This window comes from Tachyglossus aculeatus, chromosome 3 (genome assembly GCF_015852505.1).
Source record: "Tachyglossus aculeatus isolate mTacAcu1 chromosome 3, mTacAcu1.pri, whole genome shotgun sequence".
NCBI classification, from domain to species: Eukaryota; Metazoa; Chordata; class Mammalia; order Monotremata; family Tachyglossidae; genus Tachyglossus; species Tachyglossus aculeatus.
In genome coordinates, this window is record NC_052068.1 from 69,545,809 (window position 1) to 69,791,625 (window position 245,817).

Sequence of the window (245,817 nt, forward strand, 5' to 3'; positions counted from 1 at the left end):
ACTGTGTGCAGAACACTGTCCTAAGCGCTTGGGAAGTACAAGTTGGCAACATATAGAGACGGTCCCTACCCAATAGTGGGCTCACAGTCTAGAAGGGGGAGACAGACAACAAAGCAAAACATATTAACAGGAAACAGGGTGAGCTAAACTCGCTGTGGGCAGGGAATGTATCTACCGACTAGGTTATATTGCTATATTGAACGGCCCCAAGCGCTTAGCATAGTGCTCTTCACACAGTAAACACTCAGTAGATACGGTTGATTAGGAAGCCTGGACTGAAGGGGCTGTGGCAGAATTAGGCCCCAGTTTCTGGGGACTCTAGATGGTTTCATCTTATAATTTTTCATATTCAATTTTTAACATGGAACTTTCTCCCTTCACATTCCTATCTTATATTTTCCACTATTCATTCATGCATTCAATTGTATTTATTGAGCGCTTACAGTGTGCAGAGCACTGTACTAAGCGCTTGGGAAGTACAAGTTGGCAACATCTAGAGACGGTCCCTGCCCAACAGCGGGCTCACAGTCTGGAAGGGGGAGACGGACAACAAAACAAAACGTATTAACAAAATAAAATAAATAGAATAGATATGTACCAGTAAAATAGAGTAATAAATTCATTCATTCAATCGTATTTATTGACCGCTTACTGTGTGCAGAGCACCGGACTAAGCACTACTGCCACGTCTGCATTTCCACACCACATAAGCAGCTGGGTATCACACTCTCCAACCCGTAGCACTTTTGCACGGTTCTTATAGTCTGTTACTTCCAATTATCTATAATTTAGGTCGTACTGTCCTGTCATGTCAGATTGTAGTCTTTGAAGACAGAGATCGGGTCTATTCATTTTATTGTATCCTCCCAAGTACTCGACTCAGCGCTTGGCGCACACACACACACACACACACACACACACACACTCTCTCTCTCTCTCTCTCTCTCTCTCTCTCTCAAAGGCATGACTTGCAGCCCAAACACAAAGACTTTAAAAATAATAATTATTGAGTTATTTAAGCATTTATGATGTCTCAAGCAACGTGGGAAGCAGTGTAGCCTAGCGGAAAGAGCACAGGTCTAGGCGTCAAAGGCCCTGGGTTCTAATCCCGGCTCCACCACTTACCTACTGTGTGACCTTGGGCAAGTCACTTAACTTCTCTGTGCCTCGGTTATCTCGTCTGCAAAATGGGGATTCAATACCCATTTTCCCTTCCTACTTGCTCTGTGAGCTCCAGGTGGAACCTGATTATCCTTTATCTACCCCAGCACTTAGTATGGTGCTTGGCATAAAGTCCTTAACAAATACCATGATTATTATCATTATCAAATGCTGTGCTACATAGGATTCAAGGAGATCAGATCAGCCTCTGTCCCAGGTGTTGCTCACAAAGTCTAAAGTGAAGAACAGGTATCTTATCTTCATTTTTATAGATGAGGGAACTGAGGCACAGAAAAATAAAGTGTCTTGCCCAAGGTCACAGAGCAGAGCCAACATTCATTCTTTCATTCAATTGTATTTATTAAGTGCTGTGTGTAGAGCACTGTATTAAGCGCTTGGGAGAGTAGGCTACCACAATAAAGAGTGACAATCCCTGTCCACGACGAGCTCAGAGAGCAAGCGTGGCTCAGTGGAAAGAGCCCGGGCTTGGGAGTCAGAGGTCGTGGGTTCAAATCCCGGCTCCGCCACTTGTCAGCTGTGTGACCTTGGGCAAGTCACCAAACTTCTCTGTGCCTCAGTTACCTCATCTGTAAAATGGGGATGAAGACTGTGAGCCCCACGTGGGACAACCGGATCACCTTGTATCCCCAGCGCTTAGAACGGTGCTTTGCACATAGTAAGCACTTAACGAATGCCATCGTTATTATAGATTCCAGGTCCCCTGACTGCTATGCTCATCATCATCATCATCAATCATATTTATTGAGCGCTTACTGTGTGCAGAGCACTGTACTAAGCGCTTGGGAAGTACAAATTGGCAACATATAGAGACAGTCCCTACCCAACAGTGGGCTCACAGTCTAAAAGGGGGAGACAAAACCAAACATACTAACAAAATAAAATAAATAGAATAGATATGTACAAGTAAAATAAATACATAAATAGAGTAATAAATATGTACAAACATATATACATACATGCAGGTGCTGTGGGGAAGGGACTGTCCCATTTTTCCTGGGTGGGGCAAGAGTGGGGTGAGGATCCCAACCCAAGGTGGTGACAGGGTAACGGAAGACTATGGCCTGGGGAACCCGGGGGGAAGAGGGATCTCAAATCCATCATCATCATCATCATCAATCGTATTGATTGAGTGCTTACTATGTGCAGAGCACTGTACTAAGCGCTTGGGAAGTACAAATTGGCAACATATAGAGACAGTCCCTACCCAACAGTGGGCTCACAGTCTAAAAGGGGGAAATCCAGAGCACATGAGGGAAGAAACAATGCAACTTTAGTGGAAAGGACATGGCCCCGGGAGTCGGAAGGACCAGGGTTCTCGTCCCAACTCTGCCACTTGCTTACCGTGTGACCTTGGGCGAGCAACCTCACTTCTCCTTGCCTGTCATCTCACCAGTGAGACGGGGATCAAGACTGTGAACGTTATGTGGGGCATGGATTGTGTCCAACCTAATTGCCTTCTATCTACCCCAGAAGTGGCTGACCCATCGTACACGCATAACGGATACCATTTTTAAAAAACGGTGGGGACTCTGTGTGGAGGAACCCGGATCTGTCTGAGGAAACATGAAAGAGAAGCAGCGTGGCTTAGTGGCAAGAGCCCGGGCTTGGGAGTCGGAGGTCCTGGGTTCTAATCCCGGCTCCGCCACTTGTCAGCTGGGTGACTTTGGACAGGACACTTCACTTCTCTGTGTCTCAGTTGCCTCATCTGTAAAATGGGGATGAAGACTGTGAGCCCCATGTGGGACAACCTGATCATTATTAAACGCGGTGTGTAGAGCGCTGTATTAAGCGCTTGGGAGAGTACGATATAAGAATAAAGAGTGGCAATCCCTGTCCACAACGAGCTCCCAGAGAAGCAGCGTGGCTCAATGGAAAGAGCCCGGGCTTGGGAGTCAGAGGTCATGGGTTCAAATCCCGGCTCTTCCACTTGTCAGCTCTGTGACTTTTGGCAAGTCATTTCACTTCTTTGTGCCTCAGTTCCCTCATCTATAAAATGGGGATGAAGACTGGGAGCACCCTGTGGGACAACCTGAACACCTTGGAACCTCCCCAGCGCTTAGAACAGTGCTTTGCACATAGTAAGTGCTTAATAAATGCCATTATGATTATTATTATGATGGGTTCAAATCCTGGCTCCACCAATTGTCAGCTGTGGGACTTCGGGCAATTCACTTCACTTCTCTGTGCCTCAGTTCCCTCATCTGTAAAATGGGGAAGAAGACTGTGAGCCCCCTGTGGGACAACCTGATCACCTTGTAACCTTCCCAGCGCTTAGAACAGTGCTTTGCACATAGTAAGCGCTTAACAAATGCCATCATTCTTATTATTCTCTGGGCCTCAGTTCCCTCACCTGGAAAATGGGGATGAAGACTGGAAGCCCCCCGTGGGACAACCTCATCACCTGTATATATGTTTGTACATATTTATTACTCTATTTATTTATTTATTTTACTTGTACATATCTATTCTATTTATTTTATTTTGTTAGTATGTTTGGTTTTGTTCTCTGTCTCCCCCTTTTAGACTGTGAGCCCACTGTTGGGTAGGGACCGTCTCTATATGTTGCAAACTTGGACTTCCCAAGCACTTAGCACAGTGCTCTGCACACAGTAAGTGCTCAATCAATACGATTGATTGATTGTAACCTCCTCAGCGCTTAGAACAGTGCTTTGCATATAGTAAGCGCTTAACAAATGCCATCCTTCTTATTCTTCTCTGGGCCTCAGTTCCTTCATCTGGAAAATGGGGATGAAGACTGGGTGCCCCCCGTGGGACAACCTGATCACCGTGGAACCTCCCCAGAGCTTAGCACGTAGTAAGCGCTTAATAAATGCCATCCTTATTATTCTCCGGGCCTCAGTTCCCTCAGCTGGAAAATAGGGATGAAGACTGGGAGCCCCCCGGTGGGACAACCCGATCACCTTGGAACCTCCCCAGCGCTTAGCACGTAGTAAGCGCTTAATAAATGCCATCCTTCTTATTATTCTCCGGGCCTCAGTTCACTCATCTGGAAAATGGGGAGGAAGACTGGGAGCCCCCCCGTGGGACAACCTGATCACCTTGGAACCTCCCCAGTGCTTAGCACGTAGTAAGCGCTTAATAAATGCCATCCTTCTTATTATTCTCCGGGCCTCAGTTCCCTCATCTGGAAAATGGGGATGAAGACTGGGAGCGCCCCGTGGGACAACCTGATCACCTTGTAACCTCCCCAGCGCTTAGCACGTAGTAAGCGCTTAATAAATACCATCCTTCTTATTATTCTCCGGGCCTCAGTTCCCTCATCTGGAAAATGGGGATGAAGACTGGGAGCCCCCCAGTGGGACAACCCGATCACCTTGGAACCTCCCCAGCGCTTAGCACGTAGTAAGCGCTTAATAAATGCCATCCTTCTTATTATTCTCCGGGCCTCAGTTCCCTCATCTGGAAAATGGGGATGAAGACTGGGAGCCCCCCAGTGGGACAACCCGATCACCTTGGAACCTCCCCAGCGCTTAGCACGTAGTAAGCACTTAATAAATGCCATTCTTATTCTCTGGACCTCAGTTCCCTCAGCTGGAAAATGGGGTTGAAGACTGGGAGCCCCCCGTGGGATAACCTGATCACCTTGGAACCTCCCCAGCGCTTAGCACGTAGTAAGCACTTAATAAATGCCATTCTTATTCTCTGGACCTCAGTTCCCTCAGCTGGAAAATGGGGATGAAGACTGGGAGCCGCCCGTGGGACAACCCGATCACCTTGGAACCTCCCCAGCGCTTAGCACGTAGTAAGCGCTTAATAAATACCATCCTTCTTATTATTCTCTGGGCCTCAGTTCCCTCATCTGGAAAATGGGGATGAAGACTGGGAGCGCCCCGTGGGACAACCCGATCACCTTGGAACCTCCCCAGCGCTTAGCAAGTAGTAAGCGCTTAATAAATGCCATCCTTCTTATTATTCTCCGGGCCTCAGTTCCCTCATCTGGAAAATGGGGATGAAGACTGGGAGCCCCCCAGTGGGACAACCTGATCCCCTTGGAACCTCCCCAGCGCTTAGCACGTAGTAAGCGCTTAATAAATGCCATCCTTCTTATTATTCTCTGGGCCTCAGTTCCCTCATCTGGAAAATGGGGATGAAGACTGGGAGTGCCCCGTGGGACAACCCGATCACCTCGTAACCTCCCCAGCGCTTAGCACGTAGTAAGCGCTTAATAAATGCCATCCTTCTTATTATTCTCTGGGCCTCAGTTCCCTCATCTGGAAAATGGGGATGAAGACTGGGAGCCCCCCGTGGGACAACCCGATCACCTTGGAACCTCCCCAGCGCTTAGCACGTAGTAAGCGCTTAATAAATGTCAACCTTCTTATTATTCTCTGGGCCTCAGTTCCCTCATCTGGAAAATGGGGATGAAGACTGGGAGCCCCCCCGTGGGACAACCTGATCACCTTGTAACCTCCCCAGCGCTTAGCACGTAGTAAGCGCTTAATAAATGCCATCCTTCTTATTATTCTCTGGGCCTCAGTTCCCTCATCTGGAAAATGGGGATGAAGACTGGGAGCCCCCCGTGGGACAACCCGATCACCTTGGAACCTCCCCAGCGCTTAGCACGTAGTAAGCGCTTAATAAATGTCAACCTTCTTATTATTCTCTGGGCCTCAGTTCCCTCATCTGGAAAATGGGGATGAAGACTGGGAGTGCCCCGTGGGACAACCCGATCACCTCGTAACCTCCCCAGCGCTTAGCACGTAGTAAGCGCTTAATAAATGCCATCCTTCTTATTATTCTCTGGGCCTCAGTTCCCTCATCTGGAAAATGGGGATGAAGACTGGGAGCCCCCCGTGGGACAACCCGATCACCTTGGAACCTCCCCAGCGCTTAGCACGTAGTAAGCGCTGAATAAATGTCATCCTTATTATTCTCTGGGCCTCAGTTCCCTCATCTGGAAAATGGGGATGAAGACTGGGAGCCCACCGTGGGACAACCTGATCACCTCGTAACCTCCCCAGCGCTTAGCACGTAGTAAGCGCTTAATAGATGTCATCATTATTCTTCTTATTATTACTATTATTATTATTCCTGTGTATATGTATATATGTTTGTACATATTTATTACTCTATTCTACTTGTACATATCTATCCTATTTATTTTATTTTGTTAGTATGTTTGGTTTTGTTCTCCGTCGCCCCCTTTTAGACTGTGAGCCCACTGTTGGGTAGGGACTGTATATGTTGCCAAGTTGCCAAGAGAAGCAGCGTGGCTCAGTGGAAAAGAGCGTGGGCTTTGGAGTCAGAGGTCATGGGTTCAAATCCCGGCTCCGCCAATTGTCAGCTGTGTGACTTTGGGCAAGTCACTTAACTTCTCTGTGCCTCAGTTACCTCATCTGTAAAAATGGGGATGAAGACTGTGAGCCCCCTGTGGGACAACCTGATCACCTTGTAACCCCCTCAGCGCTTAGAACAGTGCTTTGCACATAGTAAGCGCTTAATAAATACCATTAAAAAAAAAAAAAAAAGTTGGACTTCCCAAGCGCTTAGTACGGTGCTCAGCACGTAGTAAGCGCTCAATAAATACGATTGATGATGATTATTAACAAATCCTGTTATTATTATTATAAAAAACAGAGGGCTGGGGAAGATGGGGGGAGGCTGTCCCCTCAGGGCCCAGGCGGGGGGAGCCCGTCGAGGCCGCACTTCCGGTGTGGCCTCAGCCGCTTCCGGGGAGCCGGGCGGGGGGGGGGGAGGGGCGGGCGCGGACCGGCGCGAGGCGGTGGGCGGCGGTTGGAAGAGTCGACGTCCGCGTGCGCGGGGGGAGTCCGAGCGCGCGCGCGCGCGCCCCCCACCCCCCCGCGTCGGCCGCAGGGTTGGTTGCGGCGGCTGCAGTGATTGGAAGCGGCCGGGTGGGGCGCGGTGGGGCAGGATCGATCGCGTGCGCGCGTGCGCGCGAGCGAGAGCAGGCTCCGACGTGACCCTCCGCCGTGATCCGGTCCGCGGCGGGCGCCTTCCTTCGCAGCACAGCATCCCCGTCGGCCTCCGCCGGGCCCCTCGGCCGCCCCCGGACAATGAGTCCCCCGACATTCGGGTGAGTTTCCGGGGCCCCCCGAAATCTGGGTGGCGGGCTGGGGGTGCCAGCCTCTTGGCGGGACAGGACCAACGCCGGAGGCCCCGGTGGAGGGGACGGCAGCTCCTCCTCTCCCTCTCCCTCCCTCTCTAATAATAGTAATAATAATAATAATAGCATTTATTAAGCGCTGACACTGTGCAAAGCACCGTTCCAAGCGCTGGGGAGGTTGCAAGCGCTTAGAACAGTGCTTTGCACAGAGTCAGCGCTTAATAAACGCCATCATTATTATCATTGCAATAATAATGATAGCATTTATTATTACTTATTATTATTATTAAGCGCTTACTATGTGCAAAGCACTGTTCTAAGCGCTGGGGAGGTTACAAGGTGATGAGGTTGTCCCACGGGGGGGGGGCTCACAGTTTTAACCCCCATTTTACAGATGAGGGAACTGAGGCCCAGAGAAGTTAAGTGACTTGCCCAAAGTCACACAGCTGACAAGTGGCAGAGCCGGGATTCGAACCCATGACCTCTGACTCCAGAGCCCGTTCCCTTTCCACGGAGCCACGCTGCTTCTCTTTGCGATACTAATAGTAATGATTGCAATAATGGCAGTAATTGCAATACTCTTTGCAATTGCAATACTAATAGTAATGATAGCATTTATTATCATTATTATTGTAATGATAATGATAGCATTTATTAAGCGCTGGCAATGTGCAAAGCACCGTTCCAAGCGCTGGGGAGGTTCCAAGCGCTTAGAACAGTGCACAGAGGCAGCGCTTAATAAATGCTATCATCGTTATTATCATTGCAATACTAATAGTAATGATAGCCTTTGTTATCATTGTTATTGTAATAATAATTATAGCATTTATTAAGCGCTGGCAATGTGCAAAGCACCGTTCCAAGCGCTGGGGAGGTTACAAGCGCTTAGAACAGTGCACAGAGGCAGCGCTTTATAAATGCTATCATCGTTATTATCATTGCAATACTAATAGTAATGATAGCCTTTATTATCATTATTATTGTAATAATAATTATAGTATTTATTAAGCGCTGACTATGTGCAAAGCACCGTTCCAAGGGCTGGGGAGGTTGCAAGCGCTTAGAACAGTGCTTTGCACAGAGTCAGCGCTTAATAAACGCCATCATTATTATCATTGCAATACTCATAGTAATGCTAGCCTTTATTATCATTATTATTGTAATAGTAATTATAGCATTTATTAAGCGCTGGCAATGTGCAAAGCACCGTTCCAAGCGCTGGGGAGGTTACAAGCGCTTAGAACAGTGCACAGAGGCAGCGCTTTATAAATGCTATCATCGTTATTATCATTGCAATACTAATAGTAATGATAGCCTTTATTATCATTATTATTGTAATAATAATTATAGTATTTATTAAGCGCTGACTCTGTGCAAAGCACCGTTCCAAGCGCTGGGGAGGTTGCAAGCGCTTAGAACAGTGCTTTGCACAGAGTCAGCGCTTAATAAACGCCATCATTATTATCATTGCAATACTCATAGTAATGCTAGCCTTTATTATCATTATTATTGTAATAATAATGATAGCATTTATTAAGCGCTGGCAATGTGCAAAGCACCGTTCCAAGCGCTGGGGAGGTTCCAAGCGCTTAGAACAGTGCACAGAGGCAGCGCTTAATAAATGCTATCATCGTTATTATCATTGCAATACTAATAGTAATGCTAGCCTTTATTATCATTATTATTGTAATAATAATTATAGTATTTATTAAGCGCTGACTATGTGCAAAGCACCGTTCCAAGGGCTGGGGAGGTTGCAAGCGCTTAGAACAGTGCTTTGCACAGAGTCAGCGCTTAATAAACGCCATCATTATTATCATTGCAATACTCATAGTAATGCTAGCCTTTATTATCATTATTATTGTAATAATAATGATAGCATTTATTAAGCGCTGGCAATGTGCAAAGCACCGTTCCAAGCGCTGGGGAGGTTACAAGCTCTTAGAACAGTGCTTTGCACATAGCGCTTAATGAACGCCATCATTATTATCATTGCAATACTAATAGTAATGATAGCGTTTGTTATCATCATTATTGTAATAATAATGATAGTATTTATTAAGCGCTGACAATGTGCGAAGCACTGTTCCAAGCGCTTAGAACAGTGCTTTGCACATAGTCGGCGCTTAATAAACGCCATCATTATTATCGTTGCAATACTAATAGTAATGATAGCCTTTGTTATCATCATTATTGTAACAATAATAGCGTTTATTAAGCGCTGACAATGTGCAAAGCACTGTTCCAAGCGCTTAGAACAGTGCTTTGCACATAGTCGGCGCTTAATGAATGCTATCATTATCATTGCAATGCTAATAGTGATGATACCCTTTGTTATTATCGTTATTGTAATAATAATAATAGAACTTATTAAGCGCTGACAATGTGCAAAGCACCGTTGCAAGCGCTGGGGAGGTTACAAGCGCTTAGAACAGTGCTTTGCACATAGCGCTTAATAAACACTGTCATCATTATTATCATTGTAATACTAATAGTAATGATAGCATTTGTTATCATTATTATTGTAATAATAATAGCATTTATTAAGCGATGACAATGTGCAAAGCACTGTTCCAAGCGCTGGGGAGGTTACAAGCACTTAGAACAGTGCTTTGCACATAGTCAGCGCTTAATAAATGCTATCATCATTGTCATTGTAATACCAATAATAATGATAGCATTTATTATCATTATTATTGTAATAATAATAATAATGATAGCATTTATTAAAAGCTGACTATGTGCAAAGCACCGTTCCAAGCGCTGGGGAGGTTACAAGCGCTTAGAACAGTGCTTTGCACATAGTCAGCGCTTAATAAATGCCATCACTATTATCACTGCAATACTAATAGTAATGATAGCATTTGTTATCATATTATTGTAATAATAATAATGATAGCATTTATTAAGCGCTGACTAGGTGCAAAGCACTGTTCCAAGCGCTGGGGAGGTTACAAGCGCTTAGAACAGTGCTTTGCACATAGTGCTTAAATGCCATCATTATTATCATTGTAATACTAATAATGATAGCATTTACTATCATTATTGTAATAATAATGATAGCATTTATTAAGCGCTGACTATGTGCAAAGCACTGTTAATAATAATGGTAGCATTTATTAAGCGCTTACTATGTGCAAAGCACTGTTCCAAACGCTGGGGAGGTTACAAGCGCATAGAACAGTGCTTTGCACATAGTAAGCGCTTAATAAATGCCATCATTGTTACTATTATTATTATGGTAATAATAATAATGATGGCATTTATTAAGCGCTTACTATGTGCAAAGCACTGTAGTAATAATGATAGCATTTATTAAGCGCTTACTAGTTGCAAAGCACGTTCTAAGCACTGGGGAAGTTACCAGGTGATCAGGTTGTCCCACGGGGGCTCCCAGTCTTCATCCCCATTTTACAGATGAGGTCACGGAGGCCCAGAGAAGAATAATAATGATGGCATTTGTTAAGCGCTTACTATGTGCAAAGCACTGTTCTAAGCGCTGGGGGGGTACAATCAGGTTGGCCCACGCGGGGTTCACAGTCTTCACCCCCATTTTACAGGTGAGGGAACTGAGGCTCAGAGAAGAGAAGTGACTTGCCCAAGGTCACACAGCAGACATGTGGCGGAGTCGGGATTCGAACCCATGACCTCTGACTCCCAAGCCCGTGCTCTTTCCACTGAGCCATGCTGCTTCTCTGTCTCTCCCTGTGTCTCTGGGGGTCTCTGTCTCTGCCCCCCCACCCTTTGCTCCTCTTTTCTTGGGTCCCCCCGGTTTTAGGTCTGGGTGAATTAGGATGGTGGTTCCCCAGCGCTTAGAACAGTGCTTGGCCCATAGTAAGCGCCTAACAAATACCATTATTATTATTATTATTTTTGGGGTGCAAACTGTCATCCTTAAATGCCCCCCCTCCAAAAGAGACTCCCTCCCCTTTCCCCCAGCGCCGGAACTTGTACTTTCCAAGCGCTTAGTACAGTGCTCTGCACACAGTAAGCGCTCAATAAATACGATTGAATGAACGAATGCCTCCGGGAAAACCATCTTGTTTGGGTTAGTGGGCCGCCTGAATTTTTGTTTTATTTTTTGTTTTTTTTTTTTGTTTTAAAACTGGGGCCTTAGTATGCAAAAGCCAGAAGAATTCCATGTGGGGAAAGAAGTAAAAGTTCTGGGCGCCAGTAAAGCACACGTGACCACACACATGCACGTGTACATGCACGCACAAATACATGTACAGGCATCCATGCACACATACATGCATGGATGGGGATTAAGACTGTGAACCTCCCCGGGACAACCTGGCCACTTTGTAACCTCCCCAGCGCTTAGAACTGTGCTTTGCACAAAGTAAGCGCTTAATAAACGCCATAATTATTATTATACATGTACACGCGTGCGTGCACACACATCCACGCACACGCTTCTCACTCCCCGACCCTCATTACTTGTTACTGGTTTCTTGTCCCCGGTTTTAAAATCGTGTGCCATCTTTTTCTTTTCATTCATTCATTCAGTCATCATCATCATCAATTGTATTTATTGAGCGCTTACTATGTGCAGAGCACTGTACTGAGCGCTTGGGAAGTACAAATTGGCAGTATATAGAGACAGTCCCTACCCAACAGTGGGCTCACAGTCTAAAAGGGGGAGACAGAGAGCAAAACCAAACATACTAACAAAATAAAATAAAGTCGTATTTATTGAGCGCTTTAAGTGTGCTGAACACTGTACTAAGCGCTTGGAAAGTACAAATCGGCAACATAGAGGCTACCCAACCACGGGCTTGTCACCTGTTGTACAGCCCAGGGGGCATTTAACTGGTCCATCCTTCCTGGGATCAGGGGATTTGTGTTGCCGCAAAGTTTTTCAAAGAAAGCTCTTCCCCCCCAAAAAAGATTTGGGTTTGAGATTGGAGTCATCAAGCGGATTCCTTTTTCAGTGACTTTCCAAGATTTGCTACTGGAAAGGGGACCGGGATGGGGTGGGAGGTCGTGGAGGAGGGGATTCTCTTTTCCATAAAAGGGAAAAACCTCATTTGGGCAGGAAACTTGGTGCTGTATGGCCTGGAGTTGTCATAGCTGATCTTGAAAATATAAAGTATCATTTCATTCCTGGAGGGGTCCAGTTTGTTTGGGAAAGCTTGAGCCCTATAACTTTTGGTTGAAAAGCAATTTGTTTTCCGTTTATTTTCTATTTTAAGAAGGCAGAACGGTGTAAACCAGAATTATAATAGTGAATTGTCCCATAAGGAAGATACCCGACATTTAAAACAGTGCTGTCAGCTTTGTTTCCTAAAGTCTTCTTGAAAAATGTGACTCTTATTTCATTAGCTGCTCCAACAGGTTAATTGATAAGGCTTTCTAATTCAGTTTTGCTTTATTTAAAACACGTTGGATCTTTTACATTGGCGGTTGTCTTCCTCAGATCTTTGGCTTTTGATTTTATGCTTTTGAGTTCTTTGGAATCGGTGGTGGTATGATGGAATTTGGGCTAGAAAACCAGTCCGGGTTTAGAGAAGAATTTTTTGGACATGCCCAAACTTTTAAATCTTGGGCAAAATCCCTGATTTGTCTTTCGTATAGTTTTTTTAGATAAGGAGCAGATCTGGTTAACTTGTTTGTGTATGCATGCGTCGTCTGCATCACTTTGTGTTACCAACGAAGGTTCATTTCTGATTAAATTACCCAAATCGTTTTAATTGCAGAAGGCAGCGAATGATGAATGGCTCCAAATTAGGTAATGCCTTTTCAGAGAAAAACGCTCAATCCCTTGGAAGTCAGTTGCAGAGAACGAGAAGGAGTTGGTATCTTTCAGGAGTAACCACTTGATGTAGGTTTATTTTTAGCATATAACTTTAGGTGGGGAAAGTCCGTTGGCATTTGGAATCCAAAAATGTTAGGGACTCAGAAGGAGGCTGCCTGTTTCAGTCTCTCAGGATAGCATAGGACTGTGCTTCTTAGACATGTATTGTTTGTACCTCTGCTGTTACAGTATGCACTCAAATAGTGTTCATGTTATTTATAGGAACCCCCTCAATTCCCTCGATCTTCAGGGGATAGAATAGTTTTTAATCATATGACCCTTATCTTTCACTGTTTAATCTTACCCAATGGGAAGATTTGGCAATTTCTGGGGTTTTGCTAATTTTAAATCTTCCCCAAAATACAGGTGATGATGATGGTATCTAAGTGCTTACCCTATTGAGCGCTTACTGTGTGCAGAGCACCGTACTAAGCTCTTGGTGCCAAGCATTGTTCTAAGCGCTGGAATGTATACCCCCTTAAAGGCTTTGGCTTTGATTTTTCTCTTTCTCCTCCACCTCCTTATTTGCAGACAGTCATTTTCACAAGCCAGGTTGTTCAACTCAACCATTTTATAGAGTATAACAATGTTGCTAGGAAGGGCATAGTTATTTAATCTGTTCTGAATTTCCCACGTGCCAATAAAATAGATTTTTCTTTTAGGTCAACCTTGTAGTCTCTTAGATTGAAAGCTTATTACCCAAGTTCTCCGAACCAAATTTACCTGAACTGGGGGTAGTTTGGAATAAAAACAAAACAAAAACAACTAAAAACAGCCAACTGGACAAAATTTGTTGACCCTTAATTCCAACACCTTTCAACTACACAGGTATCGTTCAACTAAAACACGTAGTGGCTTTTCTTTTTTTTTTTTTTTGAGGGTTCTAGTTTTTTTTTGCTTCTAATAACAATCCTGAGCAAAGAGCTGCTGGAACAGCAGACTTCCCCCCTGCTTTAGGTCTTGATGATGTCATCTGGTTTCTGCATTTCCCCTGGAACATTTGATCTCGTGTCTTGGCAGGTACCCTAAGTAATGGAGAAAATGGGTTTCAACTATTCGTCTTTAAAATAGTTTCCAAGTTTTCAAGACGACACATATAATTTTATGGAGATTCTGCTTTTGACATCCCAAACTTAATTCTTCCTCCATCTCCTAACTTAGTCATGCGCTGAACTTTTTTCTTATAAAATATGTAAATGAAGGCAGTATTCGGTGTTAGAAGAAATAAGATCTGCAGGCAGGAGGTGGATGAAAATGAAATGGTAGTAATACTGATTTTTTTTTAAGCAATTTTAGAAATCCTGAGGATTTCATTTAGGCAGTGTTCTCTGTTCATGATAGTTGTTTCACCATAGTTCTGCTGTCAGATAACATTGTGTTATAAAGTCGAGGGGATGGGAAACAAGGGATGGATTTTTCACAATTCTTTTTAAAAAACAAGAGTAATTAAGCCTCTGCCTAGGGTTATAAATCTGCCTCTTCTTCATGAACCCCCATGCTGACTTAATCTCTTTGCTCCTTTCTTGTCCCCTGTCAGCATCACCAGGAGGTTGCTCCTGCAGTTTTCAGAAAGCTGATTTGCCAAGGAAATGAACAAACCCCCATCTTCCAAAGGCCCAGAGTGGGCTGGGGAATAATTCCTTTCTCTAGCTTCCTGGAGCTAAAGGAATTGGCTCAAGGGAGGGGTCCCCAGGGGTCCCAGCTGGTTAAGCCTCAGGGCAAATTAGCATTCAGATTGCCACTTTAGCATTCCACGGTATTTTCAGGTTTCATTGTCCTCCAGTGTGAGGCTTGAAGGCGATTCTTGCAGGAGGTGTCTCACCTCTTTAAAGCCTTGATGCAGTCCCTGAAAAGGTAGATCACACTTTATTTCCATCTTGTCCCTTTTCCCCAAACTTAGTTCCCTCCAATTTTAGCTCAAATTTGTTGGGTCAAACTCTGTCTCATTGAGGGAAACCATTGGGTTTGGTCGATGTGAAATGTCTTGATGGATTTGTTTCTCTGAAGTCATGCCTGGGGAGGTTTTCTGGTTTAGACTGTCTGAAAAAATTGTGTGGCCAAAATGATTTTATGGAACTTAGGCTGGAACTTTTATAACTAATGTATTCCAGAAAATATTATCCTAGGATGAAGATTCATAATCTTCACAATGAAAAATGTTCAAAAGCCTCACTGAAGTCCAAATATTGATAGTTTCCAAAAGTCCTTTTAAATACAAGTCTTGAATTCTATTTGTTCTGGAAGAAACCACTACAAAAAATATTCCAAAAATTTACAAAAGAATAGACTATCGATTGCATGCCTACCAAAGGAACTTGTACAAAATATGAAAAAGTACTGCATTATGAATTGGTTTATGTAGCAGAAGGTGGGGGAAGCACGTTAATATCTTAATACCAGAGGGTAAATAATACCAAGTGCTTATTGCAGGGTTCTGCGCACAATAAGCACTCATTAAGTACGATTGAGGCAGTGTCAAGGAGTAACTAAAGTAAGATTAAATTCATCTCTCCTAAAGAATCCAGTATTTAAAGGAAAAGGGATATGTTCCATTCATTTAGGCGACTGCTTGTGTGCTACCCACCCTCCAAAAAAAAATACCTCATTTCTCACACTTGAGAACAAAATAATTGTATTCCAAGACTTGCACTCCATTTAATAATTAATAATAATAATAATCGTGGTATTTAAGTGCTTATTGTGTGCCAGGCACTGTACTAAGCACTGGGGTAGATGCAAGCAAATTGGGTTGAACACAGTCCAGGTCCCGCATGGGGCTCACAGTCTTAATCCGTATTTTACAGATGAGGTAACAGGCCCAGAGAAGTGAAGTGATTTGCCCAAGGTCACACACATTCTTCCTTGTCTCAGTACAGAGGGAGAAGGATGTGAAGGCCACCTCCCCATGCATCTCCCCACCCTGCACAGAAGCTTAGAAGTGTGAATTTGAGGAGGGCAATGAGGTTAGGCTCATTTTAATTCTACATCAGTGCCCCTTTCACACCCCTTGAGTAAATTTGAGAAAAGCTGATGGGAGTTGAGGTAACTCTGCTGCCCAGGGAGGGTAAAGAAGTTGGCTGAGGCAGGTGGCTTTCTCTGTTCTGCAGCTTCTGATGAGATTTGGATCAGGCAGTTGGATTTGGTAGTTGAAATAAGTGTAATAATCACACATTCAAACATGATGTGGCAAAATCCACTCGGCTGTCTAGGCGGCCAGTAAATAGTAAGTTAAAATGACCTAAGATCCTGGTTTTTGAGTTCACATGGTTATTGAATGAATGAATATATGCGGAGCTCTGTATTAAATGCTTGCGAGAGTACAGTCGAGTAGACAGACACGGTTCCCTGCTCTCAAGACCTTAAGATAGCCCCTTCCTTCCTCTCCCCCTCGTCCCCCTCTCCATCCCCCCATCTTACCTCCTTCCCTTCCCCACAGCACCTGTATATATGTATATACGTTTGTACATATTTATTACTCTATTTATTTTACTTGTACATATCTATTCTATTTATTTTATTTTGTTAGTATGTTTGGTTTTGTTCTCTGTCTCCCCCTTTTAGACTGTGAGCCCACTGTTGGGTAGGGACTGTCTCTCTATGTTGCCAATTTGTACTTCCCAAGCGCTTAGTACAGTGCTCTGCACATAGTAAGCGCTCAATAAATATGATTGATTGATAGGGGAGACAGGCATTAAAATCACTTGTTAGTAGAGGAAGTGACAGAGTCTGAGGGTAGTTACATAAGTGTTGTCAGGGTAGGGCTGGGGTATCTAAGTGCTTGGGACAGTGTATGGACCTAAGAGTGTAGGTGATGCAGAAGGAAGGGAGAATAATGTGAGGAAATGAGGGATTAGTCGAGGAACTCTTCTTGGAGGCAATATGGTTTTAGTAGGGCTCTGAAAATGGGAAGAGTGGTGGTCTGTTGGTTATGAAGGGAGAAAGAGTTCCAGGCAGGAGGAGAAAAGTCAGCTGAGTCAGCTGCATGGAATTTAACAGCTTGTTTGTGTAAAAGATTTTTAAATATAGTCACCCATCAATGAAGAACATTACTTTGAACTGGACTCTTGACAAATAAAAAAAAGCAGTCTGATTATGCTACTGCCGTAAAAGATACCTTAACCTATAAGGGAAGAACTGTTTTCAGTGTTGTGGGAAGCCCTAGGGACACTTTCAGTACTTAATTATAGGTTAACTACTCTAATATAAATGCAAAATATATTCTTCTGAAGATGTCCTCTTTCAATCCCCCGATAAGTTCCTTCTTTTCATATAGACCAGTGACTTTACTGTTTGGTATCTTGAGGATCAGTCTTTGAGGGGATGACTGGATCAGATTCCTTTCGAAACTTGGCATGAACACTTGTTAATGTTTTTTCAGGCAGCACCCAGACCGCTGAAACCTTATCTACTTGTAGGGTTTAGTCCATTGCCCCTGGAAAGAGAACTCATTCCACCTCAGGGGTATTGTGGGGGAATTTTAAAAGTTCGCTTCCTAGATCACTTCTACTTCTGAGATCCTCTGGTGGTTCCACAGCAGGGGAGCTTATAGGGTAAGGTCCAGCGTGGACCGAAGATGTGGGTTAGGGCTGGCCTCTGTGTGGACTCTGTACCCTCAGATCCAATGTCCCATCCTGGGGTGGGGGGCCAAGCCAAGCAAGAAAACCGGGTTGTGTTATATCAAGCTATCCTAGTGGACTCCTGAGCTTTGTGGTGGCAGAATAGGGGGGTGGGTGCATCCGCATTGTGGCTGAGCAGTAAGTCCCCATTCTTGCCTGGAACCCTGGTCGTTTTGGCCTAAGGAGATCTGAAACAGCATGGTGGCAGCCTTCCAAGCCCATCCTGGGCTTCAGATTCATTCATTCAGTCGTATTTATTGAGCGCTTACTGTGTGCAGAGCACCGTACTAAGTGCTTCTGATGATAGACCAGGCCCAAGGTCTGCACCATGCTTCTTCTCCCTGTAATATTTTCCAAACAGCCAAACTGAGGTTCCTTATGTTTTTCACTTTGGAAAATCTCCCCTCCTCCCCACGGCACTTCATTCATTCAATCTTATTTATTGAGCTCTTGCTGTGGGCAGAGCACTGTACTTAGTGCTTGGGAGAGTATAATAGAAGACTAGTAACAATAAACAGATGCAAAACATCTGAAATCTTTCCCCACACAACTCTATCTGCTTGTTCTGTAGACTGTTAGCTCGTTTCTACACTGTAGCTTGTTATGGGTAGGGACCCTTGTCCACTAATTCTGTTGTAGCGTTCTGTCCCAGTCAGTGTAGTGCTCTGCACATAGTAAGTGCTCAGTAAATACCATTTGTTGGTTTACAACTTTAAAAATCTATTATTTGACTGTCCAATTATCAGATTGTATATTAGAATGCAAGCTTTTGGAGGGCAGATAATGATAATTGTGCTTATTATGTGCCAAGCACTATACTAACTGTACTAAGTTCTACATGGGGAGAAGAGTCTAAGTAGGAGGGAGAACAGGTATTGTGAATCCCCAATTTGCCGGTAAGGGAACTGAGGCCCAGAGAAGTTAAGTGACTTGCCCAAGATCACACCGCAGACAAGTCACATAGCTGGGATTTGCACCCAGGTTTTCTGTCTCCCAGGCTTGTGCTCTAGACAACTAGTTCATACAACATCTCTAAACACAAGGATGTTTAAGATGGTACTCTCCAAGGACTCCTGTGATGATCGATCAGTCAGTCATTGGTATTTGAGGGCTTACTGTGTGCAGAGCCCTGTACAGAATACTTGGGAGAGTACCATACAACGGAGACTGTGAGCCTGTTGTTGGGTAAGGACCGTCTCTATATGTTGCCAACTTGTACTTCCCAAGCGCTTAGTGCAGTGCTCTGCACACAGTAAGTGCTCAATAAATATGATTGAATGAATGAATGAATTAGCCGGCACCTTCCCTGCCCCTAATGAGCTTAGTCTAGAGGGGAATGATGAACAACAAATGAGCAAGATTCCCGAGGGCAAAATGTAGTAGATGGAGCAACTGTTTGACTTGTAGGTGTCTTAGTCTGGTCCAAGTTCACTGCAGCTGAAACCAGAGCAAACCCCCAGAAATCTGTTGTTTTTGGCTGTTCTGTTGCAGGGTCTGAACCAGTCCTGGATAATGGCCAGTCCTAAAGACCATAAAGCAGCTATGTCTGCTCCAGATCTCCATGGAAGTTTGGCTCACTTCACTCCCTGCCCAGGGTGTGTGGTTCAGTTTTGCACTCCACAGCCTGCCCAACAGCACAGACCCTCCCCTTTGGTCCCCCATTGACTAGGACTTGGGGCACTGGGCATGACCCTAGCCCAGGTTGAATCTTCTAGGATCATCACCAGTGTGCACAGAAGCAGACCCGGCTCGGAAAGTCTTATCTTTCTTGGCCACGAAGCCAGTTGAACAGCTCTCCAACTTGCCGGGAGTATATTTTATTGCTGGCCTGTAAGCCTCAGAAGAGCCCGATTCCCTGCACTTGGTAGAAATTAATTCACTTTAGTAACAGTTGAAACTCATCCAGGTGTTCTGCTGCTCTTGCATGCATCTCCTCCCCCGAGAAAGGGAGGCTGATATTGATTTTGTTCTTTTTTTGGTAGTATTCAAGTGTCCCTGAGGGTTCTATTTTGAGACAAATAGTATGATGATCTTGGGAGAGAACTTGAGGAAGGAAGAGATAAGATTCCCACATCAACTAGATGAAAATGAATCAACATCTGCACCTGCTTTTTTGGGACTAAGAAGTAGTCAAGAGTTGAATCCAGATTTTATCTACCTGATAGTCAAGGATGTGTGCACTTGATCTTGTTAAACTCTTTGACCATTCTTTTATGAGAAATTATTCAGTCTAATAGGCTGCTTCCCAAAGCCTTAATAATAGTAATAATCTTAACTGTAGTATTTGTTCAGCACTACGTGTCAAACACTGTACTCAGCACAGGGGTATATACAAGCATATAATCAGGTCTCATGGGGGACTCACAGTCTAAATAGGAGGGAGAACTAGTATTGAATCCCAATGGGAGTCAGAGGTCATGGGTTCTAATTCCGGCTCCGCCACTTGTCAGCTGTGTGACTTTGGGCAAGTCACTTCACTTCTCTGTGCCTCAGTTACCTCATCTGGAAAATGGGGATTAGGACCGTAAGCCCAACGTGGGACAACCTGATTACCTTGTATCCTCACCAGCGCTTAGAACAGTGCTTTGCCATAGTAAGCGCTTAACAAATGCCATTATTATTATTATTAATTAAAGAAACTGAGTTACAGAGAAGTTAAGTGACTTGGCCAACATCACACAGCAGGCAAATAGTGGAGCTGGTATTAGAACCCAGTCTTCTGGCTCTCAGGCCTGTAACATCCACTGGACCATGCTGGTTCTCTGATCTTTTGCTTTTATTTATGTTTCTTTGCAATTTAGGCATTGTAAAATGCTACCTTTACACAAAATACTGCGTAACTGTGCGAAGAAACTGAAGCTCAAAGATGTTCTTTGTTTTTATTGCACCATAAATCCGTTTCTGTGAATTTCATGAAAAAGAAAAGTTAAAATAAGAAAAATAAGCCAGTCGAAATGAAGCAATGAAAACATGCCTATCTTGGTTCCCCCGCACATGCTTGTCTTTTTTTACTCAAAGTATCTCCCCCTCAGATTCCCAACTTATAAGTTCTTTTTTTATTAAAAGATGTTTCTAATTTTGAGTATTTTTTTGGCATAATGAACTAAAAGAGAACAAGAAGGGGGAACAAACTAAGGGAGGTCAAAAAACAGATGGAAATAGAAAATCCAAAAACATCTAGTAAAAGGAACCTCGAAATAATGGAAGCTAAACATTGAAATTATACATCTGCTAGGCAGCTGTGCATTCTTTATTCAGAGATTCTGTTACAGAAATAGCAATTGTAACTTTGTAAAGAAGATGGTTTCCTATGAATCTTGACTACATATCCATGAAAAGAATTTTAGTTTTAAAAATGTTAATGACTCCTTTCCCAAATCCATACCTTGTGCCTCTTGTTTTTTGTGCTTATCTTAAGAGGTTTTTTTTTTTAATCAGTTTGCTGTCTTTCAAAACTCTCCTTGGATAGTTTTGAATTTTTTTTAAAATTACCAACAGCAAGTAACTGATCATTCTTTCATTATTGGTAAAATAGGAACTGCTATTTATATCTTTAGCAAATGAATCATCATTATATTATGCATTTATTATAGAGTTGGATCTCTATTTCATGGAACCAACATTGAATATGATGCATTCATCTTCATCTTGTTAATGCATTTATTCAAAAACAGTTTACAGCAGTAGTTTAATATTCTGTAACTCAGAAGTCTGACTTATTTTTAAGCCCAATATTACGTTACTTGTGTATAGTTGAAATTACGGCAGAAACCTGAAAAGAGGAATTTCCTATCTCAACTCCCAGGAGACCAATTTCATTGTTTATCCCATTTACTTGAAAGTTGGGACAGACATCATCAACACAGATGGCGGTGATAACAGAACACATGGATATCCATCTTAGTTCATTTGCATTGATTTTCAATAGAACATTTCTGTCTGTGCAGCTAACTAAAAGCTAAAATGGTATTGTTTCATGTTTTTACTCCAACTCAGGCCTATTTGTTTTGTGACAGTCCAGAGTCTATCATGATGTGGTCCCCCTGCTTTTTGAAAAGCTCGGAACACCTTAGGTGGTCAGCAGTGTTTTCATGTATTATCTTGAAGATGGGAGCATTGCAGTGGAAGAAAATACCATTTTAATTGGAATTTCCCTAAAGTTCTTTAAATGGCATTGCTCTCCCCCCTTGCTATAACTTAGTCTTTTTCTTTTCCCTTTCCATGTATCCTGTACCTAATCCTCACCATTTCTTTTTTATACTTCCCGTTCTCCCTCTCTGAAACAGAGAGACATGTATAGACCCTCCCAATGCACACACCTAAGGGCTGGAATTGAGTAGGGGGATGGGGTGAACTTGGCTTTCTGCTTTTTCCTACTGGCCTTTAGCTCTTGGCTGGAGTGAGGCTTTTCCCCATGGTGTTGGGAGAGAAAGGGGAATACTTGGGGATTTGTAGGGCTGGGTTCTTACCCTGGAGGCGGGTGTGTGTGTGTCCCCTCCCAACAGACTTGCAGGGTTGGGGAACAGTGCTGGGAGAAGTTAGTTTGGGGTAAGGGAGGATTCAAGGGGAGAGGGATTGCTGACAAAGAACACTCTCATACCCAACTGCTGTAGTTTTTGTTCCTAAGAAGTCTTCAGTGAACTCTTTATTTATTTTTTTATGGTCAGAGAGAGCAGTCAGGACCATGAACACGGATGGTATTCTTTGCCAGCAAACCATTCCTTCCCTCCCATTTTGTCCATGGTGGTACATGCCTAGTGCCATTGCTAATCATGACACATGACTCTGCCCTGGGGTTTGATATTATCAGTATGGGCCCCATTTATAAAATATTTGGCATTGGATAAAAAAACGGGTACAATTTTAGATTCTGTTTGACTTTAAATTTGGATAATATGATACCACTTTTCTCACTAAATATTATGCAAAAGGATGGATTCTTTTAAACTATTAAAACAAGAGTCACTCCAGCAGGTTGCTTTAGAAAGTGTTTCTAGATGTGTGTTGTCTTCCTTTAAGGACGTTGCTGTCCTGAATTTGCAAAACCATGAAAACCAAGTAGCCAAGTTCATAGCACAGGGCTTGGGGTTGGTGAAATTCCAAAGTTCAGGTAACAAATGACAAAATCGAGAAAAGGAATAAAGTTTATTTCCCCATTCCTGGAAAGCAATTTCAAGTGATTTTAAAAGCACATAAAATCTGATGTGTATTAAACTGAGAAAATAGAGCACTTCAGAAAATGAAGGCAAGATTTTTTTTTCTGTTGTACTCTCCCAAGCTATTAGTACACTGAGCTGCCTATAGTAAGTGCTCGGGTACCATTGATTGATTGAGGTGAAGCATGGAAAAAAGTAATGCCGATGGATTTATCTCTTGTCTTTATTTCAGAAGAACACCTTGTCTGTGCTAGTTGCATCCATGTTAACAATGGCTCTGTCGGAGGATTTTTGTGTGTGTATTCTTTTGGATGGAATAGGTCTTGACAATGTTTGCCAATGTAGTTTTTATTAACAATGGTGATATGGTTTTCTTAAAAATTTCAAAATGGTTTTTGTTATTCTTTTGTGTGTGTGTGTGTGTGTGTGTGTGTGTGTGTGTGTGTATGTATGTGTTAGAACTCTTGGGACTTAAATCCCTGGTAATCTTTTACTATGATTTCTAAAAATGGAAAAGATTTAAAATAAGTTGGCTGCCAGTGATTAAGGAGGATTTATTTAGCCTTTATGTATCAGAATCCCAAATTACCGACCAAGTTCTAAGAACACTTAAATGGAGTAATATAGATAAGTAGTTTTTAATAGGATCAGCAAGACTGTTTGTTTAATAAGGGTGGAAGGTTTAAATGAAACTAATGGTTCATGTAGGGCCATGCTTCTTTCATTCCTGTTTTATTCTATGCTTTCTTTCTAGCCCTTTCCCTTCTTCGTCTTTGTTGCTGTCTCCTTCTCCTCCTCCTCCTCCCCCACCTTCTCCCCCTTCCCCAGCCTGTTTTCTCCCACTACCTTCCCTGGCCTCTCCAGTACAGATTTTGCTCCTTCCTCCCCTCACTTTGCTACAGTTGGAGAAAAGGGATGGAGGGGGTCCAGGCCCCCACCCCCAGTTCAGACCGAGTTGATAGTTCACACAGGCCCGATGGTGCCTTTGGCAGCAAGGCAGGGATAATGGATTTTAAAGCAAATTGTTACCTTTTTGTCTAGGTTTTAAATCAAGTCCTCTTTCTTTGTGTTCCGTATTTACTACTCTGTTGCTTTGGTGAGAATCCTACCTGCTGGCCTGCCTGGGTTCAGCATCACTTTCCAGGGCTGGGGTTGCATAAGTGCTAGGTAGTGAAGTAGAAGTATTAGTATTTTTTTAAATAATAATAATTATTGTGGTATCTGTTAAGCACTTACTATGTGCCAATCACTGTAGTGTTTACTGTGTGCAGAGCATTGTACAAAGTGTTGGGAGAGTACACACACTTTGCTCCTCTGGTGCTAACCTTCTCACTGTGCCTCAATCTCACCTGTCTCGCTGCCGACCCCTGGCCCACGTCCTACCACTGGCCTGGAAAGCCCTCCCTCCTCAAATCCGCCAGAAAATTGTTCTCCCCCCCTCTTAAAAGCCTTACTGAAGGCACATCTCCAAGAGGCCTTCCCAGACTAAGCCCCACTTTTCCTAATCTCCCACTCATCCTGTGTCACCCTGACTTGCTCACTTTGCTCTCCCCCCTGCCCCGTGGCACTTAGGTATGTGCCTGTAATTTTATTTCTTTATACTGATGTCTATTTACTTGTACTGATGTCTCTCTCCCCCACCTCTAGACTGTGAGCTCCTTGTGAGCAGGGATTGTCTTTCTTTATTACTGTATTGTACTTCCCCAATCACTTATTATAGTGCTCTGCACACAGTAAGCGCTCAATCAGTATGATTGAATAAATGAAAGAATACTCAGAGGGGAATTAGACAAATTAGATACGGGATTCCCAATCTAAAAATTTGAGGAGGGAAAAGAGACCAATGACAGATGAAGCAAAACACTGATTCAATGTAAAGACATGGGCAAATGATCAAAATGTTATCTCTGTGGTGGACCCCTTGAGTTTTATCAAGCTTATGGAAATTTCCTCTTGAGCATAATTCTTGGTGTATTCTTAGTACTCCATGTTGAACTTAGCTGGGGACTTTCCTGGCCTCAGTTTGTCCTGTCTTTCTCCACAAACCAAGCCTAGTCCTGTCCCAAAGTATAACTCAAATCCAGAGATTGTGTTGAGCTTAAATTGCTGGCAAGGAAAGCTATACTTTCACAGAAGCCTCCTTAGAGAAGCAGCGTGGCTCAGTGGAAAGCGCACGGGCTTTGGAGTCAGAGGTCATGGGTTCTAATCCCAGCTCCCCCAGTTGTCAGCTGTGTGACTTTGGGCAAGTCACTTCACTTCTCTGGGCCCCAGTTACCTCATCTGTAAAATGGGGATGAAGACTGTGAGCCCTATGTGGGACAACCTGATGACCTTGTAACCTCCCAGCGCTTAGAACAGTGCTTTGCACATAGTAAGCGCTTAATAAATGCCATCATTATTATTATTACTCAGCGCTTGGAAAGTACAATTCAGCAACAAATAGAGACAATCCCTACCCAACAACGGGCTTACAGTCTAGAAGACTATTGCCTTTTGACTCAGAACCCTGTTGAAGCTGCTGCTTGAGAAGTCATTCCTTTCTCGTTTGCAGTGTGCCAACCTCCTCCAGGAGGCCTTCCTGAACTGAGCCCCCTCCCTCTTCTCCCCCTCCCCCCTGCCTTACCTCCTTCTCCTCAGCACCTGTATATATGTATATATGTTTGTACGTGTTTATTACTCTATTTATTTTATTTGTACATATTCTATTTATTTTATTTTGTTAATATGTTTTGTTTTGTTTTGTTCTCTGTCTCCACCTTCTAGACTGTGAGCCCACTGTTGGGTAGGGACCGTCTCTATATGTTGCCAACTTGTACTTCCCAAGCGCTTATTACAGTGCTCTGCACAAAGTAAGCGCTCAATAAATACGATTAAATGAATGAATGAACCTGGTCTGTCTGCCACAGTGGTCTCCCAGCTTTCAGCTTTGAGCTCATTGTGGCTGCACTAATGTGGTTTTTTTTTTTTTTCCTCTGCCTTTCTCCCCCTGGCTTTTGCTCACTGCTTTTCATTGCTGCATCCAATAACTTTGGATTTCCCACTCCCTCAACTTTTTTCACGTTTCACATTTGGGGAAACTGGTCGTGTGAGCATGGCTGCAGTGCTAGGAGATCAACTTGTAGCTAATTTGTAGAATGAGAGCATCATACTGTGATCAAGTAGAAGCACTCAGTAATTTGTAGTGAGGTGATGCTGGTCTTTTGTGGTACATTTCAGATGCTTTTGGCCTAGCATGGACCAATTGTCAATTCTTTTTTGTCCTTTTCGAAGGAAATATATAATGCAAAACAGAACAGACCTGGCTGACAGCAGTTGGCAATTACTCAGTGAACAAACAGTTTATACCCATAATTATCATGGAATAGAATGGATAGTCATACATTGCTCAGTTCTAGAACAGTGCTTGGCACATAGTAAGCACTTAACAGATACCATTATTATTATTATTCTAGACTGTGAGCCCATTGTGGGCACGGATTCTCCCTTTGTTGCTGAATTGTACTTTCCAAGGGCTTAGTACTGTGTTCTGCACACAGTAAGCACTCAATATATACGACTGAATGAATGAATTACAGCTACTTTGTGAATAACCTTACCATCAGATTTGGATCTGGCATTCATTTATCAGAACAATATGATTAATGAAGTGTAGGAGATGGCAAGAATGTTGCATTGTAGCCCCTACTAGGTTGAACCTGTAGTAACATAATAATAGTAATTGTGATTTTTGTGTTTGCCAAACTCTACAGTCAGCACTAGAGTAGATAAGTGGATAGGACTGTTTGTAAGTCCTAGGAAATTTCCATCTCCCGCTATGTCAGTCAAATTTGGGAACTACATATGGAACTTCTTTGAAGCAAACAGGCTTTATGTAATATATTATTTGTTTCTGTGGCAAAGTCACCTGGAGAACAGCCCAAACATTCATTCATTCAGTCGTATTTATTGAGCGCTTACTGTGTGCAGAGTACTGTACTAAGCGCTTGGGAAGTACAAGTTGGCAGCATATGGAGACGGTCCCTACCCAACAGTGGGCTCACAGGCTAGAAGATGCTTGAGGTGGTGGTGAATTTAGGAAGGGTATTGTAGTTTTTTTGTGACTTTTTTGTTTTCCGAAGGATGTTCCCCCAAGGACAAGAGCAGGTGATAGCTCCCCAAGGCATTTGTCCCAGATCCCATATTTCTGTTTCTTTGTAGAATTTCCAATTTCATCAACACTATTGGAGCTTCCATTTTTCCATTGTAGACTGTTTCATTGCATTCAGTGCAGTATTCTGGTGCTTTTCCGTGCCATCAAGGCAAGAGAAGGAACAGTGAGGGAAACTTGCATTTTTAAATTTAAGTTGAAGAAGGCCATTTTCAAAGTTTTCCCATCTAGCCAGCAGCAGTAACTCCTAGGGGTCTACAGTTGGGCAGTTTGTATTTAATCTTTCATATTTAAGATTGAAACCTCTGTCGGGGAAGTTTATGGGTGTGGGTGTGTTTGAAAAGCCACAGTGGGGGTTGACAATCCTAGCTGCACCATGTGCACACAAGATTTTGTCTTGGGCTGATAGTTTCAGTATGGTTCTCTGAAAACCCTAGAATATTTTATAAGGACCTAAAACGTATCTGTGGGAAGTTTAGACCTCTACAGATTTGAATGGGAATCCCAGTGGTCAAGGGATGAAAATCTTTTCAAGTAAAATAATCTAGAAAGTATACTTTTATCCAAAGTCTCAGTGTGTAAGCTATCATATATGCTTGAGTCAATAAGGGATTCAATAAAGATGGAAAAGTGGAATTCTTGTTTGGAAGAGAAGAATGAGGCAGTGGATTAGAGATATATAGCATAATAAACTATGGGACCAGTTATTTTCCTTCCCCCTAAGACCTTTTGTTTTCAGTTACATTTTATTATATTTCATTTAAATTTTTTTTTCAATTTTTTTGTACTAGAACTTTTTACAACAGCAAAGGAAGGGAGAAACTGAAGGATGTCTAGGTACATATCCAGTTTGATTTGGGGTCATAAACAGAATAATACTAGTAATGGTACTTGTAAAGCACTTACTGGGTGCCAAGCACTGTTCTAAGTACTCGGGTAGGTACAAGTTAATCAGGTTGGACACAGTCCCTGACCCACAGGGGCTCATACTCTTAATCCCCATTTTACAGATGGAGTAACTGAGGCCCAGAGAAGTTGTGACTTGCCCAAGGTCACATAGCAGACATGTCATGGAGCTTGGATTAGAACCCAGGTTCTTTCGACTCCCAGTGTCATGCTGCTTCTTGAATCCAGGTATCCCCTCTCACTCCTGAAGGCTGTGGGCCCTGGCGTTCTGGGACAGAATGTGGCAGTATGGCTCCAGGGGTTCCTGGAGAAAATAATATAATTAATAATAATAATGTATTTAAGCGCTTACTCTGAGCTAAACATTGTATGCAGCACTGGGATAGATAAAATATTAGGTTGGATCCTTCCCTGCCTCACATGGGGCTCAGTCTAAGTAGGAGGGAGAACAGGTATTTATTCCCCATTTTTACAGACAAGGAAACCAAGGCACAGAGAAATCAAGTGACTTGCCCAAGGTCACACAGTAGGGAAGCGGCCTAGCCAAGATTAGCTCCCGGGCCCAAGCTCTTTCCACTACGGCCCCGCTGGGAGAAGGTGAGGTTACAGAGGTCATGGGTTCAAATCCCGGTTCTGCCAATTGTCAACTGTGTGACTCAGGGCAAGTCACTTAACTTCTTTGTGCCTCAGTTCCCTCATCTGTAAAATGGGGATTAAGACTGTAAGCCCCCCGTGGGACAACCTGATCACCTTGTAACCTCCCCAGCGCTTAGAACAGTGCTTTGCACATAGTAAGTACTTAATAAATGCCATTATTATTATTATTATTATTATTATTATTGTTAGAGTTTCTGGGGTTTAAGGCAGAGGCTGAAGGGTTTTGGTTCTGTGGTGCTTGCAGCCCTGTGTCCTGAGAGGGGTCCGGAACCAAAAAGGTGTCTTGGATTACCATGGAATGGAAACCAACCGAACTCTAAAATCCAAGTTAGAGAAATGTCGAGCAGCTGCTTTGGCTACGACAGGGACGTGCTGGATTCCCGTGTTCTGCAGAAGGCCTAGCTTGATGCCCGGCCAGTGAGGTTAAAATCAGTATTTTAAAGAACGTATCACCAAGGTCGTTGAAAATATATTTGGGAAATTTATGAAATTATCTTAATAGCCAAATATTTGTTTTGGTAAGGCAAATGACTCATACTCCTAAAGGATGGAAATTATTTACTCTGGGAACCTGATGGTATTACTGTTCTATTTCGTTTGTAAAAGTCATGCTGATTTGCATGCCAGTGGGGCTGCTTTTCTTGCCTGCCCTCTATTCCCATTTCCACCGCTGCCCTTAAAAATCTGGAATGCCAAATGTGCTAGTTAGACATCTACTCTGTTTCATTAGACCTCTTTAAAAATTCTTTATGGGATCACAATGGGCAGGTGGTAGATATTTTCCTTTTTATTGTAAAATTTCCAAACCCCAAACTAAGAAATCAATAGGTGACAGAACCCTAGGTGAAAAAGGCAGAAACACTAAAATTATTTTCATTATCTGTCAGTGGTTTAAGTGTTTATTAGTGTGGTTTTTTTATGATTAGCTGTAATATGAAACCTGGCTACTGGGTGTTTCACAGATATTTGTCTTCCTTAACTAAGATGGACGAAGGGCATTGGTAGGGTTGACAGACTATCTTGTGTTCTTCACTGCAGAAGAAGAAACATTTCCTGAAATTTTTCTCTTTCTCTTTTCTCCTACTTCGGGAATTTTTTAACCGTTCCCACTTTAAAATAGAAGCGAAACTTCTCAATCCAGCGTTGCTTCTTAGTAAGAGTAATTGTTCTCAGAACTTGAGGCCCACTTTGCGTCCTAAGCAGCAGACATTTTATTCATATATTAAATTGAGCAGACGGGTTCCAGATGACACCTCTCCGGGCCCTTCAGTTCTGATCCGAAAGTATCATGCTCAGTTGGGAAAAACGCGCGCTAAACAGAGATTTGATTTCTTGTTTTGGCCTTCAGCAGTAGCGGTGGAGAGATCTTGTGCCTCTAAGCCCGACTGAGATGCCATTTTAAGAGGTTAAATTACTTTCTAAATGTTGCTGCGAAGGAGGAGGGAAGGGAAAGAGATCAAGTTACACATTCTGCGTTCCAGAGCCTACCACTGCACTTCAAGTCTGGAGACACACTGGCTAGGCTGCAATATGCATTTGCCACAATCATCTTGAGCCATTGCCCCACTTAGAAAAAGAGAGACAAAAAGAGATTTTCTTCAACTGGGGCCTGAAAAAGGGAACTGGGTTTTCTGTTTATTTTATTTTTTTTTTTGCTTTCATTTGGCCAAGTCGTATTATAACTTTTTCTGGATAAGGGAGCCGAATTCTACTGTGGAACTGTTAATCGAAGGAAAGACATTCTCTTGCCTTCCCTTTTCTCTAAAGGTTATATTTTCTTTGGGTGGAAATGTACATAGCCCTAGTTCTTTGTTAGGCTGAATAAATAAAAAGAGAACTTCATGCCACTTCCAAAGGAATTTGCACTTAAAGTGAATTTTTTGGGAAGCCAAAAAGGCGGGATGTGTGTCTGCAGTATCTCACCGAGGATTAAATTCTGAAAAGATTTCAAAAGGATAACCATATATAAAACCTGTATTTTGATTTGTTTTTTTTTTTTTTTTAGGGTCAAAGTCTAAGAAAAATTACTTTTTGTCAGTGTTCCATTCCCTTCCCTGGAGTTAGACAGATCTAAACCCTTAAAATGGTTTCCCTTGTGAAAAGTACTTCCAGAAAGATGAGGTTTGCATATATGGAAACCTCCCATGCGCTATTTGTATTTATTTGTACTTCCCATGCACTTAGTACAGTGCTCTGCACATAGTAAGCGCTCAATAAATACGATTGATGATGATGATGATGATGGAAGTTAATCAGGTTAGTTTTCTATTTGTGAGAATTTTAAAAGGTGTTTTTTCCTGTCATAATGTGAAGGCATTTTATTTTGCTCTGATCTTAGACACAACAATGAAAAATGATTTAGCTATTTTGAAATTCATATGCTGTTTTTAATAGCGGTTTTTTGCAAGACTTTAAGAACCTAAATTTTATTTTCTAATCAATCAGTGGTGTTCATTGAGCACTCACTATGTGCAGAGCACTGTACTGAGCTCTTGGGAGAGTACAATACAGCAGAATTTGTGGACATGTGCTCCCTGATCATAACAAATTTACAGTCTAGAGGGGAGACCGACATTAATATAAATGTTGGGGGGGGGGGGGTGTTGAATATTGAATGTCCAGAGGTCACAGATCCAAGCGTATTTAAGTTAAATAGTGCATGCAGCTCTGCAGTAAAATGTATTTTCACAACACACATTTTGGCTAAAACTTTTGGTGGGAAATGAGGGACCTTTCATCCCACAATGCAAGCCTGTTTGGGTATAGTACACTGTGTTATCAGTAGAAAAGGTCTGTGTTTAGTATTGGAATGGTTGTGTTACAGTGGGAGATTTCCAAACAAGGGGTTTTCAAGAATGATATATATCAACTTGGTGTTACATCTGTTTTCCCCATCTCAAATCTTGTTTGCTGTCCTCTGAGTCAGTAGGTGTTCTAATTTAGCAAAGGTAAAAGTTTCTATGTGTCAAGCCCTGTTCTAAGTATGGGCTGCAGTAGGTACAAGTTAGCCAGGTTGAACACAGTCCTTGTCCCACATGAGCATCACAGTCTAAGGTGGAGGGAAGACATGTATTGAATCCTCATTTTACAGATGAGGAAACGGGGGCTCAGAGAAGTTTAGTGACTTGGCCAAGGCCACACTGCAGGCAGTGCTGGGATTAGAGTCCAGGTTCTTTGACAATCCCATTCTCTTTCTACTAGGCCGTACTGCTTCTCTGTTTGAAGGAAAGTAGGCAAAACTAGTCTGGAGGAAAGAGGTAAAATAAAATCAGGATGTCTACTCGCACCTACTTGTAGGAACTAGAGGAATCAAGTATTTTGGATGAAAAGTGGAAAGAAGGGTAGCAAATGTTCATTCTCTCTATTCAGCAGCAGAAACCAAAAGGAATTGAGAAATGCCCTCAAACAAAACAAGATGTAGATAAAACAAAAACAGCACAGTCAGACAGTGGCCAAGAGCATCAAATGTGGCATTGTTCTTAGGTAAACTGTCAGCTTCTGTTGAGTTCTGAAAATGTTCTCTCTCTGAATATAAGTAGTCCTCCCTTGAACTATTGTTAATATATCAGATTTTTCCCAAGTCATTTCTATAACATTTTTAGGAATATTGGTAGCAAAAAAGCAAGCTTTAAAAATAAAACCACTGTAACTATTAGATTTTTAGTTAAACTAATTTTTAGTTAATCCTAATGGTGCTTCAAAAAGAGACACCTTTGTACAATTACCCCATAATTTAGGATATTTTCATATCTTATAACTTTATTCTTAGGAAGCCAGTAGGTATAAATCTGAGCTCCATTTTGGGAGAGGAGAAATTAAGGTAGACTCTCCCCATCTTTAAAGCCCTTCTGAAATTAGATCTCCTTTAGGAGAATTTCCTCAAATAACTTGTAATCTCACCTGTTTATACCCCCTACCCCCATTGCTTATTAAACATTTCTGCATCACCTAAGTATTACAATCTCCCTTAGCACTTTTGTACATCTCTTACATACCCTATTACTTAAACACTAATTCCTTACACATAACCCTTCCTCTTCTTCCTCCTATCTAAATCATTTTAGGGTCAATCAATCAATCGTATTTATTGAGCACTTACTGTGTGCAGAGCACTGTACCAAGCGCTTGGGAAGTACAAGTTGGCAACATATAGAGACAGTCCCTACCCAACAGTGGGCTCACAGTCTAGAAGGGGGGCTCACAGTCTAGAAGGGTCCATCTCCCTGTCTTGATTGTAAACTTCTTGAAGGCAGGGTGTCTACTCCATTCTATTGTACTCTCCCAAGCACTTAGTACAGTGCTTTGCACACAGTATGCACTCAAATATTGAGATCGAGATAGTAATTGTGGTATTTGTTAGCACTTACTCTGTGCCAAGCACCATACTAAGTGTTGGGGCAGATACAAGATAATCAGGTCAGGACCCCTGTACCACAAGGGCCTCACAGTCTTAGTAGGAGGGTGAATATTCCATCCCCATTTTGCAGAGGAGTAAACTGAGGCACGGAGAAGTTAAGTGAATTGCCAAAGGTCACACAGCATGCAGGTGTCAGAGATGAAATTGAGAAGTCCTCTGACTTCCAGTCCCGTGATTTTTCTTCTAGGCCACTAGCCAGTGTCATTACAGTTTAGTGCTTGACTTTTTTTTTCCATTTCTTACTTTGTGTAGGTGGGTTTCATCCCATCTTATGGTGGTTTTGTTTTTTCCTTCCACCTGTCTGCAGAGTTTTCTCTTAATACTTTTGTTCATTTGGAAACAGGACTGCAGAATTCCTTTCTGATGCCTGATTGAACCTGTGATACTTAAGCCCAGAAAGGGTTAGTGCTTTCCCTGAGTTATCCCATATGTTAAAAATGTTCAATAAAGGATATTATTTTCCAAGATTGAAATGTGGTTCCTAGCCGTGAGTATGTTAGTATGAGAAACACCAGGCGTGATCTCGATCAGGTACAAATTTTGTTTGAAAGGCAAGTGAATTAAACAGGTGGTGATTTGCCCATCAGTTGCAGTTTTAAAAGCTGATCATACTGGTGCAATGCAAGTGCTTTGAACTGTGCTTGCCACATAATAAGCGCTTAACAAATGCCATTAAAAAAAGTGGAGTCTGATGTGTCAGGTCAGTGTACTAAAGGTGCAAAAATAACTTCAACTACAAATGGATAAGAAAGCAGGTGTTTCACTTTTGAAACCGAAATGCATCCAGTTGTTGTGGATTTGTTCCTAAAGAAGACTAGGTGTCAGTTTGACAGTGAAAACACATTACCTTTAATCAGAAATAACTATGACCCATCAAAATAGCTTAGACTGTTAACCTGCCGTAATTGATTACGAATAAATCTATTCCTTTCCTCTGACTTTTCCAGAAGCTGTTATTTCTGGTATAATGAGCACTTGTACATCCAGCACCTGTGAAGAGGTGCTTTCTACCTCTTTCTGTTTTCTCTCTGGTAATATTTCAATTTCTAGGCTAGAGGAAGAAAAATCAGTATTTAACACTTTCCATCAGTGCGTTACTACTAAAGAGTTGGAGGTTTAACCATTTCATCTCTACTTTGTGCTTAAGACTATTGATTTTTGCTTGCTCTTTCATTTTTATAAATTTATAATGAGCTTTAATAATTTAAAAAGGCAAGGAGCCCACAAGAGGGCCTTAAATTTACTTACACAGTGATTTAACATTTGTTTTTGAATAACTGTCTTATTCAGTATTGGCTTTGAAATTTTTTTTATTTAAGGAGAAATGTCCTATTTAAAACACGACATTATATAATATTGAATTTATGCATTTCTAGTTCTTTTTTTAACCTGGCAGTTCGTACTTTTTAAGCATTTTTAAAAGAGCCATTTCAGCATCACATAAACCTTGTCTCATAGTCCCCAAAGCTTTCATTCAGCCATTTCTTGTAAATCATTAACTCTTTGCTAGACCTGCCCTGGCCTGCTCAAAGCCTACAGATATATTGTGGAGAGCTTGTTATTAGCAAAATTCAGCATTTGAACACATATGCTTCAATAGGAAACAGGGGGCTATGTTTCATTCTCCTCCACCAAATTTCATGTCGCCCTCGTATTCATGTTGATACATTATTTTTGGATGTCTGCTCTGAGGAGTACAGAGTAGTCAGATAGAGTTCTGTGGAGAAGCAGGGTCGCCTAGTGGGTAGAGCACGGGCTTGGGAGTCGGAGGGCCTGGGCTCGAATCCCAGCTCTGCCAATTGCCTGTTGTGTGACCTTGGGTAAGTCACTTAACTTCTCTTTGCTTTATTTGCTTTATCTGTAAAATTGGGATAAAATACCCATTCTCTTTCTCTTTAAATCTGTGAGTCCCATGTGGGACAGGAACTGTGTCTGGATCTACCTATATCATATCTACCCGATACTTAGTACAATGCTGTCCATGTAGCAAGTGCTTAAAAATACTTATTATTAGAAGTAGTAGTAGTATTGCTTCAGTTACCTCATCTGTAAAATGGGGATGAAGACTGTGAGTTCCCCGTGGGACAACCTGATCACCCTGTAACCTCCCCAGTGCTTAGAACAGTGCTTGCCACATAGTAAGCGCTTAATAAATGCCATTATTATTATTATTATTATTATTATGTATACATGTAAGCGGTGAGCGAGAGCGACTCCATTTTGTATTATTCAACCTTGGGAGCAACAAGGCAAAAGTGACTCCATCTTGGAACAGTGCTCCAGCGTTTAGAACAGTGCTTTGCACATAGTAAGTGCTTAATAAATGCCATCATTATTATTATTATTGCTATTACATTTAGCATATTTTCTACTGGAACACACATTTGCACAGTCAGTAATGAGATGACTTCACCCATCTACATCAAGCAGACTTTCCTAGGCAATGAATGCAGTATTTGAAACCACAAACAATAACCCGTCCTTACTGCAACTGAAGCAGTGGTGGGCATGGCCACTATACCACAAACCTCTGCAATTAAAAAAAAAATCCTTTTTTGCTTTACAAACCGGTCACATGTGAATTTTGGTATTCTGTCCCCTGACTCACCTCATTTCCTCTCCCTCCACACCCCGCCCCTGCTTGCTGTCCCTAAGGACTGGATCTAGTAGATCAGAGTGACTGTGGATCCTTCGGTCTGTCTGTCTGTCCTCCTCTACCCCCAGGACTGAGTTTCCAGGGATAGGGAGGGGAGGTGAGGCACCTGGGTTCCACAGTCACAACTCTGCTGTCTCCAGAATATGCAGACTCTTCAGGTGAGTTCACCTTTAGGGCTTGACAGGGAATGTGTTGATGAGGCTAGTTTTTCTCATTTTTTAAAAATGTATTTGCTAAGCTCTATGTGCCAGGCACTGTTCTAAATTCTCAGTTGCACCTCTTCCTCCTCCATGCCCACTCTAAGCCCATTCTCAGACCTGACAGTGGGATATCTGTGAGCACCGACGGGAATTACCCGACTCTTCTGGACTCCTTGGCTGTAAGCTCCCTGTGGGCAGGGAACATGTCTACTAACTTTGGTATATTGTACTCTCCCAAGTGCATAGAACATTGCTGCACATACAGTACTCAATAAATATTCATTCAATCGTATTTATTGAGCACTTACTGTGTGCAGAGCACTGTACTAAGCGCTTGGGAAGTACAAGTCGGTAACATATAGAGACGGCCCCTACCTAACAACGGGCTCACAGTCTAGAAGGGGGAAATATGTCTAGAAATTTGATTGACTGTAGTATTCATACTTAATGTGGCAACTGTCTCCAGGACAGATTCTTCAAGCTACCCATGGAGCTGCTTTGAGGCTCATGTGTTCTTGATAGATTGACCAGTTTATTGCAAATGTGTTAGTTGGCTTCTGGTCTGAATTTTCAGAAGAACCATATCAAAACTCTGGGCAGTACAGTCAGAGAAGAAAATGCTGCTTGGTTTACCAAAAAAGACCAGGGTCCCTTCACTGAATGTTTATTTTGAATTGCCTGCAGAAAAGTTGCTGATGGTTTCAAGCAGAGGGTCAGGAAACTTTTTTTTTAAATGGTATGTAAGTGCTTACTATGGCTGTACTGAGTACTGGGATAGATACAAGCTAATCAGGTGGGGTAAAATCTCTTTCCCACATGGGCTCACTGTCTTAATCCCCATTTTGCAGATGAGAGAATTGAGGCATAGAGAAGTGAAATGATTTACCCATCGTCACACAGCAGACAAGTGGCAGAGCCGGGATTAGATCCTAGGTCGTCCTGACGCTGATCTGTCCACTAGGCCATGCTGCTTCTCTTTGGAATCTGCAAATAATAAACGAGCATTGTTCCATCTAATTTCTCTTGAAATGAAATGGACAAACGAAATCTTTAAATTTTATAGAAGAAAGTCTTTTTTCCCCCATATTTGACCTTTCATTTTCTTTATTGGAGTAAGATTGTGCTTGTGAGAAGAGAGGAACAATGTTACACACCTTAACATGAGGTTTGGGAAAAACATAACCTTTGCATTATAGGAGAACTGGATGTGCATTCATTAAAGGTAGCTAGGATGAATTCACTTTATGGGAGTTGAGGACTTTGAGTACTATACTGCAGTTTTTTCCTCTCGCAGTTAATATCTACACTAAACACTTATTCGGGTCTCTTCATTTACTGAAGGCAGTTCTCAGATAACTGAAGAAAAATGTTCATTTATTTCTATGCCCAGAGGTTTTAAAGACAATTTCCTGTTGTTAAGATATACAGGGCAATGGATATTTGCTGCCCTCATTTAGAAACTAATCAAATTCATTTGTCGTTTCTTTTTGGCACACCCGGCCAGAAGTCATTTCATTGTTTTCCAATGGGCTTGGATTGGACTATCACCATTTGAAGCAAGACTCTTTATCAAGAAAATCGTGCTTAAGTTTTTCTCAGGAGGAGAGGGAAAAACATGGAAGAACTACAGGAGGGAAGGGCTCCTAGGAGGAGAGGGATATTCACCTAGTTATCTTCACCTCCCTACATCTAGATTCTTCCTTAACCTTGTCTTACAGCTTCAGTCATCTCCTGGGTGAGCTTGAATACTTTGGGAAGATCTGCATGAACAGTCCATAATGATACCCTTGTACTTCCCAAGCGCTTAGTACAGTGCTCTGCACACAGTAAGCGCTCAATAAATACGATTGATTAATACCATAATTGCATAAATACCATAATGGTATGGTATTTAAGTGCTTACTATATGCCAGGCAATGTACTAAGTGCTAGGGTAGATACATGATAATCAGGTGTCACATGGAACTCACAATCGAAGTAAGAGAAAGAACAGCGGTTGAACCCCCATTTTGCAAATGAGGAAACCAAGGCTCAGAGAAGTGAATCGGTTTGCCCAAAGTCACAGAGCAACAAGTGGCAGAGCTGGGATTAGAACCCAGGTCTAATGAGAAGCAGCATGGTCTAGTGGAACAAGCACAGGCCTGAAAGTTGGAGGAACTGGGTTCCAATCCCACCTCTGCCAATTGCTTACTGTGTGACTTTGGACATGTCACTTCTCTGCCTGTTTCCTCGGCTATAAAATGGGGATTTATAAAGTTGATTTGAACAGGAGTTTGAGGGGAAATTTCTTCCCAGTAGTTTATTGCTGTGATCCTTACTGTTGACTGATCGTGTTTGCAGAATTTTCCCCTCTATTTCTTTCCCTTATTTGCCTCTCTCTCCACCCCCACCCTAACTCTCCATTTCCCATTTAGTTTGTGAACTCCCTGTGGCTAGGGAATCAGTATTTTCTCCAGTGCTTAGTACAATGATCCTCCCATTGTTAGCGCTTAATAAATGTCATTACTACTATTACTGCTTCTACAGTTATGAGCAGCCTTCTAGTGAAAGAAAATTAACATGGCTGTTGACACCCAGTGAAGAGAATCAGAGGTTTCATTTTTTTACTATTCATTTGGCTTTAAGATTCTTATTTTAAATGACTTTAGCCAAATTGTTCCCCTTAAGTAGACCTTACAAAACAATTACCTTAACCCCTAAATTGTCTTTTCATCTCCAAAAAGAACACTATCTAATTATGGCTAAACTGAGAGGTCTGTGGCTAGAGGCTTGGCCTTTTGTCCTAATCCTTGCCCTTACTCATTTCTTCAGTATCTTTTCCCAACCCGTCCTTGTCCAATCAATTCTGTTATGTATCTCCTCAGTTCTTTGTGTGTGTGTGCGTGTCTTTCTGCTATCCAACTTTTTCCAGAGAGTCCATATCCGTCTTTGCTAGCCCATCCTTTGTTTGACTGACTTTATTGTCTCTTTCTTGAATTTGAATTCTTGGAATTCTGCCCCCTCTAGTACTTTGTACTGAGCAGTTGGGAGAGTACAGTAGAACAGAGTGGGCGGGGAACAGCACTTGTGTATGTATGTACGTATTTATAATTATAATTCTATTTATTTTTATTAATGATGTGTATGTATCTATAATTCTATTTATAACAGGGCCTCTGATGCCTGTTTACTTGTTTTGATGTCTGTCTCCTGCTTTCTAGACTGTGAGCCCATTGTGGGCAGGGATTATCTCTATTTGTTGGTTAGTTGTACTTCCCAAGCGCTTAATACAGTGCTCTGCACACAGTAAGTGCTCAAATATGATTGAGTGAATACAGTCCTCTGCACACAAGCACTCAAGTATGACTGATTCAACTGTATTTGAGCATTTATTTTGTGCAGAGCACTGTACTAAGAGCTTGGGAGAGTATAATACAATAATAAACAGATATAGTCCCTGCCCACAGTGAGTTTACAGTCTAGGGGAGACAGACAGGCATCAATACAAATAAATAAGTTACAGATATGTACATAAGTGGATTTACTCTCCCCCCCTGCCCCCTTTAGGTCAGGCCAGTTTTATTTTTGTGGTCCCTTCCTTTGTCTTTCTGCCTGCTCCTCATATTTTATAGTAAGCGCTTAATAAATACCAGTATTATTATTATTATATGCTTACAGATTTCATATGTTAGGGAGTGGGAGTAAAAGAATGTATAGATCTGTTTGTGTGTCTGTGGTGGGATAGGTCTGGGGAGATGGCCGCTGGAGAGGGTTTTGTCTGAGCCAGGATACCCTGTCTAGATCAACTCACTTCTCTTTTTAGGTGTTTTATTTATTCTTTTGTTAATGTATTTATTTTTTAATGAGAAGCAGTGGCAGGGAGCTCAAGATAGGAAAAAGTACCTAGCCTGTCACAAGCTGTCCTGCAATGGCCGATCTGCCTTCTTTGCCTTGAGGAGAGAGCAGTGCATTATGCTCTGCTTCACCCTGTCAGCCGACCCAGGCATCGAGCCTGGCCCCATCATACATTCATTCAGTCGTATTTATTGAGCGCTTACGGTGTGCAGAGCACTGTACTAAGCGCTTGGGAAAGTACAAGTAGGCAACATATAGAGATGGTCCCTACCCAACAACGGGCTCACAGTCTAGAAGGAGGGAGACAGACAACAAAACAAAACATGTAGACAGGTGGCAAAATCGTCAGAACAAATAGAATTAAAGCTATATGCACATCATTAACAAAATAAATAGTAAATGTGTACAAGTAAAATAGAGTAATAAAGTTGTACAAATATGCAGGTGCTGTGGGGAGGGGAAGGAGGTAGGGCGAGGGCATGGGGAGGAGGAGTGGAAAAAGGGGGCTCAGTCTGGGAAGACTTCCTGGAGGAGGTGAGCTCTCAGTAGAGCTTTGAAGGGAGGAAGAGAGCTAACTTGGTGGGTGTGTGGAGGGAGGGCATTCCAGGCCAGGGGAAGGACGTGGGCCGGGGGTCGTTGGCAGGACATGTGAGAACGAGGTATAGTCAGGAGGTTAGCAGCAGAAGAGTGGAGGGTGCGGGCTGGGCTGTAGAAGGAGAGAAGGGAGATGAGGTAGGAGGGAGTGAGGTGATGGACAGCCTTGAAGTCAAGAGTGAGGAGTTTTTGCTTGATTCGTAGGTTGACAGGCAGCCACTGGAGATTTTTGAGCAGGGGAGTAACATGACCAGAGTGTTTCTGCACAGAGATAATCTGGGCAGCAGAGTGAAGTATAGACTTGAGTGGGGAGAGGCAGGAGGTTGGGAGATCAGAGAGGAGGCTGATGCAGTAATCCAGCCCGGATAGGATGAGAGATTGAACCAGCAAGGTAGTGAGGCCTCTCTTTGAAGCGGGAACAGGAAGGCTTGTTGATGTTGAGAGTGGAGTGGGTGGAGTTTTGAAGTGACTAGATAGTGAGATAGCAATGAGGCATTTGAATAAAAAATTGAGGCACTAATCTGGTCTATATGAAAAGGAAGGTGTATGTTTACTTCCTAATAACATGCACCAATTTCAAAATTAAGCTTCAAAGTTTTTTTTTAAATGGTATTTGTTAAGCACCTTCTATCTGCCAGGAACTGTACTACGTGTTGGAGTAGATACAGGGTAATCAGGTTGTAAATAGTCCATGTCCCACATGGGGCTCACAGTCTTCATCCCTGTTTTGCAGATGAGGTAACTGAGACACAGAGAAGTTAAGTGACTTGCCCAAGGCCACACAGCAGACACATTTTTAATGGGATATTCCCCCGCCCTCCCCATTACTATGTCAAAATGAGGAGGACAGTCCATGTCAGAAACCCCAGAAACTGTTCGAGTCACCTGGAGATATTTTGCCATCTGCCCACAGATAGTGAGAGCTGAGAAGCTTTGAAGTTTCAATAAGGTTATGTGAGCAATGGCACTGTTTACTCTTACAATTATAACTTTCCCTTTCACGGGGCATAGAGTTGCATCAGGTTGGAATTAAAGGCCTTCCATATGAACCCAGATTTAGTCCCGCCGTAAAGTCCCATACCGTTTCAAGTAGTTAACTGATTCTGTAAACTTGACAAAAGCCCCTTCTAAATTTCATAGTTCCAAGACTCATCTGGCAGTATTAAGAGTTGATTTTAATTCTGCACATGTCAAAATGGTAGAAGTGGCTTGGAGGAAGCATTAGTTAAGCTGCTGCCAGGAAAGAGAAATAGACAGGAAAATCAGTTGACTTGGAATTAATATTTGCTCCCAGCTTTCCCAAGACTGTAATTCAGGCATCTGTCCTGACGAATGTTTTAATCTAGGTTCAAGTAATACAGGAATCTTAAAATCCATCTTCAGATTCTTAAAAACAAAATAAATACTGATTTGAGAGAAAAATCTCTCAACACTGGATTAATGAATCACTTTACCGAGTGCTTACTGTGTGTACTAAGTATGTGGGAGAGTATAATGCAATAGAGTTGATAGACCCCTTCCCTGCCCACAAGGAGTTTACAGTTTAGAGGAGTGGAGACCAGAAATAATCATTCTTCTGTTTAAGCTGTTGAAGCTCTGATTAAAATCAGTGCAGAAGGGTCTAGATAGCAAATTCTCATTAGTAATCCATCTGGGCAGAAATTTTTGTCTATCAGCAGAACTAAAACCAAACAAAGCTGTGGTACCATTTACCCAAGCCGTACATTCACTAGATAATCTCCTGAAGGAAGAAGGGAAATTCTCCAGGTAGTCTTTTGGTCACTTGAAGTACTTTGCAGATAATGTTTCCCCTTCAAAGCTTATTTCTGTATCAAAAAACAGCCTCTCTGCCGGTTGGAAGGAGGGGAACCTGTCCCGAGCCAGAAGTTTACCAATGGTGGCAGCTGAGTGTTCAGATACTCAATAAAAATGGAAAAAAACAGTACAAGTAACTATCAGAGCCCAGCTATAGTCTGGCCCAAGTTTCAGTTTGATTACAGAGAGCTAGGCAAGTATTGCAACTGGAGATTTCCATAATGATTGGAAGGTCTCATTCAGCTTATGTTTTGTCACATATAGAAATAACTTGACATTTAGCATAAATAGCCTCAAGAGTTTTAGGCTTTCCCGTTGAGATTTTAGCTCTGCCATTTACTTGTGTGGCTTTGAATAAGTTATGCAACTTTGGTCTCAATTTCCTCATGCATAAGATGAGGATAATAATACTTACCTCTTTTAATTAATGTTTGTGAAGTGCTTTGAGATCCATAGATGAAAGGCAGTCTGTATTGTAAAGTGTTATTAAAGTATTATTATTACATGCCTCATGACACAATTAGCTTCCTCCCTCCCCCTCTCTTGTGGGCTCTTGGTAGGGAGAAGGAATATTCTTGCAGTTCTCTTGAAGACGATTTCCAACTTTGGGTAATAATACAGCTTCAACATTGACGTATTCAAGGCAGGCTTTCTTTTTACTCGTATTATTTTAGTTGATGCTTTTTGTGTAAGCTGATTTGACCTGAAATAAAACACCACCCAACAAATACTTTTGGAAGCCCCTTTAAGAGTCTATTTGAAGTTTCTCTGTTGCCAAATTAAGAAGCGGCATGAAACTGGCGGTCTTGGAAAGTCGGCAAAGAGGTTTAAAATGATCAGGCTGCAAGTGATCAGATCCTCTTTGAAGATATATTTGCCATTAGTCCATTTAACCATAAAAATATACCAAGACTTTTTTTATGTTATTGTTTATGGGTAAACACTGTTTTAAGCGCTGGGGGAGGTACAGGTTAGGTCAGACACAGTCCCTGTCCCTTATAGTGGTCACAGTCTAAGTAGGAGGGGGAACAGGTATTCCAATCACCATTTTATTGTTGAGGAAACTGAGGCATAGAGAAGTTAAATAATTTGCCCACACAGTAAGCAATTGTCAGAGCTGAGATTAGACCCCAGGTCCTTTGACTCTGAGGCCCATGCTGCTGCTTGGTCTTTGAATGGACCAAGAGAACCTCAGTAGGGTGTCCCTGCTGTATAAAGTTGTCTTAATTATTTGTTGGGGATTGATGCTGCTTTCTGTCAGGGGAAAGGAAGCAGAATAAGAAGTCCTTTAATTTGGAGCTCATATATAAAAATCACCATGGCCTAATGGAAAGAGCCAGGTCCTGGGAGTCTGAGGACCTGGGTTCACATCCCAGTTCTGCCACTTTCCTGCTGTGTGATCTAGGCCAAGTCACTTAACTTCTCTGGACCTCAGTTTCCTCATTTGCAGAATAGGGATTCAATACCTCTTCTCCCTCCTACTTAGACTGTGAGCCCCGTATGGGACCTGATTATCTCGTATCTACTCCGGTGCTTAGAGCAGTCTTGACACATAACAGGTGCTTAACAAATACCCCAATTATTATTATTGTTAGTAATAATAATCCCTATGAAGACATGCACTGCCTTTGTTTCTGAAACCCTTCCACTACAGGGTTAACTCAGGTTGATCATCCAGTCATTGTAGTATTGATGCTCTTTTTGCTGACCTAAGTAAAGGTATTGTAACAATGATTAGGGGGATAATTGCTCTACATTGTTCCCTAGTGTGTGTCAGAATCAGGCGCTAATCAATGGCTATCAAATGGAAAGGAATAAAAAAAGAAAAAGGAAGGAACTAGGAATGTTATTTGAAATCCCTTAGGCAGGTATTAGAAATCATTGAAAATTAAAAATAAATGACTGTATTTGGAAATGATTAGTTCACTGACAGTTTTGTTGTTTGAAAATTCACACCTGCTGGAAAAAATTCACAAGTATGAAAATGTTTAAAAGTTTTCTTTTGGTGATTTGTTGATAAGGGGGCTTTAAATGATCATTTAGACATATAGCCCAATTTATTTTCTCAAGTAAGTTTGTTAAATCTTGATGGAACTTTTTTTGAAAATTACTTCATTCTTTTGTGAAATATAGAAGTGTCATTCTGAGCAGTTCTCCATGTCAGAAGCATGAATTAAATCTTTCTCCAAGATGTTTCTTAAACCTAGAGCACTTACATCACCAAATTTTAGAAGTTCTTATTGCATAGTTGTAATAAGTAATGTATTCAGCTTAGTTCTCAATAACATTTCTGGGTGTGTCAGTTTATTGTGAAGAATTTATTATGCAGCAAATCATTTCTTTAGTTTCTCTTCAGTTAAAAAGTTTATCAATCAATCATAAGGACTGCTTACTCTGTGCAGAGAGAGTGCACTATGAGAGTTGATAGGCATGTACCTTGCCCACAATGAGCTCTTAGTCTAGAGGGGGAGACAGACATTAATATGAATAAATTATGGAGATCATCTTCAGTGGTACCGATCGCTTACTCTGTGAAGAGTACTGTACTAAGTGCTTGTGAGAATACAACAGAGTGTATATAATAATAATGGCATTTATTAAGTGCTTACTTTGTGCAAAGCACTGTTCTAAGTGCTGGATAGGTTACAAGATGATGAGGTTGTCCCACGGGGGGCTCACAGTCTTCATCCCCGTTTTACAGACGAGGTAACTGAGGCATGGAGAAGTTAAGTGACTTGCCCAAAGTCACCCAGCTGACAATTGGTGGAGCCGGGATTTGTACCCATGACCTCTGAGTCCAAAGCCCGTGCTCTTTTCACTGAGCCACGCTGTGGAGCTGAGGGTGGGATGCAAAACAGGGTGCAAATCCAAGTGCAAGGGCAACACAGAAGGGAGTGGGAGAAGAGGAAATGAGGGCTCAGTTGAGGGAGGTCTCTTTGTGGAGATGTGCTGTCAATAAGGCCTTAAAGATCGGGAGAGTGGTCATCTGTCTGATATGAAGAGAGCAGGAGTTCCAGACCAGAGGCAGGATGCGGACAGAAGGTTGGCAGAGAGGTAGACAAGCTCAGGGTAGGTTGGTGTTGGAGAAGTGAAATATGAGGGCTGGGTTATAGTAAGAAATCGGAGAAGTAACATAGGATGGGCCAAGGCAAGGCTGAGTGCTTGAAAGCCAATGGTGAGGAATTTCTGCTTGATGCGCAGATGGATGGACAACCACTGGCAGTTCTTGAGTCGGGAAATATGGACCAAACGGTTCTGTAGAAAAATGATCCGGGCAGCAGAGTGAAGTATGGACTGACATGGGGAGAGACAGGAGGTCAACAAGAAGGCTGATGCAGTAGTCAAAGGTGGGATAGGATAAGAGTTTGGAACCTTTTGATATAGCAGTTTGAGGAGGAAAGGGCAGATTTTAGCACTGTTGTGAAGGTAGACCTCACAGGATTTGGTGACAGATTGAGTACGGAGCTTGAATGAGAGACATGAGTAGAGGATAATGCCATAGTTATGGGCTTGAGACAGGGAGGATGGTGGTTTGTCCTTGGTGATTGGGAAGGCAGGGTTTGGGTGGGAAGTTGAGGAGTTCTGCTTTGGACATGTTTAAGCTTGCAACTTTTACGGGACATCCAATTCGAAATGTTCCAAAGAGGAAATATGAGACTGCAGAGGAGGGAGATCAAGGTTGGAGATGTAGATTTGTGAATCATCCACATAGAGATGGTAGTTGAAGCCACGGGAGCCAATGCGCTCTCCAAGGGAGTGGGTGTAGGTGGAGAATAGAAGGGGACCCAGGAATGAGCCATGAGGGATACCCATAGTTAGGGGGTGGGAGACAGAGAGGGACACTGAAAATGACAGTGTCTGTGAAGCCAAGGTTGGATAACGTTTCCAGAAGAAGGGTGTGCACGACAGTGTTGAAGGCAGTGAGAGGTCAAGAAGGATTAGGATGGAGTAGAGGCATTTGATTGGGCAAGAAGATGATGGTTGTGACTTTTGAGAAGGCAGTTTTGATGGAGTGAAGGGTTGAAAACCAGATTGGAGTGGGTCAAGGAGAGACTGGGAGGAGAGGAAGTGGAGGCAGTGGGTGTGGAAAACTCACTCATAGAGTTTGGAGGGAGATGGGGCTATAACTGGAGGGAGTCATTGTGTCAAGGGAGGGTTTTATTAGGATGGGGAGATACATTTGCATGTTTGAAAGCAGTGGGGGGAAAAAGCCACTGCAGTGTGAACAGTTAAAAATGGTTAGGGAGGGAAGAAGAGAGGGAGAATCAAGTGTTTTTGATAAGGGGGGAGGATGGGGTGGGAGGCAGCAGTGGGAGATCTCGAGATACTGCTGGAAAGGTGGGAGAGTTGAAGAAGGGGCAGTTGGAGGAAGGGAGGGACTGGAGAGAAGCAGTAAATAATACCTTAATTCTGTGTAAGCAAACTGTCTTTCATTCACTCTTTTTCCCCCTTTCTCTTACCCCACTCCCCCAAATTTTCCAAAACACCTCAATTCCCAATCTAAAAATCAGTGCATGGCATTTTTTTTTATTTGGGGAAAGCCCTGCAAAATCTACACTAAATAACTTTGATCTACTTATATTTCAGTGGGGTTTTATTTGCATATAATCTGACTTTCAAGGGAATAATAATGATATTAAGTGCTTCCTATGCGTTGAACATTTGGCAAAATCCTGAGGTAGGTAAAGGGTAGTTGAGTTGGATGGAGACAGGGCCTGTCATACATGGGGCTCACACTGTAAGAGGGAGGAAACTGAGGCACTGAGAAGTTGTGACTTGTCTAAGGTCACATAGGCAGGTGGCAGAGATAGGACTAGATCTTGGGTCTCCTGACTTCCAGTTCTGTGTTCTTTCCACAAAGCCATGCTGCTGCCCAAGAGAATTTTGGAAATAATCTGATGCAGTGTTTTTCCCAGGTTCCTGCTGACTGCCTTCTCCCACAATGATGATCTAACGCTTATATGATGTTTAAATCATTTCTTTTAACAGTCCATAAAAATGATCTTAACTGAGTGGTCTATTTTTCCTACTAGTTGTGAAGATAGAACATAAGCCGGGCAGCTCAGGAAAACAAGAGAACTGAAGATTAGGAATTGCCAATCTTGGGTAAATCCTGCATTGGGAAAATTAGTTTAATGAGCATGATTAGAGTTTTATACCTTTCCGTAACATCAGTGAATCTAGTGCTGGGATATGGAACCTAGAAGGGGGAGTAAATTTTAGGCGTTTTTCTTTTGTAAGTCTGTATTTCATTAGCTTGTCTATTTGAGGAAAACAAACACAGGCACATCCTGCTAATTCAAAATCTCCTCCTCAGTACTACCCTTTGTGTCTGCTTGTCCTCTTATTTGTTGAAACGTCTTTGCATAGAGAAGTTGTATTTGTGTCTGTTACTCAAGTTCTCAGTCAGCAGTGATTGTACCCCATTTTGTGTGAGACTGTTACTAAACGGATACAATTTTGACATACTGAGAAAATTAAGGTGATAGGTGAATCTTCCGTTGCATTTTATTCTTTGGAATGAGTTAGCTTCTCAGGAGACTACCTGGTTTTCCACTTGTCTTCTTCCCTCTTCCTTCTCTTACCCTTCCCCCTGTCTTTATCCCACCCTCCCCAAAAGCTGTGGCTATAAAGCAGCCATATAGTACAATGAGATCATCACAATATGCTGCCTGATGAAATGATGAGTCACATGGTGGGGTGGAGCATAAATCGCCTGGCTTTTTGTGTACCAACTGTTCAAAGGTTTCATCTGGTTTGGCTCTTCTGCAAAAAAAATTAGATTGATACCTAGGAATGAATTTACGGATAAAAATCAAATGGTAAGAATAATTAGAAAGGAGGCAGATAGTGATGGAGACCTAGCATGGAATTTCCTTTTCATTCATGGCTGAAAAGACTAAACTTTTAAATTCATTCATTCATTCAATTGTATTTATTGAGCGCTTACTGTGTGCAGAGCACTATACTAAGCGCTTGGGAAGTACAAGTTGGCAACATATAGAGATGGTCCCTACCCAACAGCGGGCTCACAGTCTAGTAGGGGGAGACAGACAACAAAACAAAACATGTGGCCAGGTGTCAAGTCATCAGAATAAATAGAAGTAAAGCTAGATGCATATGAAACTAAATATGCAACTTAAATGAAACTAAGAAGTGAACTTTGTAACGGGGGGGGGGAGAGAGAGAGGGAGAGAGAGAGTGTGTTTGTGTGTGTGTGTGTGTGTGTGTGTGTGTGTGTGTGTGTCCATCCTACCATAAATTTGACAGTAGAAGAAATTTTGATATTCGGTAGTTTTGATGAAGGCTCCAAATGTCACCTTTTTGTCAAAGAAAAATGTGATGTCTGTTTGATTTTTGGGCCTAATCATAAGAATGAAGAAAGTGGGGACTATGTCAAACCAGATTTGTTCATATTCCCCCTGTGCTTAGTACAGTGCCTGGCACACAGTAAGTGCATAATAAATACCATTATTATTATTATAAACTACTTAGCAAGGACCTTATCTTGTAATCTTTTCTCCTAGTTCTTCAATGACTTGGACAGTCTCCACAATCTCAATCTCTTATTGGTAATGATTAGGGTGTGTGATTTGCTTGCACTGGTCACTGTGACAAACCCTTAGCTTCCCAGCTTCCCACGTGCTAGGGATAAGGTGCTGCATGAGGACACACAAGGTGCATTTTGTTCCAGGTGAGCATCCTTAAATAGGAAGTAGCAGGGATGGAGCTGGCAGACATGCCATTTATCCACCTATGCACTTAGGTCAGCTCTACAGCAGGAATTTTATTAACTCAAAAAACTTGTTTACAAATTGCTGCTGATAGGAAGCATCATATTCTACCAGCAGGCCAGTTTCAGCCTTGGCCGGGAGAGGGGCATAGGGAAATTCGATTGACTATCGTAGCGGAGGCCTGCTCCCCAGGGTGCACTGACATAGGAGAAGTGGCATGGTCTAGTGGATAGAGCATGAACTAGACTGTGAGCCCACTGTTGGGTAGGGACTGTCTCTATATGTTGCCAATTTGTACTTCCCAAGCGCTTAGTACAGTGCTCTGCACATAGTAAGCGCTCAATAAATACAATTGATGATGATGATGATGAACCTCGCAGCCAGAAGGACCTGCCCTCTAATCCCAGCTCTGCCACTTACTTGCTGTGTGACCTTGGGCAAGTCACTTAACTTCTCTGGACCTCAGTTACTTTTTCTGTACAAAGGGATTAAGACTGTGAGGCTCATGTGGGACAGGGACTGTGTCCAACCTGATTTTCTTGCATTTACCCTGGTGTTTAGTACATTGCCTGGCACATAGTAAGTGCTTACAAAATTGCATTTCTTTAAATTAAAGAAACAGGAGACAGAGGTCCACCAAATCCTTTCCTGTTTTGCTGCTGTAGCTTTCCTCCTGTGCCCCTTATTTCTCAACCTCCATAAGTGCAGCCCTGCTTGAAGAGTAACATATATCAACATCACCAGCTGGTCTCCCCTCCCTACCAGCTGGCTCTTCAAGCACCCACTGTGCCCATTAAGCCATCCAGCCACAGGAGGAACTCATATGTGGTTCCTAGTAAAACCTGGAGTTTATCTTTTTTTTATGGTACTTGTTAAGCTCTTACTATGTGACAGGCACCATACTAAGCACTGGGGAAGATACAATATAATCAGGTTGGACACTCACAGTCTTAAATAGAAGGGGGGATGTGCATTAAATTTCCACTTTACAGATGAGGAAACTGAAGCACAGAGAAGTTAAGTGCCCAAGGTTACACAGCAGACAAGTGGCGGAAGGGTATTAGAACTCAGGTCCGGAAACTCCCAGGCCTGTGCTCCTGCAGAATAGACATAATCTGACCACCCCCAAAACATCCATGAAATATCAAAAAATATTCTGCAAAACCAAGCCCTCTAAAATATGTGAACGTGTGGTACTTCTAAACCCAGGGGAAAGTGAAACAGGTTTGGGATTCTGGGAGAAGTTAATTCTTGCAGAACATTAGAAAAAGTTCCTGAATTGTCCTTTTGTATTGCTAGTTTCTCTATTGTATTTTTACTGACGCCATGTGGTTTTTAAAATTTATGATGGAATTGAGTAGTTTCCTTTTGAAAACCTCAGAATTACAACTCGAAAATGAAATCCTTTCCAAAAAACTCAAAATATTTACTTAATTCTCTAGGTAGAATGTTTTTTGATAAATGTAACTAGTAATATTTGCCTGTTCATCTTTTATGCATTCTACTACTCAGCTCTCCTTTTTATAGCTTGGCATTTGTTGAAATGGAAATAAAACAATGCCCTTTGCAGAATAGATTTAATTTACAAGTTAGCTCTTTTTGTGTAACCTAAAACTGCTGTATACTTAAGTTACTTTTCCTACTGTTAAAGTTGGTTCCTGCCCAGTAATTGTTTGTCAGCTACTTTCGTAAATCAAACACTTGGCTGAATGACTTTATTTTTCATAAAACCTAGGTATAATTTGAATGAACTGGGTTTCATATTGGATTTGCTAGAACAGGGAACAAAGGAGAGGTGCATTAAACAACTTATAGGATTTATTTTTAGAAAGCAATTATGGTGTTCTAAAGCTAAATGGGTGTCTTTCTAAACTAAGCTGAAACTTTTAAGAGCATAGCAGTGTGGAAAACTGTGCTAGAGAGTGTGTGTTTTTCTTGCATGACCGTTTCCTCAATTCACCAGTTTGTTGCTTGACACTAATAGAATACAGATGTTTTTCAGTGTGGTGTGGGGCAGGGGTTAGCCCTGAACTTGAATTCCTTTTATATATTTTTTTTTCTGATTATAACATAAGCTTGTACAAAATCTCAAGAAAACAGTGAACTAGATAGTTGAAAGGCCTACGGGGCTTAGGTTCTTTTTTTTTTTTGGTTTTTTAGGGTTTATTTTTTTCTCCTTTGATATGATTGAGTAGAGGAAAATTAGACTGTCTTTAGGCCCTTTAACCCCCGCAGTTTGCCAAAGTTCTTTAAAATAGATCTGGGCCATTTGATGGTAAAAGATAATTTTCCAGCAGCGGTTGTGGCGGTGTCATGGCCTAGAAGTGTAGAGTGTGAGGGCTTCCAAGCTGGCCAGCTGGGTCACATTAGTCTTTTGTTGACTCATAACTGGAGGGGCAGGAAATATTCTTGTCTGGAGTGTAGCTCCACCCCCCGGGGAGGACTTCTGTGGGCTGTGAGCCAGCCTCTCTGTCCATTTGAACAAGCTGCATTGATTCCTGTTCCTCTGGACCTCCTCTTTCTTGAAATTAAGGTAAGACACCTTTTCCTTCCTTCTTCCCATCCCTCTCAGACCCTCTACAACTAAGACAAATTGAGGGGGGCTCTCTCTCTCTCCCCCCCCCCCCCCCCTTCCTCTCTCCCCTCTCTGCTCCCCCCTTGCCCCACAGCTTTGGTGGAGAGAAGACACCCTCCGTAGGAGGGTCTGCATTTTTGACAGCAGAACGAAAGGCCTCCCGCCACCGCACTTTAGTTGCTAATTCCTCGGGGCTCTTGAAGCCTGTTAGGTCTGGTGCCCCTGCTCCTTTTCCTCCCTCTGTCTTCCCAGCCCAGTGGGGAAGGAGAAAGCAGGCAGGTGGGAAGGAGAGCTCTCCTCCCCCCCCCCCACACTGGCTCCTTGGGTTATACCCAAGGCACACTCATCTGATCTCTGTCTTCAAAGATGATCAAAAACCATATGAATGAGGTCAACCATATTGTGGGTGAATGAGAAAAGTCTTAATATGCTTTTGGTTTGACTTTTGAGACTGATTTGCTCTGCTGCCTTTTAAGGTGATTATGAATATTTTGACGTTTTGAGGTAGGACTCATTTCATTAAATAATTAAAAACTGCTGAACTGTACTAAAACTGGAACTGGGCAGTTGAAACTACCTGAAAGTCCTTAGGAATGTGACTTGAATGAGTTGCCATTTGCTGACCCACTGGGATTATAGCAAGCATATAAAACCGTAATTTTGCAAACCACTTAAAACCCACTATCCTGAGTGATCATCTAGGTTTTACAGGGTAAGTGAACCATTTATTAACAAAGGTTTAAAGAAATTAGCATTTGCGAAAGAAAATGTGTAATAATTATTCAGGTGAGCTCTAATATGCCATTCCCAGATGACAAATTGTCTAGTATGTAAGCTTGTCCTCTAGACTGTAAACTGGTAATGGGCAGGGAATGTGTCTACTAATTCTGTTGTATTGAACTCTCCCAAGAGCTTAGTACACTGCTTTGCCCATAGTAAGTGCTCAATAAATACCACTGATTGGTTAAAAGTGGTGAATGAATTCAGAATAAGGTGAATGACCATCGACCTTGAATCAATCCCTTAGAATAGATCAGCAACCCATGGTACAGGTGTCATTGACAAGCCCATTATACCATCCTGGTGTCCACCACCTGTACTGACTTGTCTTTGGGTTTTTTTTATGGAATTTGTTAAGCACTTGCTATATGCCAGGCACTCTACTAAGCACTGGGGTAAATGCAAGATAATTGGTGTGGACACATTCCCTGTTCCACATGGGGATCACGGTCTTAATCCCCATTTTCTAGATAAGGTAACTGAGGCATAGAGAAATTAAGGACTTCCCCAAGGTCACACAGCAGACAAGTGGCGGATCTGGGACTAAAACCCAGTTTCTGGCTCCCAGGCCCTCATTCTTTCCACGAGACCACATTGCTTCTCTGCTTTTCTTCTCTTTTGTCACCCGTGCTTGCCCTTTAAAATATAGCTCCCACTCTCTCATCCACATTGCTTTTGAAGATTCTAGATGCATCTCCCCCTTCTAGACTGTGAGCCCGTTGTTGGGTAGGGACCGTCTCTATATGTTGCCAACTTGTACTTCCCAAGCGCTTAGTACAGTGCTTTGCACACAGTAAGTGCTCAATAAATACGATTGAATGAAGGAATGGATTACCTCAGTGTTGGCAGCCAGATCATGGTGGGGGACAGTCATTCAATTGTATTTATTGAGTGCTCACTGTGTGCAGAGCACTATACTACGTGCCTGGGGGAGTACAGTATAGCTGAGTTGGTAGACACATTCCGTGCCCACAAGAAGCCTGTACCATGGACCAAGCATGTGCCTCCCTCACTTCTTGGATGTCCTTGTCCTTTCCCTGTTGGTGCTGCAATAATACTGACTCTCACACTAATGCCCTGTGGACAGTCAAATGAGTTGGAAAAAAACCCCATCAAATAAAGTTTCCTCAAGTGGTACACACGCTTCCCCACCCACAAGGAGCTTGCAGTCTAGAGAGTGAGACAAACATTGAATTATGTATATAGACGTAATGATGTGAGGCTGAGAGTGGGGAGACTATCGAGTGCTTAGAGGTACTGATCCAAGAGCATAAGCAATGTAGCAGAGAGGGAGTCAGAAAACCTCTTTTCAATCAGTCAGTCATGTTTATTGAGCACTTACTGTATGTAGAGAACTGTACTAAAAGCTTGGGAGAGAACAATACAGTAGAATTAGCAGACCCGTTCCCTTCCTATAACAAGCTTGTAGTCTGAAGGGGGAAACAAATTAATTTGAATAAATAAGTAATTTATAATATATAATTTAAAGATATGTACGTAAGTGCTGTAGGGTTTGGGGAGGGGCGATTATCAGATGTCCAAAGGTCACAGATCCCAGTGCATAGACAACACAGAAGGGAGAACGAGCCAGCGGAAAAAGGGCTTAATTGGGCAAGACCTCTTGGAGATGTGACCTTAATAATGTTGTGAAGGTGTAGAGAATGGTGGCCTGGCATATAAGCGGTTAGAGGAGTACTCTGCACATAGTAAGCGCTTAATAAATGCCATTGATACGGGAGGGAGGGTGTTCCGAGCTGTGGGGAGGATGTGGGAAAGGGATCAGTGGTGGCGAGATAGGAGCACAGTGTGTGGACTGGGGTGCTGTAAGTGATTAGTGAGATGAGGTAGGAGGAGGCAAGCTGCAGTGCTTTAAAGCCAATGGTAAGGAGTTTCTGATTGCAGAGGTGGATGGGCAGCCATTGGAGGTTTTTGAGTGGGGAGACGTGGACTGAACGTTTCTGTTGAAAAATGATCTGTGCAGCTGAGTGAAGTGTGGGTTGGAGTGGGGAAAGACAGGAGGCCGGGAGGTCAGTGAGGAGACAAATGCAGTGGTCAAGGCGGGATTGGATAAGTGTGGTAGCAGTCTTGATGGAAAGGAAATGGTGGACTTTAGCAGTGTTGCGAAAGTAGAACGGATAGGATTTGGTGGCAGATTGAATACATGCTTGGAGTGAGAGAGACGAGTCGAGGATAATGCCAAGGTTGTGGAATTGTGAGATAGAGAGGATACTGGTGTTGTCTACAGTGATGGGAAAGACATAGGGAGGATAGGGTTTGGTTGGGAAGATGAGGAGTTCAGTTTTGGGCCTGTTTAATTTGAAGTATTGGTGGGACATCCACGTAGCTATGTCTTGAAGGCAGGAGGAAATGTGAGATTGCAGGGAAGGAGAGAGGTCGGGGCTGGAGATGTAGATTTGGGCATCGTCTGCGTAGAGATGGGAATTGAAGCTATGGGAGCAAATGAGTTCTCCAAGGTGGGTGTAGAGGGAGAATAAAAGGGGACCTAAAACTGAGCCTCAAGGGATCCCTACTGTTGGAGGGTGAGAGGCAGAGGAGGAGCCAGCAAAAGGAACTGAGAAGTGGTCAGAGGGATAGGAGGAGAACCAAGAAAGGACAGTGTCAGTGAATCCAAGGTTGGGTAAAGCTTCCAGGAGAAAAGGTGGCCAACAGTGTTGAAGGCAGGTGAGAGATCTAGGATTAGGAAGGAGTAGAGGCCACCAGATTTGACAAGAAGAAGGTCATTAGTTACTTTAAGAGTTGGCTGTTTCTGTGGAGTGATGGAGTGGAAGCCAGATTGGAGTGGATCTAGGAGAGAGTTGGAGGATAGGACGTTCAATAAATGAACTTCTCTCAACAATGCAGTACACACTTTTTAATGCTCATTTTAATGCCGCTGTATTTTTAATGTTTACTTCCACGAATGACACCATGAGGTCTAAATCCAAACTTTTTGAGCTGGGCTTCTCCAGTCCCTGGGACGTGATGCCAAAGGACTGACAAACATTGGCCCCGTATTTCCAGGTTGTTGCCTGCTGCGTGGAGGCCCTGGCTGACCACAGGCCTTCTGTGTGAAATACCTTGTTGAAGCCTCTCTCATCTTCAGCCTACTCATTTTTTTTTTTTTTACAATAAGTAAGTGCTATGCATCAAACACTGTTCTAAGCACAGGAGTAGTTACAAATGAATTAAGTTGGACACAATCCCTGTCCGGCATGGGGCTCACAGACTGGAAGAATAGTAGGGAGAACAGGAGAACTGAAGCACAGAGAACTTAGGTGACTTGCCCAAGGTCATACAGCAAGCAGTTGTTGGCAGAGCTGGGATTAGAACCCAGGTCCTCTGAGTCCTAGACCCGTGCTCTTTCCACTAGGCCTTGCTGCTCCTCACCCTTTCTCCGACACTTCCATGAAAACCTCCCATTAGGTCCACTGAACCACATCTTCTCTCTCATGCAAAGCACCCTGTAAAATGTCCCCGGTTCTCAGACTAATTCTTCTCCTTCCTAGTTGTTTCCTCCCAAATTACCCACCTCAATATTATATGGCTATTTGTTCTTTGTTTAGTTATTTGATTATTCATATGTTCATTATTTTAGTCTTTAACTGGAGTCTGTTATATTTGGCAATTGACCCACCTGTCTCCATTCAGTTGTAGGCTCTGCTGAGGGAGGGACTATATCTTTAACTTCTATTGTTGGTTTCCAAGTGCCTGATAACAGGATGCAATGTCATAAGAAATATAGGGTCAGCAGGACGTCCTTTCAACCTTTCTCTGCCGAATTGCATCAAAAGTAAGAGTGTCAAATTCACCTAATGTAAATTGGCAAGCAGGCCCAATAGCATTAGTATATTTAAGATGAATTTTTTTTCCCGTGCAAACGGATCTCACGTTCTGAGATGATGGACAGTGGCTGCTTTTTGAAAAATGAGGTTTCTACCATTTTTCCTGTAGAAAGTACATACTGTCCCATATGTTTGCATCAATTCAGGCTTACCCCATTTTACAGCCCTTCCAATAAGTCTTTCACATGGTAATAGCCACAGAGCAGTATATATCTGCCTTTTGTAAAATTGATAATGATGCACCATAAAAACAGAGCTCACAATGCTATCATGAGAATAAAGGAGTCTAGTCTAATGGGCTTGTAAAGTGGTAGGGGGAAGCAGAAGGGGGACTGTGTGGCTAAAGTAGTGGAGGGAGGCAAGCAGCGTTGGAGTGTTGGCTCAGAGGAGGGCAGGAAGAGCCAAAGTGTCACTGAGAGATCAGCCGTGACTCGGACTTATCCTGGCTTCTCCTATATGGTCTGAGGGTCTGACTCCCATCCCCTCTGACATTCCTTCCTGAAGCTCTCCTAGGTCATTGTTCTCCCCAGCCCTAGCAGAAACAGATTTGTGTGCAAGTGTTCCTGGTAACCCATCTACATTGTTGCCATGTTAACAAAATGGATAGTTAGCCAAATCAATTTTCAGAAGAAAGTCACATGAAAAATTATGACACAGATCAGCAGGAATATTAGAGATACTATTTATTTTCTCAATATAGAGGGACAGTCAAATATGAGACTTGACTGAGTTAATGGTTGACACCTGTTACTATTTTCTCTGGGATTCCTTCTAATTGGTTAATTGGGTGACTCACGCTTAAACCTGGTGGAAGAGCCTCCTTAATGGTATCCCTGCCTCCGGCTTTTCCTCTGTCATCCTATCCTCGATGCAGCTGCTCCGATCAGGATCATCGGCTTAAAACACCCCCCTCCCCACAAACCTCCAAATGCTCTCCATCTCTCTCTACCTTGAACAAAAACTTCTGACCATTGTCTTCAGAGGTGCCTCATCAGCTGCCTTTCTCATCCACTCGCTTCTGTTCCACCGTAGCTCATAGGTTTTGGTCCTCCCGGGCTATTGCTTTAACTGTCCAGGTTGATTTATTCCCCCTACGGAACACACTTTTTCCTCAATTGAACCTAACCACACCCTGCACCTTCACAGCCTTCCTGAAAAGTCAGCATTGTCCAACCAGCTAAGCAGCGTGGCTCAGCGGAAAGAGCATGGGCTTGGGAGACAGAGGTCATGGGTTCAAATCCCGGCTCCGCCAATTGTCAGCTATGTGACTTGGGGCAAGTCACTCAACTTCTCTGTGCCTCAGTTACCTCATCTGTAAAATGGGGATTAAGACTGTGAGCCCCATATGGGAAAACCTGATGACCTTGTATCCTCCCCAGCACTTAGAACAGTGCTTTGCACATAGTAAGCACTTAATAAACGCCAACCTACCCCACCGCCCCTGGCCTGAGCACGGAGAGTAGAAGCCACATTCCATGTTGTAGGGGTGGTGGTTCCCAGCAGAGTCTCATGTAACCCAAAGCCTCCAGGGGATTGGAAGCTTTAGGGTCCGTGCAACTTCCCAGTGCTAGATGAAAACAATATGAAAGCCTGACTCCAGAACTGGGAAGGCCGCTTCTTGGAGCAGCGAGGAGCATAAAGGGCTGCCCCGTACAAGCCCTATCTTTAGCCACTTGGTGCGACACTTTTACTTTGATTTACTGAATGTTTAATTTTTTTATGGCATTTATTAAGCACGTCCTCTGTATCAAACACCGTTCTGAAATGCTGGGGTAGGTACAGATTGCTTAGGTTGCACACAGTCTCTGTCCTGTAAGAGGCTCACAGTCTAAGTGGGAGAACTGAGGCACAGAGAAGAGAAGCAACTCACCCAAGGTCACACAGCAAACATTAGGCAGAGCCGGGATTAGAATGCAGATCATCCAACTCCCAGGCCCATGCTCTTTCCATTAGGCCATGTTACTTCTACTGTTGCTAGATAGGATTTGTGTCTGGTCTGTTTATGTTGCAGTTACTCCAGGACTTTGCACGGGAGGCCTGCCTCTAGACTGCAAGCTCATTATGGGCAGGGGATGGGTCTGCTAATTCTGTTGTATCATATTTGCCCAAGCGCTTAGTCCAGTGCTCTGCACATAGTAAGCACTCAGTAAATACAATTGATTGGTGATGGTGATTCTGGAATCTGTCTCCCCCTCGCAAAAGTTGGCCGAGCATCCCTCCTGTCGCTGAGTCTCGGGGACTGAAGGAATTGTTTATAGAGCTAGTGATTTACACATCAGCGTTCTCTCATCCCTGCCAGTCATGTTACTGCTGGGGCAGGGGCTGCGACAAAAAAGGCGGCGGCTAAGGGTGCAACACAACGGGAGGTGCATGCAAGAACTGGCATGTACAAAACCCATTTATGGCCTGGGTGGCCACAGCCAGCGTCCTGCCACAGCCACATCGATCAGCAGGCAGGGGTCAGAGGAACCCTTCTGGTAGCTGCTACCATCTTCGCCACCCATGTCAGCCAGCTATTGTCATGATTCTTCCCGAGATGGTCCACCATGCAAGATGCCCACTGATGGCACAGGCCCAGCAGGGATTTCCCTATCTTCTGGCTGTTTTACGGCAGTGGTGGGGTGAGACTTAGTAGGTGTGTTTCATGAAGTAACGGGTTAATAAATATTAATACTGCTGATAAAACTGTTCTGCCTGCAAGATACGGTGCCGTTATTATTCCCCGTCCTAGGCATATCATTCCATCAACCACCTTAGCACTCATATGTATACGTGATGTTCATTTATTTAACTGTGTGCTATTTTGATCATTTTCCATGCTCTTACCTTTACCTAGTATACGTGTGAAATTTCTCTTCCTCCATTAGATTGCAAGTGCCTGAGAGCAAGGACCTTCTGGTCTACGTGTTTCACCTGTCTCCATGTTTTGCTTTGTTGTCTGTCTCCCCCTTCTAAACTGTGAGCCCGTTGTTGGGTAGGGACCGTCTCTATATGTTGCCGACTTGTACTTCCCAAGTGCTTAGTACAGTGCAGTGCACACAGTAAATGCTCAATAAATACGATTGAATGAATGAATGGTGAATGTTCCTAAGGGCTCTTGAAAGTGTCATGTTCAATAGGGTACTCCTCACCTACAGAATGCAGTATGCTGTTTTTGGAGTAAATTACATCATTTTTACATTTCAGCATTAGGATATGTAACTGATTTTATTTTAGCCATAGAATCAGACTCTGGAGAGCAACCGTGCCTTGTTTAGAGGCAAACATCGCTTAGAACAGTGATGGACACATAGTAGGTGCTTGACAAATACCATAATAATAAAATAACCATTGCCAACCCTTCTTTAAACTCTGGTTTCCAGAAGCATTGGATTTAAACAACAGGATACAGTGGTGTATAAGACCTTTGAGTAAAGATCTCTCGAAGAAATTGCTTTGTCACTTTAGTAAGAACTTTTGAAATTGCATGAATTTAAGAAATAAAGCTACCATCCCAAAATGTTTTCAGAAAAGCTAAGTGTGTGGATCCAGTTAGCCTTCATTTTTACGGAGGGGTCCACTTGACCATGAGCCACAAATTAACAACACTGATGACTGACTTTAAAGAGGTCTGATTTTGCTTACAAGAAAAATAATTGTCGTTTTCCTTTCTTGAAAGACTTTGAGCATGGCGGTACATTCAGAATGCTATGATAATGAGAATAATTGTGCATATTGATGGGTGCTCACTCAAGCAAGCAGATTGCTACCAGATGATCCTTCTTCCTATATCTCCTTGGTGGTGCACTTCATAATAAGTGATCTATTGTAAGCTTCCATCAATTGTAGTATTTTCTTCTGTAGTTCTCTCTATCTTATTAACCAAGTTTCCTTGAAGGTAAAGTGTTTTGCAGCTTCCTTTTAAAACACCAAAAGCAGTCAACTTTAGTTGGTCACTGAAAAAACAAAATATTTTGTTCAAAAAAAGAAAAAAGACAGATGTATTAGAAAACTTTGAAAAACAGAGATAGTTCTGAAGTCACTTTTGCCGGTCACACATTGCTGCTGTTTTGGTCAGGGGAAGGTAAATAGGAAAACTGTGGGGAAACAGTGTGACCTAAGACTATTCCATTTAACTTCCCTGACTTAGTGGATATAAAGCTGTTCGCTATTTTGAGACATCTGGTTCAAACTATCAGCATCCTTAATTTCGGTTTGTATGGATTACTTTCCCTGTGAATGCTGGGATAATTAGACCTCCATCCGAACAGAGCTTTGCTGTAGAGTAGGATTTGGTGGGGTCTCTGATACCCCAAGTCTGCAGGCCAGTAAATTGCCCTTAAGCCATATCATTTCCTTCTAATGCTCTTTCATTCAAGGCTGAACATAAACTGACCAAATGTTGGTAGATTTTTTTTTCTATGAATTCTTGTTTTAATGCTTAATACCTAATGGTTGTAGTATACCACGGATGTGGGCTATTTATGGCAGGGAGCATTAAAATTCTATTTCTTTATTTCACTTTGTGACAACTTCTATTTAAAAACAACTTTGTAAACATAATTTATTTGTTAAAAGTGTGATTTAATCCCAGTTTTTCATGCAACATTAATTTCCTAAGGTGGTTATAGTCAATACTTTTGAGAATTGGCCGAAGATAAGGAGACCTTCATTTTTCAGAAAGACTTAGTCACCAGACAGTTGTGATTTCGTCCCAGTTTTTCATGGAACATTAATTTCCTAAGGTGGTTATAGTCAATACTTTTGAGAATTGGCCGAAGATACAGAGACCTTCATTTTTTCAGAAAGACTTAATCACCAGACAGTAGTATTTATTGAGCAGTTGTAGAAAATAATATATTGAGCACTTGTTATATGCAACACACTCTACTAAGCACAAGGGCAAGTTCAACACAAGTGTTTTGTTCCTTGTCCAAATGATGATTGTGTTACAAATAGTTAGAGCAATCAAAATAAATTGGGTGGACATATACCCAAGTGCTGAGTATGAAGGGGTATAAGTGCCAGAAACGACCACTGAGTTTATACAACTTGGGGTGTTGGGAATTAGGGAAGACCATTTGGAGGAGGTGGAAGTTTAGGAGAACTTTGAATATGGAGTGAACTCTTGCCTGTTAGATTTGGGGAGGGTGCTCTTTCTAAGCAAAAAAGACACTTCTGATGGTAAAGTTCATCTGTGAGTGCTTATGTGGCTGAAAAGCCCTTTGAGGGACCTTCTGTCAGTCAATCAATGATGTTTATTGAGAGCTTATTGGTTACAGAGCACTTGAACTAAGCTTGGGAGAGTACAATGCAGTAATGTTGGTAGGCGCGATCCTGGTCCTCAAGTTGCTTAGAGTTTACCATCCCCCCTGGCGTTGTGTCCGCAACTAATAATAATTGTGGTATTTAAGCACTCACTATGTGCCAGGTACTGTTCTAAGCTCTGGGGTAGATACAGGATAGTTGGATTGGATGCAGTCCCTGCCCTACACAGGGCTCATAGTCTTAATCCCCATTTTACAGGTGAGAGAACTGAGGCACAGAGAAGTTAAATGACTTGCCCAAGGTCACACAGCAGACAAGTGGCAGAGTGGGGATTAGAACCCATGATCTTCTAACTCCCAGGCCCAGGCTGTAGCCACTGGGTCATGCTGCTTCTCTGGAGTCATTCAATTTTATTTCATTCAGTCGTATTTATCGAGTGCTTATTGTGTGCTGAACACTGTACTGAGCACTTGGGAGAGTACAATACAACAGTCCGTCTCCCCCTTCTAGACTGTGAGCCCGTTGTTGGGTAGGGACCATCTCTATATGTTGCCAACTTGGACTTCCCAAGCGCTTAGTACAGTGCTCTGCACACAGTAAGCGCTCAGCAAATACAATTGAATGAGTGAATAAACAGCCACATTCCCTGCCCACAACGGGCTTACAGTCTAGAGGGAGGGGAGACAGGCATTAATATGAGAAAAAATTACATATATGTACATCAGTGCTGTGGGGCTGGGAGGGGGGAAGAACAGAGGGAGCAAGTCAGCGCTGCACAGAAGGGAGTGGGAGAAGAGGAACTGTAATAAATAAGCCCTTGGGAGACTAAAATAAAAGCGAAAGGCCTGGACCCTGCCTTCAAGGAGTTTTCAGTCTAAAATTCAGTTGAAGCAGCATGGCTCAGTGGAAAGAGCACGGCCTTGGGAGTCAGAGGTCATGAGTTCTAATCCTGCTCCCCCACATATGTGCTGTGTGACCTTGGGCAAGTCACTTAACTTCTCTGAGCCTCAGTTACCTCATCTGGAAAATGGGGATTAAGACTGTGAGCCCCACGTGGGACGACCTGATCACCTTGTATCCTCCCCAGCTCTTAGAACAGTGCTTCTCACATAGTAAGCTCTTAAATGCCATTATTATTATTATTTACTGAGTTCCTACTGCATACAGAGCACTGTACTAAGTGCCTGGGAGAGTACAGTGCAACAATGAACAGTCATATTCCCTACTTAAAACAAGCTTACAGTCTAGAGGGGGAGGCAGACGTTAATATAAATAAGTAAATTATGTGCTGTGGGTTTGTGGGGTGGGGGGTGAGTGAATGGAGCAAGGTGGGTGATGCAGAAGGGAGTGGGAGAAGAGGAAAGGTGGGCTTAGTCAGGGAAGGCCTCTTGGAGAGATGTGCCTTCATTAAGGCTTTGAAGGGGGGAAAGAGTAATTGTCTGTGCCCTGCATGTGAGGAGGGAGGGTGTTCCAGGCCAGAGGGAGGATGTCCTGCCCTGAGTACAGGGAGGAGGTTAGCACTGAGGAGTGGAATTTTCAGTCAGGCTTGCAGTAGAGGAGTGAGGAGAGTTAGGAGGGGACAAGGTGATGGGTGCTTTAAAGCCAACGATGAGAAGTTTTTGTATGATGGGCAACAGGGAGGCAGCCAAGTGGAAATTATTTACAAGTAGTATGCTTTGGAGAGAGAACTAAGAACTAAGCTAAAATCAGTAGTGTCAGGAGTATGTACTCCTGCTTAATTTCCTGAGGGTAGACAGGCTCCCCAGCAGGGTCCTGGATCCTGGTGAGTTGACCTGGTGGCCTAGTGGATAGAGCACTTCCGTATGATGGACAACGGGAAGGCAGCCAAGTGGAAATTATTTACAAATAGTATGCTTTGGAGAGAGAACTAAGAACTAAGCTAAAATCAGTAGTGTCAGGAGTATGTACTCCTGCTTAATTTCCTGAGGGAAGACAGGCTCCCCAGCAGGGTCCTGGATCCTGGTGAGTTGACCTGGTGGCCTAGTGGATAGAGCAGTTTCCTGGAAGTCAGAAGGAACTGGGTTCTACTCCCCACTCTGCCACTTGTCTGTCAGTTGACCTTGGGCAAGTCACTTCACTTCTCTGAGCCTCAGTTAACTCATCTGGAAAACGGGGACTACGACTGTATCCAACTGTATCCACCCCATTGCCGTGTACAGTGCCTGGCACATAGTAAATGCTTAACAAGTACCATAAAAAAAGACAATATCAGCAGGCCAAACAGACAGCTGCTGTTGGACAAGTTAATAGCCGTATTCAAACAGTAAGGGTGGCAACAGTGTTTTAAGGACACAGTGAATCCCGGTCTCAAACAAGACTACATAGATGGGGACTGTGGGAAACAACGATAACCAGTCAGGCAACACAGGGTGCAGCTGTCAGGGATTGCTCTCTTGAAGCAAAAGCTTGGCTACTGAGCCATTAAAAAAACACCAGCAGGTGCTGCCACTGGTAGACACGGGGCATAATTTGAGAATGGGTTTTCCCGTAAAGCGTGTGGGATGACCCTTGGTCCTGAGATAACACAACGGAAAACCTGCTCGGAGGAGGTTTATAGTTTTAGTGGTTTGCGTAGCGCCATTTGCACTTTCTCTTTCCTCTGTCCCGGTCACGTTCTTGCCGGAGCACTTGGTGCCTCAAGCACATAGGCAGGCCAGGGGTGCGGCACATAGCTAAGTGGGAAGCAGCATGGCGCAGCGGAAAGAGCACAAGCTTCGGAGGCAGAGGCCCCAGGTTCTGTTCCCAGCTCCGCCACGTACCTGCCATGTGGCTTGGGGCAAGCCACTTAACTTCTCTGTACCTCCTTTCCCATTCCTTGTTGTCCCTCCTACTTAGACTGGAAGCCCCATGTGGGACCTGATGATCTTGTGTCTACCCCAGCGCCTTAGTACAGTGCTTGACCAATACCACTGTTGTCATTGTTAGGGATTCTCTCTCTCTCTATTGCTGGATTGACTTTCCCAAGTGCTTATTACAGTGCTCTGCACGCAGTAAGCACCCAATAAATATGATTGAATGAATGAATATTAAGAGAAGCAGCATGCCGCAGCAGGTAGAACATAGGCTTGGGAGTCAGAAGGTCTTGGGTTCTGATTCTGACTCTGCCGCTTGTCTGCCGTGTGACCTTGGGCGAGTCACTTCACTTCTCTGTGCCCCAGTTACCTCATCTTTAGCATTCGAGATTGATACAATGAGCCCCACGTGGTACAGGGACTGTGTCCAACCGGATTTGTTTGTGTCCACCCCAGCGCTTAGTACACTGCTTGGCACATAGTAAGCGCTTAAATATCACGATTGTTGTTAAGTGTATTCAAAAGTTTTTGACGTGCAGGACCTGTTTACTGCCAAAGTGACCGTAACAAAATGCCAAAGCTTTTTTTGTGGTATTTATCAAAACACTTAAGACTATGAGCCTCATTTGTGGCAGGGACTGTGTCCAAACTAATTATGTTGTATCTACCCCAGTGTTTGGCACATAGTAAGAGCTAAAGAAGTACCATTTTTTAAAAAATGCAGGGAACTGGCATGCTTTCCCTGAAAGTTATAGCCAAAGCTATTTTTTTTTTGAAACGGTCAAAGCAATTTTTTTGAAATGGAGCTTGATTTGAGACTATTTTAAAAAACAACAACAGACTACCAATGTAGCCTTTTTTTCTTCCTGCTATCTGTGGGTGTGGGTGGGAGGGTGGGTAGGAATGGGGGCAGTTTCAAGAGTTTTATGGCCCTAAAAGTTTTCCAAAGATGTTTGGGAATTGTACAAGCGTTGGAGTGGTGCATTTGGTAGCCTGTTAAGGGTTCCTAAAAGAGGCAGGCCAAAGCTAAGTGCTCTGCAGGGTCAGCCTGCCTTCGGTTTGACCATGAAAGATTTAACATGGTTTTGTGGTGGTCTGTCTGTGGGGCAGAGACTGTTGTCTTTAAGAATGGGTGCTATCTGATAGTCGGGACGTTTCGGGTTGCCTTAGTTTACACAAATTTGGTCTTTATTTCCAAGACTACTGAGTCTCAATGGGGCAGAAATGATACTTTTAAATGGACATGGCGACAGAGGTGTTTTGACCTTAGATTGGGAGAGAGGTTAGGTTCATAAAAGGCATTGCAGTTTCTCTCCTTTATAATTAAAGCAAAAGGTCTTGCTGTTCGAATGTAATACGTGTTTGAACATAATATGTGTTTGAACATAATATATCACCAAATTGATTTTTAATATATCTTTGAATAAACAATTTACATTATCAAGTGCATTTAATTATTTAGCTTTCTCCTTTTATAAATATATAATTGTGCATGAATCTTTCTTTCTAAAATGTAGGCTCTAGTAACACTGTTCACCATATTATGTTTCCCCCACGGAGCTTTGGGAGTGCATTTCAGCAAAATGTAAACTATTTTGAGCGTAGATTTGACTTGCATTGAGGACTGCGGTGGGAAAGGTGAACAAAGAGAAATGGCCAAGAGGATCAAATGGACCCTCGGTCTGCCACCTGAACTGGACAAGAGCCCGTGAGGTCCCAGCTTCAGCTGTGACTCTCCAGTGCTGCTATCGTCCCTCTCTTTTAGAGGGAAGTGCCTGCCTGTGTGGTGGTGATGATGATAATAATAATAATAATAATAATAGTGGTATTTAAGAGCTTACCATGCCAGACACTGTCCTAAGCACTGGCATAGATTCAAGGTAAATTGGGTTGGACACAGTCCCTGTCCCAAACGGGGCTCACAGTCTTAATACATCCACCGTATTATCCTGCCTACCCCAGCGCTTAGTACAGTGGTTGATACATAGTAAGTGCTTAACCAACACCATTGTTGTTCGTGTAATTTTTATCAAGCTCTCATCCTATCCCGTCTGGACTACTGCACTAGCCTTCTCTCTGATCTCCCATCCTCGTGTCTCTCTCCACTTCAATCCATACTTCATGCTGCTGCCCGGATTATCTTTGTCCAGAAACGCTCTGGACACATTACTCCCCTCCTCAAAAACCTCCAATGGCTACTGATCAATCTGCGCATCAAGCAGAAACTCCTCACCCTGGGCTTCAAGGCTCTCCATCACCTCGCCCCCTCCTACCTCACCTCCCTTCTCTCCTTCTACTGCCCAGCCCGCACCCTCCGCTCCTCCACCACTAATCTCCTCACTGTACCTCGCTCTCGCCTGTCCCGCCATCGACCCCCGGCCCACGTCATCCCCCGGGCCTGGAATGCCCTCCCTCTGCCCATCCGCCAAGCTAGCTCTCTTCCTCCCTTCAAGGCCCTGCTGAGAGCTCACCTCCTCCAGGAGGCCTTCCCAGACTGACCCCCTTCTTTCCTCTCCCCCTCGTCCCCCTCTCCATCCTCCCGTCTTACCTCCTTCCCTTCCCCACAGCACCTGTATATATGTATATATGGTTGTACATATTTATTACTCTATCTATTTATTTATTTATTTTACTTGTACATTTCTATCCTACTTATTTTATTTTGTTGGTATGTTTGGTTCTGTTCTCTGTCTCCCCCTTTTAGACTGTGAGCCCACTGTTGGGTAGGGACTGTCTCTATGTGATGCCAATTTGTGCTTCCCAAGCGCTTAGTACAGTGCTCTGCACATAGTAAGCGCTCAATAAATACGATTGATTGATTGATTGATTGATCAAGAGAAGCAGCATGGCGTAATGGATAGAACATGGACTGGGTAACCAGAAGGTCATGGGTTCTAATCTGGGTCTACCACTTGTCTGCCATGTGACCTTGGACGAATCACTTCACTTATCCAGGCTTCAGTTACCTCATCTGTTCAATGGAGATTGAAACTGTGAGCCCTAACTCTATTCTATGTGATTTACTTGTTACCCACCCCAGAGCTTTCTACAGTCCTTGGCATGTAGTAAGCACTTAATGAATACCATTGTTATTATTATTATTATTATTATTATTATTATTATTATTTCTGAGAACTCTGCATTTTTGGCATTCATGTTTCCATTTACTGCTCTGTTTATCAATTGGCCTACAGTTAAAAGGTTGAATGAATATGAGGTGATTTTAAAGCTCTGTGCGTAAACATTGCATTTGTCTTACCGGGATATAGTTTTTTTTTAAGGAGACACAATTATAATCATCAGAATAGATATTGAAGAGTAAGGATGCATATTCAAATGCAGTAGTTAAATTCAGAGGGAAAAATTATATTAAGCAAATATGTTAGTTGAGTGTCTAGTTTTCAGGTGATGTACTAATTTTCTCTTCTGACGTTTATTGCATTTACCCAACTATTCAGTTTGTCCCCATTTTGGGTTTTTTTTTTTTGTGAAAGGTCTTATATTTTATTTACCCCATACAGCCATATGTGTGTCTGGAGGTATGGTACTATGAATCAAAGAAGATAGAATAGAGAGGGTGATTCCAACAGTTGAGTTCTCTTTTGTAGGCCCATTTAAAGAGAGATCATGTGTAACCAATTTTGCATGTCTCTCCGTATTTTGTTTCCTATTCTTTCAAAATGGGAATTCTGTGGAAATAGGGGAAAGATTTTTGCATCTGAATGAGAACTTGGTTTGGCTTCTGCCCTCCAGAACCTTGGGTAGCTTTTCTGTTGTTTTTGTTTGGGTAGAAAAATCAGGACATTTCCCAGAACCTCAGGAATTGTTGAGCCCATTTAAAAGTCTGCCTTCTTTTCTTTTTACAGATTCATGGAAATATGCATTTCTTTAATACTGTCTTGGAATTAATGAAGTGGAAGTACAGGTCAAAGCAGTTTGAAGACACTTGGAAGTACAGTCTTAGTCCGCCCTTTCTCCAAGGTAAAATAACATTCTCTTAGTGAGTTTATAAGTGGTAAAAAATCTCATTTTTAGTAAACTTAACTGAGAGAAATGCTTCTTTGGTAAGTGATTAAAATAAATAGGGCAACATTATATCAAAATTTTCCTCAAATCGTTTTTGGTGCTCCCTGCCTTCCAAATTATTTATTTTTTTTAAGGTACATTACATGTACCTTCATTCATTCATTCAGTCGTATTTATTGAGCGCTTACTGTGTGCAGAGCACTGTACTAAGCACTTGGAAAGTACAAATTGGCAACTTATAGAGATGGGTCCCTACCCAACAGCAGGCTCACAGTCTAGAAGGGGGAGACAGACAACAAAACAAAACATATTAACAAAATAAAATAAATAGAATAAATATGTACAAATAAAATAGAGTAATAAATATGTACAAACATATATACATATAAACAGGTGCTGTGGGGAGGGGAAGGAGGTAAGGTGGGGGGGTGGGGAGGGGGAGGAGGAGGAGAGGAAGGAGGGGGCTTAGTCTGGGAAGACCTCCTGGAGGAGGTGAGCTCTCAGTAGGGCTTTGAAGGGAGGAAGAGCTGTTAAATGCTCCAAGAAGATAAAATAAATAATGATTTCTGGGCAGTCCAGGAGATGGTTTTATTTCAGTATTGGAAAGGATGCTTCTCCCTTCTAAAGAGAAAATACTGGAATGGGCTGTTATTCTGAATTTATACGTAAATTGTTACGAAATCCTGGCACATTGAGTGTTCAGAAACCCCAGTTTAGGTTCCCAATATCAGCACTTTAATGTTACAGTTTCTCAAAATTACAGTTCTTTGTATTTGTCTTGCTTTTTATTTTTATACTAATCTTCTCAATGAACTGAAAGCATCCAAAATGTCTTTATTGGTAAACAATTTGTAGTCCGTGTTTGACTGCTTATGTAATTTATATACAAACTTTATTCCATAGCTTTTTGCCATTTTCTGGGGGGGTGGGGGTGGGTGGGGTGTGTGTGTGTGTGTGTGTGTGTGTGTGTGTGTGTGTGTGTAAGATATATATATAGATATAGATATAGATAGAGAGAGAGATATATTTGGTCCAAGGATGATCCTACTGATGGTGTCATGGTGGCTACCCTGATAGTTTGATGTGAGTGTGGCTGATTTGATCGATGTTTGACTGACAGTTCCTTCCACATCATGTGCAGATTGCATTTTGCTGTACTCTTGAATTCATTACCCAGGTTGCCAGGTGCTATTTTTGTTTCTTCCCTTTGATGTCACAGTCATCCTGAAGCCACTACTTCAATGCAGTTACCAGTGTAGGATTACTGTATGCTAGGATGGTTTGTTATCTGTGGCTGTCTCCCAGCTGTCAGCGACTTTATCACCCTGTTAGAATTTTTGCATCATTGTGTCATTAAAATATTTCTCCTATCCAACTTTATGTGGTTACCCCATTTCACCCCACCTTAGCTCTGTTGTTTGGGAATCCTGCTCTTCTCCCCTCTTCTCCCGTTTCCCACCCGGTGGAATGATGTGATGAGCATTGCTCAGATGCTGGTGATCTGATTGCATTCCAGAACCTCAGTGTTTGTTTGTGATGCTGTTGTGCCACCTGCTATTAAATATTTCATGTAGCTAGTGTTGATGGAACAGATTCAAGCCAAATTGAAGATGCCTAGGGGCCTAGTGTCCAACAGTCTTTACATAGTATCTATTACTGATCTCTTTTCTCACACCCTCCTTTTCTTTGATCCAGATTACTACTTAGAGCCATTACAAAGTTATCTACTCCCTTAATTTGACCATAAGAGCTTCTCTTAAAGATTCAATCTTATCTAACGCTTTCCCAAATAGTCTGAATCACCAGATCATTTTGTAAGAATTACCACATAAATTTAGGTGGTTCTGTATGGACTCCAGTAGACATCACCACAGAGTGGGATGGCCATGTTAGGTTAATACCCAAAAGTGCGTAACTGACAGATACAAGAAGGTATGTTTCGGGAGCTCAGAATACTCAAACTGCTCCCAAAAGGCTGTAGAGGAATCAGGACAGCTTGGTTTTGAGTTATATGATCAACTCTCCATCTTCGATAAAGAAAACATTTTTCTTGACTTGTTTAAATCGGTTAGTACAGTGCTGTGCATACAGTAAGTGCTCAGTAAATACGATTGAGTGAATCTTTAGCCGCCAGTGATCAGAGTTCGTTTAAAACAGTTGTGTTCCCCTTTTCTTCTTTTTGGTTCATTGTTTTAGGCATATTTAGAGAATTTGTCTCTAGTTCGGCCCCAGAAGCCACTCGTGTCCCTGTCCCACCCTAAAGAGGGAAAAAAATATATGGTATATGTTATACACTTACTATGTGCCTAGCACTGTTCTAAGCGCCGGGGTAGATACAAGGCAGTCAGGTTGGACACAGCCCCTGTCCCATGTGGGGCTCACAGTCTCAGTGCCCATTTTTACAGATGAGGTAATTGAGACACAGAGAAGTTAAGTGACGTGCCCAAGGTCACACAGCAGACGGCAGAGTCGCGATTAGAACCCACAACCTCCGTCTCCTAAGTCCGTGCTCTTGCCACTAGGCCAAACTGCTTCAAGAGATCATCCAGTTTTTTCTTTTCTATACTCTTGGGCAGCTGGACAAATGTTTCATCGGTCTGGGTAATGTTAGGCAAATCCTGCCTCTCCATAAGTGCTTTTGATGTATGGAACAAAGAGATTGGGCTGTAAAGAAACCAGTCAGACTCCTTTTGGAATTCTGATGTGCTAATAAACCCAAGCCACCTCCTCAGGCCTCCAGTGAGGACTCATTTCCCCGTAGAAGTGAAGGTGCAGTGTTAGCAGCTGAACTGCAGTTGTTTATTCAGTAGACACTCACAGGGTGGCAGGCATTAGATCACCTGAGTTTCTAGCAGGCTGGAAGCTCTTCCCGACTAATGGTGAAAGAGCATGTGAATTTCCCTTTGTCCATGAGTTATGTGCCTAAAGGGATCAAGCAGAAAATTGAGTTGTTCTCATTGCAACAGTGTGTTGTGAACAGCTCTGCATAGACGGTTTAATCTAGGTCATATTTTTATTAAAACAGATTTAAAGAATAGCTTCCATGGCAAAGATCGTGAGTAAACCTTGATCAGCGCAATATCAAATATTAAGTGTTACAGGTGGATGTTTTAAATGTATCAAACATATACATAGTCTTATGTTGGAATCTAGGCTGGTCGTATGCCTGCCGGATGTGATAAAGTACCTTTTCCAATTCAGGTGCTATCTGCAGTTTCATGTTATTTTGTATTTTTGTAAATTTATTGTGTCCCTAACTATGTCAGTTCTCAATTAACTGTAATAGTTTTTGGTCGATTTTGGAAAGTCTCATTTGATCCAAAATAATAATGAACCCTCTTCCAATAGTAATTGTGATTGTGATATTTAAGTGCTTTAGTTGGTGCCAACTACTGCTTGAAGAACAGCACTGTTTGGTGAATCCAAGATAATCAGGTCAGGCACAGCCCCTGTCCCATAGGAGGTTCACAGTCTACAGAGGCAGAAAACACCAAGTCTTCTTTTGCAGCACAATGCTTCTCTGCCCCTCCCACCATCCCAGACCGGCTGGAAAGCTGAAAAAGATCCATAATAGGTGTGGTCAAAGCTCATCCCATGGTTGGGATCTGTTTAAGCTGTGGCTTTCAGAGGATAACAATTCTATGAAGGAATGGGACATAGGAGATCAGAAGGCAGAGGTGTCATGTAAGCTCATTGTGGGCAGCGAATGTTGTCTACTTATTCTCTTGGATTGTAATCTCACAAGCACCTAAAACAGTGCCCTGCATGTAGTTAGCACTCACTACATACCATTAATTTGTTGTGCTTTAGCTGGCTAGTGCTGAGTGACTAGTTGTCCCTCAAGCTGAGGAACAGCAAGCTGTCTGGAGCTGAATTCTGGCCCCCAGCTGGGGAAGAAGCTCTCCTTTGCCCCTCAAAGCACTTCACTCTACGATTGCCTCCTATTCTGGTAGCTGAAAACCTGTGGTGCTAATAACAGTAATAATAATTATGGTGTTTAAGTGCTTTCTGTGTGCCAGTCAATCAATCAGTCGTATTTATTGAGCACTTACTGTGTTCAGAGCACTGTACTAAGCACTTGGGAAGTACAAGTTGGCAACATATAGAGACAGTCCCTACCCAACAGTGGGCGCACAGTCTAGAAGACTGTACTAAGCACTGGGGTGGATACAAGCCAGTCGGGTTGGACAGTCCGTGTCCCAAATGGGGCTCACAGTCTTAATCCCATTTTTACGGTTGAGGGAACTGAGGCCCAGAGAAGTTAAGTGACTTGTCCAAGGTCTCAGCAAACAGCTGAGCCGGGATTAGAACCCTTGACCTTCTGACTCCCAAGCCCATGCTTATCCACTACACCATGTTGTAGGTGCACTTTATTTTTCTCCATCTGCCCCTCGCCTCAGGCAGAGGGTTAGGAATAAAGGAAATTACAGACTGGAGTGCTACACACCTCCAGAGAACAAAGTTTGCAGGCAAGGGGCACGCCTGGGTCATTTTTATTTATTTATTTTTTTACCAAAACCGTTCTGTCTGTTTCTTCACTCCTCAAGAACCTCCAGTGGTTGTTGCTCATCCATGTCCTCATTGAACAGAAACTCCTAACCTTAGTCTTTAAAGCACTCAATCACCTTGCCCTCACCTACCAGACCTACCTGATTTCCTGCTACAATGCTGTCAGTACACTTTGCTATTCTGATGCCAACCTAACTCACTGTTCCTCGATCTCATCTGTCTCACCACTGACCCATTGCCCACATCATCATCATCATCATCATCAATCGTATTTATTGAGCGCTTACTATGTGCAGAGCACTGTACTAAGCGCTTGGGAAGTACAAATTGGCAACATATAGAGACAGTCCCTACCCAACAGTGGGCTCACAGTCTAAAAGGGGGGAGACAGAGAACAAAACCAAACATGCTAACAAAATAAATAGAATAGATATGTACAAGTAAAATAAATAAATAAATAGAGTAATAAATATGTACAAACATATACATATATACAGGTGCTGTAGGGAAGGGAAGGAGGTAAGATGGGGGGATGGAGAGGGGGACGAGGGGGAGAGGAAGGAAGGGGCTCAGTCTGGGAAGGCCTCCTGGAGGAGGTGAGCTCTCAGTAGGGCCTTGAAGGGAGGAAGAGAGCTAGCTTGGCAGATGGGCAGAGGGAGGGCATTCCAGGCCTACATCTTGTCTCTTCATAGCTGACGGATGATCACTCTCCCCACCTTCAAACCCTTATTAAGAACATATCTCTTCCAAGAGGCCTTCCCTGACTAAGCCCTCATTTCCTCTTTTCCCACTCCCTTCTGGGTCACCCAGGCACTTCTTTTTGCACCCTTTATTCACCCCTCTCTGCCCCACAGCACTTATGCACATGTCTGTAAATTATTTGTTTGTATTAATGCCTGTCCCCCTTGGATTGTAAGAATGTTTTTTATTTAATGGTATTTAAGCATTTACTATGTGCCAAGCATTATTCTTCCTGTGGGCAGGGAAGGTGTCTACTAACTCTGTTGTATTGTGCTCTCCCAAGCACATAGTACAGTGCTCTGCACACGGTAAGTGTCAATAAGTACTGTTGATTGGGAAACTGAATGGGCCAAATGGAATTTTCATCTTGTTGTGGGAGTTATGACGGTGTGCACCGAAGCCACGTCTCGACCTTGTAAATAATGGGAATTGACTTTCCTTCAGAGGTGCCGCGGTTGCCACCCCTCCCCTGATTGAACGGCCTGTTGCCTTCCGTGCCAAGCTAAGCCTGGTGGCTGAAGTAGTGGGTGATACAGTTGATTGTCTTTTAAGAAGTGGCTTTTCCCAGAGAGTTGGTTTCTCAGAAAGAGGTTTTTGAGCTTGCCCAGCAGTAGTAACTCTTAATGTTCTCTTACTGTGTAGGTACTGGAGGTGGTCTGGTGTTTGGGACCACTGATTTCAATTAATCCCTAGTACCACACCAGGCATGGGGTTGGAAGTGAATGTTTGGAAGAGTTCCCTGTATTAGTGGTTCATATTGCAGGGGACTGGGGATTAGCCGGGTGAAGGGGGGCTTCAAGTTCGTATCAAGAGATAAGACAAGACATTTGAGGTCAATTCCCTCTGCTGTGGGGCCTTTGTTCAGGGGAGGAGAACTTAACACTGTGCTGCTTGCTTCCTCACCCCATCCCTCCAACTTCACATCTAGACCAGTTCCACAGATTGCGGGAACCTGTGTGTCTGTTCAGAGCATCCGCTGGCCCATCATCCCGGTTCACTAGGTTTCTACTTGTGTACGTTGGCTGATTTTTATTTTATTTTTTATTTTCTGGAACAGATCGACAGGTGTCTCTCATGTAGGCTTCTCAGAATGGGTCTCTTGTTGTAATATTATAAAAGATCAGTTCATGGTGGTTTGATCCAGATTGGGTTTTCCTGCCACCAGTGGATTGATATAGAGTTTTGAGATGATTGGGTCTGAGAATCGTGAGCCTTTTGCAGCTATGCATGCATTCATGGTTTGGACTGCTCTGGAAAGGGTGAGGTATGAACAGGCAACAGTGAGAAGGTTGCTCAGCACAGTCCATTATGCCCAGATTGTGGCTTATTATGACAGGCCAGCAAAAGGGGGAGCCTAGGCAGGCTATCAAACATCCCAGAAGAGACCCGCTGTTGGTGAGGTCCAGGGGCCTCTGCATGTTGGGACCCGTAACCTCCATTTTCCTTTCAGTCTGAGAGGCAGAAGCTATAGGGCAGATTGTGTGAAAATGAAAGGCCGCATGCTCCGATCTAGAGGCCGGTGAGGTCTCGCTGAATTCTAATTATAGGCTGGCAACTTAGTTGAGATGGAACCTGATCTTTTGGATCAGACTGATGGCAGATTATTGGGCCTTGGCGAGGGAATGGCTCTTAACCAGCCATTTGTCCAAGTAAGGAAATACTTGGACTCCTAACTTTTTCAGTGGTGCTTTCAGGGCTGCTGAGTGTTCAGGAAAGGCGGAAAGCGATCTTTTGAAGACAGAGGTGTGTACTGCCCATCAGAAAACCTAGGTATCCTCAGTGGTGGATCAGAATTAGTAGATATGTGTTTGAGAGCAAGCACCCAGAGTTCCTCCCATTTACTGATTACCTCAACTCATTTCCATCCTCATTCAGTGGAAAAGGCAAGGGCCTGGAAGTTCTCTGCCTCAGTGTGAGCTCCTTGAGGGCAGTATACATATATAGCAGCTCTGTTCTATTGTACTCTCCCAGGCATAGCTTAGTGGGAGTCAGAGGGCTTGGATTTTAATACTGCCTCTGTTCCTTTGTTGCTGTGGGACCCTGGGCAAGTTGCTTTACTTCTCTGGGCCTCAGTTTCCTCATCTGTAAAATGAAACGCAATAATTGCGTTTTCATCTTTCCCGGCCCATGTCATCCCTCTGGCCTGGAATGCCCTCCCTCCCAACATCCGCCAAGCTAGCTCTCTTCCTCCCTTCAAGGCCCAACTGAGAGCTCACCTCCTCCAGGAGGCCTTCCCAGACTGAGCCCCCTCCTTCTTCTACCCTTCTCCAGCCCCCCCGCCTTACCTCCTTCCCTTCCCCACAGCACCTGTATATATGTTTGTACATATTTATTACTCTATTTATTTATTTATTTTACTTGTAGATATCTATTTATTTTATTTTGTTAATATATTTGGTTGTGTTCCCTGTCTCCCCTTTCTAGACTGTGAGCCAACTGTTGGGTAGGGACCGTCTCTATATGTTGCCAACCTGTACTTCCCAAGCGCTTAGTACAGTGCTCTGCACATAGTAAGCGCTCAATAAATACGATTGATTGATTGATTGATTACTGATTCCACTTTAGACCTGACTTTCTGAAAATAAACACTCAGATTTTTTCCTTTAGGCTAGGTCTCAGTCTAATTTGGTTTTGGAGGATCAGAAAGCATCCTTTGACATTCTCAAAGTTCTAACTTGCTCCTCCTTTCTTTCCCTTCTATGCTCTGTTAAGGTTCTTACCTTTTTCTTACCTCCTTCCCTGATGGCTATGTGTTCTGTATTGTACATGTGGGCTTTTAACTGCTGTAGTACTGCTCTTGTGGAATGTATTTACTAAATTCCAGCTGTTGCAAACTGTTGTATTCTTTTACAGGCATTAATTTTGTAAGTCTTAGAAAATGGATATGGCCATTAATCCAAGTTCAGCTTTAGTGAAGCTTTATGAACCAACAAACGCCTTACAGCTATTGTTTATAGTACAGTGGAATTTCATTTTAACACTCGTCTGTTCAGTGTTTTCCCACCCTGTAATAGCATTGGAGCCAGAAAATAGCTAAAAGAATCTTTGATGGACATGTTCCAACAGTGGTGGTGGCTACTTGAATTTTCTTTTGGGATTATTATAAATCAATCAGTAGTTTTTATCATGCACCTCTTATGCACAGAGCAAGGCAGGTCACTTGAGAGAGTACTATAGAATTAGTGGACAAGAATCCCTACCCTCAGGGAGCTTAAAGTCTAGCAGGGGAGACAAACACCTAAATCCTATAGACTGTAGGCCCATTATGGGCAGGGAACCACAACTATCTATCAAATATTGTATTGTACTCAGAGCAGCAGAATGGCTCAGCAGAAGGAGCACGGGCTTGGGAGTCAGAGGTCGTGGGTTCTAATCCCGGCTCCATCACTTGCCAGCTGTTTCACTTTGGGCAAGTCACTTAACTTCTCTTTGCCTCAGTTCCCTCATCTGTAAATTGGAGATTGTGAGCCCCACATGGGACAACCTGATTACCTTGTATCTCCCCCACTGCTTAGAATAGTGCTTGGCAAATAGTAAGCACTTAACAAATGTCATCATTATTATTACTCTCCCAAGTGCTTAGTTCAGTGCTCTGCATGCAATAAATACTGATGATGTCGATGATGATAAATTCTAAATAGGAGGAGGTAACGGAGTATGAAGACGGGGCCCCAAGTGCTGTTGTGGATTGTAAGTGCCTAGGTGGCTGAAATGGCATTTGGGAAGATGTAAAGTAACAAGATTAGAAGTCAATCAGGGAATGTGATTTCAAAAGGACTTTCAAGATGGGGATGAGTGGTGAGCTTTCATGTGAAGGTCTAGGGCAGATAGGGAAGTGTGAGCAAGAGATGGGCTCTTGGAGAGATGAGAACAAGGCACAGGTGAGTGGGTTGGCTGGAGAGGAAAAGATATTACGAGCTGGGATGGAGTGGGTGAAAAAGAGCATAAGCAGTCAGGAGAGAGTCAACTGAGGTCAGGAGTTTCTGCTTATGGAAAAGAATGGACATCTGTTGGAAGTTTTTGAGGTGGTAGGGTAGGGTATGCTTGCCAAAGATTGTTGTACATGGATGATCCTGGCAGCAGAGTGAAGTGTGAATTGGATAGCTGGGAGATTGGAAGCAGGGAGATGAGCTAGGAGCCTGAATTAATAGTGTAGCCTGGAATATAGCAAGTGCGTGGACCACTGTGATGGCTGTTGAGATGGAAGAGAAGGGGTAGGTTCTGTCTGGAAATGTCGCAGAGCCCTCTGCCTCCCCCACCACCCCCTAACAGGCTCAGTTCTGGGATTCCCCTTCTATTTTCCATCACACCCATTTGCTTGGAGAATTCATTCACTCCCTTGGCTTCAACTGCTGTCTATGTGGATGATTCCCAAATGTACTTCTCCAGCCCTAGCCTCTCTTTCTCTCTAGTGTTGCATCTCCTTCTGCCTTCAGGATATCTCCATGTGGATGTCCCCCTGGCACTTCAAACTTACCTTGTCCAAAACAGAACTCCTCAATTTTCCCAATTTCTCAATTTTTTGTATTGTACTCTCCCAAGCGCTTAGTTACACTGGTGGTGGTAATGGTATTTATTAAGTACTGAGTACTGGGAAAGAATACACAGGTGAGAATTTGACACAGTCCCTTTTCCTTGGGGGCTCACAATCTAATATGTGCTCTGCCCATAGTAAATGCTCCGTAAATACCATTGACTGACTGATTTTGGTGACATACTGAATATGGGGTTGAAAGAGAGGAATCAAGGATAATGTCAAGGTTTCAGGGGGGCAGCGGGTAGTGATCACTCTTCTTCTCCCTGAGTAACATTTATTTCTGTTCCGTTATGAGTCTTCTAAGACTTTCACACTTTGAAACCAGTAGGTAAAGACCTGGTTAAAGTCTTAATTGCCCAGTCCTAAATGGTGGGGGGAGCAGACACTCAGGCAACCCATAAATTTACTCAAAATAAGTATCAGTGGAAGTAAAAATAGTGTATCTGAACTGGAAAAACAAAATTAATGAAAGCACAGCAGTAAACTGGGAGGGTGAAAAATGAAGAGAAGCTATTTAATGATTGACTCATAATTTTGCAGCAGGCCATGCATAGTAAATCATATTATGTAAGTTTTTTAACTCTGATAGGAGTCATAACTTTGTCATGTAATTGCTGGAGTAGCTAATTCAGGCACTGAAAGACAAAATTATTAATGCAGTTGTCTGCAAAATCTCTATTTCTGTTTATTTGGGGAAATTCAGCGTGCTTTCCTTCCGTGATGTAGGTAAGATTTCACTGTTTGATAATAAGATGGAAATATACTTACATATACCTTAAGGGGAGCGTGTCACAGTGTCCCAGCAGGGAAGCTAAAAATGTTTCTAACATTCTCATTTCCTTTGAGTCTTTCCACTGTCAGCAATCATCCTGGCATATATATGTATGTTTTCTTTTTTTTAGTCCCGGTTTGATGTACAGCCATGGTATGATGCAGTGGACCTGCAGTCAAGATGTGCTTCAGTTTCCAAAAACAAATGTACCAAAAGGAAATGCCAGAGAGGGCCCTTAACCGATATATTCGAGCAGTGTAGCAGTTCCAATTGTTTGGTTTTTATTTAAATTAATGCATACTTCTATTCAGAGGAATTAATAAGTAGTGATATTCCACCCACAATTATAGTCTCTTTATAGGATTACTCTTAGCGTAACCACACTCCAATACAGAAGTCTCCCATCATTTGTCTGTTTTCCATCTTAGCTAAATTAGAGTTGAACAGAAAATAATTTTACCTTGAAGTCCTGCCTTTGTAGTTCTTTAATCCTCTTAATGTTTCTCAACTTTTGCACCTCATTTTTTTTTCCAAGTTGGGGAATGAAACACAGGATGGTGAATTTGGAAATTTCAGAAGATGGGGGAATTTATTTTTCCCTGTAAGTGGACCACACCTAAAAAGATGGTTGGTGCCCTCAAGGAGGTTGCATTCTTATGGGAGAGATGAGCGGACACCTAAGTTGCCAATCATGCAATAGGCAATAGTCAGAACTTCGGTACACATGATGAACAAAAGCAAGTATTTAAATAATCAACAAACGTATATCTGAGAGCTAAAGGGACTGAAAGGGGGAAGAGGAAGGTTTGGGATTAATCAGGGAAAAGCTCCTGGTGAAATGGCTTCTTTGGAGGTCTATGAAGACAATGGAAAATGTAGGTGTAGTTGATGGGAGGGAACTACATGGAATAAGCATTCATACTTACAAGGTCACTCCTTGGAATAAACATAGGATTGACCTTAATTTCCAGATGATTTCCAGCATCTCTGCTGGTTGGATCGAACGGGATGGGATTTTTCCCATCCAAGTCTGTAGATTCCTTCTGTCGTATCGAGGTGAATCTGGGACTCTTGCCAACAGACCCACTTTGGATTCCCTACCCTCCTTCCTCCTTCCCTTTCTAAGACCCCCCAAACAGGTCCTGGAGGGCTTGAGAGAGATAGAGAGACAAACCATGCTTTGGGAGAATGGGGGTGGACACCCCCCTCAAGACTCCAGGACTGGAGGGGGAAGGGGTAGAGATAGGGATACCACATGGCACCCTAAATGGTCCAGGACACTGGGAGATATGCAGTGGCACTTTTCTTCCCCTAGCTTCCTGCGCATGGGTTCCTGTTCATAAAGGGAACTGGGTGGAAGGGTGTGGATGGCACAGCAAGAGCCATAGACTCAGGGCTCAGAGACTCATAGACTCAGAGAGACCCTCGGGGGCATGGTGAGGAAGGGATCCTGGACCACTTCCCCCAGGAATGACAATTGACCAAGCAGTTCAAGGAGCTGGTTTTTAAGTTCCAATTAATGTGGCATAGGGTTCAAGCCCAGTGCTACAAGGAGGCTTTATTACCACCTGCTTCCCACATAGGGTTGCAGTTGGGAACTGCTTCCCTGAGTTAGGGGAGACTCTTTTGTGGAAACGCCTCCCTCCCCCCACCCCCAAAAAAAGATACCCAAAAAACTTCAAATAACAGTCCTTGACAGGAATGTATTTCATTACTCACATATTCACAGATGTCCTTAGAAACCAAAGCAACATCATTATCCAGAAAGTCTTAATGCACATGGTTATGGAGCAGAGATTGTGGCTGGAGTAACCCCCTCACCCCCATTCTCCCAAAGCATGGTTTGTCACTCTGTCCCTCTTTAGCCTTCCAGGGCCTTTTGGGGAGTCATAGAAAGAGAAGGAGGGTAGGGAATCCAACTGAATACCTCTGTGTTCTAATAAATCAGTGACTTTTTGAGTGCTTATTGGGTACAGAGCACTGAACTAAGTATTTGGGAGAGTAGAATACAAGTTGGTAGACCCATTCCCTGCCTAAAATGAGCTTACAGTGTAGAGGGGAGACAGACATTAATATAAATAAATAATTTATGGATATGTGCCTAGGTGCTGTAGGGCCAAGAGTGGGGCAATACCAAGTGTCTAAAGGATACACTTCCCAAGTGCGTAGATGGCGCAGAAGGGAAATGGTCGGGGGGCTTGGGGTGGAGAGATGGCTTAATCGGGGAAGGCCTCTTGGAGATTTTCAATGAATTAGTCATATTTATTGTGTGCTTGCTGTGTGCAGAACACTGTACTAAGCGCTTGGGAGAGTAAAATATAACAATATTACAGACACATTCTCTGCCCGCAACGAGCTTACAGTCTAAAAGGAGATGTGTAATAAGGTTTTGAAGGTGTTCTGCCTCTGAAAATTCATTCAACAGTAAATACACAAGATAATCCAAATATGAACAAAATATGCCCACATAATCTCTGTATTCAAGCATTAATCATTAGGTCAGATATTCATGATCAGCGTATGTGACCAAAAGTTTTATTCCTATTCATCAGGAGATAAAATGGCAAATTCCACTCATACATGTATAGCTTTTATATACACGCCTTGCCCAGTTACTATAGAGTAGAATATCTCAAAGTCTAAATATTCATATTGCAGTTTCATTCATAAACAATACAATAATGTATGGCTTGTTCACCCGTGCATAGCTGCGTAAATTACATATTGTTCTCTTTAACACAATGACTGAACGTTTCCAGATAATAATTATGGTATTTGTTAAGCACTTAGTATGTGCCACACACTGTACTAAGAGCTAGGTTAGATCCGCACTACACTACAGTATTAAAGCACTACAGTATTTGTTGCAGATATTATACCCTGCAACACAGCCTCAAAACTATTACTGTTTCATAAATGGTTGTCTTATGGAGTCCATTTTCCCCATAGATTTAGGTTCCATTCCAGAAACAGCCCTAATGTGGTAGTTAAATAAATAAATATGTATTTATTTATATTAATGTCTGTCTCCCCTCTACACTGTAAGCTCATTTTAGGCAGGGAATGGCAGGGAGGCATTTTGTGGAAACGCCTAATGTGGTAGTTGAGTCCTAGAGATGAGTGAAACTTGCACTCACTCTAAATTCCTCTCCACTCACCCCTAATTCTCCCTCTCTTTCCTTCCCCAAGTTCCTAGCATCTTTCTTCCCCATTCTCACCAGCACCCTGAATTCTGCTGTCTTTTCTCCGGTGTCTCCAGATCTCACCTTGTCTTTGCTCCACTTCTTTGTTTTGTTGTTTGTTTTTTGGTTTGAACTGTCAGCCCCATGTGGGACAGGGACTGTTGACGACCTGATTAGTTTGTATCTACCCCTAGCACTTTGAGCAGTGTTTCACACATAGTAAGCACCTCAATAATAACTGTTATTGTAACCACAACTGTTGCTGGGGGCATAGCAGCCAGCCCTATTGCTTAGTCCCTCCCCTTTCTCCTCCTTCTTGACTTGTAGCCCCACTCTCCCACCCCAGCCACAGCTGTTTGATAAGCCAGGGAGGGAGGAAGGACAGGGTTGGAATTTGGATCTAATGAATTTGGTACTAATGAAGTGCTCGTGCAGATACCCCCTCCCTGCATTTGAGCGTATTTTGGAGTGACTATTTCAACCTCTTCCCTGGAGGGGCCTGCACATATCATATCAGCCCAACACAGAGATCACATTCTGCACCGATCCAGATTTTTGCTTAAATTGGTGTCAGATTTGCGTATTGATTCAATCGTATTTGAGTGCTTACTATGTGCAAGACACTGTACTAAGCGCTTGGGAGAGTACAGTACAACAAACAGATGCTCCCGCCCACAACAATCTTGTTTCATCCAGGTGATTGCCCTTCCTGTCTTCTTGTAGGAAGGGGCACACAGTAAGCGCTCAATAAATACGATTGATTGATTGATTGATGTCTTGAGGTCTCATAATGCACTTTTCAGCTCCAGCTCAGGAGCAGCAGCATTGGTGCACCTACTAAATCCTCTTCTGCAGCTGAGCAGCCTTTCTGCTCTGAGACAGCCACTGCTCACTCAGGCAATCATTGTTATGTATATTAAGTGCTTACTGTGTGCAGGGCACTGGAGCAAGTACACCCAGAAGTTATGATTATGGTATGCTTTAAGCACTTACTCTGTCAAGCACTGTTCTAAGCACTGGGATCAATACAAGGCAGAGAGTACACTACAGTAAATAGACACAGTCTCTACCCACAAGGAGCTTACAGTCTACTGTCTCCCTCCAAAACTCCAGCCAGGGCTCTCCCGCCTTTACCACAGCACTAAGGGCCAGGCCACTATTTTCTTAATTGTATTTACTGAGTACTTACCAGGTGCAGAGCAGTGTTTCAAGTACAGTATAACAGAGTTGGTAGACACATTCCCTGGCCACAGTGAGCCTACAGTCTAGCGTACAGTCTTAAGAAGACAGTGTCTTCTTAAGGCACAGTCATGAAGTAGGAACTACTGTCTGAAACCACAGGTCAGCTGCAGTCAGAGGGGAAGGGCCTGCTTGCCTGGACAGGAAAGAAAAAGTCTGTCTCATTGGCTCCAGACAGCCGAAAGTGAGGCTGGAAATGATCCAGTTACAAGGGCTGAAACGGAGCTTCTGCCACAGGGTCATATGGGCTGTTGCTCCCTTTCAGGGAATGACTGTGCTAGATGAATCACCGCTATGTATAAAATGCTGCTTACAAGAATAACAAAAAAACTTAGATGAGCATGGGTATAATTGATTTGGGCTTTTATGTATTTTAAAAGAGACATTGCTCTTCAGTCTGTTGACACTGTCTTCATTGGGACTGGTGGCTTGCAGTTCTCCGCCTCAGTATCAGGCTGGGTGACTTGGTGTCTTAATTTATCCTTAAAATTTTTATCAAATGTTCTAGCACAATCACAATTAATTATCCCCCAAGCTGATGTTTTCCCTCTGGTTCTCATAAGAAAGAGCAGGAAGAAAGGCGGCAGGGTGTGCGGATGGGGGCGGTGGATGGTCTTCATGTAGAAGTGAGTGATTCTTGCTTCACGAGTTCACTGAAGGATCTTAATGTGGCCCACTATTTCTGATGGATTTGATTGCCAAATTCTGAGATTTTGCGTGATGTGGATGATAGGCTGTATTATCGGATAGGTGGCTGGATGTTTTCTCCAATGTCTGCAGTTCAAGGTGGGTCATCACAAAATCATGTTGAAGGTGAACTGTTCTACCATTGGAACTGTACTAATTAATAACATCCACAAGTTTTTGTTTTTTTATGGTATTCGTTAAGCACTTACTATGTGCCAGGCACACAAGCTAATCAAGTTGGATATAGTCCGTGTCCCACCTGGGCTCACCGTCTTAATCCCCATTATACAGATGAGGTTACTGAGGCACAGAGAAGTTAAGTGGCTTGCCCAAGGTCTCCCAGCAGACAAGTTTTCACAGAAACTCTTAACCACTCAATCAGCTCGCCTTCTCCTACCTTGCCTTGCTGATTTCCTAGTACAGCCCAGCCCACACACTTGCTGCTCTAGCTCCAGCTTGCTCACTCTGCCTCCATCTCATCCATCTCACTGCCAACCCCTTTCCCACATCCTCTCTCTGGCCTGGAATTCCCTCCCGCTCCACATACAATAGACCCCCTCCCCATCCCACCTTCCCCAGTTTCACCCTCTTTTCCCCTGCTTCCTCTCCCTTCTGCATCACTTGTTCACTTGAAGCTGTATCCTTTAAGTCTCAGTACGAGCCCACTGAGGCCAGAGCTCCCTTCCTGGTGGTGCAGAGTCCCAGCTGCAATGCCACGATCCTCCGAGTCTTAATCAGCTGAAATGGGAGGGACCCCTGAAGCATCCCAGACCGCCGGGACATAGTGCCACACTCTCTGCCTCGGCCTCTCTGCCCGCCTGTCTCATGGTTAGGCCGTGTTACTGCAGTTGACCCTTCTCTGGAACTGATTGCCCCATCAAAGTAGAAACTTGGGTTAAACATTTTTCCTTAACCAGATGTTTGTGTCAGAGAGTTGTTTTTAGGAAAATAATGATCATTGTCGAGGGTAGGTTGGCATTAAGAGCAGTCTTAGCACAAAACAATTGGCAAAGTTATATTCAAAACTGTTCGGTAGAGAACATAGTGGTAGAGAAGCAGTGTGGCGTAGTGGAAAGAGCATGGCCTTGGGAGTCAGGGGACCTGGGTTCTAATCCCGGCTCTGACACTTGTCTGCTGTGTGACTTTGGGCAAGTCACTTCACCTCTCTGGGCCTCAGTTACCTCATCTATAAAATGGGGATTAAGAATGTGAGCCCTATGTGGGACAGGGACTGTGTCCAACTTGATTATCTGGTATCTACCCCAGCACTTAGTCCTGGGCCTGGTACAGAATGCATAACAAATATCAGTAAAAAGAAGTAGAGGTAAGCAAATGGCAACAGAAATCACCATTTTCTGGTGACAGCCAAATAATCATTCTCAATTTCAGCTTGAGGTGTATGGGCAAAGTGTAAAGAAGAATTTAGCAGCTAGAGGTGGTTATTAAGCTCTGAAATGGTTACTGAGGAATGCTTTGGCATCACCTTCCTCAGAAGTTTCTTAAAACAAGGCCCATCGTCACCTTTGGGGACCTGCCAGACATGACATAGCTGGAGTAGGTGACCCCTCGGTTTCCTTGATGATCCTAGGATTCTCTTATTGATGGTCCTCTCATACCTGGAAAGATGGTTCTTTTGACAATGCAATATAGGCTTTTGCTGGGATGATTGCCAGTCCGTCTTTCCAAATCAGATTCCTCCTTAAAGAATTTGCTCATGCTTTGTAGGTTAAAATTGATTGGAAAGGGAATAATATAGTAGTCAGTTGAAACATCAGGATTCTAGTCAAGCTTGTTTCAGGAGGGGGGTGCCCCAGAGGAGTCTGCAGATAAATACAAGAATTCTCCTTCACCATGGCCGATACCTGCGGGTTATACCGGACGATTATTTCACTAAAGTGTTTCAGCTCTGATGATCAATAACTGTAGGCCAGAGAGGCAGATACTGACTTTCCAAATTGTGCACACTAGTGGGAATAATATTTCACTGAAGGGTTGGAGGTAAACTGGCATCCTGCACCGAAATAATAAGCAGCAGTGGCTCATTTTTCCACTTTCTTCTGGCTTTCGTCGACTTCAGCCATTGGCAGAGATCCAGAAAAAGGCATTGTTGCTCTGTCATCCAGTTCCCACTTTTCTCTTGGCCTCCTGCCATAATAAAGCAAAATAACAAGTGAATCTTCACCAGTTCGGCAGTGATTTCTTTGTAAGTAGGCGTGGTTGATACAATAATAATAATAATAATGGCATTTGTTAAGCGCTTACTATGTGCAAAGCACTGTTCTAAGTGCTGGGGAGGATACAAAGTGATCAGGTTGTCCCATGTGGGGCTCACAGTCTTAATCCCCATTTTACAGATGAGGTAACCGAGGCCCAGAGAAGGTAAGTGACTTGCCCAAAAACACCCAGCTGAAACGCGGTGGAGCCGGGATTAGAACCCATGACCTCTGACTCCCAATCAATCAATCAATCAATCAATCGTATTTATTGAGCGCTTACTATGTGCAGAGCACTGTACTAAGTGCTTGGGAAGTACAAATTGGCAACACATAGAGACAGTCCCTACCCAACAGTGGGCTCACAGTCTAAAAGGGGGAGACAGAGAACAGAACCAAACATACCAACAAAATAAAATAAACAGGATAGAAATGTACAAGTAAAATAAATAAATAAATAGAGACCGGGCTCTTTCCACTGAGCCACACTGCTTCCCTTTTCAGACACTGCAGTGCTATTCTTTCCATTTTATTTAAATTTCCATTTTTTTAGTGTATCACCTCGCCCCCTCCTACCTCACCTCCCTTCTCTCCATCTACAGCCCAGCCCACACCCTCTGCTCCTCTGCCACTAATCTCCTCACCGTGCCTCATTCTCTCCTGTCCCGCCGTCGACCCCCAGCCCACGTCATCCCCCTGGCCTGGAATGCCCTCCCTCCCCACACCCGCCAAGCTAGCTCTCTTCCTCCCTTCAAGGCCCCCCTACTGAGAGCTCACCTCCTCCAGGAGGCCTTCCCAGACAGAGCCCCCTCCTTCCTCTCCCCCTCCTCCCCCTCTCCACCCCCCCCGCCTTACCTCCTTCCCTTCCCCACAGCACCTGTATATATGTATATATGTTTGTACGTATTTATTACTCTATTTATTTTGTACATTTTTATTCTACTTATTTTATTTTGTTAATATGTTTTGTTTTGTTGTCTGTCTCCCCCTTCTAGACTGTGAGCCCACTGTTGGGTAGGGACCGTCTCTGTATGTTGCCAGCTTGTACTTCCCAAGCGCTTAGTACAGTGCTCTGCACACAGTAAGCGCTCAATAAATACGATTGAATGAATGATTCCTCTCCCTTTTGGGGGCTCACAGTCTGTCCCCTTCTGGGCCTCCCCCACCACTAAAATCCCTGCTTCTTCATCCCCATGCTCCAAATGACAGATAGGCACCTCTGCTCATAGGAAGCTGTGAAATCCTGGGCATTAATATGGCTGGTGAACACTGATGCTAGCAGATGTGAGTTTGGTTTGGTTTTAACCCAACTGCTCCTTTAGTGCTAGCTCCCTGAATAATAATGCCCTTGGTAGCTTCGAAAGAGAGTTCCCAAGCATGCCCGGACAAGCAAAACTGTAAGTGTCCTAAATAATCGTAAATACAAATAAAGGTGGGGTGGCCCAAGGACACTATAAATGGAGGTTTTGAGTTTACTAAAGGATAGCAAGATTGTTCTCCCAGAATGGGGATCCTCCAGGTCATTCCATGGTATAAACTCAATCCATCAGTAGTATTTATTGAGGGCTTTCTGTGTGCAGAGTACTGTACTAAGTGCTTGGGAGAGTACCATACGACAGAGTCGATAGACACATTCCCTACCCACAATGAGCGTACAGTATAGAGGGGGAGGCAGACATTAATAGAAGTAAATAATTTATACTCCTCAGCCTTGCAAGGTCTTTAGCTCTTTCTGGCATCTTGGGGTACTCTTTTATACAGGCACACATTGCATTTGTGTGCATAACTTTATAGTTCATAAGCTCCTTGAGGGCAGGGGTTATGTCTACTAATCCTTTTTTACTCTCCCAAGTGTTTAATACAGTGCTCTGCACACAGTAAATGCTCAAGAAGTACTATTGATTATTGATCCTGCAGGCTGAGGATGGTGGGAGGATTTTCATGGCCTGGCAGGTAGCAAGAGGTTGAGGTGGGGAGAAATGAAAAAAGTAATCGGGACTGGCATTATTATAATTTTTTTGTGATGTTCTGCCCTTTCAGACCATGAATTTGTCAACCTTTGGCCTCACAGTTGTGTATCTTTAGGGTGTTCATCAGAATTATGGATCCCCAGATTATTAAAATTCAAATAGTCATTAGATCATCATCCTCAGCAACTATTGTGTGGATTCATTGTGGAAGCCTTGTAGTAAGTGCAAGGGAGGAAAAGCTTGAATGATTGTCTCCCTCCTCCTGAAGCAGAAGCTGCCTACAAGAGCTCTAAGGCACTTCATCACCTCCCACCTGTTTCTTTCTCTCTGTCTGTCTGTTACACCCCCCCCCCCCCCCACCACCACCACAACAACTCCTCATTTCCCTCAAGGCTAATCTTTTCACTGTGCCTCATTCCTGACTCTCTTGCCCTTGACTCCCTACTCATGCCCTTCCTCCCATTTGGAACTCTCCCCCTTCAAATCCACCAAGCCTCAGCTCTCCTCATCTTTAAAACCCTTCCCAAACTCCACCTCCTCCTAGAGGCCTTCCCTGATGAGTTTTTCTTCTCCCTAGCTTATCTCCTTAGCAGTTCTGCATCATCTTTGCACTTAAGGTACTCAAACTCTTTTGTTTAGTATTTATTGAGTGCTTACTCTGTACCAAACAATGTGTTAGATGAAAAGATAATCATATCAGTTGCTGTCCCACAGGCCGCTCACAGTCACCTATAGCATTTATGTATGTATTTACTTACTGTACTATTTAAGCACTTACTCATCTTCCTATCCATTTTTCTGTGTCTGCCTCCATCTCTACACTGTAAGCTCCCTGGCAACCGAGATCCTGTCTTCTCACTCTTCCAAGCACATAGTATAATACTCTGTAAACAGGTAAGAGCTCAAGAAATACTAGTGCTGTATGGAAGCCAGTTAAGACACAGTTTCTGGCCCTCATGGGATTTACAGATAAAAAGGAGAGGACCGATAAAGGTCAACAATAATAATTGTGGTATTGAAGTTCTTGCTATGTACCAAGCACTGAGTGCTGGAGTAAATGCGAGATAACCAGATCCAATGCATTCCCTCTCCCATGGATTCACAGTCTAAGAAGGAGGGAGAACAGGTATTTCATCCCCATTTTAAAGATAAAGGGAAACTGAGCCACAGAAAAGTGATTTGCCCAAGGCACACAGCAGGACAGACATGTGCCCTTCCCACCAGCATGAGGTATAGAAGACAACATTTTTAGGCTAAAATTCAACAACTCCAAAATCCCAGCACTAGAAATCTTAACAGTTCATTACTGCTTGGGGCATGGTGGATGGTTTAAGGGGGACCTACCTCCATTACCTACAAGATAACTTTGGACAAGCGATTTCTCGGCACTTCAGTTTCCTCGCCTGTAAAAAAACCAGTGTAATATTTCCTGCCTCTCTCTTCAAAGGGATGTTATAAGGGTAAGACAAAATGAGATGGTTGATATTTCCAGACAGCAGCATTCTCAACACAATCTGTTACCTTGTGCACATTAGCAGTGTAACAAAGGAAAGACCTCACACCTACCTTCCCTTCAGGAGGTGGGTTTGTTCTCAACAGGAACCGTGGAAAGGAGGGAGATGGGGGAAAGCACTCCCCTTTTTAAGATAGAAATATTAGATTGGAAGGAGCACCCATTTTGAATTCTGTAGTGTTGGTTTTAAACCCAAATTATGTTTTAGAGGTCCTGTTTACTCATCCATTTCTACACCTTCTCTACTTTCCCAGGAACCCATACCCTTCCAAGTGCTTCTTTTGTGGAACATTTAAAATGGCCATTTGGTCTGTTCTGTTCCTCAGCCAGACTCACTGCCTGATCCTGAAAGTAAATCAGAAAGTACTTTGTCAAGCTGACCTCCAGCTAGGTCCAATACTAAATTGTCTCTTCCCCCAGATAAACCTTTACCACACAGATCCCAAACAGCCAGATTCTCCCCCAGAGGAACCCTGATGCCCCCTTGGCCAACTTCAACTGCTGACTTTAAGCTTGCTGTGGGCAGGGAATATGTCTGCTAACTCTGTTGTATCATCCTCTCTTAGGTAACACTTCGGTAGTAAGTGTTCGGTGGTTACCTCTGAATTGATTGATGGATTTATACCTACTCCAGCCTCTCCTTGTGTGTTGTTGAAGATTAGCCCCAAATATTACCCTTTAATCCCCCAGATGCAGCATCCATGCACCCTCTGAGTGCTAACCTAAATACCTCAACCTGGGGTTCCGTTTACCTGGTTCCATCTTCTTAAGCCATCTGTCTGCTGGTCTAACCTTTGCTGAAATCCAGGTGTCTGGATTTCCAGTATTCTTACTGAGGGAAACTGGAAGTTGACTGGTTTGTTTGTTTTTTGGGGTGGAGAAGGTAAAGAAAAAGTGTTCTAAGCTTTCAGATTCATTATCTCTAATAGCAGTAATACATCACAGGATTGCCACCTAAGGATATACTTCCTTAGCTTCTCACAGCCTTTCTTGGTTAATATTTTATATTTCTGAGTGTTAGGCTTGTGTTGGTAGGAGGAAAGACCCTTAACAATCAGATTTTAACACCGGGAAGCCTTTTACTCAGGGAGATTGGAGGCTAGTGCTATTGAATTGTAAACATTACCTTTGGACCTTTCCTTTTGTCTACTCTGCCAAAGAGTACAGTTTGATTTCCTTGCTTCTTTCAGGTTAAGTTGGTTAAAACCACAATGTTTGCACTGAGGAAATTGATATTTCTTTTGTCCAAAAATATCTTAACAATTGATTAGCTTAAGTGTGACTGTTCTGTAGTTGAGGCTGAAAATGCCCTGCCTGCTATATTGAAGGCAGAAAATCGTTGGAGCAAAAGGATCTTCCAATGGAAAACAGTGTGGTCTGGTGGAAAGAGCACAGGTCTGGGATTCAAGAGACCTGGGCACTGGATCCGGCTCTGTCACTTGCGTGCTGGTGACTTTGGGCAAGACACTTTACTTCTCTGTGCCTCAGTTTCCTCATCTGTAAAATGAGGATTCAATTCCTACACTATTTAAGCTGTGAGCCCCATGTGGCTCAGGGACTGCCTGACCTGATTGTCTTCTGTCCACCCCAGCATTTAGTAGAATGTTTAGCACATAGTAAACATTTAAAAAATACCATCATTACCGTTAGTATTACTATTATTATTATTTCTTGGAGAATGATGGTTGCATATAAAAATTCATTCATTCAATCATATTTATTGAGCACTTAGTGTATGCAGAGCACTGTACTAAGCGCTTGGAAAATGCAGTTTGGCAACAAATAGAGACAATCCCTACCCAACAACGGGCTCATGGTCTAGAAGGGGGGAGACAGACAAGAAAACAAAGCAAAACAAGTAGACAAAATCCACCCCCCAAGCCTCTTTATATTTCTCAACATTGAAAGTGAATTAGAAATCAGTGGAAGGTTTTCCTCACTTTATTTCTGCATAATAAATGGCAAATTCTTCCATTTTAGTTACACATCATGGGAGAAATCGTCTCAGGCCTATCTGATTTCTTTAGCAAGGAATCAGATTTGATACCTGGTCATGAATTTTTTATCAGTTTTTAATTTTGAAATTCATCATTTTTTCACTCATTCTGTCCTATCTTAGTGGGTGTTAGAAGATATTTCTCAGAGGGCAAATCTTACTTTGACTTAGAGCCTTCGTCTTCCTTTTCATATACTATCATTATTGTTGTTGTTAATCTACCTCAGTAGTGCCGTGAATTGAGCCAGATCTTCTATTTTTCCAGAACCTTCCCCACATTTGTTGACCACATCTTTGAGAGGGAGTGAAAGGTAGGTGGTATTATTGCCACTCTTACAGAGGTCACAGATACCAAGACGTGTCTCAGACCTCCTTGAGGTCACCCACAGTAAGTCGGTGACACAGCACCGACTAAAATTTGGGTCTCCTGATGTCCCGTATGAGCAGAAGATTGGGAACTAGGACCTGGGTTCTAGTGGCAGCTCTGTGGGTGGCCTTGGTTGACCACACAGCACAATATGACGCAACAGTGTCAGCGGGATTTATTAAATACCTACTACGTGCAGAGCGCTGTTGTTGGGAAAGTACAACACAGTAGAGTTGGTAGGCACAATCCCTGCCCACAGATAGAAGAGTAAAAAGCACATGTAGATGTGTGCTCTGGGGCTGGTGTGAGCATCTAAGTGTTTAAGGGGGGTACACAGCCAAGTACATAGTACACACAGAAGGGAAAAGGGGAAGGGGATGGGGCTGTTGTTGCCACTGGGATGAGAAAAGGAAAGGGGGAGAAGGGAAAGGGAAGAGTTGAGACAAGGGGAAAGGGAATGAGAAGGGGGGAGAGGGGATTTACTAAGGCCAGCCAGGGGGCCTACCCTTTTAACAGAGGGGAAGGGCAAGAAGGGAGAGAGAACATAAACCTATTTGTGTTTGTTTTCTTCCTCCACCATCATCTCTACGTCTGAGAAGCAGCATGGCTTAGTGGACAGAGCCCAGTCTTGGAAGTCACAGGTTGTGGGTTCTAATCCCAGGTCCGCCACTTATCAGCTGGCTTAGTGAAAAGAGCACAGGCTTTGGAGTCAGAGGTCATGGGTTCAAATCCTGGCCGGCCAACTGTCAGTTGTGTGACTTTGGGCAAGTCACATAACTTCTATGTGCCTCAGTTACCTCCTCTGTAAAATGGGGACTAAAGCTGTGAGCCCCCTGTGGGACAACCTGATCACCTTGTAACCTCCCAAGTGCTTATAACAGTGCTTTGCACATAGTAAGTGCTTAACAAATACCGTCGTCATTATTATTACTAAATCACTTAATTTATCTGCGCCTCAGTTACCTCTTCTTTAAAATAGGGATTAAGACTGTGAGCCCCACGTGGGACAACATGATTACCTTGTATCTGCCCTAGTGCTTAAAACAGGGCTTGGCACATTGTAAGTGCTTAACAAATACCATCATTATTATTCCAAGCACCTAATACAGTGCTCTGCACACAGTAAGCACTCAGTAAATACGAATGAATGAATGAATGAATGAGTGAATGCTTGGCTGCTCCTTGACTGACCTCCCTCCCAGCACCATGCCTACTCGTGGCCACTCTCAGTGCCATCGTGTCTGGCATGGGGGGCCACTCTTGCCCATGGCATGCATGGTGGGTGAGGGGGTCTTCCTCCTTGCCCAGTTGGCAGGCCTGTTTTGGCACCACTGTTGCTTGCTGCTAGGGGCAGGGCAGCCACGGTGGTGGGTAGGCGGAAAGGGGGAAAATGAGAGCATTTCCATCTCACCCTCTCATCCAGTGAGGAGTGGAGCCATCTTTCTGTCATCCCTTCGGCAGTCTCTCCAGCTTCCCACACCGCTGTTTGCCACAGGGGTGAAGCTAGTAGCCTGGCCCTCAGAGTGCCTAGGTCATGTGTGGGCGATCCATGCTCGAGAGCCATATCTGGTTTCAAGAAAAGCCTTAGGTTGTTCACCCCATGCCTGTCCATTTGCCTGTTTTATCAATCAATCAATCAATCGTATTTATTGAGCGCTTACTATGTGCAGAGCACTGTACTAAGCGCTTGGGAAGTACAGATTGGCATCACATAGAGACAGTCCCTACCCAACAGTGGGCTCACAGTCTAAAAGGGGGAGACAGAGAACAGAACCAAACATACCAACAAAATAAAATAAGTAGGATAGAAATGTACAAGTAAAATAAATAAATAAATAAATAAATAAAGTAATAAATATGTACAACCATATATACATATATACAGGTGCTGTGGGGAAGGGAAGGAGGTAAGACGGGGGGATGGAGAGGGGGACGAGGGGGAGAGGAAAGAAGGGGCTCAGTCTGGGAAGGCCTCCTGGAGGAGGTGAGCTCTCAGCAGGGCCTTGAAGGGAGGAAGAGAGCTAGCTTGGCGGATGGGCAGAGGGAGGGCATTCCAGGCCCGGGGGATGACGTGGGCCGGGGGTCGATGGCGGGACAGGCGAGAGCGAGGTACAGTGAGGAGATCAGCGGTGGAGGAGCGGAGGGTGCGGGCTGGGCAGTAGAAGGAGAGAAGGGAGGTGAGGTAGGAGGGGGCGAGGTGATGGACAGCCTTGAAGCCCAGGGTGAGGAGTTTCTGCCTGATGCGCAGATTGATCGGTAGCCATTGGAGGTTTTTGAGGAGGGGAGTAATATGTCCAGAGCGTTTCTGGACAAACATAATCTGGGCAGCAGCATGAAGTATGGATTGAAGTGGAGAGAGACACGAGGATGGGAGATCAGAGAGAAGGCTAGTGCAGTAGTCCAGACGGGATAGGATGAGAGCTTGAATGAGCAGGGTAGCAGTTTGGATGGAGAGGAAAGGGCGGATCTTGGCAATGTTGCAATGTTGTTTACCCTGAAATCCTAAACCAGGCTATTTAATCTGACATTAGCATAGACATAAAGTAGGTGGGGGAATGGTGCACAGGAGAATGGTTTATTTTCCAGTTATAATTTTATTCAAGGTTTGAACACAATCAACTCTGGTGTACTCCAAAGGACTGTGCCTCTTGTGCAGGACCGCTGCTGGTCTGTCCCCCATTTCCACCTAGTGATATTAAAAATAATGGTACTTGTCAAGCACATACTATATGCCAAGCACTGTACTGAACCCTGGGGTAGAAACAAGTTAATCAGGTTGGACACAGTCCCTGTCCCACATGGGGCTCACACTGTTAATCCCCATTTTACAGATGAGGTAACTGATTTGCTCTCATTGTTCATCCCCTCTCTCAGCCCCACCTCACTTATGTACAAAACTGTAATTTATTTATTTATATGAATGTCTGTCTCTTCTAGACTTCAAGCTCATTGTGGGCAGGGAATGTGTCTGTTATATTGTACTCTCCCAAGCACTTAGTAGAGCACTCTGCACACAGTAAGCGCTCAGTAAATACGATAGAAGGAACTCTGTCCTCTCCCTCCTCTCAAGTGCTACTCCGGCCACCTGTGCTTCTGACCCCATTCCCTCTCATTTTATGAAATCTCTCGCTCCATCCCTTCTCCCCTCCTTAACTTCCATCTTCAACCGCTCACTCTCCACTGGTTTCTTCCCCTCTGCCTTCAAACATGCCCATGTCTCTCCCATCCTAAAAAAACCCTCTCTTGACCCCACCTCACCTTCTAGTTATCGTCCCATATCCCTCCTACCATTCCTTTCCAAACTCCTTGAACGAGTTGTCTACACGCGCTGCCTAGAATTCCTCAACAACAACTCGCTCCTCGACCCCCTCCAGTCTGGCTTCCGTCCCCTTCATTCCACGGAAACTGCCCTCTCAAAGGTCACCAATGACCTCCTGCTTGCCAAATCCAACGGCTCATATTCTGTCCTAATCCTCCTCGACCTCTCAGCTGCCTTTGACACTGTGGACCACCCCCTTCTCCTCAACACGCTATCTGACCTTGGCTTCACAGACTCCGTCCTCTCCTGGTTCTCCTCTTATCTCTCCGGTCGTTCTTTCTCAGTCTCTTTTGCAGGCTCCTCCTCCCCCTCCCACCCTCTTACTGTGGGGGTTCCCCAAGGTTCAGTGCTTGGTCCCCTTCTGTTCTCAATCTACACTCACTCCCTTGGTGACCTCATTCGCTCCCACGGCTTCAACTATCATCTCTACGCTGATGACACCCAGATCTACATCTCTGCCCCTACTCTCTCCCCCTCCCTCCAGGCTCGCATCTCCTCCTGCCTTCAGGACATCTCCATCTGGATGTCCGCCCGCCACCTAAAGCTCAACATGTCGAAGACTGAGCTCCTTGTCTTCCCTCCCAAACCTTGTCCTCTCCCTGACTTTCCCATCTCTGTGGACGGCACTACCATCCTTCCCGTCTCACAAGCCCGCAACCTTGGTGTCATCCTCGACTCCGCTCTCTCATTCACCCCTCACATCCAAGCCGTCACCAAAACCTGCCGGTCTCAGCTCCGCAACATTGCCAAGATCCGCCCTTTCCTCTCCATCCAAACTGCTACCCTGCTCATTCAAGCTCTCATCCTATCCCGTCTGGACTGCTGCACCAGCCTTCTCTCTGATCTCCCATCCTCGTGTCTCTCTCCACTTCAATCCATACTTCATGCTGCTGCCCGGATTATCTTTGTCCAGAAACGCTCTGGGCATATTACTCCCCTCCTCAAAAATCTCCAGTGGCTACCAATCAATCTGCGCATCAGGCAGAAACTCCTCACCCTGGGCTTCAAGGCTGTCCATCACCTCGCCCCCTCCTACCTCACCTCCCTTCTCTCCTTCTACTGCCCAGCCCGCAACCTCCGCTCCTCCACCGCTAATCTCCTCACTGTACCTCGTTCTCGCCTGTCCCGCCACCGACCCCCGGCCCACGTCATCCCCCGGGCCTGGAATGCCCTCCCTCTGCCCCTCCGCCAAGCTAGCTCTCTTCCTCCCTTCAAGGCCCTGCTGAGAGCTCACCTCCTCCAGGAGGCCTTCCCAGACTGAGCCCCTTCCTTCCTCTCCCCCTCGTCCCCCTCTCCATCCCCCCATCTTACCTCCTTCCATTCCCCACAGTACCTGTATATATGTATATATGGTTGTACATATTTATTACTCTATTTATTTATTTATTTATTTTGCTTGTACATTTCTATCCTATTTTATTTTGTTGGTATGTTCGGTTCTGTTCTCTGTCTCCCCCTTTAGACTGTGAGCCCACTGTTGGGTAGGGACTGTCTCTATGTGTTGCCAATTTGTACTTCCCAAGCGCTTAGTACAGTGCTCTGCACATAGTAAGCGCTCAATAAATACGATTGATTGATTGATTGGTCTTCTCTTATCTCTCCGGCCATTCATTCTCAATCTCTTTTGCGGGCTCCTCCTCCCCCTCCCATCCCCTTACTTTAGGGGTTCCTCAAGGGTCAGTTCTTGGTCCCCTTCTGTTCTCTATCTACACTCACTCCCTTGGTGACCTCATTTGCTCCCACGGCTTCAACTATCATCTCTATGCTGATGACACCCAAATCTACATCTCTGCCCCTGCTCTCTCTCCCTCCATTTAGGCTCACATCTCCTCCTGCCTTCAAGACATCTCCATCTGGATGACTGCCCGCCATCTAAAACTCAGTATGTCCAAGACTGAACTCCTTATCTTCCCTCCCAAACCCTGCCCTCTCCCTGACTTTCCCATCATTGTTGATGGCACTACCATCCTTCCCGTCTCACAAGCCTGCAACCTTGGTGTCATCCTCCACTCTGCTCTCTCGTTCACCCCTCACATCCAATCCGTCACCAAAACGTGCCGGTCTCACCTCCGCAACATCGCCAAGATCTGCCCTTTCCTCTCCATCTGAACCGTTACCCTGCTGGTTCAATCGCTCATCCTATCCCGACTGGATTACTACATCAGCCTCCTCTCTGATCTCCCATCCTCCTGTCTCTCCCCACTTCAATCTATACTTCACGCTGCTGCCTGGATCATCTTTGTGCAGAAACACTCTAGGCATGTTACTCCCCTCCTCAAAAATCTCCAGCGGCTACCAATCAACCTACGCATCAGGCAAAAACTCCTCACCCTCGGCTTCAAGGCTCTCCGTCACCTCACCCCCTCCTACCTCACCTCCCTTCTTTCCTTCTACAGCCCAGCCCGCACCCTCCACTCCTCTGCCGCTAACCTCCTCACTGTGCCTCGTTCTCACCTGTCCCGCCGTCGACCCCCGGCCCACATCCTCTCCCTGGCCTGGAATGCCCTCCCTCTGCCCATCCGCCAAGCTAGCTCTCTTCCTCCCTTCAAAGTCCTACTGAGAGCTCACCTCCTCCAGGAGGCCTTCCCAGACTGAGCCTCCTCCTCCCCCTCCCCATCCCCCCACCCTACGTCCTTCCCTTCCCCACAGCACCTGTATATATGTTTGTACAGATTTATTACTCTATTTTACTTATACATATTTACTATTCTATTTATTTTATTTTGTTAATATGTGTTGTTTTGTTGTCTTTCTCCCCCTTCTAGATTGTGAACCTGCTATTGGGTAGGGACTGTCTCTATATGTTACCAACTTGTTCTTCCCAAGCGCTTAGTACAGAGCTCTGCACACCGTAAGCGCTCAATAAATACTACTGAATGAGTGAATTAATTAATGCCCAGAGAAGTGAAGTGATTTGCCCATGGTAACACAGACATGTGGTGGAGTCAGGATTAGAACCCAGGTCCTTCTGGCTCCCAGGCCCTTGCTGTGTCCACTAAGTCACGCTGCTTCTCAGAAGTTTTACAGCTATACAGGCTGCAGATCGGTGGAGTCTCTAGGCCAGCAGTCGTGGTGGAGGGGCTGCCCCATGGCTTCAACTCCTGGGAATCTGGGATGCATCCAATTTCCTTGTCCCAGGGCCAGGTTAACAATGCGGAAGTTCCTGATCAGAAGAACGGAAGACAGGCACAAACGAAGTGCATGATCTTAAGGCAGGGAGATGATCCAGGAGGAAATGCAAAGATGAAGCAGATGAGGCAAAATTTTGCTCACTGAAGTAAACTTGATTCATTTCGCCATCTAACCCCCTGCCTCTTGGGTTGGCCATGCTTTGTCCAAGTCAAGAGCAGCTTTGCCCATGAAGGATTAAAGGTATCTGGCCCCATGGATTAGGTCATGGAAAAGTTGGCTGCTACTTTGGAATAGAAGCTCTTTTATGTTGAACCTATAAATCCTTATGTAGCCGGCCTGGTTCCTTGAGTGAAGGTGGGGTTTTCCATTTCAAAGGTGTGTTGATTTTTCTTTTTCCAGCCACAGAGGGCTGGACGCAGTTCCATACTTGGTGCATTGTGCTGGGCCACTTGATTTTAAGCATAATGCCGCACCCCTCTGTCCCCCCAAGCTCTCTTCAACTCAGTCCAAGATTCCTGGAGAGAAATGTGCTCTTATTCCCAGCTTTGTTGCCCCTCCCACCGCTCGACATCCGGTCCACTGGGAGCGACGTTATCGTGCTTTCGGGTTTTAGACGGGACTTTTCCACTTGTGACTTGGGAATTTGCCTGGGACTTGGAAAATTAGAACCTTTTGACTTAATCACACTCAGTAGTAAAGAAGGGTTCACAGATCGCCTTTGGAAGAGTAAACAGTCCCGACTCCCGGCTGCCAGTGGACTGACCAGTTTGTCCTTTATTTTTATTGGGAAAAACTCATAAGGACCGAACAGCTTGTGTACAAGATGCTGGCTTTTGCTGGTTTTAAGCAGCCCTCCCCAACACACATCCAAATTATTCGCTTTGTGTATTTTCAGCGATCCACTAATTCTAGTCTGGCCTTTCATGTGCAGTTCTGCCCTCTGTGATATTAAGTTTGCCTTGGGCAGGCCCAGTCCGAATCCCAGGTGACCTCTGGCTTTGGGGTTGAGTTTAGGGCAATGACCGAGAAAGGCCTCATCTCATGGGAGGCTTTCTTTTATAGTCAGAAGCCAGACTGAGGTTTTCCCCGCAAGCACCCAGAAAATGTTTTTTTTTGCAAATCTGGTTTCCTCAGGTAGTGTAGACGGGCATTATGTAACATTTGGCAGCCTAGTCGGGTGGGTTATTTTCATTTGAGGTTGCTTACTCCTGTACACAAACGTACTTTTCTTTCAGCCTCCTAAGAGATTCTTGTCTTTTTAGGCTGTGACACGAAAGTGGTAAAGATGGGAGAGGCTGGGTTGGTTGGAGTGTCTAGGGAAGAAACGAGGGAACGGATGGGTTGCTTGCTAAAGGGGAAGACAATATTCTTATGCTAATCCAGGCCCTGGATAAGGAGCAAAGCAGCCATGCAAACAATGGAACTGGAGCCAGAAAGTCTGCTCTACAGTCTAGCTCGCCTTGAAAAGCATGTCAGACTGGGGCGCCTACGGCCGCTTTAGGAGGAGGGGCCCACAGAAAGGGGAGTTTGACTCCCAAGTTATTTCATGGAACTGGCAGCTGGCCAGAAGAAAAGGAAAATCCCAAACCCTGCTAGTAGCGGGGAAGAATCACTGGGGGAGGGCTGGGAGAGGAAGGAGTAGCCACCGTCTGTTTTCCAGCAATTTCACCCAGTTGTTTTTCTGCTTGTTTGCTGCTGGGAAGTATTTTTTAGTTTCTTTTGATTCATTCTTTTAAAACGATCACTCCAGTGGTTTAGAATTGTAGCTAAACCTATCTTAATAAGGTTTCTCCAGAGCAAAGATTACACCCAAGGCAAAGGAAAGTCTTCTTGCCAGGGAAGGAGTGAGCGCTTCTTAGGTTTAGCTACTAATTGCTGCATTTTTGCATTGTCCATTGGGAAATCTCAGGACCCTTTTCCGTCGTCCTTTCTCTATACTTCCGAATTCTTGGAGGGGAGAAAAAGCATTCATTTCGATCAGTCAGTCGTATTGTTTACTCTGTAAAGGGCACTGCGCTAAGAGCTTGGGAGACTACAGAAAGACATTTTTTCATTATTTTAAGGGCGATATTTTAGAAAGGAAACGTTTTGTCATAAAAATATTCCGATCGCTTAATCATTTTTATTTTCAAAAGTCAAACCCAGGAACAATGAAGGCCTCGTATTTGAAAAGTCAGGGGAAAAAAATAGGGGCCCAGATGGTAATAGTGAAAGAAACAGTTACTAACATTCATTCATTCATTCAATCGTATTTATTGAGTGCTTACTGTGTGCAGAGCACTGTACTAAGTGCTTGGGAAGTACAAGTTGGCAACATATAGAGACAGTCCCTACCCAACAACGGGCTCACAGTCTAGAAGGGGGAGACAGACAACAAAACAAAGCATATTAACAAAATAAAATAAATAGAATAGTAAGTATGTACAAGTAAAATAGAGTAATAAATCTGTACAAACATGTATGCAGGTGCTGTGGGGAGGGGAAGGAGGTAGGGCTGGAGGGGGAGAGGAAGGAGGGGGCTCAGTCTGGGAAGGCCTCCTGGAGGAGGTGAGCTCTCAGTAGGGCTTTGAAAGGAGGAAGAGAGCTAGCTTGGCGGATGTGCGCTGATCAGTTTTTCTCGGTGATGTAAACCGTGGAAAAACTGACTTCATATTAGTGACACTACTTTACAGGTTTGTGAAAAGTGTGCACAAAAATAATTGTGACTTTATGAATTATTGTGGTATGTGAAATAGAAGCTAGGCAAAGGCTTAGAGTATTCAAGTTTTCATACAGCCGTTTTAGCCTTGTGAATGTGGATTTTCATCTGTTTTGGGTCATTCACAGCTGTCAGTCCACATAGGTGCTTTTAACAATTTAACTTTTACTGTTCCTATTTTGTACTGGCCGTGTTTGAAGGCGAAGAATCTGGTAACGTTCTAAGGCAAAGTATGGATCGTGCAGACTCCTTCGTATCTGACTTTGGGTTCAATTCTATATGATTACTATTCAGGCTTTAAAGGTATCCTGGTCTGAAAGGTCAAATGAAAACAATAGTCAGAAACCCAGACCTTAAACTGTGGGAGACTGAACATGTTGGAAATGATGTGTTGTCAATCTATCGACAAAACTACCTCTTAGCAATTATTTTGTTCATTTTTCCCCCCTAAAGACCATTTTTCTTAACTCACTAGTCTCTTGAACTGAAGCTATGCACTCCAGTGTTGATCAATCGTAAAGTTTAAAAGCAGGAATATTACAGCTCATGCTGAGTAAAAATCATATTGTAATAAAAGGTCATTATTCATTGCTCTGGTGATTAACTGCCAGGTGTCTGTAACTGGAATATTTAAATGCCCCAGGCCCCAAAACAAATGAAGGTCAGGGAAGGAAAACTTCTGAATTTTCCTGACCCTACCCCGCTTAGACTGAAAAAAATATGTGACAGGGCTGCCGTTTTGTGTCAGCTCAAGTAAAGTGTAGCATCCAATAACCAGTTTACTCAAGGGTTTGCCACACAGAGATTTGATTTTAGGTCACATTAGTGCTTTTTATCATTTGGGCCTGCCCTTCCTTCCTTGTCATTTTTTATCTTTGTTTTTGAAACTTCTGATCCCAGAACAATTAGTAGTTATTGTTCTTTCCTATCTTAAAAAAACTATTGATTTCTTTAAGGATTGAAGGTTTTAGTAATGACATTTTTGTTGAGGAAACAGTATGATGAGATTTAGTGCAAGACATTTTAGGTGCTGTTTTTTCCTTTTATGTGGCGGGGGGGGGGTGCGTGGGAAGGAATGGAAAATGTCCTTGGAAATGTTGTCATTGATCCTTTTCAGGAAATCATTTTATGGATATGCTGGATGAGGCTGTTAGTCCTCAAGCCTCTGGTAGGATAAGTGATTGCAATTCTCTGTGCAGAACTTTTATTTATAAACAAACCTGTACGTATGGAACCACATGAGCAGTTCTGATCACTTCCTGTCCTGAAGCTAGCAGTTGTGACTGCATGTAAACAAATGCAAAAGATGTATAGTAACTTCTCAGTCTATTAGATTTACCAGAGGCAGGGCAATTAGGTTATTGGATATTTTTCTCATGGACTGTGAGAGAAAAAAATCCTTTTTTCCCTATAAACCCCAGGTTCATTTTAGGTAACTCCTAAAGCCTGGTTGACGATGATGGTATTTGTTAAGCATTTAGTATGTGCCAAGCACTGTTCTAGGCACTGGGGTAGATACAGGGTAATCAGGTTGTCCCACGTGGGGCTCACAGTCCTAATCCCCATTTTACATCATCATCAATCGTATTTATTGAGCGCTTACTGTGTGCAGAGCACTGTACTAAGCGCTTGGGAAGTACAAGTTGGTAACATATAGAGACAGTCCCTACCCAGGAGTGGGCTCACAGTCTAAAAATTTTACAGATTTTAATTTTACAGATGAAGTAACTGAGGCGCAGTGAAGTGACTTGCCCAAAGTCACTCAACTGACAAGTGGTGGAGCCGGGATTAGAACCCATGATCTCCGACTCCCAAGCCCGTGCTCTTTCCGCTAAACCACGCTGCTTCTCCAGCTCCTGGTTGCCACAGGAGCTGTTGGCCCTGTCCTGAGGACATAGAGCACTGTCATTATTGAGTGAGTGCGTACTTTGTATAGCCAGTCTACTAGAAGCTGAAGAATGAGGCATGGCCCCAGCCTTCAAGAAACTCAGAGACCACAGTACTGCAGTGAGGAAAGTTTGCGGCACGAAGTGTTATTCTGCTGTGTGACCATAGACAAGCCTGAGGTACCTGTCTCTACCTTCGTTTCCTCATCTGCAAATGGGGAAAATAATGCCCACCTCTCCCCATCTCACTAGGATATTGTGAGGATAAAAATGAGATAAGTAATGTGAAAGAGTTTTTGAATGTACATGTAGTATACAAGTTCAAGGGAGAATTAGTATAATCCTACATTTATAGCTCTGTACAGTAAGCTGGGAAGGTTGTGGTGATTGGTGTGTCCAGAATAAGCAATAAATTAATCAATCAATCAATCGTATTTATTGAGCGCTTACTGTGTGCAGAGCACTGTACTAAGTGCTTGGGAAGTACAAGTTGGCAACATGTAGAGACAGTCCCTACCCAACAGTGGGCTCACAGTCTAGAAGGGGGAGACAGAGAACAAAACCAAACATATTAACAAAATAAAATAGATATGTACAAGTAAAATAAATAGAGTAATAAATCTGTACATATATATATATATATATATATATACACACACACACACATATACATATACATATACAGCTGCTGTGGGGAAGGGAAGGAGGTCTTCTTGAAGGAGTCAAGTTTTGAGAAGGTCTCAGTTTGGGACTATCCTTTATTCCTTTAAAGTCCCTTTTCCTTTCGAATTTATGGTTTAGAATGGGCACTTAGCATTCTCTGTGGTTTTTTCTCTTCTCCATGCTGAGACCATTGGGGCTTGGACGAAAAGTTAAATGCTGGTGATTTGAGTTATTCGGGGTTACAGTAAAACTTGATCTTTTCACCTGAAATCTTACACTTGAATTTTTCGGGCTCTGGGAAACGCTTATGGCAGTCTTTCTGTAGGTGGGAAAAGAAGAAGTTTCCAGAGACACCTCTGTTTGCTCTGGAAACGGCACTCTTACTCAACCTTTATGACCCAGTAAGCGTTCAATGAATACCGTATTTCTACAGCCATTTCTCCTACAATGCATGTGTTCAACACCCAGTTTTGATAGAATGCAATTCCACAATATATACCCCTCTGGACAGGACATAATCCAAATTGCTTGTGTCTACTTGAGGATCAAGAAGAAACGATTATTGATGTGCATGTGTCTTTGGTCAAGGCGGGAATGCTAGAATCCAGTTTCTCCACACAACAAGGGTCTTCCAGGCACAGCTACTGTGGACTTGTTTGCTGAGAGCAAAGAGGATTGAAAGTCACAAGCCATTCCTTCTGAGGGATCCAGCCTCCACTTTCTTTCATGTTTTTAATGTATCCCTCTGTCTCCATTACGCTTCCATTTATTTCACTGCTGCTTTTTCTGCAGTTTGCGGTGGACTTTCCGTTGGCAACCCTGGCCTACAGAGAAAAGAGAGGAAGGTGGGGATGGAGAGGGGAAAAGCTTTTTTTCCTTTAATTCCTGTGGCCCCTTGAGATTGGCAGAGATTTTCCCCTTCTTTAGAGAAGGCAGAGTCATGGAGTATTCTGTTGTGCTGCAGACCTTATTTACTTAATATTCATCTGTCTCTCCTCTAGGATTTAATTTTCCTGGCAAATCATTTTACTAAATAGAATAGAGAAAGGAAATAGTTTCTCTATTTCTGGGTCCTCCCCGTAGAGCTCTTTTCCATAAGAATTGTCTCTAAATAGAAGAATGGAAAGGACAGTTACAAACATGCTAGTATTTCTTTAACTTATTAAAAGTGTAGAAAGGAAAATTAATGGTGTTGGGTTTTTACTCAGTGTTGTGGAGCATTTAAATGTCTGTTCCATGTGAAGGCCTTGTTTTTGGCTTTGCTCCTTCATATTTCTAAAGCTGTCTTGGTAGTGGTCCCATGATCTGAACCCATGCTCCCTTTCTTTTTGACCCTTCTTGAAGAGTTTTGAAGGATGTGTGTCCCTCTGGTTCTGCACCACTGTCAGTGCTTTGCCCATAGTAAGCGCTTAACAAATGCTATTATCATTATTATTATTATTATTATTTGATTCCGTTTCAGTGTGTGGCCATGGGATCCCCAAGGGAAATAATAATAATGATGATGGTACTTGTTACGCACTTACTATGTGCCAGGCACTGAACTAATCAGTTTGGACACAGTCCCTGCCCCACGTGGGGCTTGCAGTCTAAATCTCCATTTTACAGATAGGGAACTGAGGCACAGAGAAGTGAAGTGACTTGCCCAGGGTCACACAGCAGACAAGTGGCAGAGCCAGAATTAGAGCCCTGGTCCTTTTGACACCCAGTCCCGTGCTTTATCCACTAGTCAGTGCTGCTTCTCTATAATCCAGCGAGGAGGTGAAAGCAGAGCTGGGCTTCCAGGTGAGCCGACCCAGATGATGAGACTTCCCTTCTCAGACCCTTGGAGTCTAGACCTGCTGATCGCCCAGTTGCCTCCTTCTGATACTACCCCCGGCACTGTTTTAGTTGTTTGCTACTCAGTTGAATGGCTAGCAGAATGCAGGAAAAGCAGTGTGGCCTAGTAGAGCACAAACTGGGGAGTCAGCAGGACCTGAGTTCTAATTCCGGCTCTGCCTCTTGTCTGCTGGGTGACCTTGGACAAGTCACTTAACTTCTCTGTGCCTCAGTTCCCTCATATGTAAAATGAGGGTTAAGACTGTGATCCCCATGTGGGAAGTGGACCGTGTCCAACCTGATTAATTTGTATCTACTCCAGCTCCTAGTACAGTGTCCGGCACTGACTTAAGTGCTTAACAAATACCATTGAAAAAAAATGGTAAAACAGTTGTTCATGTGCTTTGGAAAACAGCACCCACACTTCCTCAGACTCCCCCTCAAGCCTCTTCATTCCCAATGGATGTGTAGCCCTTGAAAAGGACAGTTGATATCCGTCCACTGTTTCCAAGTGGAGGTTTTGACCAGAGCATCCATGACACAACCGTGGCCATCTCACCAGGGCTTCTGGGCTTCATTTGCTGTTCAATGCCAAGCCCACTGGCTCAGGGTCGAATAATAACAGCCCACGTGTTTGTGCACAGCACAGAGCATGTCTATCCCAAAAAGTGCATCGTGGACTCCCGATCCCAAGAGAGCTCTCTCGGTCTACTTGAGTGTCCTGCTAAGAATTCCAGGCCTGCCCTGTGTCTAATCCTGCTGGTCCCATAAAGGGACATATCGTAAGAAGGGTCATAGAATGGTCTCATGGTCTCACCCATAGAGACATCTCTAAGAGGGACATGAAAAAGGACATAAGAAGCCCTTATTTCCCAGGGCTTTTTATTTCAGTGGTATTTGTTAAGCTTTTTCTATGTGCCAGGCACTGTATTAAGCACTGGGGTACATACAAGATAATCAGGTTGGACACAGTCCGTGTCCCACATGGGGCTAACCGTCTTAATCTCTGTTTTACAGAAGAGGTAACTGAGGCCCAGAGAAGTGAAGTGATTTGCCCAAGGTCACACAGCAGATAAGTGGTGGAGCTGGAATTAGCTCCCAGGCCCGTGCTCTATCCATTAGGCTATGCTGCTTCTTTCTGTTTTACAGAAGAGGTAACTGAGGCCCAGAGAAGTGAAGTGATTTGCCCAAGGTCACACAGCAGACAAGTGGTGGAGCTGGAATTAGCTCCCAGGCCCGTGCTCTATCCACTAGGCTATGCTGCTTCTTTCTGTCCTTGTGGGACTGAGACCCACAGCTTTTGGCCCACAAACCCCAGATATTTGCATGGGCCCAAATGCTCCAGACCTTGCTTTCTTTCCCACCATCTTACATAATTCAAAGTGTGGATGAGGAAACTTGTTTAGGGTTTTTTAGCAGCATTTCAACAATCCCGCTTTGTAAATGAAAGCCAAACTCTCTCCTGGAAGCCAAATTAGTTTTCAGAACAGTGAGTTTCAGACTCAGTAGCCATTGGAGCCCAACTCTTTTTTTTTTCTTTAGTGGCAAAGGCATTGTTGCTTCATTAGTAAGAAGTCACAGACTTGTGAAAAGTAGACTCCAGGTTGAAGAGGGTATTAACCCCTCTCCTCCTCCTCCCACCCCCAACAAACACATGCACAAATTGGAAATGACAGATCCCTCCTTGCTCAGCGCTAATTTGCCTCCACGATAAATGCCTTTGTAGCATTAATTGAAGGGAGAGGGGCTTGGGCCCAACCTCCAGCTCGAGCAAGCCAGTGGTCACTGTGGCTTAGACTTGAACAAATCAAAGATTTTGTCTTCAAGAATAGCGCCAGACTGGAAGAGGTCATTGAGGTCACACCGCCTGAGACACCAGGCCAAAGAAAGGCAAAATCAAGCTTCCATTCATCTCGACACAAAGTAGCCTTTGTTTCTATTAAGCGCTAAGGTGTGTGAGTCCAGGAATAATTGTGCTTCCTTTATTAATAACCATAAGTGCGTAATTGGGGAGAAAGTTACTGCAGAATCATGCGGGCTCTTTCAAGCCTAACCTGCCAGTGGGGATGGCCCGGAACCTGAGGATCCCGCACTAACTCTTGGGGCCCCAGGGGCGGCAAGGTGGCAAACTCCTGCTTCAGTAAATACCACTTTCAGAGGGCACTAAGGGACCCTTTAGTCTCAGTTGAAATGCAGTAGAGGCAGGAGTGACTTAAGTAATGGTAGGTTGCTAAAGTGAGTTGTGAGGGTTAGCCTTAATGCTTCAGCCCTTTTGGTGACTTAAAAAAAATCATTTCAACACAATATTGACCTCTTTGGAGATATTTCATAATGAAATCTGATTATCACATCCTTTTGTTTTAGGGTGGCTACTCGTAATAATGAGCTTAGAAAGGTGGTTAGGCCCAGGTAGAATCAGACTCATTTTTGCCTCAGCGAGCGGTTGGTGTTATTTTGTTTTGCCCTGGTGATGAAAAGAATCACACTCTCGCTCTGGATCATGACAGCCTCTTGCGGGAAGCAAAGAGCGGGTTGAAGAAATAATGCTCTTCAAAAGGAGGCGTGATTTCTCCATTTAAGGATTTTCACAGGGCCTGAGAAATGGATTCTCGTTGGATCAACCTTGGATTTGCGGAAGTATTTGTGGCACATCCTGGCTAACTCAGAAGGGCCTGTTTAAATTTCTGGGGTTTCATAATGAGGTTTTTGTTAAGCGCTTACTATGTGCCAAGCACTGTTCTAAGCGCTGGAGTATGTACAAGTTAATCAGGCTGTCCCACGTGGGGCTCCCAGTCTTAATCCTCATTTTGCAGATAAGGTAACTGAGGCGCAGAGAAGTTCAGTGACTTGCCCAAAGTCACAGCTGACAAGTGGCGTTGGTGGAATTAGAACCCATGACTGCTGAGTCTCGGGTAATATGAAAAGATAGCCAATTTTCGGGTTTTTGTTCAAAGTGGCATCCTGGCAGGATGGGGGGTTCATTTTTAGCATCCAGAAGCCAGGGTTGCAGAAGCACTGAGGGACCCTTTAGTCTCAGTTGAAATGTAGTAGAGGCAGGAGTGACTTAAGTAATGGTAGGTTGCTAAAGTGAGTTGTGAGGGTTAGCCTTAATGCTTCAGCGCTTTTGGTGACTTAAAAAAAATCATTTCAACACAATATTGACCTCTTTGGAGGTATTTCATAATGAAATCTGATTATCACATCCTTTTGTTTTAGGGTGGCTACTCGTAATAATGAGCTTTACCCCCTCATCTTTGCATTAATTCAGTTGTATCCAGCTCATCAAAAAGCACTCCATGACCTATTTTTTTTTCCTTCCAGTAACATCTGTGGAGTTGAAGCATTTTCTTACAACCTTAATTACTTAATTACTGCTTTCTAAACTGTAAGTTTCTCCTGTAGACCATCAACTCCATGTGGGCAGGGAACATGTCTACTAACTCTGTATTGTACTCTGGAGCATTTAGTGCGGTGTTCTGCACACAGTAAGCATCCAATAAAGACAGTTCAGTTGATTGATTAATTCATCTTTTTCTTCTTTTAGGAGTCGGGAAACTGCAGTTGGAGTAGCAGCAATAATTGAATCCTCACTACTGCTGGCCACAAAATCCTCAACTGGGCTTCAAGGAACCAACCCGGCTTAAAATTTGTCAAGCAGTAGGGCCGGTCACTGAGAGTGACAGTGCACAGGAAGGATTAAGATTGAACAATGACTCGGTTGAAAATTTATATCAGATTATTGGGTGCCTATCTGCTCATCGTCCTTCATGTTCGAGGTAAAGCCATGTTTCTTTAACCAATATGCCCCTCTCTGCCAGGAATAAGTAACTGAAACTCATGTAAATGCACTATGATCTATTTCTCTCCAAATCTCTGTGCTGTGAATTTTCCCGAGGTGATTTTTCTGTAGGGGCACCCTCTTCTGGGGTTCAGGGTCTCTGTGGTGGGGATTCATTCCTTCATTCAGTTGTATTTATTGAGCGCTTCCTGTGTGCAGAGCACTATGTTAAGCGCTTGGGAAGTACAAGTTGGCAACATATAGAGACGGTCCCTACCCAACAACGGACTCACAGACTAGAAAGGGGAGACAGACAACAAAACAAAAAAAGTAGACGGGTGTCAATACCTACTTTGATGGTAGGAGGAGTATTTAGTACATACTTCCTTAGTGCAGAGCATGGTATTTAAGCACTGACAATTGCCTTGGAGACAAGGAGGGAGTTGGGGGCACTGGAAGTTTGGCAGAAGTTAAAAGTCCAGAGCAGATGGTAAAGCCATTAGGCTTGGGAGTCCATGAGGGAGGGGAATCATTGTTGCTGAGCAGAAGAGCGAGTAAAGTTTAATTCCTTCTCACCAGTTCTAAGATGGTTGAGGTGGTCCTAAGTGCCTGGGTTCCCCCCAAAGCGCTCCGTGGCATGAGTGGTCTGATGGTGCCCCTTTCTGAAGAAGAGGGGATGGTGAAAGTGTACAGTAGGGTCACAATTCTTTTGAGCCTCTGTCCTCCAAGTAGAGATTTTTATTTCTTCTATTTTTGACCCCGGAAAATAGAGGGCCCCCTTAAAAACTGGTATTTTTAAAAATGTCTATCATGGTTTTAGCAACAGAGGGCCAGTCTGTAGTCCCCTTCCCTCCCCAAGGTGCCCGCCTTCCACCTGCTTCTGCTCCTTCCATCCCAGAGGGCTTGTGGCCCTTCCCCAGGCCTGCCCAGGTTGGTAAAAAGAGACACACCCTTGCATTTCCTTCAGCAAGAATGACAGGCAAATAGGCAGAACAACGCCCCACCTTTGCCACTTCTCCTCCTCCCTCAGCTTTCAGGAAATTCATTCCAGTGGAGTCTGGAACCAGACAGTCCAGAATCACGCCAAGCAGAGAATGGGCTCACACCCAAGCACACAGGCCAAGAAACCAGGCAGGAGCCCACTGGGCGGGGTTCTCCATTCAAGGTTATTCTTCTATTCTTCTGTTAGTACAGTGTCTGGCACGTAGTAAGTGCCCAAAGGGGTCCATTATCCAAATACAGTGTTCAGATTTTAAGGCCCCCTTAAATCCCATTTTTCTGGGGAGTCCGAGTAAATCGTGGCTGGAGAGGCAACTCGGGGACTCGAAGATCGGTGGAGGCAAGCGCAAATCCTCATCTTGGGGACTCTGTGGGCCTCTTTCCTGGACTGCCCTCTGATCTCACAGCCCAGCTGGGAGCTCCAAGTTTTCAGTTCCAGGTCTTATTGTAGAAAAGAGTCTGAATGTAGAAAGTTCTCCTCTGACAGCTGGCTTATATTGTATTATTTATCCATTCGATCAATCGTATTTATTGAGCGCTTACTGTGTGCAGAGCACTGTACTAAGCTTGGAAAGTACAGTTCGGCAGCAGAGACGGTCCGTACCCTACAACGGGCTCACAGGCTAGGAGGGGGGTGACAGACGACAAAACAAGTAGACAGCTGTCAATACCATCAAAATAAATAGAATTATAGATATATACACATTATTAATAAAATAAATAGAGTAATAGAGTGAACAAATGTACACAAGTGCCATGGGGAGGGGAAGGGGGTAGGGCAGAGGGAGGGAGTGGGGGCGATGGGGAGGGGAGGAGGAGCAGAGGAAAAGTAGGGGGCTTAGTCTTATAAGTATAAAAAGTATATATGCAGTATAAGTATATATGTGATATGGTATAGTATTATATATATATATATATGTACATAAAATTTGTTAAGCACTTACTACATGCCAGACACTGTACTAAGCGCTGGGGTAGATACAAGATAATGGGGTTGGACACAGTACTTGTCCCACATGGGACTCATGTCTTAATCCCCATTTTACAGATTAGGTAACGGGGGTACAGAGAAGTTAAATGGCTTGTCCAGAGTCACACAGCAGATAAGTGGCAGAGCGAGGTTTAGAACCCAGTTCCTCTAACTCCTAGGCCTTTACTTTTTCCACTAAGCCACACTGCTCTATTCAAGGGTTGTTCACCTGCCAAACTTTTGTTAGTTAAATGTAGTCTTAAAGGAATTGAGGCAGAAAGTAATCAAGTGCTAAGTATTTTTTATTTGTCCATAGTTTGACTAACAATTGTATGTAGTAGCAAAATGGATTGTTTTTGAAATGTAGACAAGATTTTGAAAGGAGTGTGTTTCTTCAAAAACAAGGGTCAAAGGTAATTTCACAGACTAAATGGAATTGCTTTCTCCTTGACATTGGGATTTCATTTTTATACCACTAGTGCGGTTTCAGCACTGTTAATTCAGTTGATAGCCACCTCACCAGGAAGTTGTTGGGATCATCATTGGAGCAGGCAGACTTTCTCATGCACATAAACTGTTTCCTGGATGGTGTAATTGGGATAGCATTCCAGCCCAGAGAGGAACTTGAGATCATGTGTGTCCCTTTCCTCCTGCCTGCTTGTTACTTAGCAGGCAACAATTGTTTAAAGCTAAATCTTCTTTCACGACTTGGTGCAGTGTCCCTGGTGACAGTTCATTCTTCTAAGTCAGCCGGCCATTCTTTTATATGAGTGGCTTTGAGGAATATGGACTGTTCTCTGGGTCCAGCCACAGCCTCCCATCATCCCTTCTCCTCCTTCCCATTATTAATAATAATAATGGTATTTGTTAAGCGCTATGTGCCGTCACTATACCAAGTGCTAGGGGAGATACAAGCAAATCGGGTTTGGACACAGTCCCTGTCCCATGTGGGGCTCATAGTCTCAATACCCGTTTTACAGATGAGGTAACTGAGGCACACAGGTGTAAAATGACTTGCCCAGGGTCACACAGCAGACAAGTGGCAGAGCCAGGATTAGACTCCCAGATGTGTGCTCCAACCACCATACCATGCTGCCATTGCTCTCCAAACTCCCGGACAGGTTGTGTGCATCCTCTCTCCCCTCTCCCTCTCCTCCAACTCCTTTGGTGAACCTCTACAATCGGTTTTCTGCTCTCTTCATTCCACTGGGACCACTCTCCCCCGGGTTGACCAGTGACCACTACTTGCCATGTTTATCAGACACTGTATTTGTACTTCCCAAGCACTTAGTACAGTGCTCTGCACACAGTAAGCGCTCAATAAATACAATTGAAGCGCTCAATAAATAAGATTGAATGAATGAATGAATGAATATTAATTCTCCTTGACATTTTGGCTGTCGTTGACACTGTGGACCTCTCCCTTCTCCTGGAAACCTTAGCATTTGGATTTGCACCCTTTTTTCCTCCCAACCCCCCGCCCCCCGCCAGCCCCACAGCACCTATGTACATAGCCATAATTTATATTAATGTCTGTCCCCCCCATAAGCTTGTTGTGGGCAGGGAATGTGTTTACCAACTATGTTATATTGTACAGTGCCCTGCACACAGAAAGTGCTCAATAAAATATGTTTGATTGATTCCCTTATCTGCAAAATGGGGATTCAGTGTCTGTTCTCCCTCCTACTTTAGATCGCAATCATCATTTGGGACTTGATTAACTTGTATCTACCCTAGTGCTTAGTACAGTACTTGGCACATAGTAAGCGCTTAACAATCAATCAATCAATCAATCGTATTTATTGAGCGCTTACTGTGTGCAGAGCACTGTACTAAGCGCTTGGGAAGTACAAGTCGGCAACACATAGAGACTGTCCCTACCCAACTGTGGGCTCACAGTCTAGAAGGGGGAGACAGAGAACAAAACCAAACGTACTAACAAAATAAGATAAATAGAATAGATATGTACAAGATAAATAGAGTAATGAATATGTACAAACATATATACAGGTGCTTTGGGGCAGGGAAGGAGGAAAATACAAATACCACAGTTAATAAATCCTTATGCATTCTGCATTCCAGGAGCCTCAAATTGCCTGATAGTCCAGTGTGCTGAAACAGTCTTGCAGTGTGTTGTCAAACATATAAAGCAGAGTTTTAGAAATAGTAGTTATCAAGCATGGCCTGAGGAAAAGCATCTCTATGTATGAACTGAGGGAAGTGTCCAGAACTACGTTACATTTATCTAGGGTAGCAGCATGACAGTGAATAGAGCACGGGCTTGGGAGTCAGAGGGACCTGGGTTCTAATTCTGGCTTCACCATTTGTTCGCTCTGTAACCTCGGACAAGACACTCAACGTATTTGGGCCACAGTCACCTCATCTGTAAAATGGGGATTTAGACGGTGAGCCCCATGTGGAACATGGATGTGTCTAACCTTACCTTCCTTCCACCCCAGCACTTAGTATAGTGCCTGGCACATTGTAAGTCGTTAACAAATGCCATAAAAAAAATACAAGCAGCCTCCGTTTCCCAGCCAGGGCACTCTATAAACAATCAGTTGAGTAACAAACCATTTGATTGTTTCATTGGACTTCATTCTGTGAAGTTGAGACCTCAAAATGCAGATCCATAGATAAAAATATTTTAAATTCTGTGATTCAGGAAAATCCAGTAAGGACAAAAGGAAGAAGGAACCTGTATACATCTCCTGAAGGAGAACACTTGTGAGCTTTAAGCCGTCAGTGACATGTTTTCCCTTGTTTTGATATTTTTGAAAGTAATCAAAAATTCAAAATTGTGGAAAAGTATCTCTGAGGTACCGGAGAACTAGCCAAGGATGTCCACTTTGTACAGTGTAGAAAAGCTGTATGTTGTTATTTCTGTTTAACTCACTGTGGTTAATTAAAATCATTTAAGTCCCATGATTTATCGTATGATGTGGTTTAAGCGAGCATATTTTCCAGAATTCTCACTGTCAGACGAGAAATAGCTAGGATTTCAATTCCTACTTTCATGCTAAATATTTATTTTCTCCCTCGCTTGAGGTAAAATCCAAATCAAAGAAAATATTCTATGTAATCAAGATTTTATGCTCGTAAATTCACATAAGCTTCCACTTAGGCTAGGCTTTCCCGCTATCAGTGGCCTTAATGATTCTTAATTTGACAAGTAGATAAATCAAATTAGAATACTAAATATTTTCCAGAACTCACGCGTCAGTTTTAGGTATGGGTCTTATTCTGAGCTATAGTCGGGGTACTTGTGGATCTGTGGGTACAGTATATTGGCCTCCTTATTCTTTGACCTTTGTATTTGGTGGTAATGAAAAGAATGCTTATGTGTGAGGTTCTGATATGCCGTTATTTTGAAAGATCTTTTTTAAATTTGACTAGGCAGCCGAGGAAACCTATGGTGATTGGTATCTGAGAAACAGGCATAGTGAAAATATTCTCCAACTCCATTTTAGGTGTCACTCTCTGCCCCTCCCAAGTTAAATTTCCAGCTATGCCTCACTCTTGCCTTTGCTTCAGTACTTCACCCTCACCAGCCCATTCATTCATTCATTCATTCAATCGTATTTATTGAGCGCTTACTGTGTGCAGAGCGCTGTACTAAGCGCTTGGGAAGTCCAAGTCAGCAACATATAGAGACGGTCCCTACCCAACAGTGGGCTCACAGTCTAGAAGGGGGAAACAGACAACAAAACAAAACGTATTAACAAAATAAATAGAATAAATATGTACAAGTAAAATAAATAAGTGAGCCCACTCTTGGGTAGGGACTGTCTCCATATGTTGCCAACCTGGACTTCCCAAGCGCTCAGCACAGCGCTCCGCACACAGCAAGCGCTCAACAAACACGATTGATGTAAGTCAATCAATCAATCAATCAGCCCAGCCCCCCCCGCCCCAAGTCACCCTCTCCAGAAGCCAGATCCCAGTTTATATCCACCTTTCCAATCAGTGTGTTTCAATGGCTAGAGCACGAGTCTGGGAGTCAGAAGGACGTGGGTTCTAATCCCAGCTCCGCCACAGGTCTGCTGTGTGACCTTGGGCAAGTCCTTTAACTTCTCTGTACCTTAGTTACCTCTTCTGTAAAACGGGGATGAGCGTGAGCCCCATGTGGGACCCAATTCACTTGTATCTACCCCAGTGCTTAGAACAGTGCTTGGCACAGAGTGTGCACTTGACAATTATTATATGTCATCCCATAAATTTGTAAGCCTCTCAAGGGCAGCCTCCATACCTTATAATGTAGTTTGTTTCCCAATCACCTAGTTCACTGTCTTTGAAGCCGTAGATGGTGTGGACTTGCGATGATCTCTGTCCTCCAAATGAAGTCTTGTTGGAGTAGTGGTAACGGTATTTTTTGAGTGCCTACTGAATGTAACTTACCGGGCTAAGCGCTTGAGACGTACGGCAGGTGCACACCATACATGCCCTGCCCTTAAAGGGGGATTGCACTGTTTTGCCTTTCCACTGATGAAATTTGAAGTCCTTTTGACGGCCACGTTTTGGAGAAGGCGTGGTGGTCGTGTTTGGTATCCGTTTGCCGCTGGCAGGAGCCGTGGTGCCTCTGAGGGCCACGAACTGCAACTCTTTAAGCCCCGGTGTGGCTAATCCGTCAATTAATCAATTAGTGGTATTGAGTGCTTGCTGTGTTCAGAGCCCTGTACTAAGCACTTGGGGGAGGGTACAATGATGCAATACAATTAATTGGTAGACGTGGTATCATTGTTATCATTTGGTGTTTATTAAGTGCTATTCATCATACTAAGCGTGGGTAGCTATATGATTATGGGACTAGTCCATCCCCAACCCTGGACTCCCAGTGTAAGGCATTTTGATGGATTAAGCTAGGTTAACAGTTTGCTGGAGAGAAGCAGTCTTCAGGGGCAGAGTCCCTTGACAAGAGCAGAGAATAACCCTGAAGGAACCTAAGTTTCCCAGCCCTACCTTGGTACTTGAAAAAGTCAATCATGGCCCACCCACTCCCAGTAATGCACTCCTACTATCAAGAGCGGCCCCTTAAAACGTCAGGTGGGTGGGGTGGCAGCCACCCCAGCCCCACTCGGAAATCACCATCCTCCTGAAGAGGTGGCCTTCTTATAACCCATTAACTGATGCCGATGCCCTTAGGGGGAACCAGTCAAGTCCAGCCTGGACCCGTTGCGATTTCCAGTCTCCCCAGGACCCAACCCAAGGTTGGGTGAAGTCTGTGCAGCTCTCAACTGCAGGGTTGGCTGTAGTCTCTCAGTTAATCAGTGGTATTTACTGAGCGCTTACTGTGTGTGCAGAGCACCGTGGTAAGCACTTGGGAGAGTACACTACAACACAAGGAGTTGATCCTATACAAGATGCGGTTAGATTGTAGATCCGCAGTTTCGTGCTCTACTTTCCAGGGAAAATTCCCGTGTTGGAGTCACACGCACCTCCCTGATTGTAAACTGCAAATCGAAGATCTGCCGAAGGCCAGATACGTGTAGTTCTGCTCGGTTCATGTGAGATTTTCTCTCCCAGAGTGGAGCACGCTCAGCGAGGCAACCTATTTAGGACACTCGCCTTTTGTAGATACAGAGAAGCAACAAGGCGTAGTGGATAGAGCACAGACCTGGGAGTGTGAAGGACCTGGGTTCTAATCTCAGCTCCACCACTTATCTGCTCTTTGACCTGGGGCAAGCCACTTAACTTCTCCTCAGTCCCCTCATCTGTAAATTGGGGATAGAGACTGGGAGCCCCAAGTGGGACAGGGACTGTGTCCAACCTGATTAGCTTGTATCTTCTCCAGCCATTACGGTGCCTGGCATGTAGTAACTGCTTAACAAATACCATAAAAAAACCCCCCCACACACACGCACACACACTCCCCCCCCCCCACCCCTTGGACGTTTCCCAAGGTATCAGCCCAAAATGAAAAGTTTTCCACGCAGGGAATTCCCAGATGATACCTAAGACCACCAGGCTTGTGCTTTTGAACCGAGATTCCCAGTTGTCATGCTCGGTACATTGGTGGGTTTGATCTCAGAGGCCTCTCGGCCCCCGGAGCACGATCGTAATTCGAACAGCTGTCCTTCGGTGACATGCATTTCCTGGCAAGCTGGGTGGAATTGGAACCAGTGACCTTGAGATGAAAGGCACAGTATTGCGTGAGCAGGCCCCGGCTGTGCTCCTGGTTCCCTGGCCGGAGAAATGAAAGCAAGTTGCGGGCTTAAGTTGGTTTTACTCTTAAAAGCAGGAATCACGGGATTTGGACGTGAGGGAGGAGGACAGCGAAGTGTGAATGGCCCATTCCACTACGCCCTCCTCAACTGCTGTTGGCTAAAAGCCTTTCCCTATCTTGAAAAGTAAAGGAGAAGACACTTTTTGGATAAGATTTTAAAATATCTCTTGTTTCTCTCCACAGGGCAGGATTTAGACAGCGTGCTTCATGGCCCAGGAGCCAAGCCAGATCCTGACCAAAAGAAACCAGAAAATGGAGTAACCTTAGCCCCAGAGGACACCCTTCCCTTCTTAAAGTGCCACTGTTCAGGACACTGCCCGGACGATGCTATTAATAACACATGCATGTGAGTAAGGCCCTCAGAGTTGGGGAGAGACGGGGGTTGTTGGCCGTCGGATCGGGGAAACAATTGCTGTAGTTTCATTGCTGGTCATAGCGTTTGTTACGTAGTTTATTACTGTTGGGGCATTTGTTTAATACGTGCATGGATATTACATTAAATGGTTTGGGACTGTAACATTTAAGGAGGAAAGTGCAGGGACATCACCCTCAGTTTGTTCCCGTGTTTGGTGGCTTCCGTTCAAGTTGTTACAGAGCCCTGTATATAAAAGCTAAATTTAATCACATATACTTTCACAGGACTCTGTGGGTTTCTTAGAGTCTGTGTGGGTCTCATGTGCAGGGGATGCCTTTTGGTCTCCAGATTTATGGCCAATTTACCAGTGGTAGCATGAACTCTGGTTTGAGCAATTGGGGTTTGAGCTGATGTGGGGCGTTAGGGGGAGGAAAAACCCGTGGTCATTTCGTGGCGTAATCTTGGTAAATGGGATCCAGTCTCCCACTGTCCGGACCCTTTCTCTTAAAACAGCAGATCTTTAAAACCTTGAATGATGCATTTTTCTACAGTCACACTCTTCAGGTGCACATCCTGCTTTTATTTCAGTCTTCCACATGTTAAAATGTATCTTAACCAAGGCGCAGATGTACTTGCATGATTTTAATGCCAAGCAGTTGTGCAAAGATCATTCAAAATCCATATTGTTTGAAACCGACTCAGAAAAAGTATGTTATTAGCTGGGACATTGCATTTGCAGATAAACTCAACGTATAACAATTCAGTGAGACAAAGCAGAGGCGAATACATAGCTGCGCGATTGATTATCTTCTAGGATACAGTTCTCGTTCAAGGTTTTTTGGCCATTTTATAAACTATTGACTTCATAAACAAGGCTTTTACTACGATTCTTAGGAATCCAGTTTTATGGATTATATAGGGAGCTTTCAGAGCTTAATAACTTATGGATAGCAGAGTTGTTGATTTGCTCTAATTTCGGAAATCTGATTTATCAAATCTAAATAGTTGCTTTAAAATTTTAGTTTTGTATTGCATTGTATAGTGTTGCCCTCTGGTGGGAGCTTTTAGTATTACTTTCCTTCCTTTTCCACCATCCCCTACCGAAGTGCAGATTGCTGTTTTTCTACTTAAGTACAATTATTTGATAGCGGATTATGAAAATTCCATTGTACTTAAATATAAATTGCCATAGTATAAAGCTTTTCACTTAAACTTAAAAAATGACTATCAAAAACCAATTTCTTTTAAGGTCAATACTCCCCAAAAGTAATTAAATAATAATAAGAATTATTATGGAGAAGCAGCGTGGCTCAGTGGAAGGAGCCCGGGCTTTGGAGTCAGAGGTCATGGGTTCAAATCCCGGCTCCGCCTCATGTCTGTTGTGTGACCTTGGGTAAGTCACTTAACTTCTCTGAGCCTCAGTTACCTCATCTGGAAAATGGGGATTGACTGTGAGCCCCACGTGGGACAATCTGATCATGTTATATCCCCCCAGCGCTTAGAACAGTGCTCTGCACATAGTAAGCGCTTAACAAATGCCATCATCATTATTATTATTATTATTATTATTATTATAAGAATGATGGCATTTTATTAAGCGCTTACTATGTGCAAAGCACTGTTCTAAGCACTGGGGAGGTTACAAGGTTGTCCCATGTGGGCTCACAGTCTTAATCCCCATTTTACAGATAAGGTAACTGAGGCACAGAGAAGTGAAGTGACTTGCCCAAAGTCAAACAGCTGACAAGTGGCAGAGTCAGGATTTGAACCCATAACCTCTGACTCCAAAGCCTGTGCTCTTTTCTACTGAGCCACGCTACTTCTCTAAATGCATAAATGTATAGGGATGCCTTTATTCACTCAGTCATTTAGTGGTACTGAGCTGTTGAATACTTACTGTGTGCAGAGCGCTGTACTTACAGTCTAGAGGAGGAACTTTGCAGTTAGTAAAGGACAAAAATCAATTTAAATCACATTCAAATGAAGGTACAATCACTCCTTTTATGTTTTTCATTTGTCCATGACATGTATTTCTTACAGTTCCATTTTAAATTATCTCATAATTTAGCTTCCTTTTGCTCATTCAATTTAACACTCTTTTCTTGGCTTGGCACACCAACTTTCATATGTATATAGTGTGTGTGTGTATATAAATTGTGTAATAAATATATTACACGAGTAAATATAAATGCAGGCAAGTATAAATGTTGTTTGAGATCCAATATTAACAAAACCCTTTTAAAGCATTAAGAACATGAACTTCATTAAGGCATGTTGTTGCATGATTGCGTTCATACAGTCCCCAGGTTTTGGCTAGGCTCTAGGGTAAATTTTGATTGGGAAAATTCATTTTCTCCTAAAAACTCCTTATTGCCATTCTCCTTGGAAAATACAGAATGCACTATGTTACTCTTCCAATTTTTTTAGACTCTCATCAGTAATGCCAATGTAAAGATGACTCCAGTGGAGAAACTGTGTATTTAAAGATCCCACTTCTCAGTCAGGTTAAATCTCAATGATCACAACTTAATGTTTTCATTCCAGAACTAATGGGCACTGCTTTGCCATTATAGAAGAAGATGATCAGGGGGAAACCACGTTAGCTTCAGGTTGTATGAAGTATGAAGGCTCTGATTTTCAGTGCAAGGTAAGAGCTACCAGCCACCCAGGAGGAATATTGTGCCCATGTGAACTGATCTACAGCACAGGGCGGAAATGCCATAAGACCCTATGTGTTGCAAACTCATCTTAGTTATATGAATGAAGACGTAAAAACAATAATAATTGTATTGACTAAGTAGTTACTCTGGGTCGAGCTCCGTACTAATCCCAAGAGTAGGTATATGACAATCAAGATAATCAGATCGGACACAGTCCCTGTCCCATGCAGGGTTGGTTTACAGTGAGGGAGGACAGGTATTTATTTTATCCTCATTTTGCAGATGAGGAAACCAAGGTAGAGGAGTGAATTCATTCATTCATTCAATCGTATTTATTGAGCGCTTACTGTGTGCAGAGCACTGTACTAAGCGCTTGGGAAGTACAAGTTGGCAACATATAGAGACGGTCCCTACCCAACAGCGGGCTCACGGTCTAGAAGGGGGAGACAGACAACAAAACATATTAACAAACTAAAATAAATAGAGTAATAAGTATGTACAAACATATATACATATATACAAGTGCTGTGGGGAGGGGAAGGAGGTAAGGCGGGGGATTGGGGTGGGGGAGTGAAGTGACTTTCCCGAGTTGACTCAGCCGTCAAGTGGTAGGGCCGAGACTAGAACCTGGGTTTCCTGCCTTCCAGTCACACTAAGCACGTTAAAGCTACAGTTTGTTGGAAAATGCATCGGGGCATGAAGCGGACAACCACATCCGTAATTACTTGCAGTTTTAAATCACTTTCATGGCTTTCTTTCATTACTCCTAAGTGTGGTTAAGTCAGTGATGTCCCATTCTCAGAGGTGGGTGTCCTCAGTTGGGAGCTAACTCCATAGGTCCAAGCAATGATGGAAATTGTGTCAGAGCTGAGGTAGGCGAAGCCATTTCTATGACGCCTTCTAGTAGGAGGAGGTTTACCAATCACCATTAACCGAACTTCAGGGTTTTGGAGCCTCAGACCTAACCTAAACCTATGTTTTTACTGAAAGCTTACTTTTTACAGAGCCCCTAAGCAGTGCTTTGAGTTCATACAATAAAGTCAGAGTCCCGTTTCCTGCCTTCGAAGTGTTTGCAATCTAATGGGGAAGCCAAGCAGCTACAGAAAGCGCAGTAGTAGTAGGAATGACAGTAAAGATCCGGGTACAACAGATCAGTCTATCAGCTGTATTTATTGTGCACTTACTGTGTGCAGAGCACTGTACTAAGGCCTTGGGAGAGGACAGCATAACATAAAAACGAGCACGTAGCTAGCCCTGCCAGAACATAGGTTTTCATTAATCATTCAGTTGTATTTACTGAGTGCTTACTGTGTGCAGAGCATTCATTCAGTCATATTTATTGAGCACTTACTGTGTGCAGAGCACTGTACTAAGCGCTTAGGGAAGTACTGTACTAAGTGCTTGGGAAATACAATTCGGCAATACATAGAGATGGTCCCTACTCAGCAACGGGCTCACAGTCTAGAAGGGGGAGACAGACAATAAAGCAAGTAGACAGGTGTCAATACCAACAGAATAGCTAAGTAGAATTATAGATATGTACATGTCATTAATAGAATATATAGAGTAATAAATATGTACAAATATGCACAAATGCTGTGGGGAGGGGAAAGAGGGAGGGAGTGGGGGCAGTGGGGAGGGAAGAACAGAGGAATGGGGGGGCTCAGTCTGGGAAGGCCTCCTGGAGGAGGTGAGCTCAGTAGGGCTTTGAAGGGGGGAAGAGAGCTAGTTTGGCGGATGTGAGGAGGGGAGGGCATTCCAGGCCAGGGGAAGGACGAGGGCCAGGGGTCGACGGCAGGACTGGAAGCACAGTGAGGAGGTTAGCAGCAGAAGAGCAGAGTGGGCAGGCTGGGCTGTAGAAAGAGAGAAGGGAGGTGAGGTCGGAGGGGGCGAGGTGATGGAGAGCCTTGAAGCCCAGGGTGAGGAGTTTTTGCTTCTTGCGAAGATTGATAGGCAACCACTGGAGATTTTTCAGGAGGGGAGTGACATGCCCGGAGCGTTTCATTACATTACAAGATAGTTATATAACACAGTGAAAAAAAATTGGGAACATTCTTCCCACAATACATGACTGTGCTGGGCAACACATGATTCACAAGTCTGCACAAGTAGGTTCAGTGAAGAGGAAGAAACAGTTAAGTGCACATACGTGGCTTGGGTCGCAGCTTGATGCATCTCTGCTTCCCAGCCTCCACCTCAGTTTACTATACTCTACCAAACATGACTTTGTTTTTGTAGCTTTACAGTATTTAATGCGATGAACTAATTGAGTGACAGGGGTGTATAGTGTTCTGCTAGTGGTGGAAATAGCAATTTTTAAGAGTTTGTATTGAAAAGTGTCATTCACGGTGGTCCTGTGAGCTTCTACCCGTCCAACCCTTTAATTTGCATGGAGTCAATTTTCCTAAAACGGTAGGCTTTTCAAGAAAGCAACCTTCGTGTTGTAGGAGAAGTGGGAGTAAGCAAGAAAGGAATAAATCAACCCATGGAACAAGGAGATAAATAAATGAGTTGGCTTAGGGTGACTGATCATTATTAAATATTACTGCTGACCCTTGTTACACCTTTACTTTTAAGCATAGTCCAGTAGTAAGGACTGGGGAAAGGTGCCAGAGTATTCAGTCAGATGTTGTCATTCAATCAGACGTTGTCCCTGGCTCACGGAAGGGTTGGGGGGACTAGCCATCAAAAAATTCTGATGGGGTGATATGACCAAGGATGTGGGGATTAAATAGGAAATGCCTTCTGGAGCAGATAGTATTTTCAGAGGTCTTTGGAGGAAGAGAGGGATTTGGTCTGGTGGACTGACATAGGGCTGGGGTCCATGTGAGGGAAAGACCACAAACATTGGGTCAAAGATGGAGTTGATGAGAGTCATGTGGCCTTAGATGGTTGTTTAAAGAAGTTGACCAGCACTCATTACTAGGTGGTCGCAGAAAGTAGCCCCTGGTAGAACTGCTCTAAGTTCATTTCAAATCTTGGAAATATTTATAAAATCTGCTTGAGGGTAAGTAGTATTAACTTGTTTGGGGCAAGAAAAGTGATCCTTTAACCACCGAACTTTTCGAATGAAACGCAGTTTTAAGCCTCTACTCAATTTTCTGTTTTAATTCCACACTGTTGTGAGGAAAAAATCATTTTAGTACAAATAAGCTAATTTTGCCATTTGGCTTCCATGCCAGGCTCTTCATTATTAATCAATCAATCAATCGTATTTATTGAGCGCTTACTGTGTGCAGAGCACTGTACTAAGCGCTTGGGAAGTACAAGTTGGCAACATGTAGAGACAGTCCCTACCCAACGGATTTTACCCAGCCAGATTCTGAAAGTCCCCATTACTGATGACTAGTGGAGGTACTTAAATTACAAATATAAAATCTGTCGACTGTTATAATTTGAGCGCGTTAAAATCTTGCCAACTTCTCTCCCCACTCCCTTCCTCCCTCTCCCGTTTCTAGGATTCACCAAAAGCCCAGTTCCGGAGGACAATTGAATGCTGCCGGACAAATTTATGTAACCAGTATTTACAGCCAACACTACCCCCTGTTATTATAGGTAGGTTCATTGAGAAATAAAAGGCTAACGCTTCTCCAGCACAATGAAATATCCAGTTCCTGGTAGCCAGCAGCCTACCTTAGAATCGTATTTTGTGTGGTGACTTTGTGCCCAAAAGGAGGTCCCTGCCTTTGGCAAAGGTACTAGGTGAGACGTACAGAAGGTGCATTGTGACAGTAGGACATGCCAACGGTGTTAAATTGTGTAAATTTCAACTCTGGTGGCCCGCTTCCTCCCCACTGTGGGTTTCCTGGGCTGCCGTTTTGATCAGGGGTAGCAGAACTATGCAGGTTTGCCCAGAGGGGAGTGGGGTGAAGGAGGGACCGCGGGGTTGGGAGCAGGACCTCTCCATTGTGGGGAAGGAGAGTGGAGGCATATCCCCAGGTTCTGGATCTCTACGGCTAGAGCTGAGGCCCTGGAATCATAGTCAGGAAGAAGCTCAGGAAGCAGCAGCATCAACACCAAAAAAGCGTGGATCAAAATTAACAGCTTGCAAGTACTTCACTGAGTATTGAGTAAGCGCTCAGTGAATATGAATGAATGAATAATGGAGTTCGGAATTTTTGTTTTTGTTCTTGCTTTTGTGTGCACGTATGTTAGGGGTGTTTATGGGTTCATTTTGGGTGTGTTAATGTGTCATTGGGCAGTATTAATAATAATAATAATAATAATCTTGGTATTTGTTAAGCGCTTACTATGTGCCAAGCACTGTTCTAAGCGCTGGGGAGGATACAAGGTGATCAGGTTGTCCCATGTGGGGCTCACAATCTTAATCCCCATTTCTCAAGGGCAGTTTAAAATACCATATTTTCTCACATAATTGCCTCCCTGCATACTTTCCTCTGACTCCCACCCCTACTCCCCTGATTTTTGAGGAGGAAATAAAAGGTGATTTTTGTGAGAAGTGATTGCAAACTAGGAAGGAGAGAAGTGTCCAAACAGGAGAGTGTCTTCCGGTTCAGGCATATGCAAAGGAATGGAGTTTGTTCATCAAACTCCCTGAGTTACCTTTCTCTACCATCTCCCCTCCTTTCCTCCTCTTTTTTTTTCTTTCATTTTTCTCCTGCTCTGCTTCTTGTACCACACCTCAGAATTAGCACCTCCCCTCTTTTGGGGTTTGCAGATAAGTGGGGGACGGGGCGGGGGGGTATGCAAGTAAATACAGTAGCCATTTTTGTATAAGGGTCATATTGGTGTGAAAACTGAGTCTTGTGCTTGTGCTGACATCTTGAAATGTCTCTGATTTCTTTTCATGGTTTTGAAATAGGTCCATTTTTTGATGGCAGTGTCCGTTGGCTGGCTGTCCTTGTTTCTATGGCGGTCTGCATAATTGCTATGATCATCTTCTTCAGCTGCTTTTGTTACAAGTAAGGGCACACCTGCTTTTTTCTGAGAAATATAATTCCCATACTGCATTAGGGATGCTACTTTGGTTTATTAGCATGATTTAGATATGTTTTTTTATATACTTAAACTTTTGTGGGGCCGGTGGGAACTAGGTTTTTAATGGAAGAAAATCCTTCTCCCTATCTGATAAAGAAGAGTTCAGTTCTCTGCAATTTGAGAAGAATACGGTCTCCCAATTTTCATGAGCTTAGTACAGTGCCCTGCACACAGTAAGTGCTCAGTAAAGACGATTGAATGAATGAGTTGCAGTTCCTTAGATCTGAATTGATACATTTTCCCAGAGAAGCCAAACCTAGTTTAAATCTGTGGCCATTTTAGCTAGCATTGGATTTCATTTAACCACAGGAGAGTGACTGTTTTTCATCCTTTTTTAAAAAAAATTGCTATTTTCCCCCCAAATTGACTTTTTAATTTATTGAGGCCCTGTGTTTATCCATGTTGCTAATTTATCTTTAAATTCCTAATTTAAAATGTACTTTCTAATCTTGCCCCCAACAACAACTAGTATTCTAATATGACCCCATTTCCTTTCCTTCCCTGAGAAACATGTAAAGTACCATTCCGAGACAAGAGGTAAAGGTGTAGAGAACGACCTTCGTGGAGAAAGGCTCAGAGAATTGAAATAATTTGCCACTGAAGAGGAAAGGCAGTGAGATGGCTTAACAGTGGCTGTCAAGTTTCAGGCCAGAGAGTCAGTCAGTTGTATTTATTGAGTGCTTACTGTGTGCAGAGCACTGAACTAAGCACTTGGGAGAGTAAAATATAACAATATGACACATTCCCTGCCCACAGTGAGCTCAAGGTCTAGGGGGAGAGAGACATTAATGTAAATAAATTATAGGTATGAGCATTAGTGCTGTGGGGCTGGGAGGTGGAGTGAATAAAGGGAGCAAGGCAGGGTGACTTAAATCAGGGAAGGCCTCTTGGAGAAGATGTGCCTTCAATAGGCTTTGAAGTGGGGGAGAGTCATTGTCTCTCAGATAAGGAGGGTGGGCATTAGTTGGGCAGGGCATAGGTGAGAGAAAGTGAGCTAATGCTGCAGCAGAAGGTAAAGCCTCTTGAGGGCCGGGTTGGATCCACTCATGGGATTGAGCCAAAGCCGAATGTCCCTAGGTGCTGCTGGCCATGTGTGGTCGCATAGTATATACACAGTTGTCACTTGGGCTCCTGGTACAACTGAGTCTCAACAGCATGTGGGGTCTTGGCGCCTGAATGCAACCACTGCCTCTGCCCAGCAGCCCTTAAAGGGTGTGGTCTGGACCCACTTGAGGCTTGGCCTTGCCATCCCCACTGCCCACCTGGGGCCCACAGGCCAGCAAGGTGGCAGAGCTGGCCCTGAACTGCCTGCTGGGGTTGGGCGTCCAGCACGGGGGGATTAAGTTAGGGAAAAGAAAGAAGTGCGTCCAGTTTAAGTCCAGGAATGGATTACCGAGGGAGGCTCTGGAGTCAGACTCCCTGAGGCAGAATAGATGTGGCCCTGCTGGGCAGGGAAGGGCCTCCGAAGCCCCCTCACTGGTGAGTTTGCACTGAAAGTTGTAAATGTAGAGCTGTGGGCTTTCCCCTCACAGGCATTACTGCAAGAGGATAGCAAGCCGACGGCGGTACAATCGCGATCTGGAGCAGGATGAGGCGTTCATTCCCGTAGGGGAGTCGTTGAAAGATCTTATCGACCAATCACAAAGTTCCGGCAGCGGATCTGGGCTCCCTCTCCTGGTAAATATTGTCCAGCTAGTTCCCCCTCCCCCCCTCCACCTCCCCCAAAGCAGGGGTTTTTACTGCCAAGGTGTGGAACGACATACAACCCAGGCACCTGTGTTGAAACAGAGCAGGAGGAAGTCTTCGTGCATTTCAGATTTTTTAGGAGTTTGTTCTCCGAGGAATTTATCCAGTATCATTCCTTGTAGCATGGTCAGTTGCCACCTTCCTTTTTCTGGTCAGTTGCTATTGGTAGCATCGAGCAACCAGTCATATTTTTATTCCCTTCTGTGACTTTTTTTTTTTAATTTTCTTGTCTGTCCTACCATTCCTTGTGGCATGGTCAGTTGCCACCTTCCTTTTTCTGGTCAGTTGCTATTGGTAGCATCGAGCAACCTTTTATTCCCTTCTGTGACTGATTTTTTTTTAAATTTTTTTGTCTGTCAATCAATCAATCAATCAATCAATCGTATTTATTGAGCGCTTACTATGTGCAGAGCACTGTACTAAGCGCTTGGGAAGTACAAATTGGCAACACATAGAGACAGTCCCTACCCAACAGTGGGCTCACAGTCTAAAAGGGGGAGACAACATGTCCTAACATGCCTGTGCCACCACACTGGCAAAATGAAAAGGAACTTCAAAGTCCTTCTCACTAACCCATCAACTTGTCCATCAGGATTTCCGGGTTAAGTACACATTTCTTTTCGTGCGTCTGACCTTGACTTTAACCAACGCTCCGAAACCCCCAAACCGGCAAGCGCAGCTCTGGTCGGGAAGGATCTCATACGTGGGACGGTTGGCCGGGGGAGATCGGGTTTGTTCCAGCAAGAGGCTAGAGCTCTGTTCTTTCCCCATCCAGGTCCAGCGAACTATTGCCAAACAGATTCAGATGGTGCGGCAGGTCGGGAAGGGCCGCTATGGAGAGGTGTGGATGGGTAAATGGCGAGGGGAAAAAGTGGCGGTCAAAGTCTTCTTCACCACTGAGGAAGCCAGCTGGTTCCGGGAAACCGAGATCTACCAGACTGTCCTGATGCGTCATGAAAATATACTCGGTGAGCAGACGCTTGGCCTTTAGAGAGCAGGATTTTCTTCTAACACAAGTCTGTATCTGGTTTGCATATTAAATATCCAGAAAGGTGGGTGTGTGGCAGCTCCTAATCTTCAACTGGCGCTGTTGTTTTGACTTTGTCTTACACTGTAGCAACAATCTAGTTGTACTAGGCCCTCGTATTAGGCGCTTGGGAAATACAGAAGGACGAAGCTCTCTCTGTCTTCCCTGACCTGAAATTAAGCAAAGGGCAGCGTTGGGAGTGGTCAGGGTGGGGTTCGCCAAACTGAACACTGCGTAGTTGGCTGAAAGTCAACTACCTCTTTCCCAAAAGCCTAGTGTTCAAGAAAAGGCCTGAAGTCCATTGGAACTTAGTGCTCAGTTTATTTTCTGAACAGCTGAATGTGCCTCTCACCCGAGGTTGCGTTTTGGCTTAGTCCCATCCCCGCTTCTGCGCTCAGTAGTCCCTCTCAGTCTCCTTTGGGCTGTTTGGGCTTCCCTTGGCTCGAGCCGCCTGCCTTTCCTTAATGCTGTACTTTCAGCAGAGCAGGCCACCTACCCACCGACCAAAGTCCACTTGCTGTTAGCAATTTTGAGGCTTATCTTTTGAGCTCTTTGTGGCTTTATTTGGACATAGTATGGCTTAGTGGAAAGAGCGCGGCCCTGGAAATCAAGATCCCCAGCTTCTAATCCTGGCTCTGCTACTAGTCCGTCATGTGACTTTGAGCAAGTCACTGACTTCTTGGCCTCAGTTTCTTCATCTGTAAAGTGGGGATAACAGACTTCTCCCCTTAGATTTTGGGCCTCACGTTGGGTAGGTTCTGGGTCTGCTCTGATTATCCTGTCTTTACCCCCGATTCTGTACACAAGAAGCTCTTAATAGATACTGCAGTATTAATAATTTTGTTCAATCCTTTCATTCTTTACGATCTTTGAAACAAGAGGCACCACGATGGCAGGGAGTGAAACTCATAGGCAGGCAGGTGCTTTTTTCCACCACCGTCACAGAACTCATTGGTGGCATTCCGGCATAGTCTTACTTTCATCTTAAACTAGACATGCAGAGCTCGGTGTGAAATTGGAAGTTTATTTGTCAGTCACAGCTTGGAGAAGGCCAACTGGGCTGAGCAGGTCTGTCTGCTTATTTTTTGTAAGTGGCTCCCGGGGTGATGGCAAGGTTGAGGGAATGCACAGTGGAAGTAGCATGGCCCCTCGGACCGTAAAATTTGTCATTCTTCCTTTGGAACCGGACAGGTTTTATAGCCGCCGATATTAAAGGCACAGGCTCGTGGACCCAGCTCTACCTGATTACCGATTACCACGAGAACGGCTCTTTGTATGACTTCCTCAAGTGTGCCACCCTGGACAACAGGGCCCTGCTCAAGCTGGCTTACTCGGCGGCCTGCGGCCTGTGCCACCTCCACACGGAAATCTACGGCACCCAAGGGAAGCCCGCCATCGCCCACCGGGATCTCAAGAGTAAAAACATCCTCATCAAGAAGAACGGAAGCTGCTGTATCGCCGACCTGGGCCTGGCTGTGAAATTTAACAGGTGAGGGGGCCACGGTCCCTTGGTGGGCTTTCTTCCTGCCTGTGGTGTGGAATGGAGCAGGAACTGCAAGGTGAATCCACAGGGATCCCGGGAGCCAGAAGAGGGTGGAAGAGGTTGAGAGCACAGCAGGCATGAGTAACCCTGACCTGCTCCCTTCATTCATCTTCCCTCCCATCCCCTAAGCAGCGTGGCTTAGTGGAATCAATCAATCAATCAATCAGTCATATTTATTGAGCGCTTACTGTGTGCCAGAGCACTGTACTAAGCTCTTGGGAAGTACAAGTTGGCAACATATAAGCACAGGTGTGGGAGTCAAGAGGGCATGGGTTCTAATCCCAGCTCCACCACTAGCCTGGGCAAGCCACTTAAGTTCTCTGTGCCTCAGTTACCTCATCTGTAAAACGGGGATGAATACTGGGAGCCCCACGTGGGACAACCTGATTACCTTGTGCTTAGAACAGTGGTTGGCACATAGTAAGCGCTTAATAAATTCCATTATTATTATAGTCATAGCATATATCGATAATTTATATATATATATATATATATAAATGTCTGTCTACCCTTCTAGACTGTGAGCTCTTTGTGGGCAGGGAATATGTCTGTTGTTACGTTGTACTCTCCCAAGCGGGTAGTACAGTGCTTGGCACACAGTAAGCGTTCAGTAAATATGAATGAATGCAGGTACTGCAGTCATAAGGCCCTTCCCTACTGCCGTGAAAACTGCTTCATTTACAGGATCCCTAGTAGAAAGAGCACAGGCCTAGGAGTCCTCGGGACTGGGTTTCTAATTCTGGCTCTGCCAATTGTGTGCTAGGTGACGTTTGTGCAAGTGCACTTCTGTTTCCTCATCTGTGAAATGGGGATTCAGTAGCTATCCTCTAGACTGAGCTTGTTGTGGACAGGGAATGTGTCTGCCAGCTGTTATAGTGTACGCTCCGAAGCACTTTGGACAGTGCTCTGCACACAGTAGGCACTCAGTATATATGACTGAGTGGCTGAAGTTTGGATCAGTCAAAAGACCTCCTCTCGGCTTGGAATAAACACTGGGGAAGATATAAAGTGAGGGGAAAATGAGAAGGGTAGGGTGACAAGCAGTTAAAGAAGGTATTTCTTTTGTGGGGGAGAGGGCCATGATGACATTTCTTTTTAATTACTGTAGCTCAACAGGATTACTGAGCACCCATCGGGTACAATAGGACCGTCTCTATACGTTGCCAACTTGTAGTTCCCAAGCGCGTCGTGCAGTGCTCTGCACACAGTAAGCACTCAATAAATATGATTGAATGAATGAATGAATACAATGGCCTGTGTACCAAGTGCTTGATTCTAATTTACTGATTTAAACCACTTCTTCTGATTAGCTGTCTCCATTAAGTGGGATTGCCCGAATAAATGTGTTTCTTTGATTTCCATGGTAGGTTGGGGGGCCCTGGAGCCTGGGCATACAAGCCAGTCTGCACCTTGGAAAAACCGTAGCCTCAGTTCTGTGCTCCGAGGTCTGGGGGCAGTGAGTTAGCGCAGCGAGTACCAGAGGAAAGTCGGGAAGTGCCCATAGAAGCAGCGTGGCTCAGTGGAAAGAGCCCGGGCTTTGGAGTCAGAGGTCATGGGTTCGAATCCTGGCCCCACCACGCGTCTGCTGTGTGACCTTGGGCAAGTCACTTAACTTCTCTGAGCCTGTTACCTCATCTGTAAAATGGGGATTAAGACTGTGAGCCCCACGTGGGACAACTTGATCACCTTGTATCCCCCCCAGCGCTTAGAACAGTGCTCTGCACATAGTAAGCGCTTAACAAATGCCATATTCTTTTAGACTGTGAGCCCACTGTTGGGTAGGGACTGTCTCTATAGGTTGCCAATTTGTACTTCCCAAGCGCTTAGTCCAGTGCTCTGCACACAGTAAGCGCTCAATAAATACGATTGATGATGATGATGATGATCTACCATTCTCTGCCCCCAACTCCCCACTCCTCTGCAGGCGTAGGGGGAGAGAGAGGTTGGGACACTGCCCTGGTTTCCAGGCGGCCTTGCCCTCGCCACAACGGCCCTGCTTTCATTTCACATCTTCTTGATACCCCACGGGGGGGACACAGGGCATTTGTTTATTTATTTATCTGTTTATACTAATGTCTGCCCCTGCCCCCAAAGACTGTGAGCTCGTTGTCGGCAGGAATGTGTCTGTTGTGCTCTCCCAAGTGCAAAGTACAATGCTTGGCACACAGTAAGCCCTCAATAAATACGATGGAATGAAAGCGCGGGCAGCCAGCAATCTTCCTGCTCAGAAAGCAGTTTTTCTCCCCCCAACCTCTCCCACCCCTGTCAACGTCAGGCGTGGGCCTGACGCAGTTGCAGGGACAGGCGGATGGTCACCCCTCCCACTGTAACTCCCGGGATGCAACTTGAATGGACTTCGGGTTGACCTGTGAAAGGGAACCGTGACAGGAGAGCACATTTTTCTGTACAATCACTGCATCTTCTTTATCTTTATTGTAAGCAAAGGACTAGAATGCGTACTCACTGTCCCGTTACCGCCTTTCCTAGTGACACAAATGAAGTGGATGTCCCCTTGAATACCAGAGTGGGAACGAAGCGCTATATGGCCCCAGAAGTGCTAGACGAAAGCCTGAACAAAAACCATTTTCAGCCGTACATCATGGCCGACATCTACAGCTTTGGCCTCATCATTTGGGAAATGGCCCGGCGCTGTATCACAGGAGGTAGGTGTCTGGAATGTGGGTTTTTAATGGGTTGGAACAGTACAGTTTTTAAAGAATGGAGCCTAAGACGACTAATGCGGTATGATGTGAACGTCTCGTCTGACTTCTGTGCCAGAGAAACGAATCAATCCGCTGTAATGGGAACCCCCGCCAAGCGGATGGAGGGTTCGGAGATCTTGGTTCCAATGAGCCACTCTTTCTGTTGGCTTATCCCCTCGAAATCCGGCAAAATCCGGTTTTATATGCCGGCCAAGGCTGAGGGGAAAACTGTCTCTGAAGAGTCCGGGTGGGAAGATGCTGTGAAATTGAAAGTGACGGGCTTTGCTAAGACCGGTCACCACCCAAGAGGGGATGCCCTCTTTCAGACAGTGCAGGCCATCAGTTCAGATGCTTGAATGCTGGATTGGGTGTTTGTCCCAGGCTTCCTGGGGTCACAGTTTGTTTAACTCCCAGCCCCTTGATTTCAGACCACGTGTTTGATTTACCCTGACTCTTCAGTGGTGTTTAAGCACATTTGAAGAGGGCCCAGCCCCACTGGAGAATGAGTGCTTGGGTGGCACTGGGCTCAGTTCAATGGAAGAGAGACTTCTGCCAAGTGAAGAGTGCTCTAAAAGGACTCTGGTAGTCTCCTGGGACAAGGAAGGTGGGGATGAAAATCTGGAGGGGAGAAGAAAAAGGCTGGGGGGAGGGGACAGGAAATCCTCAAACGCCTTGCAGGAAGGAGCTGGTTGCAGATTTGTTTCTGAAGAGAATACATATAATCCCCAAAAAGCCCGGTGTTTACCCAGCCCAGAAGCTGAATCCCCATCGTACTGCTAGTGTGTGTTCACGGGGGGCTAAAGGAGTGATCCTGACACAAGCTATAATTGCTCTGCCTTCCACTTGGGTTATTGGGTCCAAGTTCCACAGTCGGCTGTCTTTCTATTCCGAGTTTCCCCCTTGCTTCTCCTTTCTGTCAGGTTGGAAAGGTGCTTAAAGAGTGGACAGAGTGAGCAAAAACTCCTCACTCTCGGCCTCAAGGCTGTCCATCCCCTCGCCCCCTCCTACCTCACCTCCCTTCTCTCCTTCTCCAGCCCAGCCCACACCCTCCGCTCCTCTGCCACTAACCTCCTCGCTGCACCCCGTTCTCGCCTGTCCCGCCATCGACCCCTGGCCCACGTCCTCCCCCTGGCCTGGAAAGCCCTCCCTCCCCACATCCACCAAGCTAGCTCTCTTCCTCCCTTCAAAGCCCTACTGAGAGCTCACCTCTTCCAGGAGGCCTTCCCAGACTGAGCCCCATTTTCCCTCTCCTCCTCCCCATCCCCCCGCCTTACCTCCTTCCAATTCCCACAGCACCTGTATATATTTGTACAGACTTATTACTCTATTTTACTTGTGCATATTTACTATTCTATTTTGTTAGATGTGCATATAGCTTTAACTCTTTCTATTTGATCTGACAATTTTGACACCTGTCTACATGTTTTGTTTTGTTGTCTGTCTCCCTCTTCTAGACTGTGAGCCCGTTGTTGGACAGGGACCGTCTCTATATGTTGCCGACTTGTACTTTCGAAGCGCTTAGTACAGTGCTCTGCACACAGTAGGCTCTCAATAAATGCGATTGAATGAATGAATGACTAAAGCACACACCCCTCACCCTCCGACCTCATCACCCCATGGGTTTTTGGACACCTTCACTCTTTTCCCCCTGGTCTTGGCAGGGGTGGGGGACCCCAGGACCTCTGTACCCTTTTACAGTCGCCTGGTCGGGTTTTCTTTGCCGACATTTGTCGTGTTGATCCCGACCCCGTTTTCTTCTTTCCAGGTATAGTGGAAGATTACCAACTGCCATATTACAACATGGTGCCGAGCGACCCGTCTTATGAGGATATGCGCGAGGTGGTGTGTGTCAAGCGTTTGCGCCCTGTGGTGTCTAACAGATGGAACAGCGATGAAGTAAGTCAGGAAGCGGTCGGATCGCCAACCTTGATTTCAAATCACTCAAGGCGACGACCCGGAAAACGTCAAACGTTTGGGAGGATTTGGGAGATGGTGGAGTCGACCGTTTTGCCACAATCTTTTTGTTTTCTCCCCTTTCTTCTGCCTCTCAGTGCCTCCGAGCGATCCTGAAGCTAATGTCCGAATGCTGGGCCCACAACCCCGCCTCGAGGTTGACCGCTTTGAGAATTAAGAAGACGCTCGCCAAGATGGTTGAATCCCAAGACGTCAAGATTTGACAGCAGGGTCCCGCGGACGGGCCGCCCGCATTGGACACCCGGGACGCTGTCACCCAGGCGACGGGGGATGGAGGTGGGACGACGAGGAGCCCGCCCGGTTTTTTGCAGACCCTTCCCTCACCGCATCTTTAAAGGCTGCTAATAGTCACCCTTTTGGTACTCTTTAGAATATGATGGTGGGAACTTTTGGTCACTCCATGCTCCACTTGTGGACAGCCTTGTCTGAAGTAGGTTTCCTTTTTGGGGGTTGGGGTGCGGGGCAGGGGGGAGGTTTTGAGCGGAATCGAGGCTTCAGTCGCTGCAACTCTGGGTACTGAATTGTGTGTTTGGATAGTGGTGCTTTCTGTGAAAGCCTATAGGAGATAAATGATTTCAGCAGAGAGAGAGAGAACTAGAAACTTCTATCTTCTACCCGATAAAATGTAGTGCACATGTACTGTGCCTTTGGGGAAACAGCCTTAGATCATGAATCTGTTTTGGAACACTACTCATCTTTCCTTTTTTTCCTTTAAGCAATGCATTGTTTTTCAATATTGTGCGGATTTATTGTGTGTGAGTGCGTGTGTGTGTCTGCCTGCGTGCGCGCCAGGATTTCTCTGCTGCCATTTATGCTAGATGAGAAACCATTTATAAATGCACAGGAAGATTTGGGATTTGTTTCTATTGCAATATCCGGCTAGGGCCGGCCAGTCACACGAAGCCATGTAACTTGCAGGAGAAATATGCTTTCCTCACTCACCTCGTTGTTACCGTTGTGTGAACAAGTCAAGTTGCTGTCAGTTGAAGGCCAAAAGAAGTTGAAAGTGGTTTCTCACACACTTTGTCTTGGATCCAAGTCAGTTGTCCGTTCGTTTTGCATGCAAGGGGCGGGAGAAGCCTGTTCTCTGACATTAGAAATGCCCGATGGCAGGATCCGGCTGAAGACTGAACATATTCCTGGAGTGACAAAGCCTATTTGAGAGCAGTTTTAAGTGCCTATAACTTTGTTCTGCAAACCTCATTCTTGATCACTTTGAAAGGGAAAGTTGTGTATTGTGCATAATGTGCTGTATTTGCAGAATGCCTGTCTCCACATCATTGACATATAGGTGTGTATACACATAGATGCGTTTATGTGATTGGATTATACAGTGTGTGTTTACACATATAGCTGTGTATACACATAGATGCATTTGTGATTGGATTATAGTGTGTTTACACATAGATGCGTGTGTATGTACATGTTTATGTACACACACACGCACACACTAACTCACTTGTACCACAGTCACTACTCATGTACTTCCTGGCCCAGATTTCCAGGAAAAAAAAAAAAACCTAGAGGATTAAGAGATATAATGTCTTAAGAATTATTCACGACTTTCAGAATGAAAACTCGGATGAAGCGGATGAATAGATCAACTCTAGGACTTTGTTTTGTTCAGAAGTGCACATGAGTAGCAGCTGCGGGCAACGTTACAAGACACTAAAATCTCCTAAACCAAGACGCTAATGGACAATGGGTACTTTATGAATTTGCAGCAGATTACTAAGTGTACTATAATCCTCTAACCACTGTTTGGTGGTATATTTTGAATAATTTCTACTCCATAATTTTTAAAGAGGCAAAGAACTGCAACGTTTTTCTCTTTTGTCACCTCATATAAATTATGCTTCACGGAAGTTCTGCTTTTTTAAAGAAAGCTCTTTTAAGGGACATGTCTGCCTTTACAACTCCCTGCACGTGAATTCTGACTGAATTGGGGTGCTTCAAGTTGTTTTCTGTTTACTGGAGGCACACCGTAACATAACAGCGACACTGTGCCACAAAATTACTTGTGGGTCTTTTTTAAGTGTTTAAAATTTAAATTAAAAAAGCATCACCCCATGTTTTGCCAAGAAGCAAAGGTCAGAATTGGCAGTTATCTCTCTGCTCACCATTTTCTTACAGGTAACTGGAAAGCCTTTAGAAAACTCTAGTGGTTAATATGAGTTTTCGGGTCCTCTACCAGTGAAGATGTCAAGTGTCCTTGTGCAAAAACATCCCTTGAGCCTGCTCTTTCAAGATGTACCGAATATTCATCTGTTCCCACAAAGAAATAGCAATTCTTTAATCCTCAGCGCTATGGGAATTGAGTAGCTTTATCATTTGGGACTTTATTTGGTCCAAACCAGCCAGGGGTTTGGTTAATATATATTTTTTTAAATTTAGCCAGTGGCTCTTCTTTCAAGTTACGTCGTTTGACATCTTAATAAAACAAAACAAAATGAGGGGAGCATCTTCTCAGCTGTATTTTCACTTCAGGGTTTGCGAGGCAAAAATAAGAACATGTAAGCACCAAATGATCGTACAGATTTAAAAAAATGATTTTTAAGGCAGTGAGTGGAAAGGATTTGTAAATAGGCTTTTAGACTTAAATAAAGCCTTATTGGGAAACCGTGATCTTTTAAAATAAATACGAGGAGGGCCCCGTCCCTTAATTTGTTGGTTTAGCGATTGTTGGTCATCCAGTTAATGAAGTTTTGTTGGCAGGCCAACAAAGGGAGTAGCTTAGTGCTCCAGATCTGCTCCACGGAAGCTTGTTCTCTGTCCTTTTCTTTAAGTTTTGTTGCCTCACGATTGTCAATCTGGTTGACCGGCCTGCATCTTGAGTTAATCCTCATATAATCGATTACTTTGCCAATCTGTTAGAGGAACAGTGTTTCCGGGAGCGAAAGCGCACCTGACCTTTGTATTGTACCTGTCCGTTTTCACTAGGATTGTCCTCACTTTTTTTGTGATCAAACAGAATTTCTGAAATGTAACTGCTGAAGCTGACTTGGCCGGTGTCTGGTGAACATCTCTTGCGTTACTCATCTTCCTCCTAGATGGTCTTCTCATCAGAGGTGAATTGTCTTGGCAGTTCAAAAATGATTTGAAACTGGCAGAAGCGAACGGTGTGCCTAAAAGTGCCAGATTTTTATTGTGACCTAGCGTTTTTATTTTTATTTTCCAGATGCTAACTTGGTTTGAAAGCAAAAATGCCCTATCAGGTTTTCCTTCGATTGGCTTAGAAACACATCTTAGAGTGCTTAATTCAGAGGGGAGGCCCTGGCTCTAGGGAAAGTTGACTCAACAATGTTTATTTTTCAGACTGTGGTGGAAAATGGTCTTCAACGGTTCCTACAGTTGGGGCAGTAAAAATGATTTGATGATTATTTTTTTAATGGCCTTTGGTATTGCCTGTAAGTATGTTTAAAGGGAAAGGTAATATTTCTCATCCACTTTAGATATGAAAATAACAACGAGCAGTTCTCCGGCTGGCTCAGTGCTGCTGTAAAAAATCGGGTTCCGGGAGAAAGGTGACACATTTGGCGTAAGAACTAATTCCGGGGGCCGGGCAGGGTGTGGAGGCGAGAGGCAGAGCTTTGGTTTGAAGGCCTCTGGGGAAACTGAGGTAACTTGTATCGGCTAGATGGGCGCTGTCCCTCCGGGGAGCTGTTGGCTGGACCTCCCAGGGACCCCAAAATACAATTAGGGAAGCCCACCTGGGGAGTTTGGTTCTCGTCACGCCCACCCCTCCCTGCCTCCTCCTAATGAAAATGTAGTATATTGTATAAAAGGAAAGTAACATTGTAGTTAATGTAGAGGCCCTGTAAATAGAAACTGAAAGAAGGGTAAAAACAAGCAGTAGGAACACACTGTTGTTATATACCAGAAGTGTAGAGTAACCTTTTAAAATGTAATACACTAAATGTATTTTGTACAGCATCTGGTTTAAAAGGTGCCTTATTAAGTTTACCATGAATCGCTTTGTTCTGTACACAGATTATGTCCAATGTATCATTTTTAAGTAAATAACCTTATTTTAGTATACATTTTGCAGCGTGTTCTGTGCGTGGCGGGGTGCTGTTTTCCCCGTGTCGTGGGGCGGGAGTGGTCAGACCGACTCCCGGCTGTGAGGGCCGAGCCTCGGTGGACCCAGGGAGGGCTGACCAACCGAGGCAGGGGCTCTCGAAAGCAAGCCAGCCTCCACCAAGCCCTGGCCCGCGGTGCCCCCGCGCTGAACGTCCAGGCCCCCACTGCCCCTGCACTCCTAGCGCAAAGCCGGCACCCACGGCGTCCTTCCGTATAACGCGACAGGAAGTGGGTGCTGACGTGACCCCTTCTAGGAATAAGAGGGGAGGCACAAGCCACACTCTGAAGCAGGATGTGGATGGTTCTGCTATAGCACTAATAATAATAATGATATTTATTAAGCGCTTACTATGTGCAGAGCACTGTTCTAAGCGCTGGGGAGGTTACAAGGTGATCGGGGGGCTCACGGTCTTCATTCCCATTTTGCAGATGAGGGAACTGAGGCACAGAGAAGGTAAGTGACTTGCCCGAAGTCATACAGCTGACAACTGGCCGAGCTGGGATTTGAACCCATGACCTCTCATTCATTCAATTGTATTTATTGAGCGCTTACTGTGGGCAGAGCACTGTACTAAGCGCTTGGGAAGTGCAAGTACTCCAAAGCCCGGGCTCTTTCCACTGAGCCACACTACTTCTCTACCCGGAGCCCTCTCTTATAAGACCCTACTTTTCTGCCTCACCCGGCCGTGTGCCCCACAGGGATTCTCTCCTTCCCTGTCCTCTCGTTACCCTCTTGACAGCCCCTTCCCAAGGCACTTGATCTCCCTCCAAAAGGTCCCTAATTCCGGGTTGGGAGAGGATGAGAGTCCCCATCCGTCCCCCCCCCCATGCCCCATAGAAGCTGCTAGTTCCCTGGACCATCCCGGGAGTTTTGGGATTCTTCAGTCACTGCTGAGCAGCTGGACTGACCTGCTCCCTGGGCCTGGTCAGTCTGGATAAGTCGCAAGGAAGACGGAGGGAAGGAGGGAGGAAGAGTGGATGAGGGATTGTTACAGGAGTTTCCTCCCTGCGGAATGAATGGTACTGATGTCTGAATTACTGTTCACTCTGTGTGCTTGGGGGTTGGGGGAGAGTGGGGAAACTGCTTTCTTAGGCAAGCACGGGATTGTTTTGTTTTTGTTTTACGGTACTTGTTAAAGTGCTTACTGCGTGGCAAACACTGTTCTGAGCGCTAGGGTAGATACAAGTTAATGAGGTCGGACTCAGTTCCTGTCCCGCATGGGGTTCACAGGGTTAATAAGGAGGGAGAACTGGTATTGAATCCCCATTTTACAGTTGAGTAAACTGAGGCGCAGAGAAGGCAAGTGACTTGCCCAAGGTCACGCAGCAAGCAGTTGGCTCAGAGCTGGGATTAGAACCCAGGTCCGCTACCTCGCGGGCCTGTGCTCTTCCCAGTAGGCTCGGCCCAATGGGGAGGGCTGAGAGGGCTCCGGCTAGGAGGAGGAAAACCTTCCCGAGCCCCGGAGCGGAAGCCAGGCTCAGAGCCCGGCAGCTGGCGGCTTTCTGGGGACAGCTATAAATCAATCGGTCGTATTTATTGAGCGCTCACTGTGTGCAGAGCACTGTACTAAGCGCGTGGGAAGTCCAAGTTGGCAACATATAGAGACGGTCCCTACCCAACAGTGGGCTCACAGTCTAGGAGCTATCCGCCGCTCTTCCCTTCTTCCCAGGGTGGAGGGGATCCTTGGAAGTGAGCGCTGTTCTCACCCTGTTGTGAGACTGGCTGAAGTGGAATGGGGGTGAAGGGAGGGCGGGGAGAAGGGAGAGCCACAACGTGCCTTCCTCCCAGTGATCGTGAGGGATAGCTCTGGATCACTAAGTGCTGCTGTCTCTGTTGTCAACATCCGCACCCACCTTTGGCCCCTCCACGACGCAGAGACCCTCTCCACATGCCTGACGGCAAGCCCATCATTGTGAGCCGGGATTGTGCCTTCCAACTCTACGGTACTTGGCTTTCCCAAGAGCTTAGCACGGTGTTTAACATCCAGCATGTGCTCAGTAAATACCGTTGATTGATTGATTGACACAACTCAGACCTCTCTTTCCAACAATGCTTGCAAGATCATTTTAACCACGACGAGTGTGCTGTCCAGGTATGCGTGGACTGGAGGTTTAAAAGACTACCCTGGGGGTGTCTGAGGACTCCATGACTATTTTCAACAACATCCAAGTGCTTCAAAAAAAACCCCGCCAGGCCGTGGTAAAGAGATTTTAAACAACGCTCTCAAGAAACTACTGGAGAGGTACGCTGTGCACCACTCTGTGAGCCCGCTGTTGGGTAGGGACTGTCTCTATGTGTTGCCGACTTGTACTTCCCAAGCGCTTAGTACAGTGCTCTGCACACAGTAAGCGCTCAATAAATACAATTGATTGAGTCAGAGAGGTTTGGTGGGACTTGGAAATCACAAATGAGGCAGGATTTTGCTTGTCCCAAAGTTACTAGGTATAGCAACACATTGCATGTTACCAGATTTTAATCCATCTTTAGTCAATCCTTTCCCAGGACCATCCATACATATCCTGTCTGTCACTCCGGCAAACGGGAGCGAGAGGAAAAAGCCCCACTGCCCAGTTGGGTGTCTAGGGGAGATTTGATCAGGGCTGTGAACAAACTTTAATGGCATTTGCTAAGCGCTTACTCTATGCCAAGCACTGTTCTAAGTGCTGGGATAGAGGCTCACAGTCTTAATCCCCGTTTTACAGATAAGGTAACTGAGGTCCAGAGAAGTTTAGTGGCGGAGGCAGGATTAGAACCCAGGTCCTCCGACTCCCAGGCTTGTGCTCTATCCCCTAGTTCACACTCCTACCAATTAAATTTTGATGGAGGAAATCATTACTGTGGTCCACAGCTGCCTGGGCTGAGTTCTGGGAAACTATATGTTGCCAATTTGTACTTCCCAAGCGCTTAGTACAGTGCTCTGCACATAGTAAGCGCTCAATAAATACGATTGATGATGATGATTAAGCCCCAACAAGGACCAGTGATTCTACTGAAGTTTCACCTGCTTTGAGCTGTTACTTTAGGAAAGGATGGAAAATTACCTAGTGAAATGGTGGGGAGAGTTTTCTCTCTCTCCTTTCAGAGATATGCACCTATGGAAAGGCAAAAAGAAATTCAAAAAGGTCAAGCTTCCCAACTGGAAAAGTGAATTTTTTTGATGAAATTCTCTTTTGAGTAGGGCAGGGGCTGGTTCTTTGGCATCTTTCTGTTGCATCCTCCCAGTTATAGAATACGATGCTCTATACGGTAGGCATCCAATTAATAGATAATGATATAATGAAAAAACAAACATACATTAAGGATGGAAACCAGAGCCATTTAGGCTGTTGATTACTTGGCCAAACATTTTAATGCCATCTGTTGCAATGAAATTAACATTGTTGAAACTTAATCTCATTTCCATCCAGGTCCAGTCTGACAATTTGAAGTTGCAAAGTCTGAACAGAGACAAAAGTCAATGTTCCAGCACAATTTAATGCCTATTTTGCTCTGTTCTGTGCTTTGCAGAACAAAAGAAAGGGAATGCTAAAAATCTATACAGTGTGACTGCTACAAAAATCAGAAAAGATTCTCCAATTGTTTTAATGAGCCGGATCAGAAGTTATTTACCACAGTTCTGGTTCTTAAGCGTTGCAACCAAACATACGCTAATCTGGAGAGGAAATTTTGGTATTTAATATTTAAACAGTCTCGCAACTCTGCACCAATACATTCCTCGAGGTATGTTGAATCCAGTTTCAAAAGAAAGTGCCTTTAGCCAATGGTTCTAATGGGTTGATCAAGGCTTGGGCCTCTGACAATTCAGTGAATTCCCTCTAATTCAGTACTAAATATAAAAAGAAATCTACTGTACTTTGGAGAAGACATTACTCTCTGAATTATCAGTAATTTATCACAGATTAAGGCACACAGTCATTTGTATTTTGAGTCATTAAATTAAAAGAACACGGGTCGATAACCCTAAAAATGCTGATGACTTCTGATGACAAGAGGTCGTACAGGGGTGAGACCGAAGTATTTGTTAATCCAGTAAGGCAAACTTAAAATTTGTGTAAATACTGTTCATTTTTCTCACACATCAGTAGCTTTTGGTGTGAATTTACTTTCATTTATCAAAGAACAGGAAAGCCAAGTTACCTAAAACGCGAATGCCACACATTCTTTGGCTTTTCAAATAGCAACCACTTTGTTTTAATCATTCTAACTGGCCACTTGGGAAAATACTTTAAACAGGGATGATGGCACCTTGAACGATCACAGTCTTACATTTTTAATTGTTCCTTACATTTTAAATTGTTGTCGATGGTATGTTTGTGGAACAAATATCAGAGAACTAGACCCGGCCCTATGATTTGTCCTTGATTATTTTGTAAACAGTGCAGTGATAGTAATACAGTACCATTTAAAATTTCAGTACTTGAGCTCCTGGGGGAAAAGGGGCTATGTAAAGACTACGCTGCTAAAATGCTAACATGAAATTTCTAGGATTAAGGGTAATTTACTGAATGAGGATTTTCTGAGATACTGATATTAATTCCAAAGTTAGATGATATCCTTAGCATGTTTTTGCCACAAATGACCTTCTGCATCAACGAACACTCCGTCAGAAAAATCTCGAAGGAAATTTTCCCATCCTTTGTTCCCCCGCCATCAGATTTTGTTTGGCAAGGTGACTTCCAGGCAAAGGCGGCACATGGAATAAACAGCGTCCTATTAGCAGTCCCTGAAATGTCAATTACTCTGACTCTTTGTCCTAAATAGGCTGATGTATGATAGTGTTTGTTTCAGTCATTCCGATTCAGGGAAACAGGATTGAAAACGCCTCCTAGAAGGAAATGGGCTCTTCCACTGCATTTCCTTGAAAGTGAAGTTAAATACTGGCAGGTTACTTGAGCAAAGAAAGCAGAGGGGAGAGAAAGGGAAAGTGTTTAAAATCAGACGTGGACAGAAATGAAACAGCCACTTCACCCTTGGATATGTCTGAACAGAAAAGTAGTGGTAAAACCATCAATCTTTTGGGCAAGATGATTTAGGGCTTGACGGGACTCAACACTGGAGTAGATAGTGGCTATTTCAGAAGGGACAAATGTTTCTGCATCCATCCCAGCGCTCAACGCCCCTAACAATTCACATTTAAGACACCCGGTCTTCTACAACCTCCGTCCGATTCCCCTAGACATCAATGTGAATCCCGTGTTTTATAGACATCATCTCTCTGGTCCCCGTCAGATACATGACAAAGGAGCAGAGATGCGGGGAGGAGGCCGTGATCGTCACGTACAGCCAGTAAGGCAAGGGAGCGGTCTTTCCGAAGGGGCAGATCCACAGGCCGTGACGAATCCCATCGCGGACGTGATGAGAAGTCCAGGACAGAAACAGCATCCAGGGAAGAAAGCACCAGGAGTCTTTGAGCCTGAAAAGGTGCATAATGAACTTCAGTGTCAGCGCCACTACAGGGATCACAGTAGAACAGTGAAGAAAAGGTCTCTGTGGAAGATTCAGAGCAGCCTGGGGAATGAAAAAGACACGTAGCTGTGGCACCATTTCCACCTCCCACAGACCCTGCATTCACAGAAGGATTTGCAGTTTGACTGATGGGGAAAAAGCAAAACTACAACTGCCTTTTTTTGGCTGGTTTTCCCCCGGCCATCTCCAAGGAGGAATCAAATCTACACTGCCCGAGACACGGCAGGAAAGGTTTTCTCTACCCAATGGCCAGCTCTAAGAAGCAACATGGCAGAGTGGAGAGAGCACAGGAGTCAGAAGGTCATGGGTTCTGAGCCCAACTCCACCACTTGTCTGATGTGTGACCTTGGGTAAGTCACTTCACTGAGCCTCAGTTACCTCTTCTATAAGACTGGGAGCCCCATGTGGGACATGGACTCTGTCTAATCTGATTAGCTTGTAACTACCCCAGTGCCCAGCACATAGTAAGCACGTAAAAAATACCATTTAAAAAAAAAAAGACCGTGGCTTTTGCCGTGGCCATGGAACACAGAGGAACCCAAAATTCTTCTCTTCTGGCCAAAGTCCTCTTGATCATTTTCCTTGTTTTATGGGATTGTGCTTTTAGCAATTTATCTTTTTTTTGTTTGTCACCAACTCGCCCCACCTGATTGTTAGTTTCTTGTGTGTGAGGGACTATGTCTGAATTCTCTCCCATGTCATTTTCCCAATTGTCTAATACTGTGCTATGCACTGTAGGCACTTAATGAATACTGTTGTTGCTTCTACTTTCTCTAAGTTGTGAAATGACAACATTAGCCGATGTAAGAGCAGTTGTAAATCTATGCTGTTTCACAAAAACGAAGATTCCTGGAACGGTAATTATGCTGGGGAAGCAGCATGGCATAGTGGAAAGAGTGTGGGCTTGGGAGTCAGAGGACATGGGCCACTTGTCTGTTGTGTTACCTGGGGCAAGCTGCTTAACTTCTCTGTGCCTCAGTTACCTCATCTATAAAATGGGGATTAAAACTGTGAGCCCCGGGGAACAACCTGATTACCTTGTATCTACCCCAGTGCTTAGAACAGTGCTCAGCAGAGAGTAAGCACTTAGCAAAATACCATAATAATAACAATAATTATTATTAATACCATTACCAGAGGGCATAATGACTATGGCAAATGTAGGAGGTTCTTTATGTATGTATCTTTATACTCCATTGCTTCCTCCTACCTTTAATTCATTTTAATGTCGGTCCCTTTTGCTAGATCACTGCTTAGTACAGTGCTTTACACGCACTAAGCGCTCAATAAATAGGACTGAATGAATGAATCCAACTCCTTGAGAGCAGAGATCACGTCTAACCATTCTAATGCACTCAGTAGAGTGCTACGTAGACAACAGTTGAGTGCTTAATAAATACTATCGACTGATGAACAAGGGTCAAATAATGGGATGGGTTACTCTGCAACGATACTGCTTTAGCAGACTAGGTTACCTGCCAGGAGGTGGTTGGAAAAACTTTAAGGCTATCCTCCGAAATAACATTACTGGCAAAATGAGGAGCACTCGTTACAATGTTTTAGCTGAACCGAATACCGTGGCAGTTAGTTAGCCCCATGTCAGTCAGCCCTGTGATAGCGGCTTACTGGTTTTCATGACGATGAGTCTGTTTGGGCAAGGGGATTTTCAAGAGAGGGGATCCTTCCAACTGGACTGAAATGCACGCAGGGTGCAATATCTCCAATGCCAAAGCCGTGGGGGCTGAGTTCTAACGCCAGCTCCACTACCTGCCTGCCATCTCACCTCGCGGGAGTCACTTTACTTCTCTGTGCCTTGGTTTCCTCATCTGTAAAATGGAGATTCAGTTCTTGTTCTCCCTCCTACTGAGACTGTGTACAACCTATCTTGTATCCATCCCAGCACTTAGTTCAGTGCTTGGCACCTCGCAAGTGCTTAACACATACCACCACTATAATACACAATTTCAGGGACCCTATGTTGGCACTGATGGGCAGTGATGCCATGTTTTGCATGTGCTGTAATTTCCCAGTTGCCTAGATGGGTGCACTCAGTAGGAGCTCAATAAATTCCATTTATACCGGGGATCCCAGGGCTCTGGAAGTATTGCTGTTGATCAAACAATCAGTGGCATTTACTGAGCGCTTACCGTGTGCATGACACTTTACTAAGTGTTTGAGAGGGTATAATTGAGTTGGTAGACATGATCCTTGCCCTTAAGTTTATAGTCTGGCGGGGGAATTTAGTCGAGCAGAGGATTAATCCCCACATGCCCGGGCCTTGAGCTGGTGTCCCCATGGGTGCCTGACCTCCCTGCGGGACGGCATGTGGCCATTGTGGCCTTCCTCCATCAGGGGAACCCTGCCCTGGGCCCGGCTGGCGGCCACCGAGCCACTGGCCTCCCGGGAAAGCCTGGAGGAGGGCAGAGCCAGGGCTTTCTCTCCTCTGCCGCCAAGACCGGGCCTTGTTTGCAAGCTAAAAACGATGACGACGTCTGGAAAGGTCTCTGAAACCTATGGAGAAAATCTCTCCGTAACGCTGCCGTTTTCATCTTGGCATACTAATGCCCAGGAGAGAAGCAGACCATCTGAAATGGGGTGGCATCTGAAGTGAGCCGTTCTGCTTCTTAAAGGGTGGGAGAGCTTGTGGATGCCTCGGAGTGAAGGGGCAGGGAAAAGGGCTCTTACCTTTAGGGAGAGGGAACCAGCCAGGAAAAAGTGGTCCACGTCAATGACGGAGGCTAAAAATCCGGCCAGGAGGACTTCCCCGAAGTCATTCTTCTTCCTGAGTCCGATGACGATGGCCCAGGACCACATCCCCACGGCCCCGTGCACGGTGTTATCCGCCAGGGCTCGGAGCCAGTCGTGCTGCTGGACGACGGACAGCTGAAGCAGCCTGTCGGCCACAAAGCAGAAAGCCCCCAACCCGAGGCCGGAGACCACGGAAGCCGAGCTGAAAGTCTGGAGGAGGGCGTGGGCCCTGTCCGTCTCCGCTGCCATCCCCAACAATGCGCCGGGCGCCATCAGGAAGCAGACCGCCCGCGGCTGCTTATGTCCTCGGTCATCCTGTAACACAAGGGGCAGGAAGATATTCACTCAACTGTATTTACTGAGTGCTTACTGTGTGCAGAACACTGTACCGAGCGCTTCAAAAGCTGAGACCCTCGCAGATGAAACCACTGCTTTCTTTCTAGGGTGTTCTCGTAACTAGGGGAACCGTGGGGGAAAGAAAATGAACCTTCTTTCCGGAAAGTACGAAGCTCTAAGATGTTCCAGACGTGGCCCAAGCCTCCCCTTCTCCCCGTGGAGGGAGGCGAGGGAAAGACCGGCTCGATCATCCTGGCAAAAACGATCCCTGGCCAAAAGGGGAGCTGGGGTCCGGCAGGTTTCAGTGGGGAGGGAGAGGGAGGCAGGGATTGGAGAGCCCACTGTTGGGTAGGGACTGTCTCTATATGTTGCCAATTTGTACTTCCCAAGCGCTTAGTACAGTGCTCTGCACATAGCAAGCGCTCAATAAATACGATTGATTGATTGACTGATTGAAGGTGGGACAGTCGAGAACAAGGCAGAGGGCAAAGGGGAGCTTGGGAAGATGTGGGGTGTGGGAGCTGAGGTGGAGAAGGAGAAGAGAATGGTTAAATCTTCCCGCTCTTAAATGTGAGCTAAAATTAAAGACCAATGTCTGTATTCTGCGATGAGCAGCACATGCATCTACTACGATAATAGCTAAATCTGCCCCTTCCGTGGCTAGGAGAGCCAGCCTGGCCAAAAGCAAGCACTAAACACTTTCCCCCTGGAACCTAGGTGCCGGCTTAAATTCGGCCACTGGCTCCCTTCCCCAATAATGTGAAATGGATGCGTTAAGGGGGTAACTTTTAAAAGAACAGAAATACCAAATTATAAAATGCCCAGGTATAGGTAGTCTGAAAACACTTTTACCTCTGGGCAGGGTTGAGAATCCAACCGGGGTTTGGTAGTGGATGAGTTCCAAGCATCACTCAAAGCAGGAAGCTATGGAGGCCTCGCTTAAGGGGTCCTGAAAGAGAAAAATAAAGGGTTACAAGTGTTGCCTATAATAATAATGTACTCATTACGTGTTTAAAATGTGCCAACCACTGGGGTAGATGCAAGTTAAATCAACGTGGCACCCAGTGCCTGTCCCATTGGGGGCTCCCACTCTTAATCCCCTTTTTACAAATGAGGTAACTGAGGCCCAGAGAAGTTAAAGTGACTGGCCCAAGGTCACACAGCAGGAATGTGGTGGAGCTGGGGTTAGAACCCAGGTCCTTCGGACTCCCAAGCCCATGCTCTATCCACTGAGCCACACTGCTTCTAGGTACCAAAAAGTAGGCGCATGTTCTCGGGAGAGACACTCCTGGGGGCAGTGGTCCTAGGAATGTATTTAGTGAAGGAGCATCATTTGGGTCTGGTCTCAGGGTAGACTGTGTGGGTAAAAAGCTGGAGCCAGCCCAGGGAGATAGGAAGTATCATCATCTGGAGATGATCAATCAATCAACCAATAGTACTTACTGAGCACTAGGTGCATAGCATTGTACTAAGCATTTGGGATTGTACAACAGAAATAGTGTGCACGGCCCCTAGCTACAAGGAGCTTACAATCTAGTGGGGGAGGCAAACGCCGAAAGAAATTACCGATAGCCAGCACCTCTAAGCCTGCTTTTTGGGATGAACTTGGAATGCCATGCCAGAGCAGCCTGAAATCTGCTTTTGGTGTCTGGAGATTGCAGATCAATCAATCAATCAATCAGTCGTATTTATCGAGCCCTTCCTGTGTGCAGAGCACTGTACTAAGCGCTTGGGAAGTCCAAGTTGGCAACATCTAGAGACGGTCCCTACCCAACAGCGGGCTCACAGTCTAGAAGGGGGAGACAGACGACAAAACAAAACATATTAACAAAATAAAATAAATAAAATAAATATGTACAAGCAAAATAAATAGAGTAATAAATGGGCACAAACATATATACATATATACAGGTGGTGTGGGGAGGGGAAGGAGGTAAGGCGAGGAGGAGAGGAAGGAGGGGGCTCAGTCTGGGAGGGCCTCCTGAAGCGCTTCCCAAGCGCTTAGTACAGTGCTCTGCACACAGTAAGTGCTCAATAAATATGACTGAATGAATACAGCATCATCATCATCAATCGTATTTATTGAGCGCTTACTATGTGCAGAGCACTGTACTAAGCGCTTGGGAAGTACAAATTGGCAACATATAGAGACAGTCCCTACCCAACAGTGGGCTCACAGTCTAAAAGGGGGAGACAGAGAACAAAACCAAACATACTAACAAAATAAAATAAATAGGATAGATATGTACAAGTAAAATAAATAAATAAATAGAGTAATACCATTATTATTATTATTATTATTATTATCCCTCCCTCCCTGGGGAGCCCCGGAGAGGCAGACCATTCCCGCTCCGTCAGCCGTCCATCGTCCTCCTTCTCCCTCAGATGGAGCTCACCTGCCACCTGGGAGAGACGGAGGGCTGTGATCCCCCCTGCGACCCAGAGGAGGGGATTCCTCCCCCCGACCCTGGCAGTACAGTGAGCAGCGGAAGAACTGGACCCTGGATCCATTTAGAATTTAGGGAAAGACCTGAACATCTTTAGTACCGGCCAAGTAGATGGCCCTAAAAAGGCAGCTGACTTTTGGAGCTGGTCTTCTGACTGGTCCCACCCCACCGCGGGCACCTGGTGGGCTCAGAAGAGCACCCGGCTCAGCGCTCAGCTAACAGGGGCCCAGCACGGTGCTCTGGCTTGCGCTCTCTCGCTCTCTCTACAAAACCACAAACACACACCACAAAAAACAAAACAAAAAAACGGCTCCATTCACGATAGGTGCTCAATAAAAGTTGGTGTTCGTGCTGCTGATGACAATGGATTTTACCTTTTGGGAGCTGCACTTTTTCTGTCTGCCTTTATTTGTTTTGTGTCTTTATTAAGTGCTGGGAATAATCATAAAGTTGCACTACAATGGGCAAGCAGTGGATTAGGCCCTGGAGATATCTATTCTATTTATTTTATTTTCTTGGTATGTTTGGTTTTGCTCTCTGTCTCCCCCTTTTAGACTGTGAGCCCACTATTGGGTAGGGACTGTCTCTATATGTTGCCAACTTGTACTTCCCAAGTGCTTAGTACAGTGCTCTGCACACAGTAAGCGCTCAATAAATACGATTGATGATGATGAGAAAAATACATGGACAATTAGCCACTCTCAGACACACAGGTAGATACCAGCTAATTAGGTGGGACACAGTCCCTGTCCCATATGGGGCTCGCCGTCTTAATCTCCCATTTTACAGATGAAGGAACTAAGGCACAGAGAGGTTAAATGACTTGCTCAAGGTCACACAGCAGATAAGTGGAGGAGCTAGGATTAGAATTCAGGTCCTTCACACTCCTAAACCTGTGCTCTGTCCACTAATAATAATTTTGGTATTTAAGCTCTTACTATGTGACAAGCACTGCTCTAAGCACCGGGGTAGCTACAAAGTAATCAGGTTGGACACAGTCCCTGACCCACATGGGGCTCACAGTCTTAATCCCCATTTTACAGAGGAGGTAACTGAGGCCCAGAGAAGTGAAGCGACTTGCCCAAGGTCACACAGCAGACACGTGGCGGAGCCGGGATTAGAACCCAGGTCCTCTGACTCCCAAGCCCGGGCTCTTGCCACTAGGCCATGCTGCTTCCTGTGTCTGAGGGTGGCTGACTGTCAATGTATTTTTCTCCAGGGCCTGACACACTGCTTGCCCAATCATTCTGGAGATTTGTGATTATTCCCAGCTAGAACCATGAGAGTTGTAGGTTGAACGATGCAACACGTCTGGTGCTCTTCCTCCCAGGGATCGCCTTTCTTGCCAAAAGAAAGAGTCGGTGGCCGTGAAACACTGCCATTACACCGCGGCTTTTCATCTCCCCGGCCACTGACAGCGGCTATGAATGAATAAGAGGATGCCAGGAGGAGATTTTAGAAATAGCCCTTGACTACCTCTTTACTGAGGCCCTCCAACTTCAGGAGATAACAAATAACAAGAATAATAATTCTCCTAGTTTTAAAAATGTCACTCATCTAGGACTCCTAGAGAACTTTCACAAAAGGGTCATTTCTCAGCAAGAACCTGCAGTAAAGAATTCCCTCGGTCACAGGGTAAATCACTAATAAAGCAAGGTTAAAACTTGAGGAAAAAACGTTTGTTTTAAGTAGCTGTTTCCACTTGGATCAGGTACTGAACTGCATTAACTAAACTCAGACTTTCTGGTGAAACATAATGTTTTTCATTCTATTTCCCTCTGAGAAAAAGGTTGAGAGATTTACTCTGTAATTCTTCACCAATGGTTCATGTACATTTCTCCACATCACCCTCTATCCCCTTTCCCCCAACAAAATAAGCCCTTAGAGCTAAAATGGTGGGTAGAAGCACAACACTTTTTAATCTGGATATTCACATTTATTTCTTCACGTAAATCCCTTGTCAGCAGAAACTCTGACTTCTTGTTCCAGCACACCATCTAACTCATTCAGGGTGCTTAATAATCTTTTTTTATAATTACATTAAGTAGGCCACTGCAGCAGTAATTTACCAAATGACCTTAACCGTGTCTTCAAGAATACTTTTTTACAGAATTTGTTAAGCACTTATTATGTGTCCAGCACTATATTAACTGCCGGGGTCAGTACAAGCTAATCAGTTTGGACACCGTCCCTGTCCCACACGGGGCTCACAGTCTTCATTCCCATTTCTGGATGAGATGACTGAGGCAGAGAGAAGTTAAGTGACTTGTCCAAGGTCACACGGCAGACAAGTGGAAGAGTTGGGATTAGGATCCGGGTCCTTCTGACTGCCAGGCCTGTCCTCTATTCACTAGATCTCATGGCTTCTCAATCCTAAACTTTTTTACACTGGTAGGATCTGGCCCAATCGACTTGAGCGTATAGTACATTATCGATCTAAACATTAGAATCACTTTACTCATGCCCCTAAACCTTTAATATTATCCCACCAGCTGCTGCACATATCATGCAAGGTTGCTGTGAGCTTCAAATGCTGTCCACAAGCGTTTCAAAGCCTAACATCTCACGTCATTTACAAAGCACATATTTCCTAGAAGCTTTCAAGAAAGGTTCTTTCTGCCCCAAAGACATTTACAAAAGAAATGTGAAGAATTCACAAGTAGAAGATGTCCTCAGACACGTATCTGCTCTTTCTACTTCCAAATTAATCTAGTCTGATTTGGAAACATTTTTGTATTCAATTCATTTTAGCCAAAAAAGGGAAGGAGGGCTTGGAGTCACCTTTGTGGAGGGACAGTGGCAGCAGGCCTGCCCGGTAGAGGAGGCAGGTGTGGGGATTGGGTCAGGAGGCCGGACGTGACCGGGATCAGTCAGCAAGGCACGGAGCTGGGCTTTTCCCCACCTGGAAGAGGAGCCTGGGAGCCAGCCGCTCCGGGAATGAAGGCTGGCACCCATCTTGGCATCGACCGACTGAGCCGGACAGCTCTCCCCTGCAAGGGCAACGATGAGGGTGACGGGTCTGCCGGGGCCCATCTAACTGCTGGATGGATGGATGGATGGATGGATGAACAGATGGATGGACGGATGGATGGAGGATGGACAGAAGAATGGATGGATGGACCGACAGATGGACGGATGGATGGATGGACGGACGGACGGATGGATGGACCAACAGACGGACGGATGGATGGATAGATGGGTAGATGGATGGATGGATAGATGAACAGATGAATGTACGGATAGACTGATGGATGGACGGACGGATGGACAGAAGGATGGATGGATGGGTGGGTGGACCAACAGATGGACAGATGGACCGACGGATGGATGGACGGACGGATGGACCAACAGATGGATGGATGGATGGATAGATGGGCAGACTGATGAACAGACGGATGGACGGATGATGGATGGCCAGACGGATGATGGACAGATGATGAGGCTGAAGAGTGAAACCTCAGTATAGCTTTTGTGAACCTCTTCGGACCTCTTGCTCAGAGATTTAATGATTAGAAAGGTCGGGATTATCTTGTGCTAAAGAGTGGAGCACTACCCAGCCTTCTCACCCCACACCCACTGAAAGGAGATATGACTGAGCCATTTGAGCCCATTCCTGCAACCACCGACAAACCACAAGTTCATTCATGAACCTGTAATGTAGATTTTCTAGATGAAGATAGGAGAGAGAGACAGCATCAGCAGCTCTGAATGTATCTTGAGAAGAGTAGTCAGAATGCCTAAGCATAGGTGCTTGAAAATGAGAGGTATCAAAACCATTAAAGAAGCTACCAAATTTCAATCCCAGACACTCTACATCCCACCAAACAGTTGCCAGCAAGAGGTCTGTGTTTTATTGAAATCTGAGCTAACTACCCTCTTTTTGTACTTCTGAATGGTTCATTTGCTTTCAGTGCCTTAGGGGGTGGAGAGGAGGGAAACAAATTAAGTCAAAACTGTAATGACTGGTTAAAAGTACTCAAGGTATTTCTGGCTCTCTCGTTTGATACATGACACACTGAAAAGAAAATAAATAGAAAAAAAATCTTGAGGAATAGGTACCTCATGGATGTGGTGACTCAGTAGTCGGTAGTAATTCACTGCTGATCCATACATGTGTTGAAAACAAGGAATAAACCAAGCCTAATAGATACACGAGTCACTGCTTCAGGCTATTGTAGGAATGAAACTTTCCACTGGCTCAAAACTCTGCCCTGAGGCAGATCTACAGCATGGATGGACGGACGGTGGATGGACTGGTGGACGGACTGTGAGCCCGTTGTTGGGTAGGGATCATCTCTATCTGTTGCCGATTTGCACTTCCCAAGCGCTTAGTACAGTGCTCTGCACACAGTCAGCGCTCAATAAATAGAATTGAGTGGATGGATGGACGGAGGTGGGGCTGCAGGAAAGGACAGTAGGGGCGGCCCTTCCCCCCTCCCCTCCAACCTCCCCCGTGCCGGGAGCCATCACTCATTCATCCATTCAATCGTACTGACTGAGCGCTTCCTGTGTGCACAGTGCTGCACTAAGCGCTTGGGAAGTACAAATCGGCAACAGACAGAGATGGTCGGTGCCCAACCATGGGCTCCCAGGCGAGAGAAGCAGTGTGGCTCAGTGGAAAGAGCCCGGGCTTGGGAGTCAGAGGTCGTGGGTTCTAATCCCGGCTCCGCCACTTGCCAGCTGGGTGACTTGGGGCAAGTCACTTCACTTCTCTGGGCCTCAGTTACCTCATCTGTAAAATGGGGATTGAGACAGAGCCCCACGTGGGACAACCTCATCACCTCGTATCTCCCCCAGCGCTTAGAACAGTGCTTCATACATAGTAAACGCTTAACAAACAGCATTATTATTACTATTAGAAAAAAGTAGTTGCATTGGCCAGGAATCAAACCCAGGCCTCCCGCAGGGCAGGCGAGAATTCTACCACTGAACCGCCAACGCTTACACCATCCATCCATCCAACGCACCATGGCTCAGTGGAAAGAGCCCGAGCTTTGGAGTCTGAGGTCATGGGTTCAAATCCCGACTCGGCCAACTGTCAGCTGTGTGACTTTGGGCAAGTCACTTCACTTCTCTGGGCCTCAGTTCCCTCATCTGTAAAATGGGGATTAAAACTGCGAGCCCCCCGTGGGACAACCTGATCACCCTGTAACTTCCCCAGCGCTTTGCACATAGTAAGAGCTTAACAAAGCGCTACTGAGAGCTCACTTCCTCCAGGAGGCCTTCCCAGACTGAGCCCCCCTTTTCCTCTCCTCCTCCCCATCCCCTCCGCCCTACCTCCTTCCCCTCCCCACAGCACCTGTACAGATTTATTACTCCATTTTACTTGTACGTATTAACGATTCTATTTATTCTGTTAATTTACGATTCTATTTATTCTGTTAATGATGTGCATCTAGCTTTAATTCTATTTGTTCTGGCGATTTTGACCCGTCTCCATGTCTTGTTTTGTTGTCTGTCTCTCCCTTCTAGACTGTGAGCCCGCTGTTGGGTAGGGACCGTCTCTAGCTGTTGCCGACTTGTACTTCATTCATTCATTCAATCGTATTTATTGAGCGCTTACTGTGTGCAGAGCACTGTACTAGGCGCTTGGGAAGTACAAGTTGGCAACATCTAGAGATGGTCCCTACCCAACAGCGGGCTCACAGTCTAGAAGGGGGAGACAGACGACAAAACATATTAACAAAATGACATGAATAGAATAAATATGTGTAAGTAAAATAGAGTAATAAATTCATTCATTCATTCAATCGTATTTATTGAGCGCTTACTGTGTGCAGAGCACTGGACTAAGCGCTTGGCAAGTACAGGTTGGCAACATCTAGAGACGGTCCCTACCCAACAGCGGGCTCAAAGTCTAGAAGGGGGAGACAGACAACAAAACAGAACATATTAACAAAATAAAATAAATAGAATAAATATTACAAGTAAAATAAATAGAGTGATAAATTCAATCGTATTTACTGAGAGCTTACATCATCTAGAGACGGTCCCTACCCAACAGTGGGCTCACAGTCTAGAAGGGGGAGACGGACGACAAAATAAAACATATTAACCAAATAAAATAAATAGAATAAATATGTACAAGTAAAATAGAGTGATAAATTCATTCATTCAATCGTATTTATTGAGCGCTTACTGTGTGCGGAGCACTGTACTAAGCGCTTAGGAAGCCCAAGTTGGCAACATCTAGAGACGGTCCCTACCCAACAGCGGGCTCACAGTCTAGAAGGGGGAGACAGAGAACATATTAACAAAATAAAATAAATAGAATAAATATGTACAAGAAAAATAAATAGAGTGATAAATCCAATCGTATTTACTGAGTGCTTACAACATCTAGAGACGGTCCCTACCCAACAGTGGGCTCACAGTCTAGAAGGGGGAGACGGACGACAAAATAACACATATTGACAAAATAAAATAAATATGTACAAGTAAAATAGAGTAATAAATTCATTCATTCAATCGTATTTATTGAGCGCTTACTGTGTGCAGAGCACTGGACTAAGCGCTTGGGAAGTCCAAGTTGGCAACATGTAGAGACAGTCCCTACCCAACAGCGGGCTCACAGTCCAGAAGGGGGAAGACGGACGACAAAACAAAACATATTAACAAAATAAAATAAATAGAATATGTACAAGCAAAATAAATAGAGTAATAAATACGTGCAAAGATATATACAGGTGGTGTGGGGAGGGGAAGGAGGTAAGGCGAGGAGGAGAGGAAGGAGGGGGCTCAGTCTGGGAAGGCCTTCTGAAGCGCTTCCCCAGCGCTTAGTGCAGGGCTCTGCACACAGTAAGCGCTCAATAAATAAGACTGACTGAATGAACAAATTCATTCATTCAATCGTATTTATTGAGCGCTTACTGTGTGCAGAGCACTGTACTAAGCGCTTGGGAAGTCCAAGTTGGCAACATCTAGAGACGGTCCCTACCCAACAGCGGGCTCACGGTCTAGAAGGGGGAAGACGGACGACAAAACAAAACATATTAACAAAATAAAATAAATAGAATATGTACAAGCAAAATAAATAGAGTAATAAATACGTGCAAAGATATATACAGGTGGTGTGGGGAGGGGAAGGAGGTAAGGCGAGGAGGAGAGGAAGGAGGGGGCTCAGTCTGGGAAGGCCTCCTGAAGCGCTTCCCCAGCGCTTAGCACAGGGCTCTGCACACAGTAAGCGCTCAATAAATAAGACTGACTGAATGAACAAATTCATTCATTCAATCGTATTTATTGAGCGCTTACTGTGTGCAGAGCCCTGTACTAAGCGCTTGGGAAGTACAAGTTGGCAACATATAGAGACGGTCCCTACCCAACAGTGGGCTCACAGTCTAGAAGGGGGAGACAGACAACAAAACTCAACATATTAACAAAATAAAATAAAATAAAATAACAAATATTATTACTATTATTATTATTATTATCCCTCCCTCCCTGGGGAGCCCCGGGGAGGCAGACCCTTCCCGCTCCGTCAGCCATCCATCGTCCTCCTTCTCCCTCTGTCTCTCACCTCAGCCGCCTTTCCCGCCGCCGCCATCTTGGCCCCGCGCGCCCGGCAGCCTCGCTGTGGGCCTGGGCCTGTGCGCGCGCAAGGGGGAGGGGCGAGTGCGCGTGCGCGTGCTCAGCCCCCAGCCGCGGGGACCCCCCCGCCACACACCGCCCGCGTCTGCGCCTGCGCCTCCCCCTCGGGACCACCGACACCCGGAAGCCGGGCTAGAGCGGCCCCTCCCCTCCTCGGGGGCGGAACCCAGAGGCTTCTGGGATCGTGGAGGGGCCACCGAGGAGGGACAGTAAGAAGCGGGGAGACTGGGTTCATTCATTCATTCATTCAATCAATCAATCGTATTTATTGAGCGCTTACTGTGTGCAGAGCACTGTACTAAGCGCTTGGGTAGTACAATTTGGCAACACATAGAGACAGTCCCTACCCAACAGTGGGCTCACAGTCTAGAAGGGGGAGACAGACTACAAAACAAAACATATTAACAAAAAATAAATAGAATAAATATGTACAAGTAAAATTAATAAATAGAGTAATAAATAGGTACAAACATATATACCTACATACAGGTGCTGTGGGGAGGGGAAGGAGGTAAGGCAGGGGGCATGAGGAGGGGGAGAGAAAGGAGGGGGCTCAGTCTGGGAAGGCCTCATTCATTCATTCATTCGTATTTATTGAGCACTTACTGTGTACAGAGGACTGTACTAAGCGTTTGGGAAGTACAAGTCGGCAACATCTAGAGACGGTCCCTACCCAACAGCCGGGCTCACAGTCTAGAAGGGGGAGACAGACAACAAAACAAAACATATTAACAAAATAAAATAAATAGAATAAATATGTACAAGTAAAATAAATAGAGTAATAAATAGGTACAAACATATATACATATATATAGGTGCTGTGAGGAGGGGAAGGAGGTAAGGTGGGGGGATGGGGAGGGGGAGGAGGGGGAGAGAAAGGAGGGGCTCAGTCTGGGAAGGCCTCATTCATTCATTCGTATTTACTGAGCGCTTACTGTGTGCAGAGCACTGTTCTAAGCGCTTGGGAAGTACAAGTCAGCCACATTCATTCATTCAATCGTATTTATTAAGCGCTTACTGTGCGCAGAGCACTGGACTAAGGGCTTGGGAAGTACAAGTCGGCCACATTCATTCATTCTATCGTATTTATTGAGCGCTTACTCTGCGCAGAGCACTGGACTAAGCGCTTGGGAAGTACAAGTCGGCCACATTCATTCATTCAGTCGTATTTATTGAGCGCTTACTGTGTGCAGAGCACTGGACTAAGCGCTTGGGAAGTACAAGTCAGCCACATTCATTCATTCAATCGTATTTATTGAGCGCTTACTGTGTGCAGAGCACTGCACTAAGAGCTTGGGAAGTACAAGTCGGCCACATTCATTCATTCAATCGTATTTATTGAGCGCTTACTGTGTGCAGAGCAATGTACTAAACGCTTGGGAAGTACCAGTCGGTACCATATAGAGACGGTCCCTACCCAACAACGGGCTCACAGTCTAGAAGGGGGAGACAGACAACAAAACAAAACGTGGACAGGTATCAAGTCACCAGAATAAATAGAAATACAGCCAGATACACATCATTAACAAAACAAATAGAATAGTAAATATGTACATGTAACAGAGTAATAAATCTGTACAAACATATATACAGATGCTGGGGGGAGGGGAAGGAGGAAAGGCAGGGGGGATGGGGAGGAGGAGAGGAAAAGGGGGGGCTATTGATTTTATTTTATTTCACTTCTACATATTTACTATTCTATTTTGTTAATGCTGTGCATATAACTTTAATTCTATTTGTTCTGACGACTTTGACACCTGACTACATGTTTTGTTTTGTTGTCTGTCTCCCTCTTCTAGACTGTGAGCCCGCTGTTGGGTAGGGACCGTCTCTATATGTTGCCGACTTGTACTTCCCAAGCGCTTAGTACAGTGCTTTGCACAGTAATCGCTCAATAAATATGACTGAATGAATGAATGGGGGACAACCTGATGACTTTGCATCCCCCCAGCGCTTAGAACAGTGCTTGGCACATAGTAAGCGCTTAACAAATACCATCATTATTATTTATTATTATGAATGTGGGCCAACCTGATGACTTTGTATCCTCCCAGCGCTTAGAACGGTGCTTGGCACATAGTAAGCGCTTAACAAATACCATCATTATTACTTTTATTATGAATGTGGGACAACCTGATGACTTTGCATCCTCCCAGCGCTTAGAACAGTGCTTGGCACATAGTAAGTGCTTAACAAATACCATCGTTATTATTTATTATTATGAATGTGGGACAACCTGATGACTTCGTATCCCCCCAGCGCTTAGAACAGTGCTTGGCACATAGTAAGCGCTTAACAAATACCATCATTATTATTTATTATTATGAACGTGGGACAACCTGATGACTTTGTATCCCCCCAGTGCCTAGAACAGTGCTTGGCACATAGTAAGCGCTTAACAAGTACCATCATTATTATTATGAATGTGGGACAACCTGATGACTTTGTATCCTCCCAGTGCTTAGAACAGTGCTTGGCACATAGTAAGCGCTTAACAAGTACCATCATTATTATTATGAATGTGGGACAACCTGATGACTTTGTATCCTCCCAGTGCTTAGAACAGTGCTTGGCACATAGTAAGCGCTTAACAAATACCATCATTATTATTTATTATTATGAATGTGGGACAACCTGATGACTTTGTATCCTCCCAGTGCTTAGAACAGTGCTTGGCACATAGTAAGCGCTTAACAAATACCATCATTATTGTTATTTATTATTATTATTATTACTAAGCGCTAGGGAAGTACAAGTCGGCAACAGGTAGAGACGGTCCCTACCCAAAAATGGGGTCCAGGAGCCTGGCTGTAAAATGATTTGCTGTTTTGGCGTTTCACGTGGGAGCCCGTGGGGGACAGGAGGGCCCAGCCAGTGAGAGAGGTAGGACTGCTGTCCTCCCCATATGGCCCCCCCAAGGCCTCCCCTTGGCCCGGGAGAGAAGGGGGGCTCTTGGGGGGCCCGCTGACCTAAGGTTGAGGGACCGGACTGTATTTTGGTGGGCCCAGCAAAACAGGGCACCCGCTCAAACGTCTTCTCATTGTACTTCGGTTTGTAAGTCTTCATAATAATGATGGCATTTGTTAAGCGCTTCCTATGTGCCAAGCACCATTTTAAGGGCTGGGGTGGATACAAGGTCATCCGGTCGCCCCACATGGGGCTCACAGTCTTAATCCCCACTTGACAGATGTGGGAATTAAGGCACGGAGAAGTGAAGTGCCTCACCCAGTCACACAGCAGACAAGTGGCGGAGTCAGGATTAGAACCCATGACCTCTGACTCATTCATTCATTCATACAATCGTATTTATTGAGCGCTTACTGTGTGCAGAGCACTGTACTAAGTGCGTGGGAAGTACAAGTTGGCAACATATAGAGACGGTCCCTACCCAACAGCACGTTCACAGTCTATAAGGGGGAGACAGACAACAAAACAAATTAACAAAATAAATAGAATAAATATGTACAAGTAAAATAGAGTAATAAATATGTGCAAACATATATACAGGTGCTGTGGGGAGGGGAAGGAGGTAGGGCAGGGGGGATGGGGATGGAGAGGAAGGAGGGGGCTCAGTCTGGGAAGGCCTCCTGGAGGAGGTGAGCTCTCAGTAGGGCTTTGAAGGGAGGAAGAGAGTGAGCTTGGCGGATGTGCGGAGGGAGGGCATTCCGGGTCAGGGAGAGGGTGTGGGCTCGGGGTCGATGGCGGGACAGGCGAGAACGAGGCCCGGTGAGGAGGTTAGCGGCTGAGGAGCGGAGGGTGCGGGCTGGGCTGTGGAAGGAAAGAAGGGAGGTGAGGTAGGAGGGAGCGAGGTGATGGACAGCCTTGAAGCCGAGAGTGAAGAGGACTCCTAAGCCCGGGCTCTTTCCACTGACCACGCTGCTTCTCAGAGTAATGATAATAATGATGATGACGGTATTTCTTAAGCACTTACTATGCACCAAGCACTGCTCTAAGCGCTGGGATAGAAACAAGGTAATCAGGTTGTCCCCTGTGGGGCTCACAGGCTTCATCCTCATTTTACAGATGAGGGAACTGAGGCACAGAGAAGCTAAGTGACTTGCCCAAAGTCACACAGCAGACAAGTGGCAGACTCAGGATTAGAACCCATGGCCTCTGATTCCCAAGCACGGGCTCTTTCCACTAAGCCACACTGAAGGGGGACCTAGGGCGGGCTTGTGAGGGGAAGGAGCTAGGAAAGATCCTTAACTGAGGACACAGGATCTCAATCAGTCAATGGTATTTATTGAGCACTTGCTGTATGCAGAGCATTGCATTAAGCACACTTGAGAGAGTACAGTATCACAGGGCTCCTTGGGGGCAAAAAATGTGTCTGTCTATTCTTATATTGTACTCTCCCAAGGACTTAGTACAGAGCTTTGCACACAGTAAGCACTCAATAAATACAATTGAGTGAATGTAGACAAACCAACAAAAAAACAAATGCCCCCCCGGGTGCGGAACATGGTACTTAGGCCCATGGGGCTCCTGGGATGGACTTCCCAGTTGACTCGAAGTGGTCCACGAGATTAGCCCTCGCAGGTCTGCAGGTCTAATCTAACCAGTCCCAGGGCTGGTTTCTCGGCATTTAGTGAATTGCACCAACAAGCAAATCCAGCTATGCCCCGGAGCTGTTGGAAAGAGCTAAAAATGCCTTATCATCATCATCATCAATCGTATTTATTGAGCGCTTACTATGTGCAGAGCACTGTACTAAGCGCTTGGGAAGTACAAATTGGCAACACATAGAGACAGTCCCTACCCAACAGTGGGCTCACAAAGTGCCGCGAAGGCCTAAATGACTTGTCAAAATAAGACAGGCGCGGACAGTTCTTCAGTTAATGTTTGGAGCTCTCCAAGCCCAGGCAAAGATTCACATGACTTACTAATGCAGCTAAATTTTTCCTTCAGTTATACAATTGGGCATTTACTGTCATATTCTTGGTCGGCAGCCAGTGAAACAAATGATTTCTTTTCTAAAAAAGGCCAGCAACTAGATTTTAGCCACAACCGCTAACAATTTGGAAAAAAAAACACGTCCTGAGTCAGCTCTTTTGCCTTATGACTGTGGAAGACTTAGGGAATTGCCTGAGAGGCACTGATTGAATTAGAAAAATGGCTGGGAAAATGATGTATCGGGATAAACGGTTAAGACCCAGTTAGCGGGGCAACACTGCAGTACTTCTCAGGTGGCCTTCAGCTCACTTTTATACAAATAGGTTGCGGGTAGGAGGGGGTGGGGGTTCCTGACCCCCACGGCACCGCTTCCTACTCTCCTTTTGGATTTGGCAGCCTCTTTGGACTTGCCAAGTCGGCGGTTCTCTCTCCGGCGCTGTTTCTAAGGGCTGGAGCCAGCTGTCTCTTTTGATGTTGGGATTTCTCGGGCGCTCATAACTCACTGCAGGAGGCCCTTCTGGAAGTCATTCAGTCATTCGGGCACCAAAGGGATTCGAATGGTACCATATACCCACCCGCCCCCCACCCCCGACAAAGCTGGTGGCAGCTACCCAGAGAAGGCTGAGCGCCACTGAGCAGGGGTCCTAACTATAATAATAATAATAATAATGTTGGTATTTGTTCAGCGCTATGTGCCATGCACTGTTCTAAGCGCTGGGGTAGATACAAGGGAATCAGGTTGTCCCACATGGGGCTCAGTCTTCATCCCCATTTGACAGATGAGGTCACTGAGGCACAGAGAAGCTGACTTGCCCTAAGTCCCACAGCTGGCAAGTGGTGGAGGCAGGATTCGAACCCATGACGTCTGACTCCCAAGCCCGGGCTCTCTCTACTGAGCCACGCTGCTTCTAATTTTGGTATTTAAGAGCTTACTACATGCCAAGCACTGTTCTAAGCACTGGGGGAGATACAAGGTCATCAGGTTGTCCCACACGAGGCTCACAGTCTTCATCCCCATTTGACAGATGAGGTCACTGAGGCACAGAGAAGCTGACTTGCCCAAAGTCCCACAGCTGGCAAGTGGTGGAGGCAGGATTCGAACCCATGACGTCTGACTCCCAAGCCCGGGCTCTCTCCACTGAGCCACACTGCTTCTAATTTTGGTATTTGTTAAGAGCTTACTACGTGCCAAGCACTGTTCTAAGTGCTGGGGAAGATACAAGGTCATCAGGTTGTCCCACATGGGGCTCACAGTCTTCATCCCCATTTGACAGATGAGGTCACTGAGGCCCAGAGAAGTTAAGTGACTTGCCCCAAGTCACACAGCTGGCAAGTGCGGAGCCAGGATTCGAACCCATGACGTCTGACTCCCAAGCCCGGGCTCTCTCCACTGAGCCACGCTGCTTCTAATTTTGTATTTGTTAAGAGCTTACTACATGCCAAGCACTGTTCTAAGCACTGGGGGAGATACAAGGTCATCAGGTTGTCCCACATGGGGCTCACAGTCTTCACCCCCATTTTACAGATGAGGGAACTGAGGCACAGAGAAGTTAAGTGACTTGCCCCAAGTCACACAGCTGGTAAGTGGCAGAGCCGGGATTAGAACCCATGACCTCAGACCCCCACGTCCGCACTCTTTCCACTGAGCCACGAATGTGCTGAGGTAACAATTGCCACAATAACACAAACGGTCAACTCCATGGTGTTTCCAGTGCCAATCTGTGGATCCGAAAGCTGGACAGTGAACAAACAGGACAGAAAGAACATCGTTTCTTTTGAAACGTAGTGTTGGAGAAGGCTTTTGCGAATACCACGGACTGCCCGATAAACAAACAAATGGATTTTGGAGCAAATTAAACCAAGGGGGTCTCTGGAAGGCCAAATGACTCGACAAATTGGCATATTTTGGACACACAATCAGAAGGACTAATTTTCTGGAGAAGACACCAATGCTAGGAAAAGTGCAGGAGGAACGTGGAAGAGGCAGACCGACAGCTAGATGGATAGAGACCATAACAACGATAACGGAAGAACTGTTAGAAAGGTTGCGGATTATGGCAGAGGACAGGACGTCCTGGAGAAAGTACATCCATGGAGTCTCTAAGAATTGGAAACGACCTGACGACACTTAATAGCAGAGCAGAGAATTTTACTTTACAAATTCATTTTTTACGAAAGGGTGCATTTTATTAGACTACTTCATTTATAAATGTAAAAGTTTTATATAAACGTAAAGGAATTAAAAACAGAAGCTCACAGCTCCCAATTTAACGGCTCTGATTTTGAAAATCACAACTAAACATACTCATATTGTTAAAAACACACTTCCAAATTCAATTAATGTTCGATAAGTTATTTTAGCAAAGGCACTCTGCTAAATATTCTTCATAACCTTTTTCTCCCAGTTGGTTGAACCGGAGGCACTGAGTGCAGAAACTCCAAACAATTCCTTACAATGAGCACACATTCTCGGATTTGACGTCTACCAACAATGGCTTTTGTTCAGGTCTGTCGCTTGAGGTGATTAAATACGGCCGGTCTACAATATAAAAACAATCCAACTGTCATTTCCTAGAGGTGGCCAGAAAGAAGTCAATACCCTGGAGGACCTCAGATGTTCTTTTCAAAGCTGCCGACACGCTCTTCTCACTAACTTCTTCAAGCGCATTACAAGTTTCCAAAGGTCTTTGTTCGAAAGAACCAGAAGACTGATTCTTTCTCACAGCGGAAACCTGGTTGAGGACACTGTTGTTCTCCAGTAAAACTAATTCGTTCGTTAAGGAAGCTTTTTGGCCCCATGGTAGGACGGTGTTTCTGCACCTGCTCCCTCCCTCTCCGCCACCACCACCACCACCCGATTAAAGCAGTGAGGTTTCTGACTCCATTAACTGCAGCAGGTACACCCGATGTCAAGCTGCATCATTTGGGACAACATTGGGCCTGCCTTCCGCAGCTTCCTATTGACTAAATCGATCAATGGTATTTATTGACTGCTTTCTACGTGCACAGTTGCCCACAACAAGCTTACAATTATACCTTTGTTTCACAATCTCACTGAAAACTCTGGTCCTAAAATGTAGAATCATTTCCTCATTTCAGGAGGTTTTCAAATTGCCCCCACCAAAAGGGGGACGATGGCATTGGTTTCCCTCTTTTTTAACTGAACAAGGTTAACGGAAAGCCCAAAGAATGAAGTAATAATAATAATAAGGGCATTTGTTAAGCGCCTACTATGTTAAGCGCTGGGGGAAATACAAGGTTATCGGGTTGTCCCACGTGGGGCTCACGGTCTTAATCCCCATTTTACAGATGAGGGAACTGAGGCCCAGAGAAGTTAAGTGACTTGCCCAAAGTCACAAAGCTGACAAGTGGCGGAGCCGGGATTAGAACCCATGACCTCTGGCTCCCAAGCCCGTGCTCTTTCCACTGAGCCACGCTGCTTCTCTTAATAGTAAACAGTGGGAGGATGAGAGGAATCTTGGAGGGGTTCAAAGGTGAGTGCTTTCCTGGATTTCAAAGAAAGTAAAATGTGTAAGTTCCAATTCAAAAAGTGACAGATAAACCTAAGTGAGTTTTGTTTAGAAAAGGATTGTGTTGAATAGATACAGTACAGTGCTCAGGGTTGAGATTTGGGAAATCACTTTTGTGTAAGCTAATAGCCTGAAATTTCTGTTTAGGTGTAAAATAAATGGTCTGAAAATAACGTATTCAAGAAACGATTTCTTTAGTGTGCAAGTTCCAAAGTAATAAAATAAAAAATATGTAGAATTTCTGGTGAAAGGATACAGTTAAATCTTTGAATTTTCTCCAGTTCAGCAGCAACAGACCTGTTTTAATGAGAAAAGCTTAAATTAACTAGTTTTAGAGTGCCAAATTGTTCTGCTGTTAGTACTATGGTTGTACTTTTGCAGCCATGTATTTGTCAGACGTAAGGTAGATAATAACAATAATGATGGCATTTATTAAGCCCTTACTATGTGCAAAGCACTGTTCTAAGCGCTGGGGAGGTTACAAGGTGATCAGGTTGTCCCACAGGGGGCTCACACTCTTTCTTAATCCCCATTTTACAGATGAGGTAACTGAGGCACAGAGAAGTGACTTGCCCAAAGTCACACAGCAGAAAACTGGCAGAGACGGAATTTGAACCCATGACCTCTGACTCCAAAGCCCGTGCTCTTTCCACTGAGCCACGCTGCTTCTGATGATGATGTATTATCATCATCATCATCATCAATGGCATTTATTGAATGTATATTCTTATGAGCAATGTACTTACAAAAGCACTTGGGAGGGTACAACAATTTCCTGCGCACAGTGAGCTTACAGTCAGTGTAATATTCAATCTCACTGAATAAATGTTAATAAGGCTATGTCCTGTAAGTGCAATATTGACTACCGGGGGCACAGAATGGAAAATTTGGTGGGGAAGGTACAAATTTCTGTGGGATAGTAGATTTCTTTGAAACTATTCAATAGCCATTAAAAATAAGGCAGTACAGTGTGGCGTGAACATAGACTGGTTCTCTAAAACATAATCAGGAAGAAAATTAATAATTACCAGTTTTCTTCAATGGTGGGACACACAGGGTGAACGACCATGTCATTTCGACTCAAGTGAGTCAGATTTCGGCACCATGCTATTGCTGTTGTCACATACCTAGGTTGAGAGAAGATAAAAACATCTGAATGCAAAAAGAAGCTGTTTTTACCTCCCACTTCTAGAATGCTTCAGAAAGGGGAAAATTACTTTTGCTGAATTTCTTTGGAAGTCATAATATAAGAAAACACCAAAATTTTGTAGATTAAATTTAAAAATGTATATTGTACCATCACCAAGAAATAGAATTATGTGATCTCCTAAAATATTATAGTTTTTAGACTCAAAGTACATTTGTTTGGAGGGGGGCAAAAATTGTTTTCACTATGAGTTTTGGCTGCAACAATGTTAAGATATTAGGAAGCCTTCCTCTGACAACACAAGCCGTCTTGGATTACAGCATGTGCACAGTGTCAGACACAATAACTTCTACAATGAGAATATTCCTTAACAAGGGGGGTACAGGCTTAATCAATCAATCATATTTATTGAGTGCTTACTGTGTGCAGAGCACTGTACTAAGCGCTTGGGAAGTACAAGTTGGCAACATATAGAGACAGTCCCTACCCAACAGTGGGCTCACAGTCTAAAAGGGGGAGACAGAGAACAAAACCAAACATACTAACAAAATAAAATAAATAGAATAGATATGTACAGGTAAAATAAATAAATAAAAAGTACAAACATATATACATATATACAGGTGCTGTGGGGAAGGGAAGGAGGTAAGATGTGGGGATGGAGAGGGGGACGAGGGGGAGAGTTTGCTTAACACAAACTCCTTTGAGCTGAGGGCTCAAATTCCAACAGAGAAAACTTTGACTTCTTTTCACGGTCAGATGAGCTCCAAATCAGAGGTTTTTCCATATGAAACTGGTAAAAAAACAAAGTTCTATTTTCTCTGTATTGGCTCTATGGATTGCTTCCTGTAGCCGTAAAGATTCAAAAGACCATTTATAAATGCCATGTTAATTGAGAAGTTTTTGCTCAAAACAGCAGCTTCTCTCATGGCTGTCCTAGTTTTTAGGGGGTTTGCAGCACCATTTGCAGCTTCCCCTGCTCCCCTTGTTTTCTGTTGCAAATTCAGCTCACCACAGAGCACTGTTTAGGTATCCTTCTCTCACCATACTTCCCCTCACGTATTTCACCCAACAAAGCTGTGCCGAGGTGCGAATTACTTCAGAGCTAGGTGACTGACTTCATTTTTTTCACGGTCCTTGTTAAGCACTTACTATGTGCCAGGCACTTGTCTAAGATCATCAGGTTGGACTCAGTCCGTGTCCCAAATGGGGCTCACACTCTTAACCCTCGTTTTACAGATGAGGTAACTGAGGCACAGAGAAATTAGGAGATTTTGCCCAAGATCACAGCAGACAAATGGTGAGCTGGGATTAGAACCCAGGCCTTCTGCCTCCCAAGCCCATTCTCCATCCTCTAGACCATGTCTAGGACTTCGTCACTTGTGATCCTGTCTTGCCTGTAAGGGAACTTCTCAGATTCGTCAGAGGCATATCTGGGGACTGCGAGCCTCATGGCCAAACATAAGCTTAGACAACACTATAGCTCTGTAAAGCTTCGGTTTGGTCTGACCTCTGATGCTATACTCCTGACCATCTTTTTTTTTTTAATGGAATTTGTTAAGCACTTATTATGTGCCGGGCACTATACTAGGCGCCGGGTAGATACAAGCTCATTACGTTTGACCCAATTCCGAGTCCTACGTGGGGCTCACATTCCTAATCCCCATTTTACAGATAAGGTAAATCATCATCATCATCATCAATCGTATTTATTGAGCGCTTACTATGTGCAGAGCACTGTACTAAGCGCTTGGGAAGTACAAATTGGCAACATATAGAGACAGTCCCTACACAACAGTGGGCTCACAGTCTAAAAGGGGGAGACAGAGAACAAAACCAAACATACTAACAAAATAAAATAAATAGAATAGATATGTACAAATAAAATAGAGTAATAAAGATGTACAAACATATATACATATATACAGGTGCTGTGGGGAAGGGAAGGAGGTAAGATGGGGGGGATGGAGAGGGGGACGAGGGGGAGAGGAAGGAAGGGGCTCAGTCTGGGAAGGCCTCCTGGAGGAGGTGAGCTCTCAGCAGGGCCTTGAAGGGAGGAAGAGAGCTAGCTTGGCGGATGGGCAGAGGGAGGGCATTCCAGGCCCGGGGGATGACGTGGGCCGGGGGTCGATGGCGGGAAAGGCGAGAGCGAGGTACGGTGAGGAGATCAGCGGTGGAGGAGCGGAGGGTGCGGACTGGGCTCAGTGCCTGGCACCCAGTGAGCGTGAGAAGCAGCGTGGCTCAGTGGGAAGAGCCTGGGCTTTGGAGTCAGAGGTCATGGGTTCAAATCCCAGCTCCGCCATGTGTCAGATGTGTGACTTTGGGCAAGTCACTTCACTTCTCTGGGCCTCAGTGACCTCATCTGAAACACCTTCCTGCTTCAAAAGCCTGGCGTAAAGATGGAAGACCTGCTCCTCGACTCTGCACATGGATCTCTTCAGCTTCTCCCTGCGCGTGATCACATACATCAGGTTCCAAGCGGGCCCAAAGACACCTTCCCACGAAGCACAGAGAAGAAGTGACTTGCCCAGGTTCACACAGCAGATAGGATTAAAACCCCAGTGCTTCGGACTCCCAGGCTCTATCCACTAGACCACTTTGCTTCTCCCAATCTCCCAAAAGAAGTCCTGCCCTCCTTGATACAATTTTCAACCTCCCAACTACCTTTGCATTGTCAGAAAGTATGCTCCTATGTAACAAAACTCTGTGACTGTGTTACTAACAAAAATTTTAGGTTGGGTGTATATCAACCATAGTACGGGCTGATATATTGCTTCATGTTACATAACATTATTAACTACTTATTTTATTTAATCTATTTATTTTATTTTGTTACTATGTTTGGTTTTGTTCTCTGTCTCCCCCTTTTAGACTGTGAGCCCACTGTTGGGTAGGGACTGTCTCGATATGTTGCCAACTTGTACTTCCCAAGCGCTTAGTACAGTGCTCTGCACACAGTAAGCGCTCAATAAATACGATTGATTGATTGATTACATTACAGCTGACTTGGGAAAGAGTTTTATAATCAGATGGGGCGGGGGTGTGCCTATGAGGACTGGTCACCCATCATAATAATTGTGGCAGTTGTTAAACACTTACTATGTGTCAAGCACTGTACTAAATGCTGGGGTAGATGGCAGCTAATCAGATTGGATGAATGAATGAATGAATATGTATATATGTTTGTATGTATTTATTACTCTATTTTATTTGTACATATTCATTCTATTTATTTTATTTTGTTAATATGTTTTGTTTTGTTCCCTGTCTCCCCCTTCTAGACTGTGAGCCTGCTGTTGGGTAGGGACCATCTCTATATGTTGCCAACTTGTACTTCCCAAGCACTTAGTACAGTGCTCTGCACACAGTAAGCACTCAATAAATACGACTGAATGAATGAATATATGTTTGTATGTATTTATTACTCTTTATTTTATTTGTACATATTTATTCTATTTATTTTATTTTGTTAATATGTTTTGTTTTGTTCTTGGTCTCCCCCTTCTAGACTGTAAGCCCACTGTTGGGTAGGGACCATCTCTATATGTTGCCAACTTGTACTTCCAAAACACTTAGTACAGTGCTCTGCACACAGTAAGCGCTCAATAAATACGACTGAATGAATGAACTGGACACAGTCCCTTGTCCCACATGGGGCTTACAGTTTAAGTAGGAAGGAGAACAGGCTTCTTTCCTGGTCTGTCGGCTACAATGATCAACCATTCTACTCCATTTCAGAAAAACAATAATCCAAAGCAGCCAATAATGCTGAAAATCTCCTTCAAGTAGACACAAAAGCTAATCACTTAGAAAAAAATGGAAACCAAGAGGAAAGGAGACAGGTCCTCTGCTAAAATTCTCTATTAAAATGCCCCAGATACACAATATATTTAATTCTGTTGCAACATTTATAGACAGATTATGTGGGTGGAAAGGGGCAAGCACATCTGAGTTGGCTTCTCCTTCAAACATTTTTTCCCACTGGAATTGAAAAATACACTCAGCTTAATTTCAATAGATTGCACCCTCTTTTTTGCTCATTAAACTAAGTAAGATCAATGTATTTTAGATCTGGTCACTCAAACATTCTACTAACTCAACAACAAACTGAATAGAAAATTGTTCTATTGATGGAGAAATACAAATTATACAGCAGTGGGGCCCAACAGATGATTAGCTGATTTTCGTATCTGCTAAGTGGACAGGGCATGCGTGTTATATTGTTATCCTGTTCGCTTCCAAGCACTTAGTCCGGTGCCCTGCACACAGTAAGCGCTCAGTAAATACAATTGATTGATTCACGGATGTGGAAGTCACCCGGAATTGACTGGGATCTGACCCTAGCAAGCCTGACCTGAGAAGTGATCTCTGAAGCCTTGCACACCACCAAGTTGTGTTACCCAACAAAATGCACTCTTTCCCACAGTCCATTTTGGAGAGCGATGAATATACATTTAAATCATAAATTTCCTACCTGATGCTCGCTAAATAACATCAAGTAAACGACGTCGTTTTCTTACATTAAAATGTGGAAAAGTGGTTTCGGTTTTCAGTACCTTCCATATTGTCCAGGATGCTCAATATTAATTAACTGATCTTGTCCATCGGGAAGAGTTACCTTACACCATCCAGTAGTGACATCTTGGTTCATCTTAGAAGGTGAATTAAACAGAGGTTTAGCATTCTTAACAGGAAAACAAAACGATCCAGCCACTTAATTTAAATATCAGTAGCAAAAATGAAAATACAAGGAATTTGAAGCAATCGACTCACCAGATTTTAGTAGCTGAATTTAAAAGCAATCGACACTTTCACAGCAATTCGGATGTCAAAGTGACCGATGTGTACATAAATATACAAGTCAACTAATATTTTTTGAATTCTGACTGTGTGGCACTACGCGCGTACTAAGTGCTAGGGAGGGTATAGTAAAGGGCCCTATCTTTACCCTCTAGGAGCTTTTTTATCAAAGAGGGGACACAGACACAAAATAATTATGAAACAGGAGAACGGAATGATGGATACATGAATACAAAAACGGCAGTATCCATGGCATTTGGCATAATGCAATGTACTGAGCTTTTGGGGAGTGCAAAATTTGTGAAGGCACAGGGGCTGAGACGGTGATTGGGGACAGTATGAGAATGGTAATCAGGACAGAATGCCTCCTAAAGGAGGTGGGAATCCTAATCCGGGTCCTGATCTCAGCTCTGCAATTTACCTGTTGTGTGACCTTGGGTAAGTCACAGCGTCACTATGCCTCAGTTTCCTCATATGAGGAACAGGGAGTAAATACCTGTTCTCCCTCTCACTTAGACTGTGGGTTTCATGTAGGACAGGGACTGTGTCTGACCTGATAAAGGCTTACTTAGTTCAAAGCTTGGCACGTAACATGCGCTTAACCAAACCACACTTAGTACTACTGTGACTTCGATACTGAACATCAGCATAAAAGAACAAATAAATTCCATTTAATAGTTAATTACCAAGCCACTAGGGCTTACACTATGCTGTGCATCCTGATTAGCCTTTAAGGTTAAACAATTAGGAACTCCTCAGACTTTGGATTTTCTTCAAAATATGCTAACTGCGAAAGACCAACAGTCAAAACCGGGCCTCATTACCACACAGGCTTACCTGTGTCTTTCCAGAATAAGAACGGAAATCCCAAATTAGGGTAAGGGTAATTCCTTCCAAAAAGACAGCATGCACTTTATCATCAGAATAAGCCACAAATCTTCCAATGCTGGGAATAAATGTTTCACTCAAAATCGTTGGCAGCAGCTCCCTTTCGTCTGTCCCAGATTTCTGGTTCTGTGTAAGTCCATAAAAGAAACGGGGAAACTGTGAAGCAGTTTAATATATTTATTTGGTGATTAGACTATTTCTATATTCTTGAGGTTAACTTGGTAGTATTCGATTGTTTCAAGCACATAATACAGTGCTCTGCACACAGTAAGAGCTCAATAAATACCACCGATGGATTGATTTTCTAGAAATAGATACTTTTAGACAGCCCCAAACTGCTAGCAGCAAAAAAAAAAAAATGCACCCTGGCTCAAAACTTTTTTAGGCAAAACCACAACACAGAGACTAAGAAAATGCACCTCAGGGTAGACCCCCATTTATAAAGGCCAAGGATTTCTTCTTAATTACAAGTTTCCCATATCAGAGAACTCAGCACCTTACCCTGATCTATGTGAGAATAGATTTATTTGCCTCTCATAAGATACGGCAGATTCAGTTTCCTATAAACGTTTCTTAGCACGCAAAGATGACTCCACTGATAGGGAGAGTCTATCAATTTGTGTGGGTCAGGTTCGAAAATTTATGCATGACTGCACAGTGGATATATGTAAGACTGTCCTTTCCCACACTGACCCATTATTGTTATTATTAACCTATTTTCAGTGCTTTCCTCAGACACAACATTAGGTGCTGGGGAAAAAAAAGAAAATTAATTAAGATAGGGTCTTTGGCCCACAGGGAGCTGATACTCTCAGAGGGGAGACATGTCACTTGCAGTATCTGCTACTACTTCCAAACATCTATCAGTCTTCCCAAAATCTTTGATTAAGGAGAACTTTCCTGATGGTTTGCTTTACCTGATATAGCTCATTATTTGAGCTGGACTTTTGCTAGGTCTCTAAAACATTTTTTCTGCCTTCCCTATTTTCCGATGCCCCATTTTTGTTCTCCAGTCAAAAGTTCCTTGGGAAGTCTTGCCCTTTAAAGTTGTGTAGCTATGAGCTCTGATTAGTGCCAAGGACCATCTCTTCCAGAATCTCATTACTGAAGAGCTTAACTTGAAGGTGACGGGCCAGACATAGTCCCTGTCCCACACGGGGCTCACAGTTTTAATCCCCATTTTATACGTGAGGTAACTGAGGCACAGAGAATCTAAGTGAGTTGTCCAAAGTCACACAGCAGGGATTGGAATCCACATCCTCTGCTCCCAGGCCTGTGCTCTTTTCACTAGGATTCATTCATTCATTCAATCATATTTATTGAGCGCTTACTGTGTGCAGAGCACTGTACTAAGCGCTTGGGAAGTACAAGTTGGCAACATATAGAGACGGTCCTTACCCAACAGTGGGCTAACAGTCTAGAAGGGGGAGACAGAGAACAAAACAAAACATATTAACAAAATAAAATATGTACAAGTAAAATAAATAGAGTAATAAAAACGTACAAACATATATAGATATATACCGGTGCTGTGGGGAAGGGAAGGAGGTAAGGTGGGGGGTGGAGAGGGGGAGGAGGGGGAGAGGAAGAAGGAAACACTGGTGTGGACACCACTGGACAGGATACTTCTTGGACAACAGATTTGATGACCGCCTCAAGTTCTGTGATATTGAATAAAAGTCTATGTAAGATTATAACTGCTTGGCTCTATATTTTAGTTAATGATAATCAATCATTAGTAGGGTAAGCGCTTAATAATAATAATAATAATGACATTTCTTAAATGCTTACTATGTGCAAAGCACTGTTCTAAGCGCTGGGGAGGTTACAAGGTGATCAGGTTGTCCCGCAGGGGGCTCACAGTCTTAATCCCCATTTTACAGATGAGGGAACTGAGGCCCAGAGAAGTGAAGTGATTTGCCCAAAATCACACAGCTGACAATTGGCGGAGCTGGGATTTGAACCCATGACCTCCGACTCCAAAGCCTGTGCTCTTTCCATTAAGCCACGCTGCTTCTCTCAATAAATAGCGCCGACTGATTTCAGGTTTGAAGAGCCTCAAAAAGTTTCCTTTAAATTGGATGCATGTACAGAGACTAGCTTCCAGTTGCCTGGTCCCATTTTCAGGCATGGTACTATAGAATAGGTTGAATGGGACTGGATCTAACACTTAGCCTGTTCTACTCTTATGCTGTTGGAAATGTTCAGACAGAACCCTTCAACTGCATCCTAAATGGGAATAACTGAGTAACCCCTGGAACTTTATGTGCTTCTCAGAGCAGCCAAATTTACCACAGAGCTGCTCTCTTGATGTATGACTACATTCAATCAATCAATCATATTTATTGACCACTTCCTAGGTGCAGAGGGCTTTACTAATAGTGTTTGGGAGAGTAAAATACAATAGAATTAGCTTACAGATTAGAGGGGGGAAAAAGACATTAATATAAATTGCTTTAGAACATTCAGCGGTTTAGCTATCGGTATCTTTACAAACGTTGCTTTTACATACCATTTTCCAGCAGCAGAGACTGTGGATATGGCTTAAAGAGAGCTTAATCTTGGCACAGTACTGAAGAATTCTGTGAATATGAAAAATCCAATTTAGAAACACACACTGGTAATGGTTAAGTCCGAGTAGAAAGCAACATGGCCTAGTGGGAAAAGAGCAGAACTGGGGAGTCAGGGGACCTGGCCTCACTTATCATCATCATCATCAATCGTATTTATTGAGCACTTACTGTGTGCGGAGCACTGTACTAAGCGCTTGGGAAGTACAAATTGGCAACATATACATATATGTTACATATATATATTGCATGTATTACATACATATACACTTAATTTCGCTGTGCTTCAGCTTCCGCTTCAGAGAAGCAGCCTGGCTTAGTGGAAGGAGCACGGGCTTGGGGGTCAGAGGACGTGGGTTCTAATCCCGGCTCCGCCACTTGTCGGCTGTGTGACCTTGGGCAAGCCACTTCACTTCTCTGTGCCTCAGTTACTCTCTTCCTCCCTTCAAGGCCCTACTGAGAGCTCACCTCCTCCAGGAGGCCTTCCCAGACTGAGCCCCTTCCTTCCTCTCCCCCTCCCCCCCCTCCATCCCCCATCTTACCTCCTTCCCTTCCCCATAGCACCTGTATATATGTATATATGTTTGTACATATTTATTACTCTATTTATTTAACCTGTACATATCTATTCTATTTATTTTATTTTGTTAATATGTTTGGTTTTGTTCTCTGTCTCCCCCTTCTAGACTGTGAGCCCACTGTTGGGTAGGGACAGTCTCTATATGTTGCCAACTTGTACTTCCCAAGCGCTTAGTACAGTGCTCTGCACACAGTAAGCACTCAATAAATATGATTGATGATGATGATGATGATGATGTACCTGTAGAACGGGGATTAAAAGTGCGAGCCCCACGTGGGACAACGTGATTACCCTGTATCCACCCCAGTGCTTGGCAAATAGTAACCGCTTAACAAATACCATTATTATTATTATTATTGCTATCATTTCCTCATCTGTAAAATGGTGATTACATTTTTGGTCTCCTTCCCACTTTGACTGTGCACCCTCTGTGGGAGAGGGACTGGATCTGATCTGCATAGATTGTATAACCCCAGAACTCAGTACAGTACTTGGCCCCTAGTAAGTGCTTAACAAATGCCTAAAGTATCATTATTAGTTCTTAAAATCTACTCCATTCACCAAGTACTTAGGAGGAATTTACTATTTGATGCTTCCAGTTTCAGTATAACCTCAAGTTCAATTTCTCCAGGATTTAGATGAATCTAGAGGGAGACCCTCAATTAGTCTCCAGCATCGACCTGAGAAACAGCTTGGAGATTGTAGAAACCTCCTCCCACTTTGACCTGTCTTAACTGCATTTTTCCTCGTGTCCCTTGAACCTTCCCTAGAGTTTTCCCTTGTGTTCCTAGTGGGGAATCTTCCTTTCTCGTTTTCCTACTTCAGTCTCAAATGTTTCCACCCAAGAAACCCTTGAGCACCTCCAACCCCTCAACTACCTTAGGAAGCAGCCTGGCCTAGTGGAAAGAGCACAGGCTTGGGAGCCAGAAGGACCTGAGTTTATTATTATTATTATTATTATTATTTATTTATTTATTTTACTTGTACATATCTATCCTATTTATTTTATTTTGTTGGTATGTTTGGTTTTGTTCTCTGTATCCCCCTTTTAGACTGTGAGCCCACTGTTGGGTAGGGACTGTATCTATGTGTTGCCAATTTGTACTTCCCAAGCGCTTAGTACAGTGCTCTGCACATAGTAAGCGCTCAATAAATACGATTGATGATGATGATGATGAGTTCTAATCCCTCTGCCACTTGCCTGCTGTGTGACCTTGGGCATGTCGCTTAACTTCTCTGTGCCTCAGTTACCTCATCTGTGAAAAGGGGATTAAGACTGCAAGCCCTATGTGGGACAGGGACTGTGTCCGACCTGATTGTCTTGTATCTACCCCAGTACAGTGTCTGGTACATAGGAAGTACTTAATTACCATAAAAAAAGGGATTCTATCAACAACTTAAACGAAAAAGGCATGATTTACAATTTGAAGGTGAACTCTTGAGTAGAAGTAGTAATGAATTCAAAGTTTCAAAGTTCCTTCCAAACCTATGAAAACACAATAATAATTATGGTGTTTAAGTGCTTACCATGAGCCATGCACTGTACAAAGCGCTGGGGTGGATACAAGAAAATCGGGTTGGACACAGTCCTTGTCCCTCAAGGGGCTCACAGTCCCTGTGAAATCCACCTGAATATCCTTCCAATCAACTCCTATCATCCCCACATTGCCACAATCCACGGATGGAGCTGCAGGCAGTAAAACAGTGAGTAGAAAGCTTCGCTGCGGGTAGTTCTACCCTTCCCTCACTGACTGAAATGCAAGATCTAAGGGTTCAGTGAGGTGCTCACTGCCCCCTCCTCAAGCCTTTACCTCCCAAGCCTGCAGGTATTTTCCTCTAGGTAGGGCTACAATAAAATCTGTTTTTAACCGGCACCAACATTATTAACTGCATCTATCAGTGTTTAATCTCATGCTGTTAGCACTAGAAAAATGCTTCCACGGGAAGGTGACGTGACTCATGTTTTATGTAACTATGCACGCAGCTCACCTGACTGCCTGCTTGATAACAGAACCCACGGAGTAGGAACTTCCTGGTACATCTGGAGGAAGGTTATTAACTGAGTAAATCCGCTCTTCTCTCTGAAAACAGTTAAAATGAAGAATTTTTTTATGAATTATAATACGCATCTTTAGAAAAACTCAGAAACCATCTTTTTGCTTTGAGATATTTACAGCATGCTGAAACTTACTTGTTGCGATCCTTCCTGAATCAAAAAGGATGTGAAATAGCTCCCCAAAACGGCTCCTTCTGATTTGAAAACAGATCCATCTCCAGGATAAATCTCTATCGAGTTCACAATACCATGGGTAAGTCTACGGAAGATCAATTCAAACTCACTTACTAAGATGTAGATGAAACTGAATAAGACACGGCAATCATAAAAAGACAGATGTCCTCTCATTTAGAATGTGGTTAACTCATTTCTCAAACTTTCAAAAAAAAAAACCAAACCCAGAAAACATTATATTTGTACCTTACCTATATGTAATTCCCTGGTACCAAATGATTTTCACCAGTTCAAGACAAGAAAACTGTTGCTCATTATGCTTCTTCTCCCATGGCAAATCAGAGAAACTCCACCTGGAAAAGGGAATATCAACAGTCATCATCATCATCATCAATCGTATTTATTGAGCGCTTACTATGTGCAGAGCACTGTAGTAAGCGCTTGGGAAGTACAAATTGAATACAAGTCATAATCCATCTATTTGATATGATAAAGTTTAATGCAGTAATGTTAAGGTCGCAAAAGATGATGAATTTCTTAATTGCTTAGAACATTAAAAAGGGCAATAAATTAACTTTCTAAAAGAAATCAGGCTACTGGTTAATTTTTTAATTAAAACTTTTCTGTACTGTCAAAAGTCATCCAACATTTTCTGATTGCCCACCGGGTTCACACCACTGTACAGAGGAGCTCAATATTAACAAAATTGGAATTTGAGAATTATTTTTTAAAATAAGGGAACTTATTCCAACACTATTAAACTCCCTAGAGTACTGGCCCTTTAGAAAAACTCATAAAAAGAAGTTACGAAAATTTAGATTAATCAAGCCTCTGGTTGAGGAGCTTATGTTGCCAGACCTCCTATTTGTTCTGGGGATCCAATTTTCTAGGTTCTGTCCTCTTTGTATGGGCAGATATAGCCCACCCATCCCAGGAGCTCCCCAAATGAGCCACCAACTGTCAATGGAAAGAGGATGTCTACATCTGGTTTGACCTCTCTGTTTTCTTCTCTCCAGTGTTACTTAAACTCTCTTTCCTTTGGTAACAACAAGCTTAGTCTCTGTAGGACCTCAGAGACTTCCAGGAGAAGCGGATTTCCATTGCAAGCATGGGGTAAATTTTGAGCGTGGTTTGGCTGGGGTAAAATTGACAGGCGGACACACATATGCCCACTTCTCTTACAGAAAGGGGGTTGAATTCTTGCATTTAGGAAATCGTTGCAGTAGTCATGTCCACAACCACGTCCACACGGACAATCATTTCTACCGACACTGTCACCCTGTATCCAGAGGTGAATATCCCGTTGAAGAGCACGCCCTAATTCTGCCACCACATTCTAGCCAAAATGCACAGTGAAAAGATACGTGCTGGCAGAACTGAGGGTACAGAACCAAGGCCTGGGCCAAACTCTGGCACAATCCCAGGAGGCCAGAGAGGTGGACGAGCAGTCATCCATCTGGGACAGTGAGGGAGAAATACAGACGTACACAGGCTTAGATAACCCAGAGGGAAAAGTTGGGCCTTGGCAGAGGAGCCTAGTCGCTGCTTAGTACAGTGCTCCGCACACAGTAAGCGCTCAATAATACGATTGATGATGATTGCTGATGCTGAAAATCCGGTGGGGCAGGCGAGGCCTTGAACCAGTTAGTTATTCCTGGCTCTAGGTTGGGGATGGGAGAGCACCTTTGCCACAGCCCTGTCCATGGCTCCAGCTTCTAGCCGGCCACCTTCTTACTGAGAAGGACAGAGTAGACAGCCCAGCCGGCTGTGGGAATGAAGCTAATGGTTTCGCTTCCAGGAGTCTCAATTCCAAGGGAAAGCAGGAGAGGAGGAGGAGGAGAGGGAGTCTCAGACCTCGTGACCCTGACTTGAACGGTTTGAGACATCTGGCTTCTCTACCCTCTATTTTAATCCCCTGCGTCTAGCGAGAGAGAGAGAAAAAAATGAACAAACATTTATTCAGGCACCAAATTACCTGAAAACAAGGGAAATGGAAAAGGATTTACTCTTGAATCCACCTGCAGGGCTAGGGAAATATTTTTCTTTTCAGGAAGAGCCAAGTTACAATGCTAACTCATTATGACTCTGGGGGCTGAGTAGTAGTTCAGGGAAGATGTACAGTCTTTGCAGGAAGGAGTGGGGGAAGAGCCATAGTTATTATTTTCTTTCTCCCCAGATTTGGGGATTCTTGGGATTTTACTTTCTGAAAGATAGAATTTGGTTTTTGACTTTTTTTTTTCCCTCCTAAGTTTCACCGAGTCTTCGGGATCTGAAAATCTTTGGTAATTAACAGGTAAATTGTCCAAATGTAAAGCTAGCAATATAAAATGGTGTTTTCTACAAATGACTATCATAATAGGCTTCACATTCTCTGCCTTAGGCATTCCTTGCAATTATGTGAACAAAGACTATCTTTTTGGAAAGTACCACCCATTGAAATTCAGCATAAATTGTTAGATCATCATTAACAAATCTCTCTTTTAGGGGGTTCTCAGAATCCCTAAAATTTCAGCAACACGATCTTCACAAACACCACTCCACTGGATCTTCTGTGTTTCACATATAGCTTAAAGAGAACAAAAAAACTGAAAGCCTAGGAAATCTTCCACAAATTTGCTGGGGAAATGACTTTTCTGAGGAATTTTCTCCAGTCATTTATAAAGACGAGAATTCTAGCGTGGAAGATTAATTTTGACCAGCGGCATTTACCTTTCCTGAAAAATAAGTCATTCTTCGGTTACCTGTGCAGGTGAGGAGCAGGGCAGCTGAGCGGTAGAGCTTTGGGTAGAATGGAAACCCGGATTTCTTTTTCATCTTCCCTTGAAAAACCAGCTCCCGAAACCATAGTCAGCTTCACCTCTGTATCAGTTTTAGAGGTTTTGTTAACTTCTACCGCTTTCATGAAGCTAAGTGCCAGAGACAAAGGGTACTTCCATTCTGCCGGACAGGAGGCCACGGACCAGAACTGCTTCACCCAAACATATACCGAGGAGCTCTTCGTATAGGGCCAAGGCACTTCATCCCAGTCTTCTGTCATACTTATACAATTCTTGGCCTCCATCAGCTCTTTGGGTTTCAATCCACTCATTTTTGACTCATTTTCCTTAGTCTTCATTTTTTGTGCTTTAAGCAATCCAAACGTACACTTTGGGCTGGATGTTGTTCTTTGGTTATCCTCTTTTATTTGATTGTTAACGCTTTTCTCTGACAATCCTAAAGACGAGTCACATTTTTGGCTAACTTTGCATAAAAAATGGACTGTAAATTCCTGTAGTGTTTTGGGCAGGTAGAGGGAGGCGTAACCATCTAAAGAGGAAATCTTCACATTGTCATTATCCGTACACAGCAACGTACCAACAGCGTCAAGACTAGGCCACGTAACTTCAAAGACATCAAGGAAGATACACTGTTTTTTTTTTAAAAAAAAACCAAACAGTCGTGACAAGTACTTTTTTAACTGAATTTTTCACTTTAAAAACTGGAATTGAAATTAGTACTATTCATTCATTCACTTGAGCGCTTACTGTGTGCAGAGCACCGTACTAACTGCTTGAGAAGTACAAGTTAGCAACACTCTCTTCCTCCCTTCAAGGCCCTGCTGAGAGCTCACCTCCTCCAGGAGGCCTTCCCAGATTGAGCCCCTTCTTTCCTCTCCCCCTCGTCCCCCTCTCCATCCCCCCGCCTTACCGCCTTCCCCTCCCCACAGCACCTGTATATATGTATATATGGTTGTACATATTTATTACTCTGTTTATTTATTTATTTATTTATTTTACTTGTACATTTCTATCCTACTTATTTTATTTTGTTGGTATGTTTGGTTCTGTTCTCTGTCTCCCCCTTTTAGACTGTGAGCCCACTATCGGGTAGGGACTGTCTCTATGTGATGCCAATTTGTACTTCCCAAGCGCTTAGTACAGTGCTCTGCACATAGTAAGCGCTCAATAAATACGATTGATTGATTGATTGATTGATTGATATAGAGACGGTCTCTACCCAACAGCGGGCTCACAGTCTAGAAGCGGGAGACAGACAACAAAACAAAACACATTAACAAAATAAAATAAAGAGAATAGTAAATATGTACAAGTAAAATACAGTAATAAATATGTACAAACATATATACAGGTGTTGTGGGGAGGGGAAGGAGGTAAGGCGGGGGGGATGGGGAGGGGGAAAGGAAGGAGGGGGCTCAGTCTGGGAAGGCCTCCTGGAGGAGGTGAGCTCTCAGTAGGGCTTTGAAGGGAGGAAGAGAGCTAGCTTGGCGGATGTGTGGAGGGAGGGTATTACAGGCCAAGGGGAGGATGTGGGCCGGGGGTCGACGGTGGGACAGGCAAGAACGAGTCACAGTGAGGAGGTTAGCGGCAGAGGAGCAGAGGGTGCGGGCTGGGTTGGAGGAGAGAAGGGAGGTGAGGTAGGAGGGGGCGAGGTGCTGAAGAGCCTTGAAGCCGAGAGTGAGGAGTTTTTGCCTGATGCGTAGGTTGATTGGTAGCCACTGGAGATTTTTGAGGAAGGGAGTAACACGCCCAGAGTGTTTCTGCACAAAGATGATCCGGGCAGCAGCATGAAGTGTGGACTGAAGTGGGGAGAGATAGGAGGATGCGAGATCAGAGAGGAGGCTGATGCAGTAATCTAGTCGGGATAGGATGAGAGATTGAACCAGCAGGGTAGCAGTTTGAATGGAGAGTAAAGGGCGGATCTTGGCGATGTTGCGGAGGTGAGACCGGCAGGTTTTGGTGACGGATTGGATGTGAGGGGTGAACGAGAGAGTGGAGTCGAGGATGACACCAAGGTTGCGGGCTTGTAAGACGGGAAGGATGGTAGTGCCCCTTCCTTCCTCTCCCCCTCATGCCCCTCTCCATCCCCCCATCTTACCTCCTTCCCTTCCCCACAGCACCTGTATATATGTATATATGGTTGTACATATTTATTACTCTATTTATTTATTTATTTATTTATTTATTTATTTTACTTGTACATTTCTATCCTATTTATTTTATTTTGTTGGTATGTTTGGTTCTGTTCTCTGTCTCCCCCTTTTAGACTGTGAGCCCACTGTTGGGTAGGGACTGTCTCTATGTGTTGCCAATTTGTACTTCCCAAGCGCTTAGTACAGTGCTCTGCACATAGTAAGCGCTCAATAAATACGATTGATTGATTGATTGATAGTGCCGTCAACAGTGATGGGAAAGTGAGGGAGAGGGCAGAGTTTGGGAGGGAAGATAAGGAGTTCAGTCTTGGACATATTGAGTTTTAGATGGCGGGCAGACATCCAGATGGAGATGTCCTGAAGGCAGGAGGAGACACGAGCCTGAAGGGAGGGAGAGAGAGCAGGGGCAGAGATGTAGATTTGGGTGTCATCGGCGTACAGATGATAGTTGAAGACGTGGGAGCGAATGAATTCATCAAGGGAGTGAGTGTAGATAGAGAACAGGAACCCCTACAGTAAGGGGATGGGAGGGGGAGGAGGAGCCCGCAAAAGAGACTGAGAATGAACTGCCGGAGAGATAAGAGGAGAACCAGGAGAGGACGGAGTCTGTGAAGCCAAGGTCGGATAGCGTGTTGAGAAGGGGGTGGTCCTCAGTGTCGAAGGCAGCTGAGAGGTCGAGGAGGATTAGGATAGAGTAGGAGCCGTTGGATTTGGCAAGCAGGAGGTCATTGGTGACCTTCGAGGGGGCAGTTGCCGTGGAATGTAGGGGACGGAAGCCAGATTGGACGGGGTCGAGGGGAGAATTGGCGTTGAGGAATTTGAGGCAGCACATGTAGATGACTCGTTCAAGGAGTTTGGAAAGGAATGGTAGGAGGGAGATAGGGCGATAACTAGAAGGGCATGGCATCAATTGATTTTCCTGTAGGAAGCATTGGAAATAGCTCTATCTTGGAGGACTACAGAAAATGAAGGATGGAATGAAGTCCAGACACAACTGGGTAGTTTCTCTTCCAGAATTAATCCTTGATTTCAGTCTCTTAGAGAGCGTGAACAATTTTCAATGGACTGCCTTAGGTACTTCCCAATGATATTGTGAAGATTACTCTTTTGTGAAGGGAGCTTTTGGGGAGGAAAATATATACATATACATAAATTCCAGAATAAATGAATTTATTTAAATTCAATGACCTGTATCTCGATCTCATCTATCCCCCTGTTGACCCCTAACCCATGTCCTCCCCGGGACCTGGAACTACCTGCCCCTTCATAACCGACAGAGCACCACTCTCCACCTTCAAAATCACATCTCCTCCAAGAGGCCTTCCTGACTAAGTCCTCATTTTCTCTACTCTGTCTCCTTTCTGAACCACCCATCCCTCAGGCCCACAGTACTTCTGTACATATTTTTACACTCTGCAGTTTTTTCCCCTGTCTGTAATTTATTTTAATGTCTATTTCTCCTTCTAGACTGTAAGCCCCTTGTGGGCAGGAATCGTGTCTAGCATCTCTATTGTATTGTACTTTCCCAAGCATTTTCTAAAGTGTTCTGCACACAGTGAGTGCTCAAGAAATACCATTGACTGACTGACTGATTGACAGAGAATGAGCAGTATTGGACACTGATTGATTTTTGGAGAAAGGGTGGGCAGTTTAAAAAAACTGAAAACAGTTACATGTTTAGTACATATGCGAATCTGCACAGATAGATTAAACAGATTATTCAAATCTCATTAACTCAAGGCTTTATTTGCCATAACTTGAGGTGGCAGAGGCAAAGAAATGGAAAGGGGCAAAATACAGGCATTTAGAGAAGCACCGTGCCTAGTGAAAAAAGCACAGGCCGGGGAATCAGAAGGACCAGGTTATAATCCCATCTCCACTACGTGTCTGCTGGGTGATCTGGGGCACGTCACTTAACTTCTCTGTGCTTGTTACCTCATCTTTAAAATGGGGATTAAGACTGTGAGTCCCATGTGGGACATGGGCTGTGCCCCACCTGATTAGCTTGTATCTAGCCCAGCGCTTAGTATAGTGCCTGGCACATAGTAAATGCTTAATGAATATCAATAATTAAAAAAAACAACAACTCCCTAGGTCTCACATATGCTTTGTTCATAAAACAAAGGAAAAAACAACAACATGCAAGTAGGACTTGCCAGACTGAGCCCCTTCCTTCCTCTCCCCCTCGTCCCCCTCTCCATCCTCCCCATCTTACCTCCTTCCCTTTCCCACAGTACCTGTATATATGTATATATGCCTGTACATATTTATCACTCTATTTATTTATTTATTTATTTTATTTTGTTAGTATGCTTGGTTTTGTTCTCTGTCTCCCCCTTTTAGACTGTGAGCCCACTGTTGGGTAGGGACTGTCTCTATATGTTGCCAATTTGTACTTCCCAAGCGCTTAGTACAGTGCTCTGCACATAGTAAGCGTTCAATAAATACGATTGATGATGATGATGAAGTAGGAGTCTGTTTAAAAGGGGTTCCAGCTTGCTGATACTGCTGCCAGTGGCTACCCACTATTTACCATTTTATTGTTTCTGTCATTGCTTTTCGTAATTAAGGCTTCTAGATTTGGAAACTTCCTTCCCGTAAGACCTTTAAGAATAAATACTCTGCTTGGGAAGGTTTACGTGCAATTTCACGTGAAGGCAAGAGGGAGGACTAAATAGCTGCAACCACCCACGAAAATATAAAAATACAGATATATGTTACAAAAATACTGATATGTTACACCTCTCTAATTCTGTTACTCCTTCAAGTTCCAGGCTACCGAACTAAAATCAGGATATCTTTCTTATCAAAACAGAGAGTGTAAAACTTACTTGTTTTCTTTCAGAAGGTATGATGCTATCAGGTAAAAAAGGATAAGTGGAAAAGGCATTCCGGAAATCTAATGCTTGCAATAATTGCTCCTGTGAGAAAGAAATTGAAAAAAAAAAAAACCCCAGCAATTTAGTTTCTCTATCAAGGACTGAATAATAATAGCCTACAACATTATATCCAGTCCTCCTATAACACCAGGGTTATGTTCCCACAGAACCCATAAGAAAAGGTTATATAGGTCTATATGTTTTGCCTAATGCTACCAGGGTTGCCAACTTTTGGGAGTGATTTTACATTCATTATGACTACAAATGACTAACTTTCAAACTTTTGTACTGACAGTTCAAAAGCGACAGAGAGCAGGTGTTCAGGGGAATCAATCAATCGTATTTATTGAGCGCTTACTGTGTGCAGAGCACTGTACTAAGCGCTTGGGAAGTACACGTTGGCAACATATAGAGACAGTCCCTACCCAACAGTGGGCTCACAGTCTAAAAGGGGGAGACAGAGAACAAAACCAAACACACTAACAAAATAAAATGAATAGATATGTACAAGTAAAATAAATAAATAAATAGAGTAATAAATATGTACAAACAGGAAGGGAAGGAAGATGGTGGCTATTCGCAGGGGGAATAATTGATTTCGTTTGGAAAACTCACTGTCAGCAGAAGGCAACCCTGATCACCAAACAACCGCCACTTTAAATGAGGAAGTTTTATGGCCAAAGCCAACTTTAGAAGCAGCATGGCCTACGTGGCCACAGCACGGGCCTGGGAGTTGGAAGGACTTGGGTTCTAATCCTGACTCTGCCACTAGCCTGTTGAGTGCCCTTGGGTGAAACACAACTTCTCTGCACCTCAGTTACCTCATCTGTAAAATGGGGTTTAAGACTGTGAGAAAATGGGGTTTAAGACTGTGAGCCCCATGTGGGACAGGGACTGAGTTTAACCTGATTACCTTGTAATAATAATAATAATAGTATTTGTTAAGCACTTACTATGTGCCAAGCACTGTTCTAAGCACTGGGGTAGATACAAGGTAATCAAATTGTCCCGCGTGGGGCTCACAGTCTTAGTCCCCATTTTACAGATGAGGTAACTGAAGCACAGAGAAATTAAGCCACTTGCCCAAAGTCACACAGCTGACAAGTGGCGGAACCGGGATTAGGACCCATGAACTCTTGACTCCCAAGCCCGGGCTCTTTCCACCTACGCCACGCTGCTTCTCCCCCAGCGCTTAGAACAGTGCCTGGCACATAGTAAGTGCTTAAATACCATAAAAAAATTAGCTCACTTTACGGGCCTGTCCGTGAATTTACACGGACAGCTGTTAACCCTGGATGCCAGCCCCATGATACACACAACTGTTTCCTCCGACTCCAACGGCTATTCAAATACAAGTTGTGAGTGCAACAATTCCACTTTTGTATTCCAGCTCAAACACGTGGTAAAAACACATACTGGATGGACCCAAAGCCCGCTAGGAAAACAGCTATTGTAACGGCACTTTTAGTAACTCACGTACTCTGTAACTGCTAGTAACAAACTGTGTTCTTTGCCGAATCCTTTCAGGTTGCTCCAGAGGATGAGCCGAAGAATTAAGTGCCTTTTCAAAGACGAATTCACAGCCGCACGGAGAGAGCTTCAATCTGGACCCATCCAGGTAGTGCACCTCCACTGAATCATCTTCATTGACGAGCACTGCAGTCTCCACTGCTCTGGACGCACGAAGTTTTTCCCAACTAAGCATGTTTTAAGAACGATGTCGTATGGCCTGGATAAAAAAATAATAATGGCATTTATTAAGTGCTTACTATGCGCAAAGCACTGCTCTAAGCGCTGGGGAGGTTACAAGGTGATCAGGTTGTCTCATGCGTGGCTCGCAGTCTTAATCCCCATTTTTACAGATGGGGAACTGAGGCACAGAGAAGTTAAGTGACGTGCCCAAAGTCACACAGCTGACAATTGGTGGAGCAGGGTTTCGAACCCATGACCTCTGACTCCAAAGCCCGTGCTCTTTCCATTGAGCCTGTACTCAAACCCTTTTAAAATAACGAAGGAGAAATATTTATCGGGAGATCGGATACACTTCCAAGCACGCTGAGACATATTCAACCCCATTCAGGGGGATTTCGCTTCAACTTGGATACAGAGTTCAGAAGGACTGCTGCATCATCTCTAAATCTGACTATTTTACTCCAGGGTGCCAACTTGTGCCTCAGGGGAGAGAAGAAATGTGGTCTAATAGAAAGAGAACAGGGATGGGAAGCAGGGGACCTGGGTTCTAATCCAAACTCTGCCACCTGCCCGCTGTGTGACCTTGAGCAAGTCCCTTAACTGCTTTGGCCTCAATTTCCTCATTTGGACAACGGGAATAATACTGGCATTTAAGCACTTACTATGTGCCATACACTGTACTAAGTGCTGGAATAGCAGTTTGTCCTCCCCATCAGACTATGAGCCCCCGGTCACCGCCTAGTGACAAGAGAATGGGCCCGGGAGTCGGAGGACATGGGTTCTAATTCCTGCTCCGCCACACAGAGAAGCAGCGTGGCTCAGTGGAAAGAGCCCTGGCTTTGGAGTCAGAGGTCATGGGTTCGAATCCCGGCTCTGCCACATGTCTGCTGTGTGACCTTGGGCGAGTCACTTAATTTCTCTGAGCCTCAGTTATCTCATCTGTATAATGGGGATTAAGACTGTGAGCCCCACGTGGGACAACTTGATCACCTTGTATCCCCCCCAGCGCTTAGAACAGTGCTCTGCACATAGTAGGCGCTTAACAAATGCCATTATTATCATTATTATTATTATATCTGCTGTGTGACCTTGGGCTAGTCACTTAATTTCTCTGGGCCTCAGTCACCTCATCTGTAAAATGGGGATTAAGACTGTGAGCCCCGTGTGGGACCACCTGATTACCCTGAATCTATAATAGTGTTTAGAATAGTGCTTGGCACATAGTAATCACTTAACAAATACCATCATCATCATCATGTGGGTACGGGGCTGATCTGATTGGACTGAATCCACCCTCGTGTTTAGCACATAGTAAGCGCTAAATACGATTGGGAAGCAGCATGTTGTAGTGGATAGGGCATGGGCCTGAGGGTCAGAAGGTCCTGGGTTCTAATCCTGGCTCCACCATGTGTCTCATGTGGCTTAGGTAAGTCACTTCACTTCGTGCCTCAGTTGTCTCTTCTGCAAAACAGGGTTAGGGGCTGTGGCCGACCCGATTAGCCTGTATCCACCCCAGCACTTAATACAGTGCCTGGCACATGGCAAGTGCTGCAAAACACTCATGATGATGATGATGAACTTCTCATTTTGGGCTTGGGGATGAGAAATTGTGGGTCGGGCAGCAGGGTCGCTCCCCCGTGAGGGGTGGGGTGGGGAGGAGGGGCTCGAGGACCTGATCGGGGCGGGTGTGTGTGTGTGTGTGTGTGCACGCACACGTATGAGGTGTGTGTGTGCACGCACACGTATGAGGTGTGTGTGTATGTGTGTGAGTTCCCTTCCCCACAGCACCTGTATATATATGTATATATGTTTGCACATATTTATTAATTTATTTTACTTGTACATATCTATTCTATTTATTTTGTTAATATGTTTAGTTTTGTTCTCTGTCTCCCCCTTCTAGACTGTGAGCCCGCTGTTGGGTAGGGACCGTCTCTAGAGGTTGCCAACCTGGACTTCCCAAGCGCTTAGTACAGTGCTCTGCACACAGTAAGCGCTCAAGAAATACGATTGATTGATTGATTCTGAGTACGTGTGTGAGGCCTCTGTGTGTGTGAGGCCTGGGGTGTGGGGGTGTGTGTGTGTGTGTGAGAGAGAGAGAGAGAGAGAGGACAGAGAGAGAGAGAGAGAGAGAGAGAGAGAGGCACCTAGGTTTGTGTGAGGCCTGTGTGTGTGTGTGTCACCTGTCTCCATGTTTTGTTGTCTGTCTCCCCCTTCCAGACCGTGCGCCCGTTGTCGGGTAGGGACCGTCTCTGTATGTTGCCGACTTGTCCTTCCCAAGCGCTGAGTCCAGTGCTCTGCACACAGTCGGCGCTCAATAAATACGTTGGATGAATGAATGAATGAATGAATGAATGAATGAATGAATGAATGGCCTGTGGGGGGTGGGAGGGGGGGTGTCCGTTCCCCCGCCCGGCCTCACCTCCTCCTGCTGCTCGGCGGCTCCGCCCGGGGCCTCCCGGCCTCCGGACAGCGCGGGGGGGCGGGACGGCCTCTGGGGCCCGGAGGGGCACGGGGAGGGAGGGGGGCACGGGGGGGAGAGGGGGAGGGGGGAGAGAGGGGGGAGGGGGGGGAGAGAGAGAGGGAGGGGGGAGAGAGGGGGGAGGGGGGAGAGAGAGAGGGAGGGGGGAGGGGGGAGAGAGGGGGGGAGGGAGGGGGGGAGAGAGGGGGGGAGGGAGGGGGGAGGGGGGGAGAGAGAGAGGGAAGGAGGGGGGAGAGAGAGAGGGAAGGAGGGGGTGAGAGAGGGTTAGGGGGAGAGAGAGAGTGAGAAGGAGGAGGGGGGAGGGAGAGAGAGAGAGAGAGAAGGAGAGATGGGAGGGAGGGAGAGAGAGAGGAGGAGAGGGAGGGAGGGAGAGAAGGAGGGGTGAAAGAGGGGAAGGGGGAGAGAGAGAAGGAGGGGGGAGGGAGGGGGAGGGGGGAGAGGGGGGAGGGAGGGGGGAGAGGGGGGAGGGAGGGGGAGGGGGGGAGAGGGGGGAGGGAGGGGGGGAGAGGGGAGAGGAGGGGGGGAGAGGGGAGAGGGGGGAGGGAGGGGGGGAGAGGGGAGAGGGGGGAGGGAGGGGGGGAGAGGGGAGAGGGAGGGGGGAGGGGGGAGGGAGGGAGGGGGAGAGGGGGGAGGGAGAGAGAGAGAGGAAGAGAGGGAGAGAGAGAGGGGAAGAGAGGGAGAGAGAGAGGGGAAGAGAGGGAGAGAGAGAGGGGAAGGGGAGAGAGAGAGTGAGAGAGGGAGAGAGAGAAGGGGGGGGGGGGGAGAGACAGAGACAGACACACGCTAGGGGATCCGGCCTCCGGCGCCCTTCAACGGAAAGCGCCAAAGCGAAGAGGAGGAGGAGGGCCTGAGGCAAAATGGCGGGCGGGCGGGCGGCCCCGCGCAGGCGCCCCGGCGTCCCCCGGCCTCCGCCCGGGCCTGGCGTCCTGGCCTCCCTCAGGGCCAGCGGCCCGCGGCACCGGCTTTGCTGGGCCGCTCGTTGTTTGCCACACGCTGACTGCACTAAGCGGCGGGGCGGACCCGCGCTCTGGCCCACCTGGGCCTCCCGGGTGACGGATGAGGGAGCCCAGGCCCGGACACCTCCTCCAGGAGGCCTTCCCAGGCTGAGCCCCCCTTTGCCTCTCCTCCTCCCCCTCCCCACAGCACCTCTATATATGTTTGTGCAGATTTATTACCCTATTTTATTTGTACGTACTTACTATTGTATTTATTTTGCTAATGATGTGCATACAGCTTTATTTCAATTTGTTCTGACGACTTGACACCTGTCCGCTTGTTTTGTTTTGTTGCCTGTCTCCCCCTTCTAGACCGTGAGCCCGCTGTTGGGTAGGGACCGTCTCTATCTGTTGCCAACTTGGACTTCCCAAGCGCTTAGTACAGTGCCCTGCACACAGTAAGCGCTCAATAAATACGATTGAATGAATGAATGAATGAATGCTCTGCACACAGTAAGCACACGATAAATACGATTGAATGAATGAATGAATGCTCTGCACACAGTAAGCACACGATAAATACGATTGAATGAATGAATGAACGAACTGTACTGGCTTCCCCAAGACCACATAGCAGAAAAGTGGTGGATTCGGGATTAGAACCCAGGACCCTCCGACTTCCAGGCCCTGCTTCTAGCCACTAGGCCATGCTGCCCCCAAAATACCTTATCCGCACACATTAACTACTCTATTAATTTTATTAACGGAGAAGCAGCGTGGCCCAGTGGAAAGAGCCCGGGCTTTGGAGTCAGAGGTCGTGGGTTCAAATCCCAGCTCCGCCAATTGTCAGCTGCGTGACTTTGGGCAAGTCACTTCACTTCTCTGGGCCTCAGTTCCCTCATCTGTAAAATGGGGATTAAGACTGTGAGCCCCCCCATGGGACAACATGATCACCTTGTAACCTCCCCAGCGCTTAGATCAGTTCTTTGCACATAGTAAGCGCTTAACAAATGTCATTATTATTATTATTACTGGCTTGCCCAAGGCCACATAGCAGACAATTGCTGGAGCTGGGATTAGAACCCAGGACCCTCCAACTTCCAGGCACTAGGCCATGCTGCCCCCTGAAGTATATCTGTGCACATTTACTACTCTATTAATTTTATTAATAATGTGTATGTAGCTATAATTCTATTTATTCTGTTTTGACACCCATCTACTTGTTCTGTTCTTTTGTCCGTCTCCCGCTTCTAGACCGTGAGTCCATTGTTGGGTAGGGACCATCTCTATATGTTGCCGATTTGTACTTTCCAGGCGCTCAGTACAGTGCTCTGCAGAGTAAGCAGTCAACAAATACGACTGAATGATTGACACCCCCCACCAGCCCCAGCCTCCGACACCTCAGAGACCTCACAAGTGTTTACTGTATGCAGAGCACTGTGCTGAGCACTTGGGAGCCCACAACAGAGTTGGCAGGCATGTCCCCTGCATGGCCTACTGGATGAAACACGGGCCCTCATGGGTTCTAAGTACAGTACCTGGCACACAGTACGCTTAACCGAAACCATAATCATCATAATCACTTGTCTGCTGTGTGACCGTGGGCAAGTCAATTCGCTTCTCTGTGCCTGTTCCCTCATCTGTAAAAGGGGGATTAAGATTGTGAGCCCCGTGTGAGACAGGGACTGTACCCAACCCGATTATCTTGTATCTTCCCCAGTGCTTAGAACAGTGAGCCCACTGTTGGGTAGGGACCGTCTCTATATGCTGCCAACTAGGTCTAGAAGTGGGAGACAGACAAAAGAACAAAACAAGTAGACGGGTGTCAAAACAGAATAAATAGAATTATAGCTATATACACATTATTAATAAAATTAATAGAGTAGTAAATGTGTACAGATAAGATACTTCAGGGGGCAGCATGGCCTAGTGCCTGGAAGTCGGAGGGTCCTGGGTTCTAATCCCAGCACTTAGTACAGTGCTGTGCACACAGTAAGCACTCAATAAATACTATTGAATGAATGAATGAACAGTGCTTGGCACACAGTCAGTTCTTAACTAATACCATTCTTATTATTACAGGAGGAAGACAGACCAATAAATTACAGAGAGGGGAAATGGCACAGTGGACGGATAGGTTAAGTGCTGCGTGGCTGAGGGTAGGGGAATAACAGTGGTTTTTTTTGGGGGGGGGGTATAGATCCAAAGCATTGGAGGAGATAGGGTTTTAATGGGACTTTACAAGGTGGGGAGAGTTGCAATCTGTTGGCCAGAGGGAGGATCAGGGCAACATGTTGGCGGTAAGAAACGGGATCGAGATGCAGTGGGTAGCAGCATTAGAGGAGTGGAGTGCCCAGGCTGGGGTGTAGTAAGAAAGAAGCGAGGGTAGTTGAAAGGGGTGAGTGGACTGTGTGCCTTAAAGCCAATGGTAAGGAGTTTCTGTCTGATGTAGAGATGGATGGGTAGTGGGGAGCTAGAGACACTTCTTTTCTTTTAGAAAAATGATCCAGACAGCAGACTGAACTATGGACTAAAGAGGGGAGTGACCAGAGGCAAGATAGTCATCAAGGAGGCTGACTGTGACTATGACTATGGAGTCAAGGCAGGATACTTGTACATATCTATTCTATTTATTTTATTTTGTTAGTATGTTTGGTTTTGTCTCCCCCATTTAGACTGTGAGCCCACTGTTGGGTAGGGACTGTCTCTATATGTTGCCAATTTGTACTTCCCAAGCGCTTAGTACAGTGCTCTGCACACAGTAAGCGCTCAAATACGATTGATGATGATGATATTATAATCAGTCAGTGCTATTTATTGAGCCCTTACTGTATGCAGTGCACTATACTAAGCACACTTCTGCCACAGATGTGAATTGGTTCAAAGACTCCTATCACACGTGCAGTCGGCATCCTTACTGTTAGATACCCTCTACTTGTAAAATGCCTCTCAGATATTGTGAATGTCCCCCTATCCGTTCTACTTTGAAGAACACATCTGCCATTAATAGTTTGTGTTCCTTTAAAAATATCTGTGAACATCCCCACAAGATCAATCAATCAGGAGTATTTATTGAGAGCCCACAGGGAGAGCACTGTTATGTACTTGGGGGAGGTCTAAAAAATAAGTAGACATGATCTTCCCCATCAAGAAGTTTATTATTTAGGAATGGAGATCCTAAAATTACAAAGTAATGGGGTATAAAACATATATACATAAGTGTTACAAGGGGTTGTGGTAATAAAGTCTTTAGTTGGCAGAAAAATGCTAAAGTAACAGCAGCGGGGGGATTTAAGGTGGGATAATTGGAAATTAGACAGAAGGGCCAGCTACGGTTTCAGAAGGGTTTGGAAGATGAGGAGAACTGTGGTCTGTTGCATATGAAGCTGGAAGGAGTTCCAGACAAGGGGTGGAGGGTTCGAGCCAGAGGTTGGTGGTGGGAGAGACAAAAACGAGGCACGGTGAGTAGGTTATTTTGAGAAGAATGAAGCGCACAAGCTTGGGTGTAGCGGGAGATGAGAGAGGATAAGGAGGGAGACGGTGACTGAGTACCTTAAATCCAATGGTCAGGAGTGTAGGAAACATTAATAGCATATTTGCCCGGTTTTTTTTTAAGTGACATCCCATCAAAGAAAAAGCAATTTAAATTTTATTTTCAAAAACTAGTTTTAACTTATATTGTAAACAAATGAACAGCCAGGAAGTCAAAGGCTAATTGTATTAGCTAACACATATGGTTGTACCAAATGTATTACAGTGCATTATTAACAGAACTATTTACATGCATATTTACAATCCTCTTTGTACATATGTAATTTTTGCCTACTTTTCAGGAAGCTGGAAACAAGCTGCACTTTGAAATGCACTAGGCATCCTACTTCACTCTAGTAACGAGGAACGGGGGAGATGGAACTCTACTGCAATCAAAAGACAGAGTTTTAGAAAAAGCTTCCTTTTAAGGTCTGGAAAAATTATAAAGCAGATGAAAAACTGAAGGCAACAAACAGGTGACTTCAGGATCTGTTAAAATTCCTAACCAGTACAAATTGTCAATAAAATTCCAGCTACAAAAATCAAAACAAATTGTTTAAATGAACACTGAACAATGTAATGTCCTCGGCCTCTTCCGGATAGTCAAGTTATTTGTTAAAAAATTGAGACCATTTTTATTTTTAAAACTGCAAAACGTGGAGAAAGGGCATGCTCCTCAAGTTATCTGAATTATTTTTTCTTTTAGAAGAGCACAAGTTATTTTGTAGGCCTTTTCTCCTGTATACGCTTTTAACTATGGATTCATTCCATGAGTAATCAATAAATACTTAGAGCTTGTTGTCCTCAACAGTACCTGCAACGTAATTCAGCTGGTACAAAGTTGATTCCCAAGTCCTTGAAAAAAAGATTCTAAAGTTTTTTTTCATGATTGTGACCCATAAATAGTAAACATTAAATTCAACCTAAACTGTGAACTATATATTGTGCATGTCTAACGAAGGCCTTTTTTCCCCCGAGAGGAAACAAACATTCAGTGGGACAACTATCTTGTCATCTCTACTAAAATTTTCAACAGTTCAATTACTTCAAGTCAAGGTGATTTGCAGCCAGAACATATTGTTCATTTAAACTGTACAGAATAAACCATGGTATATATACACACATTTTAAGTTACAGGGAGTAAGTGTTACTTTTTTTGGTAGACACTTTATAACAAAATTGAAATTGCATCCATTAGTAACCTAAACTCAAGATCCTTAATTTGGTACAATTGTACTTTTCTCCTTTTTTACTATTTCCCACTAACTAAACAGCTTTATAAAGCTAATATTCTACTAGATTCACTGTTTTCTCTTTCGCTCAGATTCCAAACAAAACTTTTCATATGCCTCTTCTATTTCTGGATCCATCTCATCATCGATGTCATCCAAGTACCTGCAAAGAGGAAAAAAGGGATCAATTAGACTGTGTCGATGCATACCTTGGAGAAAATCACTTCACTGACCAAGAAACACTGAACGGGATTCTTCAAGGTGTAAACTTGCTTTCTGGTTGTCTAATTATGCGCCGACGGAAATTTTTAGGCTATTAGGAGGATCATTTTGTAAATTTCCCCTGCAGTATATTGAGTGGGTCCCTGGTGGTCTGAAACTACTCACTTTACTACCCGAGGGTGCAGCGCATGACATCACAAATAGTTTAAATGCTCAGAACATCTCCTACTTCAGAATACAAATAGCATTTATTAAGCAGCGTGGCTCAGTGGAAAGAGCCCGGGCTTTGGAGTCAGAGGTCACGGGTTCAAATCCTGGCTCTGCCACTTGTCAGCCGTGTGACTTTGGGCAAGTCACTTCACTTCTCTGGACCTCAGTTCCCTCCTCTGTAAAATGGGGATTAAGACTGTGAGCCCCAAGTGGGACAACCCGATCACCTTGTATCCTCCCCAGCGCTTAGAACAGTGCTTTGCACATAGTAAGCGCTTAATAAATGCCATCATATTATTATTATTAAGCCCCCGAGGGCAAGAAACAAGGGAAATAGGAGAGAATTACAGATGGCTCCTGGCCCTTACTGGGCCCGTAACTGAAGTAATATAAGGCAGGAGAGGGGAATCTAATGACAGATACGTAAGGGAAGATGAAACAACAAGAACACAAAAGCCACTTAAAAGACAAGGACAGTGATAAATATCATAAAAGTCATGAAGGCACTGTGGCTAAGAGAAATAGGTTCAGGCTTCATGGCTCAGACTCCGTCACAGCTGTTCTACATTTCTAAAGTTCAACATTTTGTGGAGGTCACACCTTGGCAGGGAGAAAGGGTGGCAGGGGTTTCCTGTGGTACAGCTCAATATGACTAACCTAAATGTTCAAAAAACAAAGAAAAATCAAGTACTCTAATCCCATGGGGCATCAGATACTGATGGCCTTGAATCCCTTCAATTTCCCTTCTAATACACAAATGAGCACTCACCTGGTTACACAGCCTTGGGATAAAACTCAAGAGTTTGGGATTATCCTACTTGGAATTTTCTTAAGTTTGTTTTTCGCCTCCCCTTTCTTGGTGGAACAGGCACACTACACCCATTTCCCGAATACAATGTAACTCGACAATTTAGAGTTGAACCACTGAAATACCCCTGTTCTCCCTCCTCCTTAGCAGGAGTCCCCTCAGACAGAGCCCCCTCCACTGCAAGGCTGTCCCGTTCCCCCAGTCAGGTCCCATTTAGTCTCCATTACCAAACTACCTTCCCTTGACCACCACATTGACGTCCTCCTCTTCCTACTGAACTCAACACACTCGCTCCCCTACCCCTTTGCCGATCTCACACCGTTAACCCTCAGCCCCGGATCACCTCCACAGTCTGCTTCCTTCGCTCCTGTGCACGAGCTGCAGAGCGCTGCTGGTGGAAATCCAAATATCAGGCCGACCTCGTTCAAGTTCACCCTTGCTTGCTTTAGCTCTGGCCGGCATCCTTATTGACTTCCATGCCCATTGCCCTTTGCCAGTTGTTTTAGATGTTTAACTCCCTCCTCCAACCCCTGTCTCCCCTATCTCTTGCCCCTGATGATCTGGCCACAAATTTTATTGAGAAAATTGAACCTATGCTGCATAATCTCCCGCTCCTCTCCAGTCCCTCCCTCCTTCTGCCCCTTCTTCAACTCTCCCATCTTTCCCAGCAGTATCTCAAAAGAACTCCTGCTTCCTCTCAAAACCCACCCCCTCCACCTGCTCCTCTGACCCCATCCCATTTACTCAGAACACTTGTCCCCTCGTTTCTTCCCTCCCTAACCACCATCTTCAGCCGTTTATTCTCCTTTGGCTTCTTCCCCACTGCTTTCAAACATGTTCCTGTCTCCCCTATCCTGAAAAAAAACCCTCCCTTTACCCCACAGCTCACTTCAGTTATTGCCCCACTTCCCTTCTATCATTCCTCTCCAAACTCCATGAGCCAGTTGTTTACACCCACTATCTCCACTTCCTCTTCTCCAACTATCTCCCTGACCCCCTCCAATTCCATCCCCTTTACTCTGTTGTGTGTTTATCCAGGAAAATGTTTTTTCTAAGCAGTGGGGCTGAGGTGGTCAACTTCCTTAAAATACAGGAATATCTTTCTGGAAGAAACATCAGCAAAAGAGCGAAACCTACGGATCTCCAGCTCCTGATAAATCAGTTCCATTTTCTTCATAATCTGTGAAGAAATCTTCTCTGTCAAGTAGTTCTTGATATTTCTCTTGGTAATCTACACAATAAGTAAAAGACCAAAAGTTACAAAATTAAAAAAAAATTTTCAGTAGACTCTTTTAACTTGCAAGTTATTTGGTTAACAGATTGTATTAAATTAATAACTTGGAGTCAATAAATGTTTCAAGAGGACAGAACTCTTTTAGGTCTGCTGCAAAAACACTGCGGGTCAGAGGACAGGAACCTACGGTTCTTCTTGGATCAAATGGGGCTAGGTAGGAGCAAAAATGGCAGCTCCTTATCTCACCTAGCAGAACAGTGCTTTGCACACAGTAAGAGTTCAATAAACGCCACTGATCGAACAGGGTGGACACTCAAGCTATTCTTGCTTCCTAACACACTGAGAGCACCATTCTTCCCCATGAGGCTACAGCATTGCCAAAGTGGGCCAGCTAAGTCGGCAGGGAAGGAAACCACAGCTCATCACCCCTCCGGCCCCACCATAAACTGGGGGGTAAGAGACGCTTCTGTGCAGGGTGCTGAGTGCCACACACACACTGATAGCAGCTGCAAGGGGGCTCCATAAAGTGTCAAGGAAGGGACAAATGCAGCCTGTGACCAGTGCTTTGAGCACTTAATGCAGACCCCCTCGTGTCCCAGGTCCAGGAACATGACGCTGCAGAAGAAGAGGAAGAGAAGAAGAAAACTCCCAAATGTAGGTTTATACTCTACCTGCTCTCCTCTCTCATAAGCAGGGTAGGACAAGAGAGTTGTGTTCTCTCTCATAAGCAGGGTAGGACAAATGCTGCTGCTGACCAAATGTCCCTTGCCCCCTCCTCGCCCAGCTTCTCCTGCTGACATTAATGCGGTGGGAATTTCCTTTAAATCAGCCCCAAAGCAGACTGATCCGCTGGCTGAGAGGAAAGAGGGGCAGGAGGAGTAAGAGCCATCCCACAGCTTTCCCATCCCTTTCCCAATCCTGAAGGCAGCAACACCTAAGGTGAAGAAGTCATGTGGAGCACTGAAGCCATCACATCCTGCCGCATATGTTACAGGTCAGGTGGGAGACCAGAAATTACACGGTTCTTTGGGCACCAACAACTAAAAGGTTTCATCTGATTTCCATCTCCTACACAAAAAACTTCCCACTGCCTGCTGGAAGTAACAAATCCTTCAAGGCACTTCTAAAATAGCCACCTAAAGATGTTCCAGTCAACTAGGAAGTGCAGAGAGGGTGAATGACACAAGGAAATGGCACTTCATGGAGATTCTTCTCTAGGATATGCTTTCAGGTGATACAGACTCATTCATTCATTCACTCAATCGTATTTATAGTGCGCACAGCACTGTACTAAGCATTTGGGAGAGTACAATATAATAAACGTTCCCTGCCCAAAACAAACTAGAAATCAATATTTAGCATTGGGCTAGAGGTTGGTGAAAATAAATTTGTGTGCGCGTATGCATAGTTTCATGCTTTCTATAGTTGACAAATCTAACAGAAGAGTAGGAAGCAGTGTGGCCTAGTGGAAGCAACACAGGATGGGTTCTAATCATAGCTCTGCCATTTACCTACTGTATGACCTTGGGTGAGTAATTTTCTGTGCCTCAGTTACCTCATCTGCAAAATGGGGATTCAATGCCTGTTCTCCTTCCTACTTAGATTGTTAGTCCTATGTAGGACCTGATTATCTTGTAGCTACCCCGGTGCTTGGTACATTATTTGGCACATAAAAAGCACTTTACACCACATTATTATAAGAAAATGGGTACTATAGGACCTACCTGGATCAGCTGCAGTGAAAGGGATACCATCAGATGTATAAAATGTAGGTTCATTCTAAAAGTGATAATCAAAATGATACAAAAAGAAATGTTGTGAGGACCAAACCATCCATTTATTCACACTGTTTAACATTACTTCATGCAGTTTCCAGCCCTTTCCCGTACGGTCGCTACAAAGCTGCCACTGAGCCAGGGGAGGCCAGCAACCAGGCTGGGATCGACACAAACGGGGACAGGGGTGGGCAAAGCACTGGATTTCTTGCCGATCGAGGCTTTGCCAAGAATGGCAGATAGTTCGATTTGGCTCCTTTTTACCCACCACTGCCTGTGTGGTGGCTTTTCATGCCTTTTAGCTCTACTACTCTATTACCTGGCCTCCCATCGCAGCGTTTCTGTTCCTAACAAATCTGGCTTCAGAGTCTGTCACGGCTAGATACTAGCAGGTGGTAAACGGCATTTGGTTTAAACGCGGGGCAATTCGGGGCTACTTTTGAATCCAGATAAGAAATAAAAGCTTGACATTATGGGGGATGCCATACCATAAAGTAATTGGGGTCATTATCTGGTGTCGCTTCTTTGAATGTTGTGGCCGCATGGACTCTACCCCAGTTACTTGACCGTAGCTCAACCAGCTTCAGGAGCATTTGTTTTACATCTCTACGAAGAAAAATCCAAGTTTAAACTGTTAGCGCAATCACAATACTTCTTTCTTTCAAGTCCACCACACTGTGTAATTCGTTCAATCCAGAAACCCTTAAAATGCTATGCTTTCCCTTAAACTGTCAAAAGCTTCCTGCTTTGAATTTCCTAGCACAATGAATAGGTATATTTAAATTTCTGAAAGCTAAATTCACTGATTTAAAACAAGATCTATAGTTAAAGTCTGCAGTTCTTTATTACAGAGAGACACTACTATTGGGATTTTGAAACGGAAATGTTAATGCTAAAAAACAAGAACTTCAGAATCTTTATATGATTTACATAAAAAGCCTTATCTGGCAGAGCTTCGCCATAGCACTGAAGACTTTACTTTGGACAACCTACTTGAGTCTATATCTAAGACAGCTTAATAATTTAACATTTTCTGGTTCAAGCAATGTTTTGATGCTACTTTTGGAACCACAGCTGATGAGACATGATAACTGACAGTACTTGGTATGTAAAGATTTCAAAAGTAGTACATTAGTAATAATCCAAAGAATTTTAGAAATTGCTGACAGTTATTACAACAAAGCCTTCAATTAGACCTGTTTATACAATAATTTATTTTAGCACATTTATGTGTCTACATGTTAATATTCTCTTTAGTGTGCACGGTTAAGTGCCTTCAAATCCCACTGAACTTTGAATTGGATTTTAAAAAAAAACTTTCTGGGTCAAAAATTGATATGAAATAACTTAGAGAAAAACCTGAGAATATGTCTTTGCACCCATGAGAGATTTCCAATATAGCCCTAAAGGAGGAGTTGGAACAATACACTCCACACGGACAGAGGAAGGGCAAAGGAAACAATAAGGATCGGCAGCTATCTATGTCACTTCTCTTCCCACCTGCTGCAATTTGCATCTAGGACAACATTTTCAATTCTCTGAATCATTTCTTCCATATCTGTCTTTCCTTTTTCTTTCCATGCATCTTCCAAAACTGACCCTGTCAACTAAGAAAGCAGGTTATTAGTAAAATAAAGAATTTGGTGAACTACAGAAACTCAAAAAAGCAAAATTATTAGTCGCAGTCCTAAAATCTTTTACTCTGGCAAATTCAATTTGTCAGGGACATTTTGATAGTGTTTATTTTTAGGTTGGTCAAATACCAAATCTTTGGATCTGATTCATACTTTAGCACAATATCAAAGAAAAACAAAATACACACACACACAACATATATATATATATATACAGATACGTATGTGTGAGTGTGTATGAGAAGCAGCGTGGCTTAGTGGAAAGAGCATAGGTTGTGGGTTCTAATCCCAGCTCTGCCACTTGTCTGCTGTGTGACCTTGGGCAAGCCACTTAATTCCTCTGTGCCACAGTTACTACATCTGTAAAATGAGGATTAAGACTTTGAGCCTCATGTGGGACTACCTGATTACCCAGCACTTAGAACAGTATCTGGCACTTAGTAAGCACTTAAATACCTTCACCATTATTATTACACAAATAAAATAAATGAGAAGTTTATATGAACGGATGCAATCCCAGGCACTCTTGAGAGCTTTCTGAATTTTTCCCTTTACTAAAAATTGATCTGTTTCTTTTCATAAGAAGCAATTATAATAAAGCCTGGTATCACTTTGCCAACCAGTTTTGGGCACTTTGAGAGGTTTGTAAAGGGCTTTGAAAATGGCAAATGTCAGCCCTGGTGCTCTATATACCCAGTCTGCTGCACCCTGGATCTAAATTGAGAGCCAAGAATCTCATCTCCATATGAGTGCCAAGGGTAAAATCTACAATTACATTCCAGGACTTTTAAAAGAGCTACAGACAAGCAGAATGACTTTAAGTTTCTCTTAGTCAACACTTTTCATAAAATTAATGAATTGGAAGCTTTCAAGATGGTCAGGGTCAACTACAAACTACTTCATGAAAGATTAAGATCCCCAATTATTAAGTGTTACCTGGCTTCAAAAATGATCAGTTTTTACAAAACATACAATTAGCTGCTTTTGCTGGTGTCCATATATTCCAGTTTTAACAATACTTAAGTCAATTTGAGAATCTCAACGGTTACAGGTGAAAACAGTGATTTTTAGAGACATAAAATGTTTTTTTAGGAAACCCTACCTTTAGCAGTTTTACTGCACATACTAAATTGTTGTCCACAGGATTAGAAAAAAGGGCATTCAGCAACTCTCGAAGACCATCCTGAAGGACTTCTGCTCTTGTAGCCTGACCTTTTGTTCCCTTAACCTGTGAGAAAATTAAAATATTAAAAATTTGAGCCCAAAGGCCACTCACTAAAAGGATATTCTTTATCAAGACATAAAAATGTTTTCACGTGAAAAACCAATATGTTTCTCCATCATTCTTCACTGCAAAAACTAGAAACATAATATTTCTTAGAACCTGGTTAACTTACATAAAATAGCAAACCATTTTAATTTGTGGACATCGCTGCAGCCCATTTCAGAATCAATGATACTTTTCTGAGAAAAGTCTACAATATACTGACTTTCACAATTTTAAACGGCTCTTTGGCTTATTTTTTCTGCTTACCAAGTGTTTATCTTCACATGATGCAAGCTGAAAAACTATATGAGACAAGGATTAAGGAAATCATTTTACTATGTTGACTTGAGTTGTAATACCGATTTGGGGGGATATGATGCATTCTCCTCTCTTGCCCCCACCAAGATAAACTCCGGCATGGCATAAACGAATGGAGAGGGAACAGGTGGTTCCCATTTCTGATCCAAAGGCCCCTCAAGCTCCCAGTCCAGGGTCAGAAATGGAATCCAGATGCTCCGTCATCTCAGAGCTGTGGCCTGAGCTGAAGACCTTTTTTCAAAGACATCTGCAACTTCGGCAGGGAAAGAAAAGGAAGGCTGGATCCCGTTTTCCTTCTGACCCTACCCTAGGCTCAGAAAAGAGAACTCGGGTGTCCTCTCCTTCCCCTGCAGCCCCAGACACTGGGTCGGCTTCAAGTCAAAGTAGCCCGACACCTCAGAGCCCACCGCAGCAATGGACACTGGAGTCAACTGGAGTCCAAACCTGACCCAGGGTGGCGTTCAATGGGATCCTTTGGATCCCCTCTCTGGGGTCAGAAAATAAGATACCCCCTATAATGCTGGCTCTAGCTGAATCCACAGTATTTCATAACGGCTGGAGTGCATTGTATTTTCTTTTCCCGGGCAGATGAATAGCTAGCACGCTGGAGGGAAATTCTACTTGTTGAATTTCATACGGGCATACGCCACAGTACGACTGCACTAGGCTTTGTCAAAATGTGCTTCTATCACGGGCATCTTTTCCTACTAATTTATATGGTTTAAGAGAGAGTCTATTCCAGAATCAGCCCTCATGTGATGGCCATATGCTACAGATATGGAGAAATTAGCTACAAATCCCTCCCTGCCCTCGCCTCCTGTTTCTGTGGCTTTATTCATTCACTCACTATTTACTTTATCACATCTGTCTCTAGCATCCCTGGGGTCGATGTATTGTGAGGTCGCAATAACCCAGGCTACGGCTGTTCTGATGGAGGTGAATAGTAATGCAAATGTATTACACTCTCCCTTGCCTTTTAATGCCAACACTCTTAATCCTGCATTTAAGACAAGGAGCGTGGCTTAGTGGAAGGAACACGGGCTTGGGAGTCAGAGGTTGCGGGTTCTAATCCCGGCTCCGCCACTTGTCAGCTGTGTGACTTTGGGCAAGTCACTTCGCTTCTCTGTGCCTCAATTCCCTCATCTGGAAAATGGGGATTAAGACTGTGAGCCCCACTTGGGACAACCTGATTACCCTGTATCTACCCCAGCGTTTAGAACAGTGCCTGGCAGACAGTAAATGCTTAAATACCACCACCATCATCATCATCATCATTTAAAGGCAACTCCTTCTGGGAAGGAAAGAACATTCACGACTACAAAGCTCCTCCTAAAAACCAAATTATGGCTAACATTTAAGTCTAGTTTAACCCAATCGAGGAAGTTAACTACATCTTGTTTGGATGTGGAGACCTAAGAAAAAGAGGTGAAGCATATTTGAGAGAGGTATCATGCTTCGCCAAGTAACCCTTCTTTCTTTCAATCATTCATTACTGATTGTAAATGTACCACTTAGTTCTGCCATACTGTCTGGGCTCTGCACTTTTTGGTTAGGAATCTATCAGGGTATTAGGGAACCTCCTTCCAATACCAAAAGACTGCATGAATTCAGTGGGATGTTGTTCTGTAGGAAGGAGTTGATACATTCACTATATAGCAAACACCACATTGCAAGGTTTCTGCAGTTTAGCAATGATGCAAGCTCTACACTGTGGGAGAACTGAAAGTAATGCTATCTATAGGAGTACAAGAAAAGTCAGACAAAGCCCAACAGCTAAATTAACATTATACTGTAGTTTCAGAAATGTAGATGTTCACGATATATAGCTAGCAAATGGAATCCAGACACTTAGCTTTTTTTAAATAACAACTAGCTCACAGAACTATGGGGCCACACCAAGGGTCTCTAGGAGTTTTAAAAAATATATTCTAGCCTGGCAATTTAGAGAGCTACACAGGCAATATCCACAGTCAGAGGAATCAACCATAATCTCCCCGCCTGGGGTTTTTAAAAGGGCTGGACACGTGCCATATCTGTTCCTAGATACTCATGATTTTAAATTTTACTTCCCACTAAAACTGGCCAATATCTAATTCTCGGCTTATAGGGTTCCATCAAATTTGTTTACGAGTGTACTTTTCACATGACTACAGAGATTTTCTTGAAGGTGAAATTGTTTTGATACAACTGTACAAACAGAATCCATTCCAATTTGAGCCTTGGCTAATAAACAGCAGCCTGAAGTCAGTGTTAAAACCTCTGCCCACACTACTGGCAATGAAAGCTTATTACGGTTAATCATCTACTTCAATCAGGGCTGATAGAGCCCTTGAACAGAGGAGGGGGCAGTGAGCGCTCACTCGTAAATTTCAAGCCAAAAAATATAAATATAATAATAGGATGAATTGTCACTGGCACATAACCAACAGTCAAGGGTCGCAACAAGAGAAGAGCATTCAAGCCAGCAAATAAAACACACAGTAATCTGGAAACATTAACGGGATAATGAAATGAAGATGAGGAGCCTTCTATATAAGCAAATCTTTCTCCTTCTTCACCATCAAAAAATGACCTTCATGCCGCTACAGCATATGTTTTAAGTCGGAACAAGATGTCACAATCACATGAAAGTGATCCAAGAAATCAACTGCCAAATCAAATGCCCATATATGCCTTCCCCACATTTGCAAAAACAAAGCATTTTAAACGAGCCGAGGGTCTCAGGATTGACATTAAAAGACCGATAATCCACGCGTGCCGGGCGGCGAGGATAAAAGCAGAAGCTGAGACTTCTGGGCCCATCTCCACCGTGGCCAAGCCAACTGCTTTCTCTTCCCAGGAACTGAAACCAGCTTATCTCTCTACCATCAAGGAAGACCCCAACCGGCCCTGCTTTCCACCATCCCGGTGGGAAAGGGAAACGCACCTGTAGCATGAGGAATGTTAGTGGCTATGGTAGCTGTGAATGCACCAAGGACCCTGAACCACAAAGAGTCTGAATTTCTACTTCTCTAGCCACAGCCCCTGACTCGTTTTGATGTATATTTGTCCTTGTCTTTTATGCTGATTTAAGGGTTCATTGATTCTGATGTGTCTATCTCCTGTCCTCTCTCCCCTCCCCTTTATGGTATTTGTTAATATTAATAATGATGATGGCATTTATTAAGCGCTTACGATGTGCAAAGCACTGTTCTAAGCGCTTGGGAGGTTACAAGGTGATCAGGTTGTCCCACGGGGGGGCTCACGGTTTTCATCCCCATTTTACAGACGAGAGAACTGAGGCACAGAGAAGTTAAGTAACTTGCCCAAAGTCACACAGCTGACAATTGGCGGAGCTGGGGTTTGAACCCATGACCTCTGACTCCAAAGCCTGTGCTCTTTCCACTGAGCCACACTGCTGAGCCCACTGTTGGGTAGGGACTGTCTCTATATGTTGCCAACTTGTACTTCCCAAGCGCTTAGTACAGTGCAGAGCACACAGGAAGCGCTCAATACGATTGACTGATTGATTGATTCTCTTAGATGGAGTTTCCCTTCCAATCTTAGTACTACCTTTACCCCAACAGTATCTCTTTACCCCACATTTTGTGCCAGACACCCTACTAAGTGCTGGGGTAGACACAAGCTAATCAGGTTGGACACAGTCCATGTCTCACATGGAGCTCACAGTCTTAATCCTCATTTTACGGATGAGGTAACTGAGGCACAGAGAAGTGAAGTGACTTGCCCAAGGTCACCCAGCAGACAAGTGGCTGAATCAGGAACCCAGGTCCCCCGGACTCCCAGGCACCTGCTCTATCATCATCATCATCATCAATCGTATTTATTGAGCGCTTACTGTGTGCAGAGCACTGTACTAAGCGCTTGGGAAGTACAAATTGGCAACTTATAGAGACAGTCCCTACCCAGCAGTGGGCTCACAGTCTAAAAGGGGGAGACAGAGAACAAAACCAAACATACTAACAAAATAAAATAAATAGAATAGATATGTACAAGTAAAATAGAGTAATAAATAAATAAATAAATAGCTCTATCCACTAGACCACACTGCTTCTATTCATAAATTGTGAGTCTCTTAAGGGACAGGGTCAGTTTCTAATTCCTGCCTGGGGGCTCTTTTTCATTGCTTAGTACACACCCCTGCACACAGTACACAAATACGATTACTACTAAGACTCCACGATGCGAAAATAGCCTTTCCTAACCCCAGAGTTTGTCCATAAAATGATTATATGACAAAAACTAGCTGAGGTCATTCTTGTTTTTCCCAGGAAAAAAACAAAACAAAAAAAGAGTTGCTTCTCAGGGACAAGGGGTTGGGGAAGGTGTCAGCCGTTGTTCTTCCACTCAATCATATTTGAGCACATTTTTTATGGCATTTATTAAGCGCTTACTATATGCAAAGCAATGTTCTAAGCCTGGGGAGGTTACAAGGTGATCAGGTTGTCCCTCAGGGGGCTCACAGTCTTCATCCCCATTTTACAGATGAGGTAACTGAGGCCCAGAGAAGTGAAATGACTTGCCCAAAGTCACACAGCTGGCAGTTGGTGGAGATGGGATTTGAACCCATGACCTCTGACTCCAAAGCCTGTGCTCTTTCCGCTGAGCACTTACTATATATAGAGCACTGTACTAAGCTATAAGTACATCCTAACAGAGTTGGTAAACACATTCCCTGTCCACAAGACCTTTTCAGTCTAGACATTAATATAAATAAATGATGGATCGGTACGTAAGCGCTTTGGGGCTGAGGATAGGGTGAATAAAAGGTGCAAGGGTGATGCAAAAGGGAATGGCAGAAAATGTGTTTTAAATAAGGCTTTGAAGGTGGGGAGAGTGATCATCTGTCGAATATCTGTCGAATATGAAGAGGGAGGGTGTTCCGGTACAGAGTCAGGACGTAGGCGAGGGGTCGGTGGCAAGACAGACGAGACAGAGGTACAATGAGTAGCTGGTATTAGAGGAGCAAAATTTGCGGGTTGGGTTGGAGTAGAAAATCAAGGGAGGTAAGGTAGGAGGGGGGTATCTCATTCAGGGGTCTGAAGCAGATCGACTGCCACACTGATGGTTTCCTTCACCCCCAAGAAAAATGTCCCTTTCCTTCAAAATAAAGACAAAGAATGACTACCTCAACTAATAGAGTACTCGGAGTGGTTGATTCATGTTTGGGATTTAGGAAGAACCACTTCTACACTGTGGATGTGCACATAAATATTGACATTCAGTTCTCCAAGGCAAGTTTTAATGACATGCTTCCGACAGAGCTCTGCTGGGAAAGTGACGATACGGTCTTCCTACAAAGCACATTCAACGGAATACAATGTGATGTCATTTGGGAAGAAATGATTGTCCACGCACTTACTGCTCTGGTTAAGTCTGGAGTACTATAATTTCGAGTTTTGCTTAATGCAGGAGTAAGACTGAAATCTCTGTTAGAGAACTGAGTGTACATAGTTTAAGTTCTGCTTTTGCAAAAGTGTTTCTTGTACTGAAGACAATATTGCTGAAGGAAAGTTCCATAGCCTGTGTAAGTAGAATTACATCTTGATGCAAAAAAACCCTCAACCAGAAGCGAGGGTAAGAGGTTCCTGCATATCTTTAGTCTTTCAAAAAACTGCAGATGTACACAGTAGAACAATCATTTGATGAAATACAATAAAACTTAATTGCACAAAAGTGCAGTTGCATTTTAGATAGCTGGTTCACTTATGCAATGTAGCAGAACTTTTGAACAAAATAATCACACCCTTATTTCAACAACTGAATTTTTCAACTGCACCTTTTCTGTCATCTTTAGCACTCTCAACGAGGCACAGAATAGAAGAATTCCCTTACCTCCAGGTTAAGGTAAAGTTCTCCCAAGAAGAGCACATAGGCATGGAATCGTTTTCGAGTAGCTTCATCTCCCTTTGCAGCTTGATCTCTGTTTTCATATTCTGCTCTGCATCTATAAACAACATGCATACCTTTCAGAGTTTAAATAATGTTTTCTTAACTGACAATATGAGCTTCTATGAATGCTTAGACCACCTATGCAGAAAGAAGGTCTTTGCACAATTTATGTAACTGCTAAGGGTTTCCAGCCCATTTTCTGCATGCTTTTACCTTCTACTCTTCACTTTGGAAGATGCTAATCCACCGGGATAGAAAAGACATAGGAGACACAGGGTAGCTCTAACCCTGTTCTGCCCTTTTCATGTGACCTTCAACTCCTCCTAGCAATCTCCAGGATGAGGAGCTTTTTTAAAAGAGCTTTCTGCCTGCCCACTTGACACAGCTACCACTGCAATAATCAGTGTTCAACAGATTACAAAATAGACAGTTTTCCACTCTAAAGCAGAAATTAGACATGACCGAGCCCACTGTTGGGTAGGGACTGTATATGTTGCCAACTTGTACTTCCCAAGAACTTAGTACAGTGCTCTGCACACAGTAAGCGCTCAATAAATACGATTGATGATGATGATGATGACCGACAAGCCTTCTTGTACTATAAGGAATAAGGCACTTCCTTATTACTAAATGTAATATAAACCAGGGAATACAAATTATGAGGCATAGACGGTGGGACAGAATATCTTAAATGATTTGGCTTTAGGGTAGGGCTAGAGACCTCAAACCCAGAAGAGCAGAAGGAAAAACTTCCTCACAGGGCTGCTCTAGGTAAGTGTGAAATAGCATGGTCAGGATGAATACTGGAATGAGATTTGGATAGGGAGTAAATGAGGTTAGAAAGGGTAAAAGAAAAACACAGAACCAGCGCGGCATAAACATATTGGTTCTACAGTACAAGTTTAGGGAGATGGGGTTTACAATAAAATGAAACTAAAAAACAAAGGGAGTGAAACTGAAAGCAGCATGATCCAGCAGGAAGAATACTGGACAGGGAGTTAGGATACCCGGTTTCTAATCCAAGCTCTTCCACTTGCCTGCTTGTGTGACTTTGGGCCCCTCTGCCACAGCTGTACAAAATATCCACAGTAACCGCCCCCTTCCTTCCAGCCACCAAGGAACCGCCGGTCCCAACATGCTCCGTGAGCACTTGGCCAGGGATGAAAGCTTCTACCGCCAACTCTTAACCGCTCCGCCGCCAGTGGGAAAAGTATCCCTGGTAACTGCCGCCCTCCTTCCCACCCCCCGATATTCTCCGTGTCCACGTCAGGCCAGTCTGGCTGCGCCTCAGAAACCTGCACCCTCGAGGAAACTCCACCTGGCCCTGCCTTCCAACACCCAGAAGGAAATACAAAACCTCAGGAAGACTGGTGCCACGACTGTGGGTGCCTCTTGGACTATGAGCTACGAGGAGCCTGAAACTCTTCTCCTCTAGTCACAGCTCCCTACTGATTTATTTTTTGGCAGTGTGGCATTTTACTATTCCAATACTCCTAATGTGTCTGTCTCTAGTCCCTTCTCCCCATTTTTACTTCTAGATTGTGAGCCCCCCAAGGGGCAGAGATTATGTCTAATGTCTACATGGATATTCTCTCACCCAGTGCTTAGTATAGTGCGCTGCACACAGTTAAGTGCTCAATACTATTTCTACTACTAAACTTCTGTGTCTCAGCTTCTTTATCTGTAAAGTGGAGATTAAATAAATGTTCTCCCCTTAGACTATGAGTCCCATGTGGGACAGGGATTGTAGCTACCCCAGTGCTTCGTCTAAATGTTTAACAAATACTATAATTACTGTTATGAAATTGACCAATTTAGGGCTGTACACAATAATCAGTAGTATTACTACTGTTGGCAGATCATCAGTCGAGGATTCATTCATTCATTCAATTGTATTTGTTTAAGGATAAGAGTTCCAGTCACAAAGGAGATTTATAGATTTAGGAAATTTAAGACCCACGGCTAACTTCTGTACATACAGAATAGGAAACAAAATATCAAAGAACAAAAATCTTCATGTTCTAGATATACAGGCTAAACTCTATATCTTGGATAATAAGTAGCCATTTCTGGCCAGCAACCAGAATACAATTTAAGCCTAGGAGATGCATTCAAGTACAAGTAAGACAAGTAGCTTCAAGAAGACACCCAAAACACTAGATGAACTGAATAGGAAATTTTAAAAAATTTTTATGGCATATGTTAAGTGCTTATTATGTGTGAGGCACTGCACTAAGCACTAGGGGAGATATAAAATAATCAGATTGAACATGGTCCCCTGTTCCACCTGGGGCTCACAGTTTTAATCCCTACTTTACAGATGAGGTAACAGGCACAGAGAAATTAAGTGACTTGCCCAAAGCCACACAGCAGACAGGTGCCAAAGCTGGGATGAGAACTCAGATCTTCTAACTCCTAGGCCCACACACGGTCCTTCTACTAGGCCATACTGCTTTCCATCTTCTGTGTAATCCTCTAGGTCAAACTTGCCAGTTTTCATTTGAACACATAAAACAACTTGATTTCCCACTAATACTGAAAGACTCTCCAAAAAAGAGGCACCCACCAACTCATTGGAAGGCTAGAACACTTAAGAAAATAGGACACCCAAATCCAAACAGCCTGGTTAGAAAGGATGTGGTTATTGTCAGTTTATCCAGCAAATCTTAACCTCTCATGTGGCTATTGAGTGATCTAGCAGCGCAGTTTTTGTGTCAAGGTCAGCTATCCCTGGCCCAACAACTGCCACCTGCTCCGACCCCATGGTGGCCGAAGAGCTAAGCTAGATATGCTGACCTTGGTTCCAAGTTACCAGGGCAACAGCTGGAGCCATTTCCTCCCCCAACCCTGCTAATATAACCATGTTACCATTAACACTTTTAAACATTTGCTCCATTTCACTGACACATGAAGACAACTGCCCTGTAGAATTTGGAACTTGGACAAATCATTCAGCTGTAAATATGTAGGGCTCTTCAACAGTCAAAAGTTCTTGGAACCAGTAGTAAGCGCTTGTGGAAGAATCCAGAGATGGCCATGGGAGGGAGGGAGGGAAGGAAAGAGAGAAGAATAAGATTCAGACTCAAACCTGCAAGGACTCTTCTGGAAGCTTACAGAAATAGGGGTCACAAATTCATTCGACTTTTTATCAAGATCCCACTGATTACTTCTGAGCTCCCAAAACGCTTATTTCTTCTAAAATGGAAGGATGTGCAGCTGTATGCACACTGAAACACCTTGGGATTGGCTATACCAGCAAATGCTACAACAACCTTTTTCCCCCGCTAAAGTCTGGTGTTAGGGGTGATTTGGGTTTTTTTTTTTGGCTTTTTGGTTTTTTAGGCAAGGCAGACAAATTTGTCTTATTCTTATAGATACTGTAGAGGATTCTTGATCTTTGGAAGAAGGTTCAATTTCTGTATTAGAGTTCCTATAAGAACCACTAATCATTTGTGACCATCCAAAAAAAGTGAAAAAAATCAAAGATAAAAAATTCTTAGTAGGCCATTAAGCCATGATAGGTGTTAGCAAATTTTTAATCAAGAGTTTCACACATTTTACCAGTAGTATCAAAACACTCTGTTGTGTGATCTTCCCCACTCCCACTCTCCACCAGCAATGCTAACAAATACTGCCACAATATCCAGAACCGGGATAGCTGATGATTGTTGGCATTTAATCTTCCCCCCAGAAACTGGACCTAAAACAAGGTTGACTTGACTTGTAGCCATCTCAAGTTAGAATCTAAAAAACCAGGGACCAGGCGGGTGAATGAATGCAGGTGACTCAGTGCCAAAATGGCTATGCCCAAATCACCACGATCCAGGCTGGATCTAGGGTTTCCAGAAGCAGGAGAAGTACACTTTTGGCAGGGTAGTGTGGGGGGGTCCCAGAGCCAAGATATTTCAGAGGGTTGCAGAGGTTTAAAAGAAGAATGAGCCTTTGACAAAAATGGGTCACCAATACGCAGTTCCATTATTACATTAGGTCACAGACCAGCCTTGCTGACCTACCACTGCTAATTCTGAATATGAGAGACCAGTGGCAGTTTTCCAGCTTCCCATCAGTCATAAACTGATCCAGACCGCCCTCGATACAATCCAGTTGAACCCCATTCCTATCCCCACCCTAGTTAGGTATTTGAAATATTGCTACCATCACTCTTTCTAGTTAAAATGGGAAGAGTTTAGAAGGATTGGAGGGAAAGACAAAGTGGAAGGGTTAGTGGGAAAAAGAAAATACAGGTAGATGAAGTCACAACTTCCCTTTGCCTCAGTTTCCTCAGCTGGAAAATGGGGACTCAATTAACACCTGTTCTTCTTAGGCTGGGAGTTCCATGTGGGACAGGGACTATGTCCAACCTGGTTAAACTTTATGTACCCCAGCACTTAGCACAGTGATTTACAGCGTGACACGTAGTAAGCATTTAACAAATATCACTTAAAGTAAAAATTAAGGTGAAGGGTGGGACCGGGGGAATTAAAATACAAAGTTGCTTTCACTAATCGACTTTATATTATTGGGTCTAAATGAAACAGGAAAGAAAGCAATAAAATAACAATCATTTTGAAGATATAGTTTTGCACATAGATGCTAACCTTTGAAGTAGCAACTGCCTGAAGTTTCCACTCTGAGGACTGATGGTCAAGTGATGAGATAAATAGTTACACAGCCGTGCTCCCATGTAAGAAAAGTTGGGGATAGATGTAGCCTTTCAAAATAAAATGGAAAAACTGATTTCATACAAGAGGCATTGACCAATATTATTTAATGCAAAAACATCATATCAAAGGGATAAGAGAGCAGTAGAAAAGTAAGTATTTATGCCTTAAACGACTTTCACTAGTTATCAGCCAAAGGACTACAAATGCCCTCATCTAACTGTGGTAATTTGGGAATGAGAAACTAAAATCAATTTCCTACCCCTCATACCTCTATGAATCACTCAGTTGTAGCCCAAATGGTTGAAAACTGCCCCTCAATTATGAGTGGTGCATCTCCAAATTCAGTCTAACCAAATACATTCAATAAGCTGAGTTCACACTTAAATCCCTTGGTTCATTTATTTTTTCCTATAAAACATCTGAAAAGTCAAATTCAGAGTATTGTTTTGAAATTCATTCAGCTATATTTCCTAATGCACTTATTGGTTTACTTCTAAAAAAAATAAAGCTGTTGTCACGTGACAAATATTATAGTAGAAAGGCATTCAGTAATTTTGTGGGGGGTTTTAATGATATTTGTTTAAGCGCTATGTGCCAGAAACTGTACTAAACGCTGGGGTAGATAGATACAAGCTAGTTAGATTGGACACAGTCCCTGTCCTGCATAAGGCTCACAGTCTTAATCTCCGTTTTATAGATGAGGTAACCAAGGCACAGAAAAGTGAAGTGACTTGCCCAACGTCACAGAGCAGACAGGTGCAGGAGCAGGAATTAGAACCCAGGTCCTTCTGACTCCCAGGCTCTCTCCAGTAGGCCAGGCTACTTTATCAAGATCATATGTTAAAAGTTTTTTATTCAATTTTTGGACTTGTAGTTTTATCTCCATTTGATCCAAACAAGACAGGGACCCCCTGATTGGAGCTCAGATCTAGTTCCATTAAAATTGAACGTTAAGCAAAAGAGCGCCAAAGTATAGTTTTCTTTAGGAAAATACAGTGCAACAGTGCATTCAAGGTCTGAAGAATTGACCAAAACAAATTTTAAAACAGTAGTAGAAGCACAATTACATGATCAAATACCAATGCAAATATGTACCTAGAAAAGATTTAATTAAATTTTTATGTGTTCGTTCATGAATATATGAGTTTCAAGCTGTTATTTAAAGATATCTTGTGCTAACATACTAAGAATCTCATCAGTAATGAGTCTTCTTTTAGACTGATTGCCCACTGTTGGGTAGGGACTGTCTCTATGTGTTGCCAACTTGTACTTCCCAAGCGCTTAGTACAGTGCTCTGCACACAGCTCAATAAATACGATTGACTGATTAATGAGAAACAAAATAAACATCTGCTGAAAGGGGCTTTACATCTCTCTATTAAAGTCAAAGTACTTTAAATATTGAGGGAGAAAGGAGGGAGCCTTTTTCAGCTACGGTAGGCTTTGCATAAACTATAAAACCAGAACTTTATCAAGAAGAGAGAGAAAAGCAGAATTAAAGTTCAGGAAAAAAGCGCAAAATGAAGACTGCCATAGTGGAAGATCCATGCACATCATTAATCACATGAATCAAATAGATGATCTCAAATCTTCATTGCACTGATGATTCCCTATATTTGACATCTCAGGTAATAAGAGTAGTCAAGAGTCACACAGCCACTCGCAAGCAGAGTAGGTGGGTACAATCACCTTCACAGGTCAGACAAAGAGTACATCTGCTTATAGTTTTTGCCCTCAAGGCTTTAATGATGAAGGGAAGCTGGGTTACTTGTGATAAGCAGCGTGGCTCAGTGGAAAGAGCACGGGCTTTGGAGTCAGAGGTCATGGGTTCAAATCCCGGCTCCGCCACCTGTCAGCTGTGTGACTTTGGGCAAGTCACTTAACCTCTCTGTGCCTCAGTTCCCTCAACTGTAAAATGGGGATTAAGACTGAGCCCCCTGTGGGACAACCTGATCACCCTGTAAACTCCCCAGCGCTTAGAACAGTGCTTTGCACATAGTAAGCGCTTAATAAATGCCATCATTATTATTTTCTAGACTGTGAGCCCGCTGTTGGGTAGGGACCGTCTCTGTATGTTGCCAACTTGCACTTCCCAAGTGCTCTGCACACAGTAAGCGCTCAATAAATACGATTGAATGAATGAAGGAAAAGGGCCCAAGTAGAATCAAGTCCAATTAACGGCTACCTGGCTAATTGGATATGAGAATCTGCAACTGTTGCACTAACCGCCCTCCCCTTTTGATGGAGGAAGGGAGAAAAGGGAGGCCGTGACGGGGTGGAGATGAAGAGAGAAACGAAAAGGGAGGGAGAGAATGAAGAAAGGAGAGGTAGAGACAAGTGGGGGAGGAAAGGGGATGTTCAATAGCAAACCCCTAAGCCTTCTCATAGTCAAAGGGAGCAACAATCAGTTGGTTCCTCCTGGAACAGGACTGCCACTATCACTAGACAGAAAACTGAACCAGATAAAAAAGTGGTCTGATCCAGTAATGGCATTTCTAAGAAACGCTTGCCATTTCTTGTTCTCATGCTTGCCATCTCACCTAGCATATAGGTGGGCATAATAGGTGTTGAATTAGAGAAATGTACTCACCAGACCTTGCTACGGCTTAATTAGAAATGGGAAAGAGGTTGGGGGCATCTCAACAGGAAGAAGTAGAATGGGACAGGGAAATACCTCTCATTTTTAATTAAAGAAACATCCTCACCGGAAACTCTTCAGTTCCCTTAAAGGGGAGAAGAGACTGCACAAGGAAAGGTGGGGTTGGGTCACTCTCCTACCCACCCACCGTACCCTTTCCTAGTCTCATACTCAGGGAAGTTGGGAGCTGATTTACAAACCCATCCTAGAAGAGCAAAACACAAAGTAGACGACTTACCTGCTGGTAAATGAGTTCCACGAGTTCTTGTAACGTTTCATCTGAAGTGACCCAACCATTAAGAGACTCCGCAAACTGCTCAATGACATTTTCAAAACTGCCCGGATGTTCTTTGAGGTGGTTCAGAAAATCCTGTACATATTCTGCAAGAGTGGCATACCCATCATACCCATCTTCAAAGGAGGATTCCTATGAAATCAAAATAACAAGCTTCGTTAAAGACTAAATATTCTAACAGGACAGGCTACAAATGTATCACTGGTTTTCAAGTAATTTTTGTTTTTGGCTTAGAGTATTGCAACTGCCACAATTTGTAAATTGGGGAAAGGCAAACATTAACTATGGTCAGTCAGTCATATTTATTGAGCATTTACTCTGTGCAGAGTGCTGTACTGAGTGCTTGGGAGAGTACAGCAATAATCAGACACTTCCCTGCCCACAACGAGCTTACAGTCTAGAGGGCCAATTTGGTCTGCAAATTGATTTTTATCAAGGCTGTGTGGTCGGTCTTGGGCCGCCACGTGATTTGGATAAACAACAGCTCTTTTCGCTTGTGATGGCTCCTCTCCGCTCCAATCCTGCCAGAGATATACTGTGCTTACCTTACCTTTACTCCTCCTGGGGCCTGCAGTGCTTGGAGTTGCTCAATGTTCACATTATCTGAGCATTTCAGAAACACGCCTTGCATCAAAGACTTTTAAGAAAAATCAGTGGAATTTAATTGAACACATATGTGCAGGGCACTTGGAAGAGTACAATATAACAGCACTGGTAGACATGTTCCTTGCCCACAAAGAGCTTATAGTTTAAAGAATGGAACCATTTCCTACAATGTGGTAATTCAGAATCTCCTTCCCATTATCTACATTTTTAGCTGTGTTTGCCCTTTTGATGTTGCTTCTTACTTTTAGTGTGTGATATAGCTAATAAGGCAGAATGAATAGCCAACAATCCTTCCCACATTATCCGGATTGTCTCTTGCTACACTACAGCAGGTGCTCCTGCAGCGCCCGGTGCTGTTGTCATTTATGTCTTGGTGTCACCATTTTCTTGAAGCATCTGTTCTAAGAGTTGCCCCCTGTCTAAATGTTGTATACTAGGCTGGTGCCCCTACTACTGCAGTCCACAGCCCAACTAAGGTTGAATTTTATTTTGTTTTTAAAAGGTTTTTTCTGACTTCCTTCTTTGTAGTCCTCCCCTGCTGCAACCTATCCCCTACCTTACAAATCAAATGCAATGAGCTTTGCTTCCATGCCAGTCGGACTGTTCCAGGATCTCACTAATAATAATAACAACAATAATAATAATGGCATTTATTAAGCGCTTACTATGTGCAAAGCACTGTTCTAAGTGCTGGGGAGGTTACAAGGTGATCAGGTTGTCCCACGGGGGGGCTCACAATCTTAATCCCCATTTTACAGATGAGGTAACTGAGGCACAGAGAAGTTAAGTGACTTGCCCGAAGCTACTAGTGGTTGAGCCTTTTTTAAAAAATGGTATTGGTTAAGCTCTTAATACGTGCTAGGCATCGTACTAAGCGCTGGGGTAGATACAAGCTAAGCAGGTTGGACACAGTCCCTGTTCCAAATGGGCTCACAGTCTTCACCCCCATTTTACAGATGAGTCAACTGAGGCACAGAGAATTGAAGTGACTTGCCCAAGGCAACTCTGCCCAAAGTGGCAGAGTTGGGATTACATCCCAGGGCCTCTGACCTCCAGGCCAGGGCTCTTGTCATCTGATGGCAGGTTGGTTGCACTGTTTAAGAAGTCTTAAGTGGTACCCAGTGGCCAGTGTCAAGACTTGGAACAATTTGGATGACCCTGGGCCATCACTTTTGGGGAGGAGGGGAAAGAGGCATGGAACCAAGAGCGGAAGGCTTGAGGTCATAACAGTAGGCCTGAAAAGTCCTGGTAGCGCCTGTCCTGAATCTGGGCCTCACTGGTATAGGAGGTTGGTTCACACAGTCTGGAATTTAAAGTGGCAGTTCGGCCCCTCTGGGTTTTGGAAATACACTGACTGTATTCATGACTATAATAGCGGTCTCCAAATTTTCTGGCCCAAGAGGATCAAAATAATCAAATGATAATAGAAGCAGAAACTGAAAAGTAGGCCAGCTTAAAATTTTTAGTTCTAGCTGGTATCTTAAAAAGTTGCTATAATTCTAGCAGTATCAACTTCTTTAAAAACAAAACAAAACAAAACAAAAAAAACCAACTATGAGACCAATCTCTGAGCCTTTGCTATCACGGTTTCTCTGGTTTGGAACTCCTTCTCTCTCCAAATATTCCAGACGACAACTCTCAAGTTTCCAAGCCCTTCTGAAAGCCCACTCCTTCAGATATCTTTCTCAAACCTTTCAGCTGCCTTTGACACTGTAGACTACTCTCTTTTCCTGGAAACCCTAACCTTGTTTTTTCTAACTCTGACTTCACTCCCTCCAAATTCTCTAGCCAATCCTCCTCAGTCTCGTTTCCCAGCTATTCCTCAGGCTCTTACCCCCAAATTGTGGGTGTCTCACAGAGCTCTGTTGTAAGTCCCTTTAAAACAAAAACTCCTCACTATTGGCTTCAAAGTTCTCCATCACCTTGCCCCTTCTTACTTCACCTCCTTTCTCTCCTAATACATCCCAGCCCGCATACTCAGCTCCTCTGGTGTTAACCCTTTTCACTGTGCCTCGTTCTCGCCTGTTCTGCCTTCGACCCCTGGCCCCCATCCTATTTCTGGCCTGGAACGCCCTCTCTCCTCAAATCTGCCAAACAATCATGCTTCCCCTCTTCAAAGCCCTACTGAAAGCTCACCTCCTCCAAGAGGCCTTCCCAGACTAAGCTCTCCTTTTCCTCAGCTCTCCTTCCCCTCCACGTCACCCCAACTTACTCCCTTTACTCTAACCACCTCTCCCCGCTTCACACCACTTGTGTATATATGTACATATCTACAATTCTATTATTTTTATTGATATCTGTCTACTTGTTTTGATGTCTGTCTCCCCCTTTATAGACTGTAAGCCCAATGTGGGCAGGGATTGTCTCTCTACTGCTGAATTGTACTTCCCAAGTGCTTAGTACAGTGCTCTGCACATAGTAGGGGCTGAATAAATACAGTTGAATAAAGCTATCTCCTACTGATCCACTATCTCTTTCCACAACTCCTCACTCTGCACTCTCTGTTCCTCTCAACCATCACATTATGCTTCCTTCTTATCTATCCCATCAATGTCCCCTAACTACCTGGAACTCTCTCCCTTTCCATATCGGACAGACCACGCTTATTCTATCATCAAAGCCCTTCTGAAATCACGTCTCCTCCAGGAGACCTTTCCTGATTAATTCTAATTTCCCCTGCTTCTATCACCCCAACTGTCACTGCAGCACTTCTACATCACCTAAACATTACTATACTCCCAACCCCTCAGAGCACTTATGCACATCTTATGTACTCTCACTACTTCTTTCTAGCTGAAATTTATTTTTATGCCTTTCTCCCTGCCTAGACTGTAAACTCCTTCAAGGCATGGGTCATCATTCTATTGTAGTCTTCCAAGAATTTTGTTTAGTGTTCAGAACATATCAGGGGCTCAATAAATATTATTGATTTAAGCCTTATCTGATTATTTCACAACATCCTAGTAACAAACCCAGCAGGCATCCTTGGTTCTAACCAATTTATTCCTAGACTTAGCACTTATGTAGATATTTATCCATAGTCAATTATTTATTCAGCTATTTCATCCTGATAAAGCTGCACTACTTCCTCTTAAGTCGTTGTTTGTTCCTTCTGCTACCTCTACTTGTACATAATTGTTTTCCCCCATCTCCCCCAGTAAATTACAAACTCCTTGAGGGCAAAGAAAGTGCATCCTGCTTCTTTTGTACTCTTCCAAAAGCTCAGTACAGCACATTGCACTCAGCAGTTACTCAATAAATAGAATGGACTGAAGAATAATCATATAATCACTAACTGAATCCAAAAGCTATGTCACTGAAAACTCTAGCTCAAATTTACAAGTGAGGAAAGTTATGTTAGTCATCATTTTTTGCCAGTTTTTTTTTTTAAACTATTTTAGGAGCTTTTCAAAAATTTTCAATCAGTACTAATATCTTTATTAGATTAATTTACCTGATTAAAGAACTTAAAGTACTGTCCTTTTGCAGTGTTGACTCAAAAGAAGATCAAATAATATAATCATTATTACTTTTATTAAGTGCTTACTATGTGCTAAGCCCTGGGGTAGATACAAGCAGCAGCATGGCCTAGTTGAAAGAGCCACAGGCCTGGGAGACTGAAGATCTGGGTTCTAATCCTGACCACCACTGTCTGCTCTGTGACCTTGGGCAAGTCACTTCACTTCTCTGTGCCTCAGTTCCCTCATCTGCCAAATGGGGATTCAATCCTGGTTCTCCCTCCTACTTAGATTAGGAGCCCCACGGGGGCTCTGATTGACTTGTACCTACCCCAGTGCTTATATGTGCTTAACATCATCATCATCATCATCATCATCAATCGTATTTATTGAGTGCTTACTATGTGCAGAGCACTGTACTAAGCGCTTGGGAAGTCCAAATTGGCAACATATAGAGACAGTCCCTACCCAACAGTGGGCTCACAGTCTAAAAGGGGGAGACAGAGAACAAAACCAAACATACTAACAAAATAAAATAAATATAATAAATAAATAAATAAATAAAATAAATTAACAAACACCAGTATTATTATTATTATTATATTGGACGCAGTACCTATCTCAAATAAGGCTCACGATCTATCCCTATTTTAGAGACGAGGAAACCGAGGCCCAGAGAGGTCAAGTGACTTATCCAAAGTCACACTGTAGGCAGGGGGTGGAGCTGGGCCGCAAACTGTGATGTCCTGACTTCCAGTCCTGTGCTTCCTACTGGTTAACGGACATGGTGGAAGTACCTGGTTTCAGGAAGAAATCCTATGAGAAAAGGCTGATCTTAGCCACAACCAGAAGACATAGTTCCCTACATTTTTGCTTGACTCCCTACCAACGAATATTGTTTCCGCCCGCTGGAGGTGATTCCTCAGCTATGCCAGGAAGTTCCATGCCTCACTGTAATATGGGGAATTCTGATCCTTCCACAAAGAATACCAGTGGCAAAACTAATATCCTGCTTACCCGCTATGGTTAGCATCTCTCTGTGCTGCTGCTCCAACCCAGAAGATTGATCATCTCCTTTTACTAACCCCTCGGGTACTTCCTTCCTTCCTTCCCCAGGTTAACTTCTTGGCATGGGTGCCTACTCACGGCTCAGGCCGGGACCTGTTCTACACTGTACACTCACTTTGGGCAGGGAATGTGTTTGGTTATTGTAATATTGTACTCTCCCAAGCACTTAGTACAGGGTTCTGCACACAGTAAGCACTCAAAAAATACGGCTGACTGACAGTAATGGAACCTATCCTAAAATACAAGCATAAATTACCTCCTTTACCAACATAAAGTCTAGAAATGTTTTTCAAAGCACATGCTACCTTGTAAAAGGTATCTGCATATTATAACAGATAAAAATCAATTATATGTGTTCTGCTCCAATTAGGGAGTTGATTATAATTTATACACTATAACCCCTCCTCGGAGAGCTCCGAAAGGGTGGTGGAAGAATTGAACTATCAGTCCAAACCGAGAAGACTCCATTATGGAGTGCCCAAAGTATGCATTTGTACATTTTTCCGGTTAAAATACATTTAAGGCACAATGAGTTTTAAGTAGTGAATTTTATAAGCAGCTATCTTTGGATTGTTCTACGCTAGTGAAATAACACAATTCTTGACTCCTATAGTTAAGGAGGGAATTAACTCTTCTCCCTCTAATATTCCAAACTAGCTAAATGAATCGATGGAGAACAATTCATAAAATCCTTAGTAATAAAGGAATCCTTACTCCCTTTGGTTGTAGTTTCCAAAACTAAACAAATGGAATTTAGAAGTTAATTTCTGGCCAGTTGTGATTCAAAGATAAACTAGAAGTTTCAGTAGGTGCATAATGCAGTAAGGATGACTCCCTTATCATCAATGGTATTCACTGAGTGCTTACTGTGCAGCGAACACTGTACTAAGTGCTTGGGAGAGTACAATATCACAGAGTTGGTAGACACATTCCCTGCCCACGGTGGCCTTACCATAACTCTTCAGAATGCAATAGTGCTTTAAAGTGCTAAATTGTGGTCTACAAAAGCCTTGCCCTCCACCACCTTAGAAATACTTGGGATAAAGTCACCTCCCTAAAATTGAAATCAACAAGCTCATTTCCTCTCAGGGCACTCAAAGGATGTATTTTGCAATCTGAGGACAGATAATTAAGCAATGGTATTTATTGAGCATTTGCTGCGCTTAATGATGATGATAATAATAATGGCATTTGTTAAGCGCTTAATATGTACCAGGCACTTTACTAAGCACTGGGGTGGATACAAGCAAATTGGGTTAGACACAGTCCCTGTCCCACATGGGGCTCACAGTCTTAATCCCCAGTTTACAGATGAGGTAAATGAGGCTCAGAGAAGTGAAGTGCGTTGCCCAAGGTCTCACAGCAGCCAAGTGGCAGAGCCGGAGTAAGAATCCAGGTCCTTCTGACTCCCGGGCCTGTGCTTTATCCACTATGCCACACTGCTTCACTTTGTCTGCTGTGTGATCTTGGGAAAGCGGGGCCTGCTAATACAATGGTTAAGCCTATCAGGGAAGTAAAAATTACCCTGTAAATTCCACTCCACCTTGCATCCCCTCCCCTGTTCTGAGAGGTTTTCTGACTCCTCAGCACCCCACTCAGCTCTTTTCCCCCACCTCCGTCTCACTCCATCCTCACATTTTTTTGAGATTAGTGATACATGCCATGCCCCATTCAAATTGTGCACTGCTCCCACTGAGACGTGGAAAGTATTAGGGTTACCAGGATCCTCCCCTTGGGACCTCCCCCTCCCTCTGACTGGACCCCTCTTCCTTAAACCAAAGTGGCCAGGAGGTAGCTTGGTTTGAGCCGGTTACCCACCTTCTTTGTTTGGCCCTGACGTTCCTCTAGCCCCTGGTCAGACATGCCTGGGTTCCACAGGCTCTATCCCTCATCCAAGTCCATCAGGAATTTCCATCCCTGGTGTAGCAAAATAGACATTCCTGTGCCCCTCTGACCACACATCCTTCTCCCTACTCCTGGGAAACTCACCGCTGGCCTCTCCAACTGCTTTCCCTACTATTTAAGAGTGCAAGGTACTGTGTCTGTACCTAGCCCGGTAGTAAGTCCTAAACACTGTGCTAAGCAAAGGCTTATTTAATAAATACCCCACTGTCACTTGTTATCACTGGCTCCTCTCACTGCTCTCTGACCATGCTTTACCTTCTTGCCCACTGCCACCACATACCTTCCTTCCTTGTTTCTCGTTAGAAGCCCGTGAGCTTTTTGCCTCTCTGCCTTCAGCAGAGAGGCCAGCCCCATCATGATTTTGACACCTGTCTAGATGTTTTGCTTTGTTATCTGTCTCCCCCTTCTGTGAGCCCATTGTTGGATACGGACCGTCTCTATATGTTACCCACTTGTACTTCCCAAGCGCTTTGTACAGTGCTGTGCACACAGAATAGCTCAATAAATACGACAATGAATGAATTAATCACGGAGATCAGCTGCGGCAACCCCAGACTTGCTCACAACAGGTGGCACAGAGTCTCCAAGGGATGGGGATGAGGCTAGGGGATAAGAGGGGCAGGAGTTGACCCAACTGCACCAGAATCTAGAACTCTTGGGTGATCTGAAGGATGGATGAGGCTTCAGCAGCTAAAACAAGGCCCTAGGGGACAGCCGCTGCAACGGTGGAAGCTGGATGGGGCAAAGAGGAACCAGACACCAATGAAACGGGAGGTGGTTGGGTCAAGCCAAGCTGGCTCCTCAACACCTGGGACGAGGGAGAGAGTCTGGGACCCAAGCAGGTTTCTGGTCATTAGGATGGACCCAGCCAGGATGATAACATTTTCTTAACCATTTCCCACCAGCAAGCAGTACTGCATGGTTTGAATGTGGTGGTGCATGTGCCACTGGTTATATATGTATAGCTCGAACTGCTTGAAATGGGGAGGGAAAAGTGTGGCACAGGTGAGGGAACTGATCTGGTGATAGCGACTGGACATTATCCCTTCAGAGTTCAGGCCCGTACTCTTTCCTTAACAAGGGGTTCTGCAGGAACTCAACCTCTGAGTTATAGGAGAAACAGATGTACTTAGAAACAGTTTAAAGAGGCTGGTCAACAGATTAGCAGTTGTTGGAGTAGTGTTGACACAGAAAGGGGAAAAAATACCCCCAAGTGCTTAGTACAGAGCTCTGCACAGTAAGCGCTCTATATGATTGAGATGCCTATTCCAAATCACCTTTTATTATAGCAATGCCTGGATGGGATTAGTACCGGAGTGATTAAAATCCAATATTTTGAAAGAATGACGAAAACGTGAAACCGTTTTAATCTTTAGACAAATTCAGGAAAGATTAATTCCACCTGTCTCCAATTATTTCAGAACTTAATTAAATTCATCTCTCCTTAAAGGTAGACTAACTCAAACCAATTACTGAATCCTGTACATTGCCGCAATTCAAATAAAGCAGATGTCACTGTGAAATAATTATTTTACAATCCATCTAGACAGCTCTGTCCCCATTTTACCCCTTGGTAAACAGAAGCCACATGGCCTCGTGAGAAGAGCAAGGGCCTGGCTTTTAATTCCAGCTTTGCCATTTGCCTGCTGCAGGACAACGGGCAAGTCACTTACTGTAAAATAGGGATTTAAATAAATACCTGTTCTCCCTGCTTTTTAGACTGTGAGCCCCATGTGGGACAGGCACGGGGTCCAACTTAATATCTTCTATCTACCCCAGGACTTAATACAGTGTTTGACCCAGAGAAAGTGTTTAAGTACCATAATTTATTGTCGTTGCGGGCGGGAAACATGTCTACCGACTCAACTGCATTGTAATAATAATTACAGCATTTGTTAAATAATAATGGTGGTATTTGTTAAGCGCTTACTATGTGCAAAGCACTGTTCTAAGCACTTGGGGGATACAAGGTGATCAGGTTGTCCTACTTGGGGCTCACGGTCTTAATCCCCATTTTACAGATGAGGTACCTGAGGCACAGAGAAGTTAAGTGGCTTGCCCCAGGTCACAGCTGACAAGCGGTGCAGCCAGGATTAGAACCCATGACCTCTGACTCCCAAGCCCGGGCTCCTTCCACTGAGCCGTGCTGCTTACTGTGTGCCAGGTACTACACTAAGCGCTGGGGTGGACACAAGAAAATTGGGTTGGAAATAGTCCCTGTCCCACCTGGGGCTCAGAGTCTCCCAAGTGCTTAGTACAGTGCTCTTCACACAGTAAGCACTCAATAGATAACAGTGATTAAGCTCCTGGAGGGTTAGGATCCACAACTTTTATACATTCAACAACGTACTATACTATACGAATACGCAAAAACGAGGAAGGAAGAATAGGATATACCACCAACAACAATGCCAAGGTAAGGAAGGTGAGCGGGGAGAATACTTACTGAATAATTAGAAATGTAGCCTGATGGGTAGAACTCGGGGGCATTCGCAGACAACTTCGAGGTCAACAAGGGAGCCATCAGCACTGGAGGTTTAGCCATGGCCGACCCGGGGCTGAAGCCGGAGATTTTCGCTTGCGAAGCAGGTGGACTTCTCGTCGGCCTCAGCCGTTCTATGGAAAAAGCGAAAGGACGTGTTAGGACCGACCATTCATTCATGCAATCGTATTTAGTGAGCGCTTACTGTGTGCAGAGCACTGCTAAGCACTTGGGAAGGACAAGTTGGCAACATATAGAGACAGTCCCTACCCAACAGTGGGCTCACAGTCTAGAAGGGGAAGACAGAGAACAAAACATTAATCAATCAATCAATCGTATTTACTGAGCGCTTACTGTGTGCAGAGCACTGGACTAAGCGCTTGGGAAGTACAAGTTGGCAACATATAGAGACAGTCCCTACCCAACAATGGGCTCACAGTCTAGAAGGGGGAGACGGACGACAAAACAAAAAAATTAACAAAATAAAGTGCTTGGGAAGTACAAACTGGCAACATATAGAGACAGTCCCTACCCAACAGTGGGCTCACAGTCTAGAAGGGGGAAGACAGAGAACAAAACAAAACATATTAATCAATCAATAAATCATATTTATTGAGCGCTTACTGTGTGCAGAGCACTGTACTAAGTGCTTGGGAAGGACAAGTTGGCAACATCTAGAGACGGTCCCTACCCAACAGTGGGCTCACAGTCTAGAAGGGGGAGACAGAGAACAAAACAAAACACGTTAACAAAATAAAGTGCTTGGGAAGTACAAGCTGGCAACATATAGAGACAGTCCCTACCCAACAGTGGGCTTACAGTCTAGAAGGGGGAGACAAAGAACAAAACATATTAATCAATCAATCGTATTTATTGAGCACTTACTGTGTGCAGAGCACTGTACTAAGCGCTTGGGAAGTACAAGCTGGCAACATATAGAGACAGTCCCTACCCAACAGTGGGCTCACAGTCTAGAAGGGGGAGACAGAGAACAAAACAAAACATAGTAACAAAATAAAGCACTTGGGAAGTACAAGCTGGCAACATATAGAGACAGTCCCTACCCAACAGTGGACGCACAGTCTAGAAGGGGGAGACAGAGAACAAAACATATTAATCAATCAATCGTATTTATTGAGCGCTTACTGTGTGCAGAGCACTGTACTAAGCGCTTGGGAAGTACAAGTTGGCAATATATAGAGACAGTCCCTACCCAACAGTGGGCTCACAGTCTAGAAGGGGGAGACAGAGAACAAAACAAAACATATTAACAAAATAACGCGCTTGGGAAGTACAAGCTGGCAACATATAGAGACAGTCCCTACCCAACAGCGGGCTCAGTCCTTTGTGTGGTGGCCCGGGACGTGGAGTGTTATATGTTGCCAACTTGTACTTCCCAAGCGTATAGTACAGTGCTCTGCACACAGTAAGCACTCAATAAATACGATTGATTGAGTGGGCCTCGTAGGCTCTGAAGTAACAATAATAATAATAATAATAATGGCATTTATTAAGCACTTACTATGTGCAAAGCACTGTTCTAAGCACTGGGAAGGTTACAAGGTGATCAGGTTGTCCCATGGCGGGGGCTCACAGTCTTAATCCCCATTTTACAGATGAGGTAACTGAGCCCACTGTTGGGTAGGGACTGTCTCTATATGTTGCCAACTTGTACTTCCCAAGCGCTTAGTCCAGTGCTCTGCACACAGTAAGCGCTCAATAAATACGATTGATTGATTGATTAAGGGACTTGCCCAAAGTCACCCAGCTGGCAATTGGCGGAGCCGGGACCTCTGCCTCCAAAGCCCGTGTTCTTTACCACTGAGCCACACTGCTTCTCTATGTAGTGCCCTGGCGCTGTTTTTGAGGGGGAACGGGGGTCCCCCACTCAGGGCCTGCCTTGGGGGGTCTGCTCCCTGTTCGGCTTTAGGGTTTTAGTCGGATCTTAGTCCAGTGCTCTGGACTTAGTCCAGCGCTTAGTCCAGTGCTCTGCACACAGTAAGCACTCAATAAATACGAATGAATGAATGACTGAGCCCCCTTTTTCCTCTCCTCCCCATCCCCCCCACCTTACCTCCTTCCCCTCCCCACAGCACTTGTATATATGTCTGTACAGATTTATTGCTCTATTTATTTTACTTGTACATATTTACTATTCTATTTATTTTGTTAATGATGTCCATCTAGCTTTAATTATTTGTTCTGATGACTTGACACCTGCCCACATATTTTGTTTTGTTGTCTGTCTCCCCCTTCTAGAGTGTGAGCCCGTTGTTGGGTAGGGACTGTCTCTATGTGTTGCCAACTTGTACTTCCCAAGCGCTTAGTACAGTGCTCCGCACACAGTAAGTGCTCAATAAATACGATTGAATAAATGAATGAATGGATCTCCCCGCCTTCTATGTGTTGCCAACTTGGACTTCCCAAGTGCTTAGTCCAGTGCTCCGCACACAGTAAGCACTCAATAAATACGACTGAATGAATGAATGGATCTCCCCGCCTTCTATATGTTGCCAACTTGGACTTCCCAAGCGCTTAGTCCAGTGCTCTGCACACAGTAAGCGCTCAATAAATACGACTGAATGAATGAATGAATGGATCTCCCCGCCTTCTATATGTTGCCAACTTGGACTTCCCAAGCGCTTAGTCTAGTGCTCTGCACAAAGTAAGCGCTCAATAAATACGACTGAATGAATGGATCTCCCCGCCTTCTATATGTTGCCAACTTGGACTTCCCAAGCGCTTAGTCCAGTGCTCTGCACACAGTAAGCGCTCAATAAATACGACTGAATGAATGAATGAATGGATCTCCCCGCCTTCTATATGTTGCCAACTTGGACTTCCCAAGCGCTTAGTCTAGTGCTCTGCACAAAGTAAGCGCTCAATAAATACGACTGAATGAATGGATCTCCCCGCCTTCTATATGTTGTCAACTTGGACTTCCCAAGAGCTTAGTCCAGTGCTCTGCACACAGTAAGCGCTCAATAAATACGACTGAATGAATGAACGAATGGATCTCCCCGCCTTCTATACGTTGCCAACTTGGACTTCCCAAGCGCTTAGTCCAGTGCTCCGCACACAGTAAGCGCTCAATAAATACGACTGAATGAATGAACGAATGGATCTCCCCGCCTTCTATACGTTGCCAACTTGTCCTTCCCAAGCGCTTAGTCCAGTGCTCTGCACACAGTAAGCGCTCAATAAATACAACTGAATGAATGAATGGATCTCCCCGCCTTCTATATGTTGCCAACTTGGACTTCCCAAGCGCTTAGTCCAGTGCTCTGCACACAGTAAGCGCTCAATAAATACGACTGAATAAATGAACGAATGGATCTCCCCGCCTTCTATATGTTGCCAACCTGGACTTCCCAAGCGCTTAGTCCAGTGCTCTGCACACAGTAAGCGCTCAATAAATACGACTGAATGAATGAACGAATGGATCTCCCCGCCTTCTATATGTTGCCAACTTGTACTTCCCAAGAGCTTAGTACAGTGCTCCGCACACAGTAAGCGCTCAATAAATACGACTGAATGAATGAGCGAATGGATCTCCCCGCCTTCTATATGTTGCCAACTGGGACTTCCCAAGCGCTTAGTCCAGTGCTCCGCACACAGTAAGCGCTCAATAAATATGACTGAATGAACGAATGGATCTCCCCGCCTTCTATATGTTGCCAACTTGGACTTCCCAAGCGCTTAGTCCAGTGCTCCGCACACAGTAAGCGCTCAATAAATACGACTGAATGAATGAACGAATGGATCTCCCCGCCTTCTATACGTTGCCAACTGGGACTTCCCAAGCGCTTAGTCCAGTGCTCCGCACACAGTAAGCGCTCAATAAATACGACTATTGATTGATTGCTCTTGGATCGTTCTCGCCTGTCCCGCCATCGACCCCCGGCCCACGAATGCCCTCCCTCCGCCCCTCCGCCAAGCTAGCTCTCTTCCTCCCTTCAAGGCCCTGCTGAGAGCTCACCTCCTCCAAGAGGCCTTCCCAGACTGAGCCCCTTCCTTCCTCTCCCCCTCGTCCCCCTCTCCACCCACCTTACCTCCTTCCCCACAGCACCTGTATATATGTATGTACATATTTATTACTCTGTTTTACTTGTACATATCTATCCTATTTATTTTATTTTGTTAGCGTGTTTGGTTTTGTTCTCCGTCTCCCCCTTCTAGACCGCGAGCCCACTGTTGGGTAGGGACTGTCTCTAGATGTTGCCAACTTGGACTTCCCAAGCGCTTAGCACAGTGCTCTGCACCTAGTAGGCGCTCAATAAATACGATTGATTGGGTTTTTCCTATCAGGTGGCAGGGAGGGGGGCTCGGGTGGCTTTCCCTCAGGCCCTGAGGAGCGCGGCCATGGCCCCCTTCTCCCGCCTCCCAGAAGCCTTCACGGCAGAACCGAACAAAGCGAGGCCGGGCTTCGGGCCTAAGGGGGGAGAAGGAATGGAGGCCGGGCCTTTTAGCCACCCACCCACCCACCGATAAATCGACCGACCATCCCTCCGCCATAGCGGGTAGGGGCCGCCGGTACCTGAGGGAGGATCGGTGGTGGTGGTGGTGGTGGTTGGCGGCGGCGGCTGGGCCCGGGGCCTCTGAGGGAGGCCCTCCATGCCGCCCTCACAACCGCCAACTCGGGCCCGGCCCCGGCCCCGGCCGGCCCCCGGGGCCCGGTCGAACCCGTCCGACATGCTCCTCCTCCTCCTCCTCCCGTCGTCGTCGTCGTCCCTCCGGGGAGGGAGGAGGAGCTGAGGAAACCCTCGTCAGGCCCGTCGTCCCCGCCCTTGCTCCGCCTTCTCTCGCTCAATCCTATCGATCGCATCCCATCGATCGTATCGATTGAGCGCTTACTGTGGGCAGAGCACTGGACTAAGCGCTTGGGCAAGTTGGCAACGTATAGAGACGGTCCCTGCCCAGCGGTGGGCTCGCGTTGATCGAGTTGATTCTCCCCCTTTCGGACTGTGAGCCCACTGTTGGGTAGGGACTGTCTCTATGTGTTGCCCATTTGTACTTCCCAAGCGCTTAGTCCAGTGCTCCGCACATAGTAAGCGCTCAATAAATACGATTGATTGATTGATTGATTGATTGAGTGCCTACTGTTTGCAGAGCGCTTGGGAATCAATCAGTCAATCAATCGTATTTATTGAGCGCTTACTGTGTGCTGAGCGCTTGGGAATCAATCAATCGTTTTTATTGAGCGCTTACTGTGTGCTGAGCGCTGGGGAATCAATCGATCGTTTTTATTGAGCGCTTACTGTGTGCTGAGCGCTGGGGAATCAATCAGTCAATCGTATTTATTGAGCGCTAACTGTGTGCTGAGCCCTGGGGAATCAATCAGTCAATCGTATTTATTGAGCGCTTACTGTGTGCAGAGCGCTTGGGAATCAATCAATCAGTCAATCGTTGTTATTGAGCGCTTACTGTGTGCTGAGCGCTTGGGAATCAGTCAATCGTTTTTATTGAGCGCTTACTGTGTGCTGAGCGCTTGGGAATCAATTAGTCAATCGTATTTATTGAGCGCTTACTGTGTGCTGAGCACTTGGGAATCAATCAATCATATTTATTGAGCGCTTACTGTGTGCTGAGCGCTTGGGAATAAATCAGTCAATCAATCGTTTTTATTGAGCGCTTACTGTGTGCTGAGCGCTTGGGAATCAATCAATCGTTTTTATTGAGCGCTTACTGTGTGCTGAGCGCTTGGGAATCAATCAATCGTTTTTATTGAGCGCTTACTGTGTGCTGAGCGCTGGGGAATCAATCAGTCAATCGTATTTATTGAGCGCTAACTGTGTGCTGAGCGCTGGGGAATCAATCAGTCAATCGTATTTATTGAGCGCTAACTGTGTGCAGAGCCCTGGGGAATCAATCACTCAATCGTATTTATTGAGCGCTTACTGTGTGCAGAGCGCTTGGGAATCAATCAATCAGTCAATCGTATTTATTGAGCGCTTACTGTGTGCTGAGCGCTTGGGAATCAATCAATCAATCAATCGTTTTTATTGAGCGCTTACTGTGTGCTGAGCGCTTGGGAATCAATTAGTCAATCGTATTTATTGAGCGCTTACTGTGTGCTGAGCACTTGGGAATCAATCAATCGTATTTATTGAGCGCTTACTGTGTGCTGAGCGCTTGGGAATAAATCAGTCAATCAATCGTTTTTATTGAGCGCTTACTGTGTGCTGAGCGCTTGGGAATCAATCAATCAATCGTTTTTATTGAGCGCTTACTGTGTGCTGAGCGCTGGGGAATCAATCAATCAATCGTATTTATTGAGCGCTTACTGTGTGCAGAGCGCTTGGGAATCAATCAATCAGTCAATCGTTTTTATTGAGCGCTTACTGTGTGCTGAGCGCTTGGGAATCAATCAGTCAATCGTATTTATTGAGCACTTACTGTGTGCAGAGCGCTTGGGAATCAATCAATCAATCGTATTTATTGAGCGCTTACTGTGTGCAGAGCGCTTGGGAATCATCAATCAATCGTTTTTATTGAGCGCTTACTGTGTGCTGAGCGCTTGGGAGTCAATCAGTCAATTGTATTTATTGAGCGCTTACTGTGTGCAGAGCGCTTGGGAATCAATCAGTCAATCAATCGTATTTATTGAGCGCTTACTGTGTGCTGAACGCTGGGGAATCAATCCATCAATCGTATTTATTGAGCGCTTACTGTGTGCAGAGCGCTTGGGAATCAATCAATCAATCAATCGTTTTTATTGAGCGCTTACTGTGTGCTGAGCACTTGGGAATCACTCAATCAATCAATCGTTTTTATTGAACGCTTACTGTGTGCAGAGCGCTTGGGAATCAATCAATCAATCGAATTTATTGAGCGCTTACTGTGTGCTGAGCTCTTGGGAATCAATCAACCAATCGTATTTATTGAGCGCTTACTGTGTGCTGAGCGCTTGGGAATCAATCAATCAATCAATCGTTTTTATTGAGCGCTTACTGTGTGCTGAGCGCTTGGGAATCAATCAATCAATCGTATTTATTGAGCGCTTACTGTGTGCTGAGCGCTTGGGAATCAATCAATTGTTTTTATTGAGCACTTAGCAATCAATCAATCAATCGTATTTATTGAACGCTCACTGTGTGCAGAGCGCTTGGGAATCAATCAGTCAATCATCAGTCGTATTTATTGAGCGCTTACTGTGTGCTGAGCGCTGGGGAATCAATCAATCAATCAGTCGTATTTATTGAGCGCTTATTGTGTGCTGAGCGCTTGGAAATCAATCAATCAATCAATCGTATTTATTGAGCGCTTACTGTGTGCTGAATGCTGGGGAATCAATCCATCAATCGTATTTATTGAGCGCTTACTGTGTGCAGAGCGCTTGGGAATCAATCAATCGTTTTTATTGAGCGCTTACTGTGTGCTGAGCAGTTGGGAATCAATCAATCATATTTATTGAGCGCTTACTGTGTGCAGAGCGCTTGGGAAGTCCAAGTTGGCAACCTAGAGAGACAGTCCCGACCCAACAGCGGGCTCACAGGCTACAATGGAAAGAGCCCGGGCTTGGGAGTCAATCAATCAATCAGTCATATTTATTGAGCGCTTACTGTGTGCAGAGCACTGTGCTGAGCGCTTGGGAATTCCAAGTTGGCAACCTAGAGAGACGGGCCCTACCCAACAGCGGGCTCACAGGCTAGAATGGAAAGAGCCCGGGCTTGGGAGTCAATCAATCAATCAATCGTATTTATTGAGCACTTACTGTGCGCAGAGCACTGTGCTGAGCGCTTGGGAATCAATCAATCAATCAATCAATCGTATTTATTGAGCACTTACTGTGTGCAGAGTACTGTGCTGAGCGCTTGGGAAGTCCAAGTTGGCAACCTAGAGAGACGGTCCCTACCCAACAGCGGGCTCACAGGCTAGAATGGAAAGAGCCTGGGCTTGGGAGTCAATCAATCAATCAATCAATCATATTTATTGAGCGCTTACTGTGTGCAGAGCACTGTACTAAGCGCTTGGGAAGTACAAGTTGGCAACCTAGAGAGACGGTCCCTACCCAACAGCGGGCTCACGGGCTAGAATGGAAAGAGCCCAGGCTTGGGAGTCAATCAATCAATCAATCGTATTTATTGAGCACTTACTGCGTGCAGAGCACTGTGCTGAGCGCTTGGGAATCAATCAATCGTATTTATTGAGCACTTACTATGTGCAGAGCACTGTACTAAGCGCTTGGAAAGTACAAGTTGGCAACATATAGAGACAGTCCCTACCCAACAGCAGGCTCACAGGCTAGAATTGAAAGAGCCCAGGCTTGGGAGTCAATCAATCAATCGATCGTATTTATTGAGCGCTTACTGTGCAGAGCACTGTACTAAGCGCTTGGGAAGTACAAGTTGGCAACATATAGAGACGGTCCCTACCCCACAGTGGGCTCACGGTCTAGGAGGGGGAGACAGAGAACAAAACCAAACATACTAACAAAATGAAATAAATAGAATAAAGGGACGGGTGAGAACGAGGCCCAGTGGGGAAAAAACGAGGCCTGCTCACCCGGTTGGCCCCCATGAGGGGAAGCGCCCCGGAGAAGCAGCGGGGCTCGGTGGAAACAGCCCGAGCTTGGAAGTCAGAGGTCGTGGGTTCGAATCCCGCCACTTGTCAGCCGGGTGACTCGAGGCAAACCGCTTCTCCGGGTCTCAGTTCCCTCATGTGTCAAATAGGGATGAAAACGGCGAGCCCCGCGTGGGTCAACCTCATCATCTTGCTTCTACCCTGTGGAAAGAGCCCGGGCTTGGGAGTCAGAGGGGGTGGGTTCGAATCCCGCCTCTGACGCTTGTCAGCTGGGTGACTTGGGGCAAGTCCCTTCACTTCAGTGGGCCTCAGTTACCTCAGCTGTAAAATGGGGATTAAGATTGTGAGCCCCACGAGGAACAACCTCATCACCATGTATCCTCCCCAGGGCTTAGAACAGTGCTTTGCACATAGAAGGCGCTTAACGCATGCCATCATTATTATTATTATTACTCCAGTACTTAGAACAGTGCTTGGCACATAGTAAGCGCTTAACAAATGCCATTATTATTATTATTACCCCAGCGCTTAGAACAGTGCTTGGCACATACTAAGCACTTAACAAATGCTATTATTATTATTATTATTATTATTATTATTATCATCCCAGCGCTTAGAACAGTGCTTGGCACATAGTAAGCGCTTAACAAATGCCATTATTATTATTACCCCAGCAGTTAGAACAGTGCTTGGCACATAGTAAGCACTTAACAAATGCCATTATTATTATTATTATTATTATTAACCCAGCACTTAGAACAGTGCTTGGCACATAGTAAGTGCTTAACAGATGCTGCCATTATTATTATTGTTATTATTATTATTATTACCCCAGCGCTTAGAACAGTGCTTGGCACATAGTAAGCACTTAACAAATGCCATTATTATTATTAATACCCCAGTGCTTAGAACAGTGCTTGGCACATAGTAAGTGCTTAACAGATGCTATTATTATTATTATTATTATTATTACCACCCCAGCAGTTAGAACAGTTGTTGGCACATAGTAAATGCTTAACAAATGCCATTATTATTATTATTATTACCCCAGCACTTAAAACAGTGCTTGGCACATAGTAAGTGCTTAAAAAGGCCATTATTATTATTATTATTATTATTATTATTATTATTATTATTATTATTATTATTTTTACCCCAGCACTTAGAACAGTGCTTGGCACATAGTAAGGGCTTAACAGGTGCTATTATTATTATTATTATTACCCCAGCACTTAGAACAGTGCTTGGCACATAGTAAGTGCTTAACAAATGCCATTATTATTCTTATTATTAATACCCCAGCGCTTAGAACAGTGCTTGGCACATAGTAAGTGCTTAACAGATGCTATTGTTATTATTATTATTATTACCACCCCAGCACTTAGAACAGTTGTTGGCACATAGTAAATGCTTAACAAATGCCATTATTATTATTATTATTATTATTATTATTATTACCCCAGCACTTAAAACAGTGCTTGGCACATAGTAAGTGCTTAAAAATGCCATTTTTATTATTATTATTATTATTATTATTATTATTACCCCAGCACTTAGAACAGTGCTTGGCACATAGTAAGTGCTTAACAAATGCCGTTATTATTATTATTATTATTATTATTATTATTATTATTATTATTACCCCAGCACTTAGAACAGTGCTTGGCACATAAGTGCTTAAAAAATGCCATTATTACTATTATTATTATTATTATTATTACTATTACCCCAGCGCTTAGAACAGTGCTTGGCACATAGTAAGTGCTTAACAAATACCAACATTATTATTACTATTATTATTATTATTATTATTATTATTATTATTATTATTATTATTATTAAGGAACTTGTCTGTTATAGTGTACTCTCCCAAGCACTTACTGCAGTGCTCTGCCCAAAGTAAGTGCTCAATAAATATAATTGATTGATTAATTGACCGTCCCACATGGAGCTCAAAGTCTATGTAGGAGGGAGAACAGGTATTGAATCCCCATTGAAGAAACTGAGGCACAGAGAAATTAAGTGATTTGGCCATGGTCACACAGCAGGCAGGGAGTAAAGCTGAGGTTAGAACCCAGATCCTCTGACTCATTCAATCAATCAATCGTATCTATTGAGCACTTACCATGTGAAGAGCATTGTATTAAATGCTTGGGAGAGTACACTAGAACAGAGTTGGTAGACGTGTTCTTCTAGACCATGAGCCCGTTGTTGGGTAGGGACCATCTCTATATATTCCCAACATGTACTTCCCAGGCGCTTAGTACAGAGCTCTGCACACAGTAAGTGCTCAATAAATATGATTGAATGAATGAATGTTCCCCGCCCCCAAAGAGCTTATAATCTAGAGGGGCAGACAGCCGTTAAAAAAAATTATGGCTGCGTTCATAAGTGCTGAGGGTAGGGTGGATAAAGGGTACAAAGTCGAAGAAATGAGGACTTGGTTGGAGAAGGCCTCTTGGAGAAATTGTGATTTTTAAGAAGGTTTTGAAAGCGGAAAGAGTGACGGTTGGAGATGAAGGGGAAGGAGTTCCAGACCAGAGGCAGGGCATGGGCGAGGGGACAGCGGTGAGTTAGAATGGATGAGGTACGGTGAATAATTTGGCGTTTGAGGAGCGAAATGTGTGGGCTGGCTTTGTAGTAGGAAATCGGAGAGGAAACATAGGAGCGAGCAAGGTGATTGAATGCTTTAAAACCAATTGTAAGGAGTTTCTGTTTGAGGCAGAGATGGATGGGCAAATAAATATTTATTTATTTATTTATTTTACTTGTACATATCTATTCTATTTATTTTATTTTGTTAGTATGTTTGGTTTTGTTCTCTGTCTCCCCCTTTTAGACCGTGAGCCCGCTGTTGGGTAGGGACTGTTGCCAATTTGTACTTCCCAAGCGCTTAGTACAGTGCTCTGCACATAGTAAGCGCTCAATGAATACGATTGATGACGATGATGATGATGGGCAACCAGGGACTGTTGCCAATTTGTACTTCCCAAGCGCTTAGTACAGTGCTCTGCACATAGTAAGCGCTCAATGAATACGATTGATGACGATGATGATGATGGGCAACCATTGGAGGTTCTTGAGGAGTGGGGAAATGTGGACTGAACGTAGAAAAATGATCCGGGCGGCAGAGTGAAGTATGGGCTCGAGTGGGGAGACACACAGGAGGCAGGAAGGTTAGCAAGAAGAATGAGGCAGTAATCAAGGTAGGATTAGGATAAATGCCTGGATTAACGTGGTAGCAGTTTGGATGGAGAGGAAAGGGTGGATTTGAACAATGTTGTGAGGCTGAATCAACAGGATTTGGTGACAGATCGAATACGTGGGTCGAATGAGAGAGATGAGCCGAGGTTGTGGGCTTGTGAGATGGAGGAAGGCGGTGCTAACTACAGTGATGGGAAAATTGAACTGTGTTCCCAGACCCCGTGGCCATTCCAATGGGTCACTTTGCCTTCCCTGACTAAGCCCTCATTCCCCCGTCTGCCCTCCCCTATGCATGGACTCGTGTCTCGTGTCTCTCTCCACTTCAATCCATACTTCATGCTGCTGCCCGGATTATCTTTGTCCAGAAACGCTCTGGGCATATCACTCCCCTCCTCAAAAATCTCCAGTGGCTACCGATCAATCTGCGCATCAGGCAGAAACTCCTCACCCTGGGCTTCCAGGCTGTCCATCACCTTGCCCCCTCCTACGTCACCTCCCTTCTCTCCTTCTCCAGCCCAGTCCACACCCTCCGCTCCTCCACCGCTGATCTCCTCACCGTACCTCGCTCTCGCCTGTCCCGCCATCGACCCCCGGCCCATGTCATCCCCCGGGCCTGGAATGCCCTCCCTCTGCCCATCCGCCAAGCTAGCTCTCTTCCTCCCTTCAAGGCCCTGCTGAGAGCTCACCTCCTCCAGGAGGCCTTCCCAGACTGAGCCCCTTCCTTCCTCTCCCCCTCGTCCCCCTCTCCATCCCCCACATCTTACCTCCTTCCCTTCCGCACAGCACCTGTATATATGTATATATGTTTGTACATATTTATTACTCTATTTATTTTGTTTGTACATATCTATTCTATTTATTTATTTTGTTAGTATGTTTGGTTTTGTTCTCTGTCTCCCCCTTTTAGACTGTGAGCCCACTGTTGGGCAGGGACTGTCTCTATATGTTGCCAGTTTGTACTTCCCAAGCGCTTAGGACAGTGCTCTGCACATAGTAAGCGCTCAATAAATACGATTGATGATGATGATGGACTATGCACTTGGATCTGCACCTCTTAAGCACTCTGATACTCACCCAGCCCCCACAGCACGTATATACATACCCTTATACTCTATTATCGCCTCTATCTGAAATTTATTTTAATGTCTGCTTCTCCCTGAAGACTCCACTCCTTGCAAGCGGAGATCACATCTACCAACTCTACTGTATTGTACTTTCCAAAGTGATTAGTGCAGTGCCCTGCCCACAGTAAGCGCTCAATAAATGAGATGCAGCCTGGCTCAGTGGCAAGAGCACACGGGCTCGGGAGTCAGAGGTCATGGGTTCTAATCCCGGCTCCCCCACACGTCTGCTGTGTGACCTTGGGCAAGTCACTTAACTTCTCTGAGCCTCAGTTACCTCATCTGTAAAATGGGGACTGTGAGCCCCACATGGGACAACCTGATCACCTAGTATCCTCCCCAGTGCTTAGAACAGTGCTTCACACTTAGTAAGCACTTAACAAAAGCCATCATCATTATTATTATTAAATACCATTGATCGATTGATTAATTCTTCTCATTTCCAGTCCCACACTCTTTCCCCTTGACCGAACTATCTTCTTTTTGTCTACACAGTAAACATTGCTCACACCTGCTCTAGATTCTTCACCACCATGCCCCCATCCAAAAAGGAAAAAGAACAAAGTTGCTTTGAAATCACATCTTATATAAATTGTGACTCTACCGTGAAACATATAATCTTCCCAGAAAAACTCACATTCCTGGCCACCGTTTTCTACATTGTATAAATCCATCATCCATCTTTAATGCTTAAGAACTTATTTATACCCACCCTCAGTACTTTTGAATATATGTATATTTAATTGTCCATTCTATTATTTATCTTATAAATTATTAGTACATATTTTTCCGGTGGAGTCCTTGCAGGAAGGAAACATATCACCTCTTTTTGAACTTTCAAAGCAGCTCCTTCAGTGAGTTGCTACAAGTGGGGCAATCACTAAACATGTAAGCTCACTGTGGGCAGAGACTGTATCTGTTTATCAGTATATTGTACTCTCCCAAGTGCTTAGTACAGTGCTTTGCACACAGAAAGCACTCAATAAATGTGATTGAATGAATTACTGCTACTACTAGTACCACCACTACCGCTATTACTTACAGAGCGGCACTGGGTAGCTGTACTCTCTAATCCCACTTGGAAATTGACAAGAAAAAGAATAAAAATTGTATGAACATAGAATCACGTAGGAAACCACTGAGACAAAAAAAAATGGGAAAAAATAATTGTCACAGCCTGTCATTTTTCAGATTGTGTCCTCAACATGAAGTTTGTTCTGACATTTTACAGTACATTAACTTCCCCTTTTTAAGAGTTCATGGAGAAAGTTATAGCTTAAATGTAATATTTTTAGATAACTAGACATAATCTTGATATATAAAGGAAATGGCAGCAAGTCACTTCATTCAGGACAATACTGAGGATTGACTTCATAATTTTTAAGATTTAAAATGTTAGTATAAAATATTTTGCAGCTCTTCAAGAGACCTGAGAACTGGAGGCAGAAGAGTTTTGAGGAAACACAAAGTAGCCAAATGGCTTTGCAAAGGTCACAGTGAGTAAAGGTCAGTGCTGGGAATAGAATACAAATTTTATGACACCTAATTGGGGAAACCACAGGCGGTCATCAAACGCCAATCTTCCCGGATTTGAATAATGATCATTATAGCATTAATAATAATAATCGTGGTATTTGTTAAGCGCTTACTATGTGCCAAGCACTGTAATAATAATAATGATGGTATTTGTTAAGTGCTTACAATGTGCAAAGCACTGTTCAAAGCGCTATTGTTGACACAGATACAAAGGAGAGAAGCAGCGTGGCTCAGTGGAAAGAGCACGGGCTTTGGAGCCGGAGGTCATGGGTTCAAATTCCGCCTCCGCCAATTGTCAGCTGTGTGACTTTGGGCACGTCACTTAACTTCTCTGGGCCTCAGTTGCCTTATCTGTAAAATGGGGATTAAGACTATGAGCCCCCCGTCGGACAACTAGATCACCTTGTAACCTCCCCAGCGCTTAGAACAGGCTTTGCACATAGTAAGTGCTTAATAAATGCCATTATTATTATTATTATTACAAGATAATCAGGTCCCACATGGGACTCACAGTCCAAGAAATAGAGAGAACAGGTCTTGACTCCTCATTTTGCAGATGAGAGATCTGAGGCACTGAGAAGTTAAGCGACTTGCCCAAGGTCACACAGCAGGTAAGTGGGGGAGCCGGGATTAGAACCCAGGCCCTCTGATTCCTGGGCCTTTGCTCTTTCCACTAGGCCATACTAGGCTTCTAGGCTTTCCACTAGGCTTCTCTCTCCTGGATTAATTTTCCAAGACTTTCTGGAAATCCATCTATTCGGTTTCACAAAGTACTAGGTCCTTCAAAACTCGGATGAATGATTTTTTCCCATAAATTGTCATGACAGGCTTTCTTTGATGTGAGTTTAAAAAAATTGGTTTATCTAACACCTTTCCAGCGATAAGCTCAAGGGTTTTAAATAAGTATCTTACTGTGCAGAAATTAAGCACCTGTCAAAAGATTTCGGAGACCATTTTCTGTCGTTGCTCTGTCCCTCCTACTTATCCATTCTCTTCCCGCGCTACATCCCATCTGGCAATCTTTGTTCCTCTCATGCTATTGCACCGTGCCTCATTCGCGTCTCTTTGGCCCCCGTCCTTTTCAATCAATCAATCAATCAATCGTATTTATTGAGCGCTTACTATGTGCAGAGCACTGTACTAAGCGCTTGGGAAGTACAAATTGGCAACACATACAGTCCCTACCCAACAGTGGGCTCACAGTCCTTTTGCTCACATCCTCTCGCTGCCTGCAACTCTCTCCCCTTTCAGAGTCAACAGTCCACAGCTCTCTCTCTGTCTTCCAAGCCCTTCTGAAATCACATGTCCTTTCTCTAGTAATCGCTTATCTCCCCAGCTTCATATATTTTATTTTGTAGTATGTCTGGTTTTGTCTCCCCCCTTTTAGACTGTGAGCCCACTGTTGGGTAGGGACTGTCTCTATATGTTGCCAATTTGTACTTACCAAGCGCTTAGTACAGTGCTCTGCACACAGTAAGCGCTCAATAAATACGATTGATGATGATGATATAGAGAAGCAGCATGGCTTAGTGGAAAGAGCACAAGCTTGGGAGTCAGAGGTCATGGGTTTGAATCCCAGCTCCGCCACTCCCAGCTGTGTGACTTTGGGCAAGTAACTTAACTTCTCTGTGCCTAGTTACCTCATCTGTAAAATGGGAGTTAAGACTGTGAGCCCCACATGGGACAACCTGATTAGCTTGTATCTACCCCGGTGCTTAGAACAGTGCCTGGCACATAGTAAGTGCTTAACTAATACCACTATTATTATCCATTAAGGTATGACAGGCTCCTTGTAGGTAAAGAACGTGCTACTTGCTTTTTGTTACTTCTCAAGCACTTGACGACTCAGTAATATATATCCCCCAACAACCTGATTAGCTTGTATCTATCCCAGTGCTTAGAATAGTGCTTGGCATATAGTAAGCACTTAACTAACACCACTATTATTATCCATTAAGGTATGACAGACTCCTTGTAGGTAAGGAACGTGCTACTTGCTTTTTGTTACTTCTCAAGCACTTGACTACTCAGTAATATACATCCCCCAGCTTCCGCTTCAGGCCTTCTCAACCTCCTAAACGTGGAAGTTCATTCAATCGTATTTATTGAGCGCTTACTGTGTGCAGAGCACTGTAGTAAGCGCCTGGGAAGTACAAGTTGGCAACATATAGAGACGGTCCCTACCCAACAGCGGGCTCACAGTCTAGAAGGGGGAGACAGAGAACAAAACAAAACATATTAACAAAATAAAATAAATAGAATAAATATGTACACATAAAATAAATAGAGTAATAAATACGTACAAACATACATACATATATACAGGTGCTGTGGGGAGGGGAAGGAGGTAAGGTGGGGGGGATGGGGAGGGGGAGAGGAAGGAGGGGGCTCAGTGTGGGAAGGCCTCCTGGAGGAGGTGAGCTCTCAGTAGGGCTTTGAAGGGAGGAAGAGAGCTAGCTTGGCGGATGTGTGGAGGGAGGGCATTCCAGGCCAGGGGGAGGACGTGGTCCGGGAGTCGACGGCAGGACAGGCGGGAATGAGGCCCAGTGAGGAGATTAGCGGCAGAGGAGCGGAGGGTGCGGGCTGGGCTGGAGAAGAAGGGAGATGAGGTAGGAGGGGGTGAGGTGATGGACAGCCTTGAAGTCGAGGGTGAGGAGTTTTTGTCTGATGTGTAGATTGATTGGTAGCCACTGGAGATTTTTGAGGAGGGGAGTAACATGCCCAGAGCGTTTCTGGACAAAAACGATGTGGGCAGCGGCGTGAAGTATGGATTGAAGTGGGGAAAGACAGGAAGATGGGAGATCGGAGAGGAGGCCGATGCAGTAATCCAAATGGGATATGATGAGAGCTTGAACGAGCAGGGTAGTGGTTTGGATGGAGAGGAAAGGGCGGATCTTGGCAATGTTGTGGAGGTGAGACCAGCAGGTTTCGGTGACGGATTGGATGTGAAGGGTGAAGAGAGAGCGGAGTAGAGGATGACACCAAGGTTGCGGGCTTGTGAGACGGGAAGGATAGTAGTGCCATCAACAGTGATGGAAAAGTCAGGAAGAGGGCAGGGTTTGGAAGGGAAGATAAGGAGTTCACTCTTGGACATATTGAGTTTTAGATGGCGGGCAGACATCCGGATGGAGATGTCTTGAAGGCAGGAGACATGAGCCTGAAGGGAGGGAGAGAGAGAAGGGGCAGAGATGTAGATTTGGGTTTCATTAGTGTAGAGATGATAGTTGAAGCCTTGGGAGTGAATGAGTTTACCAAGGGAGAGAGTGTGGATAGAGAACAGAAGGGGACCAAGAACTCACCCTTGAGGAATCCCTACAGTAAGGGGATGGGAGGGGGAGGAGGAGCCCGCAAAAGAGACTGAGAATGAATGGCCAGAGAGATAAGAGGAGAACCAGGAGAGGACAGAGTCTGTGAAGCCAAGGTTGAATAACGTGTTGAGGAGAAGGGGGTGGTCCACAGTGTTGAAGGCAGCTGAGAGGTTGAGGAGGATTAGGATAGAGTAGGAGCTGTTGGATTTGGCAAGCAGGAAGTCAATGGTGATCTTTGTGAGGGCAGTTTCCGTGGAATGTAGGGGACGGAAGCCAGATTGGAGGGGTTCGAGGAGAGGGTTGGTGTTGAGGAATTCAAGGCAGCGGCTGTAGACAACTCGTTCAAGGAGTTTGGAAAGGAATGGTAGGAGGGAGATAGGGCGATGACTAGAAGGTGAGGTGGAGTCAAGAGAGGTTTTTTTAGGATGGGAGAGACGTGGGCATGTTTGAAGGCAGAAGGGAAGGAACCAGTGGAGAGTGCACGGTTGAAGATGGAAGTTAAGGAGGGCAGGAGGGAGGGGTGAGAGATTTCATAAGATGAGAGGGAATGGGGTCAGAAGCACAAGTGGCTGGAGTAGCACTTGAGAGGAGGGAGGAGATCTCATCTTAGGATACTGTTGGGAAGGATGGGAGAGTAGCGGAGAGGGTTGAGAGCCTGGGGGTTGGAGAAGGGGGAGGAGTGATTTTGGGGAGCTCAGACCTGATGGCGTTAATTTTACTAATGAAGTAGGAGGCCAGATCGTTGGGGGTGAGGGAAGGCATAGTGGTATTTTGGATGGAGAGGAAAGTGTGGATAATAATGGTTTTTGTTAAGTGCTTACAAAGAGACAAGTTTTGTACCAAGTGTTGGGGTAGACTGGATTCAGACCCTGTACCAAATGGAGCTCATTGTTTAAAAAGGAAGAAGAAAAGGTATTTTAACTCCATTTTACAAGCGAGGAAATTGATGCAAAAGAAGTTGTGACATGCCAAAGATCGTATATCCGGCAAGTGGCGGAGCCTGAACTAGAATTTGGGTCTCCTAATTCCTATTCCTGTGTGCTTCATAAAGCGCTTTTAAAATTTTCCTAAGGCACATTTAAAGTTTGAGTTAATATGTTTCACCTACTGTAATTTTCCCTTCAAGAAGGACCAAAGTCAGGGTGGGGACTGGTAGCCATGGATAAGAGCCTGCAGCAGGGGGTAGTTGAGTAACAACTTTCCAACCATTTCCCGGCCCCAGGCTTTCTCAAGGCTAAAAATAGCAACTAGTTAAAAGGCACGATTAGGTGTTCTGCACTTTGGAAATTTTGTAGGTGAAATGCAAGACTTGATATGGGGACAGAAAAGCTTCCACCCCGAAAGAAAAAGAATACCCACGGTATCCCCTCCCTCAAGGTTAGCTGCTGAAGTCCATAGAAAGGACTCCGGAATAGACAGATCTTTCTCCAGGGCGAATCTCCTTACTCTGAGCCACGATCTGTGTTGTTTGCTTATTTTGTCTTATAGAATGGAGGAGGACAGGCACTTTCTGCATTTCTTCATTTTATGCAATTTCTAACACAAAACAGGCTTCTATAGGTGGGGAATTAAATATTTTCAAATGATAAATTCGATTTTGAATTAGTTTTACCTCGGAATTTTATTATTATTTTTTAATTCGTTTCATTGAAACTGACAATGACACTGCGTGGTAATGCAAACTATTTTATTCTGACACTGACTGAGCGTAGTTCTGCTGGAATAGTTCTGTGGCTTCCTGCCATCTGAAAGGCTTGAGGTACATATTTTTTACTCTATTTATTTATTTATTTATTTTACTTGTACATTTCTATCCTATTTATTTTATTTTGTTGGTATGTTTGGTTCTGTTCTCTGTCTCCCCCTTTCAGACTGTGAGCCCACTGTTGGGTAGGGACTGTCTCTATGTGTTGCCAATTTGTACTTCCCAAGCGCTTAGTACAGTGCTCTGCACATAGTAAGCGCTCAATAAATACGATTGATTGATTGATTGATCTTTCAGCCAAGAGGAGACCCCGGCGGAGCAGCAGAGAGAGGCTGCCCAGCCTCATCTTCCTTCTTTTAGACTGTGAGCCCACTGTTGGGAAGGGACTGTCTCTATATGTTGCCAACTTGTACTTCCCAAGCGCTTAGTACAGTGCTCTGCATACAGTAAGTGGTCAATAAATACGATTGATTGATTGATTGATTCTCCTCCTCCCCTTCCTTCATGGGAGCAGGCATTGCTACTGCTATCTTGTGTAGGGTGATTACCGTCGGTTCCCTAAATTCCGAGTATGGAAAATAACAGGATGTTACTTGCATCTCACACTGGGCAGGCACCGTAACATAATGACTGACAAGCACCATTGTGAGGAGGAATGTCTAATT

The 245,817-nt window shown here is 44.3% G+C and overlaps 4 protein-coding genes across 5 annotated transcripts; 1 reads left to right on the forward strand and 3 right to left on the reverse strand.

Annotated features, from left to right (window-relative positions):
- The first annotated feature begins 7,143 nt into the window (after positions 1 to 7,143).
- BMPR1A (bone morphogenetic protein receptor type 1A) lies at positions 7,144 to 134,725 on the forward strand. Its single transcript, XM_038744265.1, has 13 exons — positions 7,144 to 7,237; positions 67,920 to 68,034; positions 108,866 to 109,097; positions 117,475 to 117,637; positions 120,191 to 120,293; positions 123,765 to 123,861; positions 125,129 to 125,228; positions 126,837 to 126,981; positions 127,826 to 128,018; positions 129,269 to 129,566; positions 132,108 to 132,283; positions 134,088 to 134,218; positions 134,374 to 134,725. The coding sequence occupies exons 3-13, from the start codon at positions 109,031 to 109,033 to the stop codon at positions 134,497 to 134,499; spliced, it is 1,599 nt and encodes a 532-aa protein (XP_038600193.1). The 5' UTR covers positions 7,144 to 7,237; positions 67,920 to 68,034; positions 108,866 to 109,030; the 3' UTR covers positions 134,500 to 134,725.
- Positions 134,726 to 141,707: 6,982 nt separating this feature from the next.
- TMEM267 (transmembrane protein 267) lies at positions 141,708 to 156,924 on the reverse strand. 2 transcript variants are annotated; one of them, XM_038744332.1, is made up of 4 exons: positions 156,891 to 156,924; positions 147,780 to 147,876; positions 146,529 to 146,906; positions 141,708 to 143,790 (listed from the first exon to the last, which is right to left on the reverse strand). In XM_038744332.1, the coding sequence occupies exons 3-4, from the start codon at positions 146,862 to 146,864 to the stop codon at positions 143,557 to 143,559; spliced, it is 570 nt and encodes a 189-aa protein (XP_038600260.1). In that variant the 5' UTR covers positions 146,865 to 146,906; positions 147,780 to 147,876; positions 156,891 to 156,924; the 3' UTR covers positions 141,708 to 143,556. The 2 variants fall into 2 exon arrangements, with proteins under 2 accessions (XP_038600260.1, XP_038600259.1); XM_038744331.1 differs by having other exon boundaries at positions 141,708 to 143,885.
- A 7,104-nt stretch (positions 156,925 to 164,028) lies between these two features.
- On the reverse strand, positions 164,029 to 189,609 carry C3H5orf34 (chromosome 3 C5orf34 homolog). The gene is made up of 13 exons (XM_038744416.1): positions 189,523 to 189,609; positions 186,889 to 187,137; positions 185,361 to 185,450; positions 180,341 to 181,005; positions 177,851 to 177,952; positions 177,561 to 177,684; positions 177,359 to 177,450; positions 174,732 to 174,801; positions 172,169 to 172,345; positions 171,088 to 171,182; positions 166,413 to 166,511; positions 165,641 to 165,681; positions 164,029 to 164,618 (listed from the first exon to the last, which is right to left on the reverse strand). Exons 2-13 carry the CDS (start codon positions 187,111 to 187,113, stop codon positions 164,419 to 164,421), a joined length of 1,980 nt encoding a protein of 659 aa, XP_038600344.1. The 5' UTR covers positions 187,114 to 187,137; positions 189,523 to 189,609; the 3' UTR covers positions 164,029 to 164,418.
- Positions 189,610 to 194,148: 4,539 nt separating this feature from the next.
- On the reverse strand, positions 194,149 to 230,439 carry PAIP1 (poly(A) binding protein interacting protein 1). The gene is made up of 11 exons (XM_038744039.1): positions 230,293 to 230,439; positions 225,720 to 225,889; positions 216,180 to 216,368; positions 213,239 to 213,351; positions 208,584 to 208,695; positions 202,266 to 202,391; positions 201,030 to 201,136; positions 200,018 to 200,135; positions 199,479 to 199,533; positions 197,658 to 197,751; positions 194,149 to 195,443 (listed from the first exon to the last, which is right to left on the reverse strand). Exons 1-11 carry the CDS (start codon positions 230,369 to 230,371, stop codon positions 195,350 to 195,352), a joined length of 1,257 nt encoding a protein of 418 aa, XP_038599967.1. The 5' UTR covers positions 230,372 to 230,439; the 3' UTR covers positions 194,149 to 195,349.
- Between the last annotated feature and the right edge of the window lie 15,378 nt (positions 230,440 to 245,817).

Coding starts and splice junctions, on each gene's coding strand:
- BMPR1A (XM_038744265.1), top strand. CDS start 109,031: ATGACTCGGTTGAAAATTTATATCAGATTATTGGGTGCCTATCTGCTC. Junction 120,294..123,764: donor GCTCTGATTTTCAGTGCAAG/GTAAGAGCTACC, acceptor TCCCGTTTCTAG/GATTCACCAAAAGCCCAGTT. Junction 128,019..129,268: donor GCGTCATGAAAATATACTCG/GTGAGCAGACGC, acceptor GGAACCGGACAG/GTTTTATAGCCGCCGATATT.
- TMEM267 (XM_038744331.1), bottom strand. CDS start 146,864: ATGGCGCCCGGCGCATTGTTGGGGATGGCAGCGGAGACGGACAGGGCC. Junction 143,886..146,528: donor CTGGTTCCCTCTCCCTAAAG/GTAAGAGCCCTT, acceptor TTCATTCCCCAG/GCTGCTCTGAATCTTCCACA.
- C3H5orf34 (XM_038744416.1), bottom strand. CDS start 187,113: ATGCTTAGTTGGGAAAAACTTCGTGCGTCCAGAGCAGTGGAGACTGCA. Junction 174,802..177,358: donor GTTATCAAGCAGGCAGTCAG/GTGAGCTGCGTG, acceptor TCATATTCACAG/AATTCTTCAGTACTGTGCCA. Junction 164,619..165,640: donor GAAAATTCAAAGATTTAACT/GTATCCTTTCAC, acceptor CGAACGAATTAG/TTTTACTGGAGAACAACAGT.
- PAIP1 (XM_038744039.1), bottom strand. CDS start 230,371: ATGGAGGGCCTCCCTCAGAGGCCCCGGGCCCAGCCGCCGCCGCCAACC. Junction 225,890..230,292: donor CACCACCGATCCTCCCTCAG/GTACCGGCGGCC, acceptor CTTTTTCCATAG/AACGGCTGAGGCCGACGAGA. Junction 199,534..200,017: donor ATGACCCCAATTACTTTATG/GTATGGCATCCC, acceptor TATCACTTTTAG/AATGAACCTACATTTTATAC.